Source organism: Cupressus sempervirens, chromosome 2 (genome assembly GCF_028749045.1).
Source record: "Cupressus sempervirens isolate cs-2001-9-10 chromosome 2, ASM2874904v1, whole genome shotgun sequence".
Classification (NCBI taxonomy): domain Eukaryota; kingdom Viridiplantae; phylum Streptophyta; class Pinopsida; order Cupressales; family Cupressaceae; genus Cupressus; species Cupressus sempervirens.
The window spans coordinates 57,046,166-57,334,523 of NC_143119.1; the positions used below are offsets into that span (position 1 = coordinate 57,046,166).

Sequence of the window (288,358 nt, forward strand, 5' to 3'; positions counted from 1 at the left end):
ACGATTAACCAAGTTTGGCAAACATTCATTCAACAAATAACAAATCAAGCAATAGATAGCAACAACCAGATAGAAATTTTTTGATTCTCAGAATGTGATACTTGCGCCAAAGAGTGTGTATGTTTTACAAATGTTTTGATCAGTCACTTCAAACACATTAACACCTTAGATGGTTGTCTACAAGGTTGACAGTTGGTTTAGCTAAGGAGTTCTCAATATACCCAAGGTATGTGAGGCCCAAATCCGTAGATGAAAACAAAAAGATGTCACACAGCCGAGACGAGTGGTAACCCACTTCTCCTCTTTCACTTTTCAAGGGTATAATGTTCCTTGAGGCTTAGCCCGAGTGACAAAATCTTGATTCCAAGAGAGGTGTCTTTGGATTCACCTCCCAATCTTTATACTCTGTCGGAACGCTGGAGTTGAGGTCGTCCAAGGGGTGATGAAATCCCCAAGCAGGCCTCCTAAAAAGAGAAACAAGGTTTTGGATCCTAGTCTTATGCACCCAAGATAGCCTCAAAAGATGACAAGGGGAGAGAAGATTTGGATGACCTTGGGCTAAAAGACAGTTTTTTTCCAACTGACGCTTAAGTTTTTTAATCTAGACCTTGCAAACACACATGTTTAGGATGCAAATGTTCAATTCCAACTTGAAGCGTTAACAAAAGTAAAATCGATCGAAGAATGCAAACAAGAAGAAGAGTTAGGGTCAACAAGAAAGTAAATCCGCGTGCCTGGAGGCCCTCCACGTCAAGTATCAATTAATTTCCTTTAAGGCATTCAAGATTGAGTGTGAGTTTATTTTAAGCCCAAAAAGAAAGATGTGTAAAACTCAGTTTCAAGCGCGCGCCCGGAGGCCCTCCACGTCAAGAGTTGTTCAATTTTAATATCCAAATGAAGTGTTAGTGAGCTTAATGTGCATTCAAAGAATTTTTTAAATTAGAAAAACTAATAAAAACACAAGCAAGTGAAGTTTGATCTTTGTGGAGCACTTAACACCCTCTTAGGTGGACCCATCCCCATAGATGGCGCTGAGATTGCAACCAATGGTTAAATTGATGGGTGATTAAAGAGGGTGAGTCCAACTACAAACTCACTTAATGCGTCTTTATTTGGTTTTTATAATTTAGGAAGTTCTTAGAATGGAGATTCTTTTTATGCCCCAAAAATTGAAATGTGAGATATTGCAATGGTTAGTTGATCTTTTGCATTCAAGATTGCGTTTGTTTTTTTTAAGCATGCATTCCAAGAAAGATTGATTTTAATCCATGGCATTCAAGATTATGTTTGAGCAACATTCATTCAAAGAAAAAATGTTTAAACATTCAAGTTCATTTTAGCAACATGCATTCAAAGACAAGTGTTTAAACATTCAATTTTTTTTCCTTTGAGCATTCAAGATTGAGATTTTGTGTGTTGTTTTAAGAACTTTGAAGTGCTTTGTTTTAACCTTAGATCATTCAAGATTGTTTTGGACTCAAAAGTGAAAATGACTCTTTGGACTTTGGTTTTCATTCAAAATTTTGTGTTCTAGTTTGCATGTTTTAAGCCCAAAAATGATATTCCTAGATTGTTTTGATGCATGAAAAACCTAAGAAACATTCAAGATTTTGCAACAAGACATTTGTTTGGAACAAATAACAAAGCTTTTAGGACAATTTTGGCAACCATTTAGGACTCTTAGTTTTCATAAGATTTTTAAAAGAACTTTAAAATATTTGCAAATGAGGTTCATTTTATCCTTGATTGATGCTTTGAGTTTGATTTAAATTTTAGTGTGCACTTAGTGTTGATTTTGAACCTTTTGAAATGGAAACTTGAAATTCTTTTTAAATTTTCAAAAATGAAGTGTTCCTAACTTTGCATGAATGCATCTAAAACGTTGATGTTGCAAAGATACAAATGATTGGATTGGTTTAGTTTCACTTGTTAAAAGATTTTTATTTTTTTTACAAATTTTTAGTTTTTAATAGATTTAAGTATGATTTGGGAGTTCATTTTAAGCACTAAAAAGAAGTGTGTATGATTTTGCTTCCTCAAAAAAAAATGGCCAAGATCTCCCACAAGAAGAAGAAGAAGAAGTAGATGGAATAAGAAGAATATAGACAAGAAGAGGAAGAAGAATTTCAAGTGCTTTGTCCACCTATAAGCTTGAAAAATCTGCAAACACTATGAGATAGACTATGAGTTCCTTTGTCTTCTTCATGCTCATGTGGACCTACAAAATCAATTTATACAATCCTACCAATCACAAAAACAAGCAAAATTATCCAAAATTAGCAAATGACATACAAAATTTGACTAAAAAAGCTAATGAAGATGACCCATGCGGGGTCCCACCGGGCGTGCCAAAATGTATATGAGCAATGTTAGTATGCTAATAGAAACCAAATTTAAATAAAGCTTCTACAAACTAAACAAAATTCATAAACTTCAAAATAGACTAAGATGAGCTCTCAATTGAGAATATGAGCCATTAATGGGCTCTCTCAATGAGAAGCTCTCTTGTTCAGTGGCTTTGTCTAAATAAATAGGATGTATGCTCAAGCTTATGCTTCAAAAAGGGCTTCAAATGGAGTTGGAATTTGGGTGTGAGTGTATGGTTTTGATGTAAAATGGCTTCTTAAAATGGAATTATGACTTTACTTCATGGATTGTGTTGTTTTGCAAAGGGGAAGGATCCAATTTATAGGCAAGAGGCTTGAGGGATTGAGGGCTAAGATGCAAGGATGGGGAAAAGCTCATGGAGGGCTCAGATTGCATGAGAGGAGAGCACATGGATTGTGCTTCTTTACAGCCAATCAGGGAGTGACACATGTCACAGGGTGAGAGGATGGAGGAAAGGGGAAGGATGAGTCAACAAAGGAGGCTCAAAGGATAAAATCTTCATAAAGACCCTCATAATCGCTTGTAAGAGCAATGAAAGGGCTTTGGAAGAGTCATTTATGGCCTAGTGGGCTTCATAAAATTTTATGGTTGGAATATTTTGAGGTAGATGAGAGAAATTTTGACTTGGGCTTGATTAGGAAGGTTTTAAGCTTGCTTAAGATTGTGTAAATGATTAGAGGATGGATTAGAATGGTTTAGGATTAGCTTAGGGATAGGCAAGTGGATGGCATTTAATGAGAGTGAGTGAAGGAGGAGATATTTGTTAACTTTGGCTTAGTTTAGTAAGTCTTAAGGAAATTGGCCAAGTTTTGGGCAGAAAATAAATTTTTTATTTATTTTGGATTTTTTGGTCAATTTATTAATTAAATAATTAATAAATAAGGAAATAATGTTTAAATAAGATTTAAACATTTTTCGAAGGGATTTTTTAATTAAATATTTTTAATTAAGATAAAGGGATTTAATGGCATAAAAATTAATTAATTAATTAATTAATTAATTAATTAATTAATGATGATGTCATCAGAATTTTTTTCAAAAAATAAAAATATTTTATTTTCTAAAAGATTTAGGTGTCTACAGTATTTATCTTGTCCAACTTTAACTATCCATCATCCAAAATTGACCGAATGAAATGGTACCGCAACTATATGTGTTTGGTCTTTGAATGTAGAGCTAAATTCTTTGCAAGATGAATGGCACTCTGACTATCTATAAACAAATAATTATCCTTTTGAGGGTGTCCCAATTCTTCCAAGAAGAACTGAAGCCATATCATCTTCTTAGTTGCCTCTATAGCATCAACATACTCTGCCTCTATAGTGGATAATGCACTAACCTTATGTAACCTAGAAACCCAGCTCACGGCTTCTCCACTAATATTAAAGACATAACCTATAGTACTTCGCTTGGTATCAATATCCCCTACCAAATCTGAGTCAGCATAACCCTATAAGTCATTAGTAGAGCCCCCAAAGTGTAAACACTTACTGGATGTTCCTCTCAAATATCTGAGAATCCATTGAACTACATTCCAATGCTCAATTCCTGGATGACTCATATACCTACTAATGATTCCCACTGCATATGCAATATATGGTCTTGTACATACCATAGCGTATACCAAGCTTCCTATAGCTGAAGTATAGGGTACCTTTGAGATCTTATCCTCCTCTTCTTGTGTCCTAGGACACATCTCCTTAGTCAACTTCAAACGACTAGGTAAAAGTGTGCTAACAACTTTATCATTCTCCATAGAGAAACGTTGTCACACCTTAACATAATCAACGCGAGATAGCATCAATTTCTTACTCTTCCTATCTCTGCAAATCTTCATACCAAGGATTTGTTTTGCTACCCCCAAATCGTTCATAGAAAATGCATGTGTTAACTAGCATTTTAGCCCCTTAATACGATCCATGTTTGACCCAGCTACAAACATATCATCAACATATAAACATAAAATAATGTAGTTGTCATCATCCAAACTCTGAAAATAAACACAATGATCTAAATGGCACTTACTATATCCATGCTCATGCATAAAACTATCAAATTTTAGATACCATTGCCAAGGTGCTTGCTTCAAGCCATATAAACCTTTCGTCAATTTGCACACTAAGTTCTCCTTACCTTTGACCTCAAATCCCTATGGCTGAGCCATATATATCTCTTCATTTGAATCACCATGAAGGAAATTTGTTTTAACATCAAGCTTCTTTAAATGCAAATCTTTAGTAGCCACAATACTTAAAATAGTACGGATAGAAGTCATCTTAACAATAGGAGAAAATATCTCATCAAAATCAATGCATTTTTCTGTGCAAATCCTTTTACAACTAACTTGGCTTTAAATCTTTGCTTCCACCATCCTCTTCTTTTAACCTGTAAACCCACTTATTCTATAAAGTACTTTTACTTGCAGGCAACTTGCATAAATCTCATGTCTTATTTTTCAGCAAAGATTCCATTTCAGCTTTCATTGCATACTCCCACTGATTCTTAGTATCCACTTGTACAATTTCATCATAACATTTAGATTCACCAGCATCTGATAGTAAAATAGAATACAAAGAGAGAAAATCTTTCAAGAGGTCTAATTAGCCTTGTTGATCATCTAACATTCACTGGTGTGTGTGGTAATTGTTGTTGCAGTTGTTTCACATCATGAGAAATGATCGAAACATCATCTTTTGGGGTATCATCCAGCACTACATAATCATCTTCTTTCTTCTCATGTTACTGCAACAGACCTTTGCACAACACTTTCTCATTGAATATGACATCCCTGCTTCTTACAATTTTATGATTTTCAAATTTTCAAAGCCTATAACCAAATTCATTAATGCCATATCCAAAAAATATGCATTTCTTTGACTTAGCTTCCAGCTTGTTTCTATTTTCAGAATCTATATGAGCAAATGCTTCACAACTAAAAATTTTGAGAAAAGAATAACTCACCTTCTTACCAGCTCATGCTTCTTCTAGAATACCACAACCCAAAGGAGTAGAGGGGCCTCTATTAATCAAATATACATTAGTATTGACAGTCTTTGACCACATGTGTAAGGGCAACCCAACATGCAACCTCATGCTCCTTACATGCTCCATTATAGTCTTATTCATGCATTCAGCCACTCCATTTTCTTGTGGAGTCCTTGAAATAGTTTTCTATGTACGAATACCATTAGTGGAGCAATAATCTTCAAATTCATTACTCCAATACTCACCACCATTATCAAATCTAAGACATTTTAATTTCTTACCAGTCTCATTTTCAACCAAGCATTTCCATTTCTTAAAAGTTTGAAATACATCAAATTTATGTCTAAGGAAATAAACTCATACTTTTCTAGCTGCATCATCAATGAATGTAACATAATAATGAGAACCACCAAGGGAAGATACTTGAGCCAGTCCCCATACATCGGTATGCACAAGCTCTAATTTCTCCTTTTTATTTTTCTTCCCAGTCTTCACAAAACTCACTCTCTTTTATTTACCATGCACACAACTTTCATAGAAATCCATATTAACACATTTTAGACTTGGTAAAGCTTTCTTTGAATGAAGTACTTTCATACCTTTCTCACTCATTTGCCCAAGTCTGTTATGCCACAACGCTATATCAAAATCTATAGCAGCTGTTTGTTCTTCTTGCTCAACTGCAGCAACTGTTCTTGAGCATTCATTTTTCTTTAAAACAATTAAAGTAGAAGGAACAATATGACCTATACAAAGATATAAGGTGCCTAATTTCACACTTTTTCTACAAGGGAACCTTTTGAAACCTTCCAATTTTTATCATTAATAGTAACTACACAACCCTCATCACCGAGTTGCCCTACCAAAATTAAATTCCTACTCAGCCTTGGAACATGTCTTACCTCATGTATTAGCCAATGATTTCCATTCTACAACTTAATCTTAGCTTTTCTTTTTCCAACAATCTAACAGGGTTCATTATCCCCCAAATAAACAAGTCTAAAATCCCCTTGGACATAATCAATGAAATAACCTCTATAAGGTGTAGCATGAAATGAATCACCAAAATCTAAAAGCCATGAATCATTAACACATTTTAAAGACAGAAGCAAAGCATCCTCTTCGGATTTGTTACTTACCACATTTGTCTCTTTGTCTCCATCTGGTTTATCTCCTTCATTTTTCTTTCAAGTCCAACAATCTTTCCTTTTATGCCCTAGTTTCCCATAGTACTAGAAGTCATTCAATCCTCTCGATTGAGACCTCCTCCCTTTTGACTTTCCTCTTGATTTCCCACGATTTCTGAAATTACTTCCTCTCTCAGTCATTCTATCTCAACTTTGTGCATTCAAAGCACTTCCTGATGTAGATCCGCTTGAGGTTTTCCTATGAGTTTCCTCACTCAAAATAACATTGATCACATTATCATATTTTAGAGTGCTAGATCCAGGAACAGAATTACTCACAATCATTAACAATCCATTCCATCTTTCAAGCAAGGAACACAAAATCAAGTGAACCCTAATTTCTTCATCAAAATTGATACACACAAAAGATAATTGACTGGTAATAGTATTAAACTCATTTAAATGATCTGCAACAGATCCACCTTCTGTCATTTTCATATTAAATAAATTCTTCATGAGAAATACCTTGTTTGAAGCAGAGGGTTTTTTATATAGTTTTGCTAGGGTTTGCATCAACTCTTCTGTTGTCTTTTCTTTTGTAATATTAAATGCCACTAATGGTGCTAGGCATAATTGAATGCTTCCAAGTGTCTTTTTGTCTAAAAGATCTCAATCCTCATTTGACATAGATTCCTAATTCTTGGTTTTTCCTTCCAATGACTTCTATAAATCCTTCTGATAATGATAGTCTTCCATTTGCATCTTCCATAACTAAAAGTTCTGCCCATTAAACTTGTCAACCCTCAGTTTACCCTCTTCTACCATCGCTCCCACTCAACCATGAGACTTTCCTACAGAGGATAACTGAAAAACAACCTGGATTTGATACCACTTGTTAGGATTAAATCATGGACAAAAATAATAATTACATGCAAATATAAACAATATTAGAAAAGAACACAAGACACCAAGATTTAATGTAGTTCACCCAATCCTTGGGTTACGTCCACCAAATAGCAAGTTTGATATTATTACAATCCATTGATTATAAGCTGATTATAATTTGTAATCCCTTATAGCTCAATACCACTGCAAGAACCAATTTTTGCATCACCACACTAAAACAATCCCTAACCCTAAGCCCTTTTATATAAGTATTTTTACCGTTTTAGGGTTATAATTAATAATTATATGTTGGCTCAAAATCTCGATAAAATAGGGCCCAAAAAATTTTTTTGGGGGCTCTGCCCCTGAACCCCCGAACAATCGGGGTCATTACGGCCCCGGCTATATTAGGGGTTGCTACCCCCAAACTCCCACTGGGGGCTCGGCCTAGCCTCGAACCCCACCAAGGAATTATGGAGTATGTATAGTACTTCCCTGATCAATCACCACAATCTAATAGTCCCCCATTTTTCAAGCCAGTATGAGGTCATTAAGTGCCTGAAACCTAACTTTGAAGCATTCTTAGGAGGTCTCCATGCAACTTAAAATTGCCATAACTTTCAAACTATAAAGCCTTTTGATCTAATTCTTTTTTTGGAGTGCTTGAAATTACAAGTACAATCATCCCTCCAACTTACACCCTCTAACTCATCATAATTATTCTTTATTGCAAAGTAACCCTTTTTTGCAATAGCACGTATCCTGAGGTGCTAAAAACACTAACCCAGATATCTAATAGTGGAACTATGAGAGTTGGAATCTCTAATTGGCCTAACTGGGTATCCATAAATACAAACACATTAAATAGAAACTAACACTAAGCATATTTTTGGGTAATACAAGATTGCCCTTACACCACTGGATGCTCCCACATCACCTTCTCTCATAGATTTACACTATTGGATAACTAACGATTGGAAACCTCTTGTCTTTGGTGATTTTAAATTGTACTATTGTGCCAAGGGTTTCTTTGTTGCTACCTTCTCTTCTTCTAAAGATTGAGATATTATCTTCAAAAGGATGTGGGTTTGTAGGAATCATTCCCTTTCTACCAAACCTTGGACAATTTCTTTCAACCCTCTTACTGAACCACTTAATGTCTCTTCGATATGGGTACCCCTTCCTAATATCCCACTATATTTCCTAGAGATGTCTTGTTGTGAGGTTGTTGGGAACTTCCTTAGGTGGTTCTTGAAGGTAGATGAAGCTACAATAGCCTTGGGCCCTACAACTTTCACCCATATTTTGGTTGACATGAATATGTCTTAGTGACACCTTGTTGATGTGGTGCTTATGGTTGGGGATCCACCACAAACACAAGCTGGACTATGAGGGCCTTCCCTTCCCCTATCGATTTTGCTTCGCTACCAATCACTTGGCTTCAAATTGTGCTCTTTTGTGCCGCTAATGTGCTACTTCTTCGTGGAAGGTTGCATGTTTTGACCATTTGATTGTTCGAGTTGATTTCTTCCTATTAGAGTCTTGTGATGGCTTCAAGATTGTTGACGATTTTACCCTCACAAAAAATCTTGCTAAGGCAGGTCCAATTGTTCATGACTTGTACGAAGCTATAGTTCATGGACAAAAAGTAATCTATAAAGAGAGTATAAGTTCTTCACTTCAATTCAAAATTGAATACCCAAAAAATGACAAAAAGGGACTAAGCAAGCTAGTCTGAAACTTGAAGAAGAAATCAACTAGCCTCCTCTTGGGTGTCTACAAGCTCTTCCTCTTCCTCTCTTACTCCCTTCAACCACATTCACGATTGTATCTTTTGTGTTTTGCAAATGGACAATTGACAAACCTTGTTGCACTTGGATTGACACATGTTCTTGAGTTCTCATAACAACATGCTTTGCACACATATCTCAATCGTTAACGTATGGTGGACCCTTTGAATCAAATATTATTAGAAGACTTGCTCAATATTTCTTTTGATCTTCATCTTCTCCCACTAAATGTTCTATGAGAAAATTGCATACTCGACTTGGGCCTTTGTCGTGGTGGAGCTTATATAACTTTAGTATAAATATGATCTCACATTAAATTCAAAATCCTATGTATTTGAAAATCCTTTGATACTCAATCTCCAGCATTGGATATCTTTTGGGAGGTCGGCCATTAATGATTGTGATATCATAATTCCTTTGTCTCATAGTTGTGCGGTTATAATTTATGTTTCTCAAGATTGTAGTCATATCTATGAGAAAATCTTTGATTAAAACATCTTTGCAAAGCTTTTCTATTTCCCTCTTGCTCATTCCCACATGAAGAAATGTTGCCAAGAACATTGCAACAATCTTAATATTCACTCTATATTTGTGATATGTCATAATAAAATCTCTACCAAGAATCCCTAAAAAAATCTTTGCAACCATAGTATATGGACCAAGTAAATCTTTTTAAATTCTCTAATCAATCACTTCCCCTCAAAATTGTTGATGTAATCAAGATGAACATCAACAAATAATATCAAAATAGGTACAAAAGATAAAACATTTGTCTTGGGAAAAACCTTGAACTTGAAGGGAAAAACCCAACCACACCAAAAAAAAAAACATATCTTTTATTGATAATAAAATGCTCAAGTACAATCCTTTCACTTGATACGATGCATCTACATGCAAATTAATCATACATATATATCAATTTTGACTCCTCACATCACAACTGAAGGTCTCCAAAAAAGTATTTTCATATTTCCAAATGCTCTTCATATAATATTATCTTAAATATTATCATAAATATCCTTTTCAGTTGTATACATAATACATATGTATTATCTCAATTTTAACATAAAGAAAAATAAGAGATAAAGATATATATGTGATACAGGAGCATATTGGGTCTTTGAGCAATCTTGCATGAACAAAAAATATTTCTTATTTTATGTATCATTTTATTGTTCACAAGGTTACTATTGTTGCTTTTGGTTTGAGGTTGTGCATAGTTGACATAATGTTGAGGACCTATCCCCGATCCTTGTCTTGAGTGTGTGTGTGTGCCTTGATGTTTCTTATTCTTCAAGTTCTGTGTCATTTTTTGTGGTCTGTGTTTCCTACAGTTTTCTTCCAGCGACGCACATTATTTCCTTTGGCACAGTTCCCTATGCTAATGTGGCATCTTTCATAGTTGGGATTTGACTCCTAACTTGTGTTTGGACCTATTCCTAATAGTGCATGATCTTATGTTGTCCTTGGCTTGGGTTTTACTTTACTCTTCTAACACTAGACCTATAATGTAATTAATTGCGTAAATAACCAACTTGTGACTTAGCTAGCTATAAAAGAAGCTTGGTTAGATGTAGGAGGGGGTGTTTGGAAGAGGATCTTAGAGAGAAGAAGATAAAAGATGCGAGCTTGGACTCTCATTTTGCAATTCTCATTGTATATGGCCACAACCCAGAAGACCTCACAATCGGACATGTTGCTTTCATAATATGGTAAGTGAAATAATTACACGTATATATCTACTACATATGACCTTTTCTTCCATGTGTAGCTCTTAGCATGGGTAGCTTGGGATTGTCTTCCTTGGCATCTTGGCCTTACGTCAGGTGGTATAAGAGCAAGGTTATCCTTCCTTGTAAGTTTGGGATCATAGAGAACCTTATTGGATTGGTTGCGAGGTGACAAATTAGAAATTTGACCTATAACTTGCAGAAGGTTATGATCTTGCAAGAACTATTATCAAGATGGTTTGTGGTAGAGAGAATGTAGATAATTTCATTATGGACATGTTGAGGTAGATTGCAAAAAGACTTGAAGTTGTTGAGACAACTCTAAGAGGATTTGTACTCTTGAAGATAGTGATGATGAAGAGGCAACACCTAATCCTAATCTTGAACATGAGGTTGAACAAGATGAAGAAAGGCTTTTAAGAGTTTTTTCTAGGGTTGATGCTTGACATGTTGAATTAGCATGCTATGATGAAATCTTTGAGACTAATGTAGTATTGGATTAGATCTCTGTGATAGATAAATACATTGAGTATGAAGGTACTCCTGATAACAAGAAGGGGAAGATAGCAGTCACAAAGTTGAAGGGCCATGCTTCACTTTGGTGAGATCATTTGCAAACTGAGAGACAAAAGAGAGAAAATGAATAGATCAAGACATGGGCAAGAATGATTGGAAAGATGAAGAAGTTTTTTCTTGTAGATTATCAAGCTAATTTGTTGAGAAAAATGCAAAATTTGAGACAAAAAGACATGAATGTGAAAGAATATACCAAGGAATTCTACAAAATTGGATATTAGATCTGGACATAAGGATGAGAAATTGAGAAAGTGGCTAGATACCTTAATTGTTGAGGACATCAATTCAAGATGAAATTAGCTATGTTAAGATGGACAATGTGAAAGAAGCATATCAGTATGTGTTGAAGGCTAAAGAAAGATTGGCAAAGAAACATGATCAAAGATAAAGAGGTACAGGTGGCAGATTTCAAAGAAGCAGAGGCAAAACCTTTGAAGGAAGTGGCATATGTGACAATGCAATGCAAGATAAGGGAAAGACATAATGGAAAGAAGAACTTGCTAGAAAAAGATGTAATTACAGTAGAGGTAGCTATACTGGTTACTCTGAGAATAATAATAATGGTGGAAAGAGAGGAAATTTTGTGGTTTATTAGCACTTGTTTCAAGTGTGGAGAAGGACATAAAGCTTTTGAGTGTACTAACTCTAGAAAAAAGATTGGAGGTAGTAGCAGAAACACATTGTCTTGGTAAGAAGTTGTTGAAACACCTAATGAAGCTAACATTGGTGAGAACATTTTTGGGACTCAAAATTGAAGCCCTAATTTTGAGTACCATTCAAAAAATCAAGCCCTATAAGCACTTTTTTAATGCATGCATACCCATTGTCATTTTGAGGCCTAGGAGGTGTTTAATGTTTCTAACACCTTGCATTCAATACCTCTATGTGTCCTATGAAGATAAATTTCCATTCTTAGTCATTCTGTGAAGTTCCATTTTGAGCAATGTCCAAATTTGCATTTTTGCCTAAGTGTCAAACAGCGACAAGAGACCTAGTTTTCAACTGAATATCTCGTACCTAGTAATGTTTCATGACTTGCCACTTTGGGAGTGTTTAATATCCATACCAAAGAACCTATGTTTCAAATTTTGAGTTATTTTGATATGTTTTGACTAAGTTTTGAATCCCTCTAAGTTGGTTGTGTATTGTTGTCAAGATGATGTCAATTGTTCAAAATTATGGGAGGCCCTATTTGACTTGTTATAACTTTGATGTAGTTGACCAAAATAAGAAAATTTCTTTTACATTACATTCTAAAGTTCAGAGACTTGTTATGTTTCAATTTTGAGCTTATGACGAATCTGTTTGATCAGTTTTCGAATGCGATTCTAAATGCAATTTGTAAAGTTTTATTGGTGTCATAAAATAAAAATTAGTTGGTACCCCTATTCAAGATTTCATAACTATGAATCCTTGATATGTGAGATCGAATGGATTGTACCATTGTGTTCTTCTCTAAAAATTCTATAAGTGTGCCAATTTTCAAATCTTGATGAATCCGTCTGCACACTTTTCCAGGTCCATTCCGTTTGTAAAAATCACTTTTCTGCCAATGTTTCCAATTTGCAAACCTGAATAGCACACTTTGACCGCTCGTCAAATTTTCCCCGTTATTTGTCATGATCCCAAAACCCATATTTATACTCTCCTTGTGACAATGAACTAATGCCCCAATTTTTGTTCCCAAGTATTCGTTTACCCAGTTTTTGAAGCCAAAACAAAATGCAGTTTATTGTTTTCTAACATGTTTTCTTGCAGGCAGTTCTGAGAGGGCAACTTTGATGCTCAATATCTTTTGACAGAGAGTTTGTCATGAGACGAGATTCAACAGGGTGCAAGAATGTAAAACAAAGAATCAGTAGGTTTGATTTGAGAGCATGGTCAGGTGTTTGGATTAGTTTTTAAAGCTAGTCAAAGGACCTATTGGCACAAAACTGGCAATTTGTGGAAAAGGTTGAAGACCATTTTAAATGGTGTTTCAGTGATCGATTTTGATCGTAGTTATTCCTAGATGCTCAATGGATTAATTTGAGATGTCAATTGTTTGAAAACAAAAAAAAATTAGCCAAACCCACTTTGGGGCCCAACTGATTTCATTAAATCGATGGGATGTTAAGGTAGGGAATGCTACAATGCTCAAGATTGATAATGATTTGACAAAATTATCATGTATGCAAAATATTTTGAAGTCAAAAGGATGTGTAAATGTTTGCACATGGTGAACAAGTGAAATGTGGATTTAAACATATCTATCAAAGGTGATCGCACGTGAACCCTTTTGTTACTTAAATAAAGTCAAATGGTTGCTTGCTTAAAGTCATTTTAAATTCAAATAAATTAGTGAAAGTGGCAATTAGAGATAAGGACCCAATTATCCTATTTGACAATGTGTTTCTACACAATTTTAAAGAGAGGATTCTAAATGAGGGACACGTGTTGTCTAGAAGGAGTAAACATTTGGTTCGACTAGTTTTGGAGTATAAGTATTCTTACTTATGCGGAAGATGAACATATCACAGTGAATATATATAAATATATATATAAGGGTCATGCCATTGGAACTTTAAATTGGGCAAAAAGTTGTACATGTTTTCCTGTGAGCCTTGTGCACTCATAACTAAAGTTATCATTTTGAAAGTGATGCCAAATATATGAAAAGAGGGCAGTGGCAGGAGCACGACCCATGATTGTGTTAATTTTGTGAATCTCTGATAGATAAAACTATTACAATAAATATGGGAACAATAGATGCTCTTACTTGTACCACAGTAGTGCAGTCATCCTTCAAATAATGGTGATCTTTGAATTGCTTATATGTAGAATCTTCTTCTCTTTATGTTGTTGATTAATATGGAATATATATTGTATAGGTAAATGATCCTATAGATTAGATCATAGAGGAGAAGTACTAAAAGTATTAATAATGTTTGTGATGCAGATCACTAGGTCTGAGATGTCGTAGATAGATGTCTTTCCCATCTATCTACATTGCATTTATATAAGTTGTGCAACGGTTATGAAAAGAGGGTAGTGGCAAGAGCATGACCCATGATTGTGTTAATTTTGTGAATCTCTGATAGATAAAACTATTACAATAAATATGGGAACAATAGATGCTCTTACTTGTACCACAGTAGTGCAAAGTCATCCTTCAAATAATGGTGATCTTTGAATTGCTTATATGTAGAATCTTCTTCTCTGTATGTTGCTGATTAATATGGAATATATATTGTATAGGTTAATGATCTTGTAGATTAGATCATAGAGGAGAAGTATTGAAAGTATTAATAATGTTTGTGATGCAGATCGTTGGGTCTAAGATGTCATGGATAGATGTCTTTCCCATCGATCTGCATTGCATATATATAAGTTGTGACCCATGATTGTGTCAATTTTGTGAATCTCTACTAGATAAAACTATTACAATAAATATGGGAACAATAAATGCTCTTACTTGTACCATAGTAGTGTGGATTCATCCTTCAAATAATAGTGATCTTTGAATTGCTTATATGCAGAATCTTCTTCTCTGTATTTTGTTGATTAATATGGAATATGTACTATATAGGTTAATGATCTCGCAGATTAGATCACAGAGAAGTGCTGAAAGTGATGAAGATCGTTGGTCTGAGATGTCACGGATAGATGTCTTTCCCATCGATCTTCATTGCATATATATAAGTTGCGCAACGGTTATGAAACGTAAAGTCATGACTCTACGTGACCTTTGGCCATGTAGGGTCATGCCTCTATGAGGCATAACTAATGATTAGTTAATCAGTAAACCAACACTGCTTAATACAAGCAGTCAGCAATGCCATTTACATTACTACCATCGACGATATTACAAGGTAGTTTGTTGATATCTAATCTACCGACAATAATACCAATCACATATTTATTAAAATCATTAACAACTCATGTACATGTGTGTGTGTGTGTGCGTGTGCGTGTGTGTTTGTGTGTGTGTGAGAGAGAGAGAGAGAGCAATAGTAATGATTATCAGATAAGTATGATATAGATTTACATATGATAGATTACTTCTACAGACGTTATACATCAACACTCCCTCTTAGCAAGGGAGAAGTAATATACCTTAGATTTCAAAATAGAATATCTAATTACTTTATCTGATATTAACACTCTGAAACAGTGACTAGTCAGATAATAAAAATCACCAAGCTATGAAGACTACCATAACGTACATCATAATCTCTAATTGTCTGAAACAATATCTAGAGTAATCATAATGAATATGTTATCTATGATCTCTAATTGCCTGAAGCAATATCTAGAGATGTCCATAGTAATAACATAAAAATTTGTTACTCGTGATCTCTAATTGTTCGAAGCAATATCTAGAGATGTCCATGATAACAAATAAGTTCGTTATCTATGATCTCTAATTTCTCGAAGCAATATCTAGAGATGTCCATGATAACAAGCCTATCATTTGCAAGATTGTCACCTTGCAAATAATTACCTTCTGAATAAATATGTCCATGAAAGATCATCACCTTTCATTACATATCTGATGCAACTAAACAACAATAGAAGCATAAACTCATATGAATTGAAAAATTTAATCCAATATTCAATATTACAAATTAATCATACCAAGTTTTTCTCTAAAGTATTTCAACTTCACTTTAGCAAGGGGCTTGGTAAAGATATCAGATGTTTGCTCATTAGTACAAATGTATGCTAGTTGAATGATTCATTGATTCACCATATCTCAAATGTAGTGGTAAGGAATTTCAATATGTTTGGAGCGATTGTGAAAAATTGGATTGGTTGAAAGCTTGATGCAACTTTGATTATCACATTGAATCACAGTGGGCTTCAAAGGTCTTTTGAACAAATCTGTTAACAACTTTCGTAGCCATATCACTTCTCTAACACCTAAAGAAGATGCAATGTATTTTGCTTCGGTGGAACTTAATGCAACTGGAGTATGTTTTCTGTTGGACCAAGAAACCATACCAGATCCTAGACTGAAGCAATATCCAGAAGTACTCTTACGTTCAGTAGGACTGCCTGCCCAATCAGAATCAGAATATCCATGAAGTTTAATGTTAACTTTATCATATTTGATTCACATTCCAATAGTACCCTTTAGATATCTCAAAATGTATTTAGCTGCATGTAGATGTATCTTCTTTAGTGCACACATAAACTGACTCAAGGTGTTAGTAGCATAACATATGTCAAGACGAGTATTCACCAAATACATTAAAGATCCAATAATCTACCTATAGTAAGTAGAATCTGTAGGTTTTGATTTGATCATATCATCCTTCAACTTGTGTAGGTTTACTTCCAAACGAGTAGCCACTAGTTTACATTCCATCATTCCAAATTTTGTTAAAATATCGACTGTATATTTTCCTTGATTTAAAAGAATGTAGTTATCCTATTGCCAGACTTCTAATCCAAGAAAGTAGTGAAGTAGACCTAAGTCTTTCATTTCAAACTCTGTTGTGAGTTCTTGTTTGCATTTCTTTATGAGATATTCCTCACCTGTTATCAACAATTCATCAACATATAACATAAGAATAATCATATCATCACCATCTATCTTGAAGTATAAGTTAGAATCAAATTCATTTTTAGAATATCCTAACTTCATTAGATAGTTGTCTATCCTTTCATACCATGCTCTGGAGCCTGTTTGAGACCATAAAGAGTTTTCTTTAATTTAAAAATGTGAGTTATGTTGTCATGAGTGTTGAATCCTTTTGGTTGCTCACTATAAACTTCTTCAATTTTGCCATTTAGAAATGTTGTTTTGACATCCATTTGATGAACCTTCCATCCTTTGGATTCTACAATAGCCAAGATGGTTCTGACGGAAGTATATCTAGCATTTGATGCAAATGTTTCTTCATAATCAATGCCTTATTTCTATGAGAAACCTCATGCTACAAATCTGGCTTTGTACTTTTCAATGTCGCCATCAGATACATGTTTAATTTTAAATAGCCATTTGGAAGAAACAACTGATTTGTTTTTAGTTCTTGGTACAACATCCCATACATCATTTTTTAGTATAGAGTTATATTCTTCAATCGTTGCTTCTCTCCAAGACTGATTTGAAAGTGCTTCTTTAACATTAGAAGGTTCAGTTTTTATAATTTCAATTAATAATGCAACATAACATGATTGATTTCTTCTTCTTTTGCTTTCTTGAATCACTTCATTAGGTTCAACCTAATTTTCTTCTATTATTTTTCCCCAAAGTGACCTCTTTTTATTGTTGATATTTTTAGAATCTTCATGATTAAATATAGTGGAAGAAGATGGCCCAATATCATTCTCCCTCTCAATTTCTGCTTGTTGATTTTCATCTACTTCAGGAATAAATTCAGTAATGGATTTATCACTATTTCTAGAAATATTAAAGGCAATATCTTCTTCAAATTTCACATCTGTACTAATCTCAATTGTTGTTTGACATAGAATGAAGATCGTGTATCTTTTTGTAGTTTCACTATATCTAATAAGTATCCCTTTCTTTCCGGAAGGTTCTAGTTTTGTTCTTTTCTCTTTAAGAATGTGGATATAAACTAGACATCCAAATATTCTTAGATGCCTTGGATCAGGTTAAATACCCATGAATACTTCTTCTGGAGTGGTGTTCTCTAATACTGAGTATGGACATTTGTTTTGAATGTAGACTATGGTGTTAGATGCTTCAATCCAAAAAGTAGTATGAAGGTTTTGATCATGCATCATTGCTCTGGAAGATTCAACAATTGATCTATTTTTACATTCAACAACTCTATCCTAATGAGGATTATAAGGTACAAAAAACTCCCTCTTAATCCCAATAGCAATGTTGAAATTCTTAAAAATATCAGAGATGAATTGACCTCCATTGTCTGACCTTAGAATTTTGATTTTCTGTCTTGACTAATTTTCAACTAAGGTTTTGAACTTTTTGAATTTTGATAAAACTTCAGCTAATTCTTTTTATTTCAGAAAATAGATCCAAGTTATTCTAGAGTAATCATCAATAAAGATTGCATAGAAGAAGCACCCATTGAGAGAAAGTACAGACATAGGACCGCAAAGATCAGTGTGGATCAGTTCAAGAATGGATTTTTTTTGTGAACACTTTTAGGAAATTATTGTTTAGTATTTTTCCCTAAAGCACATCCTTTGAAAATACTTAAATGATCAGTTTATAGACTAGGTAAACCTTTTACAATTTTCCCTATGGATGATAATGCATGATAGTGAAGATGACCTAGCCTCCTATGCCAAATTTTGGTAGAATTTGAAGTTTCATGACTAAGAGCTAGGTTTTGATTATTACAAAGTTTATAAAGACTTCCATCTCTTAATCTAATGGAAATGACTTTCTTGATAGTAGAGTTATTGGGTCAAGATAGAACTTTGTCCTCTTGGAATGTGATTATGAATCATTGATCAGCAAGACCAAAAATAGAGACTAGGTTTCTCTTTATTCTTGGTAGATATAAAACATATTTGAGTTGTAGTGTAATTCCTGAATTTAGGTATATTGAACAAGAACCAATTCCTTTAATAGGATAAGTAGAGTTATCTCCAATGGTAACTTCTTTTGAGTATTGTTTAGAGAAGATTTGAAATTTGTCTTTAAAACCGTCGATGTGCCGAGATGCTCCACTATCTATGATCCAAGTGTTGTGGTTTGAGTTTAATTCACTTGAAAGGGCTAAGTAAAAAGCATAGTTTTCTCTTTCTTTTTTCTCTACACCCTCTCCTTTGATTTTTTCTAAGGCTGCTTGAATTTTCTTCTTTTCAAGGCAGAAGTTATGGGAGTGACCAATTTTATCACTTTTAAAACATCTAACTTTTGACCAATCATGTTGCTTGTATGATTTGTTAGATTCCCTTTTGTTGTATTTGAATTTTCTTTTCTTGTTTGATTTCACATGAAGTGCTTGAATTTCTCCGTCTTGATTTGTACTTAGTCCTCTTGAGATTATTCTAGATTCTTCTTGTGTGTATTCATTCTTTAGCAAATTGAATTTAGAGAGTTCGGGTCGAGAGCTTAAACCTTGAATAAATGTTTCCCATGATAGAAGAAGACCTCTTAGTGCTATCATGTTGAGTTCTTTGTCATCAACTTGATTTTCCATTATTGCAAGTTGATCTTTTAGTTCTAAAATCTTTAGAAAGTATGAAGTTATAGATTCTCCTTTTTTAATCTTTATATATAGTAGATCTTGCTTTAGGGTTAATAATCTACGAGTATTGTTGATTTCAAATGTATCTCAAATAGTGGAGAACATCTCAAATGCAGTCTTGAGACTAGATATGAATGGAATAATATGATCTTTTACAGAATCTATTATGATTTTCATTGCTTTATTATTATGTCCTTTCCATGTTACTTTCTCTGGTTCATTTTCAGGCATGGATATGTTTGATTCAATATATTCCTCTAATTCCATTTCCCTTAATATTATCATTACTCTAATTTTCCATGATGAGAAATTAGATGCACCCTCAAGCCTATCTTCTAGCCTCACATGATTCACCATTTTTAATAATATAATTTAGCTTTTAAAAAAATCTGAGATTTTAGATTTTATTTCGAGTAATAGCTTTAATTATCGGAATGGCTCTGATACCATGTTAATTTTGTGAATCTCTAATATATAAAACTATTATAATAAATATGGGAACAATGGATGCTCTTACTTGTACCACAGTAGTGCAGAGTCATCCTTCAAATAATGGTGATCTTTGAATTGCTTATATGCAAAATCTCCTTCTCTATATGTTATTGATTAATATGGAATATATATTGTATAGGTTAATGATCCTATAGATTAGATCACAAAGGAGAAGTACTTAAAGTATTAATAATGTTTGTGATGCAGATCGCTAGGTCTGAGATGTCGTGGATAGATGTCTTTCCCATTGATCTACATTGCATATATATATAAGTTGTGCAATGGTTATGAGCCGTAGAGTCATGACTCTATGTGGCCTTTGGCCAAGTAGGGTCATGCCTCTACAGGGCACAACTAATGATTATTTAATCAATAAGCCAACATTACTTAATACAAGCAGTTGACAATGCCATTTACATTACTGTCATTGGTGATATTACAAGGCAGTCTATCGATATCTAATCTGTTGACAATAGTATCAATCTCATGTTTATTAAAATCATTAACAACTCATATACATGTGTGTGTGTGTGTGCGCGCACGTGTGCGTGTGTGTGTGTGTGTGTGTGTGTGTGTGAGAGAGAGAGAGAGAGAGAGAAACCATAATGATTATCAAATAAGTATGACACAGATTTGCATATGACATATTACTTCTACATATGCTATACATCAATAGATTGAAGGAAGGGTCTCGTAGACATTGAGAGACACAGACAGGAGGAACCGTCTCCCACTCAACACCCAACCATCTGTAGTTCCAAAGCAAAGCAACGATGAGGGAGATTTTTGAGGGGGAGGTCATTCCAATCAAGAGCCATCTGAATTAAAAAATAGGGGCATCCCTCACCTAACATACCAGGTTGCAGTCAAACAACAAAAGGCTCTCATTTGCATGAAAACATCTCACAGCTTTTTTTGATCTACATTGATGGTATCCAGTCAATGGCAACTTGATTGTCTGCATTCCAATAAGCCGCCAAAGGAGGAAGAGCTCTATGGAAAAATATGGAAAGAGCAGAATAGACACCAGCAATATGTAAAAGGAGATTGGTAGTAAAGAATGTGTCCATCTAAAGACCCACGCTAGATGTAGGGGTGTGAGTAAAACAAAGAGACATGGAAAAGGGGAGATAAGCTTCACCCGAAGGGAGCATTTATGTTGGAGAATGTTGGTTTTTCATGCCCAATCATCTCACACAGCATTTTCTTTCTCCCCATCTTCTTGCGATTCACGTGATGAACCCAACCACCAAATCAGAGACTGTCATGCAAAAGGAAAGTAGTTTTGGAGGAGGACACATATGATGGGAGCCTTTGTAATATAGGAGTGTTTGTTGGGTGAGAGCCGATGTGTTAGCTGATGCACTGGTCTATTTCACAGTGCTACCAGTAAACAAAGAGGAGACTATAGGTGTCCATCTTTCAGCATTTTGATTAAAAGCATTAGGCATGGGAACGAAATGATTAGATCCTATATTTCAATTTGAAAGGGAGGCACCCTGAGCAGATGAAAAACATTTGGAGTTTTAACCTTGAGATTGGATGAAAATGTATGATAGAACTTGCAGTAATATATGATTTTCCAATGAAAGTGAAATATCCCATATTCACACCACGGGAAGGTTTTGAGTTTTTTAAATACCCAAGATCTTTATAATTATCTTAAAGATGAGGATTTTGGAAGCCGCAAGTTACATGGTGGGCTCGTGACTAGCTGGATGCAACCATGAGTAAATTTTGATCAAACTTGTTGACTGGACATTGACTGGACCTATGAAAGAACCAAAATGATGACATCAGGGACAACGTGAAAATCATGGACCAACTAGTAGCGGACACATGGTGATAGAATGACAAATTGGGCAGTAATGTGGCAATCTAGAATCTAAGGCACAAGATGGCAACACATGGCAGATCAGACGGTTGTCGCCATGTCTCCAATGAAAGATGCAACGAGGACAAGTATAGCGATATGGCAACCAGTGACATCAACGATGACATGGAACCTACGAATGATTCAAAGATTGACACATGGCGCTAGCAAATCTGAGTTGGACAAATCTGATAGTGACATGTGCAAAGGCTTCCAGACATGGCATGCTTCCCAAGGTGCTCAAGTGGCTCATAACACCACATGTCACAACGTTGCTATGTTGTAATGACGTGGTAAAATGTTGGCTGGGATAGAGACATAGCAACTGATGACATGGCAGTGACATGGCACGATGATATGGTAGGTACATGGCAGGTGACAATGAGATGGTGACACGTGGCACCCATGTGGTAGGTGTCAAATGATGAAGCAAAAATCTAGCCAATCGCACATTGACACGTGGCAGGGTCAGTCAAATATGTTTGACCTGGATGGAATTTGAGAGGGAAAAAATCAAAAGGCATTAAAAAAAATTATGTTTTCCCTTTGTTGAGCGTGCAAGATTTTTAAATAAACTAGAATTGTATTCTATAGTCCAAACTTTAGAACATTTTAAATTTTTAAAAAATGAGATCCAATTTCAAAGCCTTGACAGCAGCCCAATTTTCAAATTAAGATTCTAGGCATTTTCGGTAAGAAAATATTGCACTATTATATATTGCCAAAATTAAGAGAGAACAAACTTTCTATTTTTGGAGTTTATTTTGCATAAGAGGTCACTGGTTCAAGTTATGTGAGGATTTGTCTCAGGTTCCCAATTTTTAGTTTAATTCAGTTAAGGCAGTTTAGATCTGATTTCCAATGAAATGATGAACTTAGTGAATGTAAAAGGCAGTAAAAATTATTCATGGGCGAGTTTTGTTACTTCCAAGTCAGTTAAATCAAGGTATTATCAGCATTTCATGATGCATTTTAGATATTTTAGTAACAGAAGGGTTTTTCATCATTGAGGAAGAGATATTTTGGGTTTGTTACAAAACAATGATGTAAACCAAATCAAATTTCATGGGTAGAAAGATGAGATGTTTTACAAATGCAAGGAATGGATATTCAAGTGGACACATGTCATTTCCAAATCAAATCTAGGATTCCATTCTTCTTATATATCTTTCTTTTTCTCATCCATTGTAAGGGTTGGTTCCAGCTTTGGAAAAAATTCTCACTGTTGTGATACCATGTTGGTTCCAGTTTTAGAGAAATTTCTCACTATTGTGATACCATGTTAGCAATTTTCACTGTAAGACCATGGTTTCTAGTTTTGAACATATTTCACTACTGTGATACCACATTCTTTAGCAATTTCCCTAGTAATGAACAACAAGAAATAAGCATACAGATAGTTCTGATCGGTTAGGTTGTTTTACATTTCAATTCCATGCATCTTATTGTATTTGTTTCAAAGAAATGAATGAAAATGCAGCAGGAAGTTAGTCTTCATTCTGATATCTTGTCTCCCATTCAAGTTGTTTGTGATCTTTTGTGTTTTATAAACAAAAGGGTAGGAGACTCAATTGCAATCTATTGGTTGTATATGTTGATTTATTTTGCTTATGACTCAAGGAGTCATGTAAATGCTTGATTCATCATTGTAGGATTGAAAATCTCATGAAGGGATAGGTCGAGTATGAGATTTAGAAAGATGCATATGTCTTATTCACAAGGTGAATAGATAGATCGGGAAGTCCTGATATATGGGATATGTCAATGACTTTCAGGGATGTGTGTTAGAGATATGTGGGACTGCCCAATAGATAAGGCATTAATCAACTATAGGATCAAAGTGTTGTGTTGTTCATGTCATTTTTTTGCTGAAAATCAACATCATTAATCAAGTATTTTTCCTTTAATGTTGAAGAACTGAAAAGGATGCCCTTACTTAGCTTAGCAATTTCTTTGGCCATCTTATTAGTTATTCCATGTCTAAGATCTCTACATAAGTGTTAGAAGATTAAGGGTTTTATCTACTTTATTAGATTCAAGAATATGTCCTAGCATTGGTACCATATAAGTGAATCTGAGGTCCACCTACCTAGGTTTTGCAGAGCCTAAAGTAGAAGAATGGTCTAGCCTTATAGTTGGCCCAATGTCTAAAAGGGTATGTTAAGGATGGGAAGTAGCTGCCCCTAGATGTATCTTGTTCTCATCAGGGTAATTTGAAACCATGACATTTCAAAACACCAACAAACCTAATGCTGAGAAGGATCTTGTGGAATGAAGAAGTTAGTGAAGAACCCATTCTAAGAAGGAATTTGTTCAAGACTAGATGTAAGATCACTACAAAATATTTCAATGTAATCATCGATAGTGGAAGTTATGATAATTTTTCTTCTAAGGAGCTAGTTAACAAGTTGCAATTGTAGAGATTGAGACATCCTAGACCCTACTATGTTGCTTGGATCCTAAAGGAGCATAATTTACTTGTAAGTGAACAATGTCTTATTAAATTCAAAATGAAGAATTATCATGATGAAGTCTTGTGTGATATTATGCCTATGGATTGTTGTCATATTCTTTTGGGTAGACCTTCATAGTATGATAGACAAGCTTTGCATGATGGTAGATTGAATTAGTACATTATTTGGGTTGATGAAAATAAACAAGTATGATTGCCTTTGGTAGAAAAGATTGAGGAGAATTATTGTACCATAGTTAGAGTATGCTTGGTTGATGGAAAAAAAGTTACTAAGGATATGAAGATAAAATGTTTGTTTTTCCTTGATTCCTAGGAAGAATGAGAGATAAGATGAACTAGAATATGCAATTGAGATTGAATCTTTTTTGGCAGAGTTTCAAGACATAAATTTTTTGATAATGTACCTGAGGTTTACCTCCTCTAAGAAGTATTAGTCACTGTATGGACATAATACGTGGAGCTAGTTTTCCTAATAAAGTACCACATAGGTTTACACCTGTTGAAAATACTGAGTCAAATAGACAAGGACAAGAATTGCTTGAGAATGGTTTGATTAAAGAAAGTTTGAGTCCTTGTGCAGTGCCTATTATGTTAGCACCTCCAAAGAATGGAGAATGGAGAATTTGTGCTTATTCTAGAACTATAAACAAGATAACAGTCAAGTATAGATTTCCTTTGCCTAGGATGGATAACATAATGGATTGTCTAAGTAGAGCATAGTATTTTATAGAGATTGATTTGAAAAGTGGTTATCATCATATCAAAATTAGAGAATGAGATGAATAGAAAAATGCTTTTAAGATTAATGAGGGTTTGCATGAGTGGTTGGTTATGCCTTTTGGTTTAACTAATGCACCTAGTACTTTTATGAGGCTAGTGAATGAAATTTTGAAGAAATTCTTGGGTGAGTTTTTAATATTATACCTTGATGACATATGGATATTCAATAAAACTAAAGAGGAACACATTGAACATATCAAATGAGTATTGCAACGATTTATGGTGGAGAAATCGCCAATTAACTTAAAGAAATTTTCATTCATGAAGGAAGAGATTGCATATCTTGGTTTTGTTATTTTACTTGATGGTTTGAAGATAGATCGTGAAAGGTAAAATCTACTCTTGATTGACCTACACTTGAGAATGTTGGAGAAGTTAGATCATTTCATGGATTGGCAAGTTTTTACAGGAAGTTAATGCTATGACTAAGACTATGAGAGGGGATAAAAAGGGATTTCAAATGGACACATTGAGCGCAAAAGAGTTTTGAAACATTGAAACAAAAGATTGCAGAATTACCTATATGACCATGGGTCTGACTTGATTTGTACTACTGAGAGGGATCCTACTAGTATGGGGCTTTAGTGTTTGTCTGAGGATTATAGTGGACCTCTAACTTGTTATGCTCACCACCTTCTCCAGCTTTATGAGTCCTCTGATCTGGTGATTCTGAATGGCCTCTCTTGCTTCCCGGGTTTTGAGCTTTTTATGTGTTGGCCTCATAGTGGGGATGTTAGCATGGCTGATTATATCCTCATTGTTGCTTGGTTCCTCCCCTCCATCCAAAACTTTACTCTTTCCCATCTTCCCCTGGTGAATCATGCCCTACTTAGCCTTTCGATTCATGTTTCTTCCCACCCTCCACCACCCATCTCTAGTCATCCTACCCAAAACCACCCCCTTACCCATTTCTGTTAGGAGGATAGTGATCAAGACCTCTTCATTTTCCATTTGAGAAGATTCCTCTACCCTGCTAGCTTCACAAATAACAGTCAGGTGTCCAGCATGTTTCACTCACTAACTACTGCGATTTGGGAGTCAGCTCTCCTCTTTATCCCTCACCGCTCCATTCCCAACACTCCCAAATCTATTCAATGGAATACTTGTCCCATGAACCAGTGGTTTGATGAGGCCTGTAAAACCTTCCATCATTCCTTACACTTGGTTTTTGATACTCATTCCCTTTCTTTCACCAATTTACAACTCTCCTAAAAATGCTTTCTTTGCCATAAGAAGTGGTTATTTATTACTTCACAGGGAAGATCCCTCCATGACATGCTTATTCAGTATCCCAAGTTGTTTTGGCTCATCATGTTCCCCTGATGTAGCTAACCACATTCCACCCCCAACCTTCGACTCCTTGCCTCTCATGTCTCCATGTTGTATGATATCTCGAGCCAGCTTGCTCCCCTTCCTAGTTCACTCCCCCATTGTCACTTATTCTCCATCTCCAACATTTATGAGGCCATCAGACTTATGAGATGCAACAGGGCGGCTGATGAGGAGGGTTTTCAAGCTGATCTCTTGAAGCATGGCACCACGATCCTAGGCCCTTATCTCTCTACACTCTTTAATAGAGTGGTTTGTTTTAGTTTTCCAAACTCTTGGTTGAGACACATTATTCACCCAATCCATAAGTCATGGCTAACCTCCAATCCTGAAAATTATAGGACCATCATGATTGAGCATACATTTTCCAAACTTTATGCTACAACATCGAATACTATTTTATCCAGTTAGCTCAACAGGAGGAATTGTAGGGCTAAGGGTCAAGCAGGATTCGGGGCAAACTACCAAACCATGGATCATATCTTTACACTATGAGCTATTATTGAGGAGGCTTGGCACCACTCGAAGAAAGTCTACTGCTGTTTTGTGGATTTTCATAAGGCTTTTGATTCCATCCCTGGAGCAGCCCATTTTCAGAGACTGAGAGATATTGGTATTTCTGAGATCTTATTGATGGCTATCATGAGGTTATATGAGACAATGATTGGTAGACTCAAGACCACAGAGGGCCTCTCCAACCCTATCTAGAGCACCATTGGGGTGAAGTGGGGATGCCCTCTGTTGCCCACCTTGTTTGGGATTTACATTGATGAGCTCCAGACTTTTCTTAGTGACTCCTCGCTTCCAGGTGATTGTTGTCATCTACACCAGGTATTGATCTCCATCCTTCTCTTTGCTAATGATTTGGTTCTTCTTGCTTCTTCTCTTGAGGTTCTTTAGAGGATTTTGGATAGACTTGCATCTTGTTGTGACATGAGATAGTTGGTCGTGAACCTTGAGAAGACTCGTGTCATGGTCTTCAATGGTTTGAAGACCTCACATCTCTATTTTCACTTCTAGGGTTGGGAAGTTGTGATTACATCATCTTACACATACCTTGGGGTTAGGTTTTTTAGATCTTGTTTCAGCTTAAGATTAGTCATTTAGCCTTAGATCAATAAAGGGTTGGGTTCCCTTTCCATGCTCAAGAGTTAGTGTTTCAGACACCACTTTCAAGACACATCATCTAAGCTATCCCTCTTGGATTCCTTAGTAAGACCCATAGTGTTTTATGGTGCAGTGGTTGGCGTCCTTCTCTTATAGACTCAGATTGGGCCATGATCGATCATCTCTGCTCCTCTGTCAGATTATCAAATGTCACAGATCTACCCCCATAGTATTATTTTTGGCTGAGTTTGGAGCTTACTCATTCAGGCTTGCAGCCATTTTTTACCTGATCTAGTTTCTCCACCATATTCATCGTTTTGTAGACTCAGTTGAAGGCCAATACAGATACACTTACTTAGCCTACTACTCCTCAGTTGTTATTGCAAACTCCAATCTAGCTACTAGAGCCCACTGTTGATATGCTCAGGCTACTATCCTGTTGAGTTCAGTTGGGATCGACATCAATCGTCTCCCTTCATACCAATTCTCATTAGATGCTCATGCTCATCTACTCCCCTCTCGGCAGGAGTTGAACATGCATGTTAGAATTGACATCTACAGGCAGTATATCATGTAGATGTGGGTGGATCCTCCAAGGGGACTACATCCGTGAATGGCTTTCTATGCCAAGCACTTCTTAGATATTTGGGATGGGATTATTGCTTTCCTTGAGTACTTACACAAATACTGGACACATGCCTTGTATTTCTCCCTTGGCTCTTTCAGGGTGGGCTCAGACAGACCCTGGATCCAAGTCGATCACCATATTGCTAGAGAGGATCTGGTGTGCACACTTTGTACCTTAGCTAAGGTAGAATCTAAGACTCATTTTCTTTTTAGATGCCCCATATACTATGAGATTAGAGGGATATTTTATAGTCTATTTAGAGATTGTAGATCCCTCTTAGATTTTTTTAGGTACACTGATTAGTGTTACATTTTGCTCTATCTCTGTGAGTCCTTGCAGCTTCATGATCATACTTTGCAGCTTTCATTTAGCATGATTCAGGCCCAGACATAGCTTATTACGATGTTCTTCTTGCCCTTAACTCTGGTTTGGGGTGTGAAGCATTCGCATAGTTTCCCTAATACAGGTCATTCCAAATCTATAAGACCCCACAGGGGACCTCTTCTCCAGTGACACTCCTCTCATAGCACTCAACTTTATCACAAGGCCTCTAGTAGCTACACTGATTAGTTAATGTTGGACTTTTTCCCTATGAGGATGGATACCTAATCTTTTTCGTGATGTCTCATGCTTTCTTCTTCTTCTTTTGTTGTACTTGTTCTTTTGTGGTCACCATTTGGTGCTCCATTTGTTTGTTATTTTTTTGATGTAAGATTCTAGTCCCATAGACCCTCGTTGTGGTCTTTTGTTGGAAATTAATAATATTATCTTATCTTATCTTATACTTTCTTTGCTTGTTTTCAGTAAAGTGTTTCAAGTTGAATGTAATGCTAGTGGAAGTGTTATTGGAGTTGTTTTGAGTCAAGAAGGAAGTCATGTAACTTTCTTCAGTGAGAAGTTGAATGATGCTAAGAGAAAATAATTAGTTTATGATAAGCAAGTCTATGTTATTGTTCAAGCTTTGAAGAAGTAGAAACATTATTTGATGCCTTAATGAAGGGCACTCCCCTTAATACCGCAACAAACAACAAAAACATAGAACAACACAAATTGAGAGAACAAGATATGAGCTTCCTATTATTGCCACAAATGTGCAATTACAAAATTATAATTTGCAAACCCACATGGGTGCCTTCCTAACAAAAATCTACAAGACAGAGCTGCAACTATCACCTAGAAGTGCCATAGACAACCTATGAGCCTTCTTTATATAGGCACTTTTAACCATCCGAGAAGGTTCTAGACACTAAGACCTAACCCTTGAGGTTGACCAACCTCATATTATTTCATTTCATTGCACTTTATTACATAAGATCGACTCAAAAAAAATTACAAATTATATTTTTGGATGGGTCCACGTTTGGAGACCATAACTAGCAAATAATTGACTTAATGGGCTATTATAACATCATCCAGAATCCTTGGCTAGTGATCTACAACTATTGGTATCGCAAGTGTTCCTTTGTTGACGTTTTGCCTCTTCTTAGAGCCACTTAGGCCTTCATCATTGGATTTGAAGTTTGGATAGCCAAAATTCATACCGAAAATCTACAATAACTGCACCAATACATATGATATGACAATAAAACTATTCTGACAAGCTGATATGTCAAAGATGAATCTCCACATATGAGATTAGAACAATATAAGCACATAATACAAACTTACTAAAATTAACAAGCTCCCACAAATAACAACTCTATACAAGGATAACCCTTATTCAAAACAAAACAAAAAATTGAAAAATTAGGAATATAAATATTTTTGGGTGATGCAATATTGCCCTTACACCCAAGATTCTTCTCTATCAAACACCCAGGATAATTTGAGAAGTCGTCATGTCACGTCTCAAGTAATCAGAGGAAAATCAGGACAGTCAACCTCCTCTTGTGCTAGCCATGATGAATCTTTTACTGGCCTCCATTTACATTTGACCAAATACTCTTCATATATTATATTCCTTGTGCTTCTTCCCTCACGACTGTCCAATATCTTCTCAATCTCCTGTATAGCTAAAGTAGATGCCAGAATACTTCACTGTGCTTCTGCAACTTCATCTCCATCACCTCCCTCATAATATTCTATCAAGTCTAAATTGTTAAACACTGGTGAAATATTCAGTTCAGTTGATTACTCTACTTCATAAGCATTTCCAAAATCATGTCTTTTCACTATCTTGCATGGTCCAAACTTCTTCATTTTCATCTTATTGTATGTATCCACTAAAAATCTCTCCTTCCTCAAATGAACCATGACTTCATCTCCAATTTGAAATTCCTTATACCTCATTTTAACATCTGTCTTATCCTTGTACTATGCATTCATCTTTGTAATATAATTCCACACCTACTCATGGATATTTTTCAAATGTTCAACAAAATCTTTTCCTTCGGCACTACTTATCTCTCATTTATCCAATTGCCTCAATTCAAAACCATTATTAAGACTTTTCTCATATACAATCTAGAATGGTGACTTGTCGAGCACTCCTTTCGATAGAATTATTGTCTACAGATTATGCCTATGGTAAAATCAGATCCCAACCTTTTGACTTATCTCCAACCAAGCATCTCAGCAAATTCTCCACTCTTATTCACAACTTTTGTTTGTCAATCAATCTATGGATGATGGGATGAGTTGAACTTCAAATGTGTCTTCAATTTCTTCATAATATACCAACAAACTTGGTATCTCGATCAGAAACTATACTCTTTGGAAGACCATGTAGTCTCATCACTTCTCTAAAAAACAACTCCACCACATGAATAACATCACTTGCCTTCTTGTAGGGAATGAATTGTGCAATTTTTGAATATCTATCAACCACTGAAAATATTGAATCATACCCTCGTTATGTCTTTGGTAAACCAAGAACGAAATCCATGCTAACATCGTCACATTTCTTCTTAGGTACATGTAATGTTGATATAACCTTGTATTTCACTTCACTCCTTTCGCCATTTGACATACTTTGCAACACTATACAAAATTCTTCACATCTTGTTGCAACTGTGACCAATAATAATTCTTTGCAACCAAAGCAATGGTTTTATCTCTACCAAATTGTCCATCCAATCCTCCACTATGCTTCTCCTTGTTGAAATTCTCTCTCATAGAACTTCTAGGCATGCACAACTAACTTCCCTTGAACAACATACCATTTTAGATTATGAAATCCAACCACTTTGTCCTATCAAATGTAACAGGTTCTATAAAAGCTTTCCAAGCCTCACCAAAATTGAGATCCTCCAAATACAAATTATTGAGTTCTTTGAACCTAACCACCTCAATCTGCATTTTTTTCAGCAAAATTTTTCTTCTGTTAAGAGCATTTGCAACTCTATTAGACTTCCCACTCGTGTGTTTCAAAACAAATATATTATTCTGCAAAAACTCAACCCATTTCAAATGTCTTTGATTCAATTTTTCTGGACTAGTTAAATATTGCAAAGCTTGATAATCAATATACAAAAAAACTCCTTAGGAAGAAGATAGTGTCTTCACATCTTCAATGCATGAACTATACAATAAAATTCCAAATCATAAACAAAATACTTTATTTTGGCATCATTCAATTTCTCACTAAAATAGGCAACAAATCTACCTTCATAGCTAAAAACAACTCCTATTAGAGTACCACTAGCATCATAGTCTACTTGAAATACCTTATTAAAATCTGCAAGTGCTAAAACAAGTTGCATGTAACTTTTTATTTCAATAGGTTAAAATTCTTATCTACACCTACAGTTTACTTAATTTCTTTCCTATCTCCTCTCATTGTTTCAGTCAAAGCTCCACAAATACTGCTAAAACCTTTGATAAAAACTAGTCAGTCCATGAAAATATCTTGCCTCATTTGTACTCCTTGAGTAGGCCATTCGAGTATAGCCTTCACTTTCTCAGGGTCCATTTTCAAACCTTTTATTGATACTACAAATCTCAGGTACACCAAGTCCTTCACAATACTACACTTCTTCAAGTTTGTTAGCAAAATTTTCCTCCCTCAATTTATCAAACACCTTACAAATGTGCATTAAATTCTTCTCCAATGTCTCACTAAAGATCAAAACATCATCTAGGTAAACAATAACAAACTTACCCAAAAACTCCTTCAGTACCTCATTAATGAGCTTCATGAAAGTGCTTGGTGTATTGGTTAGCCCAAAAGGCATGACTAACCACTCATACAATCTTTCTCTTGGCTTGAAAGAAGTCATCCACTCATATCCTTCTCTGATGTGAATCTAATGGTACCCACTCTTCAAATCTATCTTTGTGAAATACACAACTCCACTCAAACAATCCATAATATCATCCATCTTCGATAATGGAAATTTGTGCTTGATTTTGATCTTGTTGATAGCTTGAGAATCTATACACATACTACATTCTTCATTCTTCTTACGTGCAAATTTCATTGGTACAAAACATAAACTTCAACTCTCTTGAATCAACCCCCTATCTAATAACTCATGAACTTGTTTGTTCAACTCTTCACTTTCTGTCAGTTTTATTATGTACATTGCTTTGTTTGGGAAACTAGCTCCTAGAATCAAGTCCATGTGGTGACCGATCTTCTTTGCTAGGGGTAATTTGTCAGGTACATTATCTAACACAATATCCGAAAAATCCAACAAATATGTCACTTCTGCAAGTACCTCCTCTACTTATCATTTGCCATCTTTTGGAATTACAACAAAACACATGCCTTTGCCTCATATCTTTGAGAAAATCCTTTCCATCAACAAAACATATTCTGGAAGCACTACATACCTTTTCTTCTTTCTCCTTCAATGGCTTCATCTTATATTTCACTCTATTCTTCGTCAGAGTGTAGGTATTTGCATGCCTATCATGCGCAACACACATGTCAAATAGCCACGACCTACCTAGCAGCATATGACATATGTCCATAGGTATGATATCACAAAGAGCATCATCTTGGTAGCTTCCAATCTTGAACTTTACAAGACACTACTCATTGACCATAACCTTGTGGTCATACTATGCCAAGATAATACAGTATGGGCGCAGGTGTTTCTACCTCTTCAACATTAACTTAGTGATCATATTTCCTAACACCATATTGTTAGTACTTCCACTGCCAATGATCACATCACAACACTTATCTTCACATTTGTACGTTGTGCAAAACAAACTCTTCCTTTGATCAGGTTCATTCTCACCATGGAGCAAGACTCTTTTGCTAACTAAGACTTCTCCTCTTTCAACATCTTTAGAATGTGATGATTTGACATCTTCATCAACATACACAACTTTGACTTGGCCTTCAATCCTTCATTGGCACTAGGAACACTAAAATGCTCTATGCCCTTTTTCTTTGTAGTGAAAACATTTCCATAGAAACCCCCTCTTCGAGATCCTTGCCCTCTTCCTCCACTCTAATCTCTATTGTTCTGATCATGGAAATTATTGTAATTGTTTCCCCTCTAGTTTTGGCTGCTACTGTTGGCCTCATCCTTGTTCTTTTGATCATCATTTCAACCTCCTTAAGATCATCCTTTAGATATTCCACTTTGACTTCTTCCACTATTTTTATTATCAAACTTCTTGTTAAGGCTTTCCTCAACTCTTAGGGCGAACTGGTATGCCTCTTCAATATTGTTCATTCCAACCAAACTCGATTCTTCTTGAATGCCTAGCCTCAACCCCATTAAGATAACGAACAACTTTCTCCTTCTCATCTTTCGCATGTCATGTTTTGATGAGAACTTGATAGAACTCTTTGGTATACTCTTGCCCACTTGCTTCAACCCTTGCATTTTATTTAATAGATCAAACACATAATCCACAGGAATGAATTGTCGCTTCAATTTAGCTATTATTTGATCCCATATTGTGAATTTATCCTTCCTTATTTTATTTCAATTGAATCTTCTGCTACCAAATCTTTGTAAGACCCTTCAATTTGGCCTTTGCAAATTTGACCCTATCCAAATCTTCAATATCTTCATATATTCCTCCAAGTTATTGATCTAATCGATCCATTCCTTCTGGTTAAGATTTCCCAAAAATGTGAGAACCTCAAACTTAGGTCTTTTCCAAATCTTGGAAATGGCTCTAAAAAGCATCTCTTCTTTTGGGTTCAAAATTGTCTCTTCTTCAACATTTGCTTCTTCTTCATCATCCTCACTTTCATCTCTTACAACAAGATTTATTCATGTGCACATTTGTTCTTCCAATGCTTGCATTTGTCTCTAGAGGGCTCCAAAACCCTTAGGTGTAACACCTACAACTCTTCCACCACGCTCTCTTTGTGGAGGTATTTTCACACTTAGGCTGAAACCCTAGTACAAATTGTCTCACAATCGACAATCTGTCTACATGCTCAGCCCAAACCACAATCCTCGTGCAAACTGCCTCCCAATCGGCAATTTGTTTACAAACTCAGAAACTTCCACTCTAATACCACTTGATGAAGAGTGTTCCCCTTAATACCACAACAAAAAATAGAAATAGACAACATACAAATTGAGAGAAAAAAAATGGGCTTCTTATTATTGCCACAAATGCGAAATTACAAAATTACAATATGCAAACCTATATAGGTGCATTTCTTACAAGAATTTGCAAGACAAAGTTGCGACTATCACCTAGAACTGCCCTAGACAACCTATAGGCCTTTCTTATATAAGCACTTTTAACTATCCCAGAAGGTTCTAAACACTAATCCCTAACCCTTGAGATCGACCAACCTCATATTATATCATTTCATTACACTTTATTACATAAGATCGACTCGAGACAAATTATAAATTATATTTTCGAATGGGTTCACTTCTAGACACCATAACTAGGAAACAATTGACTCAATGGGCTATTAAAGCCTAATTTTGAAATCCTTGACTAACAATCTACAACAATCGATTATGCACTTTCCTATTAGACAAGGTTTCCCCTCATTTCGGAGCCATTTAGGCCTTCATTGCTGGACTTGAAGATTGGATAGCCAAAATTCATACCGAAAATCTACAATAACTGAACCAATACATATGATATGACAAAAAACTCAATTGATGGGATGATAGGTCAAAGATGAACCTCCCCATATGAGATTAGAACAATTTGAGCACATAATACCAACTTAATAAAATTAGCAAGCTCCCACAAATAGCAACTCTATACAAAAATAACCCTTATTCAAAACACAAAAATTGGAAAACTAGAAATAGAAATATTTTTGGGTGATGCAATATTTCCCTTACACCCAAGATGCTCCTATATCATGCATAAAGATTTTTTGTTGTGCACTAACCATAAAGATTTGCAGTATATGGGAAATTAGAATAAGTTGAATCAAAGACACAAGAAGTGGGTTGAATATTTACATAACTTTTTGTTTTCATTGAATCATAAGAGTGGACAATCAAATAAAGTTGTTGATGCTTTGAGTCTAAAGAGTTTACTAACAGAGATGAGAGTTGAGGTACTTGGTTTTGATGAGTTGAAGTGCTTTTATGAAACTGACCCTAATTTTGTAAAACATTGGAGAGCTTGTAAATATCACATGGTAAGAGATAAGTGGACTTATTATTTCATTCAAGAAGACATTTTGTTGAAGAGAATTTAGTTCTGCATACCTAGAGGATCTATGAGATATAACATCATGAAGGAAAAGCATTGTGGCAGACTTGCAAGACACTTTGGGATTGATAATATAGTTTAGTTGATTTCTGATGGGGTACTTTTGGCTGCAAATTTCTAAGGGTGTGCAAAGATTGGTTATAAGTTGCATAATTTGTCAAACAACAAAAGGAACTAGTTAGAATTTGGGGTTTTATTCATCATTTCCTATACCTAATAAGCCTTGGGAAGATATCAATACAAAATTTTGTTCTTGGTTTGCCTAGAACTCGGAGAGGTAATGATTCTATTTTTATTGTGGTTGACATATTTTCAAATATGGTTCATTTCATACCTTGTAAGAAGACATATAATGCAGTACATGTGCTTGAATTATTCTTTAAGGAAGTGATAAGATTGCATAGTTTGGTAAGACTATTGTTTCAGATAGAGATACTAAGTTTATTAGTTATTTCTAAATGAAACTTTGGAAGAAGCTAAATACAAAGTTGAAGTTAAGATCTACATTTCATTCACAAATAGATGGACAAATTGAGGTTGTGAATAGAAGTTTGGGTAACTTGTTGAAATGTTTGGTTAGGGATAAGCCTATTAATTAGGATTTGGTTTTGGCACAAGCCGAGGTCATATATAACAATTTGGTGAATAGGAACGCTAAGAAGACACCTTTTGAGATTGTTACTGGAATGAATCCTAAGGGAACTATTGAATTAATGGATTTGACTATTGAGGTAAGAAGATGCGTTGAAGCTAAGGAATTTGTAGATTTCATGAAAACTTTACATGAGGAAGTAAAAAGGAATTTGGAGGATAGTAATTTGGACTATAAACAGAGAGGAAATAAAAGGAAGAGACAAATCTTTTGAGGTTGGAGATGAGGTTATGATTCATTTGAAGAAAAATAGATTTTCTGTTGGTACCTACAACAACTTGAAAATGAAGAAATTTGGTCATTGTAAGATTCTAAGAAAGTTTGACAGTAGAACTACTTTTGCAGTTGAATTATCGGAATATATGGATATTTCACCTATACTCAATATTGCATATATCTTTGAGCATTTTGAATTAGATGATGAATTGAAAGATAACCTTGGTTATCCTAAGAAGAAGACAAACAACAATGAGATGATCATGAATAGTAGAATAAGAAAGAGTACCAAAGGAAAAGACTACATGGAATACCTAGTTTACTAGACAGACAAACCAATGGAAGATAGTTCATGTATTACACAAGCTGAGTTGGATCTTTATGATTTGGGACAAAATATTCGAAATGCCTGATGTGGACATTAGTTCTTTATTAACCTCTAGTGTCTGATGCGGGAGAATCTTGGGTCTTTGAGCAATCTTGTATCAACCAAAAAATATTTCTTGTATTCTGTACTAGTTTGTTGTTCGAGAGGTAGTCGTTGCTTCTTTTGGTTTCAGGTTATGTGCAATTGACACCATGTCAAGGACCTATCCTCGATCCTTGTCCTAAGTGTCTATGTCCTAATGTTTCTTATTCTTTGAGTTGTGCGTCATTCTTTGTGGTCTTTGTTTCCTATAGTTTTCTTCCAATGAGGCACAATGTTTCCTTTGGTGCAGTTTATTATGCTGATGGGGCATCTTGTGTAGTTGGGAGTTGACTCCTAACTTGTGTTTGGGCCTATTCCTAAGAGTGCATGGTCTTATGTTGTCCTTAGCTTGGGTCTTTGTTTTCTCTTCGAAGACTAAACCTATAATGTAATTAAATTCCTGACTAGTTGGCTTGTGGCTTAGCTGGCTATAAAAGAAGCTTGGTTAGATGTAGGAGAGGGGATTTGGGAGAGTATCTTAGAGAGAATAAGATAGAATATGTGAGCTTGGACTCTAATATTGTAATTCTCATTGTAAATGGTTGCAACCTAGAAGGCCTCACAACTAGGCATGTTTCTTTCTTTAAATGTGAAGTGAAATAATTGCACCTATATATATGTTGCATATGGCCACTTGTTCCATGTTGTTTGTCTGAGTAAAGCTTTTGTCTGTAAGTATTAGTAAGGGTAGCTTGGGGTTTCCTTCCTTAGCAGCCTAGGCTTACATCATTATGGAAGCTACACTCTTCAACATCACTCTTTAGTAGAGAAGGAACACATAGATGCAACCAAAGATGTCAATGGTCACATAGATTCTCGTTAAAACATGTTATCTCAACATAGCACAATTCATCATAGTAGCAATAAAATTGAAGTCATGGAGTCACACATGACTTCCACCATGCCTCAATGTAGAGCGTGGAATGAGAGTTTTCACCTCTAACTTCTCCTTGAGAAGAATGTTTTTTTACCATAACTCACCGCAAAGGATGGATCTAACATAAATGGGTTTTACCTCGAACTTTTCTCATAGAGAACTCATTAGCAAGGGATATCACCTCATTCTCTCACAGAAAATAACTCATTAGCAAGAAATTTCACCTCGAACTTCTCTCAGAGAACTCATTATAGTAACATGTATAAGAATGACTAAGAATCTCTCTTAACAAAGACTCTCAAGAGGGGCACCTTTGATCACCACATTAGGATAGATGATTCTAATTTGACCAAACAATGAGCTTTTGCAATTACCCTTCCACATAAGTATGCAAATAATTTGGCATCTTCCCCTGTCACTAACCTCCCTATGAAGTTGAATGCACTTCCTTTGAATATCAGTTTTTGTATTATCAATTCATTCCCCTGACTCTAGAAAATGTTCCCATGTTTCTCATCATCTTCTTGATGTGTCATGTAACCAAGAGAGATCAACCTATCATAGATATCAAAAGCATATTATTTCCAATTATCTAACAAAATCCATGATCTATACATAGAATTTGATCACAAAATACTTATCTCTATTCTGGTGTCAATCCAAAGTCCTCTTTTTCTTCTTCTTGAGAAACACCTTCTGCAACTTCATAAAAATTATCCTCTCTAAGAAATTTTTTCTTTACCATAAGAAAGAGACTTGAACGACCTTCCCTTTCTTTGAGATTAACAATAGTAGTAGATTATACAACCAAAATGAAGTCCTTTAATACTGGTTATTAATCAACATAAAGTTTATGCAAAGTGTACATATATCATCATGCAACTGCAAATGTACAAGCAATACAAAATGCTCAAGCAACGAAAAACAAATTCATTACCTAAAATTTGTTTACTTCCGCTAGATGCACCTTGGCATAAGGAATAAAATAATCAAGACTAAGAATAATAAGAGAGCCTCAAGGTTACTAGACATCAAGCAAAGAACGTCGACATAATCTTGAACCAAATGGCGTTAGCACACGGTGACCATAATAATACGAACAAAGTTATTGATAAGCTACTAACAAAGATACCATGATAGAAATATAATGAATCATAAAAGAAAATTAGTGATGCCAAAGGGGAAAAAAACAACACAACCATTGGAAGACAATATCTCATTATAGTTGCAACTTGCTACGGATAATCGCTATCATATCTCAAGGAGGATGCAAGCCATGGTTGAGCTCACTCATGAAGAGGACATAGTGCCTCAGTGTCATGAAACGGTAATTGAGAGCCAATGACAACATAAGATTGGTTGTCGTTGTGTGGTCATAGATGACTACCATGGATGGGACGCCCAAAACCTGACAATGGCTCACACAGAATCAAGAATCACTATTTGCTAACTCTAGACCAAGACCCTTTATATACTTTCCAAAACAGCTTACAGAAGATTCTAGATCATCATATGGAGAAGGTTTACCACGTAACGATCTACATGTATCCCAATGATCAATCTAATGCATTAAATGACAATCATAAATTAAATACATAAGTTGGCTCACAAATGAGAACCAAACAGACAACTCAATAAAAGACATCACCAAATAGTAGCAGCAAAGGTGACCGAGGCACTCGGTAAATATAGAACAAAAACACTCGCCGAAAGAACTAGAGCCACTTGGTAAATGAAGAGAGAACACATTCACTGAGCCAATCAGCAACGAAGTCATCAAGAAGGTCCACAACAATAATTGAGCCCGCATCTATCGAGCAGGATAGAAAAGAAACCCAGGATACTCCAGCATCACGATCTCAAAAGTCTTCCAAGAGGAAAAGTGTCCAATGCAACAATTGTAACAAATTTGGCCACCTGAAAGAGCTAAAGAAGGCTATTGGGAAAATGGAGAAGTTGGAGCTTGAGGTAGCGAATTTGCTTATGTTTTAGTGTTGTTGTGTCATGTCCTTTCTTTTTGGTCTTTTGGTCTTGTTGGTTGTTTATGTGTTGTCTCGATGTCTGGCTGGTTTTTGTCATTTGCCATGCATGTTTCACGTTTGTCTCTTCTTCTTTTTGTCTTTGGGCTTTAATGGATTATATCTCTTGTTCTAAGATATAAAGGGTTTTAGGGCCCCTTCAAAACCTATTTTCATCTAATCAAAAACAGATTTGTTCATCAGAAGAAAGATTGCAAAATAATAGTTGACATCTAAGAAATCTAAATATCAAACGTCTTAGCAAAAGGCACCTGTTATATATGAGAAAAGAACAATAACAAGTGAACACGTAAGAATATTAATAACTATATGGAATATAAACATAAATCTGAATGCAAAACAAGAACTCGCAATCATAAGAAAATAAACAAAAGTTATAAACGAATTTAAAAGAATGAAAATGATCAAAGAATAGTAGAGAAAGATAAGAACAAAAAATATAGACTCCAAGAAGGATATGAAAAGGCTTCCTAAATTGGTATACATGTATATATAGAAAACATTTTTCATTATTTTGTTTTAGTTCATGCTTTCTATTTATTTTCTTAGGATTGTAAGTACTTATTTTGCATTTAAGTTTAAGTTTATATTTTTTATATAGTCATCGATACTTTTATGTCTTTAGTTATTATTGTTCTTTTTCGTACATACATATATACATATATGCTAATTGTCATTTCACTAAAAGATCGACTTGTTAATGCTTGAGAGAACCACTAGACTTATAAACAAGAGGAGGTGCTTAAACTATGTTGTGAAACAAAAATTATGATACACATTACAAGGAAATTAGGGGCACACACCTTACAAAAATACCCCTAGTGCAATCATGAGGTTCAAATTCATGACTAGGGCTCTGCTACCTATAGTTGATTGACATTGCACCAAAAGATCAACTTATTAATACTTGATATGGGCACTAAACTTATAGAGAACATGAGATGTGGTTAAACAATGTTGCAAACCAAGTGTTGTCTTGCAAGGGCGTACATCTTGCAACAACACACACACACACACACACACATGCACTCATGCGCGCATGCATATGTATGTGTATTTATATATCTTTGTGTGTGTCTGTGCACGTGTGTGAGGGCACACACTTATCTATATGCATATTCCAATATACATATTTTTTCTTACTTTCATTTACGTATATATGTTCATACATATATACAAATATGTTTTATTTATATGTATCTCAGTCATATGTACATAGGTTCATCCTCTCTTTCTTTAAGTTTATTCTTTCATCTTGTTTGAGGTATGTACATTTGTTAAAGTAGATTAGATCTATTGTGTTGATTGAGTAAAACAGGTTTTGAAAGGACCCGAAACCTTGTACAAAGAGAAAAGAAAGATATAGCAATGAAAGAACTTAAAACAACTGTGGAACACCACCCAACAAACTAGAGGAACTCACCATAGTTCTCATCAAGAAGGCTAAAAACCAACCCAGCTAAACACAACAAAGGACGAACAAGAACATTTTGGTCCAATCTTATGAGAACGTAAAGACATCAAACGAAGGTTTGGATGATTTGACTTTGTTTCGTTTAACTAATGTCCATCCATCCTCCACCTTTTCAGCAACCATCTACCAAACTAGAGATAAACCTGAAAAACCCACTAAAGGGCAGACAACATCAATATCCATAGAAGGGAAAAGGGTAGCACCACAACTAACCCCCAAAACCCTCCCATGAGAAACATGGGCATCAATACCCACAGCAACAAGAGATAAGACAATAGAACCAACGCCGGCATCAATGTTCTAGACAGAGACAACAACAATAGAAGCGGCAGCCTTAACATTCTGAACCAAAGCTGCCTTAGAAACATCATTCGTAGCATCAAAGACAGCAACATTAGCAACTGCCAAAGAATTATCAATCTAAGGTGAGCAATCTACCACACCCCCTTCCTTGGAAACTTTTCGAATTGTATAATGATGGTCTAAAACCCCCAACCACCAAGAAGGTGATTTCTTCAATCTAACCTTATCAGAGGAACACCGCATAGCGAGATGGCCAATCTTATGACATTTTCTGCATCTGAAAGGAATACCCTCATAATCGAGATTTTAGGTCAAGGAACCATTTGGAGAAGCCAAAGTAATATGTTCAAGGAGACCCTTAGAAACATCAACCTCTACAAGAATACAAGCATACGACATCTTAAAAATATCAAAAGAATCAATATCAACCATTTGGAATTCCCCAATGGCCTCCCCCACGGACTCCAATACTGCATCCAACCAAAGACAAGGGGAAGATTAGGCAATCTTACTCATAAGATTATTTTATTAAAGGATTCAATAAGAGGATCAAACCCCTGATACCAGGGTTTAGCCATTAGGGGAAACCTTTCCTCCTAAGAGAAACAACAATTACACAACATGGTGTTCCTATCTGGAGTATTTTCAAATTTGACAATAAAAAAGCCCCTTGCCACTACATAAATTTGAATTGTATCAGTTATGATGGGTTCCCAATGTTTGGAAATCCAAGCATGTAAATCAAAAAGAGTGGGCCAAAAACCCCTAAAACAAAAAATAGCAACAGTAGAAGAGAAATCTTCCACAGTTTTGAAGATCTCATCCATAGTATATGAATCTAGATTAACCACAATGGGGCTACTTACAAAAACAAGCATCATTGAAGGACGAGATCCCCCTCTCCCAGCAGAGGCAGGACCACAGATATTGGCCTCAAAAGCAGCCACATATGCATATGAAATCGTTGACCTCCCCTTAGCTACCAAAGGCCCTGAGAGGGCCATCTGGGAAGACCCTAGCAATGTCATAGACAACCTAGAAGACCCACCACTAGACGTAGCAACAGGGGCCGAAGACTTTCGAAGAACGACGGTCGCTAGCACAACACCCCCAAATGCAGCAATATCAAGGAGTGTGGCAGCAAGAACGACATCTTCAACAAAAACTACGTAACGGTGAGCAGGAACAACAACATTTTGAAACGCAACCAGAGCAGGAGCATGAGCCATCCAAAGAACCATTAGAGTAAGATCAAATCTCATTCAAGTTAGAGTACATAGATTAGATCTATTGTTGATTAGGAATATAGTTGTTTTTAATTTTATTATCTCTAGAATAATGTTCTTACTCACTCATAATTCTTTGCAAGTTCTTGTTGGAACAATGAGACAATGATATGTCACAAGAAATGTGGATAATTCTGATATTGATAATACTTAAATTATTTTTTAATTTGTATCATAAATTTCCAAGTATAGAAAAGAGAGATTGAACTCCGAATGACTTGCACTAATGATTTCAGTACTTGTCATTTCATCGATCTCATTTGGAATTTATATCTTTGTTTGAAGAGACATGTTGATGGATAGACATGTCTCCACATGTGTAGATATGTCTCAACATCACCATGTCTAAATACTATTTCATAATCAATATCTCTAGCCAAACTAATATTAACGATTGTTATCGGCGATATAGCAAATATAATCATATACGAATTTGATATATAATCATGCAATTTATACATTATCAATTGCAGTAATTTATGTCCAATATCAATTAAATTGATACTCATTTAAATAACAAAGAAAATGTTATTCAATATTGACTTAATGCATATCAATGTATACAGATATATACTTGAAAGAAATAACATTAATGATAATCAAGTCGATGTGCATGAATGGCGATTTAAATTATCATATGATCAACATATGACTTATGGTTTAATGTTTTATTATGTATGTATATATATAAATATACTCAATTATCTTTGCAGATTGTGGAAATCTTATTACATTGAAGTTTTAGGTTTAAAATTAATAAATTAAAAGCAAATTGTCAATAATTATGCATATTTGGGAGAGAGATTGTCCACCTACATACATGTTGCAGCATCCTCCAACCAGCGACCACTGGGAGACAATTGTCTTCTATTTTTCCTTGGCATCATTCCAATCAAAGGCATTTTTGTGATCTTCAAAACATCCTTTGGTAGCATCATCATCAATCTCAAGCTTTGCATCTTTGTTATATCATGTTGTATTCTCTTTGCATGAGAGATGTTGTCCAAACAATGATAAGCATCATCCTTCTTTATACTTTGGCATTAATGATGTATTTGATGTAATTCTTCTATACTTAGCAAATTGCGAAATATCTTGTCAGACTTGGTAAATAACCTAATTGAGACTTAGAATGCACCAATCTGACATTAGCAATTATCCAATTGATGCTTAAGAAGGTAGCTTCATGTCTAGTCTCTATCATATTGCAGTGAGTAAATCATTACCACTTCTTCATCAACAATGGTACTTGTTATTTGACACTTAGACAGTCTTCATGTAGGATTGGCTCTATTTTCTTCCTATAGAGGAGTATTGGTCATCATATTGAACCATCTTTGTAAGAGATTTAACATTGAGGGGTTTTTCGTCATATAAAGTCTTGTTTGTGTCTTCAAACGTGTTGTGTTTCCATCTCTCTTTTGGAGGGGACATTTATCCCACGCAGTTTTCTCCCTTTCTCTATTTGTTAAAGATTGCATTGTATTTGTACATGGGTTCCTAACATGGCTAGTGGTCATAACCCACTATGCATTGTTAGCTTTTGTACATTTTCCCTTAGTTGCACTTAAGGTGGTGTATTGTTGTAATCAAAGCACTTTATTCACTTGTCAATATCAATTACACTTCACTTAAGTTTACTTGGGGACCACATAGGAGCATTTCCAATTTGGGTTGTCATATGTTATCACATTCCACTTTATATGATGATTCCACCTTTAGTTTACTTCTTCACTTTCCACCTTTTTTGCACATACTTAATTACACTTTAGGGGATGACCCATCTATGGTAGACATATGATTCCACTTTAAATAGGTGATAAATTGTCCTTGATTAAAATGTAATGAGACATCAACACTTGCCATTGTCTTACTCATTCCTTTATACTCACCTTGGCTACATAACCAAATGGTCCTATGCAATGTTCACTTCAAGTTTACTCCAATTGAGTCAATCCAATATAGTTGATTGATTTGTATTGCACTCTTGGTGAGAATAAAATTCATTCTTATCATCGTATTTCTCTCTTGTTATTGTGCTTTCCATTGCCTCTAGATCTTGGGTGACTTATCTCCATAGTCAAATCTTACAAATAACAATCTCAAAGTATTGTTGGCTAGTCTCCCAAGGCTTGGTCATTGCCCTTCCTCTACATCTTGAAGTGAATGGGCTTTCCTTAGTGGTAAGACAAGTTTCTTGCCTGGCCTTAGCTATATCTTTGTGGCAAGATAATCTTGATAGCCAATAGCCTAAGCAAGGGAAGCATAATGAACAAAATAATGCTAATACATGGTAGTAGCCAACTTCAGAAGTCCAAGATTTCAAAAGCAGGCGCAATATTCCAAACCCAATGACCAAGATGCACCCACTATAATTTTTATTGCTCATACAATTTTTTCTTCCTTTATTTCTAGTAAAAACTAATAGACTGGTTTTCCTATACTGAGCCTAATATGAATGGCTTCAAGGCATGATCCCGCTGTTGACTTATAAACAACCATTCTGAACTATACATCAAATTTGGCATCTACAAAATCATGTTACTACTTCTATACGTCAACATAAGATTGAAATTCAAGCATTGAATGTATCAGCTCCAACTTAAGCTATAGACCTTTGGTCATGAGTGAACATGTCATACAAATCTAGGAAAGAAAAATTTAACGTTATCTGCCTGTGCCATTGAACAAATAGACTTTCCTAACCGATTCAAAATTTTCTCCCACCACAATCAAAGAAATTTGGCATGACAATAGAAATGTAAGGTACTTCAAATCTAATTTATAAAATAAGCTTTGAAAAACTACTTGAACTAAGCAATTCAGAAAAAATATCAAATTGATTACACAAATTTAGATTGAAATTCTTATCAAACTCCAAAAACATGTGTACCAAAATGACAAAATCCCATAGTTACCAAGGGACACAGTGTTAATCCAGTACCTGCAAAGAGGATAGAATCACCAATCAAATCAAGGTACACAAGTAAATGAAAAAGCAGATGGCTATATTATATGTGAATGTAATCACTAGAAATTGTGAGTACATGGATAGATACAAGGTCAATGCACTTATAATGGAGGTTCCTGGTAACTCTGCAAATTCCTCATCCAGACAAAAGGAAGCTGTAGAATGCTAAGGAAGAATAGCAGAAATAACCTACAAACTTGTACTTCCAATGTATAATAATTGGAAAACCAGGCCTAACACTTCAGTAATCACATTGGCTAAAAAACTATTGTTTTTAATATATAAGCTGAGTTCATTTGTAGAAAATTTCAGAAAACAGGGATTCTGAAGACTCGCATAGTTTGACATAGCATTTTACAAGTTGATATAATCACTTCAGCAAAGACTTTTCTTTCAGAAATCTCTCATGTCTGTCAAATGCGATTCAGTAGTAATAGAATATGCCACACACTAAAAAGGTAGCATTTTCTCAAAATTTTGCAGATGTTTTTTTTTCAATGAGAATCGTTGAAGGAGGTCCAATATCTTTATTCCAATTATAATTTTAGGGACAAAAATGTTCCCTATGAGAATCAAGCTTCACTAGAGACGAGAAATACAACTACATGAGATATCACTGGGGCTGAAATGTGATATCACAAGACATAGGAATTAGCAAACTGAGAAATGTCAATTCACCTTACTAACAGTTGTCAAATGGATGTAAAAAAGGAAACTGTTTATGCTGCCTAGAATCTATTTAATCAGTTAGACAATCTATTTTTATAGTAGTTCTAATCCGCTAGATTACAAATTTTTATAGTAGTTCTCACGCAACAATATAAGCCCTTCAAGCAATGGATATTACCCCAGCCCAGCTGTCATTAAACCTAAAATGCACAATAACTTCACTAACCATCAGAAATTGTCATTAAAAAAGTTAGTCATGATGATATTCTTGATGCTTATGACGAAAATCTCTAAGAGTGTCAATTTCCCCAAAACAATCGAATTTTGTGAGCATTTTAAATAACAAATTTTGGCTTTGGCACAGTTGAATCTGGCTTCCTTTCCTCATTAGTACCTGAAAAAACAATGCAACATTAGAATGAGTTGACTAAGAGAAGAATATACCTATACACTTCAATCTAGCCAGTAAATCATTTGATCTGTATACACATGAGAGTAATTGAGTGCAAAATACCAAGTATCTGGTTATAAACCTCACTTAAAACCTTGAAAGTGGACTTTACAGTAGATATTATATGAGAAATGCAGATCATAGTCATGCTTTATTACTGCATTTAATACGGCAGTACTGTGACACATAAATTAACCCCAGTGAATACCATTCTTAATGATTGCACTGTTCTCTCTTGTAGCTTCCCTACTAATTTTGTTTCAATCCACAATTGCTAGCAACATATAAATCATAATTTATTTTCTCCTTTAGTAGAAGTCTAACCAAAATACCAACTGTAATTAGCACATCCAATCCTATTCTTGGATGCCAGAGACAAAAGGCAATGTAAAATTAATAATTCTAAAACTTTGCCATATATATCAAAAGCACTTTTCCAATTTGTCTTGTCAGAAAAAAGTTTTAGACCATTCCAATGTCTGCAGCTTGCATACTTCACCAGTTGAAACAGAGAAGATATCGAAGGAAAAAAATTGCTATAGATATTGGAGATGGAAATTTGTGTTCTCTGGAATTTTCAAACTAATGATCAAGTGACAGGTGCATGCATCAATCAGATTCAACAGAGTAGCCAAGGGGTTGCAGGATGAACAAATTCCAGTGAGGGAAAAACAAGTGGTCTGAGTTTTCATCTATAAATCCAGAACAGTGTGGATTGGTCGATTTGTACTTACTCAGTGGTGCCATAAAGGATGCTAGCAAGAATATAAAGAAATTTCACTTTATCAAATGGAAAAGATTTTGCATATGAAATATTTACTAATTACAGTTGTAGCAGCCAACGTTTGCCTACTAAGCATATTTACTAGTAAATTTAATGTTGTCTACTTGAATCTTAATTACTAAAAATACAATACAATTTGTCTTCATTTGCAAGCGAAATAAGAATTGGTTCAATACTTTGGTGCTCAGCAAAGGGTGACATTATAATTGACATCATATAAATTACCAAGTCCAATGGAGAAACACTCTTAAAACATTTTCTACAGAGCTGATCTCTCCGAGATTGTTTATATTCTTAGTTACTGATTCGGATGCGGATCTAGAAGCTGATGCAAGATGCATGATTTTTCCTTTTTGGAGGGGAGGGGATGCGGATGTGTGTGTGCGGATGTGTGTGTGTGTGTGTGTGTGTGTGTGTGAGACATAATATATTTGTTAAATTTAAATTAAATGCTAGACTTGTTCAATTTTATATGTAGTTTAAAATCTAAATTGAATATTTTAAAATACGAAAATTTAATTTATAAATGTTAATATAAAAAATATAAAATAAAATAAACCGATAGAAAATATTAAAGTTAACAGCAATTTAGTTTAATTAAAATAATATTTGATATATTGGCATATCATGTATGTTATGTTTTAAATATGTATTATAAAAAAATTATAATAGTTTAAGTTTATAAATGAAGAGAAATGTTAATGAAATGATTGCAAAAGCATGGCTGAAAGGTGGAGAGCAGGGTTCTTGAGCAGGAATGAGGGTGGTTACTATAAACAAGGCAGAAGTTTTCAGCATCCTGGAAGGTTTGAACCGTTCAGAAGGCATGAAGGTCTAAACTACTGGGGTAACAGAAATGGGAGATGGCAGGGGGAAGGAAAAAAATTTCGCAAGAGGGCTCAGTGGAAAAAAGTGGAATAGCAAAAGGGAGGGAGCTGGCAAAATGAAGGAGAAAGGAATCGTTTCTATGGACAGAGAAGCCATCCTATGCAGAGATTCACATCCTTTAATCTGGGGGGAAAAGTGGATTTTGAAGAGATTGCAAAGCGAATGAGGAAACCACAAGCAGTGGAGAACTAGGAGAAACAACTGATTGAGGACCAGCAAATGATAAGATGCACAGTGAAAAGGGTAGTTTTAGAACAAGGCCCTATGAAGGGGAAGAGGAATTTATTGGAAAATAATGATTTCTTTTTAAAGTGGAGAGGACCATGGCCTGCAATAGAGAAGCTAAAAAACTGGTGTGATGAAAAGTGGAGAAGGGTGAAAGACTTCAAAACTTTGGAGAATGGGTTTTGTATAGCAATAGAGGAGCTAACACAATATAGGGATTGGATTTTAAATGGGGGACCATATTTCCTAAAGTGTTTGGTTTTTATATGAAAGCATAGGTTAAAATATCGTCATTTCATCGCCGAGAAGTATACTTCTCGCGAGAAGTTTCTGGCGGCAAGAAAACTCTAGTTTTTATTGCCACATTAGGGCTCCAAGAATTTCAACTTATTGCCGCGAGAAGTTGGCGAGAAGTCGGCGATATATCGCCAATTTCTCACGATAACTGAGTGTTTTCTCGCAAGCGGTGTCCAATATATACCTACAGTTTTAAAAATGCCATTTCCTTGTTTCATTTGTTGCGTTTAGCATCTTGGGTGGAGAAGGGTTTTGGAGCAGCACTTAGCTGTTTAGCATTGATTTGTAGCGATTTCCAACAGATTAGGAGCGGATTCGAAGCTCTCTCCCATAGTTTTTACTAGAACTACTGGGATGAGGAAGAGGAAGATGTAGACTAGTTTCATATTGAACATGACATTTGTATTTACTTATATTTTGACAAAGACAATTCGGTATTTACTATTTGTAGCTTGTTTCAGAGTTCAGAGTCTGTAGACTGTAACTACATCGGCATTCCACATGAGGATGCGATTTTGTTACTTATTGCATTTATATATATCTAGATCAGCTTGTTTGGTTTGTTTACACATTTACTGACTCAATACATGCATCTACTTATTGAATTTTGTGAAAAAATTGCATTCTTAATTAAATTAAAGTCATCTTTTAAATTCCCGAGAAGTTGCCGATTTCTCTCCAATATTTGCCGAGAAATTTTTTTGGCCTCGCCGAGAAGTGGCAGAGAACAAGAAGTTGAACTATGTATGAAAGCATGGGTACCAAACTTTGACCCCACAAAGGAAATAATAAAGCAATTTCCTATCCTACATGGGTGGGCTTGGGAAACCTTCCTCAGGAATACTGGAATGAGCACTGCTATCGGAAGATAGACAATAAACTAGGGACATTTGTGAAGGTTGTGGAAATGGTTGATAATGAAACTCTACAAATGTTCCCAACAATATGCATAATGTGGAATGATTGTCATTCTATACTAGAAATGATTGAGGTTTTTTCTGAAGGGGAGGTATGGAGGCAACCTCTGTCAATGGAAGAAGGTCGAATGGTGTGTGAGCATTGCCTAAGTGAGGACCATGAATCAGAAAAGTGTAAGCTAGAGGGATGACAAAAGGGGAAGGACGATGAAAGGTTACTAAATAGGGTAGTAGTGTTGGCTGAAGCAAAAGTAGGGGTGCAGGAAAGGGGAGAGAAAAGCATAAGAGGGACTGCTGCTGAAACGGAAAGCATTATGATTTGGAAAACCAGAGAAAACAATTTTAGAGATAGTGAAAAGGAAGGGGGTAAAAAAATGGTGAATGAGGAGGGAGGGTTATATGGAGAGAAAATGTTTAGGAATATGCCGTAGGAAAGCCAGGAAGAGAAGGAAGGTGAAGCTGTAGTTCAAAATCAAGTTTTGGAGGGAAAAGTGGGTAGTTTGGATGTGCAATGGAAGGAGGGGATAGAGAACAAGGGGAAGACTCAAGGTTGAGAGAAGACTCGCTAGAATTAATTACTAGAGGAACCCCAAAATATCGGAAGAGAGGTCTACTGTGAAGATGGTGGGGTTGGAATGGTGTGGAAGTGCATAGGGGCAATGAGGAAGAAGAAGACTATAGGTATGTTACAGAAGAGGACAAAGATAGATGTGAGAGATCTTTAAGACATTGAAATCTCCCCAATCAGAAACTTGAAGGGGGGCTCTGGAGCCTCGAGCTTTGATAAAAGCTCCAATAAGGAAGCAATGGATAGGGAGGATATGCTCGAGGAGGATTACCTTGGTTTGGAGGTGATGATGGATCTGAAAGAAAAAAGGACTGTAGCAAAATCAAAAAGAAAGAGTCACAAAGTTCAGGTCGGAGAAAATCAAAAGAGAGGAAGGAGAACGCTCAATACTTTGATTCAAATTGCAGGAAGTGCAAGAGGCCAAAATAAGCTAAAGATCGGAGGGGGAAAAACCCTTCCCAAAAGGGATGAAGATCCTTTCGTGGAATGTCACGGGCTGTAATGCCCTTGACAAGTTTCGCTTGATCAAGAGAGGCCTAGATCAAGTGAGACCGGATGTCATTATTTTCCAGGAAACAAAGATAAAAATAGATGTAGTAGGTGCTAAAAGGAAATCTGGGAAGTGGCAAAGTGAATGGGTAGCTGCAAAAGGAGCTTGAGGTGGAATGTGTGTTTTATGGAAGGATGATTCGGTGAGTGTTGTGGCGATGCAGAAGGAAAGAAATTGGCAATGGCTCAAGGTAAGTTCAAAACAACTAGGGAGAAAATTTAATGTGATCAATGTGTATGGGCCGGTTAAGTATAGGGAGAAAAGAGTTATGGAAATATTTAATAGAGGTTTTGGAGGTTCTACAAGATGAAATCATAGTCTTGGGTGGTGATTACAATGCTATTCTCTATCTGGGGGAGAAAAAAGGGGGGAGAGGTGTGAATGTTTATAGCTTCTGTCAAATAAAATAAGAGATGTAATCTTAAAGATTAAACTCTTTGATATATATATATATTTCTACAGATTCATATTGGGTTGAAGACATCTGCTATAGTTCAACATACTGATCAAGGATAGGGTTTAGTATCACAGACGATATTCTAAATATCGGGCTTTCATATGGATGATTACTTGTTGTGCATAGTTGCCGAGTTTTCTTATTGTATCAAGCATGTTAATGAAGAGGCACATTAGTTACTATCGATGTTTAAGACAGTTTTGATTAGTCATGGCCACATAGAGTCATGCCCCTACGGAGCCATGTCTTTTGGTGGAATATAAATATAATATGCACATCGGTGGACAAAGCAATATCAATTACCGAGCATACTTGCAGTCCCCAAGATCGTACCACCTGTAGATTTCCAAATACATCATCAACACTTGATTCATTGAAGACAAATCTGGAGATCTGAACTTCTGCATAAAAAAAAGGTAAGTCAGAATTATATCTCCATCAATATTTCTATCAGAGATCCTACACAATAACATGGTATCATAGTAGGTTTAAGAGACAATCCCAATTAGATTTATTTTACTAAAGTGCCCTAAAATATTCAAAGTTTTGTTTCCTTCGAAATGGTGAGCGGTATAAAAGTGGAGGATAGACTTGACGGTGATTCAAATTATGCAGCATGGAAATTACGAATGAAGTTAACCTTAAAAGATAATGACCTAAAGCAATTCATTGAAAAATCTGACCAACCAAAATGGAATGACAAATTGATTAAATCGGAAAAAGATAACACTAAAGCCATGAAATTAATTGTGGATGGTGTTAGTGATCATCTACTCCCTACTATCTCCGAATTAGATACAGCACACGAAATGTTTAAAACTCTTGAAGAAATGTTTGAGATAAACAATACAACGAGAATTATAACCTTGAAAGACAATCTCTCCAACATTAAAATGAAAAGAGGAGAATTTGTTGACTCATATTTCATGAGGATAACAAAACTAAGAAACCAACTCTCCAAAATTGGCCAGATTTATGATGAAAAAGAATTAACAATGATAGCTCTCAAGGGTCTACATGGAAATATTTCAGACAAGGGGTATGTGCTCAATCAAAGCTTCCTAAACTTGGTCGACTAAAGGAGGAGGAGGGCATGTTAATATCTCAAGGTGATATTCCTATTGAAGGTGATATTCAGGCTCTCACAGCCCAGGTTGATAAAACAAGAAACCTAAATTCAAAAGGAAAAGAAGACATGTTGATTACTCGAAAATGCAATGCTTTAGATGTGACAACTATGGTCATTCAGCATTCATATGCCCTAATAGACTGAAACATCAAGCAGCTTTCACCAGAGTCAATGATTTTGATATAGATCCAGAGAAATATCCATTCTAAAGAAACGCCAAATACCCTTAACATGTATGAAGTAATGGATTAAGAGGGAGTTTTCTTTATATACTCATTGGCGTGTAAAATAAGCTTGTTAAAATTTCTAAGTTGGAGTCTTAGAATATCAAATTAGTGTACTATGTTATCTATGTGTATTTACTTTTAATCATTATTGCTATGTGCCATGACCTTTCTGTTTTTAGAATGTTATTGCAGGAAGAGGGAGTTCTGATGATTGATATTCAAAGGGAGTTGAAAACATCCTTATATATAAAAATGATGGGCCTACCCATGTGTACATCATGAGGAAGTGACGACTTCCAAATGATGTCACTTGTATTTGGATAAGTTATTGTAAGGTGACGATCTTACAATAATTTGTATTATGAGATCAAACAAATTGAGTAAATGGTGAATGTCTTGCATCTCAACATTCTGGGAGGCCATTACTCGAAGTATTTGGTGAATATCTTTGATATTCGGGGAGGCCAATACTCTTGATATCAAATGTGATATCAAACCTTTGAGTGAATGGTGAATATCGTATGATATTCTAGGAGACCATTACTCGTGATATCAGATGTGATATCAAAACCTTAATTGAGTACTTGGTGAATATCGGATGTCGATATTCTAGGAGGCCAATACTCATGATATCAACTGTGATATCAAAATGTTGAATATCTTCTGATCAACGATATTCTTATATTGAAGTGATATATGATCGTATGTTTATCCTCCCTAGCTAAGAGGGAGTGTTAATGTTTATAGCTTCTGTCGGATAAAATATGAGATGTAATCTTAAAGATTAAACTCTTTGATATATATATTTCTACCAATTCATATCAGATTGAAGACATCTGCTATAGTTCAACATACTGATCAGGGATCGGGTTTAGTATCACTGCCAATATTCTACATATCGGGCTTTCATATGGATGATTACTAATCATTGAGTAGTGCATGTTTATCTTACATATAACTTGTTGTGCATAGTTGTCGAGGTTTCTTATTGTATCAGGGATGTTAATGAAGAGGCACATTAGTTATTGTTGGTGTTTAAGACAAATTTGATTAGTCATGGCCACATAGAGTCATGCCCCTATGGGGCCATGTCTTTTGGTAGAATATAAATATAATATGCACATCGGTGGACAAAGCAATATCAATTACCGAGCATACTTGCAGTCCCCAAGATCGTACCACCTACAGATTTCCAAATACATCATCAGTTGATTCATTGAAGACAAATCTGGAGATTTGAACTTTTGCATAAAAGAAAGGTAAGTCAGAATTATATCTCCATCATTACTTCTATCAGAGATCCTGCACAATAACAAGAGGTTGGAGATCGGCTAACCAGGAAGCCTTCTCAGCCTTTGTGACTAATAATGGGTTAGTAAATATCCCCTTTAAGAAAGGTAAATTCACATGGAATAATAGAAGATCAAGGTTTGTGAATATTATAGAAAAGCTGGATAGACTTTCTTGGGGGGGACTAGACATAGGTTGAATGGATGGTGGAAGCCGGAAATGATGATAAATTATGTGAAAAGAGTACACAATAAGATTTTCTCAATATCTGAAGGGATGATGATAAATGACCCGGAGGTGATAAAGGAGGAGTAGCCTTTTTTAAGAATAGGGGAAGGTTAGAGGATGAAGGTGGGGAAATAGAAGGTGAAGTCTTGGAGTGTATTCCTAATTGTGTTTTAGAGATGCAGAACAAAATGTTATGTGCAGATGTAACTAAAGAAGAGGTAAAAAATGCTCTTTGGGGTTTAGGCAAGGATAAAAGCCAAGACCGGATGGGTTTACAAGAAGTTTTTTCAGATTTTTTTGGGACTACTTGGGGGATAAGTATGGGAGGTGGTCGAGGAATCTAGACAAGAGAGGTTTGTTTTAAAAGACATAAATAATACATTCATAGCTTTAGTGCCAAAGAAGGAAGCTTGTAGGACTTTTGAAGATTTCAAGCCTCATTATGTAATACTTTGTATAAAATCATCTCCAAAGTGATTGCAAATCGACTAAAGTTGGTTCTAAGTGAAGTGATCTCAAAGGAACAAAGTGTGTTTGCACCAGGGAGATCTATCTTTGAAGGTGCTATAATAGCCCATGAAATGATTCATTCTATTAGAATAAAGAAAGTAAGTAAAATGATGGTGAAATTAGATATAAGGAGAGCCTATGATGAGGTGAATAGGGGTTTTCTATTCAAAGTTCTGAATAAATTTGTTTTCAATGAAGATTGGATAAGATGGGTAAAAGGTTGTTTGATTTCAGTCAAATTCTCGGTTTTGGTTAATAGCAGTCCTCAAGGTTTCTTTGAGTTAGACAAAGGAATAAGACAAGGGGATCCATTGTTCCCCTTTCTCTTTATCATTTTAGCAAAAGTATTGGGGAGATTGATTAGTGTAAAGAGAAATAGAGGCCTGTGGAAAGGTGTGAAAGTGGCTAGGGGTGTGGAAGCTATTTCCCATCTCCAGTTTGTGGATGACACCTTTTTAACAAGGGAAGCCCCAAAGCAGCAAGCCAAAATGATGAAGAGGACTTTGGAGACATATGGGAAAGTTTCAGGACAGAAGATTAACTAGGCAAAATCAGAGATTTTCTTCTTTAATACTACTGTGAGTAAAAAAGTGGCAATTTGTAGAATTCTTAATATAAAGCAAGGGTTACTTCCAAGAAGATATTTGGGGATCCCATTGTTCCAAGGTAGAAATAAAAGTGATATGTTGAAGTGTTTAGCAGAAAGTGTTTTAAAAAAATGGAAGGATGGAAGGGAAAGTGGCTATCTTCGACAAGGAGAACTTTAATGTTAAAATCAGTAGTGTAAAAGTGGCAATTTGTAGAATTCTTAATATAAAGCAAGGGTTACTTCCAAGTAGATATTTGGGGATCCCATTGTTCCAAGGCAGAAATAAAAGTGATGTGTGGAAGTGTTCAGCAGAAAAGTGTTTTAAAAAAATCGAAGGATGGAAGGGGAAGTGGCTATCTTCGACAGGGAGAATTTTAATGTTAAAATCAGTAGTGTCTACAGTCCTAATCTTCTCAATGACGTCTCTTAAAATCCCCAAAAAAGTAATTAATAGTGTGGAAAAACAGATGCGGAGGTTTTTTTTGGAGTGGTGCGAGGGAATGTAAGAAAATAACTTTGTTAAAATGGGAGAAAATATGCAAACCAGAAAAGAATGGGGGAGCTAGAATAAGAGACTAGAATCTTATGAATATAACTTTAGGAGCTATATTAGTATGGCAGATGGTAACAGATGCTGATTACATATGGACAAAATTTTTAAGGGCAAAATACTTGGATTCAAATGAAGGAACAAGGATTTTAACAGTCCAAAACCCCTTAAAAGGGTTGGCTATTTGGAACTTTATTATTTCACGTCAATATGTCATAACAGACCACATTTCTTGGGTGATTGATGATGGTAATCAAGCAAATTTTTGCAAGGGTTCATGGAATGGCTATAAAGCTCTGGATGAAGAATGTCAGGATAGAGATTTAAAACAAAAATTATATGGTCTGTGGGGAGGGAAAGTTAGAGATTACTTAATTGGGAAGGAAGGAGTCCTAGGTAAGTTTTGGGAATGGAAGGATTGGAGGGTAGAGGGCTTGTCTCAGGGGCAGCAACAATCGCTTAAAGATATTTTCACTCGAAGGAAAGTCTGTATAATTGCTAGAAGGGATATGATTAGTTGGTGTATTGCAGCTTCAGGAAAGTTTTTTGTAAAACTAGGTTATGAGTTAATAGCAAATGGAGAGGATGTTAGTTTTGAAGCAGGTGATTTATGCTAGCATAAAGAGATTTTGCCAAAGGCAGGAACATTTTCATGGTTAGCCATTCAAGGCAGAATTCTGACTGTGGAAAGAAGGAAGAAATTAGGATTTCAAGGTCCAACTAAATGTTTAATGTGTGGGAAAGAGGAAGAAACTGTGGATCATCTATTGTTAAATTGTGAGGTAGCAACAAAATGTTGGAGTTCAATTCAAAGTAAGCTGGGATGGATAGGACCATGGAGTCCCTCTCAAATGGACTTCTTCATTTCATGGCCAAGAATGAGTCAAAGAAATATGCTAGAAAGTGTGTGGAGGATAAGCCCTTCAATTGTAATATGGGTGGTGTGGAAGGAGAGAAATAGGCGAATCTTTCAGGAGGTGACTGAATCGGTGGAATAGCTCTTGAGAAGAATTGACCACTCTATTGAAAAAGTGGTAAGTACATCAATTTTCAAGAAGAATTTGTTAAAGAATGTTTTTATGAGAATAAATAGAGATATTCAGAAGGAATGGCCAGGGATCAAAATTAGACAAGCTAGAGCAAAAAGGAGGAGCATTTCAAATCTGGAACAAAGAGAAGGCAAGGTGGAAAGCTCCGGAAGAAGGATGGATAAAAGTAAACTTTGATGGGGCTACAAGGAGTAATCTAGGCAAATCAGGAGAGAGTTGCATAGTGAGAGATCATAAAGGAGAAACATTGGCGATAGGGGCAAATAGATTACCAGATGGCACTAATAATGAAGCTGAATTCCAATCAGCACTCTTGGCAATTCAATGTGCTAAGAAGGTGGGGGGATAAAAGTTATTGTGGAAAGAGATTCCCTGGTGGTGGTGCAAGCGATAAGAAGTAACATGATTTCTGCTTGGCACTTGGAAATTTTTTGATAACTATTAATGAGGTGCTAAAATCGTTGGAGGATTTTAAAATGTATCATGTTTTTTGTGAGGCTAACAGGGAAGCAGATCAGCTTTCAAAGTGGGCAGTAGATTGGTTGGTGGTGGGATTAGGGTGTTTTGAATGGTGTAGCTATTAGGAGGCGGTGTTGGGTGACGAATGAAGGAAAAAAGAAATCAAGTTTAAATTGTTGCGTAAATGATTAAGTGGAGGATTCCATTATAAAGGACTGTCAAAATAAAGTAAGGAAGGAAGATTTGGGTGATTTGCAATAACTGCTTGCATAATGAAAAGACGGGCTAAAAGCAAAGGATGGAATGATTAAGTTACTTCGTGAATGGAAAAATGCGCAAAAAAGTGAGCTAATCGATATGCTATAAATATAGTAGCCAAAAAGGTAAATTTTAACAACTTTGAAAAGTAAAATGCAAATTTGGTGAAAGTGACAGGAAAGGAAATTTAGAGAAAGATGGAAGCTACCTTCACCTTCAAGATGACCAGACAACAAAAGGTGCTTTATGGCCCGATTCAAAATCAAAGGCTACGGTTGCTACTTCAATGCCCATCACAAGGTGTCTTGGAAGCAGTTAAGGGAACAGTGGGGGAATTGTTCCAAAATTCAACCCACCATTGGAAAATCAATGTGGATATAGCAGCAATGGTGATGGCGTGGGGACTAGAATTAGCTTTTTCAAAAGAAGTGGAATGGGTGATGAAGTTGCTATTCCCCAAAGATTTGATTATTGGGATTGACTCTCTGCTAGAATGGGCATGGCTAGGGCAGGGCTTCAATTACAGCGAGTGCTTTGAAAATGAAGAGAAAGGAGAAGCATGAGGAAAATTCGACTTCGTGTGGTGGCCAACTAGGGTGGACAAGGAAGCCTACAAGGCAAAGATAAGAGTGGAATGGCTTAGGTTGGTGGAAGAGATCCGTATTTTTAAAGAAAGAGAGGAACGGAAGGTGACTAAGTTTATGGTCTCCCATCCAAGACGCTGGAGAACTGTAGGAAACAGGAAGATAAGAAGGGTGGTGAGGGTTTTGTTCCTGGTAAAGGTGGAAGAATTAATGGAAGGGGTGACCAAATTTTGCCCGTGCTTTTTGCTTTTTGTCACCGATAAAAACTTGAGCAATGGTTTTAAATTTTGGGTTTTTTAAGAGGTTTCGAAGGACAAGCCTCAAGTAAAAGAATGTATAAGGATGTCGAAGGATATAGCGGAAGGTGGGCAACCTGCAAAATTATAGTTAAAAAAGCTATGGGATGGATTTTGATGGAGACTTGCAGAATGCGAAGCAACAGAGGACTATCAATGGAAGATTTTGCCAACGATAAAGTGGTACCAATAGAAACTTCTTTTCAAAACAAGGCCCGGGATATTGCTGACATTAAGGTGGGAAGATGCCTCTATGCAAATGGGTTGTCTTTTAATGTTGTCCGCTCTCCGTTTTGGAAGGACATGTTGAGGGGTGCAAATGAAGCTCCAAAAGGGTATTGTGGCCCCGGTTATGAGAAAGTGCGTACCACCTTGTTGGATGATGAGGTCCAACGGGTTGAAAATCAATTGAAGCCCATAAGGGACTCATGGGTTGAGACAGGGGTGACAATTGTTTCAGATGGCTGGAAGGATTCTAGGAACCGTCCCTTGATCAATGTCCTTGCGGTGTCCCCTAAAGGGGCAATGTTTTTGAAAGCGGTGGATTGTGAGGGCAAAGTAAAAGATGGGCCATTTATTGTTGATATCTTAATTGAGGCCATTGAACAAGTGGGTGCAAGAAACGTTGTCCAAGTCATAACAGACAACGCAAAGAATTGTAGAGCAGCAGGTTTGTTGGTTGAATCACGATATCCACATATCTTTTGGACACCTTGTGCAGTCCATTCACTCAATCTTATGCTACAAAAGATTGGGAACCAAATTGAGTGGATCAAAACAGTGTATGAAGAGGCTGAGGACATACAAATGTTTGTCACAAACCACGACATGACTCAATCTCTTTTCAGGAACTACTCAAAATTGGAGCTATTGAAGGTAAATGAACTTGAACTCAAATTAGTAATTTATTTTTTAATATTTGACAATTTCTGATTTTTCATATTTTACTTGTGCAATTGCCAATGTGTATACTTTTCTTAGTTTTCTAAAATATGTATCTAATAGTTGTTTTTTGCTCTAATTTATGTCACAGGTTGCTGAGACCCGTTTTGCATCACATATAATCATCTTAAGATGACTTGTGCAAGTGAAAGATGCACTTCAAGGTATGGTAATCAGCAACAATTGGGGTGTATGGAAGCAAAAGAACACTAAAAGGGCAAACAAAATAAAGGATAGGCTATTGGCTGACTCATGGTGGGAACATGTGGAATATCTCCTTAAGATCACCGAGCCCATTATGAGCATGCTTAGGTACACTGACATGGATAGGCCTTGCCTTGGAGAGATCTATGATGGCATAGACTCAATGATTGAGAAGATCAGGCAAGTTATAAATGAGCAGGAGCAAGATCCGCAAGAGACCTTTTTCAAACAAGTGCAAAAAATTATTGATGAAAGATGGAACAAAATGACCACTCCATTACATTTGCTTGCCTATGTCGTGACCCCCATATACTATAGCTCACAATATTGTGATCTACCTGGAAGGTTGCCACCATACAGAGATATGGAAGTGTCTGACGGGTACCAGGCAGCATTTAGAAGAATATTTCCTGATGATGATATAAGAGATGTAATCATGGATGAGTTCATAGCATTTGTCAATGCTACAGGTCTAAGTAATGATGCTCTTCGTCATCGGTTCAAGAAGCATGCTCATGGTTGGTGGTACCTCCATGGCCAAAAATTCCGAACATTGCAGCCCCTTGCAATCAAAGTTATATCACAAGTAAGTTTTATTTTTTTTTAAATTAGCTCACTTTATCTTCAAAAGAATTTTTTAATAAGATTGAATTAATTCCTTTTTAATTGCCTACCCTATGTTGTCTTTATAGGTTGCTAGTTCTTCTGCATCAGAAAGAAATTGGAGCACCTATTCTTTCATCCACTCGGTGAAGCGTAATAGGTTGCAATAAAAAAAAGCCGAGAACCTGGTATTTGTGCATAACAACTTGCGCCTTCTTTCACACAAGAGTCAAGAATACAAAGAAGGGAAGACGAAGAAGTGGGATGTAGATGCAGAGATTGCGGACTTGGATGCTTCCACTACTGCGCTTACAATTGATGATTTTGATAACTTTGATGCCAATACCATTGTTGATTCTGTTGCTGATCCCATTGGCCTTGGTGCAAGTAATAGCGTAGGCGAAGAAGGAGGAGATGAAGAAGAAGATGAAGAAGAAGATGAAGAAGAAGAAGATGAATATGAAGAAGATGAAGATGAAGAATGAAGAACTTAGAACTAGAAATTCAGAATTTTAATAGATTTTCATTCTATTAGTTACTGTTAAACATTGAACGTGAAACAATGACACTTGAACTTGATATTTTAAATGTTTTGAATCTTTCATCTTTGATGTTGAAGTTGATTGAATTATGTTACTATATGATGGTATGCTCACCATGATACATTGATATGTTATTGTTTATGCTGTTTTAAAGTTTTAAATGTGTTTATGGTACTATGCTACATTCTAATTTTAACTCATGCTTCATAAAAATGTGTGTGTGTGTGTGTGTGTGTGTGTGTATATATATATATATAATTTTTACATGTTTTTGTACTAACGAACCCAAACCCCTTTCCAAAATTTCGTTGAACCAGCGAACCGGTTCTCGAACCCGAACCCGAAACCGAACCACGAACCGGCAACTTAGTAAAATTTTGGTATAGCACCCTCTCAGACCACCATTACTTTCACAACATCTTCTAGAGAGATGCATTTCCCTTTATTACAATAATAGATAAGTCGTCTATTATTAATTAATGGTTATCTTGCAAATATCTTAAGCTTTAGTTTGCTTTCATTTTCGATAAAGGCAACATTCAGATTCAGTCTGTGGGGAGGAATCTCATATTCCTTGATGTGTACTATGTTCCAAGGATGGAACTAAAATTACGCTCAATCAGTCAGTTGTTGCGACATTCTCCACACTTGGCAGTCACCTTCAGTTCACATCAGTGCACCATCACTAATCAGGCGACTAAGCCTACTATTGTAGTAGGTCTTGAGGATCATGGTCTTTTCAGACTTACTGATTCTGGTGATTCTTAGGACTTAGCTATGGTTGCTCGGCGATCTTCTGTCAGCACACTTTGGCATCAGCGATATAGGCACTTAAATGTGCATTATCTCTCAAAGCTTGCTCAGGATGAACTTGTTCTTGGTTTGCCAGAGATTCAAACTCAACACCTTGGAGTTTGTGATGCATGTCAGGTTGGGAAGCAACATCACACACCTTTCACCAGTGGTGATTCTTGGCGAGCTTCTCAAGTACTTCAGCTTGTTCATGCCAATATCTATGGCCCTATGGCCACTCCTCCTGTTCTTGGGTCCAAGTATCTTATGTTGTTTGTAGATGATTTCAGTAGAAAAATGTGGGTGTATTTGCTTAAAAAGAAATCAGATGCATTTACTGTATTTCAAAAATTTAAACCCTTAGTTGAAAAAGAGTCTGGGAAATCCATTATTACTCGTAGATCAGACAATGGGGGGAGTTTTGATCTAATGCTTTCTCTGGTTTCTTTGATACACATGGCATCAAATTCCAGTTAACCACACCCCACACGCCACAACAAAACAGTGTAGTTGAACATCGGAACAGGACAATCACCAAAATGGCTCATTCCATGCTCGAACACAGACATGTTCCGAAGTAGTTTTGGGCAGAAGCAGTTGACACTGCAATTTATTTGTTGAACCGGTCACCCACAGTGGCGGTCAAAGGTAAAACTCCGCAAACCTAGCATCAGTCACCTAAAGGTTTTTGGTTCTCTTGCTTTTGTTTGGATCCTTAATGCTTCGCACACCAAGTTGGATGCCAAGAGTCAGAAACTGATGCTTGCTGGATATAGCAATCTTCACAAAGCCTACCGCCTAATTGATGTTGAGACATCTTGTCTCATGTATAGCGAAGATGTAGTCTTTGATGAGCAGCGAGGACCATTCATGCCTGTTTCTCATGTTCCTAGTACAACAGACCAACCTATGCAAGCTCATGATTTGGGAGTTCGGCTTCCATTAGGTCCACCTGATGGGAGGGCTCCAATAGCTCCTGCAACTCCAATTCTTCCAGTGATACCTGTACAGACTCCTCTGGCTTCTCCTGCAGGATCACCTCGCTTTGTAGATGCTTCACCTGAGTTTGATCCAACTTCTAATGAGGATCGTGCTAATCAAGCATCTCCTAGTACTATTGTTGGTCATTCTCCTATCTGACCTAAGTGGTGGGCTAAGACACTTGTTGATCTTGTGATGATGAGCTCATTGATGGGAGAACTGCTCGAAAAAAGAGCAATACTACAAATTCTATTCACTTCGCTCTTATGGCCAACATTCACAATGTGTTCGAACCTCAAACATATTCCGAGGCTAAAAGAATTCCAGAGTGGGAACAGGCCATGACATCTGAACACCAAAGCCTGCTGAAGAACAACACTTGGGTCCTTTCTAATCTTCCCCCAGGGAAGAAACCCATTGGCTGCAAATGGGTCTATAAAATCAAATACAAATCAGATGGTACTTTGGATAAGTACAAAGCTCGTTTAGTGGCAAAGGGCTTTTCTCAGCGTTAGGGCATTGATTATGAGGAGACCTTTGCTCCTAATACAAAGATGAGCACCATCAGATTAGTCCTAGCCATGGCAGCACAATTTGGCTGGAAGGTCCATTAGATGGACGTCAAGAGTGCTTTCCTAAACGGTGACCTCCATGAAGAGGTCTACATGACACAACCTCCTGGTTTCAAGGTTGCTAGTAAAGACTATCAGGTTCTTAGATTGGTAAAAGCTCTCAATGGCTTGAAGCAAGCCCCTCAAGCATGGTACATCAAGATTGATAAGTACCTCAGTGATCAAGGCTTCAAGAGGAGTTCTTTAGACTCAAATCTGTACATAAAGACTACTGACAGTGACATCATCCTTCTGGTTATCTATGTGGATGATCTTATCATCACTGGCAGTTCGGCATCTTTGATCCAGGGAATCAAACAAAACTTATGCCAGTCTTTTGATATGACTGGCCTTGGGCTCATGCATTATTGCTTAGGTGTTGAAGTTTGGCAACAGTCTTCTAGTATATTCATCTCTTAGTCCAAATATGCCAAGGCCCTATTAAACAAATTCTACTGCAGGATTGCAAACCTGCATCTACACCTATGGAGAAAGGTCTCAAGTTATCAGCAAAGTCTGATTCTCCTTCTATTGATGATACTACATACAAGCAACTAGTCGGTAGCCTCATCTACCTCTCTGCTACTAGGCCTAATATCAGCTTCGTAGTCAGCTATATTTCACACTTTATGACAGCTCCTAAGGCTGATCACTAGATGACAGCAAAGTGTGTGCTTCGTTATGTGAAGGGCACTTCAAATTATGGACTTCTGTACTCTCGGAGTTCAAATCCTAAACTCAGTGCGTTCACAGATTCAAATTGGGCAGGCTCTGTTGATGATAAAGTGTCAACATCTGGATATGTGTTCAGTTTGGGATCCAGTGCAGTCACATGGACCAGCAAGAAGTAGCAGGCAGTTTCTCTCTCTTCTACAGAGGTTGAATACAGAGGGACTGTTAAGCCAGGATGTGAAGCTGTTTGGCTTCGTCGGATGCTTGGGGATATGCAGATGTCACCAACCGGACCGACTACTCTGTTTGTTGATAATGAAGGCGTAATCAAGTTAGCACGGAATCCAATCTTCCATGAACGAACCAAACATGTGGATGTTCATTGTCATTACATTCAACAGCTGGTTGAAGACGAGATTATAGATCTACAGTATGTTCCTACCACAGATCAGACTGCAAACATTCTCACCAAGCCTCTTGGTCCTGATAAGTTTGTCAAATTTAGAGGACAGCTTGGTGTTTTCGATAGATCAACCATTAAGGGAGGGTATTACAATAATAGATAAGTCGTCTATTATTAGTTAATGGTTATCTTGTAAATATCTTAAGATTTAGTTTGCTTTCTTTTTTGCTTTCTCTAGAATAGAATGTTTCTATTCTTTACGGTCGTTTCCTAAGGAAACATCGTCTCATTCTTTTGTATAAATTTACCTTTTGGTCTCTGTTAATAACAAGCAAGTATTTACCAATTACCTCGTAATACCCTTCCCTTGCCTATGGATGTCCTATCAGGTTAAAGGCCCTTGAACTTGTGTTGACCCTGTGCGGGCTTCATGATATGTAAGATTGTCCAAGAATGGTATTTCAATTGAAATCAAACAAATTACTAAAAAGCCCAGTGGACAAATGCAAAGAAAGCATCTGATATCAAGCAAAGCTCCATCATATTGGATTCATGATCTCTCTAATGTGAATATTAGGTGCCACCATGGTTCCTAGATTTGGAATTGGCCACTTATTGGCAAAAACACCCACTAAATGATAGACCTTAAAAGAACTCAATTTATTAAATCATAGATAAGTAGCTTACTAAAATTATCACATGATGAACACTTATGTATTGACCTAAACTAAAACTGTACGCATTTGTTTTTGCAACCTCTTAAGCTTCCCTTGCTTTCACAGCATCTTTTGGAGGGTGTTGTTTCCTTCTATGGATGTCCTCTCATATCATAAGCCCTTTATTTATTGCTGACCCTCCATGTGCCTCATGGTCAAAAGGATTAAGCAAGGGTGGCATTAATATTGATATCATATAAGGTGTAAGGTGAAACTTCCAATGGAGAAGCACAATAAAAGCATCTGATATTAGTTTAGTCTCTCCGGCGTTGGATCAATGAGCTATGTGATGTGAAATATAAGGTGCCACTTGTTAAGTTTTTTATTAGATTTAAAAATTTAATTCTCTATAATATATGATCCTTATAATTAGTGCCCCCACTAGTAATAACATTTAATATGATATATATTTTCCAAGAGAAGGTTCTAACTCTCTTTTATATCTTATAAAATAAATCAGTGTGACTTTACACCTTTACCACTTTATAACAAATCGCACAACCCTCCATGCAACCCATTAATTTCAGCGGATAACAAAGGTTTGTTAGCATGCCCGATTGGGCTTATATTTAACCAAAGAACCTTGATTTGTATAATTATTATTATTATTATGATATTATTATAGATATATATATTATTATGGTATTACATATTAATATATTAGTATATGTATCTATACTAATATATTAATATATATTTAATATATCTACATAGATATATCTATGATAATGTCCTTTAGGTTTACACTAAGTATTATCTGACTGACACCATAAAACATTAACACTCCCTCTTAGCTAGGGAGGATATAAATAGAAATATTATCTCAACATAATATTACAAATAACAATTTTTAGGATATCATATTTGATATCACGAGTATTGGTCTCTTGAATATCAACGTATGATATTCACCAAATACTCAGGGTCACAATGTTGGGAGTAATGACCTCCTGAATGTCAACTCATTTGACATTCACCAAGTACTTTTTTAGCAATGGCCTCCTAAATGTTGAGTTGATAGATATTCACCAAGTACTTTGAGTAATGGCTTCCTGAGTGTCAAGTTATTTGACATTCACCAAGTACTCTGCGTAATGGCCTCTTGAACATCAATTTGCATAACATTTACCATGTTCTCAAAATGTTCATAAGGTATGTGCACGTGCATTCTCATAATGCTTACCATATGAACATCCACCATAATATAAAATTGTAATGTCTCCTTTTTGGGACGTTAGAAAAATTAAAGGCATGTTATATATGATATTAAAATTGACTATGAAAGCATGGACTCTTATTATAAAAGGTCAATTTAATATTCAAAGTGGGCTAAAGAGGACAAGAAGAGATAAGACAAAAAGCAAGGTGGGGAGTCAAAGAGTCACAGTGATGAGAATAAAAGGAGAAGAGACTCCTTTAGGGAGGCTTGATTTATTATTCAAATTTCAATTTTCTCTCTTGGGAGAGTAATCGGAAAGCTTCAACTTTTAGCCAGTGTGAGGACATAGCCCCTCGTGCTGGCAGCAGTGGACGCAAACCCATTGTCCGTGGAGACGTCATTTCAAGTGTCTCATACACGCTTATAGGTTCTTCTCTGAGTGTTCCAATCTGACTGTAAATTTTGTGTTTAAGATTGGATTTCAAGTATTGGTTATTGTATTGTTGTTATATAATGCAATAACGTTGTTTTAAGGAGTTTAATGAGAGTTTACTGATTTTATGTTGTTGGTTTGTAACACATTTTCATATGCTTGCATTCCTAAATGTTATTTTGAAAAGAACGAGTTTATATCTATTGGAGAATCTGTTGTTTGCTATTGTTGTTAATGATAAATCTGCATATGGTTTAAGTTTTGATTATCAGTTTGAAGGAACAACTAGGTATATAACTATTGGGGATATTTCATAGGGTTTATATTACGGGTATTATAATGCAGCTTCACATGTTTATGTTCTAAATGTTATTGGGAGAAAGAAAATTCAGGTCAATATCTGGTTTGGGACATTTCAGTGGTATCAGAGCTAGTTTTCATGCCAGCCCAAAAGATTGATATCAAAGACGAATCTATAAAGTCATTATCAAAATTATCAATGTGTTGCATTCATAATATTGATAAGAATTAGAAGTTCTTTAATTTAGTATCGGGGCACAAGAAGGTAGAGTTGATAACCTGTGCTTACAAGAAGGACTAGTAAAACTGTAATGTCCCCATTTTAGCAGTTGACCAAGTGTGTGTGCGTTAGCCTTGTTCTACATGGTCCCGAGGGCTAACGAAGGGTTTAATGGGATCTTGGAGTGTTTTGGCCTAGTCATTTCCAGTTTGGGCCAAAACGAAGTTGATTTACTCAGTTTCAGGCATACTTACTATTTTTAGTAAGTCGGCAGAACACAGTGCAGGTCAATTTTGGTGATTGGATTCGATACTCCTCGGTGAGAGCTTTCCAATGAGCTATCACTCGCATTATATTAATATATGTTTTATATTACACATCTTTATCCCACATTGCCCATATGACTTGAGCGGACCCGTCGGAATAGAATAAAAGGAAGCATTTGTAGCTTCATTGGACAGGTTGAATATGAGAAGAAATTGGTGTGTGAGTTGCAGCTTTGTTCTTGGCATTTGAGGACGTCTATCCTCTCTTGTAACATTCTAGACGTCATTCCCTTGGAGTTTGGCCTTTGGAATTCTTTCTTATTGGCTTCATTATCAGGCAGTTTAGTTGCATTTCCGGCTACAGGCAGATTTGATAGTTTGCTCATATCTTCTTCACTACTTGTCCGACGCTTATGCCGCTTGGAGGGAATGGTATTATGAAGGTAGTGGACTGATTGGAGGACAAAGTATTGTAGCAGCAAGTTCGTAAGCATGGGCTGGAGTATTATGACAATATTGCTGAAGTAATTAGTGAGTTGATAAATCTGCCATGTATTTGGTTTTATGAATTCTAAAAATAACATTTTATTAGCAGCAGTTCATTTCCACTTTGCATATTGTTGTAGTTTCTTTCTTGTTTATGTTGTATGATACCAATTCCATGCACGAAACACAACAAACAAATAAACGTTTGATTTCCAGAGTTATAAGGGGTTTTAAGTAGTTGAATGCAAACTGTTTGACATAATTCCTTTCAGCAATTTGGTTTAGTTTTTGGGACATTCAGGGGTGCCCATTACAGTGGTATCAGAGCTATAAGTCTTGCCATCCTGTGGAGGTCTTATAGGGAATTTGAAACAGCCGGATAGAGGGAAAAAGTAAGTAAAAAACACAGGCTAAGCATTTATGTTTGAGCATGCGACAGGGGTCTTATAATTTCCGCGATACCAGAGCAAGACAAAATAGGATTTCAGACTTGCAAAGCAAACAGTCTAGTACATCCGTGCAGGGGGACATTGAATTCAACCATACAGACACAAAGGAGATATTCTGTGATCAGGACAATAATATGGGTGATCGAGATGACAGGAATACAGGATTAGGTGGAGGCAGAAATGCTGGTCCAGATCAGGGGGAGGTACTATTCCGACAGTTACTGGATACACTAGAGCAGGGGTAGCGTATGCAGCAGGAGCAAAATAGGCAAATGGACATGATGTTGCAGCTCATGGCTAGACAGATGGGTGTCAATATTAATCCAGGTGATGCCAACAACAGAAACAATAACAACGAAGGAAACAATAATAACGGCGGAAACAATAACCATGAAGGCCAAGGCAACAACAATGGTCCTGAGAATAACATTAATGGTAATAATGGACACGGCAACAATGGGAATGAGGCTAATAACTTTAGACACGTTGCACGCCCAGCACGGACTGCGAGCTCGAGACCTCTTCTACCCACTTTTCCACCCAGAGATCCGGTTCATCCAGTAAACGAACCGCAGATTACCGAGTTACAGGATCAGTTCAGGAGGGACTGGGAGGCTAGTGGACCAGAGTTTCAGGCGGATATTTCTCTTAGAGATTATATGGACTTGAGGATGAGACACATGCCTAAAGCAGGAGGGAGGAATCAAAATTTTGAGCTGAGGAAGAAAGTTGGAAAACTTTCTTTACCTTATTATGATGCTTCAGGGAAGATGACTACACGAGCTTGGGTGCAGAAGGTAGATACATACTTGCAGTTAAATCCTATGCCTGAGGAGGAGGCTATCAAGTATGCGGCTATGCACTTGGACGGCGTTGCACATGAATGGTGGCATCATGGCATGGTGACTTTGGGGCATAATCAGATTACATCCTATGAGGAATTCACCGAAACATTGATTGGGAGATTTGACACTAAGGATCCCGAGTTACATTTCAAGGAGCTAGCACAGTTAAAACAGTCAGGTTCTGTGGATGCTTACATTGCCGAGTTTCAGCGCTTGTCTGTACTTGTTACTGATATCTCTCCTAGGAGATTGGTGGTCTTATTTTGTGATGGTCTTGCTGATCCATTACGAGGTTGGGTGAAGGGACATGATCCACTCACGTTAGCTGAAGCAACTAAAAAGGCACGAGATTTAGCCCCTTCGGTATATAAAGGAAAAAACCATTCAACAGATTCTTCCTACCGCAAGGACAAAGACAAAAAATCATTTCAGAAAGAGTATAGCAAACCCAAAGAAGGATCAAAAGGACTAGACAATGAAACCTTGAATGAACTTCGAAAGAAGAAGTTGTGCTTCCATTGTAGAGAGCCTTGGGACTTATCTCGTAAATGTTCTCTCAAGGCTAAGGCAAATCAAATGGAGTATTTTTCAGCAGAAGAGTCAGAGTCAAAAGGGGAGGATCAGCACTCCGATTCAGATGAGGGTAACACTATAGAGGAGAGCAACATTCCTAAGGATGATAGATCGTTGGCACGCTTGACAGGGGCCCAAAAGGCAATCACATTTAAGGTCAGGGGTACTATCCAAGGGCAGAAAGTGATATCTCTTATTGACACTGGGGCTACACATAGCTTCATAGATGCACAGTTGGTAGCCAGGAGAGGGTTACAGACAGAGGAGCATGATGGGTTTAGAGTCATGGTGGCTAACGATGATAAGTTATTATGCACTCGGAAGATATCTAATCTTCGCATTAGGTTTGGGGATGGCTACGAGTTGGAGGATGAGTTCTATGTTGTGGACATGGGAGATTATGATGTCATCCTCGGCATGACATGGATGGCTTCACTAGTTGAGTTCACACTCAATCTAGTGAAATTGGAGATGAGATTCCAGCATGAGGGCAGAACTATGGTACTTAGAGGGCTTTCAGATGGAGGTTGCAGAGTAGTGTCCTTGAGGAGAATACAGAGACTTTTTCGTCATGATGACATAGAGTGGGCGGCAGAGTGCCAAATTATGCCAACTTCACTAGAGCCACAAGAAAAGAGTCATCCACAACATGTCCAGAAGATACTTGATAGACACGCTAAAGTATTTAGCGATATTCCTCATGGGGTTCCTCCTGACAGAGGGATGGAACATGTTATTGAGCTCGAGGAGGGAGCCAAACCAGTTATGATTACTCCCTATCGTCATCCTAAGAAACACAAGGATGAGATAGAGAAGGCGATTAAGGATTTGTTGGAGATGGGGCATATCAGGCCCAGTAAGAGCCCTTTTGCTTCAGCAGTAGTATTGGTAAAGAAGAAGGATGGGACGATGCGCATGTGCATCGATTACAGGGCACTGAATAAGAAAACAATTAAAAACAGGTATCCCATTCCTAGGATTGATGAGCTGATTGATGAGTTGCATGGGGCATGCTTCTTCACCAAAATTGATTTGCGATCCGGATACCATCAGATCAGGATGAGAGCAAAGGACATTGAGAAAACAGCCTTCCGATGTCACTATGGCCACTTTGAGTTCATGGTTATGCCATTTGGTCTAACAAATGAACCTGCTACATTTCAAAGTTGTATGAACCAGGTATTCAGGAAGCAACTGAGCAGATTTGTCTTGATCTTCTTTGATGACATCTTGGTCTTCAGTAAGACCTGGGAGGAGCACTTACATCATCTAGAGGAGGTGTTATCTATTCTGGAGAGAGAGTCATTGTATGCCAAGGAATCTAAATGTGAGTTTGGCATGACTGAGCTCCTTTACCTGGGGCATATCATTAGTGCAGATGGCGTTCGGGTTGATCCTGAAAAGATTAGAGCTATTGTAGAATGGCCTACTCCCACAAACCTTACACAGCTTAAGGGATTCTTTGGTTTATGTGGTTTGTATAGGAGGTTTGTTAAGGGATTCTCACAGATTGCTACACCCTTGACAGATCTTACCAAGAAAGGAGCCTTCGTGTGGACAGGGGCAGCACAGAGGTGTTTCGAGCATTTCAAGCAGGTAATGTCTTCATGTCCAGTTCTAGATCTACCGGATTTCACGAAGCCTTTTGAGCTTCATTGTGATGCATCAGGTGATGGGATTGGAGCAGTATTGATGCAGGAGAAGCATCCCATTGCATTCGAGAGTAGGAAGCTCCGAGGAGTTGAGAAAAGTTATTCTGTCTATGACCGGGAGATGTTGGCCATAATGCATGCATTGGCCAAATTTCGATCATATTTGGTAGGTGGACGTTTTGTGATCAAGACTAATCACAACAGTATTAAATACTTCATGAGCCAGCGTGATCTTAATGACCGGCAACAAAAATGGGCGACTAAATTGCAAGCTTATGACTTTGACATAAAGTTTGTCAAAGGTAAGAAAAATGTGGTGGCTGATGCCTTATCTCGGAGACCTCACTTATGTGCTCTGGCAGAGATTTCAGGAGATTGGAGAGATCAGATTATAGAAGAGTATGTTGGAGATGCTTGGGCTTCTGGATTGATTTCAGGTACCATACAGGATGATCGCTATGAGGTGATAGATGGATTGATCAGAGTTCAGGACAGGGTTTATTTGATTCCGTCATCACATTTGAGAGAGGCGATACTGAAGGCATTTCATGATGCACCCACAGCTGGACATCCGGGGGTCTTCAAGACCTACAGGCAGATCCGAGAGCGGTTTTCATGGAAAGGGCTCAAGGATGATGTTCAGAGGTATGTCAGGGAGTGTGTGGTTTGTCAACAAAATAAGGGAGAACACACATTTCCTGCAGGTTTATTACAGCCCTTGCCCATTCCTGATAGGAAATGGGAAAGTATTTCGATGGACTTCATCATTGGTTTACCACGAGTGCAGGGAAGGGATTGCATCTATGTGGTGGTGGACCGCTTGACGAAGTTTGCTCACTTCATTGCTATTCCATCCACTTACACAGCAGCACAGGTGGCAGATATTTTCTTTAAAGAGATATTCAGGTTACATGGGTTGCCCAGATTCATTGTCAGCGACCGGGATAGTAAGTTTATGAGTTTTTTTTGGCAAGAGTTGTTTAGGTTGTGTGGTACAGATCTTACACCTAGCACTAGTTATCATCCGCAAACAGATGAGCAAACAGAGATTGTGAATAAATGGGTGGAAGGATATTTGAGGAACTATGTAACTACACAACAAAAGGCTTGGATCAGATGGTTGCATATGGGAGAGTATTGTTATAACACCACTTATCATATGTCCATCAAAATGACTCCTTTCATGGCACTCTATGGTTATGAAGCACCTAGCTTCATGGATTTAGTTTTGGGGGACAGTAGAGTGCCCAAAGCCAAAAACTTATTGCAGGATAGTCAGGACATCCTGAAAGTGCTCAAAGAGAATATACAACAGGCCCAGAATCAACAGAAATTGTATACTGATCAGCACCGAATAGAGCGCAGTTTCGAGGTAGGGGATATGGTTTACTTGAGGCTACAACTATCTAGACAGTCATCACTCAAGAAGAGCGGAGCTGAAAAGTTGAAACCTAGATTTTATGGTCCCTACAGGGTGATTCGCAAAGTGGGCAAAGTTGCCTATGAGCTTGAGCTTCCAGAGGGCAATCGAGTGCACAATGTGTTTCATGTGTCTAGGCTTAAGAAAGCCATTGGTCAGAGTGTAGTGCCCTCTGCAGATTTACCCCCTTTGGATGAGGAGGGAAAGCTTGTGTTAGTACCTGAGGCTATTTTGGATACCAGAGAGAGGAAGCTTAGAAATAGGATAGTGAAGGAGTATTTGGTCAGATGGAAAGATCTTTCGGAGGAAGATTCTACATGGGAGAGTGAGCAGGTTATTCAGCAGGCTAGACTGAGATTGCTTGAGGACAAGCAATTTCAAGGGGGGCGGACTGTAATGTCCCCATTTTAGCAATTGACCAAGTGTGTGTGCGTTAGCCTTGTTCTATATGGTCCCGAGGGCTAACGAAGGGTTTAATGGGATCTTGGAGTGTTTTGGCTTAGTCATTTCCAGTTTGGGCCAAAAACGAAGTTGATTTACTCAGTTTCAGGCATACTTACTATTTTTAGTAAGTCGGCAGGACACAGTGCAGATCAATTTTGGTGATTGGATTCGATACTCCTCGGTGAGAGCTTTCCGATGAGCTATCACTCGCATTATTCGGAGTTCGATTGCTAACACATTTTAATGCCTGAAGTTTTATTAAAGTAACCTCTAATTTAATTGTAAAATATTAAAGTGTTACTTTAATATTTATTTTATGGTGATATGTACCCAAGGGAGACATAAGGGATATTTTAATATATGTTTTATATTACACATCTTTATCCCACATTGCCCATATGAGTTGAGCGGACCCGTGGGAATAGAATAAAAGGAAGCATTTGTAGCTTCATTGGACAGGTTGAATATGAGAAGAAATTGGTGTGTGAGTTGCAGCTTTGTTCTTGGCATTTGAGGACGTCTATCCTCTCTTGTAACATTCTAGACGTCATTCCCTTTGGGTTTGGCCTTTGGAATTCTTTCTTATTGGCTTCATTATCAGGCAGTTTAGTTGCATTTCCGGCTACAGGCAGATTTGATAGTTTGCTCATATCTTCTTCACTACTTGTCCGACGCTTATGCCGCTTGGAGGGAATGGTATTATGAAGGTAGTGGACTGATTGGAGGACAAAGTATTGTAGCAGCAAGTTCGTAAGCATGGGCTGGAGTATTATGACAATATTGCTGAAGTAATTAGTGAGTTGATAAAACTGCCATGTATTTGGTTTTATGAATTCTGAAAATAACATTTTATTAGCAGCAGTTCATTTCCACTTTGCATATTGTTGTAGTTTCTTTCTTGTTTATGTTGTATGATACCAATTCCATGCACGAAACACAACAAACAAATAAACGTTTGATTTCCAGAGTTATAAGGGGTTTTAAGTAGTTGAATGCAAACTGTTTGACATAATTCCTTTCAGCAATTTGGTTTAGTTTTTGGGACATTCAGGGGTGCCCATTACAAAAACCTACAGCTACAAAGCTTGATTGTTCTTATGTCTTGATAGTAATGTGTACAATCCCTTGTGGGAGATTGTATCAAAGACAAGAAGCAAAATGTAGACTATTTGATGGTATCAGTAGATGTAAGTTGAATGGAAAAGTCAGTATGCACAAGATAGGTATGTACGGACTCCACTGTTATAGTGGCAAATGATATTTTGTGGCTAAGGATTCAATAGTTACAAGAGGTGTGGTATGTATGCAGCAGTAGTAGCTACGCATTGTTAGAGAAAACCAACGGTCTATGGGAGTTTGAGGATAGTGTTTGAGAAAGGAAAGATGCCTATCTCTAACAATGCCAGTCACAGTCTATCTTTCGACAACCTTCTGCAAGCACGTAGATTGGATGCAGCAGTGGTAATCGGGTGGCCATATAATAATAGAGTTAATGTGTGTGGAGGTCATCATAATAATGTAGTGGGAAGCAGTCCAAGCAACGTAGACAGTAGATAGTCTCAGTTCCGCGGGCGATAGACTGCAGTCCATGACTTCTGTTCCAAGGTCGTGGAGTTATAGGGCCATCCTTCATGGGTCTACGCACGAAACTAAGTTAATACAGGTTGTGGCCGCAGGATATTTATTGAATGCAATATCTGAAACCAAGGGCTACACTAATTTGCAATTGTTTGCCAGGGACATTAACTTCCTATTGTAGAGTCTACTAAGAATTTAATATTTCTTGCGGAGAAATACAAGCTAATCCACTTCAGATGGACGGTAATTGGTTTAAATTTATTAAAACATTCGCCAATAAACTTTAGCATTGTTTGTGTCTTGTTTTCTGTCGTCCGAGAGCCACCTAGGTGATTGAGGGGAAGCCATTCAATAATCATGAGGATTCATTTCTGGTGGACGCATATACGTTGGAAGATGTTGCCGATTCAAGCATTGTAACCGACCTTTTTTTAAAAAAAAAATTGGGGGCTCCCACCAAAAATAATCATTGATAATCCACGATGAAAGAAAATGTGAAGACATCAATCTTGAGGAGGCGCTATTTGCTATTGCCATTCCTGTAAGAAGATTCTTGACTGACATTTCGACTTCCTAATTTGTATTTGCTGGAAGATTGAGTAAAAAAACTGAAAACTTCCATTACTAGTAACACTTGACGATAGTACAAAAAAACTGTGGTTCTTTATTTTTGGAGAGGCGTTTCATATTCTGGAGTTGTTACAAAAGATTGCTTGTTCGAAGCCTTCAAGTAAGACAATTGTCATCAGTAATTGAGTAGGAGTTGTTGCTCTAAATCGAAGTCTATTCTTTTGTCTCGTCTTGAAGTAGATTCAAGGAAATCTACGTGGCAATCTTGTACTTAAGAGTTACACATTTTGAGGAATCTTCTACCAACGACGTGGCAATACAGGCATGAAGATGTTTGCAACTGCTAGGTTTCATTGTTGTTTGGGAACAGAAAACAGGCAGTTGATAATGCATTCTAGAAGCATATACCAACACAAAAAGTTTGAACTGTCTTAATATGTATTATCATTTCTGAAGAAGCTGCCTGGGAGTATCTGTCTGGGTTTTTTTTACAAACAAGCATTCCTTGCCTTCTATTTGGAAACATTAAGCTAACAACTTTCTACTTGTCGTAAGAATCCTACTGAAGGATAGATGAGCCAAGTGTTCAATGATATATCCAATGGATGAAGGCATTATTCGTATGGAGTGAGGATCGAACACAATACAAATAAAGTTGTTACTAATTATCCTGCGTGGGGGGGGGGGGGGGGGGGGGGGGGGGGGGGGGGGGGGGCATGGTTATGGTTTATAAACAACATTATGATTGTTTCTAATGAAACTGGTTGAGGCAACATAACTTAAAAACCTCAAATTATATTGAAGATGAAATTGAACCACCTCATGACGTGAAGTGAAATATTGTTTGTACATAGCCTTGTCAAATCTCTATTATATCTGTAGCTGCACGGGTTGCTTTTGAAAGAGGTGAGCCTTTGGAGGAAACAGTTGGTTACCAAATTCGATGTCAAGAACGAGAGTCGAAGAAGATTAAAAACTAATTTGATTTCAAGTCTAGGCAATCACAGTTATTAGTGTAGCTGAACGAGTGCAAGAACAGAAAAGGACTACTCAGAAATTATCTTTAGCAAATCATAGTCCTGAAGGGGACAAAGAATTGCGTGGAGTGACTGTAATATTGACGTGGTTCTTAGTAAATCTCTGAGGGTCGTGTCAACAGAGTTAGTTGGAATCTCTCATTGATGTCAATACCTCCCAACTTGCAATCACATCAATAACATCATTTAGCAGAAATTTGAACAAATCTGTCATAACTTAAGTCTATGAAGTCCTACCGCAGAGTCAGATTATATCCACCCAACTTTTGAAGACATTCATCATTCAAAGGCCCATGAAGTAATTTTGGGTGGTCAGTAAGTGTTGGAATTTTATAAATGTCATTGTGACTCTTAGTTGTAGAATTCATATTGTGAACAAGTTCCTTATTATTCAAAAATTGTTGCAAAACAAATAACCCAATACCAATCTACAAAACTTAGAGGTTTAGGAACATCAAGGCAATTCAGGGGCAAAATATAGCTATTTGTCAAACTAACAGTAAAAGGGTAACAACATTCAACAATGGGAAAAGATTTGAATAAAATTAGGAAGGGTAATATGAAGCCACAAGAGCAATTAGCCCAGAATTTTGAATCCGATATAAGAGAATAAATACTTGACATTTATGGAGAGTATAGAGACCTTCGTACCCAAATCCAAAATGATTTACTATTCAACGATTACTTGGAGCTTCATCTAGAGCAGTAAAATAAGATGCATATGGCAAAAAGAAAGTACTTTGAATTGGTTCAGGATCTCCTTGAAAAAGACTAGTGCAAAAATTTGTATGAAGAACTTCCAACGTGCCAAAATCATTTAATGGAGGACCTTGGAAAAGGACAGTCAACCACCATTGATTTGTAGCCTTCTAGTGATCACACAAAATTTGTTACACAGGGTGCAAGTTTCTTCATTGGTGAATTGGAGGTTAGCTTTGACAAGCAGATTGATGAGATAGGTTGCAAACGAGATAATAGTAGGTTGGGGTTCTTGTATGATGAGCCCTTATATGCAAATGATAACATGGCAACACTTTGGCCTTTGCATACAAATCCAAAAAACCAAGGGAAAGAATGCCTATGATTTTGAGAGATGTGATGAACCATGTATTTCTTATGCCCATGACATAAAATTAGACAAACATACTGAGATGAAACTACAAAACGATGAACCACTTCAAAATGACAATCATGAAATGCATACCCTAAAGAACCAGTTGAAGGTTAATGAAGATAGAGTTGTGGCATCTCTAGTACATCATGATAACACTCACAAGATGGTTGAAAATCTCTACAGAAAGGCACAAAGGGAAAAGAAAGGTGATTGGCATGTTGCTGATCTGCAGGTGGTCAAAACAACCCTTGAATATATGAAGTTAGATTACTTATGTTTGCTTTCCGACAAGGATTATACTCTTAAGGTTGTTGGGTCCCATATCAACCAATTGAATAAAGAAAGAAATGAGGTTAGAAGCTTAAGTATGTTCATGAGGCATTGGTTGGTACTCAATTTTCTCTTCAGGAAGCGGAAAATCAAATTCGGAGCACAAATCATTTTAGGGAACATGAGGATACAATGAGGCAGGGATCTTTCCTAGAGGTAATTGATGAACTTGATAGCATTTAGTAGACATATGATTTGGATAGTTGCCCCAAGCAACCAAGTTCCAAAACTTCAAATCACTTTCAGTTTATAGACAATCCTTTGTTTGAGGTAGATGTTGTTTGGATTTTCGATAACCCACTTTTTGAGGTAGAGAAGAGAGTTCCTCTTGAAGAGGATGACCTTGACTTCAGAGATTCGGATCAAACTACAACTCTTAACAACTAACCTTGGTCACAGGATTGGTGTGATGAAGTAACTACTACTACCCCTCTTTCGTTCAACCTTTACATGGTTTTGAATTCTAACTTATATATAGGTTGGATGGATTTCTTATTTCAGCAATTAATCAGGTCCTGGTGGAGGATTGAGGAGTGTTATGTGTTATGTGTTGATCATAGGGAATGCTTTTTCAACTTCATTCTTTCTCATGACCCCTATCTATTTAGGAATTCTTTAGAGTGATGGCGGCAGTATTATCTTTTATGCGCCCTTGGTGTTGATTTCAGCTTTTGGGCAGCTCGTTTTCTATATCATCTATTTAGTACAGGTCGTCACTGCATATTGGGGTATACATAGCTTCTGGATACATTTTTATCTCATCATATCATCTGGTTATGCCATTAGTGTTTGGGATCCAAGCGTTGGCAGTTTGCATCTATGGTTTGTCGAGGATTTGGTTATAGATCTACCCAATTTGACACTAGATGCGGAGATAATCAGAGTTGTACAGACAACAGGTGCAGTGATATCTCATAGATTTATATGGGACCCAGGATTCCAGTGGATGGATGGGTTGCAAAGTGACACATTGATTCGTAGTATGGCTAGACTTGTTTACAGATTGGGCTACAGGTCTTCCTGCATATTTGTATGGGATCCTAGTATTGATTGCTTGAGGGCAAGCAATTTTAAGGAGGGGAGATTTGTAATGTGCCTTTTTTGGGACATTAGAAAAATTAAAGGCACATTATATATGATATTAAAATTGACTATGAAAGCATGGACTCTTATTATAAAACGTCAATTTAATATTCAAAGTGGGCTAAAGAGGACAAGAAGAGATAAGACAAAAAGCAAGGAGGGAAGTCGAAGAGTCACAGTGGTGAGAATAAAAGGAGAAGAGACTCCTTTAGGGAGGCTTGATTTATTATTCAGATTTCAGTTTTCCTTCTTGGGAGAGTAATTGGCTTCAGCTTTCAGCCAATGTGATGACGTAGCCCCTTGTACCGACAAACAGTGGACGCAAACCCATTGCCCGTGGAGATGTCATTTCAGGTGTCTCGTATGTGCTTATAGGTTCTTCTCTAAGTATTCCAATTTGACTGTAAATTATGTGTTCAAGATTGAATTTCGAGTACTGGTTATTGTATTGTTGTTGAATAATGCAATAACGTTGTTTTATGGAGTTTAATGAGAGTTTACTGGTTTTATGCTGTTGGTTTGTAACACATTTTCATATGCTTGCATTCCTAAATGTTATTTTGAAAAGAATGGGTTTATATCGATTGGAGAATCTGTTGTTTGCTATTTTTTGTTCGTGATACATTTGCATATGGTTGAACTTCTAATTATCAATTTGAAGCAACAATCGGGTATATAACTATTGGGGATATTTCATAGGGTTTATATTACAGGTTTTATAATGTAGCTTCACATGTTTATGTTCGGGACATTTCAAAATTAAGTTATTGTAAAATTATTACCTTTCAATAACTTCAACAAATACAAGTGATAATCATTTAGAAGTCGTCACTTCCTTATGATGTACACAAGGCCCATATGAAATAACTTTTATTAATAAGTAATTCATTAGTACAATAATCAAATATCCTGGAACTCTTCTTAGTAATTACAACATACCAAATTTACCTCGGAAATGATCCACTTTTATCTTGCTAGAGGCTTGGTGCAGATGATAGGGAACTTCTTCTTAATCTGAAATTTTACAAAATTTAAGATTTCAAGTTATTTAGAATAGATCTTTCTCTGAATCCAAGTTTGAATTATTGGCTTCAACAAAGGAAGCTTGATGTTTGAGTCTGTCAGGACATTTGTCTGCAATGTGACCATATTTGTCGCATCTCAGACATTGTCTATGAAAAAGATCTTTTTGTTTCTTGAATGGTTGTTTATCATTCTTCCTCCTTTTTCTTCTTAAGTTGGTGGTGACAGCTTGAATGTCTTCATTTGTGGACTCCATGTCAATTCCTCTAGTTTTTCGGTTACACTCTTCTTGAATGCATACAACTTTTAATTGATTGAATTTGGGGAGTTTGAGACGAGCACCTATTCCTTGTCTAAAATTTTCCCATGAAAAAGGCTGCCCATTTAGTGATACCATAATTAACTCTTTGCTATCATAGTTGTAACCAATTGTTAATAGTTGGTTTCTAACTCTATTATCCTCATGAAGTATGATGTAATGGTCTCTCCTTTCTTCATCTTGATATTATTGAGTTGATTTTCAGAGTGAGAAACCTGGTAGTGTTGTTGATCTCAAACATATCTTCTAGAGCTTTGAACATATCATATGCAGAGTCTAAATTTGTGATAATAGGTAGTAGATGATCTTTTACTCCATCTACTAATAACTCTATAGATTTGGTGTTGTCAATTTCCCATTCATCAGTCTTCATAGTGTTAGGAGGATTTTCCACATTTGTTGTTAGCTTATGTTTTCTTCGTTTCATCATCATACGTGGTGTCCAAGCTTCAAAATTTGAAGCACCTTCAAAACTGTCTTTGATCCTCTTTTCGCTCATTTTTTGATAAGTAGGTTTTAACAATTGATAAGTAGGAGATGATTTCCATAGCTAGTCAAATTGTGATGTGAATATCAGGATTTAACTGTGTGATTTTTGAGTCAAACTCAATGACCCATGTTTCATGAGTAGTGATTCAACATGAATCCATCTCTCATGAGAATAAATGATCCAATGAGTGCTAAGTGTTCCATTTATTCTCATGAGAGATGGATTCATGTTGAATCACTACTCATGAAACATGGGTCATCCAGTTTGACTCAAAAATCACACAGTTAAATCCTGATATTCACATCACAGGTTTTAACAATGTTTGAGTGCACTTGACAAATAAATCTAATTGAGATCGTCTATTAAACCTAGCTCTGATACCATGTTAAGTTTTTTATTAGATTAATAAATTTAATTCTCTATAATATATGATCCTTATAATTAGTGCCCCCACTTGTAATAACATTTAATATGATATATATTTTCCAAGAGAGGGTTCTAACTCTCTTTTATATCTTATAAAATGAATCAGTATGACTTTACACCTTTACCACTTCATAACAAATTGCACAACCCTTCATGTGACCCATTAATTTTGGCAGATAACAAAGGTTTGTTAACATGATCGATCAAGCTTATATTTAATAAAAGAACCTTGACTTGTATAATTATTATTATTATGATATTATATATATATATATATTTTTTCTTTTTTTTTTTTTTTTTTTTTAAATTTTGGTATTACATATTAATGTATTAGTATATGTATCTACACTAATAATATATATTAATATATATTTAATATATCTACACAGCTATGATTATTTAAGTAGAATCTTCTAATTATTGGCAATAATACCCACTAATTGATAGACTTTAAAAGCACTCAATTAGCTTATTAAGTTCTTATAAGCTATGTTAAAGAGAGCATTAAACTCAAATAGAATGTAAGCACTTTGTTTAGTGACTTCTCAAATCACCCTTGCTTTCACCACATCTTCTCAAGGGCTTGTTTCCTTCTCCGTGAATTTCTTCTCATGTTAACGGCCCTTTATCTAGTCCTGACCTACCACAGCCCTCATGGTCAATAAGATTGTATTATTCTAAGCATTCAGTCTAGCAGCCTCGCAAGCCACCCTTATTTTCACAGCATCTTCTCAAGCTCTTTGTTTTCCTTATGTACACATGTATCAGATTAAAGGAGCTCAATCTAGTGCTGACTTCTGCAAGCCTCATGGTCATATGCATACGACCATACACTCTTTGTGTGAAATGCAGCTTCAAATTCAAAAGCACACATTTTCTGGAATTTGAACATTTTCCTAATCTATCCATATAGTGCTTATTCTCTGCAGGTCTAATGGGGTATGTGGATTAACAGAAATTGTCCTTTTAGGACATGCTTGATGCTAGTCATTGGACTTATAAGCAAAACTCTCATACACCAAACAATACTCATTGAATTTGCAAAATTACAAAGTTTCGTGTGTAGAGTACACACCTTTAGAGTCTCATCCTTCATCATCACAACCTATGCAATTGAGTGCACATATCCAAATGTACTTGATCCAATCCCACTTCGGCAACCTCTTCTCTCTTGAGGCTGTCCATGTCAATGGAGCAATCTGCATTGCTTGGACCTCTCTCAATGAAAATTTGCCACAATCACAAAGCTTGTCAAAGACCAATCTAACAACATGGTATACAAGCCTTTGGCTAGTCCAACCCTTATGAGCAGCTTCAAATTCTTCCTAGAGCCTGCATAAGATGTACAACACCTAATAGCAACCAATCTCTCTAACAATTTCCAGACTTTAGTCATAAAGGCTTCATGATTATTTATTGAATTCAAGCATCCTCAAAAGTATTAAATATTGTTCACTTACCTCAAAGGACAAATGAAGAGAAGCTTCTTTTTTGTTTGGTTTTATTTCACTTCAATGCCAGAGCAATTTCACTCACTGAGGAATCTCATTATTGTTTGGATACATTCGATGATTGTACTTTGCAATGCTTTCTCTAAAGAGATCTTAAGCACATATTACAATAGATATTTTCAAGATTATACTTTACTACAGTTCTGGTTTGGTGCAAAAGAATCTTTTATTGTCATTGGGGATTTCAACGACAATCCTCAAAAGTATAAAATATTGTTCACTTACCTCAAAGGACAAATGAAGAGAAGCTTCTTTTTTGTTTGTTTTTATTTCACTTCAATGCCAGAGCAATTTCACTCACTGAGAATCTCATTATTGTTTGGATACATTGGATTATTGTACTTTGCAATGCTTTCTCTAAAGAGATCTTAAGCACATATTACAATATATATTTTCAAGATTATACTTTACTACAGTTCTGGTTTGGTGCAAAACAATCTTTTATTGTCATTGGGAATTTCAACGACAATCTAGCTTCATTTAAATGTGTACTTATAGTAGGTTGTTTTGTAACAATGCTGAGAAACACACTAGAGAATGAGGCTACAGGTGTTCTCCTGTGACAAGTCATACACAATTCGCATCAATATTCTTTTGAATTGTTCTGTCAATAATGATAAAGAAGTTATCCCTTGAATCAACACTCGTTTTAATAAAGATACTCTGTCTTCAACATCAACAGGTGTTGGCATTGTTCGGTTTAGTGCTCATATTCATTCATGCACAATATCATGACCAATGTTCTACTCATTCTTACCTGCAATTGTAAATCTTAAGTGAACAAAACCATTTGTGCACAACAATCACAATCATGGTGAGTATCAGCATTGTGGTGACTGGGCCATTTATTTGAATCCATTTGTCAGAGCTGTGGGCAGGAACTATGAGATTGAGTTCTCATTTGTTGATCAGGATAAATTGCCAATTATGAGGCTGTTGTTGCATGGCCCAACTCTAATAATTTCCTTTTTATTTCATTTGCATGAGTTACCATCGTGACTTGTTCTTGAGCCTTTTTGCCTCGTTATATATTGCTCCTATAGTCTGGTGGCATGTCGATGGCCTCGCCACAATCTTTAAAAAGCTACCAAATTCCATTGTAGCTTGCGTGCAATATAGTTTAGGATTTTGTGAAGCCCTGTTTACTAATAATGGTGCAAACACAGAATTCATGGAACACAATAATGTTTGCATATTTTTGTAGTGATTGGTATTGATACAACTATGACAAACTTTAACCATGTTCTGTTAGAAGATTGTTGAGCAATATCAGAGATTGTTGACTAGACCTTGACTATGTGTGCTGACATTAGTGTTTTGTCATTGATGCCAACATATTTTTTCTGATGTAGACAGTGTTTTGTTTGTTCAGTTCAGATGATTTCAATTGTTCTAGTGATTTGTTGAAGATCTTTTGCTGCTATCCTGGTTGACGTTTCTGATATGTCCATAGATTTGATTCTGCAGAAGTTATGACAGGTTGAGTGAGCTATGATTGATTTATTAGTTGACAACATTTCAATATTCCTGTGTTCAGTCGTCGAATTTTTTTCTTCAGTATGGATCAGATCGATTCTTTCAGTTGATGCGAAGCTGGTAAAACAGTTGGTGTTAATTCTGTAACTTTGATCTCATACTGATCTGATTGTACAGATCGTACAGATCTAAATATGTTTGGAATGCTTTACTAATAAAGGCCTATATATAATTGTCCCTTCTTTAGGTATGATCAGCGTCTCCTTTGGGGTAATGTTATTTGAGAATAAACTTGACTAATCTTACTTAGTTTAATCACTAACAAATTCTATTCCTCCTTGGATGCTGATTAGAAGAAACAATTCAGGGCCGACCTAGATAGGGACATGTCCCTTCTAGGGACATGCCCTTTGGTTGTAATATTTATATAGGGTATGTTTGTGGATAAAGGAGACACGAATAATACATGGTCTGCTCCTTTAGCAATTCTGCCCTATCCGAATTATTGCAGAGATAAAACATTTTCAGAATAGTATTTATGCTATTGGTAACACTTCATACAAGTCTGAATTATAGAATATCATCTTCAGCAAGCAATAGAATGTATTATCTCAGTCTGATTCATAGCAGAATTTGCAGAAACTTTACATGGTATCAAAGCTCTGGTAGTCGAACCTAGGCTCTGCAAATTGACAATCCAATTTAAATATCTAGCAACATCCTTCTACATTCAATGGCTAGCACAATCAAACCCAAAGAAAGGTTTGATGGAAAGGAACACTTCGTTGCTTGGAAGTTCAGAATTATGATGATTCTTGAAGACAATGATGTGAAACAGTTTGTTGATAAAAAATCCAAGCAACCTAATGCTGATCCTTATAAAACTGTCTGGAGTAAAGGAAACAGGAAAGCCATGCAAATCATATTAGATGGAGTCAAAAATGATATAGTACCTATGCTCATGAAACATCAGACAGCATTTCATATGATGAATGCATTATTAAATGCATATGAGGTTAACAATGTGACTAGAACCCTTGCACTAAAAAGGCAACTAAATCATATACAGATAAAAAAGAGAGAATCTATGAACTCATACTTCCTAAGGGTGGCTAGCCTAAGAGACGAACTTGCAAGTATGGGGACCATAATTGAAGACAAGGAACTAACACTTATGGCTATAGATGGGTTACCAGATTCATGGGAAATATGCTCACGAGGACTAAGTGCTAGAGACAATCTTCCAGAATTTAATAGACTTAAAGGAGATTGTCTGCAAGAAGAATCTAATAAACTTAAGAAAAGAAGAAAATCGAAAATTGACGATGAAGAACTTCATGTTCTCAATACAAATTCCTATAAAGGTAAGAAGAGGCACTTCAACAAGAAGAAAGGAAATCAAAGATATGACAAACATAAGAAAGATTTATCCAAAATAAAATGCTTCAAATGTGAAAAATTTGAACACTATAGATCTAACTGCCCTATAACTAACTATACAAATGTTACCAAGAAACAAGAAAACTATGATCCTGAGAATCATGTATTGTATTCTGCACTATCAAATGAAATATCAAGCAAAGCTTGGGTAATTGATAGTGGATCATCTCAACAAATTACAAGATACAAAGAAGTACTAGATTCAATATCAGAACAAGTTGCTAGCAAGGTCACCATCGGTGATAATTCCTCTCATTCAGTCAAAGGAATTGGGAATTGCACCTTGAAACTGAAGTCAAGTATTTCTCTACATCTCAAAAGAGTACTCTATGTACCAGGAATAAAGAGGAATTTAATTTCTATTACAGCACTTGTAATGGACACTCAGCAATGCCCAAAAGCTGAACCAAGGCTGAAAATTATATTAATGCTGAGAATGTTGTAATCAATTACAAAGAGATGTATTCCAAAGGCCAAACCCTAAAGGAATGACGCCTAGAATGTTACAACAAAGAATGAACATCCTCTATTGCCCAAAAAGGAGTGTGATTCACACATCCAAGCTCTTATCAAATGCAAGTCATAATGATCCGATGCTCAGCAAGGAGACTTTCAGCCCTATTTATCCTTTTCTTCATCCTTCTGGAAGGAACTAAAACATTAATTAATTGCAAGAGCTAGAAGCTTCCTCCTTCCAATAATTAATGCGTTCTCTAGAAATTCCTCCCTGGCAATCATTAATTAAATCACGAGAGGCTTCCGTCCTTCCAATAATTAATACATACCCTAGAAGCTACTCCCTTGTAATTAATAATTAAATTAATTAAATACAAAGTCACCTTTGAATTGAATGACTCTATAAGAAATTAATTTAATTTCTTCTTATCCTCCACTTAGACTTTGGAGAACATGAAGGCCAAAGATGGGATCATTACAAATCCACCCTCCTTGAAATTGCTTGTCCTCAAGCAATTAAGTAACATAATGAACTCCAACCTCCACCTGGATCCCAATTGAAGTAATATGTGATATCCATATTAAACAAACTACAAATGAATATAATTAAGACCAACCACATATCCTGCAAGTTAGCTCCCAAAACTTGTGCTAATGAAGTATAAGTCTCAATGTCACCAAAAGGCGGCTCCATAGAAGATCTATGAAACCTCTTCCTCCCAACTGCTGCAACACAAAACTGAATCTTTGTAGATGGTGAAAACTGAGCCCAACTCCACTCAGTCGAATGATCAACCGCAAACATCAAATTGTCATAAGACAATGTTGTATCCATGTTGAACATAGTACTATCCCAAGAGTGAACATTAACACTTTGTTGATCAATAGTATAATATGACTTTGTCACTATATTGCTCACCTCATTAGCAATAACAAGTGTACTATCATCAAAGCATACATCTACAACCGCATGCTTACTGCCAAACTCCTTGTTGGATGGTTCAACTAACATAGAAGTGGTTGTTGATATGACAGTTCCCTTGCATTCTCCTAATTCCACTATTGCTACATCATGATCCCCTGACAAGGCTTCATATGTGGTCTCCTAGCTTTGCACACATGTCTCTACTGACTCTGCCGAAATGCCCACATCACCAACATCATAGCTGGCTGGCTCTATACATGTCTCGATCCCACCTGAGAAATCGACTACCTTCTGCTCTGGAGCAACATACAAATCATCAATGTTGATGCCCATCTATCTAGCCATAAGCTGCAACATCATATCTATTCGCCTATTCTGCTCCTATTGCATCCTATTCTGCTCCTGTTGCATACGTTGCCCCTTCTCTAATGTACCCAATAACTGTCTGAACATCACATCTTGATCTAGACTAATATACATCTTTATCCGGCTATCAATATGATCTCCACAGGATGGCAAGACTTATAGCTCTGATACAACTTTAATGGACACCCAGGAATGCCCAAAAGCTGAACCAAGGCTGAAAATTATATTAATGCTGAGAATGTTGTAATCAATTACAAAGAGATGTATTCCAAAGGCCAAACCCTAAAGGAATGACGTTTAGAATGTTACAACAGAGAATGAATGTCCTCTATTGCCCAAAAAGGAGTGTGATTCACACATCCAAGCTCTTATCAAATGCAAGTCATAATGATCCGATGCTCAGCAATGAAACTTTCAGCCCTATTTATCCTTTTCTTCATCATTTTGGAAGGAACTAAAACATTAATTAATTGCAAGAGCTAGAAGCTTCCTCCTTCCAATAATTAATGCGTTCTCTAGAAATTCCTCCCTGGCAATCATTAATTAAATCACGAGAGGCTTCCGTCCTTCCAATAATTAATACATACCCTACAAGCTACTCCCTTGTAATCAATAATTAAATTAATTAAATACAAAGTCACCTTTAAATTGAATGACTTTATAAGAAATTAATTTAATTTCTTCTTATCCTCCACTTAGACTTTGGAGAACGTGAAGGCCAAAAGATGGGATCATTACAGCACTTGAAAATGATGGACATAATGTTGCATTCATGGATGATAAAGTAATGACCTGGTCTAAGAACTCATCATTCAAGAAATCAGATTTGATTGGTCAAAGAAAGAGATACTTGTATGAATTAAATACAGAACCTAGTCAACCTATTCAAGCCTTACGTCATGAAGCTGTTGATATAAACGAAATATGGCACAGAAGGTTAGGACATCTAAATTTCAAACCCTTATCGACTATGGAAAAGATGGTAACTGGTTTACCTAAGTTGAATAAAGATCATTCAAGCATATGCAAAGGATGCGCTATGGGTAAGAACACCAAAAGTCCATTTCATGATAGCACTAGAAAAACTAACAATGTTCTGGAATTAGTCCACTCAGATTTATTTGGACATGTTTGTTCCTTCTCTTGGAGGATTCTAGTACTACATACTTTTTATAGATGACTTCTCTAGGAAAATTTGGATCTACTTCTTAACATGTAAAGAATCAGAAGAAATCCTTATGAGATTTAAAGAATTCAAAATCTTAACTGAAAACTTATCAGGACACAAAATTTGAACTATTACGATTGATAATGGAGGGGAATATACTTCAAATTTGTTTGAAGAGTTTTGTAAAGAAGCAAGAATTAAAAGGGAGTATATTGTTCCTTATAAACCACAGCAAAACAGGGTAGCAGAAAGGAAGAATAAAACAATTATAGAAGCAGCAAAAGCTATGATATTTGATCAAAATAGAATATTATCTTTGGGCAGAAGCTTCTTGTACTGCTGTCTATATTCAAAACAGAAGTCCTCACTCCCACCTTAGACATAAAACTTCAGATGAAGTTTTTAATAAGGTTAAACCTAATATAAGCCATCTTCGGATATTTGGGTGCCCAGTATATATACATGTCCCAAAAGAAAAGAGAACTAAGTTAGTATTACAAGGTAATTGGTAAATACTTGCTTATTATTAATAGAGACCGATAGGTCAATTTATACAAAAGAATAAGACAATGTTTCCTTAGGAAACGATTGTAAAGAATAGAAACATTCTATTCTAGAGAAAGCAAAAAACGAAAGCAAACTAAAGCTTAAGATATTTACAAGATAACCATTAACTAATAATAGACGACTTATCTATTATTGTAATACCCTCCCTTAATGGTTAATCTATCGAACACACCAAGCTGTCCTCTGAATTTGACAAACTTATTAGGACCAAGGGCTTGGTGAGAATGTCTACACTCTGATCTGTGGTAGGAACATACTGCAAATCTATAGTCCCATCTTCAACCAGTTGTCATATGTAATGACAATGAACATCCAAATGCTTGATTCATTCATAGAAGACTAGATTCTGTACTAACTTGATAACGCCTTTGTTATCAGCATACAAAGTAGTCGGTCCTATTGGTGACATCTGCATATCCCCAAACATCCGACGAAGCCAAACAGCTTTACATCCTGTCTTAACAGTCCCTTTGTATTCAACCTCTGTAGAAGAGAGAGAAATTGTCTACTGCTTCTTGTTGGTCCATGTGACTGCACTGGATCCCAAACTGAACACATATCCAGATGTTGACTTTTTATCATCAACAAAGCCTGCCCAATCTGAATCTGTGAACCCACTGAGTTTAGGATTAGAACTACGAGAGTAGAAAAGTCCATAATCTGAAGTGCCCTTCCCATAACGAAGCACACGCTTTGTTGTCATCCAATGATCAGCCTTAGGAGCTGTCATAAAGCATGAAATATAGCTGACTACGTAGCTGATATCAGGCCTAGTAGCAGAGAGGTAGATGAAGTTGCCTACTAGTTGCCTGTATGTAGTATCATCAACGGAAGGAGAATCAAACTTTGCTGATAACTTGAGACCTTTCTCCATAGGTGTAGATGCAAGTTTGCAATCCTGCATTCGGAATTTGTCTAACAGGGCCCTGGTATATTTGGACTGAGAGATGAATATACCAGAACACTATTGCCAAACTTCAACACCTAGGCAATAATGCATGAGCCCAAGGTCAGTCATATCAAAAGACTGGCATAAGTTCTATTTGATTCCCTGAATCAAAGATGCCGAACTACCAGTGATGATCAAATCATCCACATAGATAACCAAAAGGATGATGTCACTGTCAGTAGTCTTGACGTACAAATTTGAGTCTGAAGAACTCTTGAAGCCTTGTGTTGTCAGTAAATACTGTATCAGGATGTATCCCATTAGTGTATCAGGATACATGCCGTCAGTATCGGGATGGGGTGTGTGTCAAGATGTATGCCGTCAGGCTGACAAGGTGTGTCGGGAAGGTTCTACTATTGTAGTCGACATGTTGTATGTGGCCGACGGATACCTTCGGGAAGGTTCCTCGGATAGTATTTATATCTCCCTTCGGGATCATTGTAATGATCATAGTGTCAGAAGCATAATGTAATATCTTGGCATATGCAAATATAACAAGGAATTCTGCTATTCTTATCTGGTGTTCTCATCTATTGTCTGTATGCATTATTTTCTTTACCCGATATGGTAAACATTACAAATAACTATTGTACGACTCGAAACATTGAGCATTCACTGAGTAGTCACCATAGCGGACACTCTGTTGGATGAGGATCAGGATGCTGATTTCAGTATTCTGGAAGCAAAACCCCAAGTGCCAGCAGTGGATTGGATGAGTACAACGAGTCGGGCGAGTGAGTACTTGAGGCAACAGCTGCTTGCCCCTGTTGCCAGAGGTCCTTCCATTCAATCTCCTATGAGAGAGCACACACAATTTGAAGCCATTTGGTCGAGCAACGAGGTAGTCGAGTTAACGACATCACTAGGGGTGGAGGATCAGAGTCCAATAGTAGCAGTAGAGAAAGTAGACGAAGGGGTACAGGCGACGAACACTCTACCCGTAGTGGAGGAGAAGGATAAGGATGTTCATTCTTGCCTTGCTATCATCACCGAGCAGAGCAAGTTCCTGGCAGAGTTGGTACAGCGAGAAGATGGGCAGAGGCTGGGCAGGAAGCTCGGGAGACGGCTGAGAAGGCTCGAGAGGAGATGACCAACCGACTTGCCACCCAATAGAGTGCGTGGGAAGCAGAGTGGATAGCACAACTCGAGGAAAGTGCACAAGGGAAGCAGCAGGTGGAACAACAACAAGCAGCAGCGGAGCAGCGGTTGGTAGAAGCTCTTTAACAGAAGGACTCAACGAAGAAGGCTCATGATCAAAAAGAAGCTGAGTGTCAGGAGGTTGCATTGATGCTGAAGGAAGTAGTGGAAGAAAACTCTTAAATCAGAGCTGATTTGAAGGTCTGGACAAATCAGGTGTATCAGCTTCGACGCAGCCGGTCTTCGCAATCGGAGACACAACCTTCAGGTTCATGATGTATAAGTCCATGTTGTTTTTGTTGTTTTATGAATAATATAGTTAGTTGTTGGGTTTTTGTTGTGTCGTCATCGGGAGACGACTTTTCTTTTTGGGGGGGATGATGTCATCAGTAAATACTATATCAAGATGTATCCCGTTAGTGTATCAAGATACATGCCGTGAATATTAGAATGGGGTGTGTGTCAAGATATATGCCGTCAGGCCGATAGGGTGTGTATCGGGAAGGTTCTACTATTGTAGCCAACATGTATGTGGCCGACGGATACCTTCGGAAAGGTTCCTAAGATAGTATTTATATCCCCCTTTAGGATCGTTGTAATGATCATAGCATCAGAAGCAGAATGTAATATCTTGGCGTATGCAAATATAACAAGGAATTCTGCTATTCTTATTTGTTGTTCTCATCTATTGTCTGTATGCATTATTTTCTTTACCCAATACGATAAACACCTTGATCACTGAGGTACTTATCAATCTAGATGTACCATGGCGGAGGGGCCTGCTTCAAACCATAGAGAGCTTTTACCAATCTAAGAACCTGATGGTCTTTACCAGCAACCTTGAAACCAAAACGCTGCGTCATGTAGAGCTCTTCATGGAGATCACCATTCAAGAAAGCACTCTTGACGTCCATTTGATGGACCTTCCAGCCAAACTGTACTGCCATGGCTAGGACTAATCTGATGGTGCTCATCTTTGCAGTAGGAGCAAAGGTCTCCTCATAATTAATGCCTTGATGCTAAGAAAAGCCCTTCGCCACTAAACGAGCTTTGTACTTATCCAAAGTACCATCTGATTTGTATTTGATTTTGGAGACCCATTTGCAGCCAATGGGTTTCTTCCTTGGTGGAAGATCAGAAAGGACCCAAGTATTGTTCTTCAACAGGCTCTGATGTTCAAATGTCATGGCCTGTTCCCACTCTGAAATTCCTTTAGCCTCGAAATATGTTTGAGGTTCAAACACACTATGAATGTTGGCCATAAGAGCAAAGTTAATAGAATCTATAGTTTTTCTCTTTTTCTGAGCAGTTCTCCCATCAATGAGCTCATCAACACGAAGATCAACAAGTGTCTTAGCCCACCACTTAGGCCGGATAGGAGAACGACCAACATTACTACTAGGAGATGTTTGATCAGCAGGATCCTCATTAGAAGAAGCTGAATCAAACTCAGGTGAAGCATCTACAAAGCGAGGTGATCCTGCAAGAGAAGCCGGAGGAGTCTGTACAGGTATCACTAGAAGAACTGGAGCTACAGGAGCTATTGGAGCCCTCCCATTAGGTGGACCTAATGTAAGCCGAACTCCCAAATCATGAGCTTGCAGAAGCTGGTCAGCTGTATCAAGAACAGGAGAAACAAGCATGAATGGTCCTCGCTGCTCATCAAAGACTACATCACAGCTGTATATGAGACGAGATGTCTCAACATCAATCAAGTGGTAGGCTTTGTGAAGACTGTTATATCCAGCAAGCATCAGTTTTTTACTCTTGGCATCCAACTTGGTGCGTGAAGCATCAAGGATCCAAACAAAAGCAAGAGAGCAAAAAAACTTTAGGTGACTGATTCTAGGCTTGCGACTTGACTAGACCTCTTCCGAAGTTTTACCTTTGACCGCCACTATGGGTGACCGGTTCAACAAATAAATTGCAGTGTTAACTGCTTCGAAACATGTCTGTGTTCGAGCATGGAACGAGCCATCTCGGTGATTGTCCTGTTCCGACGTTCAACTACACTCTTCTGTTGTGGCATGTGGGGTGTGGTTAACTGGCATTTGATGCCATGTGTGTCCAAGAAGCTGGAGAAAATATTAGAACAAAATTCCCCCCCATTGTCTGATCTAAGAGTAATAATAGATTTCCCAGACTCTTTTTCAACTAAGGGTTTAAATTTATGAAATACAGTAAATGCATCTAATTTCTTTTTAAGGAAATACACCCACATTTTTCTACTAAAATCATCTACAAACAACAAAAAATACCTGGACCCAAGAACAGGAGGAGTGGTCATAGGGCTGCAGATATCGGCATGGACAAGTTGAAGTACCTAAGAAGCTCGCCAAGAATCGCCACTGGGGAAAGGTGTGTGATGTTGCTTCCCAGCCTGACATGCGTCACAAACTCCAAGGTGTTGAGTTTGAATCTCTGACAAACGAAGAACAAGCTCATCCCGAGCAAGCTGTGAGAGATAATGCACATTTAAGGGCCCATATCGCTGATGCCAAACTATGCTGACAGAAATTGCCAAGCAGTGATTGCTAAGTCATGAGAATCACCAGAATCAATAAGTCTGAAAAGACCATAATCCTCAAGACCGACTGCAACAGAAGACTTAGTCGCCCGATCAATGATTGTGCACTGATGTGAACTAAAAGTGACTGCCAAGTATGGAGAATGTCGCAACAGCTAACTAATTGAGAGTAGATTTAGTTCCATCCCTGGAACGTAGTACACATCAAGGAATATGAGATTCCTCCCAATAGAGTGAATCTGAATGTTGCCTTTACCGACAACCGTGTACTCTTCTCCGCCACCAAAAATAACAAAATCTGAATAAGGCTAGTAGTCAGTAAACCAATCTCTGTGGTGAGTGAAATGTCGAGAGCCACCTAAATCAATGTACTAGGCAGATGACTTCACATGATCTACAGGTCTTTTAGCCATGAAGGGGTAAAAGGCAAATTCTGCCTGCTCAGTGTGCTTTGCACTGTTCACTTTGGGTTGCAAACCTGATTGCTTAGATTGGGCAGCTAAGCGTTTCCGACATTCAACCTTCATGTGACCAAACTTGTGGCAGTAGTTGCATTGAATGTTCTTATTTCTGGTACCATCGAATGCTAGAGCAAAAGACTTCTACTAAGATGATTGTTGAAACTTGCCCTTATCCTTCTCAAAGGATTTCGCAACAAAGGCTTGCTCAGTGGAGGTGGAACTGGAGCTGCTACCGAACTGTTGTTTCCACCAATTTTGCTGAAGCAGCCGGGTGCAGAGATCAGTGAACTTCGGATCAACACCATTAAATGTGATGTTGAGAGTTTCGATAAAATGCTCATAGGATTTTGGTAAACTCCGAAGAGTGATTACCACAATATCTTCCTCCATCTTGTGACCGATGGCAAGTAGCTGATCACAGATTTCCTAAATCTGATTCAGGTGTGCTTGGAGCATGGTGGGCTCATCCATGACAATAGAAAACAGAGTGTTTTTCAGAAAGAAGGCTCTGCTCTTGTCGGAAGTCTCATGAAGACCTTTCAAATGTGTCCAAATTTCAGCAACTGTCTTGCTGGATGAAATCTGAGAAAGCTGATCATCAGCAGCTGATAATTTGAGAAGCATTACTGCCTCTCGATTATCCAGATCCCATGTATCTTGATCAGGACTTGGAGAAGTCGAACGCTTCGTAACACCCAAAACAAGTTGATCAATGTTCCGATATTCAAAAATTGCGATGATGCGCTGCTTCCAAGTTCCATAATCGCGACCATTGAATTTGGAAATGCTCAAGCAGAATATTTGTCAGAGATGCCATGGCACGTTTTCAATGAAAATTTGAGAAAACTTGTGAAAGCACGTTATTCGAGGCAAAAATACAAAAGACCCAGAAGAATCAGAGTGACCCAAAAGAGAGCTCGAAAAACCCAAAAGGAATCTGCTGTCATTTTCTGGAACCGGTGGCTCAAAAATTGAGGCACGAAAAACGAAGCACCCAGAAAAAACAAACAACCTAGTTGAGCTCTTGAAAAACCCACCAAGAATCTGCAATCAAAAAAAATTTGACCCCAAAAATTAGGGTTTCGAGCAAATAAACCAATCGATGACCATGGAGGTTTTGAGTGCAACAAAAAAAGGTTAAAAACTGCAAGAAGATGCCCGAAAATGGACAATGGTGGTATTGAGATGGGCATTTATTTTGTATCACACAAAAACGACCCCAAGTGCTGTATAAAACGCAAGTTTTATCAGATGTTTGCTGCACAAAACGAATGGTCGTCGTTCTCTGTTTGGACCAGAGAAAATGGCGAACTGATATCATGCGAGAGTTGCAGAGAACACCTAATTCAAGCCGCCAAACACGCCATAAAAACTCCACCGAAAACGTGATGTTAGTTGGTCACGATTTTCAGAGAGAAGTCGCAATTTTCAGAAAGGATGTGAGTTTTTGAAAAAACGACCTCCAAATTTACAATTTACAGACTGAGCCGTTGTAGGGTTTGTTAAAAAAAAGCCAAGAATCTGCCCACGATTCTCAAAAGAAAAAACCTAGTCGAAACTACGATTTTTCACAGATGAATTTCTCAACAAAAACAAAAACCCTAGACGGGCTATTTGAGAAAATTCTCAAAAATTAGTGCAAAAAATTTTAACAAATAATTTCAAATGAAATTATAATTTTGTCAAAGATATTTAGGTATTGGCTTTGATACCATATTACGAGGTAATTGGTAACTACTTGCTTGTTATTAACAGAGACCGAAAGGTCAACTTATACGAAAGAATGAAACAATGTTTCCTTAGGAAACGATCGTAACAAATAGAAACATTCTATTCTAGAGAAAGCAAACTAAAGCTTAAGATATTTACAAGATAACTATTAACTAATAATAGACGACTTATCTATTATTGTAATAGTTAGAACCCTCCGGGAGGAAAGGTATTTTTGTCGGGTATAGTGAAACATCTAAAGCATATAGGAATTTTCATACATATGGTAAGAAAAACATTGAACTTAGTAGGGATGTAATATTTGAAGAAGATTTAGCATTCAAAAGAGCCCTAAGTTCTGAAGATCCCACGCATTTACCTAGTTCTGAAGAAAATCATGAATCTAAGTCTCAGAGGGAGAACATTGAAGAAATTGAAGATGAAATTCAAAATCTTAATCTTGAGGAAACTCAGAATCCTAAGAAACAACCACTTTGGGCTATTAAGACTGTGGAGGAAGCACAAGACTTCATTGCACGATCTGGAACCTTCAGAGAAATCAAAAGACCCAAAAGATTTTCTAGTTATGCAACAAACATGAGTGATTTATCTAAATCAGAACCAACCAATATTTTAGATGTTATTAAACATACAGCTTGGAAAGACATTATGACGAAAGAATATTAATCCATTATTAAAAATGATGTTTGGGAAATTGTTCCAAGACCTAGAGGAAAATCCGTTGTTTCTTCTAAGTGGATATTTAAAATCAAGCATGTTGTTGATGGTAGCATTGAAAAATGTAAAGCCAAATTCACAGCCAAGGGATTCTCTTAGAAAGAGGGAATTGATTATGAAGAAACCTCTGCTCCTGTTGCCAGATACACCTCTGGAAGAGCAGTCCTAGCTATTGCAGCATCGAAGGGATGGTAAGTACATCAAATGAATGTAAAAACAGCATTTTTGAATAGAAAGATTACAGAAGAGGTATATTTGGAACACCCTAAAAGATTTGAAACACATAACCCTAAAGTCTTTGTTTGCAAGCTCAAGAAAGCTCTCTATGGGCTTAGACAGGCTCCAAGGGCATGGTACAAAAGAATTGATAAGTATCTCTCTAGTTTAAGATTCTCCAAGAATGAAGCTGATCCAAATCTCTATTACAAAAAGGATAAAGATGACATAATAATTTTGATACTATATGTTGATGATTTACTAATAACAAGTGATGATCATCTTATAGGTCAATGCAAGAAAGATCTAATCAAAGAATTTGAAATGAAAGATTTAGGACTCCTTCATTACTTCCTAGGACCGGAAGTATGGCAGAATTCTAACACCATCATAGATACATTAGACATCTTGAAGAAATTTGGAATGTGGAACTGCAAAACTATGTTTTCTCCAATGAAGACTAATCTACACAAACTTAAGGAAGCAGTTGCAAAATCACCCTCAATAGATTCTACTCTTTACATACAGATGATTGGGTTTCGTATGTACTTGGTAAATACAAGACTTGATATTTGCTATGTCGTTAATGTCTTAAGTCAGTTTATGTGTGAGCCAAAGGAGATTCACCTAGTTGCAGTCAAACACATCATGAGATACTTACAAGGCACTCTTAATCTTGGGCTCAAGTATGAGAAAGTTGACTTTGACTTACATGGGTACACAGACTCAGATTGGGCTGGAAGTGTTACTGATAGGAAAAGCACTTCAGGATGCTGTTTTAGTTTAGGCTCAACAATGATATCTTGGATATGCAGAAAGCAGGCATCAGTAGCATAGAGTTCCACAGAAGCTGAATACATTGCCGCAATAATGGCCTCTTGGGAAGCAATTTGGCTCAGAAAGTTATTTGTGGGATTATTTGGTCAATCCATGAATCCTACTATTATTCATTGTGATAATCAAAGTTCCATCAAGCTTTCTGTGAATCCAGTTTTTCATGAGAGGTCCAAGCATATTGAAATTCCTTACCATTATGTAAGAGATATGGTAGATAGGAATATTGTGAAATTGGAATACATTTGCACTACAGATCAAACAGCAGATATTCTTACCAAACCTCTCTCTCGAGTTAAGCTAGATCACTTCAGGAAAAGACTTGGTATGCTTGAATTGTAATACATTTTTATTATTTAATTATTAATAATTTTGAATTAAATTTATTATTGTCAGGCTGTTGAGTCGTTATGGAATTCACCATTTGTATTCATTATTTAAGAGGTGACGATCTCTGAAATAATGAACACTTGTATAAAAGACATTATGAGAAACGACGATCTCTTAGATAATGTGTTGAACAGTAGAAAACTATTGTCAGATCTAGATGAGTTTAAGATCATATTGTGATGTAGACATTTCTATGTCTATGAGTCACAACTTGGATAAATGAAGAATTTAATCATTTTCTGAATTTTATCCTGTGTTCTAATAGATCTTAACTCAGGATCATGTTGTGATATAAGACTGTCAGTACTTATGAGTCACAACTTGGACAAATGAAGAATTTAATCATTCTCTAGATTTTATCCTGTATATTGTATTCTTTGCAATACTGTTATCACTAGTATAAGTGATAAGTCATATCACAAGTATAGTAATATGACATAGTATCATGTGTTCAATGATACAACATGCTTAGAAGATTCAGATATATATAGAGTATCAATCTATGCTTATTCATCTTAATTGATGATGCTAGATATGTTATCTCTTAGTACGATTATCAAGTTAAGAGGGAGTGTTAATTTTGTAACTTTGATCTCATACTGATCTGATTGTATAGATCGTACAGATCTAAATATGCATGGAATGCTTTACTAATAAAGGCCTATATATAATTGTCCCTTCTTTAGGTATGATCGGCGTCTCCTTTAGGGTAATGTTATTTGAGAATAAACTTGACTAATCTTAGTTTAATCACTAACAAATTCTATTCCTCCTTGGATGCCAATTAGAAGAAACATTCAGGATAGGGGAGGGACATGCCCTTTGGTTGTAATATTTATATAGGGTATGTTTGTGAATAAAGGACACACAAATAATACATGGTCTACTCCTTAAGCAATTCTGCCCTATCCAAATTATTGCAGAGATAAAACATTTTCAGAATAGTATTTATACTATTGGTAACACTTCATACAAGTCTGAATTATAGAAGATCATCTTCAGCAAGCAATAGAAGGTATTATCTCAGTCAGATTTATAGCAGAATTTGCAGAAACTTTACAGTTGGGGCTTACAATTGTTGTCTCAGCTAATGTTGTTCATGATTCAGAGTTCGGCAAGCTATCTTTTTGATGTGACAAAGTCCGGTGTTCAGTATTTTTTTTTATCAGTACAGAGATGAGAGTTTGGATTTCAAGTTTGAGCTGAGGTGAAGTTTCAGAATGCTATTCGTGCTGCTTGCTAGTGTTATTGGATCATGTTATGACCGTGTTGATGATTTGCATTGGTCGCAATGATCGTGTGCGGTGAATTGCTAGGTTGTTGGCATTTCTTCATTTGGGTCCTAGCCGGCTTGGTAAAGTAACATGTTGTGATTCTTGGTGCGGTTTTGGCGATGCTTTTGCATGTTTGAAGGTTAATGTTTTGGGTCCTATCTAAGTCTTCGCTGACTTGATTTGGATCACTTTGGAATTTGAGCTTAATGTTTATATCATGTGTTCTTATAGGTCTTGGCCGACCTTCTTGTTGTTTATTCATTATAATGTGTTTAAATTGTGTGTAATGTCCCCTATTGGGACCTTCATTGATTTATTTTTATTCTCTATTTGCAAACTAGTTCCATGTACTTTCTCTCTACTTTTTCCATATTTCTGAATGCCCTTTTCTCAATGTTAATATTCTATATATATCGTTTTTTTTCTCAAAAGTCTTTTCTTTTCATAATTGATAATAGCTTGGTACTATTTATATTATATTTATAATATAATTATATTAATAACATATATGATACTAAATTCTAATAATATATAAATTATAACAATTATATTTCTTATTATTAATATTATTATATATAGGGCATAATATTTCCACTTATATATTATGCCTATTAATTTAAATATATAATTCTCAATAATTTGATATGTTATTATTATTTTATTTATTTATTTATTCCCTATTTTGATGGGATACTGTTGATGTTTGATCGCTTCAGTCGGATAAACTATTATATATAAGATATAAGGTTATTGTGAAATATATATATATATGATAAAAGTTATTATATTAATTATTTGATTAATGAATAGGCATGTCCTATGAAGGGACATGTCTAATCATGGCCTATTCTCTATACATAAATCTAAGTGGATGTTGCATTTGGAACACACATCAAATTCATGGCAGTGTCATTACACTTGCAGCAATCCTCTAAAAATAACATGGTATCAGAGTGGGTTCCTTATCTACCTATGAGGCTTGAAGACTTAGTTCAAATAAACAAAATGCATTTGCAGGCATCAATCCCTTAAATCCCTTGTTTGGAATGAAGTCGATGGACAAATTGGAAATTTTTTGATGTACGGGTTTGGCACTACAATTTTTTATCTGCAGACAAAAAAGTAAATTCCTCTAGATCATGACCAAAGAATTCAATATTGGTGACTCTGAATTAATAGCTTAGATCTGTATTGGATGGATGATTTACACTAAGACATTCATCTACTTGTGCCTTTCACAGACTTCATAGCTCGGGATTCTATGTTCCATGTTTGCATCGAAAAGGGCAGATCAAAATGGTTAAGTTAGTAGTAGTGAATTCGAAGCAAGAAAAACAACCAATACGATGCCACCATTGAGTGAATAAGGGATGGTCATCGAACAAGAAGCGGACAAGGTTCAAACTAATATGCCATGCAGGTAATAGATCCTGCCACCAATCGGTAGAGTAAAATAATACACCCATGAATGAATGGACTATCGAAGGCATTAAACATTATTGCCACCGAAGGAAAGCAAAAATAACCAATACTCAAAGCACAGAATTAACATGGAATATTTATATCATTCATGAAAAGGAGTAGATGCCCAAAACTTCCTAGCGGACACAATAGATATGGAATTGGTATTTAAGCAATAGAAACATCGCAACAATCATTGGCAGCCACCAAAAGACAAATAAAAAAGGCAAGTACAAATGGCAAATACCATCGCTGCATGCAAGGAAGAGTAGAAAAGAGCAGTCGACTAGAGGAGTATGTAAGTGCAAAAGACCACTAGACTCTATGGGGGTAAGTATAGGTCACCATGTGAGGGATCCACCACCAATGGAAAGAGGGTGGACCCCTTTATTGGCCCAACCCGCTATTGGAGGGACTCATATGGCACGTTTCAAAGTAAATTCTTATGCCACATGGGCATGATGGACCACCCCAACATGAGTGGTCTATGGAGTTGTGGGAAAGTAATATAAGATCCTTCGAAGAGGTAAGCTCAGGGCACAAATACATGAGGGACCTGCCTCTAAGGTACATTAACATAATTTTATAAGTGTGATTATTATTTTTTATAATAATTAAGCATTGTATTTCTATTATTGGAAATATAAAATAAAAAGTTGAGTTATTATCATTTATGTTGTTAGTAATAGGCATGAATTAAATTACTAACATACTAATTAATGTTAATATTTGTATTTGTACTATACAAGCTATTTTGCCTTGATCTTTTCCTCTGAGAATGTTATTGCAGGAAGAGCGAGATTGAGATTCAGAGGGAGCCTGACATGTCATTAGAGGCAACCTTGAAAGAGAGGGAGCAGATAGAGGGTGTGATTCAGTCAATCTTCGATAACCTATGTCTTATTGATTCAGAGGGAGTAAGCCATGTTGAGATAGATTCTCAAGTGATCAATAAATTATAGCAATTAAGAGGACTGTGATTCATGAATATACCTCGTGACTGTGTGATTTTAACAGGCCTACCCCCTGTGTACATCATGAGGAAGTGACAACTTCCAAATGATGCCACTTGTATTTGAAGAAGTTACTATAAGGTGACAATCTTACAATAACTTGTATTCTGAGATCAAACAAATTGAGTATATGGTGAATGTCTTGCACCTCAACATTCTGGAAGGCCATTACTCAAAGAGTATATGGTGAATATCATTGATATTTTGGGAGGTCAATACTCTTGATATCAAATGTGATATCAAACCTTATTTTGAGTACTTGGTGAATATCATTGCTATTCTAGGAGACCAATACTCTTGATATCAGATGTAATATCAAATTTTATTTTGAGTACTTGGTAAATATTATTGATATTTTGGGAGGCCAATACTCTTGATATCAGATGTGATATCAAACCTTATTTTGAGTACTTGGTGAATATGATGTGTTGATATTCTGGAAGACCAATACTCATGAGTCATGATATCGAATGCGCTATCAAATGGTGGAAATCTTCTGAGATATCAAATGAGGTATCCTTAAATTGTTATTTATAATATTAGGTTGAAGTAATATTTATTCTTATGTGGTTATCCTTCTAAGCTAAGAGGGAGTGTTGATGTTTGATAGCGTCAGTCGAATAAACCTATTATATATAAGATATAAGATTATTGTGATATGAGATATATATATATATATATATATATATATATATGATTAAATTTGTTATTATATTAGTTATCTAATTAATGAATAGACATGTCCTATGATGGGACATGTCTATTCATGGCTTATTCTCTATATATAAATCTAAGTGGATGATGCATTTGGAACACACATATCAAATTTAGGCAGTACCATTACACTTGCAGCAATCCTCTAAAAATAACAGATATCAAAGTCCTCCCCTCAGATTTTGCCTCAAGCAAAAAATCATTTATACATAACTTTTTTTGTAAAACCATCATACAAAGCATATAATTGGGTGCAAGAGGATTTTAGTATGCATCATAATGCATAAAAACACAAAGCATACACAAAGTAGACATAAATGCATGAGAACGCGAAATAGAAACATGAAAACATGATGTAAACACATGAATACATGAAGACACGAAGTAGACACAATGAAGACATATAATGCATGCATTGTTGATTAATACCTTACTATTTGCAATAAACTAGAGTTAAGGAAAAGATTTACAAATTTCTATTTCTTCAATAGAATCCTGCATCCACAAGTAATCATTGGTACATATGTCTATATATAAATTTCAAAGAAAATGTGAGTTGTGATAAATTACTTCAAGCCAATCTCATACTAAGTCAAAGAATGGAACTTTGTCCCCCCTTGGCCCCAATGGCGATGTTTACGTATTCACACAAGATGGCCTACTTAGCGGGATGTTTTTTTTTTTTTTTTTGCTCTTATTATCATTCTTAGCAGAGAAGAATAATTAGGATGTAAACAGATTGCTTAGACACAAAACTCAATGGTACCCCTCAAGGTTTTTGTGGATCCAAGCCCTTAATCCCATCTTCGATGTGTCTTCAAGGCATCTTTGGGACAATGATCCTTATCCATCTCGGAACAACCAATTGGCTGGATTTACACTAGCATCTCTCTGAATACACCTTTGTTCTCTCTCCTGAGGTTACCCTTATACATAAGTTAATGATAAACTATATGTGAACTAAAAAAGTCTTGCTATCTTGGTTATAACTCTGGCCTAGAAAGGTTAATGAGATACAATAGATTGCTTTGACATCAAACTCAATGGTCTCCCTCAAGGTTTCTATGGATCCAAGCCCTTAATCCCATCTTCAACTAGTCCTCAAGGCATCTTAAATCCCATCTTGGTCAAGTCCTTAAGGCATCTTACATGGACGTTGATCCTTACCCATCTCAAAATACCCTGTTGGCTAGATTTATACAGGCCTTTCCCATATTGTATCCCTACTTATCCCTCTCAAACTTGGCAATAATAACTGGTTTAAACATGGATGTTAATTTAAGTGAATGATTTGATATCACACTTATTAGACTATGTACAATATACTTAAAATAGACAATATGGTACATACCAGTCTTAGAGATCATGAAGTTTTGCCCTATGATCAGGACATCTTGTTTGCTTGATGATAATGATTATGTGATTGATCTAACTGTGTTTGATATATTTCCAAATCTTATGTAAATACTTTAATTCTTTATATTCCTTCTATGTTGTTGTAAAGTTACTTCCTAATGATAATGATTGTCTATGCCATTTTTTCTTGAATCGTATTGTAATTGATTTCTTGTCTTCTATTATCATCTTCATTTCTTTTTCCAAGTATAGGAGGTTGAGATCACTTCTTCATACATTTATCTTGGAGCTAAGCTTTCGGGACCCCGCTTCAGTTTGAGACCAGTTATTCAATCCAGGATTAGTAAGGGTATGGGGTCTCTAGCCATGATTGAGAGGCAGTGTTACAGGTATCATTTTCAAGATATTTCATCCAAGTTGTCCCTCTTGGACTCCTTGGTCAGACCAACTGTTCTTTATGGCTCGATGATTTGGGGGCCTTCCCTTCTTGCTTCTGATTGGGCTTTTATTGAGCGTGTTCAGACGTTATTTTTATGGCGCATCATCAGATGACACAAACTCACCCCCCACAGTATTGTTTTAGCCGAGTTTGGAGCTTATCCTTTTAGGCTTTCGACCATTTTTTACTTGATTTGGATTCTTCGCCGTCTTCAACGTTTCATGGACTCTGATGTTGACCGTCATAGATACTCTCATCTTGCATACTATTCTTCTGTTCAAATTAGGAGATCCAACACTACCACTAGATCTCGCTGTTGGTATGCCCTTGCCACCTCTCTGTTGGGTTCAATCGGGATTGACATTGATCATCTCCCTCCTTACCAATTCTCAATGGACGCTCTGGCTCATCTCCTCCCCTCTTGTTAGGAGTTGAACGATTGTGTTAGACAGGATATCTACAGACAATACATTATCACTACTTGGAGTAATCCACCTGGGGGATTACGTCCTAAGATGGCATTTTATGCAGAGCATTTTCTTGAGATTCAAAATGGTATTATTGTCTTATCTCTATCGACATTGGTGTCATTCCCTTCGATTCTCTTGACTGATCACCATATGGTTAGAGAGGATCAGGTTTGTAGATTGTGTGCTTTGACAAAGGTTGAGTCTAAGACCCATTTCTTATTTTATTGCCATATCTACTATGAGATTTGAGGGAGATTTTATTGTCTTTTCAGGGATTGTTTCTCTCTTTCAGAGTTCTTCAGCTATGTTGATCAACGGTGTCTTGCACTTTATCTTCGGGAGGCCACCCAACTTCGTGAGCATACTCTTCAGTTAGCTACGTCTCAGATCCACACCTCTGACCAGGTCATTACCGTCTTTTACTCCCCCTTGTCTCCGTCACAAGTGTTAAAAGGCCTTCCAACACTACTCCTAGATCAGTTAGGCATTGTACCAATCTTTCAGACAGCAGCACTCCTCCAGCGGGCCTTGGCAAAGATCTAGGACTTTGAATCGTCCACGGTTATATCCTTTTGTTTCTGATTACTTTGTACCAAGGAAGGATTCATAGTCCTTACCTTGTGTTAATTAGACTTCTGTCTTGTTTTGTTTCTTTTCTGACACTGTTTTGGTGTTTCTGGTGTGGCCGGCTCTTTTGTTTGTATGCTCAGTCCCATAAACCTTTCGGGTTTTTTGTTGGACATTAATATTATTATCTTATCTTATCTTATCGGTTCTAGTCATTCGATGGTGCCAGATATGATGACAAATCATATTAAGATCAAGCAGATATGTAACATCCCTTCTATCTCATCTCTTAGAGACATCGATATTGTTCATACAGTCATGTGCGACCTCCTAAATAATTGTCGTTTCCTATTCATGGCAAACTTAATGGTTAGAAATGCCAGTCTAATCCCCGACAAAGAACATGTAGACTAGTTCAAAATATTCAATGGTCATCACTCACTGGAAAGCACTCACTTTAACTCTTCCTTTTGTCTTCAGTTATCTAAGTGTATGTTTGTCTCATACGTATTGTTGAGTTTGGAATGCAGTATATTTTTCCTTCGATTGTGTGTAGATAAGTTCCTTATTATTTCTTATCTCTTTTCCTTTTTGTACGTCTTTTTCTTATCCTCCTTTTCCCAGTGTGGTTAGCATGCACAATTCATTCACGACTTCAATTTTTATTTGGATATTTCTCCGAGCTATGAGTTTTGGGCTCCACAACACTAGGACGACTCTCCTAGAGGATCGCAAGGCCTAGACATAGCCCTTGGAAAAAATTTCAAGCATCTATAATCATTTTTTTGATGAATCAAGCACTTTGAGACAGTAGTTTCAAGTTTTGCAGAGCCCGTATAATCTCAGCGCAGATAACCATATTCAAGGTCATGAAATGTCTCCTTTACTTTAGTGAACTCATAGTTCAGATTAAGCATTCTTAAATTCTCTGTCTCCAGTATTATTTGTCGCTTTGAATATGGCTTGCGCTAATATATTTGAACAAATACTATAGTCAAAGCTTATATTTCTCCACCAAATATTTGTTTCGAACTTTAATTACTTTGTGTGTGGCTCCATAATATTTCATTCAATCAAGTAATATTCTTTCGTTAATTATAGTAAATTATGTTGGAATATATATTCTTTAGTCTTCAATGTGACGAATATTATTCGTATGCTTTCCGGGAGCTCCTTCCAACTATTTCTCTGATGAAATAGTTGCTTAATAACATTGATAATGATTTATTTTTCTTTTGATGAGTCAATGCTGAAAATAGTAGTTGTTGCATTTCTAACGGTGGTAGTAGTACTTGGAGGTATTTATTCCTCCATTTCAATAGATTTCCTAAATTTTCCTTCATGTTGCCCAGAAGTTTGTCCCAATTGGTGATAAGTTATGTGTTACTTCGCATGATGTGCTCCTCTTAAATAGTTCGATAGAATTCTTGCCCATTGTATCTTATAACAGCAGCAGTTTAAGATGGTAGTTTTGTATCTGATTTATCATTTATGTTATTTATAAACATTCGACCCGTCTTTCATATTCATGACATTAGAAAAGTAAAACAATTTTACATGCCAAACACCTGAATCGACCTCTGCATAAATTGTAATTTCCCCTCTTAAACAAAATAAAATCCTAGACTTGAAATCGGTCATGGATCTGCACCGAATGGCAAATTAAGACACCACAAGGAATGTAGTAATTCCTTCAAATACTCAACACTTCCTTCTATTATAAGAGAGTTCAAACCCGATAAAGGCATCGCTTCCAATATCAACCAAAACTTATTATTCAAGAAACTTAGTATTCAGTCATGTGAATTCATAGTCTCATTTAATTGTTTATAAAGATATAAATTTTCCCCAAAACCATCAGGACCTACAGCAATATAAGACTTAAACAATTTAATAGTTATTTTGAATTGGTCTTTTATTCAAAACCCCCAATTTCAATATTATTGCCAACATTATAATTTCTATTTCCAAAACACACCACTTTGGAAAAAAAAAATGTTTGTTCACTTTCAATATTGATTTGATCTCTATTCTGCATTTGTCATTAATTGCCAGAAAATAATATTATTCATTCAAGTAAAATATAAACATGGATATCTTGGTCATACAATCTCAATTTTTCTCACTCAAGAAACTTCACAAGCTGGCAGGAGAACCAGCTCTAATACCAATTGTAATATCCCCTACTGGGACCTTCGTTGATTTATTTTTATTCTCTATTTGCAGACTAGTTTCACGTACTTTCTCCTTATTTTTCCATATTTCTGAATGCCACTTTTCTCAACATTAATATTCTATAGATATCGTTTTATTCTCAAAAGTCATGTCTTTTCATTATTGACAATATCTTGTTACTAATTATATTATATTAATAATATAATTATATTAATAGTATGTTTTTTTTTTTTATTGGTAAGAGGCCGAAGCCAAGATTATTTATTATGTATTGTTTTTAATTATTGTTTTATTAAGCACAAGTAGATTCAAACCCAAGACCTCTTCGATAAGAGGCTCACAATTTACCGTTGTGTTGTAGGCTCTTGCCTATATTAATAGTATATATTAATAATATATAAACTATACCAAATATATTTCTTATTAATATTTTTTTTTTTAATATTAATATTTATATATAGGACATAATATTTCCACTTATATATTATGACTATTAATTTAAATACTTAATTCTCAATATGTTGATTTATTGTAATATATTATTATTATTTTATTTATTTATTTATTTATACCCTATTTTGACGTGGATGTCATAGAGTGATCATTTTTGTAATTTGGTGTGTAGTGAGGGCATCATGTAAGAAAGGAGAAGAGACTATTGTATATATTCTACCATTGAGCCAGAAATTGTACTTCACTGGAACTGTAATGGCATTGTAGATGTTGTAAGTCAATTGGGTTGTATTGGACAATTTGTACACCTTAGTGAATTGCATTCAAAGATTGATCGGTGAACCAGACTTAGGGTCAGGTCATGATATTGTATTCTGAGCAGTGTGCTCTAGGCAGTGGGCCAATGAATACAAGTGCATTCCCCTTTGTTTCTCATTTTCTCTTAACTAGGTAACTCTACTAGCAAAATACATTCATCTTATAGGTTTGACTCCTACCGAGGTTTTCCCTTAATTCAGCTTTCTCGAGAACAAATCTGGTGTTGTGTTATGAGTTGTGGATCTTGCATTACGGCTTATCTTTCATATTTGTGATTGGTTTAAGTGATTTGAAGTTCTAATTGTCAATGTACGACTAATTAACCCCTCCCCAAGCCCAGTTGTGCTTGTCTCCTTTTGGACCTAACAATTGGTATCAAAGCTAAGTCCTTTGAAGAAGCTTGATCGCTTGAAGGAGATCCGACATGGCAAGCGTAAGGAAAGATGAACCTAAGTTTGGTGGAACCAACCACTTAATTTGGAAGGATCAGATGACTACTTATTTGATTGGTATGGGAGATAAATATTGGGAGATCACTAAAGATCCTTATACCATTCTAAACAATCTAACTTAGGCTACTACGGATGAAAAGAAGATATTCAAAGAAAATATGTTGGCGGGGGAAGCTTTAAGAAGTGCCTTGTCTGAGACAGAATATTCTCACATCTATGGGTTGAGGACAATGCATGAAGTATGGTCTAAATTAAAAACTATTTATGAAGGTGACAAGAATATTAAGCAAGATAAGTTACAAGGTCTTATAGGGAAGTATAAAGCTATGAAGATGAGTGAAAGAGAAATTGAGATCTATGAGAGACATTTCAAGAGAAGCTCTAACTCGTAGACTTTGCCTATGAGATGACTACTCTCGATAAGGAACTTCTAAAGGTTGAAACTGCATCCAAAGCCAATATGACTAAGTGTGATTAGAGTACTTCTCGGATATTAAAAGATAACAAGTATGCTAAGCAATGGGAAGAAGAAAGGAATATTGATGAACTTGAAGCCTTGATTGCAAAAAGACTATCTAAGGGCTCCAGTAAATATGAAGGAAAGTTGCCTTTGAAATGCTTTAATTGTAATAAGATTGGTCATATTAAATCTAGATGTCCTAGTAAAGTTTCAAGGAACCTAAGTTCAGATCTAAGAACTTCCACCCTAAGGGACATAGAAGTATTTATGCTACTAAAGATGGTGTGACTGATGATGAGTCGTGCTAGTGATGAAGAAATTGTATTTACTGCTATTAAAGAAGATCATCCTTGTAATGTCACCGTTTTTGAGTTGTGGCAGATTTGATGGATTCAGTCTAGTATTGGGTCATCGTAGGCTAATATTGGTGTTTAGAGGACATTGTTGTGGAGTTATTAGGCTCTCCAGTGTCCTATGATGGGTTTTGGCTCTGTTTTGAGTGACTTACTATTCATAGTAAGTCAACAATTGGTTCCAATGAGCTCAAATGAGTTAGAGGAGTTGAGTGATGCTCTCAGTTTTTATTTCTAGCTTCTGGATTGGGCTCCAAGAATCTAGAATGGAGCGTCTATTTTTAATAAGTGACTCCATCAAGTTCATTCATTGGCTTTCATCATCAAGATCACTCATGTCTTGTCAGATTTCAATTCTGATGCTTCTTCAATCATTTTCGCAAGACAGGTGAATTATAATTATTGTTCAACTAAATATGTTGAGGTTGTTATTTTTTGTTGTTATTGTATATTGGCCAGCTTAGTGTCATAGCTCATTGGTACCAAGTTGAAAAGTTTTAAATCATAGGCACAAAAAAAAATGACCTTGTGTGTTAAAATATCATAATATGGTTGAAAAGGTCATTTTTGGAGCCAGAGGACATTAATTAATTGTATTAGTCAATTATGTGCTTAGCTAAGTATAATGCAAAGAGACTTTTAAGTGAAAGGTGTCTTGCTGAAACCATCTTTATCTATTATAAAACCAATGCTTTGTGAGAAAGGAATTCATTCTTGATAATTGCTTTTGATATATTTCTTGGTGAGGGATTGAATTTTTCTGAATTTCTTAAGGACTGATTCCTCTTGATTTGAGAATCAATTTGTTGTTGTTGTAAAGCAAATTGGCTTAAGTTTTCTAAATCTGAGTGTGCATTCAATTCATTGCTGAGGTATGGTGAATTGAATTATTTCTTCAATATGATTTTTTGATGCCTTCCATACTGTTGTTACTGTGTTTTAGAGGGTGATTGAAAAGTTGAAAGTTGAGAGATTATTTTCATCGTTGGAGCTGACAATCGAGAGAGTTATTTATCATGATCTTGGGTGGTCATATCATGAGTATTTGCTGCAAATTGATTAAAGAAGGCACAGCTTCATTGGGGTTTATATTTCTGGTTGATACATAGCATTGGATGCCATTTGAGTGCAGATTTAAGGGCTGCAATCAGAATAACAAGGCCAGTGATGAACTATTATAGACTGTGATCAATACTTTGGAGCAACATCTCAAGTTATTAGCTGCAAACAATTTTCCTTTGGCAGTGTTTGGGCCTCCGTGATCTGCAATAGTGAAAAGAGGTTAAACTCATTCTCGTCCACCATCAAAAAAGATCCACATTGATTCCTCTCCTTGCAATGTTCTTTTCATCTTGAAATAAGTTTGTGCATCAACAAGTTTGGCATTGTAATCATTATTAAAATAACCTTCATGTTTCCTTTTAATGCTCACTATTGTATCTTATTATATCTCTGTAAATATTAGAATGTTTCTAATATTTAGTATAGTCTAGAATAGAATGTTTCTATTCTATTCGACTCTCCTCTTTGTATATATAGATCAGTTTGATCTCTGATTAATTCATTAAAATTTTCCGCCATTTACATTTGTAACATGGTATCAGAGCTATTGCTTCAAATGGTTTTGAATAGTTTATAATTTCTTTCGAAATTATCTGCTCTAAATTTTGAAATTATTTCTGCCATTTTCTCTACAACCCGTCTAGGGTTTCTGTTCTGAGAAATCTGAAATTCATTCTGCAAATCCCGAGTTCACGTTTTTTAAATCGCAGGTTTCTTTGGCTCACGTCTGATCTTCTACAAATCGCGGGTTTCTACTGTCGTTTTTCTGCAACTCGCCATTTTTTTGCAACTCGGCATTTTGTGTGAGTGAAAACGTGTTCAATCCGCCCTTATCTGCCTGGATCCGTCTATCTCAAATCCGCTTGTTCCAAAATCTGCCTATATCTGCCATTTTTCCTGCAAATCTGACCTTCGAAGCTGCCGACTAGGTTTTTGCTCGAAACCCTATTTTTTTGACCTCCAAAAATTTTCTGATCACATATTCTTGGTGGGTTTTTTGAAATCTCAAATGGGTCTTCATCAGATTTTTGTGGGTGCCTCATTTTTTGTGCCTCGATTTTCGAGCCAGCGGATCCGAATTCCGACAACACTTTATTTTTGGGTTTTTCGAGCTCTTTTCTGGGTACTCCAATTTTTCTGGGTCTTTCATTTTCTCACCTCGAAGTTTGTGCCATTTGAAATATTCACATATTATAAGCATCTGTATCAGCAGCATCAGAAGTCGGACTCAATTAAACAGTACGCCAATGCTACCCAACACTCAGAGCAGAAAGAATCTATCTACCATGCCTTTATGGCCAGCATACCTGCAAATCATGTGAAATCTTCTGCCTGGCACATCGATTCTGGTGCCTCCCGACATTTCACTCATAGGCGTGATTGGTTTGTTGAATTCACTCCCTATTCTGACTCAGTAATCTTTGGAGGCGGTGAAGAATACAATATTGTCGGCAAGGGCAATGTTCAGATTCAAACTGGAGGAAGAAAACTCATGTTTCTCAATGTATGTTATGTTCCTGGCATGAAACATAATCTTCTGTCTGTTAGTCAAATTATAAAGCACTCCCCTCAGTTGGATGTCGTTTTCAGTGGAAATAAGTGTTCGATTATTGATCGTGCTTCTCGCACTACCCTTGCTTCCGGTCTTGAGGATCATGGTATTTATAGGCTTGTAGATTCAGGCGATTCCCTTAAGCATGCCTTCATCGCCGAATCATCCGCTCTCAGCAGTCTCTAGCATCAGCAATATGGTCATCTGAACATTCAATATCTAGCACAACTTGCTTGAGATAATTTAGTCCATGGCCTACCTAATATTCAGACCCAGAACCATCGCGTTTGCGGAGCTTGCCAAGCAGGGAAGCAACATAGGACACCATTTAAGAATGGTGAAACATGGCGGGCATAGAGAGTACTCCAGCTAGTCCATGCTGATGTATGTGGTCCTATGAATACTCCTTCTATTACTGGGAACAGGTATTTTTTACTCTTTGTGGATGATTTCAGTCGCAAAATGTGGGTATATTTTCTTAAGCAAAAATCAGATGCCTTTCTTGTATTTCAGCAGTTTAAAGCTCTAGTAGAAAAAGAGTTTGGTTCCTCCATCCGTACTCTTAGGACTGATAATGGGGGGGAATTCTGTTCTTCTGCTTTCTCTGCCTTCTATACTACTCATGGCATTAGACGTCAGTTCACCACACCTCACACCCCTCAGCAAAATGGTGTTGTAGAGCGTCGAAACCGTACCATCACAGAAATGGCTAGGGCTATGCTAGAACATAGAAATGTTCCCAGAAAATATTGGGCAGAAGCAGTATCCACAGTTGTCTACCTTCTTAACCGATCACCCACCCTTGTAGTTAATCATAAGACTCCTGAGGAAGCCTGGTCTGGTCGCAAACCTAGGATCAACCATTTGAAAGTTTTTGGCTCTCTGGCATATGTATGGATTCCTGATGCCAAACGCACTAAGTTGGATTCCAAAAGCCAGAAACTTATGTTTACAGGATACAGTCACACACATAAGGCCTACAGACTGATTGATGTAAATACTGATCGTTTAATCTTCAGTCGTGATGTTGTGTTTGATGAGGAATTTGGACCATTTCCGCTCTCTGACTCCCCACCACATTCTGAGATTCAGTCTTCAGCAATCTCTGACTTAGGTTCTTCTATTTTATATGAGTCATCTGATGCTACTGATACACCACCTCAGTCACTTCCAGATAATACAACTCCTGCTCCTACTTCTCCTCCAGCCATTCCGACAGCATCTGATATTAGCTCCTCGACTCTTCGGCCAAAATGGTGGGCTCAAACGCTTAGTGATCTTCGTCCTGATGAACTCATTGAGGGTAGAACCTCCAGAAATAAGAGCCTTCAGCACAACACAGTTAATATAGCTCTTATGGCCAACATCCACAGTATCCCTGAGCCCCAGATATATGCAGAGGCCAAAGGAATTCTAGAGTGGGAACAAGCAATGGATTCTGAGCTTCAGAGTCTTCAAAAGAACCACACTTGGGTTCTTTCAGATCTTCCTCCTGGGAAGAAACCCATTAGCTGTAAATGGGTCTATAAGGTCAAGTACCATGCAGATGGTACTTTGGACAAATACAAAGCTAGACTTGTTGCTCGAGGATTCACCCAGCGCGAAGGCATTGATTATGAGGAGACATTTGCACCGACAGCCAAAATGAGCACTATTCGCATTCTTCTTGCAATTGCAGCTCAGTATGGTTGGAAAGTTCATCAGATGGATGTTAAGAGCGCCTTTCTCAATGGTGAATTACAGGAAGAAGTCTACATGATGCAGCCCCCAGGTTTTAAGGTTGCTGGTTCAAAACACAAAGTATGTAAACTCCAGAAGGCCCTCTATGGTCTTAAACAGGCCCCTAGGGCTTGGTACATAAAGATTGATCATTACTTGGTTACTCAAAGATTTCAGCGTAGTCCGTCAAACAGTAATCTGTATATTAAACACTCTGGTAATGATATTCTTTTTCTTGTTGTCTATGTGGATGATTTGATCATTACTGGAAATTCAGAACATTTGACTTCAGAAATCAAACAGGATCTATGCAGAACTTTTGATATGACAGATCTCGGATTGCTTCATTATTGTTTAGGTATTGAGGTTTGGCAGACTGACAACAGCATTTTTTTGTCTCGGTCCAAGTATGCCAGAAGTTTGCTTGATAGGTTTCAAATGCAGGATTGCAAATCTGCCTCCACTCCTATGGAGACTGGTCTGAAATTGTCCGCACAATCTGTTTCTCCTCCTGTAGATGAAACACTCTTCAGGCAGCTAGTAGGTAGTCTCATCTACCTTACTACTACTAGACCTGATCTCAGTTTTGCAATCAACTACATCTCACGGTTCATGACAAACCCCAAGACTGATCATTGGATTGCAGCGAAACGTGTGTTACACTATGTACATGGTACTTCAGATTATGGTCTTCTTTACACAAGGAGTACTAATCCTCAACTCAGTGGATTCACTGATTCCGATTGGGCCGGCTCAGTTGATGATAGGAAATCTACTTCTGGCTATGTGTTTAGTATCGGATCTGCAGCAGTTACTTGGACCAGTAAGAAGCAACAGGCACATGCACTCTCCTCTACAGAAGCAGAATATAGAGGAGCTATCAAGGCAGCTTGTGAAGCAGTTTGGCTCCGGCAGATGCTTGCAGATATGCATATTCCTCAAGTAGGTCCGACTTCTTTGTTTTCAGACAATCAGGGCGTACTCAAACTTGCCAAGAACCCAGTGTTTCATGAACGAACCAAGCACATCGAGCTTCATTGCCATTACATTCGACAATTAGTAGAAGATGGATCTATTCAGTTACGCTATGTTCCTACCTCAGAGCAATCAGCAGATATTTTCACTAAACCCCTTGGTCCTGACAAGTTTGTTAAATTCAGGGGATCTATTGGTGTAGTAAATAGATTGAGCATTAAGGGGGGGTATTAAAATAACCTTCATGTTTCCTTTTAATGCTCACTATTGTATCTTATTATATCTCTGTAAATATTAGAATGTTTCTAATATTTAGTATAGTCTAGAATAGAATGTTTCTATTCTATTCGACTCTCCTCTTTGTATATATAGATCAATTTGATCTCTGATTAATTCATTAAAATTTTCCGCCATTTACATTTGTAACAATCATTTGTTAAATTTCCATTTAGTGAATGAAGTTAGTGTGCAAGCTAGATTGCATGCCAAATGTTTGTATAAATGCCCTTTGTTGTAGATGGACATTTGTTTTTCCTAGGATGCATGGGAAGTGTTTGACAATATGTCAACTCATTGTTAAAGCTGATTTTAGTCACTCATATATATGAGCAAGTTTGAATACAAGATAGCATATTATCTCAATCACATTGCCAACCAATTTAACATCACTAGAAGTATTCAAAAACACCATTTGCAGTGTACAAATTCAAAACAATACAAACTAAAACAAAGAACAGCAGGTAAAGACTTTGCAGGACAACTGTTTGACGAAATGTCAAATGTCTAGATTTGAGTTTCTAGAGTTGGAACTCGCAGGGGTCACTACAGTGGTATCAAAGCAGTTACCTGCCATCCTATGTAGTAGGGAAAAATTTATTGTCTTGGTTTTGTTGTTGATATTTCAGTGACCAACACTTATTTCTACTATGGACAAATACAAGAAATCTAATAAATATGGAAACCAGTTGAATAATGGGAAGCAAACAAATGCCCTGATGGCAAGTATGGAAAAGATTAGACAAAATCACTAAAGGATGGAAGCATGACTAGATTTCGGCACCAGTTGACAAGGTAGCTAGATATATGGTTTCTATATTTAAAAGGACTTTTGGAGTTCTTCACAGGTGAGACATCTAGAAGTCTTCACCATGAGCTGTCAGCAGCTTGTGCTTAGTGGAGCAACCACTAGTCCTATCTGCTGATATGATCTTGGAGATTTTACACAGGGACATATGGATGTGTCTATTTCATCAATGCACAGCAGCACTAGTGATAGGGAGGATCCCTCACTAAGGTCCTAATCTCCTCTAGGACTTTTCTAGACTTCTTTCTAAGCCTTCTTAGGCTTCTTTACCTGACCCTAACTCAAGAGGAATGTCTTCTCAATTCCCCTTCTCCACTAGTCCTCTCCAACCAAGTAAACACTCATCCATTCTCCTCATACTATCTTGCAATCAACCGGCTAAATCCTCCTACCAACACCCTATGGTTGACACCATTGTTAAGTAGTGTGGAAGAGCTTCTACGCTAGGCATTTCAATAGTTTTTAGGGTCACTTTGTTCACAAGATCCATAGTTTCACAAATGATCTCCTTAAACCCTTGTAATAGGGCTAGTAGCCTTTTGTACCAATTAGCCCTCCTATTTGAGTTTTTGGTCAAAAACTTTGGAAACTTCTCAACAAGGGCCCAAACACATTACATTTCCTAATAGCCTTTTCAGAGTTCTTGAAGATTTCCTAGGCTTCCAATTCCCAATGCATCCATATAGTGCTATCCTCAAAATAAACCTATAAATGAGGGTTTCATTCATTCAAGGACTGCAGTCTCTTTGTTGGCTTCATGGCTTCAAACAACCTTGAGATGGATTCATCAAACCTTGTCCTTTGGCACACAACACCTCCAAAGGATCCTCTATCTCACCATACACTTGGATTTTCCAAACCAATCCATTAAGCTATCCATTCAATCTCTGATATGTCTGATTTTGCCTAGCCAAATGACTCGAGACTCACTTAGGGTTTGATAGCAAAAATAGCAAACCTATACATACAAACTCCAAAATGCATATTTACAAAGCATTTACAGTGACCTAACATTTCCCAAAAGGTCATACAGTTCCAACCGTTGAGTTTCATGTTATGGCCATTTTTATGTTGTCCACTTTGTGAAGGCCAGTGAACAAGCACAGAAGGAATGATTTAGGTTTTGTCTATCAAAACAAATGAAACAAGAAACCAAATTGCAATGCAAGGAAGTAGATTCAAAGTCCTATCTAATCATGCCTATAGTTAGCCCAAGTCAATCCATTATGGTATATATGCTTGGCTTGCAAGGCGTCTGAGACACAAAATTACAGGTAAAACAGTTGCTTGCAATTGTCAAATCCGTACAGTAGTAACTCCAACCGTGCAATTTGCTTGGAAATGAGCTTATATAGCTCTCATGCATGTGCCACAACCAATTCCTCCGACCTACAACTGAATCTTTGGTGCTTTTTGCAAAGTTGTCAATATTGTCATGACAACATTGCAAAGTTGCAATATTGTCATTGATAACTTTTACAATTTTAACATTTTTGATGACTCTAGCACCAATGAATACCTCGAATGGATCTAGAATGACCATCTTAGTTTATTTTAACACCATTCCAATCAATTCCTCCCTCATACTTTGGAGTACATTCACCTCTTTGACCAACTTTGACTACTATTGACAACTTATTGCTCATACTCTTAAGCAACTTGTGGCACACCTAATCAACCTACTAACAAGAACACAATCAGACACTTGGGACTTTATTCTAGTCAGTATTCCATAATGGTTGGCTAAAACCACTTACAAGCCAGAATTTGATTGGATCTTTACTAAGACCCTAGGTGCTCCTGCACTAGCTAGGTTTCAACAATTTAAGGATTCTAGAGTTAGTGTTTCGAACAATGTTGAGAACGTGCTGACTACCTTTGATGGCAGCCTTACATCATTTGGTGGTAGTGGGAATATGGACGATATAGTCTGATTGTCAAGACACGGTCCCTTATGTGAGCATGTTGATGATTTTGCAAATAGTGAAAGTATAATGTCCTCTTTTTTTGAGACATTATAATACTGTGTTGCTAACTCACTTCACCTAGATTTCGGGGGCGAAAAAGTTCTTTACAGGTTCAGTTCGAGATTTGGCCTAGACATTTCTAGTTTCAGACCCATCGAAGCAGTTTTGGCAGGTTGTTCGGATGCTTACTATTTTGAGAAAGTAAACAGAGCTTAGAATTCTTGGTATGTCAGAGTTGTTTTGGAAGTGTCTTGCCGAGAGCTTTCTAATGAGCTATTGCACGTGCTTATCCAAGTTCATTTGGTCAGTTATTTTGATGCCTAATAGTTATATGGTTTACTAACTAAGTGACTTTTGAAGTTCATTTAACTTGTCACTTTATTTTAAAAAGGTACTATGTTCACTTAAGTGACTAAAGGACAAAAAAAGTACTTTATCCCACAATGCCTAAAAGGGCGTGCATCACATTGGGAAAAGTGATAAAGGTACAACAGGCTCCATATGGGGAGGCATGAAGATTATAATATTTAAAAACAAATATTAATCTGGGAGCTGAAAACAGTGATTGATTATCTCTTCGAAGACGCAAACCCTTGAAGAAGCATTTGAAGGTTGGACACAAACCTAGCCTTCTTACAAGTTTTATCTACATTTGCCAATCCGACTGTTATTGTTGTTTCAAGATTAGATTATTTTGCATTGTTGAGTGTTATTGTATTGCTGTTGTATAATACAATAACATATTTGGCGGCTATTTGTGTTAACTGCTGGTTTATATATGTACTTCTAAATATTGGAAGAATCAAATAATTTTTTCTGAGTTTTCTTGTATGCATATCTGCTGGTTACAAATCGATTAAAGTTCTGAAATTTATATCAAATATTGGTTTTTTGTTCAGTTTTAAATCTACACGTTTATATCAAGGGTTTTTTAGTAAAATATCCTGAAAGCGCTATTACAATGGTATCAAAGCTATGCATCCTGCCAGCCTATGAAATTATATCAACAATTAAATTGCAGAAGGAAAACACACAAGAATTTATGAAATCAATACATTAACATGTTCTGGTTGCTTTAATGTGACTGGCTTGAAAATTTTGAGGACAAAATCCCTCAAGTTTGGTTTTCCAAGGAAGTTGGATGTCACCCCAATTTTTCCTGTTTGAAACTAATGCACAATCTAGGTAGAAATCGGCAAAGATGAATGTGATCATAGTTGGACCAGTTGGAGGTAAGTACAGTTGCAATACCTAGCAGTATATGATTTGAGTATATTATCTAATTTCCCATTCGGAAGAATAGTATACTCACCAGGGAACGTACACCAAGTGTTTGACAATATTACTTAAGCAAAGCTTTAAGTTTTTGTAATGTCCCCTTCATAAAATAAATGTATTTAATTAAACTTTTGTAACGAGCCGATTAATTATATGTATCTTGGACGACTTCTTTTTTTGTTTCCGTAGTTTGTGTCGCCGTCGGCTATCTTTGTACACCCTCGAAAAGATTCCTGATGGGTATTCAAGCATAGCTTGTAGGTAGTCTGTATGTATGCTTTTGGATTATATCTCTCTGTACTGTGGATTCCTATTGGAGTTCAGCATTGTTCGCCATTTCGGAAGTGAAAGACCTTCCCTATTTGGCTAGTGCGGTTTCGGTGGGACTCAGCTTTCACCCTATTCCGTTGGTGTTCGTCTCAATCTGTATCTAGCAATGTGAAGGCTTAATTATATATGTCAGTTCCTGTTGGTGAATCTTTGGACATTGCGTATACAAATTGTGTATATTTCCTTCTGCATTTGTAAATAGCATCATTAATTTGTCTTGCACTCACTATCCGTACGGCTCCCTTCAGGCATCTCCATTCATTCCACTCACCATATTCACCGTACATCACTTCCAACTTCCGTATAGCTTCAATTTGCTTAGTACGGCAAGTTCTAAGCTTCCATTCAAACCATACGGGCACCTAGAGATACTGTACGGCTACTTGCTTCCTATACAGCATTTTCCTCACATTCGTACGGCCTTTAACAACATCGTACTCCACCAGCATCACTTCCATATTACTTTCTACCGTACGCCTGTCAGTCTCTTCCACCATACACATTCTCATATCCACCGTATGCCCAAACATAGTTACCATACTGACTTAGAATTACCACCGTACGGCTTGTATTTGACACCGTACGGCCTGTTTAGTGCCACCGTACGGCCACCTCTTTCTCATTCGTACGGCTACCTCTCAGCAGTCACCAATCTTCCCTTCATCCCATACCACCGTACGGTCCTAACTTCACTGTATTAGCTCTTCATTTTAAACCGTACGATCCTCCTTATTGTGCACTATTTGCCCATATCCATACGGAATCCTGGGCTCTGTACTTCGCCTCAGTCAGGATTGTTACGGAACACTACAATTTTCTAATCAGTTTGGACAAAGAATATTGCACAGAACTGATATTGTTCGTTCCTAAGCATGGGTCACTATTTGTGGACAACTGGACAAGCATTCCAGATATTTAAATCTGCTTATTGAGGCATCGTATTTCCACCAAGACTGAGAATAAAATTGATGCATTAATAGTTGAAGCTCCACGTTTGATAAGAATACATAGATGATTGAAATCTACAAGGTGAATGGGCAGATTTGAATGCACTGAACGACATACTAACTAGCAGTCATTTCCATAGCAAAAGAAGGCATTGTGCCCGAGTCTCTCCAAATAGACACAGGTCATGAATAACTCCATTCCAGCAAGGGCAGGTGTTAGTCTTTAGCAGCGTTACACGCAGGACTGCGTTGTATTGTTGTTCGAGATGGGCATCACATACATGCAAGCATTCTACTCAGTTTCTTTCGTATCTCCATAACATGAACCAGTACAGGTACGGCTTCAGCTGGAGACACTGCTAGCAGAGAAGTCACGTCTTGCACAAGAAAATGCCAATTAACTATGCAGGATGTTGTTTATTTGGATGAGAACATAGAGGAAGTGACAGAAGTTGGTTTAGATCCTCTCATAGGAACACAAAAGCAAAGGCTTCCTTTTGAAAAGTAAATTTTATCATGTTGTTAAGAAGATCTAGCTAAAGTGCCATCACTTGCTTATGAAATCAACATGTGATTGATTACCTTGGATGGTATATATCCTCAAGTGACAGCTTTCAAGTCCATTGCAGAGATGAAGATGGTGAATCTACATCTCGCGAAGTCAAATGCATGTCTGTGATATTGGTTGTGTCATTGAAGTCAGCTTGGTGGTCTAAAACTTGTTGATAGAGGCATGCTAATTGGGTGTTATCCTAATATTTTCAGATGCATTACCTTCCATAGCAGCAGTTGTATCAAAAAGGCGTTCCTGTGGCAGCAAAAACCAAAACAATGGGGGTGTTGAATCAAATGGACTTCCAACTTGATATTAAAACTAAAGTAAGGAGATTGTACAATGATTATAAAAAAACTCCCATCAAAGCTTCAAAAAGAATTTCCTTTTATTGTTTATGTGGACTTTCAACTAGAGCTGCAAAACAAGATGGATATGATAAGAAACAATGCTATGATTTGGCTCGAGATCTCCTTACAGAGGACAGTTATAGAAATTTGCATAAGGAAGACATTAATCAACTTGATAGTAGTACTAAAAAGGAAGAGCAATCTTCGCATGATAATATGCAAAATACTAATAATGGCTCAAGTATACTAATAGGTAACTAGGAGACAAAAGTATCTTATGGAGCTGTTTACACTAGTTCTTTTGATGAGCATGTTGATGGCTCATATAGACGAGTTGACCAAACCGCCAACGTTGGCAACTCCCCATCTTATTTAGACATGGAAAGCACTAGCATTTTATTTGGTGACATGGAAATTAACTTGGATGAATTTATGGTGATACTAGGCTGAAAATTATGTTACATATTGAGAGGAGCAAATGGACCGCAATGTAGGCAGGATAGATGATCTAGCACACATTGAGTTAGAGAACATATCTGAAAATGTTGTCTCTCTAGGTGACGAAAAATCAGAAGATTCTATGGAGAACAGCCCACTTGTGTTTGAAGGAGATAGTCAAAAACCATTATCACTACTTGACTTATTAGATATGCTTTTGGTAAAAGAGGACAAGCTTGTCCAAGTGTTGACAAGGATGGATGATTCTTCCAAGTTGATTAAGGATCTCATGCGGAAGATTGTGATAGAAGAGAGACATGGGAATATATGTGGTGTCACAAGTCATTTTTTACATACTATTTTTGAAACTTTGAAAATGATAAAATATGATTACTTGCAACTATTAATGGATAGAGATCTAGCAATAAAATTTGGAAAGGACAAGGAGAGTGAGGTAGATGAGGTATACCTTCAATTGAGCCTAACACATTACTCCATCCACAAAGCTGAAAATCAAACGAGTGGGGCAGCCACTCATGAAGAAGATAATTGTGATTCAAAGGCACAAGAAATCACGCAAATCATTGAAGGAATTCATAAAGTGGGTAGATGTGAAGGCAAACAATGTAATTCAATCACGTGTTCCCCGTTTGAGACTTTCTATGGATTAGCAAGTTGATGAGTCTGGAAATTCTGATTTTTATGACAGCAGTTGTACATCTTCACATGAGCACATGGTTAGTGATACAACAAGTGAGGATAATTCAGAGATTTCAATTAATGGTGAACCTTCCTTTTATGAAGACTTTGACATAAGTGAGGTTACTTATGGTGGAGTAGGAAGTTTAGATTCATCCTTAGCATGCTCTGAGGGGCTTTTCAGCTTACCCAAAGTTTTATCACTCAGCTCTTATGACATGGCCACGGCCTACTTGTTGATCGGTGATTTTACTTGTTGGTATATTCCAGCTATCAGTGATTTGTCTGTGTATGTTAGTAGCATATTCGTTGATTCTATATGACCTTCAAAGGTCAATGAGTTATTTGCAGATGAGTGGGGAGAACACACATTACCCTACGTTCCACATAAGGTGTCTATATTTTTTATTCAGTAGTATATTGAAGACAGTGTTAGTATTCATGATGTTGGTGATTCACCAACCACTCTTTCCTTTACCCAAGATCATGTTGATTGGGTGATATGGTGGTGGAGTCAAATTGGTCGGATCTGTCATTGTCATCGATACAGATATTACAAGAGTAGTATAGTGGTACAATGGTGCAGATATTACAGGAGCTGGTCAGTGGTATCTCAGACAACGTACGAGTTCTCATTTGGGATCCAAGTGGAGCATCCCTATGTATTGCCTTTACCGAGGACCTAGGTGGAGAGTTTGGTTGCTATCATCTTGGGGTGGATATTGGTATATTGTTGAGCTCCCATCTTCACTTGACAGTAGAGACTTGCAAGGTCATGAGGCATTCATTCTGACTCAGGGTATTGGCACACAAGGCAGCAGCACATGTCAGTTGGTGTCCCTATATGGTGAGACTTGGGATCCTGGCATTCAATTATTTGGCACATTGATCCCTATTGTACTGATTCACCCTTCCGAGTTTGGGAAGATGCATGTCGAGGTACATCAGCTAAGGAGTAGAACCTCTTTCTCGAGGTGAGTATGGGATCCTAGCATTTGGTTTCTACAGGTATGTGCGGATTGCTTGAGGGCAAGCAATCTTTGAGAAGGGAGGCTTTGTAATTTCCTCTTTTTTTAGGACATTATAATTCTGTGTTGCCGGCTCACTTTGCCTAAGTTTCGGGGGCAAAAAAGTTCTTTACGGGTTCAGTTCGAGATTTGGCCTAGGCATTTCTAGTTTCAAACTCATCAAAGCAGTTTTGGCAGGTTGTTCAGATGCTTACTATTTTTAGTAAGTAAACAAAGCTCAAAATTCTTGGTATCTCAGAGTTGGTTTGGAAGCATCTCGTCGAGAGCTTTCCAACGAGCTATTGCACATGCTTATCCAAATTCATTTGGTCAGTTATTTTGATGCCTGATGGTTATATGGTTTACTAACTAAGTGACTTTTAAAGTTCAGTTAACTTGTCACTTTATTTTAAAAAGGTACTATGTTCACTTAAGTGACTAAAAGACAAAAAAGGTGCTTTATCCCACATTGCCTAAAAGGGCGTGCATCACATTGGGAAAAGTGATAAAGGCACAACACGCTCCACATGGGGAGGCATGAAGATTATAATATTTAAAAACAAATATTAATCTAGGAGCTGGAAACAGTGACTGGTTATCTCTTCGAGGACACAAACCCTTGAAGAAGCATTTGGAAGTTAGACGCAAACCTAGCCTTCTTACAGGTTTTATCTACATTTGTCAATCTGATTGTTATTGCAATTTATAAGATTGGATTGTTTTGGATTGTTGCGTGTTATTGTATTGATGTTGTATAATACAGTAACGTATTTGGTGGCTATTTGTGTTAACTGCTAGTTTATATATGTACTTCTGAATGTTGGAGGAATCAAATAAATTTTTCTGAGTTTTCTTGTATGCATATCTGCTAGTTACAAATCGATTAAAGTTCTCGAATTTATATCAAATATTGGTTTTCTATTCAGTTTTAAATCGGCACGTTTATATCAAGGGTTTTTTAGTAAAATATCCTGAAAGCGATATTACAGAAAGGGTAGATGATGCAGTTGTTACCAATAATAGTTTGACTCTCTTGAGGATGGGTTTGTTTTTGAAGACTGTGTGTGGGATAAGAGCACTGATGGTTCTGATTTTTATGGCAGCTATTATAGTGTTGAGTCGTTGTAAGAGGCAGCAGTCTTCTTCGATGGGATAGATGAGGGTGTGGAGCTACCTAGTTATGACTCTCATGATTAAAGTGTTACAGAGGAGCTAGGTGATGTAGATTTATGCCCTAGTGATGATGGTCTACATGATGACATTGAGTCATGTAAGTAGCTGCATGCAGAGGGATCTTCGTTGGACAGTGTTAGTACTAGTGTGGTAGGGACCTCTAATGTTTCACGTGCTAATGATTCATGTTACAGCAAGTCTAATATATCATATCAGATTTTGGGTGGTGACTTGGAGCAATCATTGGATGATGCTAGGTCCCAGGATCACAGTTTACAGGGACTGACTGATGAGGGGGAAGTAAAGCCGTGCGAGGAGTTTGGCATAGCAGAGGCTTTCACTTCTTCAAAGAAAATATTGGTAGAGGTACCTAGTGACAGTACCTCAATTGTTGATGTGTGTGAGAATGATAGCACACATGATGTCAATGATTTTGTGGTGAGCAATAGAGATACAGTCTCCTATCATAATGCAGTTAGTGAGTCAAAGAGCTTTGAAGAGTCAGGGATTACAAAGACATCATGTGACCAAAAAATTGAGCGTAAGTGATAGTGACATCTTTTCAGCACTTGAGCATTATGATGTTATCTGACAAATGTTAGTTGTATTTGAGTGGGGTGCTCCTATGTCAGATGAGCGCAATGATAGTTGTTTTTCCCTAACAGATATTCATTCGCTTTGAGAGGTTGTCAAGATCTTGAACCATAACTATTTATAGTTAGTAGATGACAAAGTTTACCTTCTTGAGTGGGGTAGCACTTGTTATAAGACACTATTAGGGAAAGAGGAGGATGTGGTTGAGCTCACCCATGAGCTTGAGGTGACTATGGACTCTCTACAATGTGCTCAGTTGGCTTTCTAAGAGTCACAACCATGTTTGATGAGGTTATTATGGAGTTGGAGCATATACAGTCCACGCCGACCCCAAATCTAGTTCAATTACATATGTGGTGATCAGAGGAGAGTTGACTTCCATGGATAGAGATGACAAATGTGATGAGGATGCAATTATATCAATTCTTGATACGAGTACAATAGTTACAGATGAGATGAGTGCATTAGTGGACGATTGCTGAGAGCTTCTTGTTGTACTAGGTGCCCCAAAAGTTAGCATGGAAGTCGTAGATTATTCATAGGGTTGTGCGTCAATTCCTGACACTAGTCCCTCTTCTTCATAGGACTTGGGCGAGGTATCACCTAACTTGGAGACGAGCTCTTGTGGGGATGTGTTTCCTTTTGTTGGAAGCAAATCTATTGCTTCATCTCATTCAGCTGGTAGCATTGGATAGTTAGCAGTGCCTCAGTCTTAGAGGGCTCAGTTGTGGATTGCAAGGGAGCAGGTTGATGCTTCCTCATATAATTTCTACTGCACAAAGTCATTTATGGAGTATTTGCATGAGAGTTTGGACTTGCAAGAGGGATCATACACAGCTTCAGAGTGTACTCTCATCCAAGGTTCCCGAGAAATTCAATGTCTAGTGCGAAAGATTGTAGACCCTGGCTACAATGCTTCCCCACAGGGATTTTATGGTTGGGTTTGCTAAGAGGGTTGCCTAGGATCCTACACAACCAATTGTTCAGAGTCAAAGATTGAAGCCATCTCCTAATTCCCAGATTGGTACCCAATGAGCCTCTGACAGAGATTGGAGCATTTTACTACCATTACACAGTGAAGAGTGCTCATCATTTCTCTTTTGACCCAAAGGTAGAAAATTTGGTTTCATGCAAGTGTGGGTTGGCTTCATTTTCATACCATCCTCTATGGAATGGGTTTGCACCATCTATAGTTGATGGGGTTAGTAACTTCAAGTTAGTAGCAGGCTACTCATAAAGTCAACATATCCACAACATTTTTGCAGAAGATGGAAATGGTGATTATGTCACGGGCACCTATGGTTGTCACCATCTCCACAGTGCAGTTGAATGTGAGTATTAATTACATTGGGATGCAAGTGTGGATAGAGTTGGTGCTTTAGTTGGGTTGAGTTCCGATGAGTTGTCTACTCCATCAGAGCCTACAGTTAGTTTCCAGATGATTATGTTATTGACATCAGTTATTTGGGTGTTGGTGTTATAAGAGTCGATTGAGCAGAATAGGGATATTACACAATTTTCTTAGGATACGGATGGACTATGATGTTTTTTTTTGCTCCAAGATTGTTTGGGGAAGCAATCTTAGGGAGGGTAGACTGTAATGTCCTCATCTCATTTTTGAGTTGTGGCAGATTTGATAGATTCAGTTTATTATTGGGTCCTTTTAGGTTGATATTGGCGTCTAGAGGATCTTGTTGTGGAGTTATTAGACTCTCTAATGGCCTATGGCTCTATTTTAAGTGACTTACTATTTAAAGTAAGTCAACAGTTGGTCCCAATGAGCTCAAATGAGTTAGAGGAGTTGAGTGATGCTCTCAGTTTTTATTTCTAGTTTTTGGATTGAGCTCCAAGAATCTTGGAGGGAGCTAATATTTTTAGTCACCCTGTCAGATTCATTCATCTTTCATCATCAAGATGACTCGTGTATTATCAAATTTTGATTGTGATGTTTCTTCAATCATTTTCACAAGACAAGTGAATTATAATCATTATTCAACTAACTATGTTGGAGTTGTTATTTTTGTTGGTATTGCATATTAGCCACCTTAGTGTCATAACTCGTTGGAACCAGGTTGAAAAGTTTTTAATTGTGGGCACAAGAAACAATGACCTTGTGTGTTAGAATATCATAATATGGTTGAAAAGGTCATTTTTGGAGCCAAGGGGAGTTAATGAATTGTATTATTGAATTGTGTGCCTAAGTATAAAGCAAAGGAGCTTTAAAGCAAAAGGTGTCTTGGAGATGTTGTTTGATAGCTTTAGTCAGATAAACCTATTATATATGGGTTCTTTATATTTGAAATATAAGGTTATTGTTAGATGAGAAAAGTTAATATTATATATGAATATATAAATATGATTAAATTTATTTTTATATTAATTATCTGATTAATGAATAGACATGTCCTATAAGGGACATGTCTATTCATGGCCTATTCTCTATATATAAATCTAAGAGGATGTTGCATTTGGAACACACATACCTAATAAGGCAGTGCTTAATACATTTGTAGCAAATCCATGAAAATTCAACATGGTATCAGAGCCATGATTCGAAATGCATACTATTAAGCATGGATACTATGTCCCAAACAATAAGGTAGAAATGAAGGGAGTTGTACTGGTTAGTGTGAGTATTTCTAGAGAGTTTGTACCAACCTTTGCTCGAGTCTTGTTGCATACATCATTAGGACAACACTTATTTCATCCTCTTTTACAAATTGGGATAATCCAAGTAGCTAACCATTGTTCCTAGCATGATGCATCACAATTAACAGCTGATGTTTTGGACCTTACAAGGCACCATTGTGAGTTGAAGGATGGGATAAAGCAATGGCAGAAGTCAGCAAATTGTCAATAGGAACGATGCTCTCAACAAGCCATACCTCGGTTTTATTGAAAGTAATGCAAGGCCGACCGGTACCGGTAACAGTTGGGGCAAAAGATATTTTAGTCTCCTTATGATCTTTCCCAGCTTCCAACATCTAAGATCTCTAATTCTAAACTTGTTGCAATTTCTAGTTGTGGACATCTCCCTCATGAAGAGTGTCCAAAAGAATTGTTAAACAGCTATAGTACCTTTTGTCTCTAACTTGCGCATGGAGTTAATTTGCTAATCAAATTCTCATGTAATGAATAAAGATAACAATTTTGTAAGAGTTCTAATGCTCTGATTGATGACTTCGACACTTATAAAGGGACACTTCAGTCAAAACTTGGAGCAAGTGCGTGATGCTTGTCATTTTGAATGGAGTAATAGTTCAATTTAAAGCAAAAGCAAATGAACCCATCTTGCTATTGAATTAACTATTGCATTGAAATCAAAAAAGGATATGGTTTAAGACAAAGGACATTGCATTTAATTCCAAAGAAGTCTAAAAAGGACGTTGCATTTAATTCCAAAGAAGTCTAAGTAGAGTTTTCCAACAAAGGATACAATTTTTGCAATCCACTATTGCACAGAAGGGTGTTCTTGCTATATTGATCACGATTCCCAAAAGTCATTCCCATTACAGATGAAAATGGTAGCATCCAACATACAAGGGTGATAGAAGTTATTTTACAACAAATGTAAAGGACTTGTGGTAAATGATAAGGAATCAATAAAAAAATTGAATCAAGGCGACCATGTGGATGGGGTTTGGAAAGTATAGATGGCCAGCGACCACCAAAATGTCGTTCACAAATTTAACATCAGCAAACACCTAAGAATAAGGAAGAGGGAGATTGAGATTCAGAGGGAGCCAGATATTTCATTAGAGGCAACCTTCAAAGAGAGGGTGCAGATAGAGGATTTGTTTTAGTCAACTTTCGGTAATCTTGGTCATATTGATTCAGGGGGAGTAAACCAAGCTAAGATGGATTCTCTAGCGATCAATAAATTGTAGCAGTCGAGAGGATTGTGATTCATGAATATACCTTGTGACTACGTGATTTTAATGGGCCTACCCATGTGTATGTCATGAGGAAGTGACAACGTCCAAATGATGTCACTTGTATTTGTAGAAGTTACTGTAAAGTGATGATCTTACAATAACTTGTATTATGAGATCAAACAAATTGAGTATATGGAGAATGTTTCGCATCTCAACAATCTGGAAGGCCATTACTCAAAGAGTATTTGGTAACTATCATTGATATTTTGGGAGGTCAATACTCTTGATATCTATAATAACCCCCAACCAGTTATAACTTCAACAAATACCAAATTCTTTTATAATTCAGATGTTTGACATTTCGTCAAACACTTTGTAATCAAGCTCTTATACCACTGTAATAACCCTGTCTAGTTATAGCTAAATCAAGCATCAATTTCTTTCACATTTCAATGGTTTGACATTTTGTCAAATGCTTGGCAGGCTTACTCACTATAACTATAATGACAAATCTCTCATGAAGTTTGACTTAATTACATTTGCATTTAGAACATATATATTGAATACTGAAATCATTATTGGTATCACAACTTTGTAAGCACAATTTTCAAGTGAATGCCAATGCTGAAACTAACACAATCACATAGACTAATAACCATGTTTATTCAATGCAAATATGATGGCTTACATGACAGTTAACAACTGAAACTTGAAATTATATACACTGAATGTGTTTACAATGGAACCTAGATGATGAATGCAAGAATACAAAGGCCAAAAGATGCAACAACCTGCCCAGAGGTCCTGAACACTCCAACATTCCTTACAGCAGTCATTGACAATAACTTTTAGCAGCCACGTTAGGAAGGTTTAGTACTTGTGCCACCTCCAATACTGATCACAGCCTCCTCTAATAGCTTCCTGGGCTCTTAGGGTCTGATTGTAGGCCCATTAAAATTCAATGCAGGCCCTATACTATCCAACACAGCCCTCTAACATTCTCGCAAGCTTTCCCAGTCAAACGCAGGTCTGAAAAATGGCAAAGTTTGTGCCTTTCAGCTGCCAAATATGCCAACCTTGGCAAATGCCAATATGTACAAATCAGATCATTCAAATAGAAGAATGAAGCACCAACAAGAAAACTTCAAATATCAATTCTCCAACAAGTGCATTTCTCAACAAAAATAGTATCTCCCAACCACAGTCAACCACAGTAAAGGAGAAGCTAACAAAATCACAGAAAACAATTTTCTTCTCAGCCACAATGTGGAACATTAGAGAAGTTGAGCAATCTTAGTTATACCTCAACCGCTAAATTGAAAAGTGATTGCAAATGCAATTCTCGGATCTCAAAACCCTTATACTTCAATAAGGGTGCAAACTCAAAAGCTCCTCACAAGCAACAAAAGCAAATAATCAATCGAATACTTGGATGCTTTTCTCATTAAATGTCCTCATATTTATAATCTCTGAATGGCACCAGTTTCCCAAAAGAACTCCACTTAAGAAGATTCCTCTACACAACATTAAAATATAATGAAGTGTCATTAAGATAATTTATTAATTGCTTTTGGCTCCAAAAAATAACCTTTTCCACCATAACTTAATATTTAGACACACAAGGCCATTGTTTCTTGTTCCCACCATTTAAAACTTTTTGTCCTGGTTCCAACAAGGTCTGATACTGAGGTAACCAACATTAAACACCAACAAAAATAGCAACCTCGGCATATTTAGATGAATAATAATAATAATTTACTCGTCTTGTGAAAACAACTGAAGAAGCATTAAAATCGAAATCTGACAACACCAGAGTGATCCTAATGATGAAAGATGATGAATGAACTTGACGGGGTGACTTACTATAAATAGGCGCTTCCTCCAAGATTCTTGGAGCCCAAACTAGAAGTCGGAAATAAAAACCGAGAGCATCACTCAACTCCTCTAACTCAACTGAGCTCATCGGACCCAACAATTTGACTTGCTATAAATAGTAAGTCCTTCAAATAGAGCCAAAACACACCATAAGCTGTTGGAAAGCCTATAACCACACAACTAAGACCCTCAAATCCCACTGTCAGCTCACAAGGGTCGCGATGGTTAACTGACCTAGCACTACAAGAACCTACTAAAAATGGGAACATTATAGTCCTCCCTTAGCGAAATGAACATCATAGTCCACCTCGATCCCATAGGTAGAACTGCATACTATCATTGTTGTGTACAAGCAACTCCTATAGCACCAATACCCAAATAACAGGCATCAACATCAGAATCATCTGAGAACTAACCCTAGGCGCTAATGAAGGCAACAACTCATCGGAACTCAACCCAACTGAAATACCAACTCTGTCCAAACCTGAGTCCCCATGAAATTGACACTCCAACTATTAACTATAGTGGATCTCTGATAGATAAACAATTACAAAAGAATACTTGAAGATAAGTTTCTGATTTGAATTATGCAGAATTTAAATACTTATCTTTGACTGTGACTTCGGCAATATATATATATAATTGACTTCCTCCTTCAGCAGTAGTTGAATCACTGGATCGCTTGTAACAAATGAAATGATGTGAACAACAGTAAATAATGTTTTGAATATGCTGATGCTTATTGCAAGTACTTGAATGCCAAGGAATTGATACTTTCCCTACGACAAAGCATAAATAAATATATAAAACGTATAGACATGACTCTGAAGAGTCATGTCTCTACGTGGCTCAAGAGCCACATAGGGACATGCCTCTTCGGAGGCATGTTAATTTGTGTAACTGCCAACTTAACTAAGTTATGTTAAGGCTCGATAATACATCAGGGCTCGATAAGAAAAAAAGCACGATATGTATTAAGCTTGTATGAAACCTGATACAAGGCATGAAGTCTGTTGGCAATATGAAGCCCGACCACTATGGAGTCGGTTAACAATATGATCTTTTCTCTGTCGATAATCTTATGAGGCATGACAGGGATGTAGGCATACGTATATGTATGCATATATTAATATGTATACATATACGTATGTTTATATCTCTGTCATTCACAGAGAACGGTAGTAACTCCAGTTATCAAAAAATTTATGTTTTGCTTCTTCTGACGCTAAACATTAACACCAACCAACTGCATTGTGGAGATGGTAACAACCATGGGTACTTGAAACACTACCACCAACTCCAACCTAATGATGAAGCTAAGTTTCTCCATGCTCTCTCGCAAAGCATTCATTTTCGTGCTAACTTCATCATTACTCCACTAACTTCTAGAACTACTAGTCCTCATATGTTTGTCCATGGCTAGAAAATACTTGAGTGCTGGTCACTCTAAATGCAAAAACAAATATGAAAATAAAATAACTTTCCTACCCCACAGGTTGGCAAGAAACTGCTCTGATACCACTGTAATAACCCCCAACCAGTTATAACTTCAACAAACACCAAATTCTTTTATAATTCAGCTGTCTGACATTTCATCAAACACTTTGCAATTAAACTTTAATTATCAAGCATCAATTTCTTTCACATTTCAATGGTTTGACATTTTGTCAAACACTTGGCAAGCTAACTCAATATAATTGTAATGACAAATCTCTTGTGAAGCTTGAGTTAATTACATTTGCATTTAGAACATAAATATTGAATACTGAAATCATTATTGGTATCACAACTTTGTAAGCACAATTTTCAAGTGAATGCCAATGCTGAAACTAATACAATCACATAGACTAATAACCATCTTTATTCAATGCAAATCTGATTGCTTACATGACAGTTAACAACTGAAAATTGAAATTGCATACACTGAATGTGTTTACAATGGAACCTAGATGATGGATGCAAGAATACAGAGGCCAAAAGATGCAACAATCTGCCCAGCAGTCCAGAGCACTCCAACAGTCATTGACAGTAACTTTTAGTAGCCACGTTAGGAAGGATAAGTACTTGTGTTGCCTCCAATACTGATCACAGCCTTCTCTAATAGCTTCCTGGGCTCTTAGGGTCTGATTGCAAGCCCATTAAAATTCAATGCAAGCCCTGTACTATCCAACACAACCCTCTAACAAAATCACAACCTTTCCTGGTCAAACACAAGTCTGAAAAATGGCAAAGTCCTTGCCTTTCAGCCACCAAATATGGCAACCTTAGCAATGCCAATATGTACAAATCAAATCATTCAAATAGAAGAATGAAACACCAACAAGAAAGGACTCCAAATATCAATTCTCCAACAAGTGCATTTCTCAACAAAAATAGTATCTCCCAGCCACAGTCAACCACAGTAAAGGAGATGTTAACAAACTCACAGAAAACAATTCTCTTCTCAACCACAATGTGAAACAGTAGACAAGTTGGGCAACCTTAGCTATAACTCAGTAGTTAAATTGAAAAGTGATTGCAAATACAATTCTCAAATCTCAAAACCCTTATACTTCAGCAAGGGCACAAACTTAGAAGCTCCTCACAAACAACAAAAACAAATAATCAATCGAATAATTGGATGCTTTTCTCATCAAATGTCCTCATATTTATAATCTCCAAATGGAACCAATTTCCCAAAAGACTCCACCTAAGAAGCTTCCTCGACACAACATTAAAATATAATGAAGTGTCATTAATATAATTCATTAATTGGTTTTAGCTCCAAAAAATAACCATTGCCACCATAACTTAATATTTAGACACACAAGGCCACTGTTTCTTGTTCCCACAATTAAAAACTTTTCGTCCCGGCTCCAATGAGCTATGATACTGAAGCGACCAACAATAAACACCAACAAAACTAGCAACCTCTACATATTTAGATGAATAATAATAATTTACTTGTCTTGCGAAAACAATCGACGAAGCGTCAAAATCAAAATCTGACAGCACCAGAGTGATCCTGATGATGAAAGACGATGAATGAACTTGACAGAGTGACTTACTATAAATAGACGCTCCCTCCAAGATTCTTGGAGCCCAAACTAGAAGCTCGAAATAAAAATCGATAGCATCACTTAACTCCTCTAACTCAACTGAGCTCATCGAAACCAACAGTCTAACTTGCTATGAATAGTAAGTCCCTCAAATAGAGCAAAAACACACCATAGGTTGCTGGAAAGCCTATAACCACACAACTGAGACCCTCAAATCCCACTGTCAGCTCATGAGGGTCGCGATGGTGAACTAACCTAGCCAACTGCAGGAACCTACTAAAAATGGGGACATTACAATATCAGATGTGATATCAAACCTTATTTTGAGTATTTGGTGAATATCATTGATATTCTGGGAGGCCAATACTCTTGATATCAGATGTGATATCAAACCTTATTTTGAGTACTTGATGAATATCATTGATATTCTGAGAGACCAATACTCTTGATATTAGATGTGATATCAAAACCTTTTGAGTACTTGGTGAATATCATTTATTGATATTCTGGAAGACTAATACTCGTGATATCGAATGAAATATCAAATGGTGGAAATCTTTTGAGATATCAAATAAGATATCCTTACCATTGTTATTTTTAATATTACATTGAAGTAATATTTATTCTTATGTGGTTATCCTTCTAAGCTATGAGAGAGTGTTGATGCTTGAAAGCTTCAATTGGATAAACCTATTATATACGTGTTCTTTATATTTGAGATATTATTGTTATATGAGAAAAATTAATATTATCTATATATATATATATATATATATATATATATATATATATATATATATATATATATATATATATATATGATTAAATTTGTTTTTATATTAATTATCTTATTAATGAATAGACATGTCCTATGAAGGGACATGTCTATTCATGGCCTATTCTCTATATATAAATCTAAGAGGATGTTGCCATTGGAACACGCATACCTAATAAGGTAGTGCTTAATACATTTGCAGCAGATCCATGAAAATTCAACAAGAGAAGCCATCATTTTCTATTATAAAAGCAATGCTTTGTGAGAAGGGAATTCATTCTTGATAATTGCTTTTGATAAATCTCTTGGTGAGGGTTTGAGTTTTTCTGAATTTCTAAAGGATTGATTCCAATTGATTTGAGAATCAATTTGCTGCTGTTGTAAAGCAAATTGGATTAAGTCTTCTAAATCAGTGTGCATTCAATTCATTGCTGAGGTATAGTGAATTGAATTATTTCTTTAATCTGATTTTTGGACACCTTTTATACTGTAGTTACTATGATTTGGAGGGCGATTGAAAAGCTGAAAGTTGGGAGATTATTTTCATTGTTGAAGCTGAGAATCTCGAGAGTCATTTATCATGATCATGGGTGATTATAGTCTAAGTATTTGCTGCAAATTGATTAACGAAGGGCAGCTTCCTTAGGTGTTTATATTTCTGCCTGATATATAGCATTGGATGCCATTTGAGTGCAGATTCAAGGGCTGCGATCAATACTTGGGAACAGTATCTCATGGTTATTAGCTGCAAACAGTTTTCCTTTGACAGTGTTTGGGCTTTCATGATCTGCAATAGTGAACAGAGGTTATGTTATTCATTCTCGGCCACCATCAAAAAATATCCACGTTGATTCCTCTCATTGCCAAGTTCTTTTCATTTTGAAATAAGTTTGTGCATCAACAAGTTTAGCATTGTAATCATTTGTTATATTTCCATTTAGTGAATGAAGTTAGTGTGTAAGCTAGATTGCATGCCAAATGTTTGTATAAATGCCCTTTGTTGTAGATGGACACTTGTTTTTCCTAGGACACATGGGAAGTGTTTGACAATATGTCAACTCATTGTTAAAAAAGCTTTCAGTCACTCATATGTATGAGAAAGGTTGAATACAAGATAGCATATTATCTCTATCACATTGCCAATCAATTTTACATCACTAGTAGTATTCAAAAACACCATTTGCAGTGTACAAATTCAAAACAATACAAACTGAAAAAAAGAACAGTAGGTAAAGACTTTGCAGGAAAACTGTTTGATAGAATGTCAAACATCTAGATTTGACTTTGTAGAGTTAGAACTCGCAGGGGTCATTACAATCCTAATGAAGAGAAAGTTTTGGTTTTATATGTTGATAAAAGACATGAATGGGTCATTGATAGTGGATGTTCACATCACATGACTCGTGATAAAAATAAGTTTGTGAGCCTTGAGTATTATGATGGCAGTGTTGATAGATTTGGTAACAACACCCCCTGCTTGACTAAAGGAAAATTATCTAATACTCTTAATGGTTAAAACAGTATTGATGATGTTTAGTACGTTGAAAGTATTGGACAAGTATTGGATAAGGGCTGCCATGTGGAATTGATGGAAGGCATGTGCAAAATCATTGGAAGCAGTGAACTGATTGCATCTGGTAAACTGACTGCGAAGGTAATTTATTTCATTTAAGAACTGTTGAGAATAAATGTTTGATTGCTAAGATTGATGACAGTTGGCTGTAGCATAGAAGATTTTGTCATGTAAACTTTGACATCATGATGAAGGTTAGCACTACTGATGCTGTAAGAGAATTGCCTAAACTGGTAAAGCCTAACAATATGTGTAAAGAATGTCAATTGGGAAAGCTAACTAGATCTACTTTTAAGAATAATACATAAATTTCAAATGGATTGCTAGATTTGGTACATGCAGATTTGTGTGGTCTTACTTTGTGGAAATAGATACTTCATGTCATTCATTGTAGATCATTCTAGAATGTTGTGGGTTACATTTCAGCAAGAGAAATCAAAAGCCTCTCAGAAGTTTCAGATATTTAAGGTGATGGTTGAGACTGAGTTTGGACATGAACTGAAATGCTTAAGATCCGACAAAGAAGGAGAATTTACATCCAGTTATATTTATGGTTTTTGTGAAGAGCATGAGATAAAGAGGTAGACTTCTACTTCGCAAACCCCACAGCAGAATGGTGTTGCAAAGTGAAGGAACAAATATATTCTAGACACAGCTAGAACCATGATGATTGAACAAATTGTTCCACAGATCTAGTGGAGAGAAGCAGTGAGCATTGCAGTATATACTTTGAAACAAGTGCAGATAAAGCAAGGAGCTGGTAAGACTCCTTATGAACTTTGGTATGGTCATATTCCTACAATGAAGTATTTTAAGATTTTTGGAAGTCAACATCATATTAAGAGAGATGAGGCTATTGGAAAGTTTGATCCAAGAAGTGATGAAGATATATTTCTTGGGTATTCTACAAAGAGCAAGGCATATAAATCTTATAACTATAGATTGAAGAAGATTGTTGAAAATGCAAATGACAGAGTAGATGAGAATGTGAAGAGATCAGAAAGAACCTTTAGGTATGACATAACTGAAGAAGATAATCAGATTGTGGAAGCGCAGAACCAGATTCAAGATTTGAATGGTCCAGAAGAACAAATTGAACCTGTGGCTAATGCGGAAGAAGTTGATACCGAAGGGTCTGCTACAAAGCCTACTCCAAAGACTCTACGGTATGTAAAGATTAGTCATTCTGAAAGTGTTATTATTGGTGATAAGAATAGAGACATTCAAACTAGAGGAAGAATTGCTAGACATGAAACATGTCTATTATCAAAATTTGAGTCTAAAGATGTAAAAGAAGCATGTAAAGATAAGAGTTGGGTGAAAGCAATGAACAGAATGTGATCGGAACTAAATGGGTATTCGAAAACATGTTGAATGAAGAAGGAAAGGTGGTTCAAAACAAAGCAAGACTAGTATGCAAAGGATATTCCCAAATGGAGAGTATTGATTTTAATGAGACCTTTGCCCTTGTTGCTATTATTGAAGTTGGTGGTACAGTTGGGACTTAATTAATTATTGTCCTCAGCTAGTGTTGTTCATGATTCAGATTTCAGCAGGCTATCCTTTTGATGTGACAGAGTTGAGTGTTCAGTATTATTGTTAATCTGTAAGAGATGAGTTTGGATTTCGAGTTTGAGATGAGGTGAAGTTTCAGAATGCTATTCATGTTTCTTGTTGGTGTTCTTGGATCGTGTTAGGACCTTGTTGATAGTTTGCATTGGTTGTGTTGATTGTGAGTGGTGATTTTCTAGGTTGTTGGTATTTATTCATTTGGGTCCTAGCCGAATTGCTAGACATGAAACATGTATATTATCAAAATTTGAGTCTAAAGATGTAAAAGAAGCATGTAAAGATAAAAGTAGGGTGAAAGCAATGAACAAGAATGTGATCGGAACTAAATGGGTATTTGAAAACAAGTTGAATGAAGAAGGAATGGTGGTTCAAAACAAAGCTAGACTAGCATGCAAAGGATATTCCCAAATGGAAAGTATTGATTTTAATGAGACCTTTGCCCCTGTTGCTATTATTGAAATTGGTGGTATTGTTGGTACTCATTTAATTATTGTCATCAGCTAGTGCTGTTCATGATTCAGAGTTTGGCAAGCTATCCTTTTGATGTGACAAAGTTGAGTGTTCAGTATTATTGTTAATCTATAAGAGATGAGTTTGGATTTCGAGTTTGAGATGAGGTGAAGTTTTAGAATGTTATTCATGTTGCTTGTTGGTGTTCTTGGATCGTGTTAGGACCATGTTGAAAGTTTGCATTGGTTGTGGTGATTGTGAGTGGTGATTTTCTAGGTTGTTGGCATTTCTTCATTTGGATCCTAGCTGACTTGGTGAGGTAACGTGTTGCAATTCTTGATACGGTTTTGGCGATGCTTTTGCATGTTTGAGGGTTAATGTTTTGGGTCCTATGTAAGTCTTAGCTGAATTGATTTGGATTGCCTTGGAGTTTGAGCTTAATGTTTATATCATCTATTCTTATAGGTCTTGGCTAACCTTGTTGTTGTTTATTCATTGTAATATGTTTAAATGAGAGATCATGTTTAAAATTTGGTGTGTCAAGAGTGCATCATGTAAGAGAGGAGAAGAGAGTTATTGCATATTAGCTGTGATTGAGGCAGAAATTGTACTTCATTGTAATTGTATTTAGCATTGCAGATGTTGTAAGTTAGTTCAGCTGTAATATATTGTTTTTCCACCTTAGTGAATTGTAATCAGAGATTGATCGGTGAACCCAACTAAAGGCCAGATCATGATATTGTATTGTGAGAAGTGTGGTCTAGGTAGAGGGCCTGTGAATGCATGTCCATTCCCTTTTTATTTCTCATTTCAGCAGGCGTATTTTTAGAAGAGTACATTCATCTTATGCATTTGACTCCCACCAAAGTTTTCCCTTAACTAATTTTCCTTAAGAACAATCTGATTTTATGTGTTATGAGTTATGGATCTTGCATTACAATTTATCTTTCAAATCTATTAATGGTTTAAGTGATTTGAAGTTTAAACTATTAGTATACAATTGATTGATCAAGATATGATTGCATCCTTTGTGGTAGTTCAGTATATTGGGTGCTATAATATTTGGGTGTCAATGTATAGGCAAGCAAATGTAGAGGAGTGGTCATTTTGTTCCATCATTCTACAACAATTTGTTGCAATTGTTTGAAGGTCTCCTCGGGATCTTGCTCAGATGCATTTACAATTCGCTCAACCTTTCAAGCATTGAGTTTGTGCTATCATAGATCTCTCCAAGGCAAGGCATATCCATGTCAATGTTCAAAGCATGCTCATAATAGGCTCGATGAACATAATGAGATACTCCACACATTCCCACCACGAGTCATCCAATATCCTTTATTTAATTTTGGTCGCCCTCTCAGAGTTGCTTTGCCTCTATCTAGACCAATTATTGTTGATTATGATATTGTAAATTGTCACTTTCACTTGCACAAGCTGTCTCAAGACAATTAAGCTTGATGCAAAACGGGTCTCAACAACCTATAACATAAATTAGAGAAAAAAACAATATAACTAGTAGACATACTTTAAAAAAGAATACCCATTACACAATCAAATTATGAAAATCGAAAATTGTAAAATGCTAATTTTATTTTTCTATATTTAACTACTTCAAGTTCAAGTTCGCTTACCTTCAATAGCTCCAAATGTGAGAATAATCTGAATATTCCTTGAGTCAGGTGGTGGTTTGCAACAAACATCTGGATGTCCTTAGCCTCTTCATACACCTCTTTGATGCACCCAATTTTGTTCCCAATCTTTTGTTGCATAAGATTGAGTGAATGGACCACACAAGGTGTTCAAAAGATACGTTGGTATTGCTCTTCAACCAAGAAACCAACAACTTTACAATTCTTTGTGTTGTCTATTATGACTTGGACAACATTTCTATCTCCCACTTGTTCAATAGCTGAGATGAGAATAATTTCAATAAATGGCTCATCTTTTACTTGCCCCTCACAATCCACAGATTTGAAAAACATTGCCCCTTTAGGGTACACCACCATGACATTAATCAAGGGACAATTTCTTGCATCTTTCCACCCATGTGAAACAACTGATACCCCTGTCTTAACCCATGAATCCCTTATGGGCTTCAATGCATCATCAATCGCTTTCATCTCCCTATCCAACAAGGTGGTCCATACTCTCTCACAACCAAGGCCCATACACCCTCTTGGAGCTTTGTTGGTAAACAGATTTGTCACAGAAGAATTTGCCCAATGGAGTGTATGTGGCAAATCGTTCACAACAGTTGGATAGGCCCTTGATATCCGGCCTTCCTCTGCGTTTGGAGGGGCAGCTCCCTCGTAAGATATAATTTTTAAAAGGTTTTTCAATTAAAGAATCTAAAACTTCAAAATTTAAGAGAAAGTTGTGGAAGGTGAATGCACCACACGCCCTCACAGCCTTCGGAGATTAACAAGATCGATAACAGAGATACCCAAGAACTACGCTTGAAAGCAACCTGTATTATTAAGCACATTCATTATCATCTGTAAACATTCGCATAGCACCATGAGAATGTCCACTACAACGTATAACAATTTGGATTTTAAAATAAGAAACCCAAAGTAGATCTCATTTCATTTCCTCGCACCAAGAAAAACAATAGAGATTTTTCAATTCAAAGATAAAAAGTGTACATACTTTCCAAAATTTATCCCTAGATCAAAATTTCAGCATAGTGTTCCCTTATTTTTCCAACCCAAATAGTCCCTTTACAAAGCCAAAAGGTGTCCTTATATAGACATAGAGGTTAATAACTACCTCTCTGAGGTTAATAACCACCTCCGAAATACGAAATTTTGGAAGGTTAATTAACCTTAAGAAAATTAACCTATACAAGGAAACTTGCAAAAACAAAACTTTAGCTAGAATTCCTAAAAACGTTTGCATATACAATCACTAATTCTTCTAGCTATTAGCCCTATCTATCAGGACACAATTGATCTGTCTCGGAAAGCCCTGTAAGCATCTTGGATGAGTATCATTGATTCATAGTTCGGAATGAACACATTTTCCATCTTGAGTTTGGCTGTGAGGTATCTATCTTGGATTTCTTCTGACTCCTGCCGATAGGCTGAAATGTTACAATCTCCCAGCGTGACTGCAACCAGGCTAAGCTTCATCATAGTTTCAGCATCTGACACACGGTTCTCTATTTCTGAATGAATCTGAACGCTGAAGGAATCAAGGAGAAACTGACAATCAACATGCTGAAGATCACTTACTGGCACCCCACCTGTGATAGTAGAGATTAATTCATCTGTACTTTTTGCTTTCAGTTGCTCCAAAGAAGTTATTAACTTCTCGAACTCGGTGATCCCTTTGTTGATGTTTATCATCTTCCAACCAACACTTTTACTCCAGATACGTATTTGGTTGTCACTTGGATCAGCAATAATTTTCTCAAGGAGTAGGGTGCTCGTATCCAACTTGGCCATTTCCTTTAATTCATCAGCTACTTTTTGCCAGTTGGATTTATGTTCTTTGCTGTTTTCCAGCTCTTTAGAAATTTCCTGTATCTGCGTGATGGCTTTCCCACATATCTCTTTTACTCCAGTTATAAGTTTTGAAGCATCTTCTATCATCCTGTTTATCCAAGCTTCGATCATCATACTATATGACTTTTGTTGGTCGATTCTTTGAACAACAGTATGATCTAAAATACCATCAAGACCTGTTAGAACCGGCGGGGTGGCCACGACTTGGGTATTAGAAGGATTGCTGATTGAATTAACATAAGCTACCATCATCTGAAGTTGATCTTTGAGTTGCTCTTTGGCTCTTCTCTCTTTCTTCGCTCTTTGCAACATCTGAGCAGCAATCAATTCAAAATTTTAAAACTCTCTTTCCGCATTAGAAGGACCAAGGTCAACGTTTTCTAGAATGAAATCTGATTCAGATGCTTCATCAACATTCTTTTCAACTATAGGCTTGGCTAATTTCACACACAAATTGCCTGAAGTTTTATCAATAGCTAACCTGGACATCATTTTGGTCTTTTTCGCCTTAGGAGGCTTCTGAAGAATGCTAGAGACCATATCAAATGGAGGTGGAACCACTTGAACAACTTTCTTCCTCTTCTGAAGACTATCTTGGAACCATGAATGTGTAACCTTTGAAACTTGTTCGGCACCTGTTACATTTTCAGCAACCATCATTAAGTCTTCCGAATTAGATAACGGGTCATCTAAATATGTAATGTCTATTATGGGCATATCAGGAAGATGAAGGCTCAAACAAGGAGTTGCTACATCACGAGGGGATGTAACTGGAACATGTGATTCAGCAATTTGAGGGCTTTTTGGGTCTTTTTCATTCCTTCTATCTTTCATTTTTGTCCTTTTCCTTTGGACTGTAAACTTATCTGGCTGATTCAAACCTTCATCTTGATCTTGAGCATCTATATCCAGTTGTTGTATCTGCTCACTAGAAGTGGCCTCTATCGCCATTTGAGACGATTCCCCTGTATTATTTCTCCCCTCTTTATTTTGAGATTCACCAGTTGCGTTTTCGATTCTGACTTTACTGATCCAGTCTCTTGTTCTTTTAAGAACATAGGAAGACCTCTCTTTCAAGCTTTTCAATTCGGGAATTGACCAATCAATAGGAGGGAGCTCTAGTAATTCAATTTTCTCATAATAATAAGGATCAACCAAAGAAACCTCATCATCATCTATGCCTGTTACATCAATGTCTAACTTGAAGTCTATTACTTGCCGTACTGTAAGCCACATCCAATCCCTCTTCCTGACTTCGAAGTCATTTTCACAATCCTCCCAAAAGTCTTCTAGAGCCGGGAAGTGACCGAGACTGGAATTTAACTTCAATTCATTCACAGCATAGCCCTTACTATCATAAGGGAAACGCATCGTGTAAGGATGCAAATTTATCGTGGCGATAGATCTTTCAATGTTCCTGGCATCTGATGCAGTGTCACAACTATAATATCCGATGCCGATAGGGAAAGTTATTTCATCTGTCCTCCTGTTCCTGCAAAGTTTGTTGATTTGATTAATTTGCCTGCACATTTCAATTAAGACTAGTTTATCATCAACAAATCTAGGTAACATCAACGGACATCCATCATAGGCAGCCAGCCGGATATAAGTAATCTTCGGAAATTGTATAAAAACACTTCCATATTTTTGCACTTTCATCGTTGCTTCTGGTGAAATCCTGAGCCCAATGTTCCCCTGACTTTCCCTTACAGTTAGCATGGTGAATGCGTCATTCACTCTTCTGAAATGGTGTAGGCTATTATCATACTGAATTTGAGGAAGATAATTATAAATGATGGTTGTGTCATCATAAATGCCCTGCCGGTTAAGTCCTGGCCAACTTTTGGTACTTGCAATGGCATAGAAAAGGTATGAAGTCATATAAAAGTAGTCATTTTCCCGAAGTCCCATGAGCTGTCTGTGCAATGAGTCACTGATAATTTCAGCCCAATCAATGTATTGTTTTCCTTCACAGACCATATTAATGAATAGAAACATCCAACCTTCAAACTCGTGTGAATCCCGAAGACCAACGATCCTGCTCAACAAAGTTACCATGTTCGCCACATCTTCTTTCAGTGATGATCTGTGAATGGATTTGCCTAATTGAGATTTGCCTCTTCTCGGTTGGAAGAACCACGATCTTGCCACAGTATTTAAACATTGAGTTTGATTGGCAGTAAAATATTCCTTGGCAGTTCTTAGATTAATGCTGGCATATTGCATCCTAGCGGGCAATCGAAAAATGATAGCAATAGATGCAGGGTCCAGGCGGGCAATTGTTTCATCGTTCAGCGAAAGAACTTCTCTAGTGCTGGGATGATAAGCCTTCATGCATTCCAACACTAACTCTGGGCATTGTACGGAAATGGGATGCCCGCCTACTTGGGCCAAGCCACTGTCCAATATTTTTCTAGCTAATGGAGTCTTTTCTTCATTCGTAAGAGATGACCAGAAGTCTTGAAGATAAACATTTCCTAAAATAGTATCACCAATATCTGGAAGCGTACTTCTTAAAACAGGAGCATAATCCGGCCTCTGATACTTGTACTTCATGGCTTGACTTCCAATCCTTTTCTCAAATATGCCGAGTTACAAAGAAAATAAGAATGCTGATTCGAACTCAGGTGACTTAATGAGTGGAAATTCCAAAGCTGCAGGTCAGGAAAGGGTATTTTGTCAAACATTTGGCGTGCTTCCCTAGCACTCGACATGTCATGTTTGTGTCCACCACCCCCCTTTTTATCTAGGCATTACGTCAAACAAATCAGGGGCGATCTCAAGAGCTGCTTGTATCCCTTTGCAACTTGTTCATGGATCTTTTATCTATAGTGAGATTGTGTCAACGGAGGACGCAGACATCTTCCATCTCTCATGTATGGAGATAACAGGAAAACTTTGATAAGGAATGGTTAAATATCATATTGATCAAAGGCATCATTTAAAGCCAAAACCTGTCAAACCGGACAATCTTCTTCCAATTCACAATCCGGAATGCGAGAACAAAACTGCGGATTTCAGAATGGAACGTTTGTGGTGACGCCTTTATAAGGTTGACGGGCAGTATTAAGAGTTTGTATCAATGGAGTGAGAAGGAAGAGCGACTTTGGGGAACCGCTCATTGGTTTGGAACCCACCCTACTTGATGTATACCATCAGTGTAGCCGGCCATAAAATTTTAGGGCGTCCCTCTATCCAGTTAGCCGGTGCGTCTACCTGTGCCTAGGTCCCCTATATAGTAAAGGGCCTCTATATTATACAGGGTCGGGCCCCTATAAATTCTATGGCGGGGTCAACCTTTTCGGTGAACTCATTAGGAACGGAACTGGTAGGAAACAAACTCGCTGCCGCTGCTTCATTCCGCTCTCATATTGATCCGAAGTCTTTGATTACATTTGAAATCTGAGGTTACATTCGTCCTTGCTCACGTTGCTCCATCTCATCTCTAGGACTCCGGTTACTATACTCGGCATAAATAGCGCCCCAAACTACTATCCGCGCGTTCTCTTTAATATTCTCTCACGGCTCCTTCATTTCGCGTTTCTTTGACTCCAAGCATGGCTTCCACTGCATACGGCTTTAGATGTATTCAGTTAACTCCAAGGTACTAGAAATACCAATTTTGCAAACTTATAAAACCTTTGACTACGGACTCATAACTGAATTATCAGGCTCGGAGGTAAGGGAATGCTGAATGAACTCCTTTTTTTGTTTTGATTATCTCTTGACAAGATGTCACTAAGCTTGCCGATTGATTCTCTCAAACAAACTCTATGCTTGGCAATGGTATGAGAATTGATCTGAATGAACATGGGACTCGTGTTCCTCATACTTTATCATTCTGCGCTTAATTTGCTTCAGAACATAGACCATCATCCATGTTTGCATATGCACTATGCCAAATGATTTATATACAATTCAACGAATACTTTGATTCACATCCATATTTACATATGGTTTATATAATTGGAAATTTTCAAGCAGGTTAATAACCGTCTCATGGAGGTTAAGAATTACGTGTTTTTAATCGCTATCATTAACCTATTGGAGAGGTTAGGAAAAACGTATTTTTAGTGGTTAATATTAACCTTTTACTTGGAGGTTAAGAAAAACACGTTTTTGGTGGTTAACATCAACCTTTTATTTGGAGGTTAAGAAAAACACATTTTTGATGGTTAACATTAACCTTTTAAGAAGTTAAAAGTTAATAAATACGTGTTTTTGGCGGCAATCATTAACCTTTTATAACTTGAGGCTCAAAAGCTGGATTTCAATGATCTCAAGCGCTGTACGGAGCTGGGAACAAGCCGGGGACATGGAAGTTTGGAGACACAAAAATTCAGCGATAAAATGGCCAATTAAAAGCTTAAAATTGGACAATTTAATAAAAATTAACCAAGGCTTATAAAATTGAAAGAATTTTATAGCCGGGCAACAAGCTTCATTGTCACTTTTCAACATTTTCTTCTAGTATGCAGAGCAAACAACACTAAAAGGCAGCCCATTTGCATATGAGCATCTCGCCACATCAATGTCGATGATTTCCCAACTCTCACTTTGAAATACAATTTCCAATCATCCCTTTCTTTTGTGCAAAACAAGTGCTTCAGTTTCAGTATCAAGGCTAGCCAAGATAGTATAAAAGGGGTGGTTTTCTATCACAATATTTGTAGAGGGGAGTTGTATTCTTTTTTCTTTTTTAAACTTTTACTACCAATGGTTGTGTTTTTCCTACGTACTTCTCACTTCTATTGCCTTGTGTTCTGCAATATATCTTGATATTGTTTCATTTGGTATAGGTGCATCTTTTTTTCTAGGGTATTTCATGACTCCTCTTCCAACGATTCCACACAAATGGCCTATCACCCGATAATATGAACTATTGCTTTCTACATCAAAAGCTTGATATTTCCAACAGAATGCACCAACTCCTAGAAGAGGTCTTACAATATCAACATACTTCCACAAAGGAAAATTGGAATGGGATTCTATTCTTTGTTCAGTATTGCCTATACAAGAAGAGGTAGATGTTAATGTAGTTCCTTTTCCTATGGCAAGAAATTTTATACTTATCCAATATGAAAACAAGAGAATGAAAAATTCCAAAAGAAATAGGTAGATCTTATGGACAACTTAAGAGAAACGAAAAAGAAAAAGAAAAACTTAAACAAAAACAAAAGCAAATGGAAAAAGAACTTACCTTTTCCACTTATTGTAAGCTTGTAAAGGTGTAGAAATGAGGCACAAACACTTGAAGAAGATCCACAAATCAATCTTCCAACTCCTTGCAAAACCAAACTCTTGCTCAACCACCTATTTTCTCTAGCTCAAGAGAAAATAACTTATTTGTACCCCACAAACGACAGTTAGAAGCCAACATAAGCCTTTAGAATCCACTTTTTTGGGTTGTGGATCTCAAAATAAAAATTTGCAACAAAAATCAACTTGGTTGTCGACTTTGACAGCCTATGGGACCAAGTTATCATATGGTTCGATCATGGTTCGTCATTTCTCCCTCTGGTCCACCCAAGTCTGAATTGACTGTAGTTTGGTTTGAACCACCCCCCTATGGATTGGACCATGTCTGGACCCATAGGCGGACCACACCAAAACCACCGAACAGTTTGTACCGTGGCTGGTCCAGGGGCCCTTAGGGGCAAATTGGACATCCTAGGGTAAAATACTTGCACACCAATGTAACCTGCCATGCGTAGTTTAGAGCCAAACTCCATTGTGTGGCTATGATTACAAAATGAAGCTCTACACTCTAACCAATGTCTAATCTAATGAGAATCATCAGATTAAGTATTCTTCAGGTCAGCTGCAAAATAGTTTATGTGCTTGGATCAATCAAGTTTCAAACTGTTTAGTTCCACTAGAAGATTCTTGATCATGTTCCAAGCAACCTCTAGGCATCGAAGGTGTCTCCTGATTAGTTGCCTAAAGCGTAAGGCCTGTTGAGCATTGTAGTTCTTTCTTATAACACCAATGTGACCTTCATCTAACATGAAGCATTGGACTCTGCAACCAAAAAACAAGTTGGATTGGCTATAGGGATATAAGGATGTAGACGACAGTGAGCCTTATTTGATCAGATCGTGAATTGTGTTCTCATTGGAGATATTTGGCGGTTTGCCACCTTGATGTGGCTTCTCATTCTCAGTTATTATAAAAAATTGTAGATTATACTATATTATCTTCCTCTTTTGTGCAAGTTATTTCATTGCACCACATTAATAACAATTGCAGTAAAATCTTTGCCAATTGAAATAAAGGCTAAAGGGTGAAAAATGTTGAAAGTTTAGCATCAGTCAAACTAATACTAAGTATCTAAATCTATTATGCTCTGGTGTGTGTGTGTGTGTATACACGTACACATATGATTATATGCATATGTATATATGTACAGATATGTATGTATACAAGTTACACAGACATGATTCAGATTGGGCCTCTCTTACTGCTGTTGCCGATTCACATCGGGTTACTTTCATTTTTGATATTATAACATTGTTATCTCCGATCAGGGATCGGACTCCAACTATATTGCCATCAATATTCATATTAAGTATTGTTATCAAACATGTTTTATTGGGCATGATTAATCGCCAGTTGTTTATATTAACTAACAGTTGTGACCACATAGGATCATGACCCTACATGGCCTTTGGCCACGTAGAGTCATGCCCCTACGGGGACATGATCCTTCACCATATATAAGTATTTTCTCTCATCGGTGGACAAGGCAATATTAATACATAACATACTTGCAGTCCCAGTATCAGCAGAGTAATATTGCAGATTATCAAATACATTCTTTTCAGCATTCAGTATTCCAGACAAAGCACATTGGAGCATTTTGAAGGTACACTCCTGCTACACACAAACAATAAGAACTAAGTAAACTCAGATATAATCTGATATTCTTTCTATCAGAGATCCTATAAAACTTACAAAAAAAAGCTACTAGGTTTGAAAAAAAAGATTCATTTGGAAGAACAAAAAACTCCTAAATCCCGAATGTTCAAAAAGATTTGGCAATTATTATACAGATTGAAAAGTCTGGACTGAATCGGACAAATCTGGCTGGTCGAATATTTCTGGATCCAGCCAGATTTGATAATTATGGTGAAACAACGACAAGCCCTAAGAGGTGTTTTCTAATCAATCAGCATTCCTTCTCCGTACTAACAGATGCTCTGAGGGGCTTGTAAGCTTCAGGGATCCCTTGCCATGTACATAGCTGCAACATACGTGAGTCAAAGGTTGCTAAGGTGACAATTACCAATAAAAATTGATCATCATAGCGATGACTTAAATAGAGATTTGTTTGAGATTAGTATACAATAATCAAGTATCTTCAAAGTTTTAGACAAAGAAACAATGGACAAGCGAAACTTGAGGAGACACAATATGATAACTTATTCAAACAACCGCTTGACCCTTCAATTACATAAACTACGCACCGTTGTTAAACACTGGGTTGCATATGACATAAAAAGGGGGGTGATTCCTCCTACAATAAGGTTTAGTCTCTAGGCCGTTAGGCTGGCTTCTGGCAATCGTCATTGCCACCGGGGTAGATTTCCTCCAGACTGAGCTTTTAACTCAAACGTCCTAATCAGCGTCTTTTACCAGTTAAACCCGGAGCTTCACCAGCCCAAACTCAAAATTAGATTATATGTCTCTCTAAAGAGACTTTGGCTATTCAAAGACATCTAGAATATTAAAAGAACTTTTCCATATAAGTCTCAGGTAAATGTCGGAAGTGACGAACTTCAACTAAGCTTGAGGATATCCAAGAAACCCGAGTTAACAAAATCAAACACCTAAAGTATATCAAATGCAATGCTTCTTCCAGTGTCATTCATGTGTTTCATTTATTTGTAAAACATAATTTGCGCATATTAGCGTTAACAGTCTTTCATTTTTTTCACTCAAAATATTTTAGAATTTTCAAGGGCTTCTTACTCAAAACACCATTGCAAACAGAACACCTACAAAGTCCGCCATGTAACTGAAGCACCCAGTTCAATCTATACCCTAATTAACGCCGCAGGAAATAAGAATAAGAAGCAGTATAACACTTACTAGTTTGACCAAAGATAGCTTTGAGCCTACTGATAAGATGGTGATCGTTCTGTTCGGAAGCCTCTTGGAGAAGCCCTTCTTTTAGGGTCCACATGCTCTTCTTAAGGGCCTTATTCTCTTTCTCCAAGGATGCCCTCTCCTCCTCAATGGCATCAATCTGGTGCTGACGATCATATGACCTTATGGCCAGGGAAACAAAAACACCTGTTAAGAGCGCGTGGATAATGTAATTCTCCTGGTTGTTTACGAAATTACTCAAAGGAACCATTTTCTGCTTCGCATTTTCAAGGAAGCCCATTGCTGTTTGGTGGCCCTGTGATGCAGCTTCCGTTGAGACTTTGCTCGAATCGGACTGGTTCTAAATTCAACTTGTAATTTTTTGAAGTATTGTTTTTTAAGATTTGGTTTAAAGTTATACTCGAAAGAGTTTTCATCTTAAATTTTAAACCAAAATAACTCTTTAACTGGTAAGTTGTTATTTTCAATTTGAACATAAATATATTTAAAGTTTATATGTTAGGATGTTGTATAAAAGTTCTATTTTATTTTAGAATATTTGGAAAAAAATAATATTTGTCACACCGTTATTATAAGAAAATACTAACATTTGTATTAATAAGAATAGATTACTAATAAGCTGGTGTATTTGGTGTGGGAGATATAACATTGTACACATCAATATGTATCAAGTTGTATTTGTTGTTGTACTACGAGATTGATCTTTTAATGCCCGATACAACCACAGGACTTATAGAATTCATAGGAGGTGATTAAGCTATGTCATGTTATCTAGTGATAGTCCCTCCTAGTGTTACTTGTCGCGACCTACAAGGTTTGAACCTTTGACCAAGCTCTAATACCACTTGTTAAGAGTTGCATTTTTCATTGCACTTAAAGATCAACCTTTTAATACCCAATAAAATCATGACTCATAGAATAGAGGGGAGGCAGTTAAACCATGTTGCATTATCTTGTGAGAGGTAGTTGCTTGCTACCAACATCAATATGTACAACATTGTACATATATGATACAGATGTATCAACACTAATTATAAATTTTTAATTAAAATCGTAGTCTTCCCTTTCTAATGCACATGGTACGAAGTACGAGGCTAGTATTCATAAGTGTGAAGTCTTTTTGCCATCATGTTTATACTCTTTCACTTTCGAATTGTTAAGTTCTTAAGTTTTGTAAGTTTGTTTTTTAAGTCTTTTGTTCAATTTTGGGTATCTAGATTGTGATTGAAATTTGTATTACATTATAACTTGCATTTGGGGTCTTAAGACCTAAATTGCAAGTTCATTTTACTTGCAATTGCATCGAATTATTTAAAAATGTTTAAATTAGCTATTGTAGCCTTATTTGTAAGTGTAGAGATGTGAAACCTTATTTGCAATCAGGTTTACAAGACCTGGTTATGAGTTCAATTTTATCTATTTAAATGTTTTTGTCAAGTCGGGTTTGAAACCTACTATTGATGTGTTTAGTCACTTTTGATCATCCCTCTATCTCTCAAATTTTATAACTTTTAATTTTCCCTTTGAAACCCAATCATAGATGAGCTTAGTATTTTTTATTAAATATACAACTTACAAGTCGAGTCATAAAACCCAAAATGGAAGTTCTTTTTTTAAGTACAATATTTATTTTCAAACCCACCGATAACTAAAACACATTTATTGACATGCAAATGATTCCTGATCGACTTACAACTGTCCTAACCATCTTATAATTTTTTTCTATCTCTTTCTCAAGATCTCCTTTTGTAATTTTGGATTGCATTTTTGGTGTTTGGAAGCGTTGTATTTTGGAGATGAGATGAGTGTGATTGAGACTAAATGGTAGTTTCTCATAAAGATTGCAACATATGAAGGCATTCATGCTTAGTACGAAATCACTTTGAAGGCCAACAACATGCATAATTTATTTGACAAGGATAAGATCAACTAGACTCCTAGCTTGATTGTCAAGATTCATGGCAAGAGGCCAAACATGAAAAAGAATATGGAGTTATCTTAAGGTTGTGGATTTTTGTTCCTTTAAACTAATCGGTCTCATGGACATCATTAAAATCCTTCATTCATTCATTTTGTGTTATTTTGATACACTTTTTAGGCATCTTGATAGACAACGTTAGCATTTTTTGTTCTAGTCATTGTAAAACCTTGATACAAGGTTGACTATCCTTGATGCAATCATGCATTGTCACTTTGTTGAGAAATCCTTTCTTTTGGCCTTCCATTAACCAAGTAAAGTTATCTGTTGGGATATTTGGTTTGTAATATCCCCCCTAGTAGCTTGTTATTTTAGTTTGTGATGTAAAACTCTTATAGGCCACTGTTCATATGTGCATTAGTCTTTAAGATAGATTTATGATACATTGGTGAATGATAATGTGTTATGATGATGTAGTAATTTGATGCATTGATTATTCAAATTATATCATGTTGTTTTATTGCTATCAGGATTTAACTATGTAGTTTTTAGGTCAAACTCATTGACTAAAAAAGTGCAGAGTTAAATCCTAATAGTAATATCACAATTTAACTTGTTGTGGACATTATCTCCTACTTATATCATCTTGTTAATTAGATGACGATGATTATTTTCATATGATGACTGACCTATTGACCTCTCTTGCATTTTAATGGATTATGAGTATGTCTTGTATTTTTGTTTGATGTGTATGTATAGTGAGTGATGGATTCATAGTCACTTTCTTTTGAGATCTATATGATTTATTAATCCCTTCCATTTCTTGTTATTGATATATACACCTATGTACATGCTCAATTTTTTGATGCAAGATTGCAGATATCAAACATCATCTACCCTAAATTAGTAGGATTGAGTGTGCCCTTACACATATCTCAATGGTGAAAGAGGGGGGATAGGTTTCAAGAAGGTAGAAATAATTTCTAAACCTATATTTTATTCTATGAGAGGATGAGTATCAGATTGACTACCTTATCAGAATAAGTCAAAGTGACATAAAATTGGGAACCCTATTTGAGCACACTTTGATTGGTGCACCTTTACACATTTTGGTTGGTCAAATTTTGGTGTCCATGCATTCATGTAGGTTAATGGTGCAATTTTTTCATGATGTTAGTAAAAGGTTAAATTAAGGGTTAAAAATTAGAGGTCAACTAATGACACCCTTTTAGAATGTCAAATTATTAATATGTTGATATTTAATTCTAAAGAATTAACTAAATATCTATATTTATTATATGATTAAATATAGGGTTTAATTTAGTAATTGAAGGTTTAATTAATAGTAAATCAAAAATTGATTACAAGTGCACTATTAAGTAAAGTGACACTTTGACATTTACTTCTATTATCAAAGTTACATTTTTTTAATTATGTTATAAATATTAATTTATTTAAAATAATAAAATATAAGTATACAATTTTATTTGTTTTCTCGATAATACTTTTGATTTTATTAATAGAAAATTAAATATTACAAAATGCAGAAAGAAAATTTGCTACACTAGCTTCAAACTTGCATCAATTATTATTCAACCAAAAGCAACCCAACCCCAAGAGACCTTCCCTAGTCATTATAAAGCAACCATACCCTATGAGTCCTTCCTTGATCATTATAGAATGATTTTACAATTCAAACCAATACATTTCCATCAAATTTGGGCTTTCAACAATGCCCTCACTATCCTCCAAAACCATACCATGGATCTTGTTGTGATTACAAACAAAATGACATTTACAGTTATGTCATAGAAGAAAGTTGTATCTTTATAGCATAGACTTGTCCCACAAATCTTCATCGTTCATTACAGAATGATTTTGCACTCAATACAATGACATCAAAAATGGGCTTCAAACTTGGCCTAATCACTTCCCAAACTAGACTGTAACCCATATGTGCTTGCAAACAAATGACATTTACAATTATGTCTTTAAGAATGTGTCTTCAAAAAAAAAGACCCATTCTTACCACCATCTTAAGAACCATCTAGACCATATTTTTTACAATTTTTACAAAAATGACATAAAACTTTGATTCAACAAACACCTGTGCATAAAGAACATAAACCATCTCACTAAAGGGAAGTAGGGGATCACCTAGAATTCATTCAAGGGATCGTGGGACAATGCCCCTAGATTCCTACTCTCAACATTGAATTAACGAAAATATCAAACAAATCTTCCTCCTCTTTATTTTCTTTCACCCTTGCACACATCAATTCTTATAACTTTTCTTCATCCTTAATAATCCAACTCACTCAATCCTTTGTTTGTTCAAAGTTTTCATCTATAATTTGTTGCATAACAAGTAGTTTGAGGGCATAGAAACCCTTCCTAGTTTCCCTAAATCTTTTGTTCCTTAGCTCCTCCTCAAATTTCTAATATCATGGTGTGTACTTTGTCTCTAGAATTTTTGTAGTCCACTTTACTTATTACCCAAGTTTATCCCAATACCTAGCATGGATGCCTCCAAAATTGTGTCCATGCCTAACAAAGCCTCTAGAGAAACTAAATTTACCATCATTGATCTCACTTTGTCTTTTCCTTCTCCAACTTGTAAAGCCCACAATATGATGATCAAGTAGATGTTTGTGTTTGTTTGATGGTGGTTTTCTACCTTATAAAACATCTCACCCAATAACCAGTTGACCACCATGGAGAGTTTGTGAACAAAATTGAACATTTTCCATTCAAACCTTCTTGCTATGCCTATAAAAGGGGTTTTGTTGCTTCAAACATGTGAGTGTGAATGTCGCTTTCATCTTGCTCAACCCAAAATGATCGTTGCACCATTTTTTCTTTGCAAATTTTAAATACTTTATGGTTTTCAGGGCACATACCTCAAACTTTTAACAAGATTATCAATGGAGAGGTTATTAAAATCATGTCACATGCATTGTTGTACTTCACATGAAAGTCATTAGGTCAAAACCATTGACATTATGTCATATTTATGAGAGGGAGAATGATGGCATTCACAATGTATTTGAGAATAAATTTTGGAATGATTTTAATTGTCCAACATGGCATCCTGAAGATTCTCATAAACAACTTTAAACATGTTAATACTTAATACCCAGCTAGACATGACATCAATCTCTTTGTTCCCTTGTCTTCTTATGTGTGATAACTTAAAATATTCAAAAGATGTCAACTCACATTGATTTTGGTAATGAAGTTTTGTAGGTGTCAAGCCTCCATGTTGCCTTTAATAATAGCCTTAATAATAATCCAAGAGGCACCTTCAACATGTAAATTCCTATCTCGTAAAATTTTGGATGTTTGAATTGCTAAGAGAGCCCCTTCAACTTCCACCATATTATTTATTTCATTCACAAGAATTTTTCCTCCATAAGAAATGAGATAGATATTTAAATCTTTGATTATGAATCTTGTACTGGAAGGACCAAGTTTTTCTTTTGAGGTAGCACTAAAATTATATTTTGACAAACCTTCTTTAGGGTTTTCCTATGGACAACATCAAGTTGAGGGGGAAAGGGATAAACCCCAATACACCGATTTACAAGTCTGAGTTTGATACCTAGTCATTCATTTTAAATGAGTAGATCTCCCAAAGAGAAAGGGATTAGGAACTGGAGAATTTAGAAGTTGCGAAACTTGTTTTTTCTTAGAATGCCTTGTTAATTCTTAGTTGTAGCCTTTACAATGTTTCCTTTTTAATTTGAAAAAATAAATCATATTTATCTCCTTCCTTACCTCCCAAACAAAGAGGAATGGGCTTAGAATCCACACACTTGACAGAATAGATTTAAAGTGATGTGTTGGCCATGCTTGGAAGACTAGTTTGGTTTTATTATGTAAATATCCTTTGCAACCCAACTTTCCTTATAGCATTAAGAAACATTCTTAAGTAATTTTTCAAAAAACCAATGAATTATCAACATCTTCCTCTGCCTCATTACATAATATGCATTTGGAAGATCCTTGGAAACCCAATTTTTTTCTTCTCTCTCCTATAAGAATTATGCCCTTGTTTGCAATCCATGCAAAGGTCCTTTCCTTGGGTAACCATTCCTTTCCCCTAAAAATGTTAGTTACCCATTTCTCCTCTTCTAAAGCTTCGTACAAAATATTATAGCCTAATTTCATCGAGTACTCTCCATTTTTTGCAATAAATGAAATGAATAGATATTAGTGTTATTGCTCTAAGTTATCGATCTAGAGTTATAGATAGAATTTAGGTGAGATTTAGAAGCCATAGATAATTTTTTTCTATCCACATTTTTCCATCCTCTTATAGATCCTAAGGAGTCTTCCCTCATTTTTGTGTAATCTTGAACCTTGTCCCCCTCGTTCATTTTACACCAATTTTTGGCCAAGGATAATTCTTCATTAGTATTTAGATTTTCATAACCATTCCATGAATCCTCCTATAATTGTGCCTTAACCCCATTCCTTGTTTTCCAAGTAAGGTGATTAGTCACTACTTATCTACAAGAGATGATAAAATTATAGACTATAGATCCTTTAGGTGGATTTCTAATGGTGCAGATTCTTTGATTTTTCTCTCAAGTCTAAATATTTAGATTTTAGAATGTGTGCCCATAGTTGATCTAGTTAGGTGTACATGTTCCAAACCATATTTGCACCTAAGGCCTCATTTGGTGTGTGTCAATTCCTTAAACCTAGTCCCATAACTCCTTTTCTTGTGCAAACCTCATCCTAGGCCAAGAGAGGGAGTTTGTCTTGGTTTGTGGCACCATTCCAAAATAATTTTCTCATTTTATATTCAATTTTCTTTATAATCTTCTTAGGGATGTTGAGGTAGATCATAGAATAAACTGAGATGATATACTTGAGCATGTGAATTCTACCTACTCAAGGGAGACTTCTACTTTTCCAAATATCCATTTCTTCAGAGCAATCATTAACCAATTTTTTCACTAATTAATTTAGATTTACTCACACCACCAAAGAGTGGAGCACATAAGTATTTTCCTAGAAGGGAGCCCATTCAGATTCCAAGAATTATGCTTATCTTATTTTGTTTTGTTCCTAGGGCGTAGAAGAAAAAGATGGTTGATTTATGCTAGTTAATTTTTTTTATTGAGGCCTTGCTATAAGTGTCAAGGGTTTGTGTATCATTCTTTTCATTATGACTGAAGAAAATTCAAATAGTAAAGTGTCGTCACAAACTGGAGCTATGTGACATGCTCAACATCCCACCTTGATGCCTTTCTAGCTTCCAACTCTTTTTTAACTAGAGATTAGTCTTCCTAAGGATTTAGCCATAATGTTAAATACAAAAGGAGAAATAGGGTCTCCTTGAGATGTTCCTTTAGTTCCTTCAAAAAATTCTTGAAGAATTCCATTTATCGATATTGAGAACTAGGGAGTGCTTATGCATGACCCAATCCAATCAGTCCATTTATGAATGATAAAATTTTTGGGTTCACCTCATCATAAGCTCTTTTTATGTTTAGCTTTACAAACATTATCTTTGTTTGTGTTTGTCTGACAATATGCATTGCCTTAGGAGCCACAATGATTCCTTCATAGATAGATATGTTTGGAGAAATCTCACTTTGTTCGGGATAAGTGACAAGATGTAACACATGTTTTAATCTATTTGCAATAACTTTTGGGATGATCTTGTAAATAGTATTGCATAAAGCAATTGGTACATAGTTTTTAAATATTTGTAATATATTTTTCTTTGGAATCAAGGCAATGAAAGTCTTATTTAAATATTTTAGAATGAAGCCTCCTTATCTAGATTCCTCCACTACTTCCTACATGGACCAAGTGCCTTGTCATATCCCATCCCAAAGAGATCCTTTCTAACTTCATCCATTGACATTGGGCTTAGAAGGATTAGGTTTTATGTCTCAGTAATGCAAGAAGGGATAGCATTCAAAAGTGCATCAGAGTCATTATCCTCTAACTCCTCTTGTTTGAAGTCTTCAGTGAAGAATCTTACACCTTCCTAATGGATAACCTCTTTTTCAATGATTGTGGTACCTATAGAGACCTTAATGGAAAAGATGTAATTCCAAATCCATCTAACCTTGAGTATGCTATGGAATGATTTGGTGCTTTTGTCACCCTCCTATGTCCAAGTTTCTCTAGAATTTTGTTTCCAAAATAAATCTTCTTTATATAAATCTTCTGAGTATTTTTCATTCAATTTTTTCTCTAATTCATAGTCCAAATTATTCATCTCTTCTAGGATTATCTTTTCATTTAAGGTTTTTAGTGCCTCTTCACTCATCAGTTTCTCTATAAAGATGTTTTTGAAGGCTACTTTATTCCATATTTTCAATCACTCTTTTAAAAATTGCAACTTCTTAAAGAAAATAAAATCTTTGTTACTTGCTCATTGAAAAGTTTTTATCCACCAATATTTTATCAAATATTGAAATTCCTTTATGCATGTCCACATTTTCTTAGACTTGAACATATATTGATCTAGGATAGAGCCCTCTAGGATGTGTAAGATGATTGGGAAGTGATCTAACCCATTGATTGGGAGAATGTTAGTAGATAAGCCCCCATGGAAAAGTAGCTCAGTTTCATGTAGTCAAAAAAATATCTAATTGTTTTGCAATATTGGAGAAACCTTTCCTTCTATTTATCTAGGAGAATTCCCCTAAATGAAAGACCATCTCAGAAAGATTGTTATTTATAACAAAGTTACTAAATTTTATTTGTTTAGCACTATCCTAACCTAAACCCCTTTTATGTTAGCTAGTTGTAGAATGGATTTAAAGTCTCAACCTAAATTTTTTTTTTTTTCTTATTTTGATCTATGATGTCAAATAGTTTATGCCAAAGGTCAAACAAGCTTATAGTAGAGGTTAGTCCATAAACACTATTAAGATGAAAACTACCATCAAGTATCATAGAAATTACTTGAACCCACTACCTTGATTTCTCTAAAACCATTACATTAATTTCTATAACTTAAAAGTTCTACAACATACTGATTCCCCTGGAAGCTTCATGTGCCGAGTATGTGCGGGATCATGGTCAACCAAACTATGGCCTTAAGTGGCGGTGAAAAACCAGCAAATCAGGGTTATGTTGACACGTAATATTAAAGTAGTTATGGGCTTTATATCAAAAAGTTGTAAGAAAAGAATCTGTAGGAAATTGGATGTAGTTTCTAAACTACTAGGCCTTATTTAGAGAAAAAAAATTGATTCATCAAAATTTTGCATTTTAATGAAGTACTACCAAAATTTCAAGGCGAAAATAAAAAGTAGGTGTATGTCTGACCAACTCAATCAAAATCAAATGATAATATTTTCTAATATAATTATAGATATAAAAATTGGACTCATGCCTAGATGTGATGCATATTTTTGGGTTTTTTTATTCCAAATAAATAATTAAATGTGAATTTTCTACTATAACTTTTTTAGAATAAAAAAACTCCTATGTATGACCACCTTAACTAATTGAAAAATTTACAATTTTTTTCTTATATTAGGAAAAACATAGAATGTGACACAACTTTTGGATTTTAAAAATGTTATACCATTTGAAAGTTATAGCTATTTTTTAATCAGTATGTCAATCAGTAGTTTATGGACATCTTCATTAGAAATTAACTAATAAATACTTATCAAACTCATAAATTGACAACAATTATATTGATGGAATCTTGAGAGTGTTCTTGAAAAACCCTTTTCATTTCATTGAATTTGGATGAAAAAATATTGTCAAATGGCCAATTGAAGTCTAAATGTCAAGTAAATATGTCTCAAACATGTTTTTTGAGTTGACTTTGGAGGTTTGGTAAATACCAAGCCTAATCAAGTATCCAATTTCAAATCAGGTACCCAAAATGTGGCTACAAAACATAAAAATTTAAAAAATTGAGATTGTGGGAACTAATTGTACATTTTAAACCAAAATACTTACAAACATATTTAAATATGTTTTCACATTTAAGATATAATGAGATTTGAATATTATTATTTTTTATTTTATTATTGTATATTATATAACAAATTTTATTGTTATAATATTAAATTAGATTAGATAGTATATTAGGATCATAGTACTATATATTATTATATAGTATTGTATATTATCTATAATATTACAAATATTATCTATATATTATTATTATATTAATATTAAATATATATTACTACATATACTACTATAATGTATATTTGAACATAGTATTAGAAATTATTACATAGTATTATATAGTTTATTAAATTACAATATGATTGATTGCCATATGTCCCTAGGGACACATGTCATGAAACAATGAGTCGAAGGGGGTTGTAGGTTAGTCTATGACCCCCTTCAACCCATATGATCAATTGCATGTCGCACTACAATGGGTCACATCCCATTCAATCCATTGCATTGATTACAATACACCCCTAGGAACAGACGTCGTGATAAAATGAGTTGAAGGTGGTCGTAAGTTAGCCTATGACCCCATTTGACCTATTTTACATCGATTACCATATGACCCCTAGGGACACATGTCGCTATGCAATGGATCGAAGGGGGTCGTAGGTTAGCCTATGACCTCATTCCATCCATTGCATCGATTACCATATGTCACTAAGGGTCCTAGGATCCCTAGCAACACATGCCATGATGCAATGAGTCAAAGGGAGTTGTAGGTTAGCCTACGACCCCCTTCGACCCATATGAGTGATTACCATATGCCCTTAGGGGTCCTAAGACCCCTAGGGACACTTGTCATGATGAAATGGGTCGAAGGGGGTCATAGGCTAACTTATGACCCCCTTTGAACCATATGATTGATTACTATATGTCCCTAGGGCTCCTAGGACCCCTAGGGACACATATTGTGATGCAATGGGTTGAAGGGGGCGTAGGTTAGCTTACGACCCCTTTTGACCCATATGATTGATTACCATATGTCCTTAGGGGTCCTATGACCCCTAGGGACACATGTCGCAATGCAATTGGTTGAAGGGGGTCGTAGGTTAGCCTATGACCCCATTTGACCCATATGATTGATTACCATATGTTAGACCCCTCGGGACACATATCACAATGTAATGGGTCGAAGGAGGTCATAAGTTAGCCTACAACCCCCTTCAACCCATATGATTGATTGCCATATGTCCCTAGGGGTCCTTTTCGTGATGCAATGGGTCAAAGGGGGTTGTAGGTTAGCCTATGACAACATTCAACCCATTGCATTGATTACTGTATGTCCCTAAAGACACATGTCGCAATGAAATAGGTTGAAGGGGGTTGTAGGTTATCCTTTGACCCCATTCGACCCATTGCATCAATTACCATATGTCCCTAGGACCCCTAGGGACACATATCATGATGCAATAGGTCAAAGGGGGTTGTAGGTTATCCTACAACCCTATTCGACTCATTGCATCAATAACCATATGTCGCTAGAGGTCCTAGGGACACATGTCATGATGCAATGGGTTGAAGGGAGTCATAGGTTAGCATACGACCCCATTCGACCCATATGATTGATTACCACATGTTGTGATGCAATGGGTCAAAGAGAGTTGTATGGTAGCCTACAACCTCATTTGACCCATATGATTGATTACCATATGTCCCTAGGGGTCTTAGGACCCCTAGGGGCACATGTCATGATGCAATGGGTCAAAGGGGATCATAAGTTAGCCTACGATCCCATTCAACCCATTGTATTGATTACCATATGTCCCTAGGGGTCCTAGGACCCCTAGGGACACATGTCATGATGCAATGGGTTGAATGGGATCGTAGGCTAACCTACAACCCCCTTTGACCCATTTCATTGATTACCATATGTCCCTAGGGGTCCTAGGGACATATGGTAATCATGAAATGGGTCAAAGGGGATCATAGGTTATCCTATGACCCCCTTCAACTCATTGCATCGATTACCATATGTCCCTAGGGGTCCTAGAACCCCTAGGGACACATGTCATGATGTAATGGGTCGAAGGGGATCATAGGCTAGGTTAGTTTAAGACCCATTCAACCTATATGATTGATTACCATATGTCCCTAGAGGTCTTAGGACCCCTAGGGAGACATGTCACAATGCAATGGGTCAAAGGGAGTCATAGGCTAACCTATGACCCCCTTCAACCCATATGATCAATTACCATGTGTCCCTAGGGGTCCTTGGACCCCTAGGGACACATATCACAATGCAATGGGTCAAAGGGGGTCATAGGTTAGCCTACTACCCCCTTCGACCCATATGATCAATTACCATATGTCCCTAGGGGTCCTAGGACCCCTGAGGACACATGTCGTGATGCAATGGGTTGAAGGGGGTTGTTAGCCTATGACCCTATTCGATTCATTGCATCGATTACCATATGTCCCTATGGGACCCCTAGGGACATATGGTAATCGATGCAATTGGTCAAAGGGGATCGTAGGCCACCCATATGATCGATTACCATATGTCCCTAGGGGTCCTAGGATCTCTAAGGACACATGTCGTGATGCAATGAGTCAAATAACCTATGACCCCCTTTGACCCATATGATCAATTATCATATGTCCCTAGGGGTCCTAGGACCCCTAGGGATACATGTCGCGATGAAATAGGTCGAAGGGGGTCATAGGTTAGTTTACGACCCCATTTGATCCATATGATCAATTACCATATGTACCTTGGGTTCCTAGGGCCCCTAGGGACACATGTCATGATGCAATGGGTTGAAGGGAGTGGTAGGTTAGCCTACGACCCCCTTTGACCCATATAATCAACTATCATATGTCCCTAGGGATCCTAAGACCCCTAGGGGCATATGTCACGATGCAATGGGTCAAAGGGGGTCGTAGGTTAGCCTACGACCCTATTCGACCCATTGCGTCGATTACCATATGTCCCTAGGAATCATAGGACCCCTAGGGACACATGTCATGATGCAATGGGTCAAAACCTATGACCCCATTTGACCCATATGATCGATTACCATATGTCCCTAAGGGTCCTAGGACTCCTAGGGACATATGTCATGATGAAATGGGTCAAAGGGGGTCGTAAGCTAGCCTACAACCACATTCGACCCATTGCATCGATTATCATATGTCCTTAGGGGTCCTAGGACTCCTAGGGACACATGTCATGATGCAATGGGTCGAAGGGGGTCATAGGCCATTTGACCCATTGCATCAATTACCATATGTCCCTAGGGGTCCTAGGACACCTAGGGACACATGTCATGATGAAATGGGTCGAAGGGGGTTGTAGGTTAGCCTACGACACCCTTCGACCGATATGATCAGGTTCCCAATTGGTTTCCCTCCATTACCATATTATATAATAATAATAGTAATAATAATATGGGATCAGGTATCTAAATCTTTTTACTTGCAAACTTTTACCAAAATATTATCTCTCACTACAAACTCGACAAGCACATTTTTTTGGACTTTTTCATGGGTTTGTAGAAAAAATTTTGTTTGGGGCCCATTGTTTGAAAAGTTTGCTACAAGATTTGATTAGGTGTCTGGTATTGTTGCCCGAATGGGGAGCACTGGTCATCAAAAGGCTAAATGCAAAAGGAAGGTATCGAATGAAGGCATTGCAACATATAGGGAAAGAGAAAGGGTAAATCACTAAAGGAAGAGACAAGATATGTTAAATGTGAATCAAGTTGATGATATATTGATCAAAGGTGAAATCACAGAGTCAAAAAATGAATATGTTTAGTTGGGGAATGAAAATGTACCAATTGATAATGATAATGTTGGGATTGAAAATTTGGAGAGTGAAAATTTACCAGTTCATAATATAAATGCCATGATTGACCATGTCAAAAATGAAAATGCAGAGGAATGTTACATATCTCCTAATTATAATAGAAATGAAGGTCCTAGAACACCAAAATGGATAATTGAAATTGATGAAACGATTATTAGTAATTTGGAAGGAAAAAATCACAAAGAACTATTTGGTTATGGGCTTGAAGACTATATAAGATGTTTTTCGACAATAAGATAGTGGTGGAGCAATGCCAACTTTTTATGCATTTATTAAAGATGCAAAGATGAGACCTATGCTTTCTGAATTGAAGATTCTTGTCAATAATAAAATGGAAAGAAATCTTATTATTGTGAAGAATCTTTTCAATGCTCTCAATAGCATTGGGAAAAATAGCAAGGAGAAGGATTAGAGAGCTTCTCGAAGGGTTATTACAACCTCTTTGGTAAGTCATCATTTGAGAAAGGGTAGATATATGAGAAAAACTTGTATTGACTTGAACCTAAATTATACTACGTACTTGTTGCTCTGATTTTTACAAAATAAATGTTTCCAAATTCTAGGTTAAAAATCAGAATTGAGTCCTTTACTTGTTTCTTAGGGTTTTTGGTTTTTGGCCTTGCAATTTTAATAGCCTTTAAAAACCTTTCCAAAGCCCTAAGTCTTGTTTCTTTTTAAATTTATCTAGGCATGAACCTTTTAAATTTTGAATATCCCTTGACCCATTTGAATCTTTTGTGGTACCATGTGTCTTTTTCTCAAAATTGTTCCCACCATATGATCTTTGTAAGATCTACAACTATCACATCGTCGCTATGAGAAAGTGCAAGGTTTTTTATGATAACGACATAGCGACTGTCAGGAAATTGAATTGCGGTGTCGTAAAGTGGGGAGTTAGCACCAAAAAGGTGCATTGTTTTGGGAAGGGTTTAGTCACATGCTCCATGTCAAAGTTATTAATGTCAGAAAGGAAACATGTGGAACAAGTTGCAATTAGCATCACCAGAACTCAGATTTTTCGGTGAGTTGCTATGTCACGACCAGGAAATCTTTGCATCCTTCTGGTAGTGATATAACACCTTGCCAGAGAATTAAGAAAGTGGCAGCCCTTTGAAAGTGATGGCGACTGTAAAGTTCCCAAGTGGTATCATGGAACGTGCACATTCATTGTTCTGACAAAGGTACTAATTAGTATAATCATGATTGATAGGTAATCTTTCTCCCATCACTGAATTTTAACAAATCACCAAAAGTTGCTATGTTGCAACCAAAAAAATAATGGATCTCACTGGTAGCGACATAGCGCCCTGCATGAAAATGTGCATGTGGTAGGACCTAAGTCACGTGGTGATACAGATAGGATTCAAATATCAAATTACATGCCAGCTGGACAAGAAATTCCCACGTTAGTAGTAACATGGACCCACACCCAACTCAAAAATTAGATGATAGATTATAATCGTTGGATCAAAGATCAAATCAACGATCATCGCTACGTCACTATGAGAAGATGTGCATTGTTTACCCAATGCGACATAGTGACTATGGGATCCACCACTCTGATAATAAAAAATGCTCTAAAGCGTTTGCCATTAGATTGAGATGAGATCAAGGGTTGTCACTTCATTGCTATGGCAACATGCTCACTCTTTATATATAGCAAGTTAGCGACTCAACAACACGTGTCTTCAAAGATTAGTGGGTCCAATTTGAAACGCTAGTAGTGAAGAAAAGGTACAAGTGGAGAGTTTTCATTGGTTTGATTGCCAACATGTCAAATGAAAGATGAGTCATCCCTATTTTCACTCCTAGATCATAGGATTTTCTAAGATCAATGGTGCAAATTTGAAAAAGGAAGGTAACGCCACTCTATTTCACTCGTAGTACATTAATGAGGAATGAAAGCTTCGCCTGTGAGTAGAAAATAGAGTATATTATAGAAGATCTCACCATTCTCATCTCATGTGAACAAGATTTCAAGTTTTTTGAGTAGAAGAAATTACTGAGAATCTGTGTTGAGCTTGATTAGAACGTGAAGCAATTTTTTGTTGGTTTGCGAGACATCCAAGATCACAGAGCAAGAAAGAAAATCAAGTAAGTTCCTGTATACCGTAACCTTTGAAAGTAATCTTAGATTTTGCAAATAATAGCCAATATGCCTCCAACGAAGGTGTTCTTTGGGCAAGAGGATTATTTGGCTAGAAACAGTCATGATGATTTGCTTGAATTGCTCCTTGAGTCCACCACTAAAATTGTGCAAGTTAAAAAATTAACTTCATTAAACCCTAGGCTTAAAATCACAGATGGATTATATGATAAAGGGGAACTGGGTCTGGGATGCTAACACTTCTCAAACTGGTCTTGTTTTATTCAAGAAATGATTTACAGAAACAAATTTATTTGCCCCACATGCCAATATTTGAAATTTTGATTTAGGAAAATTAGTAGTTCCAAGTGTTTTTATGGATTATGACCTCCTTGAAGCTATTGCAAAGAATTATGACCAAGAAATTAGAGTGGTTAGGAGAATTGATGGTGAAATTCCGATCGCAATCAGCCCAGAGGAAATTCGACAGGTATTTGGTTTAGGGCCTCTCACTGACTATCATGTGCCTATTGACTTGAAGGAATTAGAAAAGGAATATATGTCAAAGAAGGATGCAGTTAGGCAAGGTGCACTGAGGGCACATATAGGCAAAATTGGAACTCTGCTAGCAATAACAACACCCTCCAGGGAACCCTTCAAAAGGGCATACTTCAATACCAGGGCTGTGGAGGCATACAAGACTCTATGTAGAGTTTTTAGAGAAGATGAAGAGGAGTTTATGCTTGTAGGCTTTATGTATATGATCAATCGGATTTCCTCTTTTGGTGTGGATATAATTTTTTACTTTGCCTCTTATTTAGCGAAAGAAATTCATAATGGCCTGGTGGTGATTGTAAAGGGTAAAGTAGAAAAAACTTTTGGCCATTATTCTTTGCCGATGCACATGTTTTTGTTTAAGGGAGTGACATATTTTAGTAAAGAAATAAAGTTGAACAGAGAACAAGATGGAGAAGCACTACTAGTCCAGTTATGGAGTGTAGATATGACTTGGGATGCGAAAAATGCTAGCTTTGTCAGGTTTGATAGGTACTTTGCCTCAAGGTTGAGGTGCCTATTATTAAGTGACAATCCCAAAGTACCCAAGGCATTGGTAAGCCTTATTAGACCCCTGGACAATCCTATTGGTTTGAAAGTTTCACATAATTGGGGAGACATCATACCATATTCAGTCTCAACTGTCTTTAGGGTTTATGATTTCAAAGGTACTCCCCATGTATTGCCCTCCAAGTGCCATTAAAGGTAGGAGTAGCTAAATTTTTATGGCAGCTAGGAGGGTTAGAGGAAACTTATTTGTTGAAGAGATAGAGAGGGTCAATATTCCCCACTTGCATATAGTCCATCAATTTGTAATCACCAAAGAGGGTTGGCTTTCTTTGCACAATATATTAGATCAATATAAGATGGTTGTTTCTCATCCTCATTTTTGTGACACTGAGGGTTTTTATAACTTGGCCTTTAGACACATAATTAAGTTTGCCAAAATTGACCATGAATTTTATTTTCCTGAAGACATAATAAGAAATGAGTACTTACTCCTTGCAAGAACAAGAAACTAAGAAAGAAAAATGGAGAGTGTTCTCAAGGGTTTTGGATTTCATTCATTGTTTTGATGAAAAGTATAGTCCTTTAGGTAATGCCATTATCGAGGTAGATAGAATAAATAAGCTCATGCTCACTTTTCCTAAAACAATAGAAACCATGAATGAGAAGAAGCAAATTCTTATTAATTCTTTCCCATATAAGGCCAAGGAGGTAATGAGGAAATTGGGATTCACTCCCAATATAGGGGCAGGTCAATTGACTATCCAGAAAAGGCTAGGGTATACTATCATTCAAAATAAAAGGACCACTATGGACAAAGGCCAACACATAGTTGAATCCACTAGTGATGTTTGGGAAGAAAGACCCCATTAGCCCTCCCCTAATAGATAGAAAATAATAAGGGAACAAGGTCCTCGCATTGAGGAATATTCACCTTCACAGACCCTTCTAAGGATTGAAGAGGAGCAACTTACTGGGGAGAAAATTGAACAATTAGGGTCCCAAGGAGGAGTTTTTATTACTCAAGCTAAAATAGATGAAGGAAATGTTGGATATAATTGTTCAATTGTGTGTTGTCTTTGATGTTACACAAATTTCATATTAGTCATCAGACAGAGTCTACCGAGCTTAATTGGTCAACAAGGCAAAAGACAGAGTCTACCGAGCTTAGTTGGTCAACAAGGCAAAAGACAGAGTCTACCAAGATCAGTTGGTTAGCAAGGCAAAAGACAAAGTCTACCAAGCTCAGATGGTCAGCAAGGCAAAATACAAAGGTTACCGAGTTCAAAAGGTTAGCAAAGAAGGTTTACAATGTCTACCGAGCATTCTCAGGCTTTACCTTGCACAGATAGTTGCTAACAAGCTTTCAAGGTTTAGCAAAGGAAATTCAGTTGTTATCGAGCTCACTCGATCATCAAGAAAAAATAGTGCAGGAAATAGTTCTTACCGAGTTAACTTGGGAACCAAAGGATTTTGGAATTTTTGCAGTGTTAACCAAGTTAAGATGGTTAACTCAGGAAATTATTTCTGGAAGCAACATTTATCAAGCAAGGTCAGCCAGTGAAGGATTCCATTATTTTGTGAAATAAAGTTTATTTGTTTAATGTAATATTTGTAGCCGATTGATATATGGTGTATTGGTAAATGTAACTTGTGAATGAGCTAACTTGATAATCTGAATGGTATATACAAGAGGTCAAGTTGCGAATTCTAAGTGTGTGATAGATGTGAATGAGAAAGAAGAACTAAGAGTGAATTTTGAAGTATGATCATAATTCATTGAGGAGAAACAAAGCTATATTTGATTGTGAAGGATCTAATAGTACTAAATGGAGATCTGTTATCAGCAAATTTAGTTGCATCATATTCAAGTCAATTCATTATTACTTTCTAACCATTGTAGCAATGATTTCAAATCTCTTAACAGAGTTGGTTTAACAACCATTTTTTAAATCCTCTAACAAGGTGACAGTTCAGTTGAATTGTTCTAAAGACCTCTAGTGAGGCCACTCCTAACATGATGATTAAATCCTCTAACAAGGTCACACATAACAGTGTGTATTGTAACCTTTAACAGGGTTGGCTCCTAACAGGGTTCACTTCAGAAGAGTAAAAAATTGGTAGCTAGTTACTGGTGGTTTTTCCCATATTGGGTTTCCACGTTAAATATGGTGTCTCTTGTGTTTATTTTATTTAACTTTTGCATGCATATTAATAATAATGAATGCTAGATGATCAGTAACTAGTTAATCTACCAAGTTACAACAATCTTATAGTGATCAATAGTAAATAGGTATTTAAGACATCTAAGGGATCTGTGGATTTGTTTTTGTGGTAACTGATTCACTCCCCCTCTTAGTTACTCCATCTATAATTCCAACAATTAGTATCAGAGCTTTTGGTGCTTGCAGGAAAAGATTTCAAGGATCTAAGCCAAAGGCCAGGATGTCTTATAAGAGGGAATTTTCAAGACTTAACAGGGACAACTTCTTAGCATGGCAGGGGTTGATGAGACTTCATCTGGCTTCCATTGGTGATACAGGGCTGAAGTACCTTGATGAAAAATATGAAGAACCTTCTGGTATATTATTTGTCAATGATATTGCTAAAAAGAAGACTCACAACAACATGATGATAGATATAGCATCTACTCTAAGTTATGAAGAATTTGATGACATCAGGAATTGCAAAACCGCTTTTGAAATGTAGAACAAGCTAAAAGAGATCTATGGAGGAGATGATAATGTGAGAAGAGCCAAAGTAGAAATTTTGAGAGGACAATTTGATCAAATGAGGATGAGAGAGGATGAAAGCATTGCCAAATATGTTGAAAGAGTTAAAACATGTGTTAGTGCAATCAATCCATTTGGAGGAGATATCAAGGAGGAGACAATTATAAGTAAAGTTCTTAGAACTCTACTTCCCATTTATGCAATCAGAGTCTCTGCAATTCAAGAAAGAAGATGTGAAGCAAATCATAAGATAAATTTAGAGGCCATAGTTGGAAGATTGACTACATTTGAGCTAGACAACTATGATAATTATGTTCTAGCTGCCAAGAACATTGAATCAACATTTGAATCCAAGGATCACTCAAAGAAAAAGGCAAAAAGTAAAAGGATCCTCAATTAGATAGTGATGAAGAATCAAAATAGAGTTCAGACAGTGATCTTGAAGTGGTTGAAGCTCTGCTAGCAAGGAAATATTCAAGAGGCAAAGGAAAATACAAAGGTAAGGTTCCTCTAATCTGTTTTTCTTCTGAAGAAATTGGACATATTGCTGCTAGGTGCCCAAATAAGTAGAACAAGGATGAGAAGAAAGGTCACAAATGTAATGGCAAGAAAAACCTCAAATCATTCAAGGATAAAGGTAAGAAAATATGTTTCATGGCAAAAGATTCTAATGATTCTGATGATGAAGAAGAAGATGAAATTATTTACATTACTGTAAAGGATGAATCTGATAATGATGAAGAAATGGCACTCATTTCTCATGTGAGCAAAAATGATACATGGATTATAGATAGTGGTTGTTCTCATCACATGACTGGTGATAAAACTAAGCTTGAACACTTTGAAGACTATGATGGTGGCAGTGTAAGATTTGGTAACAATGAGCCTTGTTGTATAAGAGGAAAAGGAAGAATCTCACTGACCAAGGAACTTGTATGTGATAATGCATATTGGGTAGAAGGACTAAAGCATAATCTACTGAGTGTGGTACAGCTACTCAATAATGGATTCAAAGTGGAATTTATGCATGGAAAAGAAAGACTGTTGGATGGCAAAAGAAAGCTAATTAGATCAGGCACTCAAACAAAAGGTAACTTATTTTATCTTGAACTTGGTGAATGTTCATGTTTTATTGCTCAAGTTGAAGAAAGTTGGTTATGGCATAGGAGGTTGTGTCATGTAAACTTTGACAATTTGATAAAAATAAGTAAATTCAAGAGAGTAAGAGGCATTCCTAACATATAGAAACCTAAGGTTGGTCTATGCAAGAATTGTTAAATTGGCAAAATGAAAAAAACTAGTTTTAAAAGCAAGAACTATTAGTCTGAAGAAATTTTAGAAATTGTGCATACTAATTTATGTGGACCTATTGGCATTGAAAGCTATATTGGTGAAAAAAATTTCATTCTTTTTGTTGATGATTATTCAAGAATGATGATTGTCATGTACCTAAGAGAGAAATCAGAAGCATTTGAAAAGTTCAAATGGTATTTGGCCATAGTGGAAAAGGAAACAGGCAAAAGACTAAAATGTTTAAGGTTTGACAGAGGTGGTGAATTTATTTCACATGAATTCAATAACTTTTGCATTGAAAGGGGAATAAAAAGACAGGTTTCAGCACCAGGAACTCCTGAACAAAATGGAATAGCTGAAAGAAGGAACAGATCTATCATGGATTGTGCAAGAACCTTAATGATTGAGAAAAGCATTGCTATCAAATACTGAAAGGAAGCTATCAGCACTACAATTCATACCTTGAACCGAGTACAGTTGAAAAAGTACTCATTCAAGACCCCCTATGAGTTGTGGTATAGCTACAAACCCAATGTAAGTTACCTAAAAGTATTTGGAAGCAAATCTTACATTTTGAAAGAATCTAGAAAAGGTAAATTTGATGTAAAGGGTGATGGAGGAATATTTTTAGGATATTCATGCAAAAGTAAAGCATATAGATGTTTGAATCTATCTACTCACAAAGTCATAGAAAGTGCACATGTGAAAGTGGATGAGTTTTCAAAAAGAACTAAAGAAGACATCAAAAGGGAACCTGAAGACTACATGAGATTTGTTTACATTGAACCTGATACAATGCTAAATATACCTATTAATTAGGAATCTTCAACTCCAGAGTCTTTAGTAATCGAGTTGCAAGAATTTAAAACTGAGCTAATGCCTACCGAGTTGCAAGAACCCGAGTTGCAAACAGAAGCTACTGAATCAACATCTACCAAGCCCGAGCAACCAGATCTAGAACTAGAAGTTGAGACACAGAAGGATAACAATGTAAGTCATTCAAAAGGCAAGGAGCCTGTGTTATCCAAGTATGTCAAGAAGCATCATGCACTAGATTAGATCATTGGAGACAAATCGAAAGGAACAATGACAAGAAGTAAGTTGAAAGGCACTTGTTTACTTGCTGATTTTGAACTTAGAAATGTCAAAGATGCATTAGAAAATGAAAGTTGGATTGAAGCTGAATGAAGAGATAGAACAAATATAGAAAAACAAAGCATGGACTCTTGTATCTAGACCTAAAGACAAAAATGTAATTGGAACTAAGTGGGTATTCAGAAACAAGTTAAATGAAGATGGTAAGGTATCAAGGAACAAAGCTAGATTGGTATGCAAAAGATACTCTCAAGAAGAAGGTGTACACTATGGTGAGACTTTTGCTCCTGTTGCAAAATTGGAAGGTGTTAGAACCTTACTTGCTTATGTTGCATACAAAGGATTCAAAGTTTATCAGATGGATGTCAAGTTAGCATTTCTCAATGGCATATTGGATGAAGAGGTTTACATTGAACAACCTGAAGGTTTTGTTGATCCAAACAAGAAGGACATGGTCTGAAAATTGCATAAAGCATTATATGGTCTAAAACAAGCCCCTAGAGCATGGTATGAAAGATTGCATAACTATCTTATTCAGATTGGTTTTCAAAGAACTAATGATAACAGTAGTTTGTACATAAAGGAAGGACCAGATAATAAGATTGTTTTAGCAGAGATATTTGTAAATGATACTTTGTTCATAAGAAATGATGATATTTGTAAAGAATTTTTAGAACAAATGAACAAAGAATTTGAAACGTCAATGTTTGGTGAAATTAAATTATTTGTTGGTCTTCAAATTCAATAGAGTAAGAATGGCATCTACATCACTCAATCTAAATACATCAAGGAGATACTAAAAAAGTTTGGTATGGAAGACCACAAACTAGTTGCGACTCCTATCTGTACTGGATTGAAACTTAAAAAAGATGATGAATCAAAGGAAGTCGATCAGACATTGTATAGATCTATGATTGGAAAATTGCAGTATGTAGTGCATACAAGATCAGACATTGCCCTTGCAGTAGGAATTGTGGCAAGATTCTCAGCAAAACCAAAATAAAATCACATGATGGCAATCAAAAGGATCATGAGATATTTAAAAGGAATTGAAGATTATGGATTATGGTATAAACTTGGAGGAAATATGGATTTAAAGGTGTTCACTGATGCAAATTGGGCAAGGAATGTTGATGACAAAAAGAGTACAAGTGGAGGAGCTTTCTTTCTTGGAAAGAGGTTGGTTTCTTGGACAAGCAAAAAGCATAATTGTACATCCCAGTCCATAGCAGAGGCTGAATATGTTGCAGCAGCAGTAAACTACTCAAACATTGTATGGTTCAAACAATTATTGGAAGGTATGAAGCAAGAAATCAAAGAACCTATTATTATGTTTTGTGAAAACACAAGTGCAATCAACATATCCAAGAACCCAGTGATGCATTCAAAAATCAAGCATATTGCTATAAAGTATCACTTTGTTAGAGAATTGGTGCAAGAAAAGGAAATCAGATTGGAATATGTCCATACAAAGGAACAAATTGCTAACATATTCCCAAAGCCTTTACCTAAGGATACATTCTTGTATCTAAGAGGTAAGCTAGGGGTTATTCCCCTATCTGAAGCTCACTAAAATATAGTTTTAGTGATGCATTAACAGGAACAAAATTGAAGATCTATCAGTTGATGCAACAAAGTAATGAAGCCATTGTATATGAATCAATACATCAGGTACAATGGTATTCATTTAATTTATGTTTTCTTTGGCATGTGTTGTCAAAGAGGGAGAGTATACTGTCATATCTTTTTGAAATTTGCAAGAAAATGAGAGCTTGTGTAAGAGGGAGAGATTATTATGAAAGAGGGAGATTTCTATAAAGTAAAGACTTGTTTAGACCCATTTTCAAATTTCATTCTACTATGACATGTTGTGTTGCCATCAATGCCAAAAAGGGAGATTGTTGGATACAATTGTTCAATTGTGTGTTGTCTTTGATGTTACACAAATGTTATATTAGTCATCAGACAGAGTCTACCGAGCTCAGTTGGTCAGCAAGGCAAAAGACAGTCTACTTAGCAAGGTAAAAGACAAAGGTTACCAAGTTCAAAAGGTTAGAAAAGAAGGTTTACAGTGTCTACTGAGCATTCTCAGGCTTTACCTTGCATAGATAGTTGCTAATGAGCTTTCAAGGTTTAGCAAAGGAAATTCAGTTGTTACCAAGCTCGCTCGGTCATCAAGAGAAAATAATGTAGGAAGCAGTTGCTACCGAGCTTTCAAGGTTTAGCAAAAGAAATTCAGTTGTTATTGAGCTCACTCGGTCATCAAGAGAAAATAGTGCAGGAAGCAGTTCTTACCAAGTTAACTCGGCAGCCAAAAGATTTTGCAATTTTTGCAGTGTTAACCGAGTTTTTTTTTTTTTTTTTTTTTTTAAAGAGGGGTAAACGCTTTGACCTGGAGCTATGAACCAGTGAGGCCACAAACGGGGGACCTCATCCCCATTAGATTTGAACCTTGATGGCAAGGATAATAACACAACAACTTAACCATCACAACATGACACTATTGGCAGTGTTAACCGAGTTAAGATGGTTAACTTAGGAAATTATTTCTAGAAGCAACATTTACCAAGCAGGGTCAACCAATGAAGGATTCCATTATTTTATGAAATAGAGTTTATTTGTTTAATGTAATATTTGTAGCCGACTGATGTATGGTTTATTGGTAAATGTAACTTGTGAATGAGTTAACTTGATAATTTGAATGGTGTATACAAGAGGTCAAGTTGCAAATTCTAAGTGTATGATAGATGTGAATGAGAAAGAAGGACTAGGAGAGAATTTTGAAGTATGATCAGAGTTCATTGAGGAGTAGCAAAGCTATATTTGATCATGAAGGATCTAATAGTGTTGAATAGAGATCTATTATCATCAAATTTAGTTGCATCTTATTCAGGTCAATTCATTGCTACTTTCTAACCATTGTAGCAGTGATTTCAAATATCTTAATAGAGTTGGTTTAACAACCATTTTGTAAATCCTCTAACAAGGTGATAGTTCAGTTGAATTGTTCTAAAGACCTCTAGCGAGGCCACCCCTAATAGGGTGATTAAATCCTCTAACAGGGTCACACCTAATAGTGTGTATTGTAACCTTTAACAGGGTTGGCTCCTAACAAGGCTCACTTCAGAAGAGTGAAAAATTGGTAGCTAGTTACTGGTGGTTTTTCCCATATTGGGTTTCCATGTTAAATCTGGTGTCTCTTGTGTTTATTTTATTTAAATTTTGCATGCATATTGATAATTATGAATGCTAGATGATCAGTGACTAGTTTATCTATCGAGTTACAACAATCTTATAGTGATCATTAGTAAATAGGTATTTAAGACATCTAAGGGATTTGTGGGTTTGTTTTTGTGGTAATTGATTCACCCCCCCCTCTCAGTTACTCCATCTATAATTCCAACAGGAAACCCCCAAGAGCCTCCTATGCCAAGTTTAGAGTTGACAATAACAGATTTTAAAAGGAGGGAATTAGACCTTGTAACAAAACAAGCTAGTCAACAATTTTTATCAGATGATAGTTTTGTTTAGTCTAGAGCCTTCCACTAGTTTGCATGGCGAACAAACATAGGAAAGTATGAGGAAAGATGTAACAAGTTGAGAATAGAGCATCCTAAACTAGAGGAGGCAGCCTTGCAGGATTAGGTAAAAGGAGAAATGATAAAATAATTTCAAAGTATAACCCCTGAAGAAGGGACGTAGATGACAAAAGCATCAAATATTCTACTGCGACCCAATTGGGATATAGCAGATGCCTTATTTTTTAATTTTGTTTCAAATAAATTGGACCTGTAAGATCCAAGCAAGAAGGAATTCATAGGTACTGCTTTTAGTGAGGACCAGGCTGCTCTGGTTATATGGTCATTAAGGAAAGGATCCAAGGTTGTTTCATCACAGCTAGATGACTTAGGATTGATGGGAAACATCATTGTAAGAAGAGTAGTAGATACCTCCCATGTGCAAGCATTCCACATGGGTGTTGGAACATCTCAGTTTGTTCTTGGGCACTATAGAAAAGGAAGAAAAGACAATGTTTGAACTGCAGAGTAAGTATGAGAGTGTTTTGGAGGCCTATAATAAAGAAGTTCAAAAAAGAATTGAACTCAAAAATAATGTAATGGGAAAGTCTACTAGGCCAAGAATCACATATCCTTGCCCTCCAGTGGAACCTTTTAAATCCACTCCTCTCATAGAGATGCTAGATACCCCACAAAGGCCACAATATTACACAGTTGAAGACTTTGAAGAAGAAAAGAGCAAATTGTGGGCATTACATGTAGAGCTAAATATACAATATGAAGATAAATTGAGAAAAGGTCTAATGTATCTGGTAGATAAAATTGAATGGCCATTGTTTTATGATTAGTTAGCGAAAGGAATAAGCATATGGGAAGAATTGAAAGCCCATGAAGAGATTTTGAAACCCATTGTCAGTAAGTGGGGAAAGAGAAGGAAAGAAATTACTTTTTTCTGTTACTCTGTTATAAGGTCTTCCCATGACGATATTGAAAAAACATATGATATTGCTAATGACCTGTCATATTTTGATGACATAAGGGTTGCATTACAATTGAAAGTTGTTTCTTATCTAAGCAAGTATAAGAATGAGAAATTTGATTTGTTCCCTCGTGCTTTAGCTAGAAAGAATAAATTAAAGAATAAGGATGAATGGGCCAAGGAATTAGATGACCTATTCTGTTTGAGAATGAATAAGGTTATCAATGAGAAAGGGCATGTTTGGTGGGCCACCATGATAGAGGAATTGGTGAAGGTCCAATTATTCTTTGATTCTTTAAAAGAAGATTTTGTTAGTATTGATAGGGAAGTTGAGTACGCGCTTAGAAAGTAAAGTGATATTTTGCAATTCAGTTGGCTAGATGATACACTTTTTGACAAGTGGATGGCAGAGATTGCTTCTAATGAACAGTTTGAAGAAGCTAAAATAGATGATGATGAGGTGCATGAGGATGAAGTGCAGATTATTGACACAACAACACTAGATTAGAGAGATGAAGAAAATAAAGGCCAATAATCAATTTCAGTTACAAGTTCAGAAACCCAGGATGTGGACATGACAGAGGAACAATCGAGAGTAAAAGTAGTTTTGTCAATTCAGGGTGAAAATAGTGAAAACCCACGAGTAGAAATTGATTTGCAAGCACTGCAACAAGATTCATCATTGGCCAATATAGTAGTTGTATATGACGAAGACTCAGAATAGCAATAGCACATCAAAGAATCAACAACACAAGGAGATGTAACAGAAATGGGACCTACTAAAGAATTTCTTGATGTATTAACTTTCTATTACACAAAATTTTATCCTTCTGTGGCTGTTTGCAAAGTTTAAAATATCTTTGCCAAAAAGACAACTATCAGTCACAATTTCCCTTTGCTTGTTACAACTCATATCTATATAAGTGAGTTTTCAAGGCATGGTGATGATCCAAGAGTTGTATAATTTTTGTTTTGTTCAAGAAAAGTACAGTCGGTCCAACTGTGTGTAGTTGTTTGGAGTTTAATTTTCAAGTCTTGTATTCTCTAATGTTTACATATTAATGACAAGATCAACAAGATATTCTGAGTTTCATTGAGTTTCTATTGGTTGTTGTATCAATCTATTCAAAAGATAATGCAAAAAGGGTACTTACATTATGTTTGTCTTATTAATTTTTGTCTCCATTTTATAAGCTTATTTACTTTGAGGTCAATTAAATAAGGTTTAATTGAGTGAATGCAATCTGGATAGGTTGTATGCTGATTTTATTGTTGCTTTTGATTCAAGGAATTAGGGAAGTGCTTAAATAAGTTAGTAGGGTCTGTGAGTTTATAGAAAGAATAATTCACAAGAATGGGAATTGGTGATTACAGTTGATAAATTCATCTACAAGTTATTTGAATTAGATCCCCTGCTAGTAGTTGACTCTATGTAACAATGGATAAGGCACCGATCATATGATACAGATACAAATTGAAGTAAATCTTGCTGCACATATCCAATTTATATTCAAATTCTAAATCTATCCAACATTATATCAAGTGTATAAGGGTGGTCATCATTTGTGTGTGAGAATTCAAAAGATATTGTTAGCTATTTTAGTTCATGTTTATTACACATAAATTAGAGAAATTGGACCATATCAGTTGTTTTCGGGATTAAGGGTAAGAGTCAAAAAATAAATTGAAATTCCTAAGGGTATTCCCACCTTGGTTTTGTAGAGCCAAAAGTGTAGGAGGCATAGTGCTTCATGTTGTTGGCCCAAAGTAATAGTGTGTTATACTAACCATGAGAATTAGCTACCTCTAGGTATAATACATTTTGTTGTCTACTGGTAGTAAATAATCACTTTTAAATCAGGTGCCAACAATGCTTTGAGAAGAACACTTACTAGTTGAGAGAGAATTGATGATCCTCTTCAAAATGATACATGGGCTTTTGGTGGGAGACTTCCACATTTTGATAAGAAAATAACCAATGATGTGAAGCAAGAAATTACATAGCTTTGGCACTCTAGCTCAAGAGTCTCACCTAATGCTAAAGACGTGTTGAAGTTAATAATTTGCATTAGAGACTACACACCACATCCTAAACATTATTTGGAGCTAAGTCAAGCTATGTTGTTCAAAAAATTTAGAGAGAGTCATGCAAGATTGCATGTATCACAAAGGGATTTTCAATCCTTGAAGCCATTTTATTGTGTTCCACTTAAGATTTGAGATACATGTTGTTGCAAATATCATGTAGATTTTTCTATGCACCATGAACTATTACGCTCCATCCATTCTACTTTGCATAGTAATGAAATGTTGGAGAATTGTGGTGCTAGTGGGCTTCCAAAATCATCAAAAGATGTGCTAGATCAATTTTTATGTCCTACAGTTAATGGTTGTTTCTTTTATAGAAATGCTCGCTTAAATGAGAAGAGTTCAGAATGTGGTGTCTCATCCAAGTTTGACACATGTTTCCATGAGGGGTGTGAACAAGATCTTGGGAGGACAATAGTGAAAAAAAAAGGTATATGAAATAGTGAAATACACATTTAAGAGTGCAAGTGAGGACTCTAGATGTAAATTGGTTGCAAAAAAAATCAGTGTGGCTAGTTTTATTTTATATTTCAAGACAAATATTTTCTACAAGTTTGTGAGGCATAGTCATAGGTCTCGATGGTTGGATCAACAATTTAGAATCTTTAAGGAGACTTTTCTCATTGGCACTATTATATGGGTTCTTGACTTTGTAGAGAACTACACATTGCAACCTCAAAATGAGACACAATCTTAGTATTAAAAATCCATTTAGATTGCTATTTTTTTCCACATAACATATAGACATGCCCCTAATAGTGTGGAAGATAATTGAAAGATTATTATAGAGTACCATTTTTACATGAGTGATGATAGATCTCACTTTCATGAGTTTGTACAATATTGTTTCAAGAATTAGTTTGATTTCTTATAGGAGCATGAAATTGCTATGGATAGAAATATCATTTGGTTGGATAATTGCATAGGTCAATTCAAGAATGCTCACATTTTTTATTGGTTGTGTAAGATGCACGTAGAGAGGGGGTGTCTCATAGACCATGGGAAAGGGGAACATGATAGAGCAAGGGCATGTGTGAAGAGATCTCTAGTTAAGGAGCAATTGAAGATTTCAGGAGCAAAGCTTCTTGATGCTCATAGCATTGTTGATTGGTGTAGTTCAACATTATCACAGGGGGGACTCTTGATTCAATAGTACACATGTTCTTTTCATTGGTTGAGGAAGGTTCCATAAGTGACAGATTAGATTGTGTTACTATTAGAGATTCATCAAAAATGTATTCATTCTAGAGCTCTGATTCTTGTACATGGACCATTTGGACATGAAAACTAGCTTTATTTTGTCCTAGTTGTTTTCAGTGTGATTGAGATCATTGTGAGTCAAGTGAGTGGGTGGACACATGGGCTCCACATTATCTTACTCCATTGTCTATCATAACCTCTATCGTAAATGATGACATGGAAAGTGTTGACAATTGACTAATGGAGATATGTAATTATTGTCATTTATGGCAACACATGATGTACATGCTTATAAGAAACCTCAGAAGTAAAGATACTTAGCTTTTGGTACTCAAAAAATTGTCTAAGTATGGAATTTGGTATACAACAGTGTATTGTTTTGTTTATAACTTGTTGTTGGTGTCATATTATGACTAGCAAAGTTAGATGGAGATAGTATACATGTTGATGATGATGTGTATAACCTCGGAAGTTAGTATAGACTATATAGAAAAAAGGAATATTCGTGTTTGAAGCGAAATAGGACAACAAAATTAAAGGAAAGGATTATTTTGTTTACAAAATAATTACTTGTCCAATTAGGGCCGACATCCTAGATGTTTACTCTAAGTTGAAAATGTGTATTATGGTCTTAGCTGACCTAGTAGCAATTTGTGTAAAGGCATGGTATTTATGCAAAGGACATTTTGCAATGAAGAAGTGTGAAGTAATTATGTAATTGTTATATATGAGCAATTATATGCAAACTTTTGTGAAAGCGATATATGTGAAGTTTTGTGAAAGCTATTTTGTGATCTGAGATCGAGATTAAGATCAAATATTAGTCAAGGAAAGAAGAATATAATAGTAAATTACTTACTTGAGCAGTGAGCTCTTCTTGTAGTTGAAAGTGCATGTTTAGGCAGTGGGCTCATCTTGCATACATTATACTACAACTCCTAATAGGGTTGGAATCTCCTAATAGGGATTCAAAGTCTCCTAATAGGGACTCCTAAAAAGGTCCATCCTCTAACAAGGAACTTATATATCAGTATATTACCTAGTGGGTATCATCCCCATTGGGGTTTTTCCTTGGCCATGGTTTCCCTAGTTAACAAAATATAGTGTTATGAGTTATCTTTATGCATGGTTAGTGTTACTATTCAACATTACTTTATTACTTTTTTATGTATGGTTTAAAGTAAGAAATAATATCCAATTGACAACTAAAGTTTTTCGATTACTGATTCACACCCCCCCAAGTAATCCCTATTTCTAATAGAAAGTTCAGTTGAGCATAACCATCTATCAGATCTTCTTCAACCAGTGGTTGCACCACAAGGGAATGATGAGAAATAAAATTATTGGTTAGCATATTGTGTAAGAGGTAAACAAAAGCTTGCACAACCAATTATAGATGATGATGGATTCAGATATCCTATTGGTTCAGTTGTTATTGTTGGAACATGGTTGCAAACATACATGCTTAGAAGGATGGAATTACCGCATTCAAAGACTATCAAAAGCACAAAACAATTCTCATATATTCACATCTTATTATAGCAAAAAATGTGAAGTTGTTGAAGCATCGAGGAAGACCAAAAGTAAAAGAACTTTTTACTATTACTAATGTTGATCATGAAGCCCTATTGGAGATGCTAAAGTAGAGAGAGGACCCTGCATGAGCACTCTACTAGGTGTATTTACTTCTCATGTTCTTTTTTTCATAATGATTTGGTGAACCGATTATTATCTTGTTTAATACAATTATTTAATGATATTAGAATGTAGGTACATCATGACGAGCAGTCATGCATGAAGATAAAAATTAAATAAAGAGTGGAATGAAGAAAAATCTATTCTATTTATGATACTACAATTTTTGGTAGTTGTGTATTGATGTAATAATGATGAAACACTTGAGATATTGTAAACGTAAACTTGTTGATTTAATGTAATCAACAAAGATGTTTTTACTTAATGCAATTAATGTGGAGGGACCTAAAAAATGGTGTTTTTACTTAATACTAACACCAAATTTGCATTGTGCCCAATGCCAAAAACTTGAAGGAGCTAAAAAATAATGTTTTCACTTAATACCAACCCTAGTGGCACCCTTGTTCCAGCTGCAGAGAGCCTACAAAGTTCGTGGCCACCCCATACTAAAGAGTCTCAAAGATGCTCTAAGTGCATTTGGAGGTCAATATTTTGAGGGTCATAACTCGAACCTTGTGGGTGCTATCAGTGAAATGTAAAACCCTACAAGATGATGATATCAAGGTCTACAATAACCTATCTCATTTCAAAGAGATCACCTGTTGTTTGAATTTGGCATAGTGATCTTGCTTGATGCCAAAATTTGCAGTGTGCCTCAATTCATTGGTGCATCACTGCATAAATTTGAAACTATTGATCTTGGCATTGAATAGTCAATTCCATTAGCTCTGGATGGGTGAGTAAACCCTACTGACACCCTTTTTCTAGTCATGGAGAGCTTATAACGTTCATGGCCGCCCCGTACTAAATAGTCTTGAAGATGCTCTAAGTGCATTTGGAGGTCAATCTTTCGAGGGTCATAACTCAAAGCTCATGGGGGTTATTAGTGAAATGTCAAACACTATAGGACAATGATGTTGATGTCTACAATAACCTATCTCATTTCTAAGAGATCACATTCTATTTGAATTTGACACAATGATCTCGCTCAATGCCAAAACTTGTAGTGTACCTTAGTTCACTGGTGCATCACTACGTAACTTTGAAACCTCCAATCTAAGCATCAAATCATTAGTGCCATTAGCTCCAAATTGGTGGGTGAAACCTAGTGACACCCTTGTTCTGGCCATAGAGAGCCTACAATGTTCATAGCCAACCTATATTGAAGAGTCTCGAAGCTGCTCTAAGTCCATTTGAAGGTTGATCTTTCAAGGGTCATAACTTAGAGCTCATGGGGGATATTAGTGAAATGTTGAATACTATAGGATGGTAATTTTGAGGTTTATTTTGGAGAGATCACATTCCATTTGGATTCGGCACAACGATCTTGCTTGATGCTAAAACTTGTAGTGTGCCTCAGTTCATTGATGCATCATTGTGTAACTTTGAAACCACTGATCATGGCATCAAATCATTAGTGCCATTAGCTCTGAATGGGTGGGTGAACCCTAGTGACACCCTTGTTCTGGCCACAAAGAGCCTACAATATTTTCAGCCACCTCGAACCAAAGAGTCTTGAAGATGCTTTAAGTGTGTTTGGAGGATCATAACTCAGAGCTCATAGGGGCTATCAGTGAAATGTTGAATGCTAAAATATAGTGATGTTGAGGTCTATAATAACCTATCTCATTTTAGAGAGATCACATTCCATTTGAATTTGGACATCGATCTTGCTTGATGCCAAAACTTGTAGCGTGCCTCAGTTTATTGCTACATCACTAAATAACTTTGAAACCGCTGATCTCGGCATTGAATCGTCAACACCATTATCTCCAGATGGGTAGTGAACCTTTTTAACACCCTTGTTCCGGCCATGAAGAGCCTACAACATTTGTAGCCACCCCATACCAAAGAGTCTCAAAGATGCTCTAAGTGCGTTTGGAGGTCGATCTTCCAAGGGCCATAACTTAGAGCTCATGGGGGCTATTGGAGAAACATTGAATGCTATAAGATGGTGATGTTGAGGTCTATAATAATCTATCTCATCTTATAAAAATCACATTCCATTTGGATTTGGCACAACAATCTTGCTTGATGCCAAAACTTGCAGTGTGCCTTAGTTCATTGGTGCATGACTACATTACTTTGAAATTGTTGATCTTGGCATCAAATAATCAGCTCCATTAGCTCCGTATGGGTGGGTGAACCCTAGTGACACCCTTTTTTTGGTTGAAGACAACCTACAATGTTTGTGGTCACTCCGTACTGAAGAGTCTCAAAGATGCTCTAAGTGCGTTTGGAGGTTGATCTTTTCAGGGTCGTAACTTGGAGCTCATGGGGGTTATTGGTGAAATGTGGAATGATACAAGATGGTAATGTCGAGGTCCACAATAACCTAGTGACACCCCTATTTCAAATTAAACATATATGATATAATTTCAATTAAATATTGCATCAAAAATTTGATAATAAAGGTTGTTAAAATGTTCTTCATAAATGATTGCATTTGAATCGAATATAACAAACATGATCAAAATGAATGATATTCCATAAACATGAATAATATACATGATCCACGATAAATTGAACAATACTATACTAAATTAATATGTATATCATTGTGCACATAAATGAAAAAAATATATATATCAAAATACATGTATCCATAGACAAATTAAACAAATATATATAAAAGTTCATGTATCCATAGACACATTATGCAAATATATATCAAAATACATAGGTCCATATATAAAATGTGGTTGATCATGCCATTGAAATGTGTATAATATCAATTCTTCTGTATATAATGTGGCATGTGCCATCTCAAAATGTCTCATGACACATCCTATGACAACTATACTATCCTATGTTGTTGGTGGATCATCAAAATGCAACCTCTTTCTTGAACTAGGTGGATCAAATGCCTCCTACATAAACAAAAAAAGAAAACCCAAAGTTAGACTACTAAATTTATATGATTCTATGTATTTAACATTGAATAACTCAAATGAATAATGATCCTTTTTTTAATGAAGATTTATATTTTAAAATTTCATCATAAATACCTCTCTTGTCTCCTATGATAGTCAGGAGTTCTCTCATATGTCAAGATTTGTGGAACCTAGTTGGCTGTGACCTGCATATGTTTAAGTATGTTTGTCAGATGGATCTACAACTTAAACTATAATATTATAATACAAATATATAAAATGTGGTTGATCATGCCATTGAAATGTGTATAATATCAATGTTTCTGTATACAATGTGGCATATTCCATCTCAAAATGTCTCATGATGCATCCTATGACAACTATACTATCCTATGTTGTTGGTGGATCATCAAAATGTAGCCTCTTTCCTAAACTAGGTGATTAGATGCCTCCTACATAAACAAAAAAAGAAAACCCAAAGTTAGACTACTAAATTTATATGATTCTATGTATCTACCATTGAATTACTCAAATGAATAAATAGTTAAAAAATTTCATCATAAATACCTCTCTTGTAGACCTCCTGTGATAGTTAGGAGTTCTCTCATATGTCAAGATTTCTGAAACTTGGTTGGTTGTGGCCTGCATATGTTTAAGTATATTTGTCAGATGGATCTACAACTTAAACTATACTATTATAATTCATATCATACTAAATTTATAACATATAATCAACAATTCAAACAAAAACTTACCTTTGTCGACTCCTCCTCTAGATATAATGGTTGCGTGGGCAAAGATACAAAACTCTAACGTCCAACCTCCTACACAATAGGTGTTTCCTATGAGATACAAAATCCTAGTTTTTAATATCATGGAAATTAGTTTTGAATTTATTCATGAAAAATAAGGAAAATAACAAATAAATGATACTTATACATACGATGGGGCTCTTGTTGTGAATGGAAATGCTAGAGGGTCTATGATGCTGAATCTACTTGGACTCATCATTAGTAGCCATGCCTTGTACAATAAAAAATGTAATTAAATTTCATTAGTACAAACATTTTACAAGAGTACATCAATACTTAATCAATTTAATAGTACCTAATTACCTTTCCCTTGTCAATGGGTTGTGCCTCACCCCTCGTACTCATGCTTGCCACTAACAAGTGATACCTGCAAGAAAAAAGAAAGATTAGAAACCATATATGTTCCAATATCAAATAGAAAAATAGTGAGGACACAACATAATGTACCATAGATGTCTCAAGGCCAAATGAAATAGCTGAGAGCATGACATCATCAACTTGTTTGAGCTCCTCTTTAGTCATCAACTAAACATGAAGGAAGATCACATACATGTATAAGTCAGTATGGGCTACAATTACTCTATTATAAAAATTAACTTTAAATTGAATATGCCATAAAAAAAAAAATTATACACATACTGACACAGAAGGATCTCATGGTTCTACATGCCCCTCCTCTCTCACATCAAGGTGTGTAGTCTCTGTAGGCACATCTAGTGTATCATCCTCCTCAAATAGAAGCTAATATTTTGAAAGATCACCTATGGGACCCAAAAAAATATTCTTGCACGTTATGTAAGTATGGGGCACACAAACATGTGATGAGCTTGCCAACGATGAACTCACACTAGCATCATCAACGAGAGGCAATACTGACCTAGCTTGAGATATCAATAAATTACTTAATCTATGGATGGCTTTAACAGTCTAAGAGCCAACCTCTATACTGATATCAAGATGTTACATTGGAGGAGGGTGGGAGACATCAATAGGGGGGACAAAACTGCCAGCTTTCTTCTACTGGCAAAGGGTCTATCCTGAAGAGCTCCTCCTCCTACACCCATGTTGGGCCTCATGCTCTAGTAGTTCACCTTGAGGCCTAGCACAAATTCAACATACAATTTTTTAATGGAATAGAATGGCACCTCTAAATTGTTGTGTGGAGGTTTGTCAAAAACCATCCACCAACAATCCCAAAAATTCACACGCATAGCCTCATTTGTGCACTATTTAATTGATAGTTTGGGATTTTTGCAGTCTACAATTTTACCAGTTTTTGGGTTCGCAATAAGGTTAACCATATCATCTTTAGTTATGTTTAGGCCTGCAACCTCATCATAGTCCAACCCATCATCAAACATGGAATGTATTTGCTCACGCTAGTGAAGAGCAACATTTTGCTCATTGTTAAGTGTTTAAATATTATCCACTATGGTTTTTAATGTGGATAATATGGGAGCCAATGCAGGTATTGTGCTATATGTGGTTTGTAAACCCCTTAGTTCGGTAAGATTTTCTTGTATCAAATCTTCAATTTGAGGAGGGTTTTGAGGGGGTAGGGGATCATTTAGTGGACGATTTTGAGGGGGTACTGGATCATTTAGTGGAGGGTTTCAAGGAACAATGTTTCATGGCTCGGTGTCATCAATATCATTTGGTTATCCATACCTATAAAATTGTAAAACAACATTTTAAGTTTTTAATTAAAATAAAATAAATCAACAATTTCTATTTAAAACAACCTAATTTTATATATAATTCATTAAAAACCATTAAATAAAATCTAATTTTAAATAAAATTCATTCAAAACCATTAAAAACATTAAAAAATTACTTACCTCAATTGTATACCCATTCTCGGATCTAATACCCAAAATAGAAGTAAAAAACACTGTCGGCTGAAAATGACTATTTTTCTCTTCTTTTTTTTTTTAAAATAAAATAAATAAATTCCAAATCATAGGTTTCGAGTATCCGATCTCATATCAGATACTGATATGATATCAGGTACCTAATAATGGATCAGATACCTAATAAGGTTTGGCCTAACCTTTTTGCCTTGGTATCAGGATCGATGAAAAAATGTCAGACTGGATTTTGAAACACTTTAAAACATTTTAAAACTCCATTTTTTTCACATTGCCACTTTTTGGTATACCATGATCTTGCACATGCCTTGCCTTAATAAGATAACATTATTAATTTTTAAATACCTTGAAAAACATACCAACTCCTTGTTGGAATCATGATATATTTGTCATTAGTGCAAACACTTATTCAATTCTGAATGCTTATCTAGCTTATCACGTATACTAATAATTCAGTGGTTACCTTATAAGTTCAACAGTGTTCACCGAGGAAAGCAAGGTAAATGAAGAACTCTGTGTTCACCGAGCAAAGTAAGGTAAATGAAGAACTTAGTGTTCACTGAGCAAAGCAAGGTAAATGAAGAACTCAGTGTTCACCAAGCAAAGCAAGGTAAATGAAGAACTCAGTGTTCACCAAGCAAAGCAAGGTAAATGAAGAACTCAGTGTTCACCGAGCAAAGCAAGGTAAACGAAGAAGTTAGTTTCTACTGAGTGACACTATATCCACCGAGTCACCAATGGTTACCGAGTTCCAAGCAGTGTTGTGTGGCTAGTATGAACCAAGCCTCTACTTCTACTGAGTGCATGATGATGCCGAGTAATGCAGTGGATGCCGAGTATCAGAAGGTCACCGAGTCAACTTGAGGAACTCAAGTTTTCTACTATCTAGCCGACTCAGTAATGTTTTGTTCACTTATATTTTGGCCGACCTTGCAGTTGTAAACAATGGAATGGTATATATGTAATGTATGACATCATTTGTAGTATGGTATGGTGTGTGTGAAAAAGATATAAAGGAAGAGATTGATGTTCACATGTAAAGAGGATATTGAAAATCAGTAGCAAAGTAAAAGGAATACGAAAAGGTCAACATAGGAGCAGAAAAGTTATATCTATCACATCAGGTGATCAATGCAAAAAGGATCTTATTAGCAAATAGTTGTAAGCAGAACCACTGCTTCATCCTAATAGGTGAATTAGTTTATAAATCCTTTAATAGGGTAGACTTAATGGTCTTTTTGTAAATCTCCTAACAGAGTGCATACTTCATTGTATGTTTGAAAATCCTCTAACAAGGTGGATCTAGCAATCCTACTTGCTCCTAACAGGGAAGATCACCAGAAGTGATCATTGTAAGCCTTAACAGGCCAACTTTATACTGTAGTATTAAAGTTTTGTGGGCATCATCCCCACCCCAGTTTTACTTTCTATTTGGAAGGTTTTTGGGTCACCAAATCTCTATGTACATGTGCAATGAATGTTTGTTCTTTCAGTTATGCAGTAGATTAGATGAATGAATAGTGAAAGGTTAAAATGCTGAATTGTATAAAAGTTTTATAAGTTACTAATTCACCCCTCCCCTCTCAGTAACCTATCTCATCTTGAATATTTCCAACAATTGGTATCAGAGCATTGTGGTTCTTAGGATAACGTTTGACAACTTGAGCAAAGATCAAGGACAATGGAGATATTTAGACTTGACAAATCTATTGAAAATGAAAAGCTAGATTTGGAAATGGCCATGGCTTAACTCAAAGAAGTGAAGGAGCATCTTTCTCAATCTCTAAAAAGAAGGAAGGAACTTGCAAGACAAATGAATTATCATCAGTATGTTGAAGAAAAGATTGAAGACCTTTTACTATCAAGCAGTTCAAATGAAGCTAATGAAGCAATCAAAGAACTCCTAACAAAGAATGGTTCTCTACAGGAAGAAGTAAGAAAGCTTAAAAGAGAACAATAAATCCAATCAATCAGGCTATGTGAAGTTTTGGAATAGAGAAACAAGGAAAATGAAGACTTCGAAGTAAGAAATAATCAATTCCTTCAACATGAAAATCTTGTAGGTCAACTATCTAATGCAAATGAAGAAATAATGAATCTAAGATCCGAGAATGAAAGTTTGAGAAATGATTTAATCACTGAAAAAAAAATCAATGCAAGCTTACAAAGTGATCTAAGATCTGAAAGACCAATCAATGAAAGCTTGGAAAATGACTTGATCATTGAAAAGAAAATCAATGAGAGAATGATGAAATCTCAAGCAGACATGACTCAGTTAAATTAGCAAAGTGAGCAAAACTTTCATAGACAAAAAGGTAAAGCCGGTCTTGGATATAAGGAAGAAGGTGAATCCTCCAAACAAGGTGCCCAAAGGAATCAAAGACCCACTTGCAATCACTGTGGCAAGATAGGTCATACATCAAACAAATGTTGGAGTAATGGAAAAGGAAAATTCAATGGAAAATGCTTCAACTGCAATCAACATGGTCACAAAGTTAATGAATGCAAAGAGAAACTAGAATTTGAAGGGAAATGTCACAAATGCAAGAAACAAGGTCACAAGGCATCTGAATTTAAATGAAAAATATTCAATCCAGCAGAACAAATTATCAAAGCAATATTTGGTTGGGACTACAATACTTGGTCTAGGTGTCACTATTGTGGAGAATATGGACACATTGGGATAAACTGTGCAAGAAATCACCTAAGAAAGAAGGATACAACCATAAGATGTTACACATGTACTGAATTTGGTCATATAGCCAAGAATTGCATGAATACTAGAAGAATTGAAGATGAAAAGAAAGCTAAAGCTAATAACATTCGGAAGCATATGAGACAACAATGGATTCCTAAATCTATCGAGCAAGACAATTCAAATGATGGTCATGTCACTCAAGAAATGGGTGACTCCACCATTTCCAATTAGATTTAAGAAGAATCAAGAACTGCATCATCAAGCCATATCTCAAGCAGTTCTAGAGTGAAAGAGTGCAAATGATCAAATCAATATTTTAGATTCAAGGACCAAAGAAAAGTTATCATTCACCATGTTGCATCTACCGAGCAAGGTTGGTTAAAGACCTTACTGAGCTAGGTTGGGAGTATCAAAGATTTTTTTTGACCACCGAGTTGCAAGGTTTTACCAAGTAAATCAATGACAGACTGGCAAGCACTATGTCATCTCATCTACCTTCGTACTGAGCATTAATGATAGTATTTCCATCAAAAGGGTAGAATTCAATTTCATTTTTCACGCGACTTAAGAATACTCAGAGCTAAAAGATTTCCAGTGAATCTAGAGAAAATACCAAGCGATTTCAAGCGATTTTCAACTGAAGAATTTGTTCAAGATTTTATTATACTTACCGAGTAGCTATGGCATTCGCAAGCACCAACAACACCAAGGAAAAAAGAGGTTCAGAAATGTTGGTAAAGGGTACAGAATGGAAAGCGCCCAACTTCAAGATTGTTTCGACCATTGCAGAATCACTCGACCCAACTGGAGCTCAATCAAAAATACCACCTAAGGTACTTCTTATCAATGATATTCATACTCATTTCAAATGTTCTATTCAAGAAATCTGAAACCTAGAGATAGATAGTGCCCTAGGTGAAATGAGTGTAGATGGCTCTTTGCAACCTGAGTTCAAGCATCTTGAAACCAAAGGCTTGACTCATATCTCGTATATGCCTCGAAACTTCTAAACCAAATAGATTAGATATATCTTGATTCGGGTGCATAATGGACAATTATGGTCAGAGAAGCCAGTGCTAATCACAAAGAAGATGATTCACAAAATCACGGGTCTCCCTATGCTCAGTAAAGAAAAAGCCACCAAAACCCTAGGTCGGGAGGAGCTACAGAAGCAAACCCTAGCCAAGTGGGATGGTAGAGGTTTAAAGGTCAACACTATATCAGATGTCAAACTAAGATTTGGCATTCATGTAATTGCATATAAAGTATACAGTTCTAGTAGATTGAATAGTGTACCTTGTGAAGCTATGGATTTGGCCCTCAAGATTGTAAAGAAAAACCTTGAATTTGATCTGTCTGAAGTATTTCTGAAACAATTGAATAAAAATATGGATAGTATAAGGACTTCCAAGAATAACCCTTGTAAATTCGATTCTTTGTTGATCTGTTTATTTTTCTACATTCAAAAATTCTTTCCATCTAAAGGAACTGTCGTATGGAGAAAAGACATTCCAATTTTGTATCAGATAAATGAGTTTGTAGCAGAGATGGGTGAAAATTTTGATAGCATCATGGACAATTATTTTGAATATTTCAAGGAGAGAATGAATAACAGGTTCTGGATTCCACCAAAATTAGTTGAAGATTACAGAGATGATGTATGCTTTATGGTTGACTGTGGTGTACATCCAGGCAGTCAGACCCTGAGTTGCATGGGTAAAACCTCTTCTCTATGAGGTAAATATTGATGAAGCCAGAGACATCATAGAAGCACTGGTAAATGAGCTAGTAGACCCAAGGCAACCAACTTTTGGAACCTATGATGAAGCAAAGGCCAAAATTGAGCTTGAAATCAAGCTACCACAAGCCATAAGCAAAGGCAAGAGGAAGATAGCAAAATTGAAAACTGCATCTGGCCCTCTTATGCTAATAGAAGGAAAAGGTGAGGATAAAGGAGATGATGAAGAAGAAGGAGGAGAAGAAGAAAAAGAAGAACAAAAATCTCAAGAAGAACCCCCGAAGAAGAAAGGTAAGGCAATAATTACCAAACTTAAGAAGAAGCCTACTGCCGTATTCACAAGAAGAACCAGAAAAGGTAAGCAGGAACCTATACTAGTTAGGGCTACACCCACATTTGAGGAAAGGCTTAAACAATTGGAAGAAGGAGTAGGCATCACAAATTTCAAGGCATTGAAATTTGAAACTAGAACAGATGCTAAGAAAATGCAGATAGAGGAACTGGTACTCAACAAGATGGGTAAATGGAAATACTCCCCGGACCAGCTTGCCTCCCAAATATCAAAAGAACTATTGGAGAGATTGCAACTAAGATGGGAGTCAGCCACCCAAATGGTAAAAGACATCTATGAGCAATCCCTAAAGAATCTTCAACCAAGTCTCACTGGAGTAGAAGTAAAAACTGCAATAAAAAACCATGAAGGTAAAATGATGATCAGATTTCTCACATGTTTAATTTTGATCAAAGACATTGAGCATGTTGTAAATGATGCTACAAACATGTGGAAAAACATCTATCATCTGTATAAGCCTAGTGAAGAACCAATGGAAATCAAGGATGATGACAACAGTGACAGTGATGATATTGATGGCACTCCATCCATCATAGTCTCACCAGGAGAGCTGCATGCATTAATGAAAGAAGACAAGGAGAAAGAAGCTAAAGAGGAAGATAAGGAGGAAGATGATCCAGTAAAAATTGCAGCAACAGTTATTGCATCCCTTGCTCACTCTCCACCAAAAACTATTTCATCCACTAAGGAGATAGCTTCTACAAGTGAGATTGTGAGCACAATTGCCACATCAATTGCTCAATCTTCACTAGCCTCCTCTCAGCTCCAGGTATCTAAAACATATGTGCCAAGCACTTCATCTACCGAGCTGACTATTACTTCTTTAGCTATCGAGTCAGCCTCCTCAACTCCATCATCTTCAGTTGGTATAGCAGTAAGTTCCACAATTTTGTCAGTTCCAATTTGTTCTACAATTTTGTTAGCATTATCTACATCTACTTCAAATCTAGTTAGTTTAGATACTGCATTACCGAGTGTATCATCATTTTTGGGAAGTATTCCAATTTTTGATCTGGTAAATACTCCTATTTGCACTCAATGCTCAAGTCCTATCCCAGTTTTCACTGCTAGCCCTTCCATCTCCACTATTGTGTCTATTCCTAAGGTCAAACTAGTCATCACAAAAGTTAAACAAAAGCAACCATTAAGACTTTTGATCACTGGAAAGGAAATTCCTAAAGATATTAACTTAGACATAGAGATAGTGATTCCAAAAATTGACTATAAAAATGCTACCATTGAAGAGATGAGGTATGCTAGTCAACTAATAGAGATTAAGGCTATGCAGAAGCAGTTAAGGTCTGAAAGGGATAAGGAGTATAGAATAATTGAGAATGACAGGAATATAATCACAAAAGCTATAGGTGTTGAAGTAGATTCTACTCAACACATTTTGATTCAGTTAGAAGAGGTTGTAAATAAATTCAATGAAGACACCTCTGGTCAAGAAAAATTGATTGAAAAGGCTGAAAGAAAATTTGATAATAAGGTGCTTGAGCACATTGCTCAACACATTGCAATAAAATAGGTAGAATTGTCCACAATTTTGGTCAATCTTGAAAATTCTTTTAATAATGTAACTTCACCTTTTGCCAAACTTTGTGATGTTACCGAGTATACCAAGGAGATCAAAGAAAAATTAAATAAAATTGATGAGGATATGAAGGTTAGTGCCCAAATGCTGCAACTTGACCCCAATTCAAGTTCATCCCATCATCTCGAATTAGATTTTTGTCAGAAAAGTAGGTAGAATTGTTGAGAGAGGAAGCAAGGATCAGATCTACCTTGATTGATATTCAGAATATGATCCTTCCTATCATGGACACAATGTAGAAACATATTGTCTACTCCAAAGCATTGATCCATGACAATAATTTTTCAGTTGCAGATCACATGATTAAACTTTCAGCTGAAATTCAAATAGCACTCTCCACCTACAAAATTTTGCAAGAAAATTGGGATAAGACTTTGGCTCTTATTCTCAAGGTACATTATGAGTTTATCTCTCATTTTGGTGTTTCTATGTAAATACATTTCGTTTATTTTGGCATTATTGTCAACAAGGGGGAGATAGAGTACCAAAGAAGAGATAGAGAGAAGAGATGGAGATATATGTAAATACGGAAGCCTTGTGTAAAGATAGAAATATTTGTAAATATTCTATGCATATTGTATGGGGGAGATATATGTGAATTAGTACGTCAAATTTTGCACATAAGTTTTGGCTCATAAGTGTTTTTGTCACTAATGCCAAAGGGGGAGATTGTTGGAATCATGATATATTTGTCATTAGTGCAAACACTTATTCAATTCTGAATGCTTATCTAGTTTATCACGTATACCGAGCATTCAGTGGTTACCTTATAAGTTCAGTAGTGTTCACCGAGCAAAGCAAGGTAAATGAAGAACTCAGTGTTCACCAAGCAAAGCAAGGTAAATGAAGAACTCAGCGTTCATCAAGAAAAGCAAGGTAAACAAAAATTAAAAGTTAGTTTCTACTAAGTGACACTATATCTACTGAGTCACCAATGGTTACCGAGTTCCAAGTAGTGTTGTGTGGCTAGAATGAACCGAGCCTCTACTTCTACCGAGTGCATGATGATGCTGAGTAATGCAGTGGATGTCGAATATCAGAAGGTCATCGAGTCAGCTTGAGAAACTCGAGTTTTCTACTATCTAGCCAACTCAGTAATGTTTTGTTCACTTATGTTTTGGCTGACCTTGCAGTTGTAAATAATGGAATGGTATATATGTAATGTATGATATCATTTGTAGTATGGTATGGTGTGTGTGAAAAAGATATAAAGGAAGAGATTGATGTTTGCATGTAAAGAGGATATTGAAAATCAACAGCAAAGTAAAAGGGATACAACAAGGTCAACATAGGAGCAAAAAAGTTATATCTATCACATCAGGTGATCAGTGCAAAAATGATCTTATCAGCAAATAGTTGTAAGCAGAACCACTGCTTCATCCTAACAGGTGAATCATTTTATAAATCCTTTAATAGGGTAGACTTAACAGTATTTTTGTAAATCTCCTAATAGAGTGCATACTTCATTGTATGTTTGGAAATCCTCTAACAAGGTGGATCTAGAGTCCTACTTGCTCCTAACAGGGCAGATCACCAGAAGTGATCATTGTAAGCCTTAACAAGCCAACTTTATACTGCAGTATTGAAGTTTTGTGGGCATCATCCCCACCCCAGTTTTACTTTCTATTTGGAAGGTTTTTGAGTCACCAAATCTTTGTGTACATGTGCAATGAATGTTTGTTCTTTCAGTTATGCAGTAGATTAGATGAATGAATAGTGAAAGGTTAAAATGTTGAATTGTATAAAAGTTTTATAAGTTACTGATCCACCCCTCCCCTCTCAGTAACCTATCTCATCCTAAATATTTCCAACACTCCTATCCACTTAACATTAACTCTTGTAAAATAATAATATCTAGATGAGTTTGACTAATACATCATTTGATCAAATAAATTTTGTGAAGGGCATTGCAACCCCTAGCATTCCAAGAAAGAATCTCCATTTCTCCTAGGAGAAGGTGGGGGGGGGTACCCCTTTCTTGATCTTAATTTGGTATGAATAAAAGCACATCCAACTACTTCCAATTGGAATGTGACTAACTTTCTTCCATGTTTTTTCATCTTCCTTTATATTTTTCTTTCTTTGAAGAGGTTTGAGAAATTTGTCTCTTCTGAGGGATGCCTGAGAGAGCCTCTAGGTCAAGAGGGTCTCCACCACCATAGTCCTCAATAGTTGTGTACTCAATTTCCCCATTGACACTTTCATCCTTGTCTACTATCTCTACAAAGGCTTTTTCCAATGTGTGTTACAATGATATAGTGATGTCTTTGAAGATGGTGGACTCTTGTAGAGTCTCATTGAAGGCTTGAGGCTAGATGACTAAAGAAATTTCCATGGAGAATAACTTTAGCCTTGGGATCTAGTTTTGGAGTAACAAAGATCATCTATTGAGAAAGAGACAACAAAATGGGGAGAGAGAGCTAGAGGAGAAGCCAAAACTAAAGGGGAGGAAGGAGCCTTTAGAGATGAATCTAGTGGTTCTAGTTATCTCATAGATAAGTAAAAAATATTAGGGTCTTGAGATCTATTAGAGTCCCAAGTAGGAAAGATCAAACCAACTTTAGAAGGTGGGTCCAATTTTGTAGGAGAGAAAGAGGACCTTGGAATAGAGGGGATCTCAAAATAATTTGAAAAAATCCTAAAACCAATGGTTACATTTTAGGAATTTTTCTACTTTTCCAAAAGCTTAAAATCATCTAGACAATTAGTCTTATTTTCCACTAGGCTCTTCTAAGAGAGAGTAGATGGCTCTGTCATGAGTTGGAAGAATTCAAGATCCTTGTTCCAAGTCATGAATCCTTCTTCAACTATAAATTTTTAAAGAAGATCTCTATGAAACCCAAGAGCCCCTTTTTTCATTGTAGGACATTCTCCTTGGTGGTGAACAACTCCTTTGCAATAGTGACAGGATTGCAAAGATTCCTCCACTTCCATAGGTGGTCTAGGGATAACTTTAAGAAACCCCTCCTAAAAAAAATGCCTAAAATGTTGGTGTTGGGTGGATATTTTGCAACCAACAGTCTTGGGTAAAAATTCAGTCGCAAAATAGGATGACCAGCCATAGCGCGTGAGACAGAGTCTCTCCTACCTTAAAGGGAAGGCTCCCCCTTCTCACTATTCCTTGGATCAACTCAAGGTAAGCAAGAAATTGAGAGATTTATAAACTGGGTGTTACTATTATCCTTTCTTCTTAACTTTCAAGAAAGGATCCACTTATTCGTAAGGCGAATAATGGGCAAGGTGAATCTCTAATTACACTTCTATCATGAGTTGGAAATAGTGATATCGATAAATCTTCACTAACTCAAAGGCTAGCTAAAACATACCAGTTTGGCTCTAAGTCTGATCGTACTTTTATATGGTAAAAGTTTTACAATTAGGGCACAAAGACTCCTAAAAGTAAGAACAATCTAACTATTTTGCGAATTAAGATGAAAATACAAGCCATAGACAAAGCTTCTAGCTATGGATTTTCACAATTGTTCCTGGTCAAAGCTCAGGCTTCATTTGTTTCTTAACTCTTTATGCTCTTTTACTGAACACACAATAATAACATGAATCAAGACAATAGGCACAAATTATAGTCAAAGCTTCTAATTTGTTCTATCACAATTGCTTCCAGTCAAAGCTTCGAATCCAATTGCGTCTTTTATTCACTTTTCTCCCAAATTTGTACTACACAATCAAAGTTATGCTTGCACAAATGTGGCAGAGCTTTCTTGCATACAACAAAAGATAATTTTTACAATGAGGGGGCACTCCTTCATATAGGCAAAGAAGTTGAGAAAAAGGGGGAGAAAAAAGTGGGAGCAACTCAACCAACTTTAACCAAGTCTAACTACAAGAGAAAATATAGGATTACATGCAACTCGCATTTCATCTTTTACATACACATGTAACTCGCATTACATACACTTTTTCATGTAATGCATCTTCTCCAACTACAAATATGAAAGAAGAAGAAATAAGACGAAAGAGAAAGGAAAAATTCTGAAAGGCCTTGTACTTGACAATGCAATCCCAAATGATAATAGGATTGGGAGTTCTTGTACCTTGTATTGCTGCATTCATGTTGATAATCATAGTGTTGCGTCTTTTGATAACCTCTAGCTCTCTTTGATGAATTGTCCATTATCTTGTGGAAACTTGATGTGATCCATCTTTTCTCGCACAAGTTGTTGTGAATTCTCCTTTGTAGATTAGCACAAACTGGAGTCTTTTACACTTTGAAAACCTTCTTGACGATGTTCGGATGTACACTCAAAAAGTGACTTGGGCTTTAAAGATGTTATTACACGAAAAATGGATTACATGTAAATGCAACATGTAACGGAAGGTGGAGGGTGAAATGAGATGCAAGTGTGAGTGAAAGATACACTTTACATGCATATGCAGATGAAGGCTAAGATGGAAAGCATGGAAAGATAAGGAAACATGTATTTGCTCATGTAGGTGTGAATGTGTATATGAAGATGGAAAAAATGACATCTTTTTGACTTTTCAAAAAGTGACTTTTAGCCAAAATTGGACCTTTTAGATGCAATTACACGTAAGACATTTTGTGTAATCGTGTAGTGCGAATGGAATGAAAAATGAGATGGATAAAAATGGAAGTGAAAAATGGGATTACATGCACATGTGAATGGCGAATGAGGTGAAAAACATGTAATCACATTTGTCAGATGAGATGTGAGATGTAATGACATGGAAATGGAATGCGAAAAATGATAATGCTTTCTCATGTAATGAAGGAAAAACAAGTTTTTGGGAAAAATCTTGCAACTTCTCCAAAATGGAGAAAAATCAGCAACAAGCACACAAAACCAAAACAAAAGAAAAACAACAAACCTTTGAAAACAACTCAAAACATGCCAAGATGCAATGCACTCCAAAGATGAAATTCGAATTTGGATCTTGGGGAAGAACCAAAAACATCAAAATTAAGGAGAAAATCATATTTAAAGGAAAAATGCATATTCTAAGGCAAAGATTTTCACAAATGGCATCCATTCAACGATTTCATGCATAAAATTAGCAAGGATAAGCATGAATTAAAATGTAAGAAAGAAGAGGTCCACTTACATGATGAATATGTGCCAAAAATGAAGGAAAATATGCTCTTTGTTTGAATTTTTCTTCAAAAAATGATGAGAACTTTTCAAATCTCCAAAATCCGAATGATGAAGGGCAGAAAACAAGGAGATTATTTAGAAAAATTCCAAAACATGCCCTAGATTAGCTCCTCCTTGCAATATTTTAAAGATTGCATGTTCTTCAGTCGTTTTTGCCAAAACAAGCAAAAAATGTGATCTTGAAAGTAAAACGTTTTGATGATTTAACACCAAAATAATGATCTTCAACCAATGTAATCACCTAATGAGGTAAAAACAACTTGATCTCATGCAAAAATGTGATCAAACTTGGCAGATTTATGGATTTTTATGCAAAAAACGTGCCCTAGATTAGCTCCTCCTTGCAACGTTTTAAAGATTGCATGTTCTTGAGCCATTTTTGCCAAAACAAGCAAAAATCGTGATCTTGAAAGTAAAACGTTTTGATGATTTAACACCAAAATAATGATCCTCAACCAATGTAATTACCTAATGAGGTAAAAACAACTTGATCTAATGCAAAAACTTGATCAAACTTGGCAAATTTATGGAGTTTTATGCAAAAAAAAGTGCCCTAGATTAAGAGTTTCAAATGCGTTTTTGGGTGCAATAACTTGATTTTTGATGAGGGCAAAATGATCACCTCTTCAAAACATGATGAATGCAACTAATTTCATTCAAATCCATGAAAAAGATCAAAAGTTATGATCAAAATAGGAGGTTTTTGGAGCAAGAACATGTTTTCTTCACATAATAGGACATTTTTATGTTCATTACATATTTTAAAACATGTTGGAAGGAAAAAGAGGACCTTTTTGAGTCCAATGCATGTTTTAAAATGTCTTGAGATATAATCTCACTTTTTGAAGTCCATTACATATTTTAAAATGTGCAAGTCTCCAAAATCTCATTTTTTAGAGTCACTTACATATTTTATAAACATATCTCACCTTTTTCATGCACAAGCATGAAAACTCAACTTTTCGTGTCATTGCATCAAAAAGGTCCACTTTTACAAGCATTTGATGTAATGGCATGAAAAAGGTCTTCAAAATGAGTTTTCATATGCATTAACATGAAAAGTTTTCACTTTTCATGATTTTTTACATGCATATGCACATAAAATGTCCACTTTTAGGCTTTTAAGTTATGCATTTCACTTATTTTTATTAAAATGTCAACAATATGGGTCAACAATAACATTTATGCATTATATTAATCAATATAAGTCATAAACATTAAGTTAAAGTGATATTTATATAAGTATTTGATTTAAAAATCTAAAATTTAAAAAGTAACTATATAGTTCTATAGTCACTTTACGTGAAAAATAAAAAAGTAACTCAACTTAAAATTATAACATAAAGTGCACTATAATCACTTTAAGTTATAAATTTAAATGAAAAGTAACTTCAAAATATAACAAAAAGTGAATAAAATGTTATATATTCAAAAAGTGAATGTTAAAATGAAAATATAACATCATTTTTTTAAATTTGTGCTATTGCACCTAAAATGTCCACTTTTGAAGCACTAAAATGACCATATATCTTGACTGACAACTCTGATTGACCTCTAGGTTAGATCGAATCGAAGGGGAAAACGAAAGGCATAACATGAGCAAAACTAAAAGACTAAAATCAAACAAATGCAAACTCAAAAGTAAAGAATGGACTGTGAAGGCTTCAAAAATCAAGCAAAGATTCGACAAAAAGCAAAATGAAAAAGACTTGATGAAGGCCTTCAATAAAAAGATTCATTATATCAATTGGTATCAATTGGTTGATCAATACTAACCAATTAAATAATAAAATAAACTCAAAGAAATGCGAAACTAATTTGAATTTTTTTTGCACTGTTACTTACATTTTGTGGTGACAAAATGTAGGACAACAACTGGCGAATCTAACAATTTGTGGGCAGGAAAATTTTAATGTCGAGGGTGATTTGTTTGTTCCATATAGGGAAATAAAATATTATATGTTGGCAAATTTTTTCTTGCCCTAGCAAAAATCATTTTAAATGTGGTGAATTAATGTTTTTTGTTGCTGATAGATAAATAAATGATGGCTATTTTCCCCCTTGCCAAAAATGAATTAATAATGTTAGAGGCAAATTACTTGTTTTGTAAGAAAATGAATAATAATGGTCTTGGCTAATCTTCAATGATAAACTGAAAAATTGTTTAATCTGAAAGCAAAATTTACACATATATTGGTTAGTGACTGTACTGACTGCTGAGTAGTCACTTGAAGTTTCAACTTGTGTATTGTCTTAGGTCTATTATTAATAATGTCGTAATGTTGTTACATCAAGGTCATTATTACCAAGTTGGCTACCATCACTTTCGTATTGTTAATAGTAAATACAATAGTTTTGTTAACTGTTGATTAATTAGAGATCAATGATAGAAGATACATTTTGGGGCCACTCACTTGAAAAGACCTAGAGTCACATGAAACTCTCTGAAATGGAGATATGTGGAAAGGTTTGCATGGAAATAATTACTCAATGTCAGGCACTATCGACTCTCTAACATTAATGCCAGTATATTTCAGCATTTTGTACATTTGAAAATTAATAGGAATACAAAAAAATAAGATATGAAAGATCACGAATGCCAAAGAATTTAATGTAATTACCATTAAATAGCCTCTTCAAATCCTCTTTCATTATCATTTCTCATATTCTTTAATCTGAATTTGGTTTGCAGTTGCACTTTGCAGAGTTTTTTGAATCTTAGTCATGGATACGCCAATTCACCTGAAATGCACTACAATGGCTCTGCAAAAACCCTTTTTGGACAGGATTCCTGACGATGTCCTTGCCATGGTTTGCAAGCCAGATGCCCAAAGTCCTTTTATCTATCATGCTATATTCATGGTCCTCGGCCATGAATTCTTGAGAAATGATAAGAGGTACAATGTATCCACATATATTATCTCTTGCTTCTTCGTGTCTCTTCTCGACCTTGGAGGTAGTCAAATAGACATTATAATGCTTCTGCGTAACATTTTTTAAGGAAATATTTTTAAAAGATGATGTCAAAATTCTTGTATTGGCCAAGTAGGTATCGGGGCTGAGCATTGGCATCCCTTTTGCAAATATAGCAGAAAAGTGTTGGGAGGAAGGCATAGGGTACGTTATACATAAGTATCCTTTCCTGCTTGGCATGAACGAACAATAATTGGCTTGCCATCAAAAATGGGTGCAACTTGGAAGGGATTTTCTATGGAAGTGGTTATTGTTGGATGACATCAGCAAGACCGACTTCACATGGCTGGACGAGTTCAACGACATCATCTTCTCCAACAGATTCCTCACAGAGGGACTTGAAGACCTTTCTGATTGAAGGCTTCAAGCCCTTGGCCGCTCAGCCCGCTGATGCTTCTAGCCTCCCTGGTTCCCTAGTTCTCTGTTCCCTGTTTCCTAAATACTATTTCCTTAACTGTTGCCCTTTGGGCAAAAAAATGTTTTTAAGATATCTGTATTTTTCTTTGAATTGGGCCTTGTCATTTTTGTAAATTATGAAATAGTAAAACCAAGCTAATTTAATCAGCTATTTTGAATATCTATGCTATGAATCAGTATTATGTACATTGTACATTCTAAAATATTATCAATGAAAACAATAATTTTTGGCTTCTCAAATCATTGTTCTTGTTAGTCTATGACTTTGTTTTTAGCATCTCGATTCTCAATGCACTGTTGAAATGTTAGTCTGTGACTTTGTTAAAAATAATTAACTATTAAAGTTATAAAGTTAAAACTTAGAACTTAGAAACAAAAAAAAAGGGTTTCAACAATCCTAATTCTCTTTATGGTTTCATATAATATATTTGATTAATGATTTATAGTAAAAAATTATTCAATCAAAAATTATCCAATTAAAATTTTTGTAATTTATAAAACTATTTTTCTTTAATCTATTATCTGATTAGTTAAAACAAATGAAGTGATAAGATATTAAGAGTGGATTTCAAAGAAAACTAAAGATTATACCCTTAACAAAGTTAAATATAATTTTAATAATTTATGTGTCAAATTTTTATTTCATACCTATCTTGTCACCTATTCCTAACTTTTTTTCATTATAAAATCTTTTAAATGATGAAGAATAGTTTATAAACAATTATCACAATTTTTCAATATATGTTAATAATTTATAGACAATTAAACTATATTACATTTTAATTTTGAAACTAAATAATAAATATGAATAAAAATATAGCATTTGTAATTATATTTTTAGATTGTAATTATTTTATCTACATTAAACTATTGTCATTATTATTTCATATCTTGCACCAATTTTATTTTATAAAATTTAAATCTATCTTCATTGAATTTTTCATATCATCTTTACAATAAAAAGATTATGATAGAAAAGAAAATCCTTTATTTATATTATATTAAAACTATAATAATAATAATTATAAATTATATTATATATAATATTTTATTTAAATAATTAAATTAACATCATGATTTTGACATGCTCAAGCTTAAAAGTAAAATAATAATTAATAACAATTTCTTTAACAATATTTATTTCAACTTTTTTTCTATATTAATTAATATGCTATGTAAATTCTTTTCAATGACTACGACTCTATTTCGGGCCAAATTTTATAAGATTGAAGATAAAGTCTATTTCTACCCAAAATCGGGACACGTGTGCTCAAAGATTCTACCTAAAATCTTGACTGTTGCATAAAAGAAAGATCGACGATCCGGGATGAATTTTGGGCCAATTTGGGAAATGTTTTTTCATGTGCCTAGATTCATCCGAAATCGTGACATGTGTCTGCTCATTGGAAGACTAAGTTAATATTATTAATAATTATGTTTATAAACAATTATCACAATTATCAATATATGTTAATAATTTATAGATAATTAAACTATATTACATATTAATTTTGCAACTAAATAATAAATATGAATAAAAATATAACATTTGTAATTATATTTTAAATATTTAAATTAAACTATTGTCATTATAATTTATTATTAGTACTTAACGGTAGGCTTAGGGCTAAGAGCTAAATATTTCATTTTCAATGTGATTCATTAATATTTTTATTTTATTTTCTATTAGAAATAGAGAGACAAAAAAAAGGTCACATAGTACTCCGAGCACTACAAAAGAGGCAAAGCCTCAAACCAGAGCCATAGTAGCAAAAGACCAACTAGAGAACATCAAAGAAAAACAAAATCGAATAGCTCAAGGCTAGTACAAGATATTAAAGTACAGATCAACCTAAGCAGTCTGACCGAGTGGGCCTTCCCTCCAAACAAGAGTCTTTTTTTCTTGAATATGGGACTACATAGAGATACCCTCCTTCTTGGCATTATGGTTCCTCTTAATAGCTTGGATCAACTTCCAACACGTGTGCTCAAACATTCGCAGATTATCCATAGTCTTTCGCCACTGATAGCCATTCTTAAGATCATGAACAAAGAAGGAAGCCTGCCCATCTTTAAGAAATCTACTTAATTTGTCCTTTTCAATTACCATGGTGTTTTGCACCTACAAGAAGATTTTAAAATGTGTGAGTTTTCGAAAAAAATCAGTAAGAACCCTTGGCTTACCTTGGTACTTTTCCTCATTCCTGTATTTCCAAATCTGCCAAAGAATGTTAGAGGACAACATATTCTAGAAGAAATTAGCATCCTTACTAATCCCATTAATATGACCAGTGACAATTTCAATGATGCTCACACTAATAGGATAGTAAATATCAAATAAATTCCAAATTTCTTTAGCAAAAAGGAAATCAAATAAGATATGTCTACTTGTTTCAGGTAACCTGCAAATATTACAAATATCAGAATGTTGATTAACTCTTCTAATAGGAAGTCTATCAATTAACAATAACCATTTAAAAAATTGAATTTTAGGCTCACAAGGACCTTTCCAGATAGAATTCAACAACTTATTCCAAACTTTAATATCAAAAGAACAATACCAAAATTTATTGACATGGGCAAGAATATCCACATTATGAGCAATAACCTTATAAATATTCTTAGCTTTAAGCTTATCTAAAACAACTCCGTCGGGCCACTTGCATTTAATGTATCTATAAGAGTCCACATGGCAAAGAGAAGGAATATCTTTGGAAGCATGAGAAATTAAATTAAAAGTTTTCTTCTGAGACTGTGGTAAATTAAATCTAATCTTGAGATCTTCCCAAGGGATAAGAGAATCATGTTCGAATATATCAACAAATTGAGAAATACCAACTTTAGTCCAAGACTTGGCAAAACACCCCTAGTAGAGGGCTAGGGGCTTATTATTTAGGCTCAGATTCCACCATATGGATCTCTCTCCATGAAGGTGACAATCATTATAAAAATCCCTATTGGTGATAAATTTCCAAACATGCTCCCACGCTCGCCAAATGGATCTGAAAATAGGCGACCCTTGGACCACAAACGGGAACTTACCAACAATAAGGTCACATAAAGGGAGATTTTTCCAAGATCTAGCCTACTTGGGAAAACCTCTCTTAATGTTGTGTCTAACAAGAACTTTCCAAGGAGTATCACCCTCCATAGATTGAAAAATCCATTTGGCGGAAAGAGCTATACCTTGCAGCTTGAGATCTTTTAACCCTAGCCCCCCCAAGGACTTATCAGTATGGCACCAATCCCAATTAACAACATGATACTTTCTATTTGCCATGCCATTAGACCAGAGAAAATGTCTGATGGCCTTTTGAATCTCAAGAATTTGGTAGCTATTGAACATCCAAGCAGAGGAGTAATAAATACTGTAAGAAGATAAAAGCTTTTGACAAAATTGAAATCTCCTAGCTAGAGATAAAGATCTGTTATACCATTTATTAAGTCTATTCTCAATCTTGGTCTTAACCCAAGCCCACATGTCCTTGAGAGAAGGATCAACAAAATATGGGATACCAAGATACTTGACTATATTTTTAGGGCCTCCCCATTGAAACTTGTGCTGGAAGAACCAATTAGGAGGCTGATCAGTCCAACCCAAGCAAATAGAATTAGCCTAGGAGATTTTAGCACCCGAGATGGTACAAAATAAGTCCAACTTAATTTGTAGATTTTTAAGGTTATTGTCAATAAGCTCAAAGAAGACAACAATATCATCAACAAAGTGACTATTTACAAGCTCTTCATTATTAGGTAGGTAAAGCCCTCTAACTTTCGAGGATAGAGTATCATCTCTAAGGATATAGTATAAAGCTTCAGCAAAAATAACAAAAAGAGGAGGAGCTAAGGGGCAACCTTGACTAATAGACCAACTAAGAGAGAAGGGGTTAGAAATAGAACCATTAATCTCAATTCAGGCACAAGCATCAGAGAGTAGAGTTTGGACAACCATATAGAAGAATGGAGGAAAACCAAAATACTACAACATCATGATAATGAACTTCCATTCAACTCTATCATAAGCTTTCTCAAAGTCAAGGAGGAGCAAAACAGAGTTTTGATTAGAACATTTAGCCTAATCCATAGCTTCCCAAGTAGTAATAAGATTTTCCAAGATATATCTACCTTTAATGAAACTAGTTTGGGAACTACTAACAAACTTAGGGAGAATGTGAACCAATCTAAGGGCTAAAGCTTTCGCTAAAATTTTATAAGAAACATTAAGGAGCGAAATAGGCCTCCAATTTTTGATAAGAGTTTTGTCCCCTTCCTTGGGAAGGAGTTTAATGACACCTCTATTGATCTCAGGGCTAAGAGAACCCACACTAATGGCCTCATTATAAAGATCAAACAAGTCCTTGCTGATCCAACTAAGGTATTTTTTATAAATTGTAATTTGTTTTTTGTCATTCAATTAAAAATAATATTACTTATATTATATAATCATTTAAAATTTATTATTATTATAAAAATATTATTATTTTTTATATTATAATTATTTATTATATAATAGAACATATAATATAATTATTTATAATATAATATAATATAATTATAACCATATGATATATATGTAATAGAACATATATATCAATGATTATATTTATGAATAAAATTTAAATTTAAATTGACATCATTATAGAAAAATATAATTATATGAAATTTTTATTAATTAAAATATTTTATATATTATAATAAATTTATTAAATTTAAATTAGATTTATATAAAAACTAAAGGCAAGTACTAATGACACTTGTTTCATATCTTGCACCAATTTTATTTTATAAAATTTAATATATCTTCATTAAACTTTTCATATCATCTTTACAATAAAAAGTTTATGATAGAAAAAAATCATTTCTATAGTAGAAAATAAAATCTCCTTTATTTATATTGTATTATAATAATTATTATAAATTAAATTATATATATATGTAATTTTTAAAAATATAAATAATTAAATTAATTCGAAATTGGGATGTGTACTCCAAGATTCTACCCAAAATCTTGACCATTGACTAAAAGAAAGATTGATGGCCCGAGATGAATTTCAGGCTGATTTGGGGAATATTTTCCCATGTGCCTAGATTCATTCAAAATCGTGACATATGTTCGGTCATTGTAAAGCTTAATTAAGTGTCAGGACTCGATTAATTTATTAATAATTATGTTTAGTCTTTAAAAAAATTATTACTTAATCTCGACTCGGTGATGCCATGATTGTTAAGTAAAAGGTAGATCAACATCAACGACAACAACCAGGGATGAATTTTGGATAAATTTTGGGTCCGCTATTGCTTTTGTCAAGAAACATTTGGAATCATGACACATGTCCTTGACAAGTGTCATGATTGACACGTGTCATAATTTTGAATGACTCTTGACAATAACAATAGCATTTCACAAATTGACTTGAAAATATATCGATAATTAAGTTCAATTTTTATTAATTTATAATTTAAAATGAATAAATTTATTCAAATGTATATTAATGTAATAAATTTTTACTTTTTATTATTATTGTTATGTACATTACTACATTATTGGGTCTTGACTCTTTATGCCATTTACATGTATATTACACATACTATTAGTAAAGTACCTAAAACCATTAATTACTTAATACTTTCATTTTAACTTTTAACTATTAACCTTTTATATTTTTAGAGTATGAAGTTGAAAGTTCTCCATGTTGAGTCCAATATGATAGGGTTTTCAAATTTCAAATTTTCAAAGACTGGCACAATTCCATTTTGTGTTCTGAAGATTGAAAGTGTGAAACTTGAGTATCAGACGAAAACACAATTATCTAATCTCAATTTCAGGTATTTAATTTTTTAATTTTTTTCATTGCAATTTGTAGCAATAGAAATCTTGATTTTAATTGTGTTAGTTTTACACTTTATAATTATTTTAAATAGGACCTGGAGAAAATTTTTGTGTAATAACCAGTAGCAAGCATGGGAAAAACAAAGTCAAAAACCTCTCGTACGAGTGAAAGCATAAACTAAAAGAAAGACATTAAAGAACTCAAGCAAGTGCTATAAACCCTAGGTTCCACTGATGAATGTCATGATATTTTTGATCTTGTTATCCATGGAGATTTTGGAATCATGAGAATTAGACATTCATCGTTTAATAAGTGGAAAGATCCACCAAAGGGGATAATTTATTAAAAATACAACAACAATATTTATGCACATACAAATAAATTAGCTGCTCTAGTTACTGAATTAGCAAACCTCGTTGTACCTGAAGTATTCCCTTGCCCTGAAATTGTAATGCTATGCACTCATAATTATAATGAAAATAGAAAGGCAATTGTAAACTAAAACACTCAGGAGGAAATTTTATCCATAACCTAGGGCTAGGGTTTAAACTAGAAACCTTTAACGAGCGCATTGACTTGGATAAACTAGCACATGCTTATGACAAACTGGAAAAAGTTTTTCAAGATTCATACATTAAGTGTTTAATAAACTCAGAGTCCTCTACTAGTGTTACACTGGACATAAACCATAAGCCTCCTTATCAACATGATATTTTTGTGCCATGGGTTCAGAATACTATTTCTTTGTTATCATTTTGTTTGGGATTGGACAGTAACAAGGAAGTAGGGGCCAGTGTTCTTGAAATGATTTATAATATCCATTGTCGAGGTTAGTTAGTTGAGAAGGTAGATGTAAGATATAATTTTGTTCAACACATTGTTGAATCTATGCAACAACAATTACTAATGATTAAACAAAGTACAACTATAGGCAAGACAAAGACATTTAGGTTCACAAGTTACTCGTGCTACCTTCTTTTAGCAAAGCATCGCCCAATATTTGAGATAGAGAACAAGAAGCTTGATATTGAGGTCTATAAGTTTGATGAGAAAACTTAGAAGAAATTAGAGACTCCAAGTCCAACATATGAGTGGACAAATAAGATGAGGATGACTGCTACAAATAAAAACTATAACCATTTTGTAGACTTCTTTTTGGCACCTATTTACCAAAAAATCATAGGCACTTCGATGCCTAGATTTTCTGTGTCTTGTAAAGATTGCATTCAATTGGGAAGTTAGATTCAATTGTCTGACTAGTGCTTCATTGAAGAGTACACTGTCTTAAGGTTTTACGGTTAAGAGGTTGAACCCTGCAAACTTCTAATGCATGTTACAGAAAGGGTTTTTGCAATGGAATATGTATGACATATGGAGAGCATAGATGAAATTTTCAATGGACAACAAAAGAAAATGATATTTCCTTCCTTGCCTTTCACAATTGGAGGCCTCACATTTGAGAGAAAGGCTTTCAAAGTGGCAAATGAATTGGTAACTTTTTTTGGCTTTGATTTTGTTAGAAACTGAAATTATGATCCACTGAACATAATAGAAATGAGACTTATTACCAATGGGAACTCTACAAGCAAATATCAACATCAGGAGATGCCATTGATAGAAAAGTGAAAAAATAAGGATTCATGGGATGAGGTTAAGAAAGAGATGGAGAAACATGCAACAAAGAATTATATTTCAATTCAAGAATTGTCATCTCAAATTACAACATTGCACATATCAGAGTCACACAAATCAGAGCCTTTGACATACTTCAATTTCTATGAGAAAGCATATGAACCTTCTAAGAGGTCTATGTTGAAAGAAATTAAAGAGGCATGCACATCTGCTTTGTGGTGTCAAACCAAGATGACTAATTTTTGGAAAATGAGGCAAAATTTGGGTGAACCAAGGACATCAGCATATTTTGAAGAAATTGAGGAGGATTAAATTTTTAGTGATTATTGGAATAAAGAGCATCCAACTATACTATATGATTTTGGCAGTGATAGTGATAATGAAAGACAGAAGGACCTCAAGTCTAATGCCAACATTCAAGGTATTCAGGATTCCAGGTCAACCAGGGGTAGAGATATTGTTAAAATTCAAATAAGTGATTCTATTAAACAAATGTATAGTAAAGGGGCAACTATGATACAAAAAATGGGTTATGCAGGTATAGGGCCCATTGGTGCAAGTGGTGAAGGGATTTGGAATCTAGTTTCAGTACTAGACCCACCCAAAAGAGGATGTAAACCAATCATTGGATTCTCTAAGATTGAAGATGATTCATCTAGAAAGGGAAAAAAACATTATACTTCTACTTCTGAAGGTCATCCCAACACATTATTTGTAAAATTTTCAAATCCAGTTGTAGTTGATCCCATTAGCACTGGCACTAGCACTAGCATGGATGAACCTTGTGCAAAAAAGAAAAAAGTTATGACAACTACACCACAAGTAATGTTAGTAGTCACTTCACCAATGTATGCACTAGTAGCTTCTGTACAAAACCTAGAAAATAATCCTAAAACACCAGGATTTGGAATGGGCCATCTTTAGTCTATTGGCAATCCTCAAAATATAATTGTAGGTGGAGTAAGTTTAGTCAGAGTTGGAGGAGCATACAATGATACATCTGATAATTCACCTTTCAAACACTCAATTATGTCAACAAACCCAGATTTTAGTTTGAATGAGTTTGCATCAAAGTTTAAACAAACAAGCAAAAGAAATAGGCAAATTATGAAGACTTTGAAAAGTGATACAGTTGCTGAATGTCCAGCATCTACTAAAAAAATATTTCCAACATATGATCCAAACAATGAAATGATGAACTTCATGGCTGTTATGCCCCTGGGTAGAGATAATAATCCACTAGAAATGTAATAAATTGTAATGATATACAAGTTACGAGTCTTCAAATGGATTTGTCAAAAGTGAAAAATATTGACAAAATCAATATATCAAAAGAGAGCAACAAAATGGTCTACTCTACACTTTTGAAAGCAGAGAGAGAAAACAAAAGACTTACAAAGCAAACAGAAAAGTTACAGGCAGACTTTGATAATGTGAAGGCCAAGGAGAAAGCAGCACACAATAGGTTCAAATAATTACAAAACAAGATAAAGAATTCTTCTCCTACAAAGGCAATTGTCCAGGAATAAAAGATAAATGAATAAGTGCAAAATTTGACTAAAGAATTAGATGAGTGCCAAAAAAGACTTTGGCATGAAAAAACCTCTATTGCACAGTTGTTCAAGTCTGTAGAGAGTAGTGCACAAGTCAACAATAAATTGAAAAATGACCTGGACTCTATTGTCAAGGAAAATAATAATTTGAAGATTGAATTGGAGAATGAAAAGAAAAAAGAGGAGTCTAAGGCAAGGATGATTTATAATTTGCAAAAGGAATTGGGGAATGAGAAGAAAAAAGAGGAGTCTAGTGCAAACAATATCCACAATTTGAATAAGCAATTGGAGAATATGAAAAAAAAAGAGGAGTCAACTGCAAAAACAATCCTTGATTTGAAGAAGGAATTCGAGAAGGTGAAGAAAATGGAGTCTAGTGCTACTGCAAGCACTAACACAGTCCACCATATGAGGAGGGAATTGGAGAATGCAAAGAAAAAAGGGGAGCCAGCTACAAAGAAAATCCTTGATTTCACAAAAGAATTGGAGAACGAAAAGAAAGAGGAGTCTACTCAAAGACTCCATGATTTGAAGAATGAATTGGACAATGAGAAGAAAAAGGAGTCCAGTGCAAAGACAATCCATGATTTGAAAAGGGAACTCGAGGATGAGAAGAAAAAAGAGGTAACTACTACAAATACAATCTAAGATTTGAAGAAGAAATTGGAGGATGAGAGGAAGAGAGCAACTAATGAGCAAGGGTAAATAGAGGAAATACAGAAAAAGAGTGAAAAAGAGATGTCTGAAATGAAGAAAAAGTTGGAGAATGTAATTGCACAAAATAGAACGACCTCTTTCGAAGGCCATCATGTGAAGGATACTATAATAAACATGATTAAGCTTATCAAACAAGAAAATTGGAATAAAATAATGAAGAACAATGATAGTTTGTTTGAATGGCTTGATTTAAATAGCAATCTCAGACTTCTCTTTGAAAATGTAAAAAATGATGTTCAGGGTAAAAGATGAATCTTCACCAATTCCTTAAAAAATCTTGCTAACCAAATTTTGAATAAAGTACGAAGATCTAGTGATAGGGATTTGGAAAACCATGGAATAAACAACTACTTGGATGCCTTGGTAATGACCATTGATGTTTGTCACAATTGTGAACAATTAATGGAAATAGATGAAGCTCTCAAGTTTTCTTCCAAAGACTTGCTGAAGATGAATCACATCATACTGAACTTGCTAAATGTTGGATTACCAAATCTAGCTAACTTAGATGACAGATTCATTGGAAAAGAAGATTACATGAAAAAGTTGCGGGACAACATGAATTCTAATTTAGGCAACTTGCCTAAGGAAACCACTCCAGAAAGAATTGCAAGTTGCATGAAACCACTATCAGCAATGAATGAAGTTACAGATAAATTCCTCAATTCATGTAAAACTATCTCTCTGAAGTATTTATTGTTGATGGGGTTACAACTATTTAGCTACAACCTCAAACAAATGGAGCTTCCAAATGATGCAGAATGGAGTGCCCTAAAGAAATTCATTGGAGCCAGGTCATCTTCTCAAACTGTTACTATTGCTATTTGTGGCAATCATAGCTGATAGCACTAAGAAGTAACAACTTAGTAAGTGATAGTACTATAATCATTTGTTACTTGTTTCTCTTTAATTTCAAATTTTGGATTTAAATTCAAATTTTTTTAATGTTAATTGTTACAAGAATCAAGAGCCAACATATCAGGATAGTTGGGCATCTAGGCATTGGCATACTATTACTACACATAGCAAATGGAAAAAAAATTCTTACTACTTGAAAAAATTGTTTGTACAGTTGGCAATGTGATTGTACACACATAATGTATTATGTAGTAATAATCTGATTATATATACAATTACAAACTGACCTACAACTATTGTTGCTCCCTTGTATTTGCAAAAGAGAATTCAGGGTCATTTCAATTTGACATCGAGTCATTTGCAAAGGGTTTTAATTGTTTGTAATTGTTAAATGTATTATGTTACAGGCTGATTTAAAATTATAAATTATAATGCAATTTTAAAAAAAAATAGAGCTTATTCTATTAAATGCATTATGTTACAATTTCTTAAAGAAACTAGAATCAATGAAAATCTCAACATGTTAAAAAAATACAATCAATGAAAATCTCAACATGTAAGTTTGTAACATCAACATGTTTAAAAAAAAAAGCATCTATAAAAGGACATTGAATGAAGGCTATAAATCGACTTCTATAAACATAATTAATTAGTAGATAGAGTCTTAGATCAAAGCTACTACTACTAGCCTACTACTTGACTCACGCAAAAGTTAGAACTTGAGGTTGAGAAGCTACTATAGTTGGCACTCCACCTGGACTGGCTCTACATCACTATCATCATAATCCTCCTCATTTATTGCATATAATATTTCATTGTTCGTTGTGTTTTCTTTAAATTCACTGTCAACATTAGTACGCATGCCAAAGTCAACATCATCTTCATTGCTTCCAATATCAAGACATGAACTATTGCCACCGTCACTACCACTGCCACTACCACTTGGGTCTGAAATGTTGGCAATCCCTCTTCTTTGACATTGGTTTCTCCAAATGCTGAGAGCCCTGTCATAACCTCATACCTAGAATTATAGAGCCTCAAACAATTATCCAAATTTTTGTCTAACTGGTTTCTAACCTTTGACTTCAAGAAGCCCAAAGTACTGAAAACTCTCTCATCTTACACTGAACCCAATATCATTGTCAAACATAAATCGATAAGCTTGAAATATTCTGGTATTGACTCTCTCAACTAATTTCTCTCACCAAGGTTTTTCCAAAGCTTTGTTACCACTCCCTCTTCATTTTGATTCTCCATAAGATCATTTTGTTCCCTCATTATGTTTGAAAAAGAATATGATTGATCTCTCAGTCGAGATTCATCTAAAATTCCATTTATAGTTACTCCATTGATTACTTTAGGTTTGCAAAAATGTTGAATCAAAGTCATCATCCTTCTTTGAAAATTAGTCGAACAGTTTAGAGACCAATATTGTGGAAAAACAATTGACATTGCTTCGAGCAATTCCTCTGGGGGGAATTTGAATCTAATTTCTGATGAAAGATTGTAGCAAACTCACTTGATAGAGTCAAGCATAGATTCCTTGATCTTCTTGAAGTCTTCACTTGTAACAAGTGAAAGTACCTTCTTTGGTTTTGATTCAACTTTGCTTCCTGCTTCTTTGGGGTTGGAGTTGGGGTTGATGTAGCCATAGTACTGCATGGGTATGTCAACTCCACATATCCTGATATAAACCTCATCATTTGCACCAATATGTAAAAAGTTTCCAAGATTGTTCAAATCTATGATTTCTATCCACTTTGCAAACTTTGATTCATCTAATGGTAATAATTGATACAGAGTATCCAAGCTATTACATGTCATTTTACACAACTTATTATATTCTGCAATGTATATAGCTCTTTGTTGAACCTTTTTTTATAATATTTCTCATGTCCTGTAGCATGGGGAGAATAGCTGCTAAAGTTAAGAGTATCTTAACATTAGTTAGACTTGAATATAGCCAAGGGAATCTGTCTCGCGCAGAGTGGATTAGTCCAAGCAATAACAGATATTCAAAGATTACTCAATGTGCTAGTCTATCCAAAGAGATCTATCTGGTATCATTTTCTTTAAGAAGCTTCCTCCCATCAGTATGTCCTTGAGCAAAGTGTTGAAATTCTCAAACTCATTTTGGACTTCAAAAAAAGTATTGGTAAATCTCTTTGATTAAAGATTCCACTTTACTTACACAACCAAAATTGTTGACAATTCCAAAAGCTAGATTCATTCGATGGGCCATGAAATGAATGGGAATAGCATAGGGTGCTAAATCATTCTTGATCTTTTTGCAAAGACCACCTTTATGACCTTGCATAACCAAAGCTCCATCTGCTCCAACACACACCAAATTTTTGGCAATCTCCATTTTATCCAAATCTCCACATTTAATTAGAGTACTCTTTAATAAATCATATAAATTTTTAGCTGTCGCACTACAATTCAATTTAGCAATAGATAGTAGAAAGGGTTGACGACAAAGATTGTTTACATTATAAACATGCATGCACACCTAGGTAGTATTATCAATTGTTGTAACTTCATCTAGAGACAGTGCAATGAAATTTGAGTGTTTTATTTTTTCCTTCATATCTTCTTTTTCAACCTATGCAAGACATCTAGCCCATTCCCACTTGCTGTTTATTGACCAGTGACTATTCAGATAGTTTCATAGTTTGAAAAAGTGCAATAAGGTAGTAATTGAAGGGTAGTCCATCATAGGATGTCCTCTACTCAAAATATAAAAGACCACACTTAATTGAACTACTTTTCCCATATTTTGCACTCCCATTGCTTTCCTAATGAAATCTTTGATGGAACCTTTTACTGTAGAATGCTTCTCCCATAATTGCTGGTGTAACTCGTATATTTTGACATTCCTGATATGCAGATAGTTGTCTTTTGTTTTTCAAGTTAGGATAGATTTTTCAACTCCATCTATAGTTTCCTTTTTGTAAACTTTACTGACATGCTTTTTTATGGTATCAAGTTTAAGCTACAACCTCTTCTCCTTCTTTGTTATCTCTGTGCAAATCTTACATCTACATTCTACATGAGGCTCACCATCAATTGGACTAGCCACTTGTTCAATGAATTAGTACTTTTCCACTTATTCTAACTAAAATTTTTTTTTGGACAGATCCCAGTGAAATCGATATTTCTTTGCTTCCAATTTTCTTTTCCCCTTTTGTGCATGAACATGATTTATGGAATCACTTTTGGTTTTCTCACTTGACTGGTCCAAGACCGAATCCAACTCTATAATACTAGTTTTTGACTCCCTACTTAGGGGAAGTACCTCCAAATCATGTTCAAGTTCATTCTTGACTAAGATATTAGGTTCACCAACTTGAACTTCAATACGGTCTCAGTCTCCAACTTGTGATGAATCTCCTTTTTCAATAAGCACTGGAGATCTAACTTGTGAATCTTGTAGGTTTCCAAAATTTCCACCACCAAAATATGCCACTATGCTTCTGTGCTTTGGTAATGGTGTCCTTTCTTGGCTTTCAGGGATTCTATTGGAACCCCTATTATTGCTCTTGTTTGAAATTGCAAATTGATAAAGGCTGCAAAAAATAAATCAACTTAGTTGTTGAACAAAAGACTCAAATAGTGATGACTCAAAGACTGTGAACAGTGACAATAGACTACTTAGACTACATATAATAACAATAATATGATTCATTCTCCAAAAAATGGTACTACTACTATGATACTACAATCTATGGTACTATCCAATATAATTTGCAAGCCTATAGGCTATCTTAGCATGTGAGATGTCCAGTCACCAATGGACACTGGATAGTAAAACTAAAAAGTAATCAGTACCACTATACCAGTATGGTAGTACCACTTTCAACATACAAAAAATTAAAAATCACTTGCCTTTTATGAAAACCAGGGTCCACGAGTCAATGGGCAATGCACTTAGCACTTTGAAACTTTGGCAGTAATCAGAAATACCAGTCTCCAAACCAGAAAAGAGTGAATCACTGAATTGTGTAGAATAATAATATCTTATAGTCCAATCTAGGTTGATAAATTATGCGAGATTAACAAGCAAAAATATTAAATGTAGGCAAAGTGCACCTTACTATGCAAGCCCACAGTAGGAAATAGTTGGCTAAATGGTGCTAGTGGTCGAGACATGTTGGGAAAATGGTAAGCGACACCCAACCCAAGGGAAAATTATTTGGTTGTAGTAATGGTAAAATAATGTGGGCCAATAAGAAAAAAACATGCAAAGGCTAGCAAAATGTTTAAAATAAATGTATCTAAAATGTATATTGCATTGGCGATTGGACTAATATTTTTGACCAATCACGTGATAACTAATGGATGACTACCACAAGCGTTGAACCCAAATTTGATAAATATCCAGTGATGCGGTTGGCCTACGTTGCATGTGCTATTCGCCAAATGATGATCAACCCATGAGACAGGATCGCCAAAAGGCAAATATTCACCATTGAAGTAATCTTTGAGGTGGTCTCTAGATGTCATCACTTGCAAATAGTTCCACCATTTCTATAAGGGCATGAGTGGCCAACTAGAGAATGCTAATTCTAGTGTACATGCTAAAATATTTTGTCTCCACTACTTGGTCCATTTTTATATAAGTCCCAAGATTGTTCCCAATGTATCAAAGAGTGTTCTCATAGCAATATTTGTGAAGTAAGTTATACAATCTTACCTAGATTGGGACTTCATCCATAGTCTCTAGTTTTGGGCTGATATTTGGAGTCAAATCTTCAAAGTAAAATATTTTCCCATCCATTGTGTATTTTCCATTATCTAGGATTCATATTTTTGCATTTTTATCTTCATAGACTTCCAAATAAAAGCTACAGGGAAAAGTTTTTTTAGATATGCCCTTGCCCCATTGTGCATCAGACCAGTCTCTTATATTTTCAAGCATTGGCCACAAACAACTCCATTTCATGAAGAAGCATTTCTCCCAAAGGTCATTAACATAAACATTCTATTTTTTATATTCTACCAATACCTTGACTATTGTGGAATGAATGATTTGAGGGGCTTGTTCAAAATTATTTCCTGCTAAGGAAGGAGTTTTTCTCCACAAAACCCTTTTCTCCACCACTTTGAAGTTAAATGGTTTCTTCAAATGCATGTTGACATAGCCCCAAGGATTAGATTGTAGTCCCTCATGAGGGTTATCGACTAACTACTAGTTTTCTTGTGTTGAAGCAAACAACTCCTCTCTGCCTCTAAGAGGCTAACCCTTCTTGGGTCCTAGATGTTTGTAGGAGTGTGAAGGTCTCCATCCATTCTATAGATTCTCACATCTATTGAAAGGCCATTGAGTCCTTAAGGAACCTTTGTAATGTTATCTTCCATGCTAAATGAAGCTACACCTAGAGTGATCCTTGAATGTCATTTTTTTATAAGTATGCAATTTTGAATGCACTAATATTTAATAAATTTAAATTTGAATTTAATTAAAAAGTTAAGTTGTGCATCTTAAGTCATGTTACAAATTAAATAAAGCAACTTCTAATAATTTTAAATTGTCTTTAATTTATTTTTAGGGTTGCACTTTTCAAACCCTAGTTTCTAGTTTTCTCTTCAAATAGGCTAAATTGGTTAGATTATTAATGAATTCAAACCATAGTTTTTGGTTTTCTCTTTAAAATTGCTCAAGTTATTTAGAATATTAATGCATTCAGTTTGGAAGTAAATTTTTGGCAAATTTTGTGGGACATATATTTTGGGTTTCAAAGCTTGAGATTTTGGGTTAGAATTTGGTTCCCTTTTCTTTCTAAAGTATATTCATTGATTTAATGTAGGGTTTTGACTCTTTGCAATTTTTAAATTTAATTTATGTCTTCTTCATGCATGCACAAAGCTCATGTACCTGTTGAATGATTCATTCAAAAGTTGTAGTTTTTATAATCAAGGTTTACATGAAATTTTTTATGGGAAAACTTTGATAAAATTATCATCTTTAAAGTTATGTTTTCATGTTTACAATTTTGGGATATATGCCACAAAAGACATCCCCTACTTTTATTAGTTTCTTAAGAAAATTCCAATTTTTAGGAAAAACAAATATTTATACCTTTGCTTTTCTAAATTTGTTTGAAATTCCTCTTTTAGAAAATAATTGCTTTGTTTAAAAATATTTTCTTTTTAGAATATTTATGTGACAATATGCTTTAAGCTTTTATTTTTAGAAATTAGAAAATAAAATTTTCTATTGTTTTTTATTTATAGGCAATAATCCACAACACAACGATAAATTGTGACCCTCTCATGTGGGAGGTCTTGGGTTTGGGTTTACTTGAGCTCTATAGATATTAATAATTAATTTGAATAGATAATAATTTTTTTGGTTGATAATATGAATATTTTATTAATGATAAAAACAAAATTACATCATAATTTGTTATAAATCTAAGTATCCCTACTAACTACATATACTCCACACCTACTAGCAACTCCAACTAGAATCATCATAATTTCTTATAAAGATAAGAATCCCTACTAACTACATATACTCCACACCTACTAGCAACTCCAACTAGACTCATAAGTACATGAATTCACACATTGGACTTATCCTTTACAAAGCCTTTACAACAAATTTAACTTTGACACTTTACATCACATATGAACATCAACATATTACAATATCTAACAAAATACTACTAGAACTAGGGATCATTGAGAACTTGCAAATTCATGAACTGAACCAACATGTGCTCATTCTGTAGCTTGATCCTTAACTCTTGGAAAATGTGTTGCATCCCAATAAAATTGACATCATATTCATCTTACTAGTGACTGGACTCTCTTCACACCAAATGAAGTGTGCTAGTAGGATCCCACTTGCCTCAACATTGGTAGATTCAATGCTATGTCTAGTTCCTCCAAAATTTCCACCATTGTCATAGCTACATGACCCAAAAAAATCCAAAAAATGTACACCCAAAGTTTGCCTCTTCTTAAAAAATTGAAGGCCACTCTAGCCCTCATTTTTTGTTTGGTGCAATCTCTTTTTGGAATCATTGCCAAGAAATGCTCCACCACACCTTCTTCCCATTTGAGGATTTCAAATTTCATCCTCAACCATGCCTTCTAGTAACGGTCCAAATACTCTTCCTTGTCCACATTTTTTCCTGTCCACATTATAAATAAGATGATGTCATAAGTCCTAGCATCCTTCTCATCAATAAATCACTTTGAGATGTTTGTGCATGCCTATTTCGAGCCATGCCCATTCTAGGATTGAATTCAAACCCAATAGCATGTCTTCTTCAAATAGGGTCTCAACCACCCATCTCAATGTTTTTTTTCCTTAGCCAACTCCAAACCCCATGTGATAATCACGGATGCAATATCAATTTGCAGTTACTAATGCCAGTGATTCTAAAATTTCTTAACCAAAAGATCCAAGAGAATTTTGAACATGCATTGAGACTTGCTCTTTATGTGATATTCCATCCTCTCTTGCTTCACCAGGCTAGGGAGTCCTTTCCACTGGTGGCTAGTCTACACTAAGAAATTTGCCTCCATAATTCACTGCAACACACTTAGGAAATATCGAGCACATTAAAAAGTGCAAGTTTATGGCCCCAATATTCTTAATTTAAAGACCATGTTTCATGCAGAGCATAAATGCATGTCCTCCACATAATGCATTTAATGCCTTTGAAAGACCATTTCCATCCTTCAACTATTTGTGATTTATCCAACCCAAACTTCCAAAATACACCATTGCATCTATGTGACTCATCACTCATGTGAAGTCTGAATGGACAACACCAATTAATTGCCCAATAATCATTACTTGAGTGCATCTTCCTAAGCCTATTTAAAACCTAATTAAAACAACATGTCACCAACCTTTATTAATCAACCACCTTTCGTCATCAAATCTAAACCTCTCCCAAATAATTATCATGCAAGAATTCAATCATTATTACTGGTGAAGTCATCAGTCTTCATATGCCTAAAATTTTCAAGCATGAATTCATCTACATTCTAAAAGGATAAAGCCCATTTTGAGAGTCTATCAATATCTTGATTTCCTCCTCTACATATATGAGAAATTTCAAAGTCATCCAATTTAGTTAGAGGCTCCAAGATAGCATTAATAATTGGTTGGAAATGTCATGCTTCGATCCTATGCTTATGAAAAACCCTAATAATGATTAAGGAATCCCCTTCCAAGTGGATAGATTTAAAGAGTTCCTTAAGTGGATAGATTTAAAGCCTAGCTAAATGGTCATCTGAATCCCAACCAAAGTAACTCTCCCCTTTGCTACATTGTTTGATCCTCTCAATAATTTCATAGCTCCCATAGCCAATGTGGTATCCCATTAATCTCTATAAATCACCCTTAAACTTGAGGCCCCTCCCTTCGTTACAATGACACCATCAAAATTAACATTGATCCAACCTTTTATCAATTTATCCCACCACACATTCCATTTATCCACCTTCTTCATTCTAGGGCAATACTTATCCACTATTCTAAAGCTTAAATCTGTCCATGTGTTTGACATCTCTAGTCCCACTTAGTAAAGGGCACTTCCATAGGTGAACATTGTGTCATAGCATTTACCACTTCCTCAATTTCCAAGTTCACCCTAACTAGAATTATATCCATAGCTTCCTTACAATCTTTAAAAATGTGTCTATTGTGCTCCTTCCATAATTACCACACTATGATAGAGGGGCGAATTCTCCATAAACAAGAAAACATAGAGTGTGTCATTTTGGTAGGTCAATAGTAAAACAAGTCTTTTAGAGTGGACAACAAATTCCCATGCCATCCTAACTTTCCTTGGACCATGCTCCAAACTTCCATAGCAACTTTACAATTCAACAAAAAATGGTTTGTTGACTCTTCCTCCTCTTCACACATGCAAAATCTCAATAGGCTAGTAAACCTAAACTCACATCTCCTATCATCAGTAATAATCCTTCACCTTAAAGCCAATCACACAAAGGATCCATCTTTGGGTAGGCATTATTTTCCTCGAAATAGGTCTATAGGCCAGTTCTCCTCCTACAAGCTTCGAGACATAATGTATATCCTATCTTTATTGAATATATGTTGCTTTCAGCTACACATCCATATGATTTTATCCTTCTTGCTAGTTCTTACCAATAGTCTATCTTTGAAAATGTTGATCAAAGTCTATTTGTGAGGGAAAATAAATCTAGATCTTGCATATCCTTCCACCCCTAGACTTCCCCAAGAGGGGTCTCCACCTTTTCCATATAGTTACTTCTTTCTCACCCCATTGAACCTTCATTACACATTTCAGCTCAATCAAATTGTCATCTACCCCTAATATGTTATAGTTGTACAAGGAGTCCTCCTAGAATTTAGCACATTGACCATCAACAATCTGCCAAGTCAAGTGCTTAGTCACAACCTCCCTACAATCTAACATGAAGTTCCATATAGAAGATCCCCAATGGGGGTCCTAATAGTCAAGATCCTATTATTATGCTTATCCATATATTTATCTCTTAGTACTTGAACCCAAAGAAAATTAGGAATACTGCAGAGTTTCCATGCCAACTTAGCACCAAGAGCTTTGTTCACAATGTCCCAATCTCTAAGGCCAGCTCCATCTTGTTGTTTTGATTTGAAAATTTAATCTCATGCCAATAGTGAGAATTTTCCCTCCTCTTTATCCCTATTCCAAAAAAATTTTCCCATTCTTTTCTCCAACATTTTGAGGATTTATTTTTGAAATCTTCAAGCACATCATTGAATACACTAGAATGGCATAAATTACTAATTCAAGAAACAAAAATTGACCTATAGAAGTAAGCCATCTATACTTCCAACCTTCCATTCTTTTGACACATTTGTCAACTAGATCCTTCCATAAATGAGTCTTGGATGCCCCTTCAAACAAAGAGATCCCTATGTATTTATTAGGGAGCTAACCAATCTTCATTCCCAAAACTTGGCTAATGTTCTATTAGAGCTGTAAGTTGGTGTTAAAGAAATAAATTTCAGATTTCTTCTAGTTCACTCTTTTTTTTTGATACCTTGATGTATTTGTTAAGGAGACCTTAGATATGCCTAACCTCTTCCAGCCTCTCCAACAAGATATGCATCATCTGGAAATTGTAAATGCAACAAAGGGTTAACCCCATCCATAATTTTGATGCCTTTCCACCTTCCATCCTTCGTAGACTTTGTGATAAGTATTCCCAACAACTCAACCATGATGATGAAGAGAAAAGGGGATATTGGATCCCTCTACCTTAGGAATTTAAAGGAATCAAAAAAATGTGGGGAACCATTAACGAGAATAGAAAATGAGGAGCAAAGATGCAATATCCACACACACCTGATCCAATCTTGAGAAAATTTGAGCCTTTCAAGAACCTTAAGAAGGAAACCCTTGCCAACTTTATCATGAGATTTTTGAATGTCCAACTTAATCACCATCTTCTCTAATATCTCTAATTTTATTGTATGAATGGATTCATGCTCAACATTCATGCCTTCATAAATGGGTTGATTAGGGGAAAACCCACTTTTCTCTTTGGAAATGATGGCACTTAGGACCTTCTTCAATATGCTAGCAATCACTTTCAAAATAATTTTATAAATGGTGTTATATAAAGAAATCAAATGAAAGTCATCCATAGACATGTGCTTGTCATTCTTAGGGATTAGAGCAATGAATGTGTTATCAAAATATTTCAAGACAAAACTCCCAACCCTTGATTCTTCCACAACCTCAACTATCTCTTTTTCTAAAAGATTCTAAAACTTCTGATTGAAAAATGTTAGGAATCCATCAAGACTAAGGGCATTCTCCCCACCCATGCTAAAAATGGTGCATTTGGCCTCATCTTCCATGATCAAATCATACAACATCTTGTTTAGTAGATCACTAATAACACTCGGAATCACTTGCAACACCTCCCAATTAGCCCTCTACATTTCCAACACTTCCATAGAGGGTATTAAATAAGTGTCTAAGTATTTCTTGATTAATCTCATTTGAGTTGTAGATCCTTACACCAATGTGTGAAAAAATAGAGAGGATTTTACTATAATTTCTCCTTACCTTCACCAAATTATGAAAAAAATTGTGTTCCTATCATCCATTGCTAGCCATGCCTCTTGAGATTTCTAGCACCAATAGGTCTCTTCCCTTGCCAAAATTTCAACATATTGTCTATTTAGATCTACCCCCTTGAGAAATTCAAATTCTCCCATCCCCAATTCTATGACTAAAGAGTGTAAAGTTGCAAACTCCCCCTCAATACAAAACTTTTTACTGAATATATTCTGGAAAGTTTGACTATTCCAAAATTTTAACCATTCTTTAATAAACTAGATCTCTTAAAGAACATGCAATCTTTACTCCCAGGTTTGAACCAAGCATTGGGACACCATTCATCAACTAGATTCTCAAAGTCCTTTTGTCTCAACCACATTGATTCAAACTTAAAATTGGCCCTCTTCGAAACACACTCTTCTTGAATATGGAACCCTATAGGATAAAGTCTAGAGCTTGTTAAAAGTAAAAAATTTACTTTATAAATCTAATCTATTGAACCCCAATCTCCAACCAATAAGAACTTGTCAAGTTTTTATGCTCCTGAAGTATGTTTGTCCAAGTAAATTTATTGTTCCTCAATGTTAGATCCAGTAGACCATTTTTGTAGTAGAAGTTAGTGAAGTTAGATCCAGTAGACCATTTTTGTAGTAGAAGTTAGTGAAGTCATGTTGGCTTTGACTGTTCCAACCTTTACCACTAGCTTTCTCAATAGGACTAAGGATAGCATTAAAATTGCCCCAAGGATAAATTGCTCATCTTCATGCCCAACAATAATAGTAGAAAGAATATTCCACAATTGGCATTTCTGCACAACATTTTTAGGTCCATAAACATTGATTTCATTGATGTGAGTCAAGAGTTGCAAGGAAGAAATCCAAATCCAAATCCACGAGGTGTTTTGTCCCTATACAATGATGGTGATTGATCCACTATTCCAAAGGATACCCAAACCACCTGAAGCATCTATGACCTCTTGAAAATGACATTTTCACCATGGAAATCTTGTAGCAAAGGCTCACATATCATCTATTTTTAATTTAGTTTCTTGTATAAAACTACATCCTCCTTAGGTTGATCAAGGCAACACTTGATCAAGCATATTTTTTTAAGGGTATTTGTGTGCTTGACATTCCATGAAAGGAGCTTCATTTCTTTCAAGGAAGGGGTATAACCCATTCCTGATCTCAAAAATTTTTCTTGATTGGAAACACATCTAGCCATAGGTAGTTTGGCTTGAGATGATCTAGGACCACTTTTCTTCCTTTCCCCTCCATTGGGGTTCACATTTACAATTGGAGGTTGATCTATTGTCCTTTCCTCAAGAATACACTGTTAGAGTAATTATTTGTTTAAACTTATTAATTAAATCACTTTGACTTAATTAAATAAGTTGCCTATTACTCTAGTTTTCTTAAGCTATCTCTTAGGTGCATATAATTAATATTTTATATTAATTATAATGTGCAACCTAGCTTTTTTAGGCTTTAGGTTACCCTTTTTGGGCTTTGATCTCCTTTTATAAGGATTGATCTCTTTGTAATTATTAATCTGTTGAATAATCTTTTCTTCATCTAAATACAATTTGCATGTTTTTTAGATCAAACCCTTGCCTCTTCTTGTCTTTTTCTTCTCCCTGATAGGTTTTGTACATGTAGGTATTCTTGGGCTTCATGGATTTGATTGGCATATTTTCTCAAATCCTACATGGTATTAGAGCTAGATCTGATGTAGCTTGTTTGGTATTTGGAGAAAAAGGGAGAATAAGGGTTTGGCAGATTAGACATAGTATTTTTTAGGTATTTCTTGAGAAAATGGGGGGTTGCCAATTTTTGGAGTAGTTTGAGGCCAAACAGACCTCACAGATGGATCCAGAAGGCATCAAAACCCCCATTTCCATATAAAGTTTGTCCGATTTGGACAATGTTGATCTGGGAGGCAAAATATTTTTTGCCTAGCAGGGTCGTTCAACCTCTGCATGCACTCTTAGGCGCAAAAAAAAAAAAAAAAAAAAAAAAAATTCATATTTGTAGGATTTACCCCATGATGGTTAACAAACCGTAGCAGAACCACTAGCGGCCATTGTTAGCGGCCACCGCGAATGGTTACCGCTGGCGGTCTGCCCAGTGGCCCACAACGGCCCTGCCAGTGGCCCTCCACCCACTCACCACCCGACCGCCACTTTTCCAGTAGGACAGTGGTGGTGGTTTTTATTTTTTATTTTTAATTAAAAAAAATAATTTTGTGCATTTTTAGGGGCCCTATTGGTTTTTTCTCCATAACTTGAGCATACAGACGTATTTTTTTGATTTGAAAAATGTGCTAGAAAGCTAGTTTTAAGATGAAGACATTGGTGTAGGTTTTTTTTGGTTTTAATGTAGTTTGGTTGCCTATTTTGGTAGTCAAAGCTGGATATTAGTTTTTCACTCTAAGGGGCATATCTTGAGCGTCCCATCTTCATTTTTTGAAAACGTTATATTTTTGGAAAGCTAGTTCTGTCTACTTTTTAGAAATGCTATAATTTCTTTTAGATTCTAGCCCATGCTCTTTCTATCATTTTTTTGGGTGTTTTTGCTCTATGGTGGATATCTTGGGTGTTCTAGGTCTGAGGATCATTTTCATGGCATGAGATCTTTTGTTTTGGGCTGTACTATCCATTGTATCAATTTTTTTCCTTTTCTAATAATTGTTGATATCATTTGTAAGCATCTTTATGCAAACACATTGAGATAAAGTGCCACTTTTGCATTTTCGGGTTCATGAACATTGTTTTGAGACAATTGTACTTGCACTATTTTATAAAGTGCCGTGGGGGGATAGTTATATCCCACTTTTGTGCCCTCTTCCTTTTTTTTTCCCCCATGATGTGTCAGTGAAACGTGCCTTTATAGGTGTTTGTACCTCTTACTCTCTCTCATTGTTCTTGGTTCTTTCTATAGAGGATTTTGGCCCACCTTTTTAGTTGCCTATCACCTCACCCTGTTTGCATTAGGGGGGGGGGGGGGGGGTTCTTCTGTTGTTTCTAAAGCTTTCTTGTTTTGTTGGAGTGAGCTATGTATTTAGTATTTGATCCTATGTACTAGGCGATTGCTGTGGTTGGATACCTATGCTTTTCAGTGAGATGGATCATCTACCATATAGACACTCTTTTTTTCGTTCCTACTTTGAGATTCTATAGATTAGTAGCTTCTTTTTGACAGAGTTTGCAGCTTCTTCATGCTTCAGTGGTTTTCTTCATGATCACTCTTTGTTCCTATTTTCTAGAACATTCCTCTAGTTGGAGGCTTCTATAGTCCTTCACTAGATTTTCTGCTATCTCTTTTTGGAGTATAGTTTTTCCTACTAGGTTTTCTCTATTTCTCTGTTTCATAGAGATTTTGTTGTGATTGGGTACCTCATCAGGCCTTGTTGTTGGGACCCATTTTTCTACTTTTATAGTTGTGCTAGGTTAGCTTACCTCCCAAACTTTTCTTAACGGGGGGTGTTAGAGTAATTATTTGTTTACACTTATTAATTAAATCACTTTGATTTAATTAAATAAGTTGCGTATTACTCTAGTTTTCTTAAGCTATCTCTTAGGTGCATATAATTAATATTTTATATTAATTATAATGTGTAACCTAGCTATTTTAGGCTTTAGGTTACCCTTTTTTGGTTTTGATCTCCTTTTATAAGGATATTATTATTATTATTATTATTATTATTTTTTAAAGGGGTAAATGCTTTTGACCTGGAGCTATGAACCAGTGAGGCCATAAACAGGGGACCTCATCCCCATTAGATTTGAACTTTGATGGCAAAGATAACAAATCAACAACTTAACCATCACAACATGCCACAATTGGCATAAGGATTGATCTCTTTGTAATTATTAATTTGTTGAATAATCTTTTCATCATTTGAATACAATTTGCATGTTTTTTAGATCAAACCCTTGCCTCTTCTTGCCTTTTTCTTCTTCGTGATAGGTTTTGTACATGCAAGTATTATTGGGCTTCGTGGATTTGATTGGCATATTTTCTCAAATCCTACATATACAAGATGTCTAAGAGACCCATAACATCATGTTCCCCCAAATCCTCCAAAAAACCTTCCTTACTGTTTTATTCTAGGTCTCCGCTGGTGTCCACCCCTTCAAAGGAACCCTCCAAATTATGAATGAGAGAGATTGGGATGTCTCTAAAATAATATGAGTTATTCATAAAAGGTTGTCAGCCTAATGAATGCACCTCAGTCTTTGCATTCATGTTCTTACTGAAACCATTCAAATCTATCTTCATATGAAGGTTACTAGCCAAGGGCTTATAGTTTGTTGTGGGGTTGCTTGATCTATCATGGAGACCTTGTAAAGCTTCATCTCCTAGGGCCTATTATAACTATTTCATATCATCACCATTTAGACCTACATTTGCTATAGGATTTCATCGAAGAGCTTCAATTAACCTCAAATGCAATGCATTCCTATCACTCCACTCGTTGCTATTTACTTCCATATGCACTTGAGATTCACCATCTGATTCTTGCATTGAATAATATGTCCCTTATAACCAAGGGGATACATAAATGACATATTTAAGTTGTAGTTTCCCATCCTCTAGATTACCGCTTATTAATCATGGGCCTACAATTAGGAACATAAGGGATGTAGATGAGTTTGATATTCTCTCTTTTTACTAATTTCTGTTGAAAGATTCAAAGAAAGAACCACTACAACTTCATCCTCATGCCCTTTACCATTATTATCTCTACCCATGTCCTGTACCTCTAACTCTCTTTGGCCCATTACTTCAACCTTTTGTTGCCAATTTCCTTCACTTGAGCACAATTCCACAACTTGTGGGATAGAATGCATAAATTTCATTTTGATGAGGATTCTTATGTAAAATGATAGATCCACCTTGTTAATCACTTCCTTATATTAAAGATACCTCCCCAATTTATCCCCAATGGTCTTAAGGGTAGCCTGGTCCATATATTCTTGTGGAAGATTTGGTAACTTCACCCATTGTAAAGTTTCATCTACCCTAGCTGTTTTTGGGTTGAAGCTTGGTGTCCACTCTAAAACGCTCAGACAACCTTCTACCATAATGACCCACTACTTAAGGCTGACCCCTTGTCAATGACTACCACAAAGGTGACAAAAAAGAAATCATTTTACATCGACCTTAGTTGACATTCCTGTCCTAAGGTTTTAGCACACCAAACTTCTAGATTTGGATATGTTGGTCATAAGCCTCCCCATTTTATAATAAAGCCATGAACTCAGAGAAATCTAACCGATTCTACCCATTTCCTATTCTCAATAGAAACTAAAGAAATCAAGGAATGATCAACACAAGGAATCATAGATGAAATTTCTAGAAATCATGGAATGATGCATTCTATCCCAATATTCTCAAGATTACCTCTTGATGCACCATCAAAGTTTAATTTGGAACACCTGCTTGGTGGACTCCAATTACAATTTTCTCTTGCCTTCTTCTCAACTTTAGAGTACCCATAGGAGAGTTAATAAGATTGTGCCAATTTTTTTGCATTTTTGCATCCCAGTCAGAAAACTTCTTTGATCAAGTTTCTAAGATTTTTGTTGACATTTTCTATTTAATGCTAACCTCTACTTTATTCAAGAAAGAAGGGATAGATAAATCCTCATTCATGAAGATTCTACGATTCATTTCCTTCCAAATTTCCCACATTAAAATAGATAGGGATGCCTTCCAAAGATTGTTAAGATTTTAGAAGATCCAATCTTAGGCCAGCCTTTGAGATGGTCCCAAAGATTGTTGTGGAGCATCGTTGGCCAATTATGTTTTTTACATAACCAAAACCAACATGTTTTGGCAAAAGGAAAATAAAATAATAGATGATCTATTTTTTCAGAATTGCTTCTACATAGAAAACATTTAGAGGTCCCTTCAAATCTTATTTCCATAAATCTATCTACTATTAAAATCCTATTTTGGATTATTGCCAATAAAAAAATACATGCTTTTGGTAGGCAAGTTACCACAACAAAAATTTGAAGGAATTTCAATTGCTTCCCATCTTTGAGATTTAGTGATGAGCTCATATCCTATTTTCACTTTGAATTTCCCATCTTTGGAAGCTCCCCAGATTCATTTATCATTTCTATTTTTATGATTTTCTATTCTTGGTTTATGATATGATTATATTCTATTTTTCATTTTTTGAAAGGTTTGTTTGAGCGACTGGTTTTCATTCATATTTAACTGAATGTTCTGTAGCAGTGATGATTTGATAATCAAAGATTGATTTACCCCATAGACCAGTTAAGGTGTTTTTGATATTCAGTGAAATACTTGGGTTGTTAGGGGTTGGAAGACCACCCCAAGAATATTCCCAAAATAGAGCATTTCACTCATTACCTGTATCCCAAGTTGAGTTTTTGCATATGAGGGATCAACATTGCATAAAAAAAACTAGATTTTGGATCCCTTAGGAGGATTAATGGTACAAAAGATAAATAATGGATTCAATGATGATAGGTATTTCTGATATAGAGTTTTAGCCCATTTACTTTCCTTCTCTTGGAACATTCTCCAAACTATTTTATCCCCCAAAGCTTCATTTTTCCAACTTAAATTTTTAATTCCTAAACCTCCTACTTCTTTAGGTCTACAAATGTCATCCCATTTGATATTATTTTTTCTTATCTTCTAGCCAATTCCAAAAGAAGTTTCTCATCTTTTTGTTTAATTTTTTTAACCCCTTTAGGTAGAAGTAGACAAGACATTTGGTAGGTTGGAATAGCTAATAGAACTAATTTAATTTTAGTTGCTCTTCCTACCTTGGCAAACTATTTACCTTTCCAATTTTCCATTTTTAATACCTATTTTCTCTAATATAGAAAGCCAAGATTTTGTTTCCCTTAAACTTTTTTCAAGATAAATTCCTAAGTATTTGCAAGGGAAACAACCTTTCTTGAATCCCATTAATTGACATATACTATCTTCTAGATTTGGAGTAGTATTTAAGAAACAAAAATTAGATTTGTCTTCATTAAATTTTTGGCCAGAGGCTTCCATATACGTAGTGATGATTTGTTTGAAGTTGTGGGCTTTTTCTAGGTAACTTTCTTCTAGGAGGATAATGTCATTCTCAAATTGTTGATGTAAAATTTTGGACATACCTTCCACAACTAAGGCTCCTTTGATGAGGGACTCTTCTTGAGCTTTCTTGGTACTTCTCCCAAAGGCTTCTACCATAATAATAAATAGGAAGGGAGATATCAGATCTCTTGCTTTATTCCTCTTGAAATATTGAAGAAACCTTATGGAGTTCCATTGATGAGGAGAGATAAATTGTGTATCTATATAGTTGAAGATGAGATTAATCCATTGATGTGAAAAACCAAATGCTTTGAGGGATTTACACACGAATCTTCATTTTACCTTATCATATGCTTTCTGTATGTCTAACTTCACGAGTTCATACATGCTTCCTTATTCAATTGGGAAGAGTGGATCACTTCCTGAATTATAATAATACCATCTAGAATTGATCTATTAGGAATGAATCATGTATTCTCTTTTGAAATGAGCTTAGAAAAAACTAATTTGAGTCTGATAGCTAGGACCTTAGTTAAAATTTAATATATGGTATTACATAGTGCAATAGGATGATAATCTCTTGGTTATGCATGATTGACTTTTTTAGGAACAAGAGCTAAGAAAGTATTATTAATTTCTTCTAACAATGACCCTAAGTTCCTAGTGGCTTCTATTACTTTCCATAAATCATCTCCTAATATGTCCCAACATTTTTGAAAGAAAAAAGCTTGAAATCCATCTAGTCCTGGGGACTTTTCTAGATTTAGGTTAAAAAAAGAAGTTATTTTAATTTCCTGTTTTGAGAAAGCCTAATTTAAGAATTTGTTGTCTTCATTCGATATTAATTTTGGAATGGTATTTAACACGGTTCTTTGTGCTCTTAAGTTATAATATTCATAATTTTTAAGAATGTTAGTATGATAGTCTACAAATATTTTTGCTATCTATTTTGGATCTTCTATAACATTTCCTTTCTCATCTTTAGTTTTTTGATATTTTGTTAACATTTCTATTATTGATAGTACTATTATGAAAGAATTTTTTATTTTGATCCCCATCTGATAGTCACATTTCCAAAATATTTATATTTCCAAAAGATTTCTTCTTATGCTAGTATAGATTCTTGTTTTAATAGTAATTATATTTCCTTTATGTATTTGTTGTTGTCTAGTCCTTCTTTTATGCTTTTTTTTCATTAAGTTTTTTCAGTTCTTCTGTTTCTAATTATTCTTAGAATATATTATTAAAGTGATGTTCATTCCACCTTAGTATGTTTTCCTCTAATATCTTTAATTTGGATATAAAAAAGACTTTTTGGATCCTTCGAGTTTCCTGCTAACCACCATTATTTAATGAGTGTCATAAAATTCTCATATTGGAACCATATATTTTTGCATTTGAATGGATTTCTAGATAGTTTGTGGTGTTCTAATATTTCTAATCCAACTAGAAAGTGATCTGATCCAACATTTGGGAGGATAGAGGATTGTACAGAAATGTCAAAATCTCTAAGATCCCCTCTAAATATAAATTTTTCAAGTCTTTCCACAATTTGATCGAAATCTTTTCTTCTATTATACCATGTATAGAGACCATTTTTAGGGGCAAAATAAATTAGATTGTCTTTGATGATCCAATTTCTAAAATCCATCATGATTTGGGAGGTTATTTGAGAGCCTCCATGTTTTTCTTCAAGACTTTAAATATAACTAAAATCCCCACCAATCTAGAATAATTATGAAGGATTATTGTTTAAAAAGGTACTTATTTCATACCATAGAACTTTCTTACTGGTTGTCGGTGTGGGTACATAACATTGATTAGCAAAAAATGCAAATCTTCTTTATAATTTTTAAATCTTCCACTCATCTAGTTGTTGTTTGATGTCCATCTTTTCTATTCAATTTTCCTTAGATCCAAAATAATACCAATACCTCATGATGCACCCTCAAACTCTATTTGATTAGTTTTTGAAACCCTAAGTTTTCTAAACCCCAAGTTTTCTACTTAATTTGTCGCATTCTGACTTGCTTAGTTTTATTTCTTGAATAAATATTATTTCTGATTCAAATAAGCTTAGGTTCCACTTTAGTAAGTATTTTCATTAGGGGCATATAATCCCCTAACATTCCATGTAGTTAACTTCATTTCTCTATAGAAAGGTGCTTCCCCTTCCCATCTTTAAGAATGTTGATCGATCTTCTTTTGATTCTCTTTACCAGTTGTCATTCTTAACTTAGAAAGTGTTTTCCTTCCTCTTTTCTTATTTTGTTTACCATAATGAGGAGCTTTTATACCTTTCAAATTGCATGCTAGTCCAAGCGAATCAGTATTATCCTTTGCATTGTTTATATTGTGTACTATTAGACCATCTTCAATTTCTTCCTCTTCTTCTCTTATTTCTTTGAAGATTTTACTACTTAAGTTAGATTTAGCCCGAGGTACCATCTTCTTAATTTCTTTTGATTCCTATTTACTTTGGTTTGTTGTTTCATACTGATTTGGATTCAAATTTTCTTGCACTTTAAATTCCTCCTAGAATTCATTAGAATTCTCCTTATTATTTTTTGTACCAAAAAGGTTTTTTCCTGAAAATATTTGTATTCTATTTGCTGATATATATGATTCCACTTCCATAAGGATTCCAATCCATTCCTACTCTTCCTTATCCTCTTGAGCTTTTTTAGATTCATTTAATTCAAAGGGGTATTTCCCATCTTGAGGAGTTTTCCAAAATTTGTAGGATTTCTTCTTGGTTTCTATGGCTCTTTTCCTAAAAGTTATATGTCCTATTTGTGTGAGCTACTCTATATACCATGTAGTATCTACCATAATCTTGGAAGGGGCCATGACTAAATTTACCTCCTTATCAAGAGATGTTTAATAGCTATTTTGTTTCATCTGGATCTCTTCTTGATTTATCATAACCTTATTTGATACTTTTTCTTCTCCTGTTTGTAGATCGTTCTCTTTACAAGCATATGTCTTTGGAATTTTTGTTTGATCTAGATGATCAAGAATTGGATTTCTACTTTATGACACTAATTCTTGATACTCCTTTTTATTTTCTGTAACTTCAAATTCTTTACTTTTTTGTTTTGGGTTGATTGATTTAGAGTTTGTGTTGTGATTATTATGGGCTTCTTCCCAAATAGTTATTTAATCTCTAATGTAATTTTTAATTAACAAGATTTCATGAGTGATCCTTTTGTATTGTATCAAATTATTATTGATATCTCTGATGAATAAATTTTTCTTTATACATTGCTCACATTGTTGCATTGTATCCAAATTTTCTTCAATGTTGATGAAATTTTTAGGGTCCTTATTAGCATCTTCATGAAATATACGTAATCTAATAACTGGAATATTTGTAGGTGGAAATTCTTTAATTTAAGGCAATTTTTGATAACTTGATGCACTATCCATGAGTGAGATTTCCTTGTCGATATCTTCCTCCTTTAGACTTTTCGAGGATCTTCTATTTCTTATTTGTGCCTTTGATTGATCCTTAAGTTTTGAATTTTTCTTCCTATGATAATTTTGATTTCCTATATGTATCATTGGAAAGCTTTCTCTCAAAGATGATTTTTTAGCTAAGTATCTCAGATTATGATTTCAGTGGCTATCTAATTTAATGATGTCTTTTATATGACCTTCATATCTTGAAAGATCTATTAGTTATTAGTTTGATAGAATTAAGATTAAATAGTCTTAATTTTAAATTGATAAGAATTTTGATGTTATCACTTTTATTAAAATTTTCTTATATTCCTATGAGTTCACCAATTGATGCTCCAATATGCTTGATTATGTCTATATGATTAATTTTTGGAGAGATTAATTCCACTTCTACCCATAATTAATTAAGAGATGTTGACTAAAATTTGGTTTTGATCTCATAAATTTAATGGAATATCTTTTGAAAAAACAAAATGATACTGAAAGAAAATCCTCCCTACTAGACTCATTTGTGCAGTGAATGTAAAATAAATGATTAGAAACAAAGGATATACTAACCTAGGCACCACAAAATTCTTCCAACCATCTAATCATAGTGAGATTTTTGGAGATGGGATGATTCCAATATGCAAACAATCCTTGATTTTGATAGTCTAACTAGCATTGTTGAGTAGCTTGGTTGCTAATAATGAGAACATCTTCAAATCTATGTTCTTTGAGATTAGCCTCTTGGATAATAGGGTTGACATTTGAGTTGGATTTTGGGGGGAAATGATTATAGAGTGTAGAGGCATTCCTTGTAGTGGGATAAGATGTAGAATCATTGGGGATCATCGATCTTCGATGAGGAGGAATATATGGTTTAGGGTTATTCTGATTACAAAGGACTGGCATGGCTATTCTAAGAGGAATATTGTTAGGATCAAAAATATTTCATGGTTTGAGGGAGCTAGGTTTGGAAAAATTATTGGGTGATCGTTACTTCTCCTACTTTCTATCATCCATCCATTCTGATCTTTGTGTACTACGAGAACTAATATTGAGTATTTGATTTTAGAAAATACCTTTTCCTATTGCTTCAGTTCGAGAGATGGACCCATTGTTGGATTTGTCTAAGTAGTTACTCTAGTTTTTTTATTTGAAGATCGACCATCTTCGTCCACTGTTTGTAGAATGGAGAACTAGTTCGAAACTTTCAAAATACTTGGTTCACATACTTAGTTTTGAAGTAGGGTTTCAAAATGTTTTGTGCTTTCACCATATTTGTTTTAAATGCAGAGTTCGTGCTTGTAGATCCCAATATTATTATTTAGTGGGAATTTGTAAGTATGGTAGAAGACACTCAAATTGATCCCTACAATGATGTTCCCTGTAAAAATTACGATCCTTGTACCACTGAATGCTACAAGATTGAGAATGTTGAATGTGGTCTATCAATTGGATGGTGTTAATTAGATGGGTATAATCCCTATTAGGATGATCTTTGATATGAAGATGTTGATTGTTAGTTCCCTTCCTACCTAAAATTTAAGCAATCTACTTCAAAAATCCTCGTGATGCTTGTTTATTTGTTGATATCCATAGCAGGGAAGCAATTTCTTGCCAAATTCACAATGTTTCCTTTTTGGCAAGATCTGCCAATTATTGTTGTATGTACAATCTATGTTATTATGGATAGGTTTGTCCTTTTTAATTTTTTAGGTCAAATCTAAAATTTTTATGTTTGCCATTGTCTTCTACAATATCCTCCCTTATTTTGTCGTGTAGGTTTCTACATTTTATTATTTGGTCTAATTTTTCCTTTTCCTTTTGTTTATCAATGATCAAAGCCGGAGTTCTCCAATTGGTGCTACGGATGAAGGAAATCTCTATTAGGAGGAATCACTCTTAATTGGTGTTGCTTCTTTTGAATTCATTATTCTTCAATATATTTGGTAATCAAATAAAATAAAATAAAATAAAATAAAATAACTTATTTATATTATACAAAAAAGGTTTTTTTCTCTTAAATTGATATTTATATAATTAAGCCTACTTAATTGTTAGATAAATTCCAATATACATTTATACTAAGTGTAGTTATAATTTAATAAATATATGATTATGATTTAGTTATAATTTAATAGGATTTATAGTCGAGTTTAGCTTATAATCACTTAGCTATGATTATTTGATAATAAAAGATTAATTTAATTTTAAATCTTAATGCACTTTATGTTTGAAATTAATTTGTTTTTTATAATAAGCAACAACAAGATGGTGCTGGTCTAAGGCACATTGATTAAACACTAGATACATTAAAACAACATATTACAAGTATCTAGAGCACATAGAAAACAAGAACAAAAAGTATACTTCTATCAAAAACCATCTTAAGAAAAAAAAATACCACCACTTATCATTAAAACAGAAGTCTAGATTACCATAATTCATAATAGAGTACTTAGGCAAAGTATTAAGTCTAAAGAGCATAAAAAAGCCCGTTGAAGAAGATTGTTGAAGTATAGAAATGAGGGAGATTGATGAAACCTATCATAGAATAATCATTATTTTGTCATTGATGTCAAACCTACTACTTGTTGGTGAGATAATTGTTAATTTTGTCTAAATGCTATCATTTGATTGATTAATGAAGAGGATTTGAAAAGAAATAATAACAAGAGTACCTAGAGAAAGGTTGAGTTATATGGTATATAAAAGGAGTATTAAGACCAAGTAAGACTTTGATGATATAGTATACTATTTACCTACTTAAGGATGTAATGAAAGGATAATTGAGCAAAGAATAGAAGAAGGCTAAGAAAATAAATGTGTCTTCCAAGCTTGATCATGTAAACACTAGAAGCCAAACAAGTCAGTGCAAGCCAAGCAAAGTAAGTTCAGTATGCACTGAGAAAAGAGAAATCTAGTAGGTGTTGAGTGAAGAAAGTTTAGTGTGTGTTGAGCACTAGTAAAGACTTAGTGTATGCTAAGCAACCTAGTGTTGACCGAGCATCAGAAGATAATGATTGTTGAGAAAACAACATGTTATTGCTGAGTTCTAGTAAAATGAGTTTGATCGAAGATTTGATGAATTTGAGCCAAAAAATTTGATTTCTTGAATTGTATGAAGTTTGTGGAAGATAAGTATGATGAATTGGTGGCACAAAATTTAAGATAAATCATTTGAAGATGAATTTGAAGAGGATTGCAAGAGAAGTTTCTAGAAGGGAACAAAATGGAAAAGAGGATAGATTCCATGAATCTGACCTAACCTTAAGATGGATGATTGTGGTTAAGTGACAAAAGATATAAATTCTTTATTTAAGGAGATAATAGGCTAGAAGCAAAGTGTCATAGTGCAAACTAGAGAGAGACAAGGAGTCTTGAGGTGTTGCTTCATTTGGTGGCCGAAGGGATGAATATGTAGTTGACATACTAAGAAAGAAGGCTTAAGGAGGTGAAGGATTGAAGGGTGAACAAGATGTCAGAGAAAAAGGAGACTAAATACCAAGCATAATGGAGGATTGAATAAGTGATCTATAATCTGCAAGTGAGTTATTTTGTTATCAAATCAAACCCTAGTGTTACTTTCTAACAATTGTATCAGTCTAGATAAATCCTTTGGATTAAGGTTGACATAATAGTCATGAGTAAATTGTTTAATAGGGTGACATTCTAATGGAATGTTCTAAAGTCCTCTAACAAGGCTTACTCCTAATAGGGCAATTGAAATCCTTTAATCAAGGTCACATTTAATAGTGTGCATTATAACCTTGAACAAGGTTAGCTCCTCATAGAGCCCACTTTAGAAGAGTGGAAATTGGTAGCATGTTACCGGTGGTTTTTCCCAAATTGGGTTTCCACATAAAATCCTTGTGTCAAATTGTGTGAATGATTTTGTGGTATTTCATGTTTATGTTTCTACAGAGTTTGTTTGACCTAGGACAATAATATATTATGGTTTGAGATATTGGATGATCAATGCATGCACAAGTATTTGTTAAAGTACTGAAAAGTTTTATTTGTACATTTGGACCTTGGATAACTGATTCACCCTCCTCTCATTTATTCTAAAGCATTCCAACAAAGCCATGTAGGAAAGAGTTGGTTTTTGTCTTGAATTTTGCTTTGTGACCTCCCCGTCATAGTGGAAAAGGCTTGTGGGCCAGTTTTCCTTTTAGGACTTGTGTGCCATGTACCTGCTCCATTAGCTTGGGGTATAGGATTGAAATTTGCCTCCAACATGGACAATGAGTAACGAATAAGGGTTATATTTTTGGTTCTCTCCCTTAAAATCTCTTTTGAAATAATTATTTAATATAATTTATATAGTGGTTCTCTACTTTTGCCAAAAAAATAAAAGACAAGCCATGTAGGGATGTAACCAAACTTAACAATCTTAGTCTTAAAGCTATAAAAGAAAGAGTAAAACCATCCTCTAGGGCTAATAGAGTTGATCATATGACAACGCATTAGAAAAATCATCAATTGTCTTTCCCCAACCACTTCAATAGTAGGATATACATGCACTCCTCATGAAGGGACTTGAAGAACTCCCAAGCATCATCTTCCTCTACTAGGTCACCACTGGATTCCTTTTCATGGAGAAGGAAAAGGGTGGTAGTGGAGTTGTGCATAAGTTTAAGTACAAACTTACTTACATCTGTTCAATAATTTTTCATACTAGCCAAATCCTTCTTTTGCTACTTGATTGACATCTCAAGAGTTGTAATTTGGTGTTTGAACTTACCCACTAAGTGACCATAGCCAAATTTTCTTTTGTTGAGTCCTTTGACAACAATATTTCTTAGGTTTACTAAAGTAAAAATGAGGGGTGGACAGATTAGTTTATAATAGGGACTAGGGGGAGGTGTGATTGATAGAAGGGGTAGGGCAATGTTGTTTTTATGACTCTAAGAGTCCTTGTAGGTGGAGTCACCATCATAATTACTCTAAGAGTCCTTTTTACAATCAAACCCAATAGAGGTCTCCTCTTTTTTTCTTATATCTTTTGTAGCCCTCTTCCCATTCTCCTTAGCCAATCTGTTAAATCAAAGAGTTTGCCTCTATAGGGTGTCAACATATTCCTTAGAATCAAGATTAAGAACATTATTTTTTAGGTTTTTACCAACACAGAGGTTAACGACATTCAAGATCCCCTTTCTATTTTTATCAAGTAGAGTATCTTGGATGAGGGAGGCTTCAAAAGAGTCATGACTTATGGAAGGGGTTTTAGTGCATATTTTTACTTTCAACTCAGAGATCTTGAGGCCCAAAAGATGAGGGGTTGGTTACTGATGGGCAATAGCTAGCACATAAATGTTCAGTTGGGGGAAAATGGCACACCAAAAGTTGTAATGCCAAAACATTAACCCCTAGTGGAGAATGAAAATATTTTTTCCCTGAGCCTTAACATCTTCCACATCACTAATATTACTCTCCATATAAATTAAATCCTTATACCTAAGATGACTCAAGAATGAGAAATAATAAAAGTAAAAGACATCATAGCAACCCTCTAACATGAAGTACTTGATGATGATCTTGTACATTTTTCACCACAATTCTGGGAGATCTTTTGCATTATAGCCACCTTTCTTGTGGATAGGTTTCTCATTAGGTATACTAAAGAACTAGTCCAACCCCACCTAGTTAGGGTTTTTTTTGGCATTCTTTCACTAATGCCCACTACATTGATTTCATAAGTAGTGCCTTTCACCATGACTTTCCTTTCATTCTAGGTTTCCACAAATTGGTGGGTTATGGACTCATCAAAACTAGTCATATTCTCTATAAAAGAGAGAATTCCACCCTCCTTGTAGACATACATCACCATAGGGTTTCATGAACACCTCTTTGATTTTATTAGGCTTAATTATGTGTCTATCACTAGCCATATTCAAATCATGATCAAACTAGGCAATTGTAACCTTTAAATCCTTCAAAAATTTGATCTACAATTAATGTGTTAAGTGTATACAAACAAAAAGCCATTCTTCATACTGGAGTAACCTTCAACTCTTCAATGACCTCTCATATGATCATAAAAAAATTCTGTGACATTATATGTAGATTACATAATGTGATTCCAAGCTACTATCAACTTCACAAAACTTAATTCAACCATCTAGGGGTTTGATATATTTCAATTGCAATATCCCCTATTTTATGCTTTAAAAGAGATAATTCATGCTGATATGGAGTTTTATGTACTTGGTATTGTTCCCATCTTGTCTTCCAATGAATCTTTTGTCTTTCCCCCCACACTTTAGTGTTTATTGGTGTTCCTTCTCTTACAAATGTCTAATTAATGTTTTCTACTTGCTTCTTGTTTCTATTATGATCATTTTTAACATTGCTCATGTTCTTTCTTTTATAATTAGGTGTCCTCATGTTATGTTTTCTCATGTTAGGTGTCCTCATATTATACATTCTCATGTTGTTGTTAAAACTTTTCAATCTGCAAAATCTTGTTGTATGTCCCAAGTATTGCAAATCTGACATGAGATAGCTCTATTTCCATATCTTGGTCCAAATAGATTTGTATATAGTTTTTAATGTTTTGCAATGTGTCCAAATTTTTTGTAGTTTTAACAAATAACTACATTGGTAATGACGCTATTCATTCCCAATGGTCTACTAGCTGTATCATTTTTCCTTTCTACATTCACTAGATCTATGTCCATAAATAGGGGAATTATAAATAATAACCAAAAGAGAGTTTAGAATACTTACCTGTACTATCCTTGTTCATGTGCCAAGGTTTTTTGCATTCAAAATATTTTCCATTGAATTGTTTCCTTTGATCTTTAGTTTGTTCATGTTGATTAGAAACCTCTTTGTTTAGATCTTCTTGTTGACTAGGTTACTGATTCACAAGTTCTTTTTCTTCAATAAGTTTAGATCCTTCAAATGATTCTCCTTCAACATATCCAATTCATGTCTTATCTCCAATAGGTCTCTATGCCATTTTTTTTCATAAAGTTTCTCTACATGCTTGTGTACAACTTCTCAAGATGTTGCTGTTAGGGTAATTAGATATTTTCTAATTAACTCTAGTTTACTTAAGCTAAACTTTAGGTATCTAATAATTAATTATTTAATTAATTATTATGATGCAACCTAGGTTAGACCTTTTTAGTGTTTCAATCTCCTTTATAAGGATGATCTCTCTGTAATTTTTTGACTGATTCACTTTTGATTATAGCAATTTCTCTCTTTGCTCATCAAGAATGTCTCATTTATGGATCTGGCAAGTCCAACCTTCATAACTTTTTGCTTCTCTCTTTCTGTGACAAGTGTTTGCATGCAAGTGATTCTTGGAAGTTTTGGGGTTGATCTTTCATCAACTTTAACATGGTATCAAAGCTCCAGATCTTCATGCCCCTATTTTGTTTGTGAGATATTTGGCATCGGTTTTCAAATCTGAGATTTTAACATTTTTTTATTAGATCTAGTGGGGGGTCACTATTTTTTAGAGCCCTTTGAGCCCAAATGAACATCACCGTTGACCTAAAAGTGCTCAAAAAACCCCATTTCCATATAAAATACATCCAATTTAGATGCTGCTGAAATCTGAGGTAATTTTTTTTTTGCACCTAGGCCATTTTAACTTGGGCATGCAAATCGATGTAGTGAATATTTTTTATTATTGAAAATATTCATAAGAATTAATTTTATTTGTTATTGCATGTGATTTGTGGAAAAATGAAGCCTTTTTGTTTGCCTTTGCAAAGTTGGAGGCGATTTCAAAGAAGGTACAATTTTGGGGTCCCATAGGTCTGCCAAGCGTACATGCCCATCCTTTTCTTGCAGGCTACAAAGTTTGTGGCACACTTGTTCATAGGGAACCATTTTTTGGGCCTTCATACCTCAAAAGTGCTTCAAATAATTGTACAATGCTTTATTAAAGCATTCAAAACTTCATATGTGGGCTTCCATGATTGACATATCATGCACATTGGTGAATGCGCTACAATTTTGGCTTTGCTCCTCATTCAACACATGCCTTGGGATATAGACCCATTTTTTTATTGTATAGGCACCCACCTTGGGTTTTGAAGCACTACATTAGCACTTCCTTACAGGTGTCACTCCTTTTTTGGGTTGAGCTTGCAATTTCATGGGATTATTTATTTTTGGTGGACTCTTCACCTTTTGGCATGGATTTATTTGAAGGCATATGGTGGATATGTACTGGGCACATTTGGAGTTTCTTTTTGGTAGGTTCTTATTGAACATTGACCCCTCTACCTTCTCCGACCCACATGCCACCACATGGACATTCATTGGTGGCTCTCGTTTTATGGGACCCAGCGAGCTCATGTTTTGTGGTGGGAGATGCATATTTTTTGTGCTTATTTTTTTTTTCTCCAATCCCCATACATACTCCTTAGAGCATGTGATCAAAGTTCTTAACACAATACATTCATCTTGGAAAGCTATGTCAATTCCTTGGAAGGCACATTAACCCTTTGTATGCAGGCATGTCTTTATCTATTGCCTCACCCAAGGCTTTCTCTCCACCATCAATGATTTGGAATGCACCCAACATATAGGCCAAATCACTGTGGACCCCATGGTCCTACATTTTATGGGCCACACCAACCTCTACTATACACTCAATGTATTAGATAGTTCACACTCCAATCACAACCATCTTCAATTCACTCAATTTTATTGGAACCTATTGAGTTTATTTGGAGGTCTTCTCATGGTTACCAAATTTGTGCCATGGTGAGTGGTATTTTATTCATAATTGGCAGTCTCTTCAAAGCATTGATGGGTGTCTTTTATATTTATTCTTGTGGTTTTCTAAGAGTTGAGCTTTTCCAAGCCACCTCAACCACCACATGACATACAACACTTATCATGCAATCATATTTTGACTTGGTAGTGATGGTGGTTTCTTGCCTCAGTGGGTTCGATGTTTCCCATGGTGGCTTACCATTTTTGGTGATTTATTTCTTGCATTGTGTTTTGGGCACTTATAGGTGGTATATTCTAATTTTTCAAAGTTTTTAAATAAATTTTTTTAACATGTGCTTCCTTGGCCAATGGAATTTGTTGTTCCGACACCAACCCTTTGCTTGACACATGTTTCTGGCAGTTGGATATTTTTTTGATAGGGGTCATTTTTTGGCCTTTTTTTGCCCCAATGGCCATTTAACCATCAAATTTGGACTCATCACCTGCTGACATCAATGCTATGTCAGCTTGCATCAGCACTCAATGTCTTAGATGGTTCACACGCCAATCAAAACCATCTTCAATTCACTCAATTTTATTGGAACCTGTCAAGTTTTTTTGGAGGTCTTCTCATGGTTACCAAATTTGTGCTATGGTGAGTGGTATTTTATTCATAAGTGGTAGTCTCTTCAAAGCATTGATAGGTGTCTTTTGTATTTATTCCTATGGTTTTCTAATAGTTCAAATTTTTTAAGCCACCTCAACCACCACATGACATTCAACACTTGTCATGCAATCATATTTTGATGTGGTAGCGATGGTGGTTTCTTGCCTCAGAAGGTTTGATGTTTCCTAGGGTAGCTTACCATTTTTGGTGATTTATTTCTTGCATTGTGTTTTGGGCACTTATGGGTGGTATATTCTAATTTTTCAAAGTTTTTTAATAAAAAATTTTCACATGTGCTTCCTTGGCCAATGGAATTTTTTTTTTCAAGATCGACCCCTTGCTCAATACATGTTTCTGGTGATTGGATATTTTTTCTGACAGGGGTCATTTTTTGGCCTTTTTTTTTTTTGCCTCAATGGCCATTTAACCATCAAATTTGGGCTTTTCACTTGTTGACATCAATGCTATGTCATCTTGCATTAGCACTCTCACCCCTTCAAGCTCTGTTTGGACTTGCCTTTAGTTTTTTGCTCATATCTTGGGTATACAGACTCCATTTTCCAAAAAAAAGATATCAACAAAAGGTTGGTTTTGAGCTCATCACAGTGGTATAGATGATTTCAAGTTTTGATGCATTTTTTATGGCTTTTTATTCTGTCACAGTCAAGGGTATAGTTTTGCACTCTGGAAGACATATCTTGAGCATCTAATCTCCAATATGGGAATTCTTTATATCGTTGGAAAAGTCTTTCAGAGATCTTTCTAGTGATGCTAGTTGTTTTTCTAGATTCTACTATAGGTACATTATATTCAGGCTTTTGCATTTCTGCATTTTGGTGGATATCTTGGTTGTTTTAGGTTTAGGGATTGATTTCATTTCTTTAGAGGATTCATCATGACTTGTACTATCTATTGCATTAGTCTCATGTCTCTTCTAGTCTACTTAGACATCATTTGTATGCATTCTTGCAAAAACACTGAGATTAAGTGCCATATTCCATCTATATTTTTGTATAAGTTGTTTTGCCTTATTTTTCCTTCTGGTTCGAGTAGTGTCATCTAAGGATACTCATGTAGATTATTGTATTCTTGGAATTCACCATATATTGTGCCTTATTGTACATGCACTACTCTGATTAAAGTGCCATGGGGGGTTGCCTTTGTTTGTAATCTTGCTTTGTCCAGTGAGTTTTCCCTTCTATGACATTAACCTCATGATGTGTCTGAGATTGATCACCTTAGTACACACATATGTACTCTTTTGTGCATCTTGATTGTGGTTCCTTGACATGCAATTCTTTTGGCCCACTTTTCTAGTTTCCTATCACCTCACCCTTGTTTTCATGGGGGGGGGGGGGGGGGGGTGTTCTTCTATTATTTTTCATGCTTCCTTGGTTCAATGGAATGAGCTATGTATTCAGTATTTGTTCCTATGTACTAGGTAGATGTAGTGGTTGGGTACCTATGTATTTTTGTGAGATGGATCATTTATCATATAGACACTCTTCTTTTCATTCCTACTTTGGATGAAACCTTCCATGTTCGATTGATCATCTCTTTAGGCTTTGGCATTTCATGCCATCTATATCTTCATTTAGTTGTTTGCCTTTGTGTGCCTCCTGATTCGATGTAGATTATAGTCTTTTGTACTTGGAAAGATTCTATTTCAGCAGAGGTTCTTCAAATGAGCAATTACTTTTGATAGAGTTTTGCTGCTTCTACATGATTCAGTGGTGCTCCTCATGATCATCTTTTGTTCCTATCTTCTAGAACATTCCCTAGTTTGGAGGCTTCCTCAATCCTTCACTAGTTTCTTTCAACATGTTTTCCATCTCTTTTTGGAGTAGAGTTTTTCCAATGTGGTTTTCTCTATTTCTCCTCTTTTTAGAGATTTGGTTGTGCTTGGTTACCTCATCAACCCTCATTTTTGGGACCCAAATTTAATTTTAGTAGTAGTTTCTATGTTTTTAGCTACTCCCTAAGTTTATCATAAGGGGGGTGTTAGAGTAATTAGATATTTTATAATTAACTCGAGCCTACTTAAGCTAAACTTTAGACATCTAATAAATAATTATTTTATTAATTATTATGATGCAACCTAGGTTAGACCTTTTAGGGTTTTGATATCCTTTATAAGGATGATCTCTCTTTGTAATTTTTTGATTGATTCACTTTTGATTATAGCAATTTATCTTTTTGCTCATCAAGAATGTCTCATCTATGGATCTAGCAATTTCAGCCTCCATAGCTTTTTGCTTCTCTCTTTCTGTGACAGCTGTTTGCATGCAGGTGATTCTTGGGAGCTATGGGGTTGATCTTTCATCAACTTCAATAGTTGCTTGGTTTGTCTAAATTTTCCTTTAATAATAGTATTATTATATTTCTCAAGTTCTTCAAATCTCAATTTTGTAGTCTCAAGTTCTGAAGCCACCTTAGTAAGTTGTGATTTCAGATCTCAAATTTAATTGAATCTTTTATTCATCTTCCATCATACTCATATTTAGTGTTGCAATTCCAAGTTCATGCCTTAGAATCTCATTTTCATTTTTAAGCTTTGAAGCAGTCTCATAGTCTTGGATTTGTTTAGGAAATTCCTTCTTCTTGGATCTTTAATTTTGAATCTAACCTTTCATCTTTTGAATAAATTCTTCTGCATCCTAAAGCTTGATTTTCAACTTGCTCCTTTCATCACTAATTGTATCTATTTCCTCAAGAGCCACTTCAAGATTATTTGCAAGAGTTTTGAATCTATGCTAATCTTCCTCAAGTTGTTAAACTGTGTCTAAGTAACTGTGCTTTGATACCAATTCTTAGAAAGTAAAGTTCCCTAATGTAATTGAGAGGGTAGGGGGAGGTTTGTGGGGGTGAATCAATTATGAACTTTAAACAACTTTTTGCCAAACTATGAATATCATTTACAAATCTTAAACTTGCATAAATTAGTGAACTCCAAAGTAAAACCATGCACAACATAAAATAAACTCATAATACCATATTTTTTTAACTAGGGAAACCCTAAAATAGGGAAAACTCTGGTGGGGATGGTACCCACAAAATGACCCACTAATCAAAAGTATTCTGCCAAAGATATTGACACTGTTAAGATTCTATTACATTTGTACAGTGTATCTATCCTTGTTAGAGGACTAGGCATTGTTATAAGCCTCAAACCTATTAGGAGTTGTTATTACAATAAAAAATACAACACGAGGCCACTTCCCAAACATGCATACATAACTTTAAAAGTTGTAGAACTGATACAAAACCTTGATTGTGCTGATATCTTTTATATTTGATCAGTCCTTGTAGTTTCTCTTCATAAAGATGTTTATACAATGTTATTCTCTTCTCTAACACATAAGTTCACATCTATACAACATATACTATAAAGTGAACATATATAAATCATATCATTACAATACAAATAGCATCTTCGCTAAACAAAAAAAATCTCCTTTAAACCCAAAAATATGATCTATTGGCATATCTTCAAATTAATTTTTTGCATGTGAGTGTTAACATCTAGGATTTTGTTACCTATAAAAAATAAACACATCTAGGATTTTTTCCCTACCTTGTTAAGTAATTATTTTTTCAAGACAAAATAACTCCTTAACCAAGTACTCGATATACAACTAGTTATCTTATTTTGCATTGTCATACATGTCACTAGGAATCCTTCCAAATCTCACACAAATCAAAACATAATCTTTAGCAACCTTGCACATATATTATACAATGTATGTAATATTTTCCATTAAGCCCACATAACCTGATATGCTTTCTATGATGCTCACCAAATAAGACTATCTTCTTGTTTCCTCCTTACCAACATTATAATTGGACAATTTTCTAAGCATACTTGCTCCAAACTTCATTTTGACTTCTGTAATCTCAAACATAGTAATATGTTGCCATAAATGACAACCCAAATAATTGCTCTTAGATAAATTACCAATAGGGATGGGCTTCCAACCTTAGCTCAAGAAGGGATCCTTATAACATTATCTTGGTTACTACCCAATAGTGGAGTAGCAGGGTTAGTGATTTTGTTGACAAAAACTCTTTCGAAGAGGGCTAATCCCTTAGATGGAAGGACCCATCGACTCTGAATCTACTAGAACAAGAGAGGAGAGCTATAGAAAATATCTCAAAGAACAAAACAATAATTGGGTCTAGGGAATAGGATGAGATCAAATCGTATGGGCTAAGAGTGGGCAATATTCAATCAAGATTGGTTAAAAATTATTAGAAAACAAGTTTAGAATGATGGAGTGGGAGAGGTGTTTATGTTGGTATAATGCTTTCTTAGCAAAGGCTGGAGCCTTCACTTGGTTGGAAGGAAATGAAAGAAGTATTGAAAGGGGATAGAATCAAGTGGATGAGATTTGTGGGGCCTTTCAAGTGTATCTTATGCCAAAAGGTTGATAAGACATTAAATAACCTCTCTCTATCTTGCAAGTTTGCTCAAGAAGCATGGAGATTTGGATTGAGGAACTTATATTGGAGTAACCTATTCTTAAAAAATTTGAAGAGATGGTTAGAATCCTGGTATGTTCCAAAAAAATCATTATCATTTTCATCGATCTGGCACATTTTCCCATCCACAACTTTATGGAAAATTTGGAAGGAGCAAAACCGAAGGATCTTTCAGGACAAAGTTGAATCCTTTGTCAAATTTAGTCTAAGATTGAAGAAACCAGTGCCAACATTGATATCAAACACAACATCTTAGGTCAACACCCAACAAATCCTATTCAACCAATTTGATTCTTTGGTATAGAAGCAATGGTTCATTATTAAATTTAAGCATGTTAATAGTGTAAGGAAACTTGCAACAAAAATATAATTGTTTCCACATAACCCATAATAGATCTGGAATAAATATGTAATTAAAATCCATAATGAAGAGAATAGAAAACATACCCACAAAAAATGTGACACAAGATATACCTTGGGAAACCCTCATTGAGGGAAAAACCCAGCCTCCAAAAGAATCTATCACCATGTATTATTCAACAAAAAACACCATTACAATACAACCATGGAAGCCTTCAAAGCCATAGCCACTACTAAGCAATCCATGTGAACAAGCATGAATCCACACATCCCATGCCATGCTTCCAACCTTCACAAATGATCCCTTGGCTAACTTGTCAAGCTTTGTCTTGCCCAACTCTTGTCTTTTTGGCTTGTACCTACAACTACCCTTGTAGTTGCTTATATAGTAGCAAGTCCCAAAAAACCACCAAGTGGTATTACATAAACCATGTGCTGCCTAACCCATTGGCCCCACATTTAATATTGGACATTTAATTATTTTCTCCAATATTAAATAATTACATCAAATATTATCACAATGTTACAACACAACTCATCAAGGATATCCCATGAGAATCTTTACATGTTGCACATCCATCTAGGTTCTCCTAGGTGCAACATTGCATAATAAAATAAAATAATACAATATAACAATATTATGCAATGCACATAATCTCAAAAATCTCCCACTTGGTGTATACATTGCATAGGGTCAACCAGTAGCTACATATATCAACAAGGAAATAATTCCTTCTAGCACATCCACCATTAGGAATCAAAGTACACCAAGTGCTCCATCCTAGTACCTACAAAAAAATCAAAGTATCCAACATCTCAAACATGAATGATGCCACCTCCTATTCTACCAGTACCACCAAACATACATAGAAGTCATCCAAAGAGAAAGCCACCCAACTTAGTGCATTAGAAGATCTAAAATATTGTACCAATTGAAATGCCAAGCACAATCACTTGATCCAAAAGGAAATCACATGTATCAAAACCCATAGCTTAAATAACATCCACAACAAGTGCCAAACCCATCTAACTATCCATACCTCCGAAGGTATACTAAGTGAATCTCACATCATCGACATATCCAATCTATAACCTACAATCACAAGCCTCAAGAGAAGTATCTACCATATATATACCACAAAGCTCTCACTGCAAAATATATTTTTGACTCTATAAACAATCCACTCACAACATCTCATTAAAGTGAATCCATGTAGTATCAAGGACATCCAAAATATATAAAACCAATAACCTACAAGAACAATTCCCATAACAAGTCTCCAATTTAATCTCCCAAGTTCTCCACAACCAAAAAAGAAAAAATATAAAGAAATAACCATGTCATCTCTCACATGACATACTTGAACACAGACCAGTGATCATAGTCTCTAACCAATCTCAAATCCAATGTAAGTAAAACTAAATATCTAAGAAGATAACCAAGACCAAAGAGAAACCATGCAAATAATAACCTACATCACGTCCTTCTACACACACCTCTAGATGTAAATTGTGCAAGTATGATCTCCTCCATAAAAACCACACCAAGAAGCCACAACAACACCGAAACTATACTATATAACTAATCATGGATGTAAGTCTCTCACAAGAAGATCAAACTCATAAACCATTCCTAAACCAAGGAATAACCATTTCTAATCCAAAGAATATGCCCATTATAAAACCATCTCCCAAAATCAACCAACATAGCAAAAACATATGCACAAGGAGATAAAAAATGCTAAACCATCTCTCAAATGAACCCTCTAGAACTTACTCATGTACCATAGCTCTAGATCTATATCCATGAAAGCTAAGCATACACATAATGTGCCTAAGAGAAACAATGGGCTATACCTCTCAAGTAGTAAACCACCAAGTAGACCAAGAGAGGGGAATGAGAATGCTCATCAAGATATCCAAGTCTCCAATCAAGACTCATCTCAGAAAAATCTCCTCTCAAGTCCATATCAGGTGAATGCCCCTCAAACTTCCTACTAAACCCAACAACTATCCCAACAAATGCTTCTCTAATCCAAGAGAAATCAGCATCACCATCATCTCTAAGATTCATGAGCACATGTAACTAATCAATCCATGCCAACTCCAAATCCAACATAACAATATCATGAAGTATCCAACAAATGATTAATGTACTCAATAGTAAGAAACTAAACCAAGATCATTGTTAAAGTTCCAACCAGGGCCTGAGGAACATAAACATGACAACATGTTCTAACCATCTCAACCAAAGAGATAATATGCTCCATATGAATATACCATAACATGTCAAAAATTTAGATGCGTATCAAGAGTATACCATGACATAATAATGAAACCATCCTCACACTGAGGATTATATGCCAAATGAAAGCATAAACCACACCTTTACCAAGAACCCCATGAGTACTCAAGATGCAACCATCTTCACAAACCATGAAGAAAAACCATTTCCACATACCATGAAGAACATCTCCACACACCATGAAGATAACAAGTGTACCATGCAAATGTCAAAGACACTTCTACAATAACATGTTCTAAGGCAAACCTCCAACATCTACAAACACTCAATAAGTATATCAATGTCAAAAAATCCCACTCAACTATGGTACTGAGTCACCCATGGCATCATAAAATCCATCTCCTACATGAAGATCTTCCAGGTCTACACTCACACAACCAGTGTTAGTACCAAGTGAAAAACCAAGATCTCTGGACCCAAGAAGATACAAACAAAACTAGGAATTAATTCTGCACTGCCACCTCATCACTATCACAAGCTCCCACTAAACCATGTATCCAAGCTATCAAAGACATCATGATGAAAAAAACCATCCTCTAACTATGAGAATCAACCAAAAAATCAAACCATCAAAGAACTCAAAGTGCACATCATGATGTTAGAATTCTGGATTGCTACAAATGTATTAACATTGCCATTGTATTTGGTATGTGTTTTCCAAATGCATCTCTCCTTGTATTAATAGCCATAAGTCATGAATAGACATGTCCCTATAAGGGAAATGCCTATTTGTTAATTTATATAATTAATATTATAACATTTTTATAATACTATTATTATATAATTATAATAAATAATAATAATATATATCACCATAGTTATATATTATTATTATATTAAATGATCTCATCTAATAAACACACACATATAAAGTACAAATACATCTGAATTAACTAAAACTTTAACACTCCCTCTCAGTCAAGAAGGATAAATACATTTTGGTAATCAAAGGTTAAGGATGATCAATATTTTGAATAACCCAAAGATGATCAACAATTTGTCATCTAAGCTCTTAATTATTAAAATACCTAGTATGCATTTACACAAACAACCCAAAGATAATCAACATGATGACATCTAAGCTCTTAGTTGTTGGATTCACAAAACGCATACTTAACTCATAACCAATATGCATCTATATAGACAACTCAAAGACAATCAATTTAATGACATGTAGGCACTCAGTTGTAAGTATCACAAGATGCATATTCTCATGATTTAAGTACAATACATACTCAAAATGAATAACATAGTTATAAATAAGATTATCTCCTTATAATAACTTTCACAAAAATATCATATGAAAGACATTTCTTTTAAAAGATTCACAAAATTACAACAATTTTGGATACAACAATTAATATTAATCTTAATTTATTGAAATTTTTACTTAGGAAACATTATCATACCAAGATCGTCTCTGAATTATTCCACTTTGGTTTTGGCAAGGGACTTGGTAAGGATATCAACAACCTGATAATCTGTATTGATGTAATTTAGCTCAATTACATTTTTTTTAATTATATCTCACACATAGTGATATGGTAACTCAATATGTTTATACCTATTATGAAATTCTAGATTTAGAGAGATTTTAATACAACTTTGGTTATCACAATAGATTATAGTAGGTTCCAAAGGTTTCTTCAATATAGAAAAGATAAGCTTTCTTAACCATATTGCTTCTTTGGTTTACTCATGAATTGAATTAGAGAATTTATTGCATATATATCAGGTCTAGTATTTACTGAATACATTAAAGATCCAATAATTTGATGTTAATGATTGGGGGTAGCATTTTTAGTTTCTTCTTTTAGTTTTAGAAGATTTATTTCCAAGGGTTTCTTCATAGTTTTGTTTTCCATCATTCCAAATCTTCTTAATATATCCAATGTATAACATAGAATTTAGTCAACTGAAGCTACCACACATCAACACTTCCTCTTAGCTAGGAAGGCTAAACACAAGACATAAATTCTATCATTGTTATTATTAGGAATGACAAGTTTTAAGGATCTTTTTGATCAGAAGATATCCATCATTTTGATATCACATTCGATATCATTAGTATTGGTCTTCCAAAATATTGACATTCGATATTCACCAAGTACTCAACTAAGGTGGGATATCACATAATAAGTATACATGTTATTGTAAGATCATCACCTTACAATAGCTTCTACAAATACAAGTGACATTATTTGGAAGTCATCACTTCCTTATGATGTACACAAGGGGTAGGCCCATTAAATCATATAGTCACTAGATATATTCATGAGTTATAGTCCTCTTGGAGAATCCATCTCATCATGGTTTACTCCCTCTGAATCAATATGATCAAGATCACCAAAGGTTGAATAAATCATATCCTCTATCTCCCTCTCTTTTAGGGTTGTCTTTAATGAAATATCAGTCTTCCTCTAAATCTCATATCAATCATCAATGTTCTTTCATATTCTTAAGAAGCCATTTATATGTAGAATCTATTGACTTCTCACTTTGGCACTACTAGCCATTTATATGAGAGTTATCTCTTGCATTTTTATGTTAGGTTTATTACTCATATTGTCATGAACATCAAGATATATATATATATACTCCATCATTTGTCAAATAAATTAGTTATACTAATTCATATATCAAACTATTCATTAAAACAAAGTGTATAGTTCACAATATAAATAATAACAATAATACAAAAGCTAATTTATAGTATTAAAGTGTACCTCCTCTTTTTTAGTGGTGGGACACACTCATACATGCCACACTATACATAATCTACTTGTTTGATGGCCTTCATGTATCATCGATTCACCCTTTGGTCATGTAAGAGCTTAACATGTTGTTTATGTACCTGATAGTAGTGACTATTTTGTTTGATTTCTCATTGCTACTTCATATATAGATTAGCACCATGGAGAGAATGATATTACACTCAAGCTCCTACTCCTAATTTATATTCTGTTTGATCACTTTGAAATTTAACCTTAGCTTTATCACTATTGAATGAAGAATGTAATTGTTACTAGTAGAGACAACCATCACACATACGCTGAAGGTGATTAAAATAATCAAGCTCTCTCCCAAATTGATAATGATAATAAGTTCTATTGTGATACACATCATCTTTAATTGATAACCACTCCCAATGAATTAATATGATATTGCATCTTTTGATGTGCTTGGACTCTTATAGTTAAAGGAAGATGCCAAAATGATGAATCCCTTTAAATGTGGGACTAATTTTCATGTCATCTTCTTAAGCCACTCATACATCTTTATATATATAGATCTTTTTCACTCACCATAAGTCTTAATTAATAACGATGTAGATGAGATTTTCATAAGTCTTCTCATAAATTTTAATTTCAATAGTCCTTATCAGCTGACATAACTTCATATTATATTTTATTTACTTCAATAATGCAAGGGGAGCTTTAGATATAAATTTCCTTAACTTACCTCATTATGTATTGGTCCCAACACTTGGTACCCTTTTTTTAACCTTCACTATATGTGCCTGCAGGTCACGTTCCTCCTAAAGGTGTTGTGGTATCCCCTGCAGTGGAGTAATCATAATTCTTGTGTCCCTTCACAATTGCAGTATGGACGCTATTTTTTTTCCCTAATTTAGCACAATTCAATCACATACAATAAGGTGGACCCTCGTTTATCATAGTCAAATGAAAAGTATGATTCTTGAACTTGGTCTCCAAGTATTTCTTTTACCATCAATCTTCAATGTATGTCACATAATTTTCAACCATGTTATGCGTTGGTCTCATGGTATTGGCTAAGAGTGGTCGGGCCCACTCCTAACCACTATTAGTTAGTGGTTCGAGTGTGTCAGTTAAGCTGCTCGATTTAGCTTATTGGGGTGATGAGTTTCTTTTTCATTTTAATTTTAGTTTTACTTTCCACTCAATGTATTTAGATGTAATGTTGAACTTTTTGCCTCCATGGAGTTTCCTATGATTAGGGAGAGTCTAGTGTATATGTGGCAATAATTATTATTTTAAATACTTGTTCCTTAGCACATCCTTTGAGTCTCAAGTGTAAGTACAATCATTTACATCTGGTCTCCAATCCAAGTCAAAAGCTCAAATTGAATGCCGCAAAAAAAATCACCTTTATATTTTTGAGCAACTCGTAGCCAACCATTCCCATTGTTGCTCTCATTTCCAAGAATTCTAGATCTCTTCTTCCACTATCAACTGTGGTCACTTGGTAAGATAAGATCTTGTGAAGCTTCTCAATAAGCTTTTAATCTTTGATACTATCATCCACAACAAGAACATGCAGAGAAATTTCTATTACTAGAAGTGTCAACATGGATAGAGTTCAAGATTGTCAAAACTATATTGCATATGTGATCTAAATCAAGCCTACAGTCTGGTAGCTTCACAATTCTAATCTCATAGGTTATAATTCCATATATCTTGATGTTACTTCCACACATGAAGAAATTTTTATATTGGATAGATTCAACAAATCCTTGCAATAATATAATGATTAATCCTCATCAATATAGTATTATTTTCCACTAAATGGTAACATCAATATCAACATCTTGTTGTTCGAAGATTTTTCACTCTATTAACATTTTATAATTTCCAAACATGCAATAGAGTAATATTCATGAGATTGGGTACTGCTTATAATAATCTATAGATGAATCAACCAAGCTATTGATGCTTTCTTTCCATCAGCTAATGCACAAACTCAAGAATGTATCTGCTTTGATAGAAAGTCATGGCATCAAGAGGAGATTATTTCACTACTTGCAATGCCACCTAGTTGGCCCAAAATATTTGGCTTGACTTTGTCTATGTACCACCACATCTGTTGATAAATATCTACACCATATACGTTTTGAAATCTACACATAATACTGAATGCTAGTATGATTGCATAAGCTATATGTTTGCTATTGATTTTGTTACATATACCTTGCTACAATAGATTTATGCCATCACATATTCATGTGTAATATGCATGTTATTTTGAAATAGATACATTGAAAATTTGAAGTTATCAAATTTCTTGTGGACATTTGATTGAGTATTTGTATTTGCTCATTGTTAGCAACCTGATGACTCTTGTTGATCTATGACTTGTCATGTCAACAAACATGGAAATGTTCTTGATGATATGTTATGTGGTATGCAACATAGGATATTCTCATGTTTGTAGTGCTCTTCCCAAGAGTGTAGTGTATTCTCTATGTATATGCTCAATGTCTTCTTTAAACTAATATAAGGTAAGAACTTAAGCAGGGTGGGTCCCTTTTTGTTAGTAAGTTCTATCTGCATGGTCAATTGATAACCTAACTTTGGTATAATAAATTCTTCTAGGTTGTGTTTCTTCTTGCATAGCCTTTTACACTCATTAGAATACACACAAAGTCTTCTAATTCATTTATATGAGTTTTAGTGCAATTTCCATCCACATGTGACTTCTATCCTTCCAATTTTGTACCTATATATCCAATTATGTTATGCCAAAATCCATGGCACCATGATCAAATCCATGAACCAAAAAACACTCTCAATTTGTCAAACTTGTCAGCATAAAATAGTCAACCATAATTCTCCACCATGACTATACTTGGTAACAACATCTCATCCCTTCTATATGAAGAACAATTAGCAAATCATGTGACTTAGGGCATAGACAATCCAAATCCAAGCCACCAATCTAAATATGCATCAACAATGAAAGATTAATGTGAAAAGACAACCCATATCCAAGCAACAAATGCAAGCTGTAAGTATAGACCACTTACAACACTACACAACTTGTAGACCCAACAATTCATCTTACATATCCAACTAGACACTAATAACCATATAATCATGAGACCAATCTTAAGTATGAATTGAGTATACAATGACATCAAATCCAAATCTCTGAAATATACAATGTCATAAACTCACAATGTTACCATAGTCAATATATATCATAAACCATTTAGATCAATATATCACCAAATAAATTATGCAAAACCTACACCAAATTTGAACCAATGTGTAGAGCTCTCCTAAAGCTTTCCGTTGACTAGTCAAAGTCCAAAAGCTGATTTTGTATGCTCAAGTTATGCACAAATATGTGCTCAAAATAAATAACATTTGACTTTCAGGCTCTTAAAATCTGAAAAAATGTCAAAATCACAAAATCAAACCTACACCAAGTTGTAGTGCTCTAAATTAGCTTTCCGACGACTGTAGGAAGTTCAACATCTAATATCTTGAGAGAAATTATGGTCATTTTACCAAGACAATCTTTTTACCATTTTCACTGTGATTTTTTTTTTGTGACAAAAATTCTGACGAGATTAAATTTGATGGCTATCGCGGGTTGAAACTAATTTTTTTTTTCATTTTCTCTCAATATGGCCAGACTAGGGCATATTATATATAAAAATTTATGGAAACATCGACTCAGATCCAATGGTAAGGTCTAGTTTTACCGAGGAGATCATTCTACAAGCTCCCCCCTAAAACTCTCATTTAAATGAAACATCCAAAAAATATATTTGACCAATAATTTCATATGTCCAAAATTTTCCAACATCCTATCATAATAACAAACTCAAAACCCTCAGATCTGCAATAAACAACCATATATCTTGCCATTTCTTTTATCCTCATGCATTCCCATGGATTCAATCTAGGGTTACAACAATAAAGCCATAGCTCTAATACCGCTTGTAAGGAAACTTGCAACAAAAATATAACTATTTCCACATAACCCATAATAGATCTGAAATAAACATGCAATTAAAATCCACATGCAAGAGAACAAACAACATACCCACAAAAAATGCAACACAAGATATACCTTGGTAAATCCTTATTGAGAAAAAAACCTAGCCTCCAAAAGCATATCCATGACCATGAATTATGCAACAAAAAACACCATTGCAATACAACCATGCAAGTCTTCAAAGCCATAGCCACTATTGATAAATCCATGTGGACAAGCATGAATCTACACATCCCATGCTAAGCTTCCAACCTTCATAAATGCTCCTTTGGCTAACCTGTCAAGCCCTGTCTTGCTCAACTCTTTTCTTTTCACCTTTTTCGTCCTTTTGTCTTGTATCTACAACTACCCTTGTGATTGCTTATATAGTATCAAGTCCCAAAAAACCATTGAGTGGTATTACATAGACCATGTGCTACCTAACCCATTGACCCCACATTTAATATTGGAATTTAATTATTTTCCCTAGTATTAAATAATTACATTAAATATTATCACAATGTTACAATACAACTCATCAAAGATATCCTTTGGGAATCTTTACATGTTACACATCCATCTAGGTGCTCCTAGGTGCAACAGTGCATAGTAAAATAAAATAATACAATATAAAAATATTATAATGGGGCCCAGAGGACTTGCTGAAAGATAGGTGAAACTTACTTTGGTAACCACTTGACAATGGACGGATAACGATGAATCTTGATGGAGCCTGAAGGGGCAATCTAGGGAAATCAGGGGCAAGGTATGTAGCTACGGACGAGTCTAGAACAATTGCATAATAGGGTCTAAGAGCCTTCCTAAGGGAACACATAACAAAGCCAAAGCTTGGAAATTGTGGGGGCAATTCTTCTTGCCAAAAAACTAGGGTTACAGAAATTCCACCTTGAAAGTGATTCCAAACTTGTGGTGAATGGAATCACTAAAGGTTAGATTGATATTTGGTATCTAAATAAGCACATCAGATGGATTAGAGCCCTATTGTATGATTAAATGAGGATTTCAAAGTAACTCATTTATTTCAAGAAGAAAATTCATTGGTGAATAAACTCTTTAACCTTGGAGCTACTAGTCCTCGGAGGAAAAAATTGAACTTTTTGAAGATCTTAGGTACTTAAAGTACCTAGATTTTTCCTCTTGACTGGATAGTTAGTGAATGATTATTCCATCATCTAAAGGATTGGTGTGAGGTACAAATTTAAGAGATTGGCGACATGATAAGTATAGTTTGGATTCCAAAAATGGTAGTAATAAAAACTTGGCTAATCGAGTTGACATGTGGTAGTATGAGCAAGATTTTTGAGAATTGTTGTATTATGATGAGTTGATATGAAATAATTTTCCCACACTTCATCTTAACTAGTGAGTACAAGCTAACCTTTAAGAGGAGAAAAGAGCTCGATTATTTTCACAAGAGCCTTAGCCATTTTTGGTATTATGAGTTTACATCGAATAGTGTATGTGTTGACATTTAGGTCAATTTTTCTATTAGTGACTCAACACTTAGTCAATTGGTTACATTGCTACCAAACTCTATGGTTTCTACCGAACTTATCATTCATCCAATAGTGTTAATCAAGTGTTTTAGTTGCTATCAAGCTAACTAGTTAAATTGCAATTCATATTGAGCTACGCAATGTTTACTGAGTAGTTGAGACAGTTTGCAGTATAGCTCAAGCGTAGTAGTGTCTACTGAGCTATCCAATAGAAGTGATGAAGTTCTCAGTGTTAACTAAGCTCTGTAGTGTTAACCAAGTTCTACAATGTTTACAAAGCTCACAATGTTAACAAAGAGAATCTAGTGTTGACTAAGTCATGTAGTGTCAACTAAGTGATTCTGTATCTACCAAGTTTCTCAGTGTTCACCAAGTCATAAAGTGCTAACTAAGTTTGAGCTACTCAAAGTGACCAATATGGACCAAGCTTCAACTTTAATTGAGTGTTAGATTTTTTTGAGCGTTGACAATGTTTTCTGAGTGTCAGAAACATCACCGAGCTTGTCTTTAGAAATCGAGATATAGCAGTTGGGATGACTTTGTGAATTATGATGAATTTGGTATTGTAGTTGACTCCAGTAAGTTATTATTTGGATTGATATATATGTAACTCATTGTATCATATGCAAGAGTGTAATTGAGAAGTAATGAGAAGTGTATGAGTGTGAATTGAAGAATGCTACAAGCAGTATAAGAGACAACAAAGATTTATCTATCACAACAAGGTGATCATTGCAATTCAAGGAATCTCATTCAAAAAATCAAAGTTGTAGATCAGTGATCAACCACTAATTCATTCTAATAGGTGCATCAGCTAAATCCTTTTTCTAATAGGTGCATCAGCTAAATCCTTTAACTGAGTGGACTTAATAGTCTTTTTCCAAATTTATTGTAATAGAGTGCATACTTAATTGTATGTTTGTAAATCCTTTAACAAGGTGGACCTCATAGACCTTATTGCTCCTAACAGGGTAGATCACCATAAGTGATCAGTTGTAAGCCTTAACATGTTAACTTTATACTGTAGTACTAAAGCTTGTGGGTATCATCCCCACCCTAGTTTTACTTTCTAATTGGAAGGTTTATGGGTCACCATATCTTGTGTCAAAGTGTTATGAATGTTTTATTGCTAAATCATTCTTTCATGCATGCAATTAAATTAGAATAATATATGAAGGATTAATTTGTTAGGAACAAGTTGTCTCAACCTTGGATAATTTCTAGTCTTATTATTTGTTTTGTAAATGTATTTTTTTCAAATAATGTAATTAAGTGTGAGTGTACATGCCTAGTTGGCATGTTCATGTGTCACTCCACTTGCATGTGTTGGCATCTTGAATTATGATAGATTCTTATGACGGATTCCTATGGTGGATTCATGTGCCACCTAAGAGCTATCTTTAGAATATTAAATTGTGAGTAAGGAGATCATGACCAAAAATGGTTATGAAAAATTCCTATGACACATAAGAGCTATCTTTGGAAGATGCCCTGAAAATGGAAAGTGAATTATATAAGCACTTTGAGGGCTATAGATAGTGGAGAGTGCATGTGAGTAGTGTAGTTGGTTGCTACTAGATAAGTCTTTCATGTCCTGAAAGAGCTTGCACTGTAAGTGTGTTGTAACCTTTGAGTTGAAGATAATACATTGTGTAGGTTTTGGAGGGGTGGGGTTATTTTACCAAAAGGTTTTTCCCCACCGGCATATCTTTGTGTTTATGTGTTATTATTTCTCTATCTGTTTCTGTATTCATGGTTGACTATAATATTATTGTTTACATAATATTGAATCTAAAATTGTAAGGATTTAAAAAGAATTTGCAGAATACTTTCCTTAAGGGATTAGTGTAGGAAGCTATTTTCGCACTTGAGTTTCCTTTCAAGTGGTATCAGAGCTTGATCAACTTTTGATCCTAGTTGTTGGGTAGGGTTTTTTGAGCTAATCTCAAGCTTGAGTGGGAGTGTTGTGTAGAGCATCTTGAATCTTATTTGCAGATTGAGATGGTTAGTTCATCATACAAAAATTTAATGGAGTAATTTTGAGTTGTGGAAACTCAAGATGGAAGACTTGCTTGAAGAAATTTAATGGAGGTAATTTCAAGTTGTGGAAACTCAAGATGGAGGTGGAGAAATTTAATGGTAGTAATTTCAAGTTGTGGAAACTCAAGATGGAAGACTTGCTTGAAGATTGTGATCTATGGGAGGTGACTTCACTTGATGTGAGACCCTCAACAATATCTCAAGTAGATTGGGATCTCAAGGATTGGAAAGCTAAGGGTCTCATTATACTCTGTCTAGCTAATTTAGTTCTCTTGAATGTTCTTGATGAGAAGACTGCAAACAATTTGTGGACATGGCTTGGGTCTATGTATTAGGCCAAATCTCTAGTGAACAAGTTGTTCCCAAGGAAGAAGTTGTATTCTCTAAGAATGGAGGAAGGAGGATCTGTTATAGATCATCTAAATGCTTTTAATTTTCTGATTGCACAGTTGACATCATCTGGTGTCAAGATAGAGGAGGAGGATTCATGTATGACCTTGTTATGTTCCTTGCCAGATTCATGGGACCATCTTGTGATGGATCTTGGAACTACTTTAGTCACTTTTAGAATGGATGATGTGGTGTCTTCATTGTTACCTGAGTAGATGTGGAGAAAGTCTTCAAATTCAGCTAAGGAAGCTCTTGCTATTTGTGGTACATCGATAGAGGGAAGCAAAGTGACAACAAGTCTGGAAAGGGTAGATCCAAATCTTGTGGAAAATCAAACACTCCTAGAAAGTCCAAAGAAAAATGCTGGAACTGTGATAAGATTGGTCATTTCTATAAAGACTGTAAAGAGCCAAAAAGAAGAAGGCCTCAGATTCAGGTTTACAAAAATCTCAAGAAGATGGTGATGCTTTCATTGCAGCCTTGGAAACACATGCTTTTGATGACGTGTGGTTGATAGACTCAGGTACTTCTTTCCACATGACATCTCATTGAAGATGGTTCTCAAAGTATGAAGTTTTTGATGGTGGAAAGGTGTACTTGGGTGATGATTCTCACCTAAAGATAGTTGGACGAGGATGGGTCACTATCAGATTCCTTGATGGATGAGTAAAGGGGATCAATGGGGTAATGAACATCCCTTGTTTGGCATGAAACCTATTATCTGTAAGTATGCTGAATGATGTAGGTGTGCAAGTTCTTTTTCCTAAAGATGGATGTAAGATGATGAGAGGAGCTATGGTGCTTGCTAAGGGTACTAGGATGGGTACTCTATTTCAGCTTGATGCATGCATTTCTCAGTGCAATAGTTCTTCTATTTCAAAGAAGAGAGCAACTATCACTTCATCCCCACCATCTGAATGAGAAGTAAAGAAGACTGTGGTTATTGGTTTTGATGGAAGTGTAACATGTGTACCTAAGTGTGCAAACACATTGGAAGGAAAGCTTCCTACAGAAAAGACAATGTTGTGACATATGAGATTTGGGAACATTGATGAGAAGGGTCTCAAAACCCTAAAAAAAAAGAACCTTGTTGAGGGGTTAAATGATTGTAATCTAGAGTTTGAATTCTGTGAACATTGTGTCTATGGTAAACAAAATTGTGTTCAATTTTACTCTTGTTCTCACAAATCTTCTAATGTTTTGGATCTTATTCATTCAAATGTATTTGGTCTTATAAGAGTTTCTTCAATATCCAAGTCTATATTTTTTGTATCTTTCATAGATGATTACAGTAGAAGGACATAGATTTATTTCCTAAAAAGTAAGACACAAGTCTTTAGTCATTTCAAGGAATTCAAAGCCCTTGTAGAGAATCAAACTAGTAAGAAGATTAAGTGTGTGAGAACTGATAATAGTGGTGAGTTTTTCTCAACAGAGTTTGAATAGTTTTGTAAAGAACAAGGTATTGAGAGGCATAAGACAACTCTTATACCCCACAGAAAAATGGAGTTGTAGAAAGAATGAACAAGACACTAATGGGGAAGGCTAGGAGTATGCTTAGTGGAGCTAGTCTTGAACAAAAGTTTTGTGCTGAAGCTGTGGCCATTGCTTGCTATCTGGTTAACAAGTCTCCTACATCATCCCTTGTTGGTAAGACACCCATGGAGGTGTAGCATGGTAAGAAGCCTTTAATTAGACATGTTTGTGTTTTTTCTTGTGAAGCTTATGCACATGCTCCAAAGGAGAAAAGATCTAAGTTGGAAAAAAAAGCTGTCAAATGTATTTTCATTAGACACGGTGTTGGTATGAAAGGATACAAGATTTGGGACCCTGTGACTAGGAAGGTGTTGTATAGTAGAAATTTTATTTTTAAAGAGCTAACAACTTCTCCTATTGTGCTACAACTAGATGAAAAAGAAAAGAAGGAAGATGTTGTTTAGTTGCCTCCTACCCCTGAGAAGACTGAACAGAAAGACCATGTTGGGTTTAATGATGAGGAGAGCTCTAGTAGCTCAGATAGTTTAGAAGAAGAGGAAGAAAAACCTCAACCTCAACCCTTGAGGAGATCCATGAGAGTAAGAAAGTAGCCAGAAAGGTTTGGTTATTCTATGTTAGATTCTAGTTGTGCCTTTTCTTTGATTACTAACACTGATGAGCCTAGATCTGTGAAAGAGGCTTTGGACATGGAAGATGCAGGTTCTTGGATTGAGGCCATGGATTATGAGATGGCTTCATTGGATAAAAACAAAACTTGGGACCTTGTACCTTTCCCTAAAGGAAAAAAACTTGTTGGTAGCAAATGGGTGTTCAAGAAGAAATTCTATGCAGATGGCAGTGTTGAAAGGCACAAAGCTAGATTGATTGCGAAGGGGTACTCACAGGTAGAGGAAATAGATTATGGTGAAATATTCTCTTCTATTACAAAGTTGAAATCCATTATATTTCTATTATCTCTTGCTGCATCATATGATTTAGAGATAGAACATATGGATGTGAAGACAATTTTCCTCCATGGTGATTTGGAGGAAGAGGTTTATATGTCACAACCTGAGCACTATATTGTTAAGGGTAAATAATCTTTGGTTTACAGATTAAAGAAGTCTCTGTATGGTTTGAAACAATCTCCTAGGATATGGTAACTTAAGTTTGATGCCTTTATGTTGTTAATTGGATTTGTAAGATCGAAATTAGATAATTGTGTTTACTTTAGAGTTGAAAATGATTGCCTTCTTATTGTTGCATTATATGTTGATGATATGTTGCTATTTGGGAAGGGTAAGGGTATGATTTTTGATTTTAAATCTCAATTGTCAACATAGTTTGAGATGAAAGATCTTGGGGCAGCAAGGTACATCTTGGGTATGAAAATTAGTAGAGATAGGTCTAACAGAAAACTTTGGTTGAGTAAGAGTAAGTATGTGAGGTATGTGTTGGAAAGGTTCAACATGGCATATTATAGACTATTGTGTGTTCCTATTTCTATGGGAACAAAGTTATCTGTAGATGATTGTCCAAATCCTAGTGAGGTGGAGGACATGCGTAGAGTACCTAATGCTAGTGCAGTTGGCAGTCTTATGTATACTATTATCTATACTAGACCAGACATTGCCCAAGTAGTGGGAGTTTTGAGCCAGTTTATGGCTAATCTTGGACAGGTACATTGGGATGCAGTTAAGTGAGTAGTCAGATATTTGAGGGGTACATCAGATTACTCCATTTGTTATCATGGTAACTCTTCTAGAGCTCCGCATTTAGTTTGTATTCATGGTTTTGTGGATTCAGATTGGGTAGGTGATATTGACAGTAGGAGATCCACCAGTGCTTATGTGTTCACTATGTTTGGTGGTGCTGCCAATTAGATGAGTAAGCGAAAACTTGTGGTTGGTTTGTCCACTATAGAAGTTGAGTACATGGTTGCTACTCATGCTTGTAAGGAATCCATTTGGCTTAGGAGATTATGTTTTGATATTGGTGTTGATGCAGGATAGATTACTATTTTTTGTGACAATTAGAGTGTTATTTGCCTTGCAAAGAATCCAACTTTCCATGCCAGAACGAAGCACATTGATGTGCAATTTCACTTTGTGAGAGATATGGTGGAAGATGGAAAGATAAATTTGGAAAAGGTAGATCCTATAAAGAATGTTGTAGATGCATTGATGAAACCAGTAGGCACAGAGAAGTTCAAATGGTGTTTGGAGTCTATGGGCCTTTCGACCGATAGCGATTAGTTCTTGTTATGTTCCCGTTGCTCTTACAAGGTGTTCGACAAGTGGGAGAATGTTAGGAATAAGGTGTCTCAACCTTGGATAATTCCTATTCTTATTATTTGTTTTGTAAATGTATTTTTTGCAAATAATGTAATTAAGTGTGAGTGTACATGTCTAGTTGGCATGTTGATGTGTCACTCCACTTGCATGTGCCAGCATTTTGAATTATGATAGATTCCTATGACAGATTCCTATGATGGATTCTTATGACGAATTCCTATGATGGATTCCTATGATGCGTAAGAGCTATCTTTGGAATATTTAATTGTGTTTAAGGAGATCATAACCAAAAATGGTTATGATAGATTCCTATGACATGTAAGAGCTATCTTTGGAAGATGCCCTAAAAATGGAAAGCACATTATATAAGGACTTTGAGGGTTGTAGATAGTGGAGAGTGTGTTGGAGTAATATAGTTGGTTGCTAATGAGTTGAAGATAATACATTGTGCAGGTTTTAGAGGGGTGGGGTTGTCTTACCAAAAGGTTTTTCCTCACTAGCATATCTTTGTGTTTATGTGTTATTATTTCTCTATCTATTTTTGTATTCATGATTGACTACAATATTATTGTTTACATGATATCGAATTTGAAATTTTAAGGATTTAAAAAGAATTTGCACAATACTTTCCTTGAGGGATTAGTGTAGGAAGCTATTTTTTCACCTGAGTTTCCTTACATAATTGGTGAAGTGAGTTAAAATTTATTGGTTCCTGATTCGCCCCTCCCCTCTTATTAACCTAACATATCTTATATTTCCAACAATTGGTATCAGAGCTATCAAGTTCTCACATTAGAAGTTTAACAACTTGAGATAAGATCAGAGGCAATTGAGGTATACAGGCTAGAATAGACTATTGAGAATGAAAAGATGGATCTTGAATTATCTATTGAACAACTCAAGAAAGCAAAGGAACAACTCTCTCAATCATTACAAAGAAGGAAAAATATTGAAGTACAAATGGATGACAATCTCTACACTAAAGAAAGAATTGAATACTTATATCTAGAAAGAAATTTGGATGAAGCTGATACAATAACTAACAACCTATCAGAAAAGAATTTCAATCTTCAAGAATAAGTCAAAAAGCTAAAAAGAGAGCAAGAAATTCAATTAGTCAGATTATGTGAAGTCATGGAAGAAAAAGACAAAGACAAATTTAAGTAATAGAAGAAAAGGACAATGAAATTCAACAACTATCCCTTTAGCAAGAAGACTTTATTGATCAATTCAATGATACAAATCAAGAGCTTATCAATCTGAGGACAAAGAATGAAAGACTGCAGACTGATCTTAGCATTGAAAAGCAAACCAATGAGAGAATGATGAAATCTCAAGAAAGCATGAATCAGTTGAATGAGAAAACTCAATATGGACACAAAGGAAAAGATGGATTAGGATATATAGAAGAAGATGAATCATCTCAACAAGGAGCTCAAAAGAACAAAAGATCTACTTGCAATCATTGTGGTCAGATAGGTCATACATAAAATAAATGCTGGAGTAATGGCAAAGCAAAACTCAATGGAAAGTGTTACAATTTCAATAAGCATGGTCATAGAGCAAGTGAATGCACAAATAAATCTAATTTTGAAGGAAAGTGTCACAATTGCAATAAACAAGGACACAAATCCTTTGAGTGCAAAACCAAGAAATTGAACTCAATAGAGCAAATTGTGAAAGCAATATTTGGATGGGATTAGAACACATGGTGTAGATGTCATTACTATGATGAGTTTGGACATATTGGAGAAAATTGTGTGAAACATCACATGAGGAAAAGAGATACTACAAGTTGATTTATTTTGTTTGTACAAAACTTGGACACCTTGCCAAGAATTGTATGAACACAGGTAGAATTGAAGATGAAAAGAAAGAAAAAGATGAAAGTATCAGAAAAAAAATAAGGCAAAAATGGGTGCAGAAATCTCCAAAGAATGCAAGCCAAAGTTTTGAAATTATTGACACCCAAGTCAATGAGTTGTGTGGCCCAACCATTTCAACTTAGTTCCCTATGGATACCATTGGAACTGTGATTAAGAAGAAATCATCTAACATCAGTTCTAAATAGCAAGAAGAAAGATCCATATCAACATTCAAGATGTACAAGGATCACTGAGTGATGATGGAAATTCAAGACCTTACTAAGAAAAGTCGGGTCACAAGACCTTACTAAGAAAGGTTGAGTTGCATATCATTTCTAGGATGCAAATGTCGAGTTGGTAGTTCTTATCGAGTCAGGATATCTTACCGAGTTGAAGGTGTCTTCTGAGCATTAAAGACCAAATCGAGCGGAGGAAAGTGTATCACCCAACGAATATGTGTATGAAGCATTAATGGAGATTGTAAAGACCAAAATTCATTAAAAGGAGGAAATTGAATGTATTGATTCATCGCAAATTTCCAAAACAAATAGTTAAGAACAAATTTAGAGCCTTCGAGTGATTTTAGCAGTTGCTATTGAAGATTCTCCCATATTTGAAACCCTACCAAGTGATGGCATCTTCAAGGAGAAAGGTTAAGAAAGGTTATGAAATGTTGGTTCATGGAGTCGATTGTAAAGCTCTTGCATTCAAATTGAGTCCAGAAATTGCAGAGGCACTAGATCCTACTAAAGAGCAATCACAAATTCCACTAGGTACTTCTTGTCCACGACATTCATTTTTTATATCATTATTTTATTAAGGAGATTGGAATCCTAGAAATGAATGAAGCATACAACAAACTTTGTGTGGATGGCATCCTGAAACCTTAGCATAAACATTTGGAGACAAAGGGTTTAACACATATACTGCATATGCCAAGGGAATTTCAAATAAAGTGGATTAGACTCATTTTGAGCCATGTTCATCACATGAAACTATGGTTAGATCATCCTATTATAATAACCAAGAAAATGATACACAAGATCATTGGATTGCTCATGTTAAACAAAGAAAAGACCACTAAAATGCTAGGTCAGACAAAATTGACTAAGCGAACTCTTGTTGAGTGGGATGGTAGATAGATGAAGCTAAGTGGTGTGACTAACATGGAATTGAAGGTTTGCATCCATGTGATAGCTGTAGAACAAGAATCTTAGTGTACAAGGAACATTAACATTAAAGCAGACATTCACAAACTAAAACTATATTCACATATGAGATTAGACAAAGGAAACAATTAAGGAATGCAAACCCAAAAAAAGAAACACTCCATGCTTCCTTGATTTTGTAGATGTGTCCTTTGATGTGGATGTATGATCAAATGCTCAAAATGGCTTCAATGGAGGTGGGTAATGGCAAATTGGTAGCTTTGTGAGCTCTCAATTTGGCATCATAAGGGTATGGGTATGGCTTTTGGCTCTCAAAAGGGCATGGTAACTTTAGCTCAAAGATTGTTGATGAAATGGCTTGGGATGGGATTCAATTTATAGGCTAAGGGGTAGAGGGATGGAGGGCTTAGATACAAGGATGGGGAGATGGTTAAGGAGGGCTAAGATGCACTCAAAGGGGAGCACATGGATTGTGCTTGTTTAGCACCAATGGGAAGGTGACACTTGTCACAAGGAGGATGAGTGTGAGAGGGTAGGATAAAGGGTTGGTTAAAGGCATGATGAGTGAGGTTGAGTATGTAAGAGAGATGTAAGAGGAATGAGTGTGGAAGAGGGAAGAGTGTGGAAGATGGATGTAAGAGTCATGAGTGGGCTTGTAAGAGTCTTTTATGTTTTTGTAAGAGCACTCATGACTTGGTGGTTGGGATTTTTGAGGGGAGACTTTGATTTGGTTTAGGAAAGTCTTAAACTTGTTTAGGGAATGTGACAACATTAAGGAGTGGATTAGGCTTGGGTTTAGGATTAGATTAGGAATGTTAGAGATGTGCAAGTGGATGGTATTAATGAGGGTGGGTGAGTTAGTGGCTAAGCTTAGTTAGTATGGGTGGATGGGGTGGATTAGGCTAAATGGAGGATTAGGAATAAGTTAGGGGTTTTTGGATTTGAGGATTTTATTTATCAAATAGATTTATTTAATAAATGGGGATTTTTGGAATTAGATAGAAGAATAGGATTTAATTGATAAATAATAGGTTTATTTGATTTATAAATTAGGACTATAGATGATTAATTAAATTAATTAGCTAGGGATGGCAAAGGATTAATTAAATAAAAATTTAATTAATGATGCCTTTAGAGATGGCTAAATTAGATTACCAAAGCGGTGTAATCAAATTTAGGTGTCTACATTTTGCCCCTCTTTGACATAGTGTTGAGACAACACTATTTCAAAGAAGTTCGAATGAAGATGACATGAAGAAGATGTTTTAGCAAAAAAGTTGCCCCAGTTTCAGATAAGAAGAGGAGAGACTAGACTTAGATGATGCCCCCTCAAGAAGGCGGCGGGGAGAGAAATGCGGCTCGACGACTTCTTGAAAAGTACAAGAAATTGAGACGAGCTGAGACGCAGGTTGGCGAAGAGAAGGGGCTGAATTAGCTCAAACTCTCACTAAAGGAGAATGATAAAGGGAAATCAGAGGCACAAAAGTAAAGCAAGCTTAAGACTTTCCAGGATTGGGGGGGGAGGATGGAGGAGCGGAGCGATATAAAAGGAATCCGTGGTAGGGAGATGGATGATAGAATGATAAAGCTGATGCAACAGGATTTCAAAGAGTCAGATTGGCGAAAGATGGGTTTTAGAGATCCCTAGGACTAGGATTGTGGATCTCGAAAGATGAGGCTTGGTGGATTGATTTGATTGGTGGATCCCTAAGACTAGGCGTGAGGAGTGATTCAAAGAGATACTGATGCATAAGCTAGGGTAGGAGCGAGAGATGCAAGATATGGATGGGGGATAATGGAGATGAAGGGAATCATTGAAGCTTTTTGAGTGGGGGGATACTTCAAAGAGAAGTACCACCATGTAGTTGAGCACTAGATTTGCTATAGGACTGTTGGTTAATTGCCAAGGTTACCAAGAACATCAAGGCCTTTTCACCAATTGTCCAAAGGACTGACGAACTGACTCGAAACAAACACACAAGGATTGCCCTAGTATCACACATGAATCCCAGAGGAAGTAGCATGGAAATGACACTAGGTAACCCACAAGCAGAAAAAGAAAACAAGCAAAAGACTTGATCAAGACCTTACGCTCTGATTGCCCCATTCGCAGCATACCATGATATGGAAGATCGTGGCGACATTGAGGAGGGAACAAGGAGATTGCTTGGAAAAGATACTTCAAGACCCAAAAGGGAAGATCCCAAATCAAAAGAAAGCAAAAATCCAAAAGAGAACCCTTTGCCAACGAGATGGGTAGGACAAGGTACTAATAGACCAAGATCATACATGAGGAAAGCTATATCCTGCAAGGACCTATCGGAGAGCACCTAAGCTGGTGGATCGGGATGAGTGATGCGTCTGGCAAGCTGAACTAAGAAGGATAACACTTTGGTGACAGGAAATCTAGCTAAAGGATGCATTGGAATAGCTAACCAAGGTGTGTGATGTGTGCAAGATGTTGACCAAGGATGAACTAACACGAAAGTCGGATAGATACAATGATACTAAGCTAAAGAGGATGTACAAGCTGACGGACCAAGATATGTTACAAATGTACAAGTTTGTTCATGTTTTGGTTTTTTGTGAGATGGAAATGTTTGTGAAGGATGGGATGTCTATAATAGTTGATAGGTGGATAGGTAGATGGTTTGTGAAAAGCTTAAGTGAAAATGGGGTTTTGTGTGTGCACGTGATAGGATACAAGCTAGGATACAAGATTATTTACAAGCTGGAATATGATACAAGCTTTGGACAAGATTCAGATATACACAAGGTATGGTACAAGATTTACAAGGTATAATACAAGCTTTGGTACAAGATTTACAAGCTATACAAGAGGTATTTACAAGCTCCATCAGATTTTGGATATTTGATTGGAACACCAAGGGAACAAGCAGGTGTTTTATGGGATGGTAGGTGGATGGATGAGGGATAGGATAGTGATAGATAATGGATTAGTCTTAGTACACAAGGTGCCTGAATTACCAGGTTTTCACCAAGGTACCTATCCAAGGCGCCTGAATTGCCAAGTTTTCACCATTGGATGCTTATTTCTTTTTACTATTTTTTTTGTATTTTTCAAAAGTTGGGTATACCAAGGATCTTCAAGCATAAAACTTCTCGAGATGAATGATGTTAGTAGGATCATTCAAGAGTTCTCCTTCTAATGTAGATAATTGATAGGCTCCGGAGCCAAAGGAGGCAGTAACCACATAGGGACCAAGCCATGTAGGTTCAAACTTGCCTTTCTTTTCTCGATCTGCTTGGACTTTCATGTTTTCTTTGAGGACCATGTCACCTGGCTGAAAGATTCATGGGAGCACCTTCTTGTTGAAATTCCTTTTGAGACGAGTTTGGTAGACTGTGAGATGGTCATAGGCTTGTTGTCTCTTCTCATCTAAGAGATCTAGCTGGGTGAGCCAAGCTACTCTATATTCTTCATCTGAGATTTGCCCTCGCAAAGATATGCGTAGTGAGGGAAGTTCAACTTCTATAGGTAATACCGCTTCGACACCATAGACTAGGGAGTATGGATTTGTGCTTTTGGATGTACGAAAGGAAGTTTGATAGGCCCATAGAGCCGGATTTATTTGAAGGTGCCAATCACGGCCAGAATCATTGACAACTTTCTTTAGGATTTTGAGGAGGGTTTTATTAGTTGCCTCTGCCTGGCTGTTACCTTGTGGAAAATATGGGCTAGAAAAGAGGTGATGGATGCGGAGGGAAGTGCATAATTCTTCCATGTTGAGATTTTCAAAGTTACCTCCGTGGTCAGTGAAGATGGTGGATGGGATGCCGAAGCGGCAAAAAATGTGGTACAAGATGAACTTGGAGACCTGAACTCCTGTAGCTGAGACTAGGGGGACTGCTTCCACCCATTTAGTGAAATAGTCTGTAGCTGTTATTATCTATTTATTTCCATCAGATGAGAGAGGGGTGATAGTTCCAACTAGATCAAGGCCCCAACAAGCGAAAGGCCAAGGTGGTGCAATAGGCTGTAGATCTTGTGCTGGAGCATGCACAAGATTTGCATGCTGCTAACATGGGAGACACTTTTTGACAAAGTCACAAGAGTCTTCTTCAATGGTAGGCCAATAGTAGCCTGCTCTAAGGATTTTTTGTGCTAGGACAATACCACTCGTGTGGGCACTGCAAAGTCCAGAATGTACTTCTTTTAATGCCATCGTGGCCTCATTTTCATCTAAACATCGAGAGAGAGTATCGTGATAACCCCGGAGATATAGGGTATTGGCTATGATAACATAGCGGGATGATTTTTGGATGAGGTTCTAGTGTTGGGTACATGTGAGATGAGGGGATATGATACCATCATTAAGGTAAGCGTGAATTTCATGGTAACAAGGGGATTGGGGACCAACCAAGATACAAACACGGTTTGAATCCTCATTCGCATAGGCAAGTGTGAGGAGCTGCTCAACTAAAAACTCATACTACGTAGCTTCTTGGGGAATTTCCAAGAGCGAGCCGATAGTGGCCATGGCATCTGCTGCCTTGTTCTGCATTCGAGGCACTTGTGTAAACTGAAGCTTTGTAAAATGCTGGGTCAGCTGATCAACTAGCTCTTTGTAGGGTAATAGCTTTTCATCTTTGGTTTGATATTCATTTAAGACTTGTTTGATGATGAGCTGGGAATCGCCAAAGATTTCTAACTCAGTGATATTCCATTCTGCAGCTATCTTTAACCCTGCTACAAGAGCTTCATATTTTGCTATATTATTGGTGCTGGGGAATTGTAGCTTGAAGGCTTTTGGAATATAATCTCCTTGAGGTGTAACTAATAATATTCCTGCCCTTGATCCATGAGATGTGTATGAGCCATCAAAATAAAGCTTCCATGGGGGTTGTTCTCCAATTAGGAAGATATGCTCATCTGGAAATTCTGTGAGCAAAGGATATGCATCTACTAGAGGTGCATCAGCTAGGTGATCTGCTATAGCTTGCCCTTTGATTGCTGTTTTGTCCACATACTGGATGTCAAACTCACTTAGTAGCATAACCCACTTTGCTAGCCGACCTGTGAGTGCTATTCTAGAGAGCATATACTTGAGAGGATCAATCTTAGAGACTAGTTGGGTGGTATGACTTAGCATGTAGTGGCGAAGCTTTTGAGTTGAGAAAACAACTGCCAAACAAGCTTTTTCCATAGGAGTATAATTGAGTTCATAACCAACTAGGGTTCTACTGATATAGTAGATGGCTCTTTCTCTGCTATAATCATCATGTTGTGCTAGAAGTGCCCCTAGAGCAGTAGGTGTTGCTGATATGTACAAGGTCAAGGGACGACCAGGAACTGGTGGGACCAAGATAGGGGGATTGGCTAGATACTGCTTGAGTTGATCGAAGCTGCGTTGACATAAAAGATCCCACTTGAAGTTCTCATTCTTCTTTAGCAAGTGTGAAAATAGTGTACACTTATTTGCAAGTTGGGAGATGAAGCACCAGACAGATTGAAGTTTTCCCTGAAGAGAGCGAAGCTGTCGCAGTGTCTGGGGAGGAGGCATGTCTAAGATAGCTTTGACCTTTTTGGGGTCGATCTCTATACCTCATTTAGAAACTATGAAGCCTAGAAGCTTTCCAGATGTGACCCCAAAGACACACTTCTTGGGATTTAGCATGAGATGATATTGGGCCAACCTATCAAAGACTTTCTCCAGGTCAGCAAGATGATCCATGAAGGTGTGAGATTTGACTAGGATATCATCCACATAATCTTCCAAAATGCTATGGATAAGATCATGGAAAATGGCTGTCATAGCTCTTTGATAGGTAGCCCCAACATTCTTCAGGCCAAAAGGCATCATGGTGTAGCAAAAGGTTCCCCAAGGGGTAGTGAATGCTGTCTTATGCTGATCCTCTTCTGTAATCTTGATCTAATTATACCCAGAAAATCCATCCATAAGGGACAAAATTTCATGTCCAGCTGTAAGATCTACAATCATATCTATGTTGGGCAAGGGAAAAACATCCTTTGGACAAGCTTTGTTAAGATCTCTAAAATCAGTGTAGATTCTGATGTCACCGGAAGGCTTAGTGACAGGGACCATGTTGGAGATCCACTCTGAGTAGTCGATAGGTCGGATAACCTTAGTAGCTAACATTCTTTCTAGTTCAGCTTTGACTAGTAATGCCACCTTGGGGTGCATTTTTCTAAGCTTTTGTCTGACGGGCTTGATCTTTGGATCGACTACAAGATGATGAACTACAAGCTTTGGATCAAGTCTTGGCATGTCCTGATATGACCATGCAAATCGGCCAATGTTCTCTCGTAAAACCTCAAAGAGGAGGTCAACTTGGTCTTGTGATAGGGATGCAACAATGTGAACAAGTCTAGGGATCTCTGAAGAACCAATGTTGACTTCTCTAGTATCCTCTATTAGAATAGAAGACACCTCTGGTTGATTATCTTGAGGAGGCAATACTAAATCCTCATGTTCTGCTTGTGGCTCTGGATTTTCTTGCTGAGGGGTTCTCTTCGTTGCCTTAGCTAGTCCCAGATTTACCTTAGTTCCAGTTTTGGGTGTATCGAAACTAGGTTGGGGATTTTATCCAAAATACCCCTTGGGATCTAGCTTGTAGATGTAGGTAGAATCTAGCTTTGTCTTCTTATGAGGAGTTTCGGCTCCCATGAATCTTAGAAGCACTTCCTCTGATGCGAACTCTTTAATATGTATGACACTTGGTTGGTCCCAATCTATGAGTTGTGGATGAGCGAGTGGCAGGTCAATGAGATGGATGGATAGTTCTCGGAGAACAGAGTCTCCTAGGAAGATTTGGTTTGGGATATCATCGTAGGCTCTCTTTTCTACTTCCTCAGGAATGTCTTCGAGTTCGACAAGGTCGCGGTGGATGTTTGAAAAAGCATGATCGTTCTCATTGGTGCCCCCAGTTGTGGGTATGCCAAAGCCAAGACCTGACTTCGTTTCCCAGTTATGTGCTTCGATGGGACATTGCATGCCCCTTTCTTCTAGTCCTAGTCCACCTCCTTGATAGTTCCATTTTTCAGTGATGAGCTTATGTTCTTGGGGATACTTCTGGCTGAAGTGATCAAGGCGTGCTTGATTTCTTGGAGGTGCATCCTTATGTAACCAATTGTTGATATCTGGAGTGAGCTCTTCATGAAGAGGGGTTTTTGAGGACACAAAGGTGGTTGTGCCAAACTGTTTGTATCGAGGAGGTGGAATCTCCTTAGATTTGTGATATGTTGGCCATCCATGGGTATGTGGATCAAGTGGGATTGCTCCGACAGCAAATGCATCTGACAGACTATATTCTCCACAGCCTTTTTTGTTGATCTTTACAATAGATAGGGTGGAGGCGAGGATGGTTTCTGCGTCATTACAAGTGTGGGATGAGCTAGCGATGGCTGTACCAATGTCTATTCCAGGGCAATGATTTGTATATGAGGCTTCAACCGCATTGTAGTAAGCAAAGGGTTCTGGATCGGCATGGATGGTTACCTCAGTGCCCTGATGTAGAAATTTGATGCACTGATGGTAGGTGGATGGAACGGCCTTCATAGCGTGAATCCATGGTCGACCGAGGAGGATGTTAAATGGTAGGTTTAGATCAACAACATGACAAACTGTCTCTTGGATGACCGGCCCAACCTTGATTGGTAGAAAAATAGTCCCTTCTGTGGTCCTTTCCAAGTTGTCATAAGCTTTGATGGTGATAACCTCACTAATCATATCTGCCTCAGTATACCCAGCTTGTTTTATGAATTTTAGGGTGCAAATGTTCAAGGCTGATCCATTATCTATCATTACTCTTTTCACGGCAAAATTGGATACCATAATGGCTATGCGAAGCGGAAGGGTGTGATCTAGCTCAACTGCGGGTATGTCGGTGGGTTTGAAAGATAGGGCACATGAGGATGAAAGGTGTCCAACAAGATTATGAAAATCAGTAGCATTGATATCAGAAGGGACATAGGATTCTATGAGAGCACTGTCAAGGATGTCTTTGTACACAGGACTAGTGCAGAGAAGGTCTAAAATGGAGATTTGGGCTGGCATGTTCCCAAGGTGTTCCAAGATATTGTACCGACTTTTTGATGGAGCTGATGGTGCTGATGAAACTAGTGGGCCTGCGATGTTAAATCGCGCTCTTCAAGTGGTGACTGCACACTCATTGTCTAGTCCTCAGATATTGATAACATTGACAGAAGGCTCTTTCTTAGATATACAACCTATAAGGCTACCATAGTCTATATAGGATGAAGTGTGGTCATTGTTCTTCCCATGCTGTTGGTTTGGCTGGCGGTTGTTGGTGTTGTTTTGGATAAGTGCTTTTCCAGGATTTTAGTTGTTGTGTGGAGGAAAAGCATTTTGATAAATCTGTAAGCCTGCATTGGGAGAGGTTTGGGCACCAATAGTGATTTCCTTCCGATCAATGAGGTCCTGCACGTAGTCTTTTAGTTTCATGCATCTGAGGGTGGTGTGACCATTTACCCTATGGAACTTGCAATACTCATTGTCCTTGTACCATGCAACTTTGGATTGGCTTGGATCAATTTGCTGAGTAGGAGGAAATTTGATGAGGTTTTCCTTAGCCAATTTCTCAAAAATGACATCCAATGGCTCCCCAAGGGGTGTATAGTTTCTAGGTGCGGGTTGGAATCTGGGTTTTTTCCCTGCAGCTACATTGATGGCATTAGCTTGATTGTTAGACCCTTGAAAGTTGGGTCTTGTATTGTGGTTTTGATAGCTTTGGTTATTCCATTGTTGGTAATTGATAGCTTGTTGGTTGTTTGTTTGATATGGTGGGTTATACTGGTTTTGAGAAGGACCAACAATATTCACATGTCTGGTGTCAGTAACCCCATCTGTTGCAACATGCTTGTTTTTGTTCCAATACCTAGACCTGTCATTGGAATGTGATTGATTTTGGTTGGCCTCTTTGTAAATATTGACCACACCATCTTTGATGAGTCCTTGCTCAAGGATCATTCCTTTCTCTCTGATATCCTTATAGGTCTGTAGACAGTTCATGGTCATGTGGTGAGCCAAACTAGGATGGGCATTATCAATAAACATTTTCACCACATGACATTCTGGCAAGGTGCAGGATATGCGGGTGGTAAGGGTTTGCCATCTTTGCAGGTATTTGGCAAGGCTTTCTCCACCTTTTTGCTTGGTGTGGACAAGATCAACTATTGATAGCTCTGTTTCAACAAGATGGGCATATTGGGCTACAAATGCCTCAGATAATTTAGCAAAGTTTTTAATTGTGCCATAGGGGATTCTATAAAACCATTCAAGAGCTGGTCCAGCCAAGCTTTTGGGAAAAAGGCGCAAGAGGAAGACATCATTGTATGCCACGTCCTGACAATGCATGTAAAATTCTTTGATATGTGTGACAGGGTCTCCTTTTCCTCTGAATTTGTCAAATTTGGGTACCTCAAAGTGTTTGGGAAATGGTGTCATGGTAATGGCTCTGTCAAATGGGTAAGGACACACATTATCAAACTTGAATGTCTTTGGATCATTCCCCTCTTGGATGGCTTTCAGAGCTGTCTTCATTTGCTCCCATTCTGAATTGATAGGTGATGGCTGGGGTGCCCCCAATGTAGGAGTGCCTTGAGGTAGGTATGTGCTGGATGGGGCCACTGAATATGGATGGCTGTGAGGGATTTGCTGATAGGGATTGTACATTGTTTGGGCAGCTACATGGTGGATGATGGGTTGTTGAGGGGGAGGTGGCGCATATTGCTGCATGTGCTGCGAGGCTTGCTGTTGATATGGGATTTGAGGTTGGGATTGAGGAACATAAGCTGGCTGTGGGATAAATGGATTTCTTTGTGGAGGTAAGGTATAAGATGGTTGTGAGGCTTGGGGAAAGGATCAGGGGGCTTGTGGGGTTTGACCAATATATGTGGGTTGTGCCCCCATTTGGGATGATATCTGCAAATAATTGGTGGTTGGCTGGGGTGGTGGATTACCTCCTAGAAGTGGCATTGAAAAGTAGTTGGTAATTGGAGGTAATGGATTAGTTGGTGGTGGAGGTGGTGGGAATTGAAAGCTTGGGAATGGAACTGATGGGGTTTGATAGCTTTGTGGCTGGATTTGGAAGCTTGGTAGAGTGGTGGCAGGGGTTGGGGTCACTTGGGAGCTTGGCAGAAATTTGGTAGTAGCTTGTGGGATTTGATAGCTTTGTGGAGTGAGGGTAGTAGCTTGTGGATTTGTGGCTGATGGTATTGAGCTCCCAAGACCTAATGGAAATGATGGGATTGTGCTTTGGGTTGTGGTGAACAAGTTGGAGGTGATGAAATGTTGATTACTTGGCCCCATGGGTGGCATCCCTGTTGTATATTGCTGATGCTGGCCAAAGATGCTCGCACTGATTTGGGAGATGGGTGGATTTGGAAGGCTGGGTTGGGGAGCAGCAGCAATAGTGAAGGGGGTGAACGGTGAGGTGTTTTGGGTAAAGGGGGTTTGGAGCGGAGAGGTATGAACCAAGGATGGAGTGGTGGTGGCTGGGTTGGCTTGCGGCATGGAGATTTTAACTTGGGTGGATGATGGTATGTTTGGGTCTGTTGGGTCATATGGATTGGCTGGAGGCTCTTCTTTTGGCATATATTGAGGATAATTTAGATCATAAGAGCCTATGGGTGGTGGTAGCTACCTAAAAAATGGGTGAGATGGATCTAATAATGGAGGGGGTCTTCCAAAGTCAAAGGTTCCTACATTGTCCCTTCGAAAATTAGCCATGATTGTCTCTTTGTTCTTGTCTATAATGGCGTTTACCAATACTGCATTTCCTGGTTGGTTCATGAAAGCTTCAATGTCAGTAGGTGATGGCATAGCTTTCTCTGGGCTGAAGGATGGCTGAGTGCTCAAGGGGGGTGAGGTTGTTCGATCCAAATGATAGGGCTCCATTGTTTCTTTCTTCTTGGCTAAGCGACTGACGGGTGGCATGAAAAATGCTCCTAGGGATGAGATGCAATAATGCTGATGGATGCAAAAGGGGGAAGGCTTCTCTATGCAAATGATTTCTTAGGTTGAGGCAAAGCTATATGACAAAAGTAAATCGATCGAAGACTGCAAGCAATAAGAAGAGCTAGGGTCAACAAAAGCAAACTCGCGCGCCCAGAGGCCCTCCACGTCAAGTATCGATTAATTTTCTTTAAGGCATTCAAGATTGAGTGTGAGTTTTTTTTAAGCCCAAAACAAAAGTGTGTGAGATTTAATTTCAAGCGCGTGCCTGGAGGCTCTCCACGTCAGTTGTTGTTCAATTTTAGTGCCCAAACTTGAAGTGTGATCGATTTAATCTAGAGTTTTGGCCATTTAAGAATTTTGATAAAGTTAAAGCAAACGTTCAAAGACCAAGTGAGTGAGTTAGATTGTGGAACATTTAACACCTTTTTCAAGTAGACCCATCCCCATAAATGACTCTGAGATTGCAACCAATGGTTAATATTTGATGGGTGATTAGAAAAGAGGTGAGTCCAAGGAACTACTCAAATTGATTTTTGCAAATTTGTATTTTAACTTAACAAAGTTTCTTAAATGTCCAAAAATCAAACTTTACCTAGATTGCATGTGGAAAAGAGATTTGTTTTGTTCAATTTTTAGAAGCTCCAAATGAAGTGTTTGATATTGCAATGGTTAATTGATCCTTGGCATTCAAAATTGGATTTGTTGTTTTAATCATGCATTCAAGGAAAATTTGATTTTAACCCATGGCATTCAAGAGTGTGTTTTTTTTAGCAACATTCATTCAATAGAAAATGTGTTTAACCATTCAAGTTCATTCCATGAAAAACCTAAAAAACATGATTAGTCACCCAAAAAGTTGCTCCAACCTGCAATAAGACAAAAAAGAAATTGATTAGTCACCAAAATCTTCAAAAAAGGAAAGTTTAACTATGGAAATTTTTTTTAAAACTTTTTTTGTTGTTTTTCCTATGCATAAAAATGCTTAAAATGGTTTAAATCCTACAGAACCACTAAAAGTCAAATTTTGATTTATACTCTTTTTTTTTTTTTTTTTAAAACTATAGGTTCATTTGTTAGAGTTTTGAAAGCATGCAAAGACAATGACTTAGACAAGACAACCAAAAACTAGGTGACAAATCTTGGAAAACACTACAACAGGCGAAGACGCCAATATGCGTAGACGCTGATCTACGCAGACGCTAATCTGCACAGACGACAGTCTGATGAAGAAAGTAGCTGGTGGCGTCGGAGACGACAGTTGGCAGATTGCGACGGCGGAGACGACAGTTTGATAGGCGGAGATGCCAAAACTTGCAGATGACAGTTTGGGCTTTCAAAGACGACAATTAAGCTCGTGCATACGATGGTTGTGCAGGTACATATGAAGGTTGTTCAGGCGCAGATGATGTTGTGCAAGCGCAGACGACAGTTGTGCAGGCACAGATGATAGTTTATCTCTCGCAGACGACGGTTGAGCTTGCGGAGATGACGATTGAGTTTGCGCAGATGACGTTTTGCAGAGATGACAGGCGAAGATGCCAAACTGCGGAGACGACAGGCGGAGACGCCAAACTGCGGAGACGACACTGCGTGAAGTGAACCGACGGACGCGAGTTTTTTCAGAATTTTTTGTTTTTTTGGTTGTTTTTGGATTTTTGAGGGTATCTCTTCTTCCTAAGTGCATTCTTTAACCTGCAAAAATAAGAAAAACACCCTACAACACACTCAAACAACAATAATCATTAGATGGTTAGAAAAAACAACATATAGATGAAAATGGATGATTAAATGACCCATAGTGGGGTCCCACCGGGCGTGCCAAAATGTAGAACAAGAATCTTAGTTTACAAGGAACATTAACATTAAAGCAAACATTCACAAACTAAAACTATATTCACATATGAGATTAGACAAAAGAAACAATTAAGGAATGCAAACCCAAAAAAAGAAACACTCCATGCTTCCTTGATTTTGTAGATGTGTCATTTGATGTGGATGTATGCTCAAATGCTCAAAATGACTTCAATGGAGGTGGGTAATGGCAAATTGGTAGCTTTGTGAGCTCTCAATTTGGCATTATAAAGGTATGGGTATGGCTTTTGGCTCTCAAAAGGGCATGGTAACTTTAGCTCAAAGATTGTTGATGAAATGGCTTGGGATGAGATTCAATTTATAGGCTAAGGGGTAGAGGGATGGAGGGCTTAGATGCAAGGATGGGGAGATGGTTAAGGAGGGCTAAGATGCACTCAAAGGGGAGCACATGGATTGTGCTTGTTTAGCACCAATGGGAAGGTGACACTTGTCACAAGGAGGATGAGTGTGAGAGGGTAGGATAAAGGGTTGGTTAAAGGCATGATGAGTGAGGTTGAGTATGTAAGAGAGATGTAAGAAGAATGAGTGTGGAAGAGGGAAGAGTGTGGAAGATGGATGTAAGAGTCATGAGTGGGCTTGTAAGAGTCTTTTATGTTTTTCTAAGAGCACTCATGACTTGGTGGTTGGGATTTTTGAGGGGAGACTTTGATTTGGTTTAGGAAAGTCTTAAACTTGTTTAGGAAATGTGACAACATTAAGGAGTGGATTAGGCTTGGGTTTAGGATTAGATTAGGAATGTTAGAGATGTGCAAGTGGATGGTATTAATGAGGGTGGGTGAGTTAGTGGCTAATCTTGGTTAGTATGGGTGGATGGAGTGGATTAGGCTAAATGGAGGATTAGGAATAAGTTAGGGGTTTTTGGATTTGAGGATTTTATTTATCAAATAGATTTATTTAATAAATGGGGAGTTTTGGAATTAGATAGAAGAATAGGATTTAATTCATAAATAATAGGTTTATTTGATTTATCAATTAGGACTATAGATGATTAATTAAATTAATCAACTAGGGATGACAAAGGATTAATTAAATAATAATTTAATTAATGATGCTTTTAGAGATGGCTAAATTAGATTACCAAAGTGGTGTAATCAAATTTAGGTGTCTACAATAGCTAACAAAATCTACAACTCAAGCCGGTTGAACGTGTCATGTGAAGTGGTTGACCTAGCATACAAGGTGGTGAAGAACAACTTATCCTTTGACCTTGTCAAGCTTCTATTGAATCAACTGAGAAAGAATATGGAGAGCATCTGAGTATCAAAGAACAATTTGTGTAAGTTTGTTTCTCTCTTCACATGTTTATTTTTCTACATTCAAAATTTTTTCCTTTCTAAACAAACTATAGTATGGAAGAAAGATACTCCAGTATTGTACCAAATAAATGAATTCATAGCAAAGATGGAAGAAAAAATTGATAGCATTATGGACAACTATTTTGAGACATTTAAGGAGAAAATATAGAGCAGATTTAGGATTCCTAGGAAACTTGTAGAAGACTATGAGGAAGATATTTGTTTTATGGTTGAGTGTGAAGGTTTACATTTAGACAGTTAGACCTAGAGTGGCATGGGTTAAGCCTTTGGAATATGAGGTTAACTTTGATGAAACTAAAGATATTATTGAGGCTCTATTGAATAAGCTTGTGGATCCTAAAGCTACATATTTTGGTACTTATGATGAGGCTAAGGAAAAAATTGAGCTTGAGATCTAGTTACCTCAAGCTATGAACATAGGAAGGAAGAGGATAGAGATAATAATCAAGAATTTTAAGTCATCAAGTTCTCTTGTCATGATTAACAAGGGTAAAGGAGATGATATAGAGGATGAAGATGAAGAGAATGAAGTAGAGGAAGTAGAATTTGCGGAAGAGGAGCCTTCAAAGAAGGAAGGAAAGGTTATTATAACCAAACCTGCCAAATCTTACCCTAATGTATTTATAAGAAGATCTTCCAAGTCTAGGAAGAAGCTAAAGTTGGGTTAAGATGAAGTTGAATAGATTATCTTTCAAAGGTCTACACCTACCCTTTAGGAAAAATTGAAGAAAATGGAACAAGGAACTGGTATGGTATGTTTTAAGTCTCTTAAGTATGAAACCAAAAGTGAAGAAGACAAAAATAAGATTGAGGATACCCTTGTGACAAAATTGGGTAACTGGAAATATTCACCTGGCGAACTATCACAACAAGTTCCTGATATTCTTTTGAAAGAAGTTACACCTTGATGGGTTAGTGCAATGAAAACTATTAAGGACATCAATGAACAAACTTTGAGAGAACTTATGCCAAGTCTCAGTGAGAAAGAGGTGAAGGAATCATTGAAAAAAATGAGAAGCTAACACTCAAATTCAATACATGTCTGATATTGCTAAAAGACATTGAATCTATGCTAAAGTCTATTAATATCACATGGAATAATATCTATGGGTGCACAAACCTAGTGACTTTGTTGTGCAAATTGATGATAAAGATGGTGAAGATGATGATGCTAAAGAGGAAGTCAAAATCAAAGATGATGAGATAGACGATGCCAATCTTGATGATGATGAGGAAGATCAGGAAGATACTAGGGGAAGTCTTCCATAAATATAGAGTATTAAAGAATTTGATGCAAAAAAGATTGCAACACAGGTTATGACTTCCTTTCCCTATTCTCTAAGCAAAGCCTTAGTGCAATTAGGCTCTGAGAAAGTTTCTATCAAGTTGGTTGAGGTAAAATGTATTACACCAAGTACACAACCAATCTCTGGAATTTTTCTACTAAGTATTTCAATGAATGAAATGCCAAACACTTGATCTACCGAGTAGCAAGTTCTTCCAGCACTAGGCTTGATCAAGCAACAACAAGGTATTCCTATTGTTGGTGCTATTTTTACTATATTTACTATTGGTGCAATTCCTACTTTTTCAACTATTGTTTCCGCCATGGCTAGTGAAATGACAATTGAGAATTAGTCTCAACTAAGCACTGAAGTTGTAGATAAAGGTAAAGAAATCATTCATTTTGTCATTCTAAATATTAAGGGTACAAAAGAAGAAGAAATTGATCTAGATGAGGACATTGTTATTCCAAATTGGGATACCTCTAACCTCACCCCTGATCAAATGGATACATTGGGTGAACAATGGAAGAAGAGGACTAAAAAACAGAAGCATAGAGAAGAGAAGAAAAAGAAAAATCAAGTCCTTGAGGATATAAAGAGGATATTTTTTGATGCTCTGAGTAATGAGGTTGATGAGAAACAACCTATTTTGGATAAGATAGTTTAAATTATCCACAAGTACAATGAAGAATTGAATGGACAAGAAAAACTAATACAAGGACCTAAGAGAAAATTTGAGAATAAGGTGTTGGAGCAAGTAACACAAAAGATTGCTATAGATCATATATAATTGTCTACCATTCTTGCTACACTGGAAAATTTTGTTAGTAATGTTGTTTCTTTATTTGTCAAATTAAGTAACACATCTATCTTTACAAAGGAGATCAAGGAAAAATTAACCAAGATAGATGAGGATATGAAGGAAAATGTACACCAGCTATCACTGGATCCAAGTTATAGTTCTACACACTTCACAAAGATCAGATATCTGATAAATCTTCAAGTAGAATTATTGAGGGAAGAAGATAGAATTAGGGCCACACTTTCAAAAATTCAGGGCATGATTCTTCCAAACATGGATGTGCTAAAAAAGAACATTGAACATGCAAAGACTCTCATCCATGATAATAACTTCTCCATATCTGACTACATGATGGAACTATCAGTAGAAGCACATATAGCCTTGCATGCAAGTAAGATATTGCAACAGAATTGGGACAAGACTATGGTATTAATCTTGAAGGTATATTTTGATTTCTTGTCACATTTTGGTATTAACTTGTAGATATTATACACCTTTGACATTTATGTCAAAAAGGGGGAGAAGTAAATATGCTTAGGGGAGAAGATATGAGAAGAAGATTACTTGTATAAAGGGGGAGAGGTATATGTATGCGGGAGTAATAATATGTATAGATAAGCAATAAATATGTTTACAAAAGCAATTTTGAAAAATCACAAAAATAGAGTAATTTACCAAGCTACAACAACATGAAGTCAAATTGAGTTGAAGACACAAAATGTTGATAAATGAAGGTTTTGACTTGTAATTTTGAGAATTCAAATTTTTTGGTTTGATAAGTGTTTTTGTCACTAATGCCAAAGGGGGAGATTGTTGACATTTAGGTCAATTTGTCTATTAGTGACTCAACACTTAATCAGTTGGTTACATTACTACTGAGCTCTACAATTTCTACCGAGCTTATCATTCATCCAATAGTGTTAACCAAGTGTTTTAGTTGCTATAGAGCTAAACAGTCAAAATGCAGTTCATACCGAGCTACACAATGTTTATTGAGTAGTTGAGATAGTTTGCACTATAGCTTGAGCGTAGTAGTGTCTACCAACCTATCCTATAGAAGTGATGAAGATATTAGTATTAATAGAGCTTTTAAGTGTTAAACAAGTTCTACAGTGTTTATCGAGCTTGCATTGTTAACAAAGGGAATCTAGTGTCAACTGAGTCATGTAGTGTCAATCAAGTGATTCTATATCTACCAAGTTTTTCAGTGTTCACCGAGTCACACAGTGCTAACCAAGTTCAAGCTACTTGAAGTGATTAGTATGGACCAAGCTTCAACTTTAACTGAGTGCCAGAGTTTTCTAATTGTTGATAGTGTTTGCCGAGTGTCAAAAACATCACTAAGCTTGTCTTTAGAACCTGAGTTACAATAGTTGGGCTGACTTTGTGAATTATGATGAATTTGGTATTGTAGCCGACTCTAGTAAGTTATTATTTGGATTGATATATATGTAACTCATTGTATCATATCCAAGAGTGTAATTGAGAAGTAATGAGAAGTGTATGAGTGTGAATTGAAGAAGGCTACAAGCAGTATAAGGGACAACATATATTTATCTATCACAACAAGGTGATCATTGCAATTCAAGAAATCTCATTCAACAAATCAAAGTTGTAGATCAGAGATCAACCACTGATTCATTTAACAAGTGCATCAACTAAATCCTTCAACTAGGTAGACTTAAAAGTCTTTTGCCAAATCTCCTAGTAGAGTGCATACTTCATTGTATGTTTGTAAATTCTTTAACAAGGTGGACCTTACAGTCCTTATTGCTCCTAATAGGGTAGATCATCAAAAGTGATCAATTGTAAGCCTTAATAGGTTAACTTTATACTGTAGTAATAAGGCTTCTGGATATCATCCCCACCCTAGTTTTACTTTCTAATTGAAAGGTGTCTGGGTCACCATATCTTGTGTCAAAGTGTTATGAATGTTTTATTGCTTTCATTCTTTCATGCATGCAATTAGATCAAAATAATATATGAAGATTAATTGGTGAAGTGAGTTAAAGTTTATTGGTTCCTGATTCACCCCTCCCCTCTTAGTAACCTAACCTACCTTATATTTCCAACAGTATGTAGTGTATAATGTTTGTAAGGTTAGCATCAAACGATGGAGTCCAATTTCTCCCTTCAAATTGTAGGCCAAACCCCAACCTTAAAAGGACTAATCTCCATAATTCAAATGTGCCACATCTTTAAAATCAATGACATTGAGTTTTAGGAGACAATTATGTAGATTTTTTAGGTCAAATTTCTCAAATTTGAGCTTCGATCAAGGATAAATCTGGCCATTTTATCCCTCTTTTTGGGTGTCACTCTCATGGTGGGTTCATCTCAAGAGGAGGTTTTTTGCGTAGTTTGTACATGCCTTGAACCCAAATGGATTGGTAGGCTAGATGGGATTATGGCTCGTGTAGAAGTGGGCATTGGCATACACATGTTCTATAGCACCTGGAGGTTGTTTGGCAGAGGAGATAGGGAGTTGCAGTTGCTTGTTATCTGGACATCCGCATGTTGACAGGAGATCTACATGGAACAGGTGTGATGTGGGTGGGAATATTTGCTTCCATTTATGGACAAATGTGAGACAAACATGGTTGGGAAGGCTGGTAGCAAGATAAGGAGGAAGGTGACTCTAGTACAATCCTCTACACAAAGGGATGAGGATGGTCGCCCTCTCCCACATCTCCAGTTGCAAGGTAGGAAGATGGTGGGTGGTGTGCAGGGGTCTACTTCTTCTTCTATTGGTGGGGAGTATGACATGGCTTTTGGTTCTAGTGTTGGGTTGTCTATGGGGTATAAAAAATCTAGTGGTGGTGCTCATGGCCAAAGCAATGTGGCATGTGCTGAGCTTTCCTTCTAGAATTTCTCAAAGGAAGAGGTTGCGAGGTGGTTCGGCTAAGGACAAGGCCTTTGGTCCTATGCATGCCCAATTTTTCTGTTGTATGGGCTATGGTGCAATGCCTACATTTTTCTTTTTTGGCTTTCCTTCATAATGGGTGATGGGCAGACTTTTGTTGTCAATCACAAACTAGTGGCCAAGGAAATTCACTCATTTGGATAAATGTCATGAAGGAGAACTTCTCCAAATTTTTGAATAGTCTGTTGGGTGTGTCTTCCAGTAGTCAAAACGGAGTTGCAAAACTCTAGACACTTAGCAAATGCATACACATGGCCACAGAGGAGCTACCAAATCAATTGAATGCTATGAAGGAGTTGGCTAGAGAACATTCCAAATGGCTCTTGAGATACACCAACATACATGTGCCTAAGCATGAAGAGCTAATCTCAATCATAGTTGCTGC

The 288,358-nt window shown here is 35.9% G+C and overlaps 1 protein-coding gene across 8 annotated transcripts; it reads right to left on the minus strand.

The window, feature by feature from the left end:
* Positions 1 to 1,906: 1,906 nt before the first annotated feature.
* Positions 1,907 to 151,159, minus strand: LOC149571045 (uncharacterized). Of its 8 annotated transcripts, none has more exons than XM_089812613.1 (3): positions 150,747 to 151,159; positions 52,339 to 52,436; positions 46,734 to 47,292 (listed from the first exon to the last, which is right to left on the minus strand). In XM_089812613.1, exons 1-3 carry the CDS (start codon positions 151,042 to 151,044, stop codon positions 47,149 to 47,151), a joined length of 540 nt encoding a protein of 179 aa, XP_089668739.1. In that variant the 5' UTR covers positions 151,045 to 151,159; the 3' UTR covers positions 46,734 to 47,148. The 8 variants fall into 8 exon arrangements, with proteins under 8 accessions (XP_089668746.1, XP_089668741.1, XP_089668739.1 ...); XM_089812614.1 differs by having other exon boundaries at positions 52,339 to 52,371; positions 150,747 to 151,157; XM_089812620.1 differs by lacking the exons at positions 46,734 to 47,292; positions 52,339 to 52,436 and adding an exon at positions 1,907 to 2,241 and having other exon boundaries at positions 150,747 to 151,153.
* Positions 151,160 to 288,358: the final 137,199 nt, after the last annotated feature.

Coding starts and splice junctions, on each gene's coding strand:
- LOC149571045 (XM_089812613.1), bottom strand. CDS start 151,044: ATGGGCTTCCTTGAAAATGCGAAGCAGAAAATGGTTCCTTTGAGTAAT. Junction 52,437..150,746: donor AGCTATCTTTGGTCAAACTA/GTAAGTGTTATA, acceptor TTTTTTATGCAG/AAGTTCAGATCTCCAGATTT. Junction 47,293..52,338: donor GGGGACTGCAAGTATGCTCG/GTAATTGATATT, acceptor TTGTTTTTTCAG/GTACTAATGAGGAAAGGAAG.